The 288358-nt window shown below is 40.9% G+C and overlaps 4 protein-coding genes and 2 long non-coding RNA genes across 10 annotated transcripts in view; 4 read left to right on the forward strand and 2 right to left on the reverse strand.

The window, feature by feature from the left end:
• Window positions 1-21616: 21616 nt before the first annotated feature.
• Window positions 21617-120297, forward strand: LAMA4 (laminin subunit alpha 4). The gene is made up of 38 exons (XM_085056139.1): window positions 21617-22233; window positions 43672-43773; window positions 52663-52787; window positions 56869-56949; window positions 61897-62111; window positions 66079-66174; window positions 68059-68210; window positions 68352-68462; window positions 71034-71145; window positions 72634-72801; window positions 73556-73749; window positions 75631-75747; window positions 77328-77476; window positions 79469-79610; window positions 80671-80767; window positions 81537-81653; window positions 82306-82491; window positions 87400-87539; window positions 88727-88900; window positions 89914-90056; window positions 90383-90545; window positions 92647-92780; window positions 93981-94152; window positions 96219-96350; window positions 97369-97511; window positions 100753-100888; window positions 102114-102251; window positions 103786-103919; window positions 105180-105344; window positions 106041-106194; window positions 106920-107110; window positions 108705-108894; window positions 109732-109887; window positions 110747-110906; window positions 111902-112032; window positions 114784-114877; window positions 115872-115991; window positions 117438-120297. The coding sequence occupies exons 1-38, from the start codon at window positions 22033-22035 to the stop codon at window positions 117581-117583; spliced, it is 5481 nt and encodes a 1826-aa protein (XP_084912265.1). The 5' UTR covers window positions 21617-22032; the 3' UTR covers window positions 117584-120297.
• Window positions 112080-114544, forward strand: LOC146439899 (uncharacterized). Its single transcript, XR_014850954.1, has 2 exons — window positions 112080-113938; window positions 114168-114544. It is a non-coding gene; the product is annotated as an uncharacterized LOC146439899 (long non-coding RNA).
• Window positions 120298-123544: 3247 nt separating the features above from the next.
• Window positions 123545-139476, forward strand: TUBE1 (tubulin epsilon 1). 2 transcript variants are annotated; one of them, XM_085056140.1, is made up of 12 exons: window positions 123545-123698; window positions 123772-123845; window positions 125636-125688; window positions 127837-127894; window positions 128480-128595; window positions 129612-129733; window positions 130938-131125; window positions 131931-132106; window positions 132869-133009; window positions 134535-134675; window positions 135570-135744; window positions 136969-139476. In XM_085056140.1, the coding sequence occupies exons 1-12, from the start codon at window positions 123674-123676 to the stop codon at window positions 137125-137127; spliced, it is 1428 nt and encodes a 475-aa protein (XP_084912266.1). In that variant the 5' UTR covers window positions 123545-123673; the 3' UTR covers window positions 137128-139476. The 2 variants fall into 2 exon arrangements, with proteins under 2 accessions (XP_084912266.1, XP_084912267.1); XM_085056141.1 differs by having other exon boundaries at window positions 137054-139476.
• Window positions 138786-146482, reverse strand: CCN6 (cellular communication network factor 6). The gene is made up of 5 exons (XM_085056142.1): window positions 146271-146482; window positions 142717-142990; window positions 142120-142362; window positions 139470-139663; window positions 138786-139067 (listed from the first exon to the last, which is right to left on the reverse strand). Exons 1-5 carry the CDS (start codon window positions 146331-146333, stop codon window positions 138786-138788), a joined length of 1056 nt encoding a protein of 351 aa, XP_084912268.1. The 5' UTR covers window positions 146334-146482.
• Window positions 146483-160844: 14362 nt separating this feature from the next.
• Window positions 160845-164315, reverse strand: LOC146439902 (uncharacterized). The gene is made up of 3 exons (XR_014850955.1): window positions 163913-164315; window positions 162830-163293; window positions 160845-162707 (listed from the first exon to the last, which is right to left on the reverse strand). It is a non-coding gene; the product is annotated as an uncharacterized LOC146439902 (long non-coding RNA).
• A 44785-nt stretch (window positions 164316-209100) lies between these two features.
• Window positions 209101-288358, forward strand: part of FYN (FYN proto-oncogene, Src family tyrosine kinase) — a 139833-nt gene continuing 60575 nt past the window's right edge. For 2 of the 4 annotated variants that reach the window (XM_085056152.1, XM_085056149.1), the window contains exons 1-2: window positions 209101-209500; window positions 269802-269872. The gene's annotated coding sequence lies outside the window, so the exon portion shown is untranslated. The remainder of the gene's footprint in view (window positions 209501-269801; window positions 269873-288358) is intronic. The other 2 variants (XM_085056151.1, XM_085056150.1) reach the window with 2 other exon arrangements.

The following is a 288358-nucleotide window of genomic DNA, read 5'->3' on the forward strand; positions in this document are numbered from 1 at the left end:
GAAAAACACAAGGAATAAAAATCCATTGAGGATTATATGATATAAAGATGACAACACTGTCTCAGAAGACTGTTCAGCAGTAATTTTTGGAGTCAAGAAAAATACCACAGGGAAGTATTACTATGTGACACTCTTGCTCCCATTTGCTTTCCAGCAAGCCTGCTCCTGGCCACTGCCAGAGACAGGATGCAGGGGGAGACGGATTATTGGTCCTGGTCTGGCACAGCCATTCCTAGCTCTGCTCTTACACAAAACCTGGCTAAACAATTCTGAGTTTGGCCTAAGACTCTGCACAGCTCCATGGAACAGTATCAACTGTTAGGAGTTTTTTAGCACACTCAGTAGCAAAATGTTTGGCAGAAGGTGGATGATGTATTTTAAGATGTCACTGGAATTCAAAGAGGCAACCAAATATTTCTGGTTGATAAAGTCTTGGCCTAAATTATGTAGATGATTAACAGACTTGGGCTTCCAGAATTCAGTTTCCTCAGTGACACATCTGCTCTTGAAATGTTAGCCTTTGGCTTCCTGCAAAGGCCCATAAAAATGCAGTAGTTTTTGGTCACGTAACTGGAAAGTGAAACAAAAACGGTATACATTAAAATGTTGCACTTTTCATGCAACCTGACACATCTATTCAGTACTCCTAATAACACAAAATTAATGGATTTAACATATGGAGCTTCTTAAAAGAAGCTCCATATGTTGAATCCATTAACATGGTAACCCATCCTTATCTCAGATTTTTCCTGTCAGAAGTCACTAGATTTTTTTTTATTATTATTATTATATCTTATTTCTTCTCTGGTATGCAACAAAGGCTTGACATCTAGCTATCATCATGAATCACACAAAGAACTGAGAATCCATCACCACATACTGGCAGAGTGATCTGTTGCCATTTTATTTGAATGTCAGAGTGTCACCTTGTGTTTAGGAAGAGATGATTTTGATGCTATATCTCTTGTTTCACTCTAAAGCATATTTACTTAGGAAAAGCATCTTTGCCTTTCTTTGTCATAAGTCCTTAAAGCCTTTGAAGAACCTGAGCAAAATTTTCTACACATAGTTCTCCACTCCTTGCAGATCTGTAAGTACAATGCAAAAAAGTCTGACCTGGAGGGATTTTTCTAGTGAGTCAATGCTGTTTCTTTCACTGCTGAGAAACATCACTGGCAAAAACCAGTTGACTAAGGATTTGCTTTGAAAAAAAGTTAGTCAGAAAATGTTTATAAGACTCAGAATGGTATTTTAGATCTGAGAGGTCTCCATCCCAGAATAATACTCTCCTGGGAGTGAAGAAAGGACAGTAAGGAGTACCATGAAGGGTCCCATAGCCTGAGTAAGACCTTACTGCCTGTGAACCCTTCTCTCCATACAGCAGCTCTGTATTGCAGAAACCATTTAATAAGTATGAGGCTGAGGAGGCAAACAGATTTACAACTTGCTTGTCTCAACTTGGAGAACCCATAGGAAGCCCTAGTTCCTTATCACAAAGGGAAAGTTAGAACAAGGTCCTAAACCTGGCATTCAGATATTCCAAATGAGTGCCCTGACCAGCAGCTTTTTGCTTGCTTTGACTAATCTGGGTAATGCTGAGAGTTTTTGTGGAAAAGGGTTTGGGAAGAGTTGATTTCTTCTAACTTTTTTAAACCTCTGAAATCTATTTAATTTTCCTCTGAACAGCAAACATTCTGAAATCACAGTAAGTCCTGATAGAAGAAAGAAGCATCCCTTTCCACCAGATTCCCTTCTGCCAAATTTCTCCTCCCCTCCTGGGGTCCAGCAGGACATGGCAGCTTCATGCAGGTTCATACATACAGAAACATCTTCTTGCCTGGACTTCTAAGGCAGGGGTACACCCACTCCTTTCAGTCAGACTTTGAAATAAATCATAACCCAGCCCAGTGTCTTTCACACAATTTCCACCTGAAAGGACTGATTGAGATATGCCTTCCTCCACCAGTAGGAAGTCTCACCTTTGCATGTTACAGCCAGCAACAGTTTCATGTAAAGGGCTTTGGGACAAAGGCAATAAACCTGGTGTCCAGCTGGGGACAACAACCCCCAAGGACTCATCTGTACTAGTAAAGCACACGGGGCATGGACCTGGCCTCTGTAGTGGGATGATTCATTTTCTTAAATTATTATCATGGTTCATGGCCTGATTTTGGCTCCTCTTGCCATGGTTTGGAGGATAGTACACAATAAGGACTAACTTCAACTAGGTTTTATGCATTCTTCTTATTTAAAGGGAAAAATAAGTCCATGAATACAAATTCTTTATTGTGATACTTTGCTTCAGGGACAGGACTATTTTTTTTCGCAAGATGTAGGCCATGACCTGTGTGTGATTTGGGGTGGGGACAACAGTTGACCTACAAGGTACTAAACTTACTGTACCACCTGATACTTACGGCATTCTCCTGTAAAATGAGACTTTCAGATATTAATCCCTTCAGGCACAGGAAAGATTTAAGCTTGGATCTGCTATAAAGATAAATTCTCTTACCAGGGAGCCTGGGCACATACAGACAGTGGCTTCATTTCAAATGTCCTGCAGGCACAACATTTGCATAGGATTGTGCCATGTTGAGCCTGAATGCAAAGGGATTTGACAAGTGCTCCTTCCCAGAGCAGGCAGCATGGGATCAGTGCACACAGAGCTGGCACAAAGATGAGTATAAATCCAGGCACACTAATCCCCAAGGACTCATCTGTACCAGCAAAGCAAACAGGGCACGCACCCAAACAGGGCACTGGAGCTGGATCATTCATTCTCATTATTAATATAATTATATTACCGTGATGGTTACTGGTCCAATATAAATATGTTAATGCCTCCCTTTCACTGTCTAGGACAGTGAATATTTATTGCTACTAGAGCCCAAGGCTGTATATTATGACCAGACATGGACAGGCAACCATTTAATTTTCTGCCCACGTTAGAAACCAGAATGAATTCCTAAAATGGAGTACATTGCAGCTCTGCTTCTGAGTCTTATAGTCATTCTTCCTCAGCTTATTCTGGCACTTGAACATAGACTGAATATCCCAATACTTCTGAAATATAGCATTAATAAACCCTGAAGAGCCAAAATGTGGGCATAATTCCCCCACACACTATGCTTTCATACATAAGAGAAAAGCGTTCTTTGTGTTGGTACAAAAATCCACTTCGCAATTAGCAACAGCACAGCAGGCTTGCCTAGTTGAAGAGATAATGTCAGTGGAATAGTTTCCTGCTGTAAAATATTGTAAACAGAACTGCCTAGAGAAAATAGTCATTTTGACTTTTTTTTTAGGGGAAAGGTTTTATGTGAGCAACTCTGTCATTGTTGCACTAAAGCATCAGCATAAAGAAACAAAGAGCAGATGAGGCTTATTTCTTTTACAAATTAACAATTTACTGAAATGATGAATCTTTAAAAAAATATAATCAAATTATGTCTCATGGTGTCCCCATCTCTCATATATTTCATCTTGAGTACTAAGAATTTAGCCAAATAAGAATTTGATCCTGGAGAGCTTAAATATATGTCCTTATCTTACTTCTTTATTTTCAATAGTGCAATTGAAATCGATAGCCATTAAGCTGAGTCCAGGCAAAAGCTTTTCCAGGGTTGAAAATAAAGTACAATTTAAGGTAGCTAGCAGTACCAATCTGACTCTGAAAGAGCAAATGTCATCATTTTTTATTAAGCTTCAGCAAATTGCCTCCCTTACATTTTTGGAAGTTATTTTGACAATCTTCTCCTTCATTTCTGGGCTTTGCCAAGCTTGTAGAAACATGCTGTAATGCCATCACTTTCTGAAATTTTGTCCTCCTGTGAAAAGCCAATGTAATCCCAGCTTTTACATGTTACTCACTGCATTTCAAAAACATATCAAGTTAATTCTGCACCACAGAGGTGTGGATGTAAGCATCTGAGGCAACTCAGCATTGGCAATTGTGTAAAAACACACTTATTTTATTGTTCACTGATTTTCCTTTTGCCATCTGTTTTCCCATCTACACATTTCTCTTTGTCAAACAACCTCAGCTGCAGGTTCTCTGGGGTGAGCAGCAACAGACATTTGCCTCACAAGGAAAACATCCCTTAATGATTCACAAGCTTAAATGTAAAAGCTGATCTCTATGTCTTTGTCTCTCTTCTTAGTATTGCACCCACCGGTGCCAGAGACTTCTGCTTTTTGCAAAATATATGCATGTAATGCAGCAGAGGACAAGAACTTACCTCTGAGTGGGCAATGCTCTGAATGAAGAGGGCTACTCAGAAGAGAGGAGGACTAGCTGTCACCCAGATAGCTCTCTTCAAGAGGAACAGTAGAAGAAAATGTTTACTTAAATGTAATTCTGTCTTGCTGTTACAAGAACTGTTACAGCCACTACCCTATTGGGACTGTACTTACAGTCATATTACTGTCTAAATTTCCTAAAAAAAACGGACAGATCTTTAATCTGGTGCATTCAGGTGTGTACTTTCATAACAATATCATGGAATCCCATAATCCCATAATAACTAGGTCTTGAGGGGACCTTTGTCAACCATCTGGTCCCAACTCTGCTCAACACTGGGTTACCTATAAAGCTAGATCAGACAGCTAAGACCTGTGCCCAGCAGAGTTTGCAATATCACCAAGGACAGAGATTCCACAAGCTGTTCTGACAACACTTCCCAAAGCTTGAATACCCACGTGTTGAAAAATGTTTTCTTTATGTATAACTGAGTTTCTCTGGCTGTAACCAATGTCCACTGCCTCTCACTCCCAGCACTGTGCACCCTTTTAGGATATGTCAGGCCCTGCTGTCTCCATAACCTCATTTTGGCAGCTGAAGACAGCAGTTTGCTTTCCCCGGCAAAACAAAACCTGGTCCCAACATCTCTCTTCTCATGCCCTACACTCCTCCTAAACATCTTCTTTGAGTAGACTCTCTTCAGTTTAACACTGTGTTTCTTGCACTGGGAGTCCACAACCAGATAAAGTATTCCATATGCAGTCCCATTTTGTCAAATAGTAGCATAGGGATAGCAGTTATTCCTGTCCTAGGTTGCAATATGGATGTATTTAAGTATTCTATTACCACCAGCTGTGGGCCGTTAGCTGCTATCACCTGCTAATGACCCACCCCTGATAACAGACAATGGGCCATCAGGGACCCACCGTGTGACTCATGGACTTATCCCATTGTGGGATGCTCTGCCCAGGAGGGAGGAGCCAGGTGTTCCCACCTGGATATAACCTGGCCTTGGAACTGCCTGAGCTAGCCCTGTCTACTGGGTTCCCAGAGGACAAGAGCTACCACTGGACCTTCAGCTGGAGACCGGACCTTCAGCTGGAGACCAGACCTTCACGGGATCACCACTTGAACTGAACTATGTCATTTGGGCTGCCACCACCACCCTAACAGGGTGTCAGGTTGTATCTGACTTTGTCAGTGCTTTTCCTTGTATTATTTCACTTATTTTTAATTTCAATCTTGACTTGTGATCTCCCACTGGTTTGTTTTCAAACCAGTACATTCCACTCAATCCAAAGACTGTGATAATGGAGCCCAAAATTCAGACAGCTTTCATTGCTGCAGACTGACTCATGCTGAATGTTTTGTATTCCAGTACCCCAAGGTCTTTCAGTTCAAAGCTGCTTTCCAGACAGTAAGCTCCAATCCCATCTCCTTGCAGCTCCCTGAGGAGCCCAGCATTGCTTGATGCTGATGGAGGTTTGAGTGACAGAGCTGGGGAGCAGGGTCAGGCTGAAGGGTTTGTTCCCTTTCTCCCTGCATCATAAACCATATCACAGGGGAAGCCAGAAAAATGTCTTGTTCTGTAGATCACCCTAGTTTACATGAAAAGGTGGAAAACCATGGGAAGACTTGGTAAAAAGATTTCTTAGCTGAGGAAAGAGCTTGGAGGTCATCTGATCCATGCAAGAAGGATCTGCTTCCCAGAATTCAGAAGTTTTGCAGTGGGATCTGACCAAATCCATATGAAGAAGCTGACACTTTTCATCACTGATATCTCCAGCAATTTTAGAAGCTGAGGATGGCAATAGACTATTTTGTAGCAGATGTGTGCACGTGACTGTGTCTTTGTGTGTGAACACATATTTGTATTGCAACACAGGTTTAAGAGAGCAATATCAAACAAAACAAGAACACATTAAGTTATTATCAATATACTATTAGCAAGATGAGCATATTTGTTTGCAATACATTGGAAAATAGAAAAAAGTCATCACCTTGTAGAGGACTTATAAGTTGCCCTGATACTTCTTTTGGGGGGCTCAACCCAAGTTGTCCCCTGCCTGTCTGTGCAAGACTGGGAATAAACAGGAAAATCCAATGCTATGGACTTGCTGCTAGCATGTGTACAAGCCATACTAAACACAAGAGGGAAATAAAACTGAGAAGGATTTTACTGCATGATCAGTTCTGCCAGGGAAGGACTGTTATCCCCAAGGTAAGAGCCATACAGGTTTCCCAGCCTAAGGCATAATTCATTTCAATCTGCTTATACTTGCAATAATCAAAGAAATGTTATTGCATTAAAAAGGACAAAAGACACAACAGATGTAACTCATCTGAAGCCACACGAAACCAGAAAGGACAAAAAAGAGAACCAGCACAACCTCATGCACTAACATCACCATCTTTCCTCTCAAATCCTTTCACTTTTCTTCCACCAAGTTTCCTCTTCTGTTTCATCACTTTTGTTTCATGGGTGAAATGGTTGTATATGCACATGGAATGGTCATGATCCATGAAAGGAGATCATGCTTTTTCTTTTGGGTTTTTTTCTCACTAACATTCTTTGAGCTTTTTCTCCAGAAATAATAAAACTAAAAATCTCCTTTCATGTCTTCCTCCAAACCTGGACAAGCTGAACTCAAACTGCAACTTACAATGTTCACAGCTTAATGCAGATCCTATTTCCATTTCTCTTTTCCTGTCTAAAATCAATCTCTTTACAGCTTTTGACTCCTGTGCAACTTGAATCTTCATCACTAACCGATTACTGCACATTTTAGAGTTGAAAGGCACACAAAATGCTTCACAATATTCATTTCACTGCCGTTTTAATATTGTCTGATCCACTGAGCACTCACTTTCCTCAACAGAATAAGACATAAAGTCCCCCAAAGCCCCTTTCTAGACTTTATAACAAAATAAATAAAGAAGGGGGGAAGTTTGAAGAACAAACAAGTAAGCTGTAGTATCTCTTAGAGCTTTTCTCTTTAAGTCTTGAATTTCCCTTGCAGATCACCAGGAATGTTGGCCAATTGACAATAACACCACCAGTTCAGGATCAACTGCTTCAGCATGCTGCATATACAGAGTGAGGACTATTCCTCAGTACTATCACTGTACTTAAGCTTAGTTTGTACTTTCCAGAGAGTTTCCAAAGTAATAAATAAATTGCTAAAAAACAATGCACTAAATTTAGTTTCAAGTACTAAATAGAGACTTTCTGAGACATTCAAGCATGGAACCTATTTGGTTCCACATCTATGCTCCACCTTGGTGTGAGAGATCAGGATGTCTAACATCTGGCTGCCACAGAGCCAGGACTGAGCCCTTGGTGCTGTGGCTGAAGTCCTCTCGGGCTGCCTGGTGCGGTGGAAGGGTCAGCAGCTACCTGCAAGCATCCCTGCAAGGACAGTGCAATCCCTGAATACTATCATATATATCCTGCAAGTCAAAACATGAGCAAAACTACAAAATGAAAACTTTCAGTTTATTGGAAAGTATTTACCCTTTGGCTTGGAGCACATCACGTCCATGAAAGGAATGTACCCTTTGCTTGTCCAGGTCTGACCTCTGCCCATCCCATTCATGGCTCTTCCCCACACCCTGCAGAGTCAGGCAGCTCTTCCTCTGGGAGCAGAAAGGCATCTTAGTGCTGAAGTGTCCTTGATGTCTGAAGCCAAGGAAGTCTTTGTGCACATCATCTCTGGGGTCTGAATATCTGCCAAATGAGCAAGGAGCTTACAACTATCATAGAGAAAGGAAGAGCCTACATAAAGTCTGCTCACCTGAAAAACAGAGACATATATTTAGTGTGAGAATACTTTGTCACTATGTCTGGGGGAGCAAGGGAAAGTGCAGATGATCAGAGTTCATCCTCATGCATTTCTCCAATTGAAAAAGTGTTACAGAGGCAGCAGTGTACTGGTTAAGAGAGTGATTCACCCTCCAAATATTTCATGGCCAGGCAGGAAGTAGTCTTTAGCCAAGGATACTGAAGGAAGAGCACTTTATACAGACTTCATTCATGCCAGGAGATTTTTTCCAAAGGTGATGCTGTGCTGCTTCTGTCTCCAAATAAAAGTCATATTTTTTAAATACAGCTCGGTTTTGTGTTTTAGGCAGACTCAGAGGACAAAGTCAGGGAAACTTACCTGTTAAAGGTAATGAGTAGCCATGGGGACATCCTGGATAAAGACTTACAAGGATGTGGCTTTCATTTTAAGAGCAAACACACAACTCTTGGTGCTGCTAGCACTTTCTGCTGTCAGCATTAGACAAAGAACGAGATCTGCATTACACAAGGAAATAAACTAGTGAGTACATGCTACCTTTGTATGTGTGTGAATTTCATTCCTTCCCTGCCTGTTTACCTCAGGAATGAAACAAAGTATTTTAGCAAACATTTAGTCAAAAGGTGTTTACAGTCAGTATATTTAAATCCAAAGATTCCAAAATTTGCTTCGTAAATGGCAAAACAACCCACTTTTATCCTTATTAGAGAATACTATAAGTTTATATTGTTTTTTCTTTCCCTCACAATACAAAGCAAATAATTAAGAAAATAGTTGTCAATACTTTCCTCATTTTGTTCTTCTTACTTCAGACCACTGAAGCAAGACAAAAAAGAGACTAACTACACTTGGTACCTAAAAGCCAGTTTGGAATTGTATGGAGGTCAAAAAATATTTGCACTACTAACAATGTAATCACTTACAGATTGTTTTAGCATGCTGGTATTTCTGCGAATCTCTGTCTTTCCCATGATCCAGGGCATGTGATGAAATTATGAAATTATGAAATTATTTGCCTGAGAGATGTAGGAATGATGTTTCCAGTCAATTACTGCTGCTCCTTACTGCTGTAATTACTGCAGCTCCAGTGACTGCGGTGAAATCCATGTCCCATATCCCAGGATCCCACATACATTTAATGATGGCCACTGAGGAGGAGACCTTCACTGAATGGTGGGAAAATCCAGTTTCTTGTCATACCTACTTTCTCTGAATTCATCAGGAACCAGAGAGAAGTAGCAGGAAAAAACCTAACAATGAAGCTGTCACTGAACTTGAAAATGCATTCAAATTCCAATGATCGCTCTTAAAAAACTTTGGAGATTGTTTCAAAGGTCATCATACAAGGATAATTTTGGTCTTGAAAGAGCTATTGTGCTTCCAGACATGTGAAGTCTCTTTCTCAACCAAATTAAACCCATAACATTTTTATGTGTTGACATCTTCCTCTTCTTCTTCTTTCTCCTCCCCATTTCCACTTCTTCCTTTTCTAAGAGAATTAAGTTGCAATGCTGCTGAAAGGAAATGAAGGCATTCAGGTTGGGGGGGGGGGAGGCAGGCAAAAGATGTAATCCCAGTTCTCCGTGATTCTGTACAAGAAAAACAGCTGCCAAACGCTAGGCTTTTTCAAACAGCAGTGTTGTGTATTGGCACAGTCCCTGGAGTGGATTAATACAGGGTGAACACCAACAATACACTCTGCTAAGCACAGCCAGTGTTTAAAACCATCTTTTTCTTTTCTTTCTGTTGTTTTTATTTTTAATCAAATCAATCACATTTGCTGAGTCTCAGTTGTTCTCTGGCTTTCAGTCTTGACTGCCAAACTGCTCTGAATCTTCCTCTTTTATTCCATGTTGAAGCTTTGACCTTTGAGAATTTTTCCCAGATTAAGTGCTGAGAAACATATTCAAATTGACATGGTTGTGTTGAAAAGGTTGTTTTCCTTCTGCCCAAACAATCAATGCTGTGTCAGACTAATAGCCTGACCTTGACAATATTCTATCAGAGAAAGGGATCAGCCACAATATCTGAGCTGTCTCTGTCAGACAGCAGATATTGTCTGTTGTCTTGTAATCTCCTTACACATTTTTGAATCTCTCAGTGATTTTTTTCACATAAATGTAAGAACACAAGAATGCAAATTCTGGGCTTTGTCGTCTCTAAAGTATTGTATCCCAGCAAATCATCCAGTAAATTCTTTCACTTATACAGATAATTTTTTTAGCAGGTAAAGAGTAATATTGGGTGTTTCAAGGTGTCACAGCTGCAGATATCCCACTACAGCCTATGGTATGAAGGCACTGCAATGAATAATTAAGATTTATTAAACTAAATTTATTAAGATCTATTAAGATTAAATTAGTGTTTCCCAAAGCATTCTTTTACTCCTAAACAATTGTTTTCTTGGACTAAATGTTGCAATGATCAACATGCATGTATTTACTATCTCCTGATTTGATTCCAGAGGTTGATCCCCTCTTTATTTTTTTTTAAATCCTTATTTTGAGTCTGCATTTCGGAGCCCCTTTTATAAAAACAGATATATTTACAGATTTAAATATGTGGCCACTGTAAATGCAGAGAGAGTAAATTCTGGTCTTCTGTTTCATGTTGTAAGAATAAAACCTTTGCAGTCACTTCCTGGTTCAAGTAAATAAAAAAATTCCAATGGATTCCAGAAGGATCAAGACATCACCTTATCTGTTCATTTGGCAGAACTATGAAATGATCCACATGACCTGGTTAAAATATTGCAGCCTTGTTATATCTTCAAATGTTTTACTTATATTTTTTTACTGACATGAGGTTATCCATTAAGTCAGTTCAGCTATTTGGTTTGCGTTTTATTTCATCAGAGTGTGTCTTAATGAGGCACAACAAGCTCTGCATTTGGGAAAAAGACAAGCAATTTATTCAAGTAAAGAAATTGATGAATCCTGACTAATGTTCCTGAATGATCCCTTCATTCAGAAGCCAGGGATCAGTCAAGATTTAGGATACCCTGCTCCTGAAATACAGATTTTTTTTCCTAGAGTATTCATTAAACTTGCCCTAGTGCTTGCTGAGCTCTTAGCAATCAAGTCCAGGGAGCCACATGGACTGAAAGCAATTTGCTTTGCTTTGCAGGGTTAGTTTTCTCGCTCTTCAGCTCCCTGAACTGGCTCACCACAGCATCAGAAAAAGGCTAGTGCTAGCATATGAAGTTAAATCAGCATAAATTCCCAGGGAGTTTGAAAATAAGGCTTAAAGGAACTTGGGTTGAAGAGTGAGAACAGCACATAAGAATCTGACTAAATTCACATTTGATGACTGCATTTAGTGTATCCTGCTTATCACATTCATCATGTTGAGCAGCACTACTGGAGTAAAACACCATGAAATTGTCAGCAGACCTATGTAAATATGTGGCAAGTTTGTTCAGAAACTACTCATGAAAAGACCTGCCAGAGCAACTTCCTTTTGTTTTCAAAATATTTGGGACTTTTATTATCTCATATAATTCTATAAAAGAGAAATAGTTCTATAAATCATTTTTAAGAGGTTCTAAGGAAACCTATGGAAAGATTCTTCTTTTCTTTCATGACACAATTTTCTATTCCTCGTAGCACCATTTACACTGCATGGTAAATTTGTAATGAAAGTTTAAAACCCTGTTGTGTGGAGTTTGCTTGCTTTTTTCTCTGCTGCCTGAGCAATAACCAGGTTCCCACAACCAAAGCCAGGTTAGCTTAAATTCACCATTAACCAACAACAGGGGGGGGGGCAACAAGAAAGAAGTTCCAGAGCTAAACTTTCAGTGCTAATGCACAGGTCCAAAAACTGTGAAATCTAGCCTAAAGCAGGTAGCCTCAAGATGTAGCCAAAAAAATTGGACATCTCATGCCAGATAACAGCATTCAAAACTTCATGGTCTTAAAATATTTGTTTAAACTTTCTGGTTTCATTGCATCAAAGAAAGATATCTAAGGGAGTATCTTAGCACAGAATAACATCCTCAGATAAAAGCAGTCACATGGTGATCCATGACAGGGCAGGAAACACTGACATAATAAGAAGGTAAAAGAATCAGAACGGAAAGCATATCTTGTATGATGAACAATATTAAAATCAACTGCTCTGAGAAGATTCAGGCTGGAGTGTCTCATGAAAATTAGCAAACAAAAGACTTTTAGATATCTTGATTTGATCTTGATTTGATCTTGATTTGATCTTGATTTGATCTACAGAAAAACCTGCTCTGGCCCAGCAAGCACTGAGAAATCACAGTATGAGGCCCACAGCAATTATTTTTATCTTTCTGCAAATGCAATCAAAAAGGGAAATTTCCTTTGTTAAATTTGATGGCCTGTATGAACAATCCAGTCTTTCATGTAAATCACTGGATTTGCATGACAACACAGAGTCCATTTCCAAAGTAGTCAAGTGTGATGTTGGCTGCTATGGATACAGTAAGTGCAGCCACTGCAGCAGACATGAATGCTCCTGTCACACCCGTAAAATTTAAGAAACCACTATATTGTCTTTTTCAAGCACTTACAAACCCTGATATGATCTGGAGCTAAGGAAAGATTATGAAAGATTGTCAGAGAAACAGAAAGCAATCTAAACACCTACCTGTGCTCATCAACTAAAGAAAACAGAGAATAGAAAACAGAAGCATAAAGACAGCTTTTTGCACCTGCAAGTAAGAATAAAACCTAAATGAGAATGAAGAAAACCTTTTGGCAGCTAGAAGTAATTTCTCAGTTATGGAAACTAGTGATAGACACTAAAGAATGTGTTGGTTTCCTTTAAAACCACAATGGGAATGGCATCAAAGTGTTAGTGGGTTTACTGTTGCCTCCATATCGGGAATTTTGACAGGTGTATTTCCTGCCGTTAAATTAGTCATAAGAAAAATATATAATGTTTTGTATTCTGCAGCTTTGTCAGGAGTTATCAAAATGATACTGGCTACACAAGCCTCATTTGGACTTCCCATTAATTATGAGGATAATGGCTGATGTTATGGAGACACAAAATGTGTGATGGAATGATACAGCAGACTCTGAGTCAGGAGGACTAGGACACATCCACTGGTGTTGCTTTTAAAAGAAGCATAGAACCTGAAAAGTCTGACTGTACCTCACGGTGTAGAATTGAATCACTCAGTTCTGTGTGGGTGAAAATTCTGGTCCTGACTGCTTCCACATCACAGATGGCAGCTTGACTGGATTGTTCCATTCACACAACACATGGCAAAGAGCTCTGGGGGAGCAGAAGGGGGGCACTGAAACTGGAATACAAGTGGCACCCATCCACACTCATCATAGGTTAAAGGCTCTTAGTCCAGCTGGCCTGATAGCCTTCAGTTACAGACTGGTTTACAGTGCAGACCCAGTACAGACAAGGACAACCCATTTATTAGGGTTGTTAAACACTTTCAGCTCAGAAACCAGGTCTTGTTACATCCTTCACCTTAATTATAAAGAACAGTTTCTCAAAAAGGTGTTGTCAGCCCAGCCCAGGAGAATCATCTGAGCTCAGTACAAAGCTCAGAGAAATCCAAAGGAACATTTTCAAAGGTATCTAAACAGCACACTATTTCTCAAAATGTCATCAGGTATTTAGCAGCAAGACTTTCCAAGGAGGCCTGAACTTCGATGCACAATTCAGGAGACATCACTAAGGCAGTTTTCCCCAAAAACAATAACTTTTACCCTCATCAATGCAAATTTGCCCTTCAAACTCACCACATCATGTTTGTGATCACCCTGGTTGAACTTAATAACTTTCTGCTACTTAGAAAAAGCCACCAAGTAAGGTGTCTGATTCTTGTAAAAGACAAATGATTTCTCCTGTTACAGATAAAGTCTGTCTAACACACCAGAGGAGAATCAGCTGCCCCTGGTCATCCACATAGCCTGTGCACCTAGTGCAGCACTGATCTGCTCAGAGATTTACACAATGCCTGTCCACATGCGTACACATTCAGATCTCTGAGAGCATAATAAAAGTGGACAAAGCAACGTGGATTTCCTCACAGCTATGAAAGCAAGTGTCTAAAATTGAAGGGACTTGCTTAATCTTGGAGCTGCCTGACTGCATAGCTAATAGCTTGGCAATTAGGGAGCTACCAGGATTCGTTTGTATGTGTGGATAAGCAACTAAATCAGCCAATTTTCAACATGCATGCACACTGCTCTGTCTGTTGGCTCCATCGTGGCTGGCTGCTGTCATAGCAAAACACTCTGTGCCAGCTGAAAGATGCTGGTGTCTCCTAAACTCTTTTTCATTCTGCTTTACCAGAAAACACAGCATGGCTGATTTGTGTTATGGCACCAGGTAAAGTCACTGCAGACAGAGCGTGACCCACAGATTTGAAAGAAACTTTCTGTGGTGCTGGGTCTCCCTCAAAGCAGCCAACATCCCAAAGCTGCTGCTCTATTTCCTCAGATCTGGACAGATCTGGGTAGCACTTACGCAATTCATTAGCCATCAAAACTTGCTGTGGAGCCAGTTAGCAGCTGAAATGGTGTAGCTGTTGCTGTCAGCATTTCCTGGCAGTGGGACAGGGGACAGCTGCTCAGCCAGCTCCATTGCTAACAGACAAGTTGGGGAGCCGGTATTGTGCCTCCTGTCAAAGGGAATTGTTTTTATTCTATTGAATCCATCAGTTGGCCAGGGTGAAAATAAAAATAAAATAAAATTAAAAAAAAAAAAAATCTGAAAAACAGTGTTTGCTGTACGTGAAAATTACTTTCATCACTCTTGCTGTTAAAAGAAAATATGAAATTCCTGCAAAATTCTGTGGGAAATTTTTTTGGGTTTTATGATGGGTCTTCATTTCAAATAAATACTTTCAACTTATTATGCAAATTAAAACTGGTTTTGATTGCAGTGAAATCAGTAGTACAGTTATGTTCACTTGTGGCCGAGACTTAAATGTCAAGGACACATGGGAAGTATAATAAACACAACAACTTTTTAAAAATCTAATTAACTGCCTCAGTTCATTGCCTTTCTCATGTAGAGAGCTTCTATTATTCTGATGCCTTTGATTAAGCTCTTTCAGAAAAACTCAAGAGAGCTCCAGCTGTCCATCATAATTGATGAGCTCAGCTAATTGCATCATACTAGCCAGTGCCCTTCATCAGATAGTCAAGACTTTCATAAGCATTCATTTAGTGCCTGCAGACTTGACATTTACAAATTAAGCTGTCAGGAATAAAGGTGGCAGAGTGCAATCAAAATTTATTCCTCCTCCTTGCTTATAGGACTATTCAGGGGAAGTAATTTTAGCATCCAGACCCAATAATCTACAACAGAGCACCTTCACAGTTCCCTCCACTTAAGCAAACAAACAAAAAAATCAGACCTAGGGAAACCAAGGATTTGAAAATATCCCCATCTGATCATATGGACAGGTAATAGGCATGATACAAATAATCAAGACATGTAAGTCTGGATCTGCCCTGCTGAACTGTTTATGTTACAGGGAAACTTTTTTTTCCCCATCATAGTAGAAAAGTTTTTGACTGCATTTAAGGCTTGCTGTGCAAGGCAAATAAGGGTGGTTTTCAAGCACTGCTGGCACAGAGCAATTTTAAAACTAGTGCAATGCTTAAAAAGGGAATGACTGAGCGCACAGAGCTGGCTGGTGTTGGGATGCCCTCCTATGGGACATGCCGGGTTGGAAAAGAATGTTCTTGCAAGTCCACTATCTCTCTGCTACATCTAGCACAAAGGGACACATCAGGGGAAGTTCAGAGTTTAGAGGAGGTTTTAAAGCACACCAAATTTGCCAGAAAACAAGCTGCAGTGAGAGCTTGGTTGCTCTAGTTAAATTGTTGGTGATCTCAGTATTGCTTCAGCTCACTCTGTTAGGTTACATTTTTGCTGTCAGCTGCAGGTGACATACTCATTTTTGGCCACCAGCATATCCTTGGAATGCATAGGATAAACTTGAAAGGATCTGAGACAATTTCTTCTTTGTGCTGACCCAGGAGGATCCATGGGAAGCATTTGAGCAGTGAGCTGGAATTTGTACTTCTGTGTGACTTCATATACAAGACTAAGTTAAGCACCATTGGAGTTGGGAAATTTGTTAGCCAGTTTTGCAGGGTCTGGGCTTTTGGGTGGGGTTTTTTTCAGTTTTGGAAAGCTCTTTTATGGGCACTTCAACAGGGGTCGTAAAGTTCAGTGTGGATTTTTATGCAACTCGTTTTCCTTAGCCAATGTTCCATTATTACGATCAAACAAGTGATGAGGAAGGGTGGGGAAGCTTCCCAGGAGGGAGAATGAATTACAAAAAAAAAAAAATAAAAAAGTAGCAATATGCAGCTTGAATTAGACAAACAATTTGGGAGAGAAAGGGACATGTCTAAAGATTCCAGACAGAGAGGAAAGGGGCCAGTTTAGGTCAAAGGATAAGGCATGGGGAAACTCTGCACTGTGGAGGAGTACAGTAAGTATGTCAGTTTATCAGGGTGCGAGTACCATAAACAAGTTGAGGATATCTGCTCAGAAATAAAGCAAGCAGGGTTTTTTTGCTTTAATCTTCTTTGGTTTTGTTGTTGTTAGAGCAAATCCTGCTTGTCTTGACCAGGAAGAGCAGCTAGCCCCTTGTGCCCAAGGTTTCAGTTAAGGAGACAAGATACAGTCAACTAAGAGCAGCCTCACAAAGGAACTGCTGTAGATTTGGGGACTCTCCAATGAACTTTCAGAGGCAGTAAGGACACAAGTGACATCATGAAGAATTAACAAATTAAGAATTACCTTTCTGGAGATTTGGAGAAGATTTACAAGGAGAAGACCAAAAGGAAAAAAAATATAAGGAAATTTGAGTTTGGGACAGGTTGAGAGAAGGATTTATCTTAATGGGATAATTGTTAGTCTATTACCATTGTTAGACCTATTGTCTTCTGTATGATGGGATATGTTGGTCTTATCTATAAGATCTGTCAACAACCCAAGTAAACTACATGCTATGCTAAAATGCCACATCTTTCTCCATCAATCTATCTACTGATACTGATGATACTGATACTGATACTGATACTGATTGATACTGATAATAAGCATTGTCATTATCCACAAGCAAAATATGCCTGTCCTATTCCTCCTAATCAAATTCCCTCCAGATTCACACAAACCTACAAGTGTATTTGATAAAATTAGGGGCAATTCTATTGTAAAAACAGGGTTTTTTTAAAAGCAGGTCTTAGAGGTAGCTCTTTCCCTGTTACGCTTTGGAACTGGAAATCTTCAAACATCTTTCTTGGTAAATGACGTTGTCTTTATTACTGTAATACTAAGCAATAGTGGCATTTCCATCAGAATTACAAGATTTTGGCATGCTTAACTGAAGAGTTTTACAGTGGAAAAATTCAGGCGGTGACAAGTATCATGGCACAGAAACACTACGAGGTTGGTTGTAAGCAACTTGGAATAAGCCAGATCCCCATATTGCCAGTAACTAATAACATGAGGGATGAGAGCTGTTGGCTTTAAAGTGTTTTCATGTGGGAAAATAATTAGTCAATGCCCTAAAATAGTACGGCAAAGAAGCAAAGAACATGTTTATGTCTCCCTGCACCAGATCTACAACTTGAAGTCCAACAGTACAACACCCTTGAACACCAGAGCACAAATTCCACATTCTACCTGCAAACGGAGACCTTTCATAGTATGACATAATCCAAAACAGGTGAAATAAGTTAACAAAAGTGATGTTTTGTTTGCATAGCTACAATTTCATTAACATCTCTCTCTCTGGCACAAACTGTGACAGACAAATTCTTGCTTGATGCCCCTTGATTGCCACAGGTTTCTGACTGTAGATTGTTGTATAAAGTCGTCTTGCCCGGGAAGTCCATCCAGCTCTCGACGATAATGTCTGTAGGCTTGATGGTAGATAACTAATCCATTTGATAATATACAGATATGCTTCCAATGTCTTCTAACCTTTACAAAGATACTCTGAACACTGGTTCCAAAACATTTTGGATGGCAAACATCAGTCATTTGTCAACATTTCCCTTGGACCACCATGCAACATTATCAAATGTTTAGTTGGTAACATTTGGCACCAGAGCTCAACAAGCTGCTTGCAGATGTCCCACGGGGAACTGACAAACCACCAGCGGCCCACACACAACAGCTTGAGATTGGTTAATTTGGAATATGTTATTTGTAATAAGCCTTCCACTGGATTCTTCCTTTTGTCTTTCACCAGTCCTACTGTCTAGCACAGTGAATCAAAACCAAATGTTAAAGACTGGGGAAAGAACTTGTAAAAAGAACAGAAGATGATACAGTGAAAGCAGAAGGGGAAACTCCTGTTTCTGCACCCTGCCATATTGAAGAAATCCTGTTCCAAATCTCGGGCTGCTTACGTAACACAGCCACATCATCTCTGCCAAAGATAAAGAAACTGGAAGTCTATCACAGCATAAATATATATTTAAATGTTTCTATTTCATAGGCACTCAGTGCGTCTTTTTAGTTTTTTGAATTTTTACACAGATCTACAGTTTTTTAAAATAAATATAATATTTTAAAATAATTAAAATTAAATGCAGAAAACTGCTTTTGTAAGCTGTTGGTTTTTAGCAAGATATCCACTATACTGTGATATTTAGGGAAATTACTATATATAGTATGTTCTGCTCAAAAGATTTTGGTTATAATTTTTCTGGTATGGGACAACTATACTTGGGAACACAGATCTTGTGAGCTGTAATGAACTGTGTTTTTCTTGAGTTCTTCTATTTTTTGTATCTTGTTAGAATAAATTATTAATAATTTAATAATTCTACCATTTGAAGTTATGTTTTAAGTTGTATTTTCTTTATTATATAGAATCATAGCATGAGATTTTTCAGATTTTTAATACCTTAAGCCAGTCTGGGATTTTCCAAAGACATTAAGCAGACATCTTCCTCCTTTTAGGACTTTGATTTTGAGAATAATTACAATATTTCCTCTCTCAAACTGCTGTAAATTAACATGGTGAACTCTTTTACAGGGATATTAGTATCTTTGCTCTCATTTTACATAAAGAAATATGATGGGTGGTAACAATGTTGTTTTCACTTGGTAACTTTTGTCCATTTCAAGATTAATATTTTCTCTTTTCTGTAAATGTGTTTCAGGCATTTTGCATTATTAATAACCTACTAGGTGAGACATCTTCATCACACTCTGAAGCCCATTTGATTACCTGCTACATATGTGCAACAAAATATCAGGCTTTACTTGAAGAATTTTAATCTTATCATCCTTAATGACATTTCTAATGGTATTTCTTGCTCTGGTGAAGCAGATGAATACCAGAAGAAAGTCCCTCAATGGAATGTGCAGGGTGCAGATGGTCAGCTGGCTGCACTGAGCAAGGCCCATGATGCTTCTTCTTCCTGCCCGGCTGCCTGTAGTAAACACCCACAACCATGCCACCCAAGTTTAATAAGCTCTAGATTAAGAGATTCATTAATTCTTCATCTTCTTCTGGACAGAGCTCAATCCATTCGATTTCTTCTCTCACTCCAACCATCTCAAAGAGCAACTCCACCACCTCACTTTGCTGGCCTGTCTTTCTTAAAAATCCATGGACAGCCCTAACAGCACTCCAGTCATGCGAGCTATCCCACCATGTCTGTAACTGCAGTGAAGTCACAGCCCTGAGAATGCACACAGATCTCTAATTCCTCATGTCTATTCCCAGTGCTGCGTGCCTTGGTGCACAGGCATTTCAGAGGGGTAATGGAGCATGCCAGTTTCCCAGGAGGAGCACAAGAGGTATGCACACCCTTCAGGAGGTCGGCCTTCTGGTTCTCAGCTTGAGTGGCAGCTATTCTCCACCTAGATGTGATGCTGTGAGAGCTGCCACTTTGGATGCCATCATTGAGTCCTTTGGTTTAAAGCCTGACTCACCAAGCTGGCCAGCATGATGCCAAATCCCTGGGAGCAGACGTAGAAGACTGGGTGATGGTTGGCTTTTCAAAAAACAACAAATATCCAAAAAATTGTCTCACACCTATTATGGTAATTTTCTGCACAATTCACCAGGCAGTTAAAAATCTCCACTGCCACCGTGGGAATTGCGATTCTGTCACTTACTGTCAAGATTGTCAAGATTTGCTCTCGTTATCTTTACACCTCAAGGTTGTCCCTGTAGCAGGATGCCTAATGGGATGTTCATGGAGTCCCTGCCTGAGTCCTCCCTGGTCTTCTGCTTCCTGAGCCTGCAGACCTGCTACAAGCCATTTGCAGGACTGCCACCACCAGAAAGGATCAGAAAAGTCCTGGCAGCTGTGACATCTCAATCTCAGGCTCCAGGAGGACTGTGTGCTTCCCACCATATCAGGTTCAGCTAACAGAGAGATGTTTCTATTCCCCTCAGGATGGAATTATCCACAACTGCCATTAATATATTTTCTTTCTGCCTACTAACCTTGGTCCTGAACCACACAGCCTTGTGTCACATGGCATTTTCTTCTCTGCTGGGGGCATACCTTGTCCCACAAGCTTAATTGGCCTTGCCTGCTCAGCTACATCATTTCAGAATCAGGCAGAGTTTCTTCACAGTGAACTTCCTTATGTCCTTCTGTACAGCATTTATGTGCCCAAAACTGTGCCCACAGGTATGTGGAAGTTAACAGATCCCCAAAACTCTTTATTTTACCCTTAAACCTCTACTAGCTGCTTCCTTGGTTGGTAATACCTTCGACCAGAAAGAAAAGGGTGAAGGGAGGAAAAAAGAAGGAATCCACTCTCAGAGTGAAGCCCGGTAAGCCAATTTCTGTGAAGATTTAAGAATGAAGCCTGACAGCCCAACAGTGCTACCACTACCTGCACACAGGACCGCTGAGGGAAAGGATGCTGACCCCTCGGCTGGAACTGTGCACATTAGTGTAAGTATACACTGACTTCATCCCAAAACCTAGCAAGGATTACTGTCTTGTCTTTTTGAGATCACAGTCAGAAAATGAAGTGAGCTGTGGGCAACATATTCAGCTCGCTTTCAAATACACACTGCAAGCCTTGTTACCAGGGCCTCACAAAGCATCTCTTGAAAAAGGGAATACAAGATGCTCTTTGTAAATAAAAGTTCATGAGTCTGAGGAATGAAGTCATTTTCCAAAATCGCAGTGAACTATATTCTTTTTCACGAGCCAACGAGAAACTGAGAGGTGGGCTTGAGGGAAAGGAACTGAATGAAGCATGTTAGAGAAACCACTTAGCCCTATTAGCCCATGGCACAGCCAGGCTGTCTCCCTCCTCCTCTTCCTCCTCCTCCTCCCGCCCACAGCCTCCCCTCCCCCATGACACAAGGAATAGCTAGTCTAGCAGGGGTTTTTTTAATAAATTTGGCACCTTTCTGCCTTCCGCTGAATAAACTGGAGATGTTAAAAAATAAACAGTCAGGAGAGTCAATGATTTGTTTGGAGCAGTCGGATGGAGTTGTGGGGGGTTGGCGTGGAGGGGGAGGAAAGGCTGACCTCACTTTCTGAGCAGCAAAGTTTGAGTGGGAGGGTCTCCACACGAAAGGTAAAAAAGGGAATGATGTGAACATGTGAAGGAAGCCAGAGCACTGAACGGAGCGTCAGTCTGTATCCTGGCAGGGGGAGATAAGGTGGCTGGAGAGCTAGCGGTGCTTTCCTGGAATACAATCTCTGTTTGACACTCTCCGCTTAAGCACTGCCCATCTGTATGTTATTGTGCTGGAGCCTCTGGGGAAAAAGAGGAGCCACAGGCACGGAGAGTGAACGAGGGAGGCAGCAAGAGCGTTTTTCTTCCCTTCTTTTCTTTTTTTTTCTTTTTTCCTTTTTTTTCCCCCTTCTTTTAAATCGGGATCCGGTTAGACTGCCTTGAAGTGCCACATCTGGAAACTGAATGCTGAAAGAAAGTTAAAATAACTGAGGCACCACTAAGCCAAGGGGGGCTGATTGCAGAAGAGGGTAAACAATTACTGAGACGCTAGAAGACCACTGCTGGATGTAAGGGGAGGAAATGGCTTTGATCTCCGCCTGGCCCCTCGTTTCTCCTATATTATTCTTTTTGAGATGCTTCTCCTCCAGCACAGCCTCGAGTGAGGGAAGCGTTTTTCAGTTTGACATTGAAGGTAGCTCAGCGGTCAGCACGCAAGAAGCCACTGTTATCAGAGGGCAGCAGCAGGCAGTAGCTACTGGAAGTTGGGTGCCTTTTGCAGAGGTACAGTAATTCCCTTCTCTCTCTAGTGTCTTCAATTTTCTGCTTTCACCTGTCTGTGTCAAAGCTCCCATCTGGTTAACGTTAGCTTAAACATTCGATCCTTAAAGCGATACAGGAGGATTTGAGGGGGGAGAGGGGGGTGGTCTGAGATGTTGCATTTCAGGACTGGAGAGATACAGCTCAGACTTCAAAATGTACACATGCCCTGCCTGCTGTGAGCAGACAGCTGCTGTACTTTGCAGTGAAGCTGGCTTAGCATGTCTCTGACTTTCCTGCCAACATAACTAAACAGGCCTGTCCAAACAGAGCTATTTTACAAGAGTTAATTGTCACAACACTTTTCTGCTTGCCTTGTAACTCCTGCAATTGTAATTCACTTTAATTTCCCGAAAGAGCCTATCTTTTGATTGCAAACTCTGTACTGTAGAAGTTTGTGCTTTTGCCTCTGGATGCCATCCGGCTCCAAAATCTGAAGTTCGTTTTCGCATTGGAAGCAGGGGATGATAAATCAAATGCATCTAGGAAACTGCCTGCAGAGAACACACCTGCAGAGATTTTAAGGCTTCCAAAAATTATGTGGTTGGGATTAGTGACAAATTAAATTAGAGATCTGAGAAGCAATTTGACAATGGAAAATTTCCTTGCAATCTCTGTATTTTGGGATTGATTTACACTCCTCATTTTAGCAATGCTGAATCAGTAATGGACTACCCAAAAATAAAGCTTGAAGAAATAATAAATTATTCCAGCATACACAGGGGGTGGGGAAAGTTTGGAAGTGGAACGGAGGACATGACACAGTCATATATCATGCATGGTAGATGCAAAGCAGGAGGCTAATTGAGTTTCATAAGGTCATGGGAAGGGAAAGAGTAGCTCTTCTAGCATAACATCCAAAAATGAGGTGAGATTAGTACAGCTGTGTCACTGTGACAATATCAAGATTGCAATCTCCAATATCACACAGCTAATTTTCCACCTATGCTCCACTTGCCAGAATTAACAGCCATGGAAATAAGTGCCTAAACCCTTCAGACAGCCAGGGTTGCTGCAGGGCTGGGCAGAGCTCAGTCCCCTGCTCCGAGCAGCTGGACAGCCTCAGGAAACGCCTGCCCACCCTGCCAGAGTCTCCACACGAAACATGACCTGTGTGAGAAAACTGAAGGTTAAACCCTGTTTTGCTCAGCATGAGGACTCTCAGGAGCCATCCCAGTTTTTGGACAGGCTCCATGATGTGGGATGTACAGATTTTCTCCTCTGGCCTTGGATCAGCCCCCGGGAAGCTGCATTGCCACCTGTTGCTTACAACATGGAAAGTCCCTCAATGAAATGCCTGGTTTAGGAGCTGGATGGGTTTCATAGCTGCTTTTCATGGGATAATGGGCATAAGTGATTATTAGTCTTTCTTAATATGATAATATTATATGGTTTTCCCAAAGACACGGTTCACATTTCTTCACTTAAATGTATTAGATTTTACCTTGGGAACGTGCTGTGAAGTATATTGGAAACTGCAGGGGAATGACACTTTAGTTTCCTTTAACCATTTCAATCCTTCCTAAAATTTCGTCTGTTCAGGCCAACTTAATAGACTCAATAACTGGTGCTTCTTCTGGCAGTTTACTTCAGCCCATGCAATGGCAGCACTTAGACCCTGGATCCCATGTTACAACTGGATGACAGTGCCTGGTATCATCACACCAAGGCTCTTAGCTGCAGGATGCTATGGTTTCATGAGGAAGAAGCAGGAACTTCAGGATGCTCTGCTAGCTGCATATTTCAGGACCCACCTCCGTGGCAATTTCCAAGGAGGCCCAGTAGGATGCTTTTTTGGGATAGGACTGATAGTTCTGTAACAGTGAGAGCCCACTAACCCATTGATCCATGTGTGTTCTTGGTAACAGGATTTGGGGAACAGGCCTGGAGGTTGATGTAGGGACAGAGAGTGATGGTTTGATAATCTCACATCCAAAGCAGGAACATTACTTTTGGTCCCCAAAGAGCTTCTCCCTTCCAGAGTTCATCTCCCCTCCCTCAGCCTCAGGATCAGGGTTATCCCAGCAGGTTTGAATTAGCCTCTTTTGAAGCCCGAGTTCTTAGCCCACAGCTCACAGTGAACCACAGAGTAAACTCCCTTACACAGCGCGGTTTGATTCAGCTCCTTCGTCTAAATATTGACTCAGGCCTACAGCTCTCCCGAGCAGACAGAGCTGTTAGTCACGTCAAATAGTGCCAAATTATACAAAGGGGGCAGTTTCATAAGGCAGAGGTACAAAGCCACAGATGGGGCTTCCTTGTGGTCCATGGTGACAGTCAGCTGCAATATGAAACAGGAGTTTCCAAGATGTAACTGTTGGGATGCTCTTAAATTCCGATAAGAGTTTGGTATTATAAACCTATAGAGGAACAGGAGATCTCAGTTAATGTAAATACATATTAGTGAATATTTTTCAGCTTTTCAATCCTCTTCCTTTACCATGTGTGGCAACCCTTAACTGGGAGAAGTGTTTTTAAAAAATCAGAATTAATGTTTATGTTGAGCTTTGCAGGGGTTTTTGGGTTTTTTTGGTTTGGTTTGCTTTGGTTTGGGGGTTTTTTTGCCTTGGATTTGAATGAAAACCTCTCATGAGAAGAAAACTAACTACATTTTCAATGTCATGCTCATATGCTGTATCCACGGACAGACTGGACCATGGGTTTGAGCTGGACTTCAGGCAACATCCACTATTTTGGCGCCCTGGTTCTTAATCATTATGTGATCCAATACACCTAAATTAGGCACATGAATTGTTCCTAGATGTTTCAGTCAGAATCATGGACTATCTTCAGGTACAAACCCAAATTCCCACACTGTTGTGGAAATACTAGGTTTTTAAGCCTCTAATTCCTAGCGCTGTTCCCTGGACATGCTCAAAAGAGTCTTCCTCTGTAAGGACTTTGTTGGATTCTTGCTTGAGGACAGCTTTATTAATGAGCTTAAGCAGATGTTTAAAGTAACTGGACTGCATTCCACACAATGAAATGTTGTGTTACCTACATAAGGAGAGTTGTTAGTGACCACCATGGAATAAGATATCTGCCTCTTGTTTCAAGAAAAATGCTTATAAATTGATGAAAATTATTCAGAAAATTATCATGAGAAGGATTACAGTGTTTGGAATTTGAAGATTCCTGAGAGACTCTGCAATCCAATTTGCCAACTCAGAGGGAGGTTAAGAAAAAAATTTGGACTTATTGTTTAAGTACATACACCAGCAAAAAAAAATTAACAATAGGCTTGTTAGTCTAACAAATTAAGGTCTTGGCATATGCAACAACTGGAAACTGAAGGTGACTATGTTGAGACCACAAGTTAGTTTAAAATTTTATTTTCAAAAGTGATTAAGCACTGGAGATTTTATTCAGTTGTGTTGGTTTGTCCATGAAGATGCAGAACAATATGAAAAGCACTCTTAAGTACTCCATTTCTTGTGTGCTATTAGAGAAAATTAAGTTTCTTGGGTCACAAAGGCAATAAGGGGTTGTGGGGGAGATATTACAGTGCCAAATCCTGATATCTATGGGGAGACAGTGAGAAAAAGGGTGAGCACAGAGCATTGGATCATCAGTGCAACAGCAGTCAGTGGTGTGAAGTCAGAGATCGATTTTTCCAAACAAGGGTAGATTTAAATATTTTTTAAGGAAGATTCATAACAGATGGAAGCAAAGGATTTTAAACTGACAGGCAGATATCAGATGAAAGCAAACAAGCAAGTGAAAAATATCAGAGATCTTTGTTTTAGTGCTCCACTCACTAGCTTGGACACAGCAGAAGGAAACAGAGTGGTGAGACACTTCCAGTTTTGGTGAGGCACAGAGGTAAAACTGAAAACCAGGAGTAAGTTCTGAGAACAGTTATATCCCACTGTCAAACTCATGCCTGTAAAATAAGATGAGGGTCATTCATTACCATTTCAGTCTGAGGCCTACCACTGTCAACATTTGTGTTTGTAAAAATCCACTGATATAATGGTTTTAATTATATCGGTGTAGATTTTGTTCCCCATTAGGAAGAAAGTTCCTTACAGAGTCTAAGGTGAGAATAAACAATGGTACAAGACAAATACTAGAGAGTGTGACATATGATTCCCTGTGATCCACACTGTGTAGTCACTCTTATTAATGTAAAATGAATGTAAGGTGACTTCCAGTAAAATATACATTTCATTCTGATTTAAATGACTAAAAGAGGCCAGAGACCAGTATAGGAGATGAGTGTGGGAAGGATTAGGGGGAGAAAGGGAAGACAGACATTCTGTGGAGACATCTGCCAAGCCGAAAAAAGATAATCTCAAATATCCTCCGTGGAAAGAAGAAGTGAACTAAATAGTGGGAAAGGAAGTAAACTAAAGCAGGAAGACAAAGGAGAGGAAAAAATTAGAGCAAAAATGAGATAATCAAGAGTCTTAAGAGTAAAGAAAAAAATGAAGTTGGGACAGGGCAGGAAGCCAATTCCCAGAGTGAAGGAAGGCATGATATTATTGGACAGATAGAAGAGGAAAGCTGTTTCCAGCATCAGTGTTTTTGGCTCAGAGAAAAGGCAGAGAGGCAAAATTTCTTTAAAGGAAACAATTATCATAGTGAAGTCAAAATTAGCCACTTATTATAAGAGAAAATATGAGGCAGAAGTTATCTGATGGAGCTTGTGTGTTAAAATGCCATGTTTGATGATCATTTTTTCCCACCTGACTTTTACCAGCAGCTGCAGATAAAAAGCAAGAAACAGTATTTGAGGTGCTTGCTTTCTGGTTCTCTAAAGTGATAAGCAGTAATTAGCATGGGACCTGTGACAAACTCACCTCTCTAGAATAGCTCATGTTAAATATATAAAATAACAGCAATCATAAGTCCCAGCCACTTGTTAACAAAGACTCAAACTATCACCAAATCATCTTTTTTCCTTTTGCCCAAAGAGGGTGAAACAGAAAAACTGCAAACTATTGAGAGAAACCACAAATTGGTCCTTACTTGTAGCATTAATCTGTTCAAAACAAACTAGTACTACAAGAATCAGCAGAAGACCTAATCCTGAGGTGTGAGCCAAAAAGGGTTTTAGCTTGACAGGAACCTTTATATTTTTTAAAGTTAATGTGAACCGCATCTATTTTAAAAAGCAGAACTTTAAATTAATTCGCTTCAGACCCTTGAAGGTTACGTTAGGTTAACTCCTATAATGGGCAATTTGGATTTCTAGCTGCTGGTTTTTTCTGGTACAACAAGGTTATGTTCTGAGAAACATCTATTAGTGGGGAGGAAGTTTTACTGCAGATGTTTGTGATTCCAGCTTAAGTTTCTCATCAAAATTTTAATGAAAATCAGCTGCTTGGAGTAGCGGCACCAGTCCCCAAACCTTTTAAATCATAGGAAGCTGAAAGCTGAAGCAAATGGAAGCACAAGACAGAGCAGATGGACAGCTGGAAATGTTCTCCATTTCAAGAAGATGGATAAAACACTCATCAGAAAACACCACTTAAACTTCACTGCAGTGAATTCCCACAAAGTTTTGGGCAAGTACCAGAAAAGTGCCCTAAAGCTTATTCAGGGCTGTGAAAACCAATAAAAGGCATTTTATGCCCACTCTTATTCACAACATGGGAAGCAAGGAAGGAATTAAAAGTCCAGTTTTTCCACAGAGCATGAGAAGAAATAAAAGAATTGCTTTCTGAAGGAAAACTTGGCCTGATTTAAGCTGATAACAATTAGAACTTCTAGCGTTCAAGAGCTGCGTAAAAGAAGTCTGGTTTCTGAGTAACATATAACCAGCCACTGATTATTCACAACTTGCTTCTGGACTTAGATTTAAAACACCAAAATATAGACACCCTTTGGGTTTTTATATTTTAATTTGTCCTCTTGAATGTTTGGATCTGATCCCAGTCCATTTTCACACACCACCATGAGCTGGGAATGTTTGGGTTATGCATCCTAATGCAAGATTCAACAACTGCTGAATAGCATTATATGCAAAGCTGTTAGAGCTCCAAAGTTTTTGAAATCTAATTCTTTGGCATTAAATGATCTCAAAGAGATTTTCTTAACTGTCAGTCAGGATGTATAAAGTGTGAATTTGACAATGCAAACCAATTTATTAAAATGCAGTAAATATGATCTGGCTTTGTCACTCCTGTTTAGCTGTATTGTGCAATTCTTTATATAGTTATATTCTTGAAATAAATACTTCATAAATACTATAAATCCTTTTTTTTTTTAAATGACAAACCAGCAAGAAACAGTGCTAAACCCCCAGCATTCAAGAGCCAAAGAATAAGAGAACTGTGAAAAATATTTTAGAAATTACTATTCCAACTTTACAAGACTGTAAGAACAACTAAAATGATATTAAGTCATGACATATGGAAGCGAGGGAGTATGAGAAGAACTGGCACACCTGAATGTTAATTTGAAACATTATTTAATAATTACTGACCAAAAATACTCTACCTGGATGAACAACTTCCGATGTGTTTTGTAAAAAAGACTTTTTAGCTACAACTGTAAGGCTCAGAATCATTGTTTGATTCTATCTACCCAACAAAATGAATAAAAATTAGGTCGTGCAGCCTTTGACCATTGCTGTCACGTGGAAAAGTAGCTACTAAACTAGATACTTTCTGAGTTGTGTAGCACGCTGTTTCCACCCTACAATGCATCCTTTTACTCTTTTATGAAAGACCTTCTAAGTGGCAAGAGATTAGCAGACTTTTCTGCCAAGGCCAGTATGTCCCAGGGTTTCACACTGTGGTTTTCCACCTCTGAGCCTGGAAGGTAGCCCATGGAAAACCACAGAGAGCCTGCCATTCATGACTCCCTTGTGCTGGGAGGGACCAGGGGACATTCCAGGGACCCTTCCTCAAAAGCACTTTGTGGAACCAAGCATTTGTCCAGATCCAGTACCCAAAAAACGAAAATAATTTTTTAAAAAAGCTGGCAGGACAAAACATAGCAGAGCCCGCCCTACCCTGGGTGTTAGAGTCCTTCATGCCCCAGACAGGCTAACACAGCCTGGCCCATTGAGAGCTGGCAGGGTCTCCAGAGCACCAGTACCTGGCACAGATCCATTCAGGGGGAGGCAGGCAGATGTTGGAGGTCTAGACATGGTGTAAGGTCAGGGGGAATTTGCATACCATGCTCAGGTTTTTGCAAGTTTGTGGTTTTCTGTGGCTCTCTACTTTCAGTTAATGGCAAGGACAGTGTGCAGAGGCTCAACAGGGTCTCAAAGGCCCCAGCTAATTACTTTTAAGTCAGCTGGAAACAGGGTGTTTGGTGATGGATTTCTGTGAGGGACGAGGAAAGAAACTGTTAGATTTTTCATCCTGAATGTAAGGCATACAGTACACAGTTAACCATGCTGAGCTGTCTGACTCCCTTTCCACAAGTTTGCAAAGTGCTGGGACAATCCAGGGGAAAGCCTTATTTCTGAGAACAGCCCAGAAACACAGGATCTTCCCCTCAGCCATCCCCAGCAGCAGCTGTCTTGTCCATAGCTGGGCCACCCTTGGGAGTCAGAGATGAATGAAAGTTCTATCTCTATATTTTCAAGATTTTCACATTGGCTTGGGTTTCTTTCTAACAGGCTTTTAAATTGGTGCTATGACTATTGGTCTAGCAATTGGTCATGCTAGATCTATTGGTCTAGATCACTGTTTTTCTCTGCTGTGGTTTGAACATTTCAAAGAGCTGCAAAATCAAGCCAGGAAATATTAGAAATCTGTAGGGGGGGAAATTGCTGCAAAAGGGAAAACAAAAGAAGTTTCAGATTTACCCTCTCAGTCTTAACAGTGTCCCACAAGCACAGTCGTACCTGCTTTAAAGCCCACTTCTCTTTTTCATCCCTTGAAAATTTTTGTCTCTATCTGGAAATCTCTCAGGGAGTACTGTAGTTTGTCAACTGATTATGTCTCACTTATCTGAGAGGCTCAGTGACTCAGAATGTACATTTCATGGAAGTGGGGATTGGGTGGAGGGTGGTTAATGAGGAAACAATGTAGAATAATTTACCCCTTTTCCTGTAAATTGAATAAACGGGCTTTTCTTTTGAAAGAGGAAAATCAGCTAGCTACCGTTTGAATTGCAGATTTTCTATTTCCAGCAGTGAGCATCTGTAAGAGTAAGTTTTTCACTCAGTGGCTGTAGTAACAAGTAAATTAGAGACTGGTATTAATCTTTAATTCTCACCCAGCTTCCAGACAGCTGAAACATTTTAGCCCTCCCCCTTTTTAGAGAAGAATGCCTTTTAAGCAGAGGCTTTGTCTTTCCCACTGTATATGGAAAAAATGACTGTGCAGTTCTATGGAGAATGCCTAGCTGAGATATGTTTGTGTTGGATCCAACCCCATCTCTGTTGCTGAATGGCAGCTTGTTTTCCACTTGAACTGGGGAAGGGATAACAGTCTGGAAACTTTTTCAGCCCAGGAAATTTTTAAAAATTTAATACAATTACTTAGTCAAGGTAATAGATAATGTTGTTGTTCTGCATAAAGCCATCTGGCTTCCAGGTATTTCTTGTTTTTGAGGGAGTCCCCATCAGTCTGTCACTGCTGCAGTGGAGGCACACACAAGCTCACCCAAGGAACCAGAAGAGAGTTACAGTGGGCTGGGCAGGAGGCTCCTCGTAATTTTTTCCTGCACACCATTCTCTGCTTTTCTTATTGGTTTGGGGATTTCCCATGTGCAATTAGCCGTATTCACTCTCTCTCTCACTGCTAACTCTATCATGCCAAAGGGAGAAATAGAGCTAACATTTTTTCTGTGTCTTTCTGCCAGCCAGCTTTTTTCTAGAATTGTAGCAACTAGTTTTCAGTCTTGCTAGTTTTAGTTTTAGCAATCTCTGAACTTTGTGCTTAAAACTATCAGAAGATGGTTTCCACCAGCATCAAATTCTTCCTTTATCATCAACAAAAATAAACTTCTGTCTTGGAGGCTGATGAGTTGATAACTCATCAGGTAATACATAAATAATCCCAATTGTCATGGATAAGTCAGCAAGTGAAATTTTTAGGCTAGAAAGTTATGAATTTAGTGTTTTGTCCTGTATCCCTTAAGGCAATCACAACTTTTCCAGTAAATTCTGATGAGAGCTCAAGGAGAGCCCTCTGTATATATAAACTATGGAGAACTTCCAGTGTTTAGTCATTGCTTAAGAGAGCAAGAGTAGGAAAACCAGACTAAATTCAGTCATCAGATATATTCTTTAGCAGCTGCAGACTGGTCAGATGTGGTGTTCCTGGCTCCCAATCAGCCCTGTGCTCTCAGGTGGGACCACCACTGGGATGCAGGCATAAAGGAACAATATTGAGATCCATGCACAGGGGATGACAGAAAGGACACTAATAACAGAAAATAATGCTTTCTTTGTTTCATCACTTATTAAGCAGCACATTAACTGAAAAAGATTACAGGTTCACAACCACTGTCACTGCTTTATTTATCATTGTTTGAAGATTCAAATTACGGAGCTTCACAAAAACACACTGCTGCAGATTTAATGAGCATTTCATATCACTTATCTAGAATACCCCATTATTACATTTATTTGCTCAGATCTATGGCAAATACACTCACTGAGGTTTTTTTATCAAACCTATCTCATCTTAGAATTTCATTTAAAAAATAAGAGTATGCAAAAATATTGGAGGGTTCCACTGAATGACTATATAAGCAGGAAAGAATTTGCTTTTACATTTGCAACTTTAATAACAAAACAGAAAGCTTGTTAGTGTGCAATTCACATAATTAATTTAGTTTGCAGTCTCATTAAATGCAATTAGAACTGAGATACCTGTCAAGATAAGTGGATAAAAAAAGATTACCAGCATTGTGTCCAGATCTCTTCACCAACTTCTGGTTAATTTCTAATTTACAATGTCAGTGCAACACTGGAAGTAAGAAATATTTCACAGTTAACAATGTCAGAAGATTTAAAAGAACAATATGTGGATTTAATGTACTGCACCAGGGTGCTTATTATAAAACTATCATGAACATTGATTTGGAGATTAGGCTAAAAAATGTGTTCTTCTCAGGAATGTTTACAGTTTCAAAAATAAAATTGAATTTGCAAATGGATAATTTGCATGAGGTTTCTGCCTTTGAAACAGTAAATACTATAGAGTGGCTTTCAGCATGCAGACAGTTCCCTAACAGCTGTAGTGTCCTATTAAATGGGGTAATTAACTGTCTAGCTGTGATGTCACACACTGAATTAATTTCTCCAGTAATAATAGTTAGAATGTGACCTTTCTAGTTCAGAAGAATTTGATACTGTAGACCAGAGGTAATGAAGGCTTATAGAAATTATAAATAGAGCTTGGAGGCCTAGGGGAAGCTGGTGAGCAAGCTTGTTTGTTTTTGGTTCTCTAGTTTGTAAGGCTTCAAAGCTCAGATAAATTTAGCAAAAATCAACAGAGAATAAATAAAATTGCAGAGCAGATGTCCGCTTTTGCCTGCACGTTGTGGAGTACCTCATGGTGGAGAAAAGAATCTCCATCCGTCTCTCTCTATGATTACTTTGATGGTAGAGCATGTCTGGCCAACAGGTCAGTTATTAACTTCTGAGAGCCTCATTCTCCAGAGGAAGACAATGATCCTTCTGAAATGTCATTTCATGGGGATTTATAGGTTCAAGTACAAAGACAGTCTTCAGTTTATTACTCACAGTCTGGGAATTTAAAGTTCATTTATTGCTTCAAATGATAACTTAAAGTATGACAGCTCTGTGAAAGGGCACCATCAGGCATTTTATTTTTTAAATTAGTTATATTTTACCTCAGTGGTTAGACGAACTCACAGAAATCTCCTTAGCCATGACCTGGTCTAGGAAGATGCATGTGGTAAATTAAGAGAAATTAATAGGACAGATTAAAGGGCAAGTCACCAGCAGAACTAATGTTCTTTGTACCTTGAGTAAGAGCTCCTGCTCTTAATTTGTTTTTTCCAGAAGAGAAAAATGCTTTCATCATTGTATCTAACAAAAACAAATGCCATAGAAGATATTTTAAAAAAACAATTTCTGTATCAAATAGATTTTTCCATATTCATGTTTCCTTCCTTGTTTGAAAAAAAAAATGGATTTTCTGGAAATGCCTTAAAAGCTCCTTTACAAAGTTAGTTTCAAGTTTTCATGTGAAATTTTATCACTGAACTGTAGTTCTTTCTCTCTACACTCTCTGACTAATCCTTTTCATATATCTGAATATATATACGGTATGCTTTGGCAGTAAATCACTGCAGGTCACTCATAAAAGTTACCCTCAAATACAAGACTGAAGTCTAACCCTAGGGAAGAATGGTGGGGAAAATGGGGAAGGCAGCACAGTGCCAAGCAGTGCTGTGTACATATCACAATGTCTTCAAGCCATGGCTGTTTAGCTGAAAGCCAAAATAGTTCTTTCAGCACTGCATTAAGAAAATTCTTGGGTCCAGGACCGTCTTTATATTCACTGCAGGCATCTGAAACAAGCAAAACATGATTACCAGAAATGTCTGCCCACATGGGGATATTCAGTATTCCTGGTGGTTCTGACTAGTTCTCTTAAAAGACATGAAGTTGTTGAGGAGTGTCACTGCTGGGTACATCTGGGACACTGGGATTACACTGTGTGCTCTGCCATGGATTACACTGCATACACCTGGATACAGTCCCAGATAATCAGCTCTAGGCAGCCCTACTTGGACCAGTTGACCTCCAGAGGTCCCTTCCAGCCTCAACTATTCTGTGACTCTGAGTGGCTGGATCATTATTCCATTTAACTGGGAAACTGAGTGAAAGAGTAATGTTCATCATCACACAAGACATGAGCAGAAGAATGTATTCACTTGAGTCCCAGTATCCTTTGTGAACATAGAGATTGAGCAACTCATGTACGGAAACAAGACGATGAGTTTCTTTGATGTTCAGCAAGAAGTAATATTTTTGCTATGTTAATTTCAAACTGTGGAAGTGTTTGTAGATTAGAAGTGAAGAATATGTAATAAAGTGGGTGAGTGGCAGGGACCAGCAGCATGGATAGGCAGGGATAGCAAAGATAAGAGGAGTAGGAGGACAAAGGAAAGCAGAACAGGGAGAACACAACCATGAATAGAGAACAAGGCCACAACAGAATGGCTGTGGGAGCCAATGGGGGCAGGTGGAGATCCAAACCCATCCGTGTAATGTGCAGATGCTCCATTAATAGATACAGCCCAGGAGAAGCACAGAGGCCTCCCCCAAGAAGGGCCAATGAACAATCATTTCATCTGGTTGGCATTTACTGTAAGACTGTTTAAGTGACAGTCAAGCCTCGTTGCCAGCAAGAGAGACATATAATATAGACAAGACTAAAAGGTAGCCTATAAATAAAAGCTAGGGTGAGCTATAAATACAAACTGAGAAGCCATGGATTTGATCAATGCCTCACTATATACAAACAGACTTATTGGAATATACTCTCTGCAGCAAACCCCTCATTGCTACAAGTACTCACTGTGCTTTTGAGGAAATAAGTGCACAAATCTCTGTCCTTAGGAGTATTCTTTCTCCTTTGGCAAAATCAAAATCTATACAAATTTTGGGAACACAAGGTGTAGAAAAATTAATAAAGAAATTATTCAGAACTACATAGTTACTATTGTAAAAATGTGGCAGCAGAATGAATGACAGTCAGAACAATATCAGAGCTGTCATCAAGCATTTGTATATAAAGAGGCCAAGGACATCTTCTAGAAATATTTTCTCCCTTGTGTCTCAAAAAATCAGAGCAAAACAAAGCAGAAAAAAAATTAATTAGACAAATTCTACCACAAATCATATATTTTAGGATCCATCAGATCCTAGAATCATAGAATGTTAAGGATTTGAAGGGACCTTAAAGATCATCTGATCCCAACCCCCCTGCCATGGTTGGCATTGTTGGAGGAGCAATAAAAATCAAAGTGTTTCAATACAGCCATATGTTATCTCAACCATTTCAGCTGCTGAGAAGCAAAGACCACCCTCTCAAGCTTCTTTCTCGTCAGGTATTATGTGAAAAAATGCGGAGATTTGCTTTGCATTTTTTGATTTCACAATTGCTGGTGATCTTGTGAACAGTCTAGTGTTCATGTGTCAGATGAGGATAAAAACTGTGAAGCAGAGGAGCAATGCCAAATAATATTCAAAACAGAAAATAATATTACAAGCACTGTTTTCATGCAGTTATCTCTGGTGGGCCCACTCTTGGAAAACGGGAATCAGGAACCATACAGAGGCATCTGGCAGCATCTGGTGCTGGATTCAGTGATTTGTTATCTCCTAGTTAAGAAATGTGGCAAGTCAGTCTTTCATGGTTAGCTAGGTCAAGCTAGAAAGATTGATTACCTGCTGATGCACACTGCTCAGATATCATACATGCACCTGTAAAATATGTACTGTCTCCTGGGCACACATAAAAACAGCATAGCTATAACTTTCAATGCATTCCAAAATTTCCTTAGCAGTGTTTCTCACTATAGTCAATATTTGGTCCCAAAGCATTTTCAGCAAGGACTGGTGAGCTAGCACCACTGAGTTCCTCATCCACAAATGAGGAAAAGTCTTGGTGTGAAGAGCACCAGAGCATCACACACTGCCAGGATGAGCAAAGCATTTGCTCATCTGAGATGGATACAAAACTTTTGGCAGTTCATCACCTACCAAAAATAGGGCTCTGTCTCCATAATGTAAAGGCATGTGGATGCATGGACCATTCAAACAAAGCACTAATTAATAAACACTTTATCAGTCTGGTAAACTCAATCTCTCATGGGTTCAGAGCAGCTACCTACACATTCTGAAAAGGGCAAAACGTGTGCAGGTTTTCTGTCTGCTCACCCTACACAGCAAGTGCCATTCATATGTTTTCTAGTGAACATGCAAGTCCATCCAGTCCTCTGGGACCAGGGCAAGAACCAGCATGGCTCAGTCAGCAGCAGGGCCCTGCAGAGCAAATATAGGTGTATTCTTTACCCCCCACTTAACCCTTGTCCATCCCCTTGTAAACATACACTTCTGAAATGCCATGCAGTCAAAACATACTCATAGAACTACACATACTGAATTTTCAACCTGAAATTTAACCTCCAGATGTTAAGCACCTTTTCTGTGATCAATATATGCATGTTGGCTCTGTAAGATGGCAAAGATTGCATGGCTCCTGAGTGTGCTGCACACCAGTAGAGGGGCTGCACACTGAGCTGGAATTGCACACAGTGTTTACTATACATCTGCTGGATTTTATATTTTGGCAACAAATGGAGAGAGGTTTCTCCTGCAGGTCATCGAAGGCAGGAAGGTCAGGAGAGTGGGATACAGTGTTATCACATCTCTTTTTGTTTGCATAGTTTCCCAGCAGGCTGAAGAAGAACTAAATCTTTGTGTCTATGCTTATGAATAACACATCTTTGACCTGAGGAATTTGAAATGTCTGTTATTTTGCTCCCCAGGAGCAACAAGTGGTCAAATGATCACCAGTCTACAACTGGAAGTCTGGATTTTAAAAATCCATGTTAAAATGCACTGTAAGTCAATTATGTCCCGAGCTGAAAAGCAGATGTAAAAGTCATGTTGCTGTCCTCAGTACCTTTTGATGAATGAAATACCAAAAGTAGATTTGGATGTCTCTCCAAGGTAAAGAAGACAGTTTTGTAGTTAATGATTTCCAAGCATGATAAGCCATAGATTTCGTGCCTGCCCGGAGTGGTTTTAAGATAGGATGTCCATGGTTTCAAACACTTTGATGACTTATATCCCAATTTGGCAAAGCAGTATTTTTAGCGTGTGTTTTGGAGGGAACCAGAAGGTGTCCTTAGAACAGGGTCATTCTTCTTTCTAGGCTAGATCTTTCCTGCATGTGGGGAGAGAATTGGTTGGGCCTGTGAGACATCAAGATTTCCTTTCTATGCATCCACTTTCTCTACCTGAATGTACTGACTGGTGGAACAGACTCTAAGGAGCCTTTGCACTTCTCCAAGGATCCATGGTGTCCAGCAGTTTGGCCAGATCTATGGCATTGCTGCTGCAGCCTGGACACTTCTACAAGGCCCAGCACATCTGACATGTGCAACAGATTTCATCTCCCAGACTTTGCATACAGAGCTGGCACCACACGAGAACTACCCCTCACGTCCCTCTGCACAGTCAGGAGTGAGCAGCAGGCACAGCTGACCTAATTTAGATGTGTTGCTGTATACAGCGGGTGTCCAGCTGGCTGCTGGCCACATGGTATCCCATGTGGATGTCTCCATGCAGATGACTCCCAGCTTGCTGTGGTTTGGTTTTCCTACACAGGCAGTCCCACCAGGCAGCTGCCAAGGCCAGTTTGCCCAGCAGGGCCACAGCTGTGTTAGCTCAGCACTGCACCTGGGGCACAGAGCTCCTCAGGGCTTCAGCCTGGGACTGTCTTCAGGGCTCACACAGACATGCTGGGTGAGACCTGCTGAATGCTGAATGTTTGGCAGGTTTCTGTGAGCTCTTGACAGCGGATTGAAAGTGAAGTCCCTATTATAGGTGACCAAATCCAGGAATTTCTTTGGAAAAGAGTCCTTCCTATTCTGAGGAAGCCATTTGTATCCATTTCAGGAAGCCTGAAATAATATCAAATGTACTGTAGAGGACTGCTTTCTCAGACTTGTTTCTCTAATGTTCTTATTTCTAATAAACAATTACATAAATGAAAGTACTGGGAGATATTCAAGCAGGAAAACATCTTTATTTTTAGGAAGGGCAATAGGCTATTTATCCCAAGTTGGCCTAAGCAAACAAACTTCAAAAAGGCCTCAGAACTGTAGCTGCCAATTTCAAATACTGCTTATAAAGAAAAATAAACAAAAGCAAACATGCTTCGCTTGGGTTTGGAAATGTCCTCAAGGAGCAGAGGGCTGCTGTTTCCATGGTAATGCCATGCACTTCCAGCAGACTGGTCTCTGCTTTAGACACAAGGACTTTAAAACGGGTAGAAGTTGTTTAGAATATTCACTCATCTCTGTATGGAAAAAGATGTAGAGTTTCAGAGATTTTATATCATTTGGAGTCCTGAACTTTTGTTTGTCTAAACAGTTCCTTCCAGACAAACATTACACATTGATGTGAAGCTGCCAAGAAGGAACATTGGTCCACTCAATTTGTCTGATTGTTTTCATCAATGCATTAAAAACTCGGACTTAAATTATCCATGTGTCCTACTTTTACAGGTATCTATGGCTGATATAATGCCTGTTATATCAGAGGAGCAACATTTTTCTATTTTCTTTTCCTTGTGTTTTGAAGCAAAACTTCATAATATTCAAGTAGAGTTTGGTTTTGTTTCTTCTTCTTTTTTTTTCATTCTATAACAGACAATAGAGATTTTTAAAGGTGCCACAGTTCCAAAACTGTTAACCAATCTGTGTCAAGTGCTAAATATTATTGTGGAAATAATATGTGTTACAATATCTGTCACAGCTTTCCATAAATAGTTTGATTGAGAGATAGCCTCTCAGGCCAGATTTCACACTTCTCAAACTATGACTCCCTCCCTTAGGTTTATGTCATCTGACAATATTTTTACCACCTTTACAGAGCAGATCAGACTGCAGATCAAAACAAATATATTTTCAAAATTAAATGAAATAGCCAATTAACTTGCAACACCATCAAGATAAAGCAGGTAAACAAGTTGTGGTGTATCAGCTTAACCAGAGATAACTATCCATGTATGTACTTGGCCATCACCAGATGACAGATAATGAGAATTAATTAAATTCTCAGCCAATGACGGCTAGAAGAACATGATCAGGAACAGTTGCTAAGATTTGAATAGCATTCCATAAATTATACTAATTTGTCTAACCTCTTGGTATATGAAGAACTGGAGAAGCTAAGAAAATGTGCATTTTTGCCCCTTGCCATCAAAAATCATCCTTCTACACAAAATATGGGTGTTTGCAATACAGGATAGAATTTCTTTGTATTTTTGCAGATAGATCTGGTGTATTATGTTAATTAAGTGAATTTTCATTTCATCAGGAGCCCCTGAGTTTATCAGGTTCAGCTGTGCCCAGATTGCATTCACTTTTACTATCCTGAACAGACCTTTGAAGTGAGAATCTACTAAGTAATACCATAATACTTGATCTTTCCCCTCACGCCTGAGAATCCATGTAGCTCCCTGAGGATCCTTCTCACACTTGGAAGGAAGCACCCTTTGGACACTGTCTCTAGCAGCAAAGACCATAACATTGCTGGGAGCTACAACCAGGGCTCCACTGGCACTAAACTTAGCAGCAACTTGGCAGCTGATGTGCCATGACTACTACTTTGAGTGCTGCTCCTCAGATTCAGTTCCCCACATGCACCAGCTGTTTCCTTTTTTACAATGGTCCTGGAGGAAAGCACCACCTTTTTCTTCTGGGTTTGTTTTGGACTGATGTAATGGGGTTCCTGATGAAAGACTGGTAATCGTATAATACACGTAGCAAAGGCTGATATGTCTTAATGCAGACCATTTGACCCTGAATACACATCTTTTTGTGTACCCCAGGACTTGAGAGAAAACTTTGGAAATAACAAGCACTGGTGTGGATCCAAGGGAGCCATTTATTATGGAAGAAAGAGACCCTTTGTGTGTTTATATATCACAAGAAAGTCACAAATTCCAGTACTAACTAAAGATACATGCCATGTTTTCTTACCATTAGATGAGAGAGTCAATGGCTGCATCTGAAGTACTGAATAAAGCAGTGTGGGGCCCTCCTAGTCAGACAGCACTTGGGTGTGTTACCAGCACAGCACTCTTCTTTTGGGGAAAGCAAACCAGAAGAGGCAGGTTCACAGCAAACAGCCAGCACAACTGTACCACTCCTGGAAGCTGGCAGCAGGGAAGGAATGGGGGACCTGGTTCTGCCCTTAGTTTGCAGGCACAGATCAGGAACAGCTACAGTGAAATTGGTGAAACTGCTTGGGTATAATATGGGAGTAAATTCATACTCTGTGCATGTGAGTTGTCTTCCATCTTCAGTCCCATCTTGCACCCAGACCAGCAGAAGGTCTGAAGAAGCAGAAAATTACTACAGGCTCCACAGCACTGTCAGCATGCAGCTGGTTCTTGTTTTTAAGAAATGTAATCATTAAATCCAGATGCAGGGCTGGAGGGGGGAATAAATGCCCCATGGGTGCAAAGATTTTCAGGAGATCAGCAAGGCCAACATTTGACTGGACTTTTCAACTTGAACTGGAACAAACTTTGTCCCTCAGGGAAAAAAATACTTGATAATTGTGAAGACGTAATTGCTAATGCAGACCTAACATTTTGGCCTCCTAAATGTCTTCACCGTTCAGAAACAGGCAGTGGACGGAAATGTTCCTCACTCAATTGCCTGCATAACGATTTTGCAGGAGGGGTATTTCCATTTTGTTCCAGACCTGTTTGTGCTTTGTGTGCAATAATTTTGTGCTTCCAGAACATTCAGCGATTTGAATCCCTCAATTAGCTCAACAATCTGACACTTCTTTTTATAAATATGATGTTGGCTCATGGTCTGGAACAACCAACCAATCACTCCATTATCACTAGTAGGGCAAGGAGCAACAAAAATATATCAGAATAATTGAGAGTGCCTGAGAAAACTTCAGAGCCCAAAGGAAACAATCTGGATCCTATTTTCCCTTCATTCCCTCTTCCCTCATAGCATTGATTGTCAATATCTCATTTCTGGTTTACATTGACGCAACCCATGGTTTAAAGTATTGTTTTAAAATAGTGAGAATCAGCACTTTCCAAGTTTTTTGTGATGAATTGAATAACATGGGGGGGAAATCTTGTGAAAAAAGTACCAAGATGACTTCCACACATCTCATTTTGAAGAGAGGCTCTGACAATGAAAATAGAGGGACCCAGAAATAAGGCAGATGTCTTGAGGAACTGAGAGCTGTGTCTGCTAATAATCGGAGGTAAACTGGTTCCCAGCGGACTTCAGCAATGACTGTGCAGGCCTCACCCTTATGCTCAAACCAAGGATGTAGCACTGAACTGCACTAACTTGTTACTGCTGGGTGTACAGAGTAGATGAAAGCTCACTCATGGCTGCAAGGCAGGTAATACCATTAGCTGAAGTGTAAACGACTGAAGGATTTTTATAGACACCTTTACATGCATGCCTGCATTTCCATTATTCATACTCACTATCATAAATAAAAAATTATTCTGCTTAGACCTGCAAAACCAAGAAAGATTTTGGGCAGACACTAAAGGCACACAGCTAGGACCACCCACCAGTTCTGAGGCATCAGAGTATAACAAGTTTTAGATCTGTATGGGTGGAAAGAAATATTGCAAAGGCAGACATTGGGACATGAATCTGTTTTCAATTTAGAAACTAACTGTCTCCCTTCCACAGTGTGTGGTGTAATCATTCAGCTGCAATCCTTAGTCTGGCGGGAGCCAGTGCTACCACTGAGTGTTAAGACTAAACAACTGAAAGAAACAAGCAGTACAAATAGACAGTATTTCTGCTGTCCCAAAGAGTCTGTGGTCTGAAGACTTTGCCTCCTAGGAGCTATTATCAAAGAAAGGGTTTCCAAAGCAAACCAGATAAAATTCTGTGCACAAGGATGGTAAAGGCAACTGAGTTTTCCATTTATGTTCATCTCAACTTCTCAGAGCTCTCTGGGATAAGATTGGACTGATTCATTCCTAAACCTCATTTTTAAAGCTTCTTGTTAGTCATCTCCTAAGACACGTTATTTTCTAAGTGAGCAGCTTGTCTGGCTGAAGGACCTACTCACACTTGGGAATGGAAGCTAACGTGCAGACGAGGATCAGGATTGCTGCCTCTTGCTCCCCAGTGCTCCACAGCTGTAACTACAGCACCACACAGACATGGAGTGCAGGTCCCAGCAGTGACAAGGGCACAGCATTGTGCCAGGGCTGGCTAGCCCCAGCCACCAGCAGGGACATTTGGCACTCCTGCTCACAGGCCAGTTTCTGCAGCCAGGGGAGGCATCGCTGCATGGGTCTGTGTTTGGTACTGCAGACCTGCTCTTCCTGCCATAGCTTACAGTGGACATGAGAAGCTATGGGTACTACAGTGCAGAAAAAAACCTCATCCCTGATCTCAGGGCAACCCAGGAAAATAAGAAAAAGGAAGACACAAAGGAAAGCTAATCCTAATTTGATCAGTGCAGTATAATAAGAAGCCTCTTAGCTCACACAAATGCAAGACCCACACCCTTCAGAGTTGCTTTCAGTTTTCCCACTTTTTGCAAGGGTAGGTGACCTCAAAAGCCACAGAATACAAAAGATGCTGTAGAGAGAGCCACAAAAAATACTCCACTAAAGCCTGGCATACCTCAAGCTCTGACAGCCACCTCAGGGATGCATAAATAATAGCAGAAATAGGATGTGGCAAATAGTTTTTTGAGAGCTAATTGACACGCCAGTGCCTTCACACCAGCTCTGCAACAACATTCAAGAGTTAGACAAGGCTAAGATATTTAAGATCAAAAAATTCATGAGTCTGCATGGATCTAGCATAATACATGTGACACAGGGAGACTGGACAGGATGAGCAGGGTGACATGGGGTGCCTGAGTTAAGAGAGGTTGCTCCTGAGGCCAGACTGTGTATGTCTCACCAGTTGTGCGTAATGAGGGAGAAGTTCCTCGGTGAAGAACAAGAATTTACACATAACACAAACAAAAACTATCCTTTTTTTTTATTATTTTCTTTTTATTTTTCAGTCTTTGAAGGGCATCTTGATAGCTTTGTGTTTCTGATTCCCTATATTATTGCTGTAATTCTTATTCAAAATATGGTGATCCAGATATTTACAATTTCTCTTTAATTTTGGTAAGCTTTGGTAAGTTATCAAAATTACTGAATTATATACAACAGGGAGAGCCACACATTTATTCAAAAGGGCATTGACCTTTGTAGATATCTTTCTGTTTCCTGTGGGTTATTCATCCAAAGCTCATCAGAGTTTTGATGTAGAGTAAATTTTCTAAAGCTTTTTGTTTGCTTGGTTTGGTTTGTGCTGTTTTTTTTTTTGCTTGTTTGTTTGTTTGGTCTTTTTAGTAAAAGCTATTCCTTTCCTATAAATACACCTTTACCGAATAAGAGTCATCATTTCTGGTTAACTCATCCTCTAGTACAACACACAGTAAGAATCTGCCAGCTCCACACCCATTGCTTGTCAGGGACAGAACACAGGCAGGAATGCTGACAGCTTTAACACTCTAAGGCAAAATAGCAATCACCAGGACAGAGAAAGAACAGACTCAAGTTTAGAGTGTGTGTGTGGTCTGCTATGACAGGGTTGTACAACATGCTCTGGGGAGACCTGATGGTTGTACTCTTGCTTTCCCCTCCTCTCACCAAACCTAATTCTCCAACTACATATGCATAGAAAATACTTTCTTTTTCATTGCAGGGATGTCAAGAGGGATTTTATCGTACCAGCTCAGGAAAATGCTCTCCTTGCAACTGTAATGGTAATGCAAACAGATGCCTTGATGGATCTGGAATCTGTGTGGTAAGGAATTCCTGTCTTCTCTGATTGTCTGACTTTTTTTTAACACCAAAGGTTGGTTTCAAGATACAGCAAAAACAGTGTCTGTACCGCAGGAGCTTTTTGCTGAAGAATGTTCATATCCATGGCCAAGATCGATACATTAATTAATTATTCTGGCCAAAATTCATTCTCACTTAAATTATCTTTGCAGATTCAAAACACTTCCCTCATATAGTGTTTGTGAGAGTTAGTATGCTGGAGAAAATTTTCAGTCCATCAGAAATATGGAAAGAGTTTTGTATACCTCTGGAGAAAAAAATGTGTAAATTCAAACACATTTCGTTTGCCCCTTTATGAATACAGTGCTGTGTATAATATAAACAATTTACAATGGTGAGTGACCCCTGTGAGTGCATATACATGTGTTACCAATAGCAATTCTGCTGCATGGCAGTCTCCTGCTGTGGAGGAACAACATGAGAAGGTTGAAACAATACACCAAGGGAAGAGTGTGTTGAATTCCAAGGTACTGTTACAATTTCCCATATGTTCAGTCAGACTCAGAATCAGCTCATACAGAAAGCTGTGTGTTAGTAAGAGTAGTCAAACATTTGTAGCTCCAGAGCAAAAATCAGTCCAGTAAAACTAATCCCAACTATTAGTGGGCAATCAGGGCACTAATACACTAAAAAAAATTATGGAAGTTAATACTGTATTTAAACCACATAGCAAGAGCTAGGCACTAGTATATTCTTTGCAGGCTTGTAAAGCAGGAGTAGAGCCCAGAACTGCTTGCTCTGCCATGTGTTACTTTTGACAAGTCATAAACCTTTGCCCTCAGTTTATCTCTTCATAAAATGGATTCATAATATTCACATACTTTGCATCATTGCAGCCACTATCAGGTTTTCAGTTATACAAATACATAAAGTCAAGTTCCATGGCATATTTCCTACCATTTTTATTTCAGTGGGAAGAAGACAGCACAGCTGTTCAGTGCAGGAGTAATTACTATGGCTTGGCCACTGTAATGTGCTTAGAGTTGGCTGGTTTCTGCAGAACACATATTGGCTTAGTATTTTAATACTAAATTTTCAAAAGTGGTTTTAAACCGCCAGGCACTCCTCACTATCCTCTTCCACATGCACAAGGCTTTTGTTCATGGGATGATTGTCCCCTTAGTGTCAAGTGACAATGATGCCAAGGAAGACTTGGGAACACGAGGGAGATCTTGTCAAATGTCTCATTCTGGTCCCAGAGCTTCTGTAGTAGAACATATGAGCAAGGGAAGTGATTATATCCTCAAGTTACAAACATAACAGAAGACCTGTTTCCTACCTTCTCCGAAAATAAGGCTGATGTCAGGGGCTCAGGACAAACAAACAAACAAAACCAGAAAATTTACAGTATCAGGAAGCAATTATCTGCAAGTAAATGTGCATTCCTGACTGGTGTTTCTTCAGGATACTAAACTCTTGGAACCAGCTAGGTAGTAAGGAATAAAATGAAAAGTTAAACCCCAGTTTACTGTTTGAGTTCAAATAGCCCTTTGATAGTTTATCTGAATTATTTAAAAAGCTATTAAGCTCAGGTCATTTGCTTCTGAATAAAGAAGAAGAGTGAAAAGGTTTAAGTGAAAAAAGGATGAAAAGGAGAGGGGAAAAGCAGAATGAAAAGGAAGTTTAAAAGTTTGATAGCATAAAACAGAACCAGAGATGTCAATGTGGACTGCAGTAACAGGACTTTCCTGAGGATTTGGGAATTTCCAGGGAAGGTTGGAAGCATAAGGAAATTGGTAAACATCAAAATGTGACTGAGAAAGCCTGGGAGAGGAAAAGCTTAAAGAAAGAAAGATGTAATTTGAATTAAAGCAGGAAGAAGCATATTAGATGAATAAATTAATTCAGTTGAGAAAAAGGTGACTTGATGGTTGGTAATGTGACTTGTATTAGAATCAGTGGGCAATGCAGCCTTCCCTAAGGGCTGTTCTGGAGAAGGATATGCACAGATCTGGCTATAGTTACCTCTATAACTGGGATTTCCTGTGAAGAGATAGGACCACATGGTATGGAAAGCTCAACATTCTCTTTGTTTTCAAAATTTTAGGCAAACTACTACAACAATTCTTGCAGTGGTAACCACCACACCTGAGAGTAAGATAAGATTTTCTGCATTCAGTTAGTTTTTAGTGGGATGTTAAAAATTAAATCTGTATTTATCCCACATTATTGTTGCCATCTTCCTTCTGTGAGTATGAACTTGCCATCTCCCTGCTTCCAAGATGAAACAGTTCTAAAGTTTTATCACTTATGGACTCTCCCCCATAACCACATCTTACCTTAACATTGAGTTATAGATACAGAATGTCTTTAGCAGAGGATCTTTAGAAGAACTGATCTTCTCCAAAGTTAAAGTTTCTATATCTACAATTTTATCAACATAATGGAATGATTTAAACATTTTTAAAAAACATTGTTTTTTAAAGTTAACTCTGCTAACAGTGCTGGAAGCAATAATAACATGAAAGTAGTAATAACACTGTGTTTGATCAGTAGATAATTGTTTTATTATAGTCTAAGTGATAACTAAGCTGTAAGACCTGAATAAATGGACAAGACAGTATAAAAAGGAAAAGGTGCTCTGCTTCAAAAAGGATGAAATAAAAAGGTCAGGTTCCATATGATGCTCTGAGACCATCATATTATGCAAATCCCTCAAATCAATTTGGCAAATGTAGTTCCCACAGCATACAAATTAATGAAATTTTCATTGGCCTGTGCCCTGAATTCAAAATCAAATAAAATTAAACCCTTTTTAATGATGCCTTAAGGTAGAGTGCTCATATCTTTAATTTCTGCTGACATATATATCTTGAGGTTCTGTTTCAAAACTTCTCTCAGCTTATTCATAGAGTGTAAATCAAATCCAAGAGTCATTAAAAGCTTATTGAATGACATAATCAATGAATCAACAATCTCCTTAGGTAACCAGAGAGAAGAAATTATTGCAGACAGAGCCTTTCTTGCATAGATGTCCACATAAAACCAGTGCAGAATTCAGACATGTGGTCCTGTGAATAAAACTGAAGAGACACACAGTCCATGTCATTAGGACAGAAAATCCCCCAAGTGTTAGAAGAATAGCCAGAACACCGTAAGCTCTGCTGATGATATTAAAAGAGAGATGTCAAATAATGCTTCATTTGAAAGACATTATCTGGTGATGCATGTAAGGCCAGTAGGGAAAGAAACACCAATTCATTGTGTTGATTTTAGCCTTCGGATTTTTGACATAATTTTCTCAATCCTGTCTAAGAGAAGAAAATTAAGTCTCTTGTCAGGGTCTAGCTTTTGAATTTGGAAACATGCATTTATGTGATGTTAACTGGGTGAAACCGCAAGAGCTTCAAGGGGCCATCTGCAGACTCAGGGATGTGCATTTGTCCTGCATAAAGCCCATCATGTTTTGCTGCTAATAAGACAGGAAGATATGAAGGAAATGCTTTGCCTCCTTCACCATCCCCCAGACTGCACCCTACCAGCAAACTACAGCTGAGCTACTTCTTTAGAGCACCTCCACTGAGGGTTCAACATCTGAAAATTCAGACATGGGAGTGGTCTTCAAATGACTGGTCATCAGAGGGGCTGTGATGGTCACCTCTGAAAAGAGTGGCATATGGAGATGAAACAGCTTTTCCAAGGCAATGAGCTGTCATATCCCCTGCAAGTAGTACAATTGGCAGAGCTTTACCATACTAAAAAAATTTGATTGCACACTCCAGGGAAAGAAGTTGCATGAGGTGACTGCAATGTATTATGGCAATGACTCCAAACGAACAAAACAAAATGGATTGAAAAGTTAAAAGCTTTTTTTAAAAATACCAAGATATTTATCCAGGCAAAAATTTTGTTAGACTGAGTTATCACTGTCTTATGTGAGGTTTCTACTGTTAAAGGAGATTAGATTTTCCTAGATGCATGAAAACACAAAACAGAGGAAGCAAGTCTGGAGGAGGCATTATAGCAGAAGGTGAAGGGTAAATTTTTTGTTGTCTCCCTAAAAATCTCCAAGTGGTTTGTTATCATTTCAGTTCCATAAATTTGATCAGTCTTTATATAAGGCATCCAAATACTCATAAGTAAATAAATAAATAAATGTGACCCTTTTGGAACAAGAAAAACCAAATGATCCTAACAATGGAGAGGATAAATCCACTGGTATCCTTTCCAGCCTTTTATGGAATTTTTTACAATAGAGGATATTGTCGTGTAAGTGATTTGTGTTTAAGCGTTTGGGTTTACAGCTGAGTGGAAAGGTTGGAACACATTTGCAGTTCTGCCCGAGAGGATAATATGTTCCACATGGTTGCCAAGGCTGGTCTGGAGACTTGCCAGAGGATCTACAACCATCCATCAAGCACAAGCAAAAAGCAGTAGGGAGCTAGCAAAACTCCCCAGCTCTGCCTTCACAAAGAGCTTTGCTCCTTATAGCTCACAGCTTCTTTCTGTAGAGATGGGCTACAGATATCTATACCACACTGGGGATAAATGTTTGAAAATGTAACCAGAACTGCAACAATTTCATGCTAAATGCAGCCCTTCTCTTCTCCAGAGCATTTTAGAATGCAGTACTTGTCAAAAGCTTAAGTGTTAGTCAGCTCATTTTCTCAGGTACAGATATTTCCCTCCCACTTACCTATGTTTAAACTTAGTGTTTGTTGTCCTGCCTAGTTAGCTGTTGAAAACTTGCAACAGTGACCCCCAACATGTGACTGCTTTGTCCACTCCTGCACAGCTGGTGCAAGAGGCACAAAGGAAATCAGGCCAGCCCTGCCAGGAGGGGCTGCTGCTGCTGCTTCCCACCTGCTCAGCCACATTTGTCACAGCCAGCTGCCACAAGTGATGGGTTGAGAAAGTAGTGGGCCAGGTGCATTTGGCAAGGCATCAGCTCCCATTTCACTAATTCAGGACAAGGTCTACAAATCAAAACTTTGACATAAAGGGGGTATGTTGACCCCAACCACATAAGAAAATGAGTTTTGTAGCTATTCTCTTTTTGATTTTTTTTCAGACAGGTGTCTTTACTTTAGTAAAAATTGCACAATACTTTGTGTTTACTTTAAATGCCTCATCTCCTTCTTCCATATGAAATTCTGAAAACTAACACTGCATCTCACCCACAATGCCTGGAAAGAGAAAGCTTGAAATCATAAACCTTTTAGATGGAAAAGATAAAACATGTACAACTCTTGGCTTTTAAGTCATTATTCTGCACTCTTTTTTTTTTATTATTGTTATTTTGGGACAGCAACAAATTCTGGAGTGCTGTGCATAACATAGGCAATGTTATGCAGCTCTGTAACCTCAGATATGAGAGGAAGTCTAAATCTACCTCCAAATACAGACTGCACAGCAATGTAAACCACCTGTATCTCTTTTTACCCATAGAATTTATTTATCCTTGTGCAATCCTCTGCACTAACAGTTGTTAAAAGTCTGTCTCTCAGAAGGACAAGTAATAAGGGAGAAAAAAGGTAAAAAAACTGACAATTCCTGATACGTTGTAACAGTGACTGTTTTCATCTCCAAAGTAATAAACTAGCCAGGGTTTGAGGATTCCAAATTTCACAGACAATGTTTAAGACCCTGTGATTTTTTTTTGGGGGGGGGGGGGAGGTGGTTTATTTGTGGTTTTACAGGGGGGTTGTTCTTATAGTAGCTTCACCAGAGGCAGGGCTGAGTATCAACTTTTGATTGTCCCTGGAGTGTCTCCATACCATCCAGCATTAGGTGTCTCATAGGTGCTGTGCACCACTCTGTGGCAGGTCCTGTCTTTCTTTAACTTTAAAGGGTGCACAGAAAACCAGTCTGCCACCTGTTTCCTACTGAGAAGGTCCAGACTGCCTGAACTGCATTTTATTACCCCTCAGATGAATGATTTCCCTAAAACTGCATAAATGGCAGATTTAATGATGCTGGTGCCATTGAAGACCATTAGAATGAGCTCTTCTCTTGCAATTTCAGGTTTCTAAATGAAGGTGGGGCAGATTCCCACTTCAGGACACTTTTTCTGTCACTGTAAAAATATGCTTCTAAATACACACAGAAGCAGCTGAATAAGGTAAAGTCACTTTTACATAATCACTAATCAGAGAAAAACTACAAAAGTGCCTCCAGCACTCAGCTAATGGGGGCTCTGGGGTAAAGGAGCCCTTTTTCACTACAGCTTAGAAGATTAAAAACTGCAGATTTAAGGAGCAACATTTGCTGTCCTGCTCTGTTTATTGCAATAGTATTTGATAGTACTATGTTAATACCCATGTGTTGTTTGGAGAGCTGAGGAGAAACAAGGCGAAGTAAATTGATCAAACACAATGAAGGCTACAACCAAACACCTGAGGCCCCTGCCAGTGGTTCAGACACAGGGTGGTTCACTAGCTTCAAGTGCTCAATGCCCACATTCTCATGTCTCTCTGGTGGTATATGAATATCATTTATTCATCGGATAATGACAAATGCAAAATATTTTAAAAACTGTATTAGCCTTCCATTAGCCTTCCAGCTCTCACCACGTGCCCTGTGATTTGGGCACTTCTTTCCTCCTCCTCCTCTTCTTCCTCCTGTTCAAACTTCCTCCTAGTATTCTTTCATTTCAGAGGCTCTTAGTTAAAATAACCTTCTGGTTTTCTGTATACTAAATATTTTATTCCTTACAGCAAATATGACTAAGAAAATTCACCTTTAGCTCTAAAACTATCAATGGCTAATCTATTTAAAGAGGTATGAAATAAAAATTGACTTTTTTTCCTTTCTCTCATCACATTCTACTTGCTGTAGAGCTCTCTGGCCAAGTCACAGCCTTGTAGAAAGACATATTTTCTGTGTAACAGACTATAAAACATGCAGTGAGACAAGCAAAGTCTTCTAGAATCAAAAAGATCTGAGCTAAAATAAAGAGCCCTAATGGGGGAGCCTTTATGGAATTCAAATAAGAAATATTGGTTAAAAAAAAAATCAGATGTGTTTTCACAAGCAAAACCAAAAACATCAATGTTGCCAGGACAAAATTCTGCCACTAAATCAAAGTTACAATGCTTGGATACAAAACTAGTTTAGGAATGCCTGTGCAAGTGAAGCTTGACTATTTTCATTAAATGTCTTCCCTAATCACATTCCTCTGTTCTCATATTCTTTTCTTCAAAGAACACACCATGCTTGGAGAAGAAATTGAGTTTCAAATCTGCAGGGGCTGCCTCAGGTGAAAAATTGGTTAGCTGAGCTCACCCACACTCTTCCCAGCTCTGTTGAGAAGTTCCAGCCACAGAGACACCAAGGTGCCCTTTGCCCCAGGCTAGGGAACTCCCTGCCGTTTTGAGCACTTGTCAAATCCCACACACAGCTTCCCTCCCAGTTCCTAGCAGCTGGGCCAGGTAGCACAAGAGATCCTGGGAGGGCACCTAGCCTGGCCCATTTCAGAACTCTGTTTCATACTCCACCATCACCCCCAACTGCTGTTTTATATAGAGTGTGTCACAGGGTACATATGTCCTGAGTCCTTTGAATATCCATTCTTAAATCTGTTGCTCACTAATTCATCTAAGGAATCCCTTTCTGTCCCTCCAAGTACTCTTGCATCCTGGCAACAAGTAGCAGAAATCTATCTTCCGTGTAGGCAAGCACCTTTTCAAGTCAGTTCCCCTCAGTTCTTGTTTTGCAGAAACTGGGTGATCTATTGTATTGCTTTCAGCTTATTTACAAACTTTCCAATTGCACATAACCCAATCACACCCTCCTGCCTTTCTGTCTCAGCTGTGCAGCCCTGCATTTTTGATCTCTGTAAGACACTGGTGAATATTGAACAAAACTCATATCAGTACCAAGGCTTAGGTGATTTGAATAGTGACTCTTTCCACTCTGAAAAGTTACTGTTATATCCTACCCTTAATTTTCTACCCTTTATCAGCTTTCAATTTGCAAAAGAAACTTTTTACAAGTTTCCTATCAACTTAGTTGGCTTTTTGTGGAAGTCCAGATAGGTTACATCCTCTGGTTCCCCTTCATATCCTTACTTATTTGTACCATTCTGCAGCAGATTAGTGAATCAGGAGTTCCTAAATCAGATAATGCTTATTCATGTACCCAGAGATCTTATTTATTACAGATGCTGTCATCTTCCCAGGGATGGAAATCACATCTGTCAGTCTGCAATTTCCATGATCAATGCTTTTAGCTCAGAAGAGGAAAGAATCAAGGAAGCTAACCCAAACCCACAGCAAATATGCACTGATCTGTCTCCTTGCTGCTTCAAGCCTCTAATAGCTGCTCACATCTGTACTGTATCCATACAAAATGCTCCAACTGGAGATTTCTGATTCAGAGACACTGCAAAACTCCTTGCACAGTTGCAAGAATGGAAATCCTTTCTCCATCCTTCCTATTCTTTTTTAAAGCAGCTTGGTGAGACAGATCCCAGTGCTCTTTTCCAGTTACCAAATCCCAGAAGCAATCTTGCTGAAACTGCTATCTGGGCTCAAGTGTGTTGACAGTATTTACCAGCAGATACCCCTTGTTTTGTTTTGGAGTCATTAAAAGGGATTTTTCCCTTCTGGCACATGCAGTTCAAAACAGGGCTGCCAGCTACACCTGAGTAGTTCTGATGCTTTTGCTCCAGCACCTGCCAGCCATGTATGTCTGCTTTGTCCTTATCAACACTTGCTGCTGGTCATTGTAATCTTATGTAGTGTTTTTATTTGCAGCTGTGTCAGCTCGTTTACCTGAATCTGTCAATACCTTGAAAGGTCAAGGTCTGGCATCAGCCACTCTTCTGCTTGGCCTTCAGCTAAATGATCTCCTTTTGAATTAGGCAGCATCTCCTTTTTAACTGTCACCATTCTGTCTCTTTGCACTGCAGGACTGCCAGAGAAACACCACAGGACAGCACTGCGAGCAGTGTCTGGATGGCTTCATTGGTGATGTTGTCAGAGGAGTGCCCACGTTCTGCCAGCCCTGCCCCTGCCCCCTGCCAGCACTGGCCAAGTATGTGAAGAGTCTTTGCTTCTCTTTGATTTGGGTTGGCTTTGGCCCTTTCCAAGGTGGGGTCAGCAACCCTTCCTGAATGCAGGAGACAAAGGCTGCTGCCCTTGACAAACACAGGGGAAAATAAGAGGACTACCAGCTTCTCATGTTTATAACCACAGGAAACAGAATTTCATTTAGAAGACATAAAATATCTTTAAATGCTCATACCAATTCTTGCCAAGAGTGAGGAGAATGAGCAAGATCATATTCACCCTTTTAGGTAGAAGAGATTATTCAGTTGTCTGGTTGCTTTTAAAAATCCCTTAAAGAACAATTCTCAAGAAAGTTGGCATCAGGGATTTACGTAGCTGAGACAAACAGTAAAAAAAAAAGACAGACAAAAAGTTCACTCCATATCACCAGAAGGGTAAAACCAACCACAAAAAAAAAAAAAGCATGACTTGCAGTCCCCTGAGTCTACAGCAGCTGGATCTGGTTAGCACAGTAACAGTTCAAAGAAAAGTGCTGGAGGACCCTGTGACAGGTACAGTGCCCCTTCAGCTCATGCCCAGCTACTTTTGGGTGAGAAACCCTGAAGCCTGACAGCAAACCAAGACCAAGCTGAAGAACACCAGATGTTGTGTGTTTTGTGCCTTTAGGGGAAAAAAAAAAAAGAAAAAGAAAATTAAAAAAAAATAAAGAAACAAAAAAAACCCACAAAACTACAAGCCACAAACAGTCATTAGAAACTGTTAGTGGCATGTCAGTAATGCAGCTGAAAGAAATTATCAACTTCCTCTTGCTCAGATTCATGCTCTGGGAGAGAGATATCTACACAAATCCCACCAAATTGTATAGAGGAGGTGCTAGTAAATAGTTGCCAAAAGGATCAAGCTATTTTTCAGGGAGCTACATTTCCCTCTTAAATTGTTTCCCATTCTTCTTTCAGCAGGACAGCGAAGGGAATCTCATCCTTACTGTATTTGTTTGCTGTTGCCAGAGGATTACTCACACAGCCTTAAGGTGGGATGAGCTTCATTTTGCTCAGCTGCTCAAGGCTCAAACTGGCAATGGAATGAAATCACTCTGGCCAAACTCCTGCAGATCCCTTCCTGGCCTTAGCAGTGAGCTGCAGACATGTGAGAAGGGCCATGGGGTAAAGAACAGCTATTGTTGAAAAATGTCAGTTTTGCCTGGATTACAGGGAAAATCCTCCAGAGACAGTGGAAGAACCTGGCTTTGCTCACATGTAGAAAGGCTTAGCAGTGAGCAAGCTCACAGATGAAGCAGATTATTTCCTCCAGTTTCAGTAGCAGCTGTAATGCCTGAAAAAGTAGAAATACCACAGGCAGGAGCAGTGCTTTTTCCTTACCAAAGTGATTTTTTTAACCTGTTGGGCCCAAAGCAGCCACTTTGGTGTAAGAAGCTGTTCTCTGAGCCACAACCTGGGCTGCACGTGCCTGAGGCACCACCAGCACCCAGCAAGGTCAGGCAGGCATCTGTGCTCCCTACAGCTCAATATGGCACAGCATGGCTGGGTCTGCATTCACCCAGAACCTGCCTCATCCTGCAGCCCAACAGGCTCTGCAGCAATGCTCCCAGGAGCAGGGAGCTGGCTGAGCCACCAGGGCACTGGGCAGGGCTCAGGGCAGTGGGACCATCAGGGACATGAGCTACAGCTTTTCTCTGCCAGTGCTGTGGGAGATGGAAGCAGAGGCCAAGGAGCATTCCCTGTTTCAACACACTCCTCAATTAGTGACATTATACCTCTCCTATTCCAGACCACTAAAGAGAAGGAAACCCCAAAGCCAACACTCAGCAGCATGGGGTTGGGAAGGGAGAACAAATACTGCAAAAATCCTGAATGCAAATGCCTCAACATTAGCAGCAGTACATGGCTTGGACTTTATGAGCCTCAGGGGTCCCTTCCATCTCAGGATATTCTATGTTCTATGATGTGTCTCTCCTTTGAAACTATCTCAGCAAAAATCCACTTCACTTCTCTGGTTTTCCCTCAGAAATGTCCTGAAGATAATAATTAAAGGAACATTCTATCCCAATTTGCCTCATACCCCTATTTAAATAACGTGCAGAAATTGCCTGTTCAGCTTCTTGCATGAGAGAGACCTGACCACAGAAATAGTCTTCAGCTGGGGCTGGAACAGGCAAAAAATAATTGAGCAACTTTTAAGCTTTGCATAACTAAATTCAAGAAAAAATGTTCTTTTTTAGGGTTGGTTTTTTTTTTTTTTCAATTTTCCTTCATTAATCCTACTACATATAAAGAATAAGGCAAAATAATAACTCTACCAGAAGCAGAGAAGCATTAAATGGCTTTTGAAAAGAACATCCAAAGGATGTTGTTTTGTACTCTGTTTTACTTTGGAAATAGATTACCAAATCTGTAAACTAACAGACTCATAAGATAGATATTTTTTCCATGAATTCAGCAGTGTCTCAAGATTTTCTGACCAGACTATCTTCATATCTTCTATCCTGGGAACTTTTGGAATAACTTTTGGACATTACACATGAAGTGTATTGTCATCTCTTTGGAATAAAAAAAGGAGGATGGAGGTTGTTTCACAGTCCAGCAGATGTTACTTCTTTTCAAACCCATGGGAATTATAAAGCCCTTTTTTCCCCCCTAAAAGTTCACAAAAAATACAAAACTTGAGGAAGATTTCAGTCTTACTTTATATCTTAGATTCACAATGTGGTTTCTGCTGTTACGTAAAGGAATTAGACTTCATTAAAGAAGAGCAAGCCTGCCAAACTATTGTGAATTTCTCAACATGTTCTTGTAAAAGCCACACAGAAGTTAATTTGTAAATTCTGTGAGAAGAATCTCATTTTATGTTCTCTCTAGTTATATGAAATGTTTTGAGAAAGCAAGGCTCCAGACAGATTTTTTGTCTCTGGTTGTCCAACCAGTTGAGAAATGCTGGCAGGAACTGAAATTATACAGGAATTCTCATCACCTTTCAATGCAGTTTGTTCCTGGAACAAGCAGTGCATGGATCATGCACTTTCCCATTGCTCTGAGTTTTTTGTCCTGTGTGAAAGGGATGCAGCCCAGCCACATCTGCCCAGCACTGCATGACCTGGGAGCTCTGTTTTAGCAACCATGTGCCTGCAGCTGGAAACTGCTGCTACTCGCTGCTCTGGTCACATTCTAGTGCTGGCAGAAATTTATTCACACATCTTGCAAACTAACCAGAAACATCTTAGGGCTGTATCTCTTTTTTCCTGGAAATATATCTAAGCCATATCCGTCACTGTGTTTGAATTGCATATAAAATTTGCACTTTCCACATCTGGCTACTGCTGTTCCTTGGGTCTCATATTTAGTTAAATATTTTTTTAATCCTGAAAACATAAGAAAAGAAAGGAATCCATGATTTAGAATCATGGCAGTAGAAATTACAACCCAAGCCATTACTGCAATCAGCATCACTATTTGGCATGTCAGTCTCAGAAGAGGCCACAGACTCTTTTGCAGCTTACTTGGAAAGATGGTAGAGCAGCCTTGGTTACTGTAAATTCAGTTATTGGGAATGAGAACAGCATTACTGATGTCCGTTTTCACCACTAGGTACTTCCAGATGAGAATTTGAGGAAAACTATGGGATTTGCATAGGAAACTGCTGCACCCATTCCAGAATCTCAGTTCCTGAAGTGCTCATTGCCGGTCTTTTACAAACAGTATTTTACCCCGTGGGATAATAGACAGGAAGCTATTAGGTTCACTTGACATACATGTTTATCTTAAGTCCTTTAGATAAAGTGTCTGTATCAAAACCTGCAGATGTGTCTGATCACGTAGACAAGACTGTGCAAAACAAGAACTTTCATACATATAGATCTGTATTTATATAGCCACATAGTGCTATTCACTAATTAGTGCTCCCTAAACTAATTCAAAGTCTAAACAAGGGGTATAATGTAAATTACATAGAGAGCTTAACACCTTTTCGGTAATGAATAAACAAGAGCCAGAGCTCACATTGATAGCAAATGTCCATACTGTAACAAAGAAACTTTCCCCAGTGTTTGTCATTGCCTGGTATTCTAACAATTCATCCTAATGAAATTCCAGCTTTGCAGTCTCCTGTTACAGAAAAAGTGGAAGTGTGCGTTGTGTCTGCAAAGAAAACTATGCAGGACCCAACTGTGAAAGGTAAGAAACTCATAAAATGGCTTGCTGGTCAGCAATACAAAAGTCCGGAATTTTTTGGGGGAATCTTCCCATATTAGGGAAGTTCTTGCACTTTGTATACCTTCATGTGGTGATCTTCCTAAAAGGAATGCAATTTAAAAATACAAAATACAAATCAGAAACAGCAGCTGAAGTGAAAAATATCCACCACATCAATGACTCTTGCAATTCACCCCTCTAAAATATATAGCAAATAACTTTCATGAAAGCAAAGGAGAAAATCCACCATCAAGTCAAACTCTTAAAGAAGATGCGGCTTTTTTCATTTACATTTTAAATGCACTTCACAGGCATAATTCAATAAAGTCAGGCAAACAACCACAGACCAGTGTTGCTTTTCAACTTTCCGTAATGCTTATAAACAATTTCCAGTAAGTATTCTCTAAATAACAAAGGACACAAATAAATTGAACTACACAGCAGAAATATAACTTCATGTCCTTTAAGAGGCTGTCTTACTTGTGATAAACACACGTAGATTATGTTTCAATGAATGACAGGGCCTGATTATAATTCACAAATTGTCCTTGAGCAGCCAATAAATTAAAACAGCTCTAACACAAAGACTGAGGGGTATAGGATGGCTCAGACAATGGCTTCCTGAACATCTCCTTTTGTTTTCCCTTAAAGCCCCTGAAGCATTTAAGCCTTTTTGCAACTGTCATTATTGGGCAAGCCTTGAATTCAAATCATACTTAATGTAACCGTCAGAGAAGGGAGAAAAGGGATGCTTAAGATGCAAAGAGAAATCAATATGAAAAAGGCGAGATGAACAATGAGCAAAGGCTTTTCCCTTTACAGATGATGCAAAAACATTAGCCTATTACCTCCACATCACTAAAATGATGACAGCAACAGTGAAAGCCCTTTAAACAGATGGCACAAAAATAAAAAGCCCACTCTTGTTTACAGGCCCAAGGCTGTATTCTTTTGTTCTTTCAAAATGTCAGGTTTATACACAAAGGATAATGCAGACAATTAAAAGGTCGTTGAGGTTTCTTAATGGTTATTAAAATGTCAATCCAGTCTACAAGCAATACAAATCCTATGAAATGGGTAGCAGTAGCATAGAAACAGCAGAAAATAGCATCAGCTTTGTTTTCTAATAGCCACTACCCAGCCTGACACAGTGCATGTGTCTCAAGGAAGGCAAAACTGTGTAGAAAAAGCTACAGAAAGAAATCAGCCTGTCCTGGTCACCCCATTAAGACCTCATCTAATTACTGGGGTAAGCTGCAAGCAGTGACAAACAGGACTTGCTTTCTGGTAGGTTCCTGGTCCTACTCCCATTTGAACAAAAAATGTCGATAAGTGTTTCAAAGCCAGATGATGCATTGCTTGTCTCTGCCCCCTTGCTAAAGAGCAAGTCTCTCCCTGGCACACACTGCCACTGGCACTGTCACCACTCCCTTCTCCCACTGCAGTTATTGTGCCCTCAGCTTGCTGGCATGGGATCCTGAGTGAGAAGGGTCATTTTCCCTGTCCCTCCCTGCAGCCTAAAGAACAGCTCATGCCCCAGGGAGGGGAAGGCTACATCCTGCTCCCCTCTCTCCCTCCCAGCTCTCCACAGCACTCAGTGACAGGCACTGCTGTGCAGTGAGAGGCAGGACACCCCTCCACAGGCAGCATGTAGGATTGCCAGAGCAGCTCACCAAGAGGCAGTCTGCTCCATTTCCCCTGGCATTTGTGTAGGAGGCTTTCTTGTACTGTTCTAGAGGCTTGGCAAAATCCTATCTGGTTCATGTCTGCCAGCAAAAGGTGGTGTGAATTCACAGAGGTCCTTCCTAGGAGCTGAGAAAACCAGCTTCCCAAACTGAAATTTAGGAATGAATCGTTTTGCTCCTGGACTTCAGCAATAAGGCATTAGGGTGATAACTGATGAAATGCAGGTTTTGTTAATGCCCAAATGTTAAAAAAGATAACTGAACAAATGACACTTTAGTGTCCAAAGCAAATAGATGAAAAAGGTTCTTTTGGCATTGCCAGAGAGGAGGAAGTTAATTTCTTACTTACCAATAATTACAGGAAGCAACCACAGCTGCACAATGAAATAAAGATAACTTAGCAGTTTTATTATGGGAGAGGATATATACTTTGTTAGCAAAAAAGAGTCATTTATTGATACAATCTAGGAAAATATTATAGGACTGCAGTACTCTAAACTTTTTCAGGCCATAAAGTGCAGAGATGGACCAATATGATTCCAGCCAGTGACCTCTGGTTTTCTCACATGCTACCCACTATTCAAGAGGTTAAGTACCTCAGCACTATGAGATGCACTGAGTAGCAAAGGGAAGAGGAAAGTGAAGGTGACACATTTAATTTCAGCTCTGAAAGTTTCTTTTTGCTTTAAACAGCTGCTCCAAATGAGAAGTTATGGCTAATAAAAGTGAGTCACAGAATAGTTTGTGTTGGGAGGGACCTTAAAGGTCATCTGGTTCCAACCCCTCTGCCATGATTAAGGACACCTTCCACTAGACCAGGTTGCTCAGAGCTCCACCCAGCCTGGCCTTGAACACTTCCAGGGATGTGACATCCACAATTTCTCTAGGGAACCCGGTCCGGTTCCTCAGATGGTCATAAAAAGCAGTAATTATAGAATATATCTGTGGGGATTTGAGGAAATTACCTCTATATGCCTGTCAAGTGAACTAAACAGTATATTCCAGAAAAGAAGTTAAAAGATGGCCTTGTTCTGATGAGAGGGCAGCCACTGCAGTGGGGATAGCATGCTGTTGTTGGTTGATGTGGGCAGCAGTGAGAAAAAGCTGGTCTGACCCCAGCCCTGCTCTGTGGCCTCTGTGAACTTGGTGGCCACATTAGACAGATGATCATTTGGAAAACACCAAACTACAGGAAAACAAAAAACTGAAATCTTAGAAAACCATAGCAAGACTTCTGTCATGGCTGAATAGTAGGTTCACCCATCACTGCCTGCTCTAACACCCACAGGAATGGAGAATAATTCAATTGAAGTCAGATAAATGACACTCTGCACTCAGTGTTGCATTCACAGTTCTTTGAGGGGTGCACAGAACTCCCAGTCACACTTTAATTCTTTACATCTGGGTCACCCAAATGATAAAATCTACACCAAAGATTCTGGCAGTGCTGCAAAGGGACAAAAACAGCCTTTGTCATTGACAAAAGCAGTATTTGAGGCAGACAAGTGGTTTATATTAAGATGCTTAAAATTTTATGTGTTTCTACTGTGAGGATTCAGTAACTGGAACATGAACAAAGCAGTGCTGAGGAAACTACTCTCTTTATCCAAAAAATAGTAAAATAAAATCAGCAAATGTAGGAACAGATCAAAACTCAAAGCTTTTATCAGATCTCCCACATTTTCATGGTTCAGACATGGCAGAACCTGGATTTGTCTGTGTTCAGATTTTAGGAGACAACAGACCTTAGTTAATGTACCCAGCCAGAATCTGGGGAAACTAAACTGAACTGCCTGAGTGCTCACCCTCCCTGCTCACCAGCAGCAGACAGAACAAACAGCATCTGAAACAGGACTTTGGATGTGAGACAAGGACAACATGGTGATAAAACAGAATGAGCTATAATAAATACTCCTTACCTAAATCATTACCGCAATTATTCAATCCTCCAATTCCTTCAGCCAGCAATTGTTACACCAACTAGTTATTATCCTCCTGGCAGTAATTCTTCATTTCCAGTGTGGGTGTATGAGTCCCTGATCCCAGTGCTCCAGGCTTCTGCATCTTCCTGCCACCATGCAGTGACACCGTGAGCAGTGTGGATTCCTGTCCTTGCAGCTGATCCCTCCAGGCAATGAGACACTGCTCCACGCTGCTCCAGATGCCAGCTCCTCCAGAGAATCCCTTGCTCAAGGATTTGCTCTCATTAGTGCTCCATGCCCACCCCAGTACCAGTTCAGAGGTTGTTTTGCAAAAGCTCCCCGTGCTTGTAGGATTAAGCACATTCCCTGATTTCAGCAGAAACATCTTGAACTGAGACACTTCCTTTCCAAATAACCAAATCTATTACTACCTCTTAGCCTAAGGCCACTGATCATCCAGGAATGTTACACATCACCGGTGTGTCTATACTCTGAAAAACCACTCCAGTATCAACATCTCTCTCATTTTAAGATGTAGAAAATTCTCAACTGAAATGCTTCCCAAACATGACAAGACATGATAAGAAATTTGGAAAGATAAGAATATTTCAGGCCTTCTCTGTGGTGTTTGGTACCCATCCCCCCTCTCTCCCTGTGCAACCCCAGAGAGGAATCCTCCCTTCCCAGTGACTACTCTCAGCCTTTTGCCCTCATCCAACAGGCTAACACCAAACATCTGAAAAATGGAACCCAGTTCAGGGCCTATTCTGTTTTGCACACCAGAAACCACCCCAATACCTCACCACAGAAATATTTCTATAAACCTTTCCTGGTCAGTAGTTTTTATGTACATTTATAATAGAAACAAGGTCTGAACTTCCTCTGCATTTCAGCATCCTGAAATGCAGTCTCTTATCCCAGTTTCCTATATAACACAATATAGTTCGTGAGATGCAGAGCTGAAAGAGACCAAAATAAACACTGTAGAGCTGCCTTGCTGCCAAAGTAATTCTGTCACAGATTTTAAAACAATAGGGAGCAAATAATTTCACTGCTAAAGACACGCACAAAAAATAAATTAATGCAGACTGGTGTGCTTGATATAGCAGAGGTGCTCAAGAAAGGAAAAACATATAACAGTACAGATTGAGATTGGAGCACAAAATGGCCTCTGTAGGAGTAAAGCTCCTAATTTGCCTTCTGTCCATTAGTAGCTGCAGACAGTGATCAATTCCTGGTAACATAAATAAGGTCAGAAAGAAACAGGTGTAGCAGGTAAGAATGTCATTGCTTGTGATTGCCAGTGTTGCTCTTCCTTTCAGGTGCGCCCCTGGTTACTATGGGAACCCTTTGCTAATTGGAAGCACTTGTAAAAAATGCGACTGCAATGGTAACTCAGACCCCAACCTGATTTTTGAAGACTGTGATGAAGTGACTGGCCAGTGCCGCAACTGCCTGCACCACACCAGTGGGTTCAACTGCGAGCGATGCGCTCCAGGCTACTATGGGGACGCCAGACTCGCTAAGAACTGCACAGGTATTGTCTGTAGTTTAGTACAGCAGAGCTGAGCAAAAGGCAGCACAGCATGCTCTGTGGATGATCTCCCAGAGATCAGAGATGCCTGAACAGTTAGCAGACACCTGTGGCTCTGAGGCAGGTGATGGGATAATTTGAATGCCTGTTCAGTTCAGTTATCCCAGGTGCCAGGAAAAGGTTTCTTTCCATCTCCCATGAGCGAGTCTCACACCCCAGACTCCAACATCTCTGGTGCCTGGGCAGGCTTAATGTAAGCACTGTTGTGTCCTCCTGAATCTTGTTTTAAATAAGGGTCTCTATGAGTTCTTTGGGCAGAGACTTTCCCTTTCTGTTTGTCCACACCATGACCACTCAGACTGATGGTGCTTAAATATTTGAAAGTTTTTTTATTGGAACAGGATCATCCTTCCCATCCTGACCCCATATCCACTCCCTTTCTGCCAGTTTCCACGCTGATAATATATTCTGAATTTCCTATGAGTCTGTGTAATCTTGCTGGTTACTGTGTTTTCACACCACAGATGACGGTACTTTCAGGGTCTGGAAAAGTACTACCCAGAGTACCTTAGCAAAACACACCTGTGCAGAGGGGTCACAAAGATTTATCTCTTCTAATGTATCTCTTCTAATATTCTCCCAATTTACATAGAGTTTGATCCAAACAGGGCTTTGACCTCACAACTTTTGTCCTTGCTTTGGCTCTGGGAGACAAGTTTACATCCTCTTTCAAAGCACTTAGGAGCAGCCACTGCTAAAGGCAAAATGCAGGTGCTCAGACCAAGGACTTGGGACTCCCTACTAACCTCTCTGGCAGGGGTCCCTCAAGGAGCTGAACACAAAGGAGGGAGACAGATGATTTCTGGCTCTCAGCCTGACCCAAAGGTAAGGCAGGCAAACCACACACTCAACTTGGATCTCAGAAGTGCTCCAGGATCTCCACAAGTACAGAGCTACAGGCCTCAGGGACTTAGCTATGTCCTGATCCTTCTTACAACTCACCACACACTTGGACTTTGTTTTTACTACCTTATGATAAAGTGTCTTGGGACACACAGGATGGAAGCTGTGAGGATGCTCTGTAATCAAGTGCTGCTATCTTCATTTGCAGGGGACCACATATGATGCCATGGTGCCACTACTGGTCCTTTCTGGTTTTACATTCTGGTGACAGAATTTAAGTGTCCACCTCCAGGATATAACTCACATCGCTAAGTCACATGTTTGAATTCCATTTATGCTGAACAGGAAGAGACTGTTCTCATGCACAGTGATTCCAAAAGCCAAAGCCATGTATCCAAACCAGCTAAAAAGGCATCAGCTGTGGGGACCAGCATGTCCCAAAACTCACCTCTTGCCTGGATTTAGGTAGCCAAGACGTGCATGAAATTCAGCACGTCTGTGATTTTGAGATTGCAAAAGGAAAACTTGTTTATGAACTTCACTGCCTAATTCACCTCAACTGAAATTACTTAACTGCTGTTGTCCAGGAAGGAATAATAGGATCCAGTCTGTAGCTCCTGAATTCCATGAGGCAGGAGAAACACACCCAGCACTTCAGCTCTGCAAACCAAAGCAATCATGCCCTGCCCATGGCCAAAACCTTCGAGCACCTAAGAGTAATTTTGCCAGAAGTTTGAGAGTTACAGGGCATTCCAAGTACCTAGGCAGGTTATGCAATCAATGATTTTGGAAGGCATTTCTGAACATACAGTTTCGAAACTCAATCAAACTTTGAGTTTGCCTCAGCACAGTTTTTTTTTGTTTGCACCCTTAAGGAGGTACACAGGACTTCTCCATACAGGCTTTTCACACAGACTATAAATCAGTGTGGTAATTCTCTTTGTTAACAGATTTCCTTGCACTGTTTGATCTTTGCTAAAAATAAAAAGTGCTTGGGCACTTGAATATGTTGTGAGAAGTACAGCTTTTCTCTTTTCAGAAGTGAATTTAATCTTGAACTTCACTCTAGCAAATCCTGATTTTGCAGTATTATGTTTCAGAGAATTACACACTTCTCGTTTCATCTTCATTTCTGCTGAGAACCACAATGTGCTGTACTTGATAGTTCTGTGTAGATTGCAGTACATCAATACATCCATGATATTCAAACTCTTTGTGTAGTTCACAGGGAAAGCTTATACTTTGTTTGGCTTTGTGCAACAATTAGCAACAATTGTTTAGAATTTATTCTGAAATAAGACAAACACCTTCCTTAAACTAAAAATATAGAAACAAAAGCAGTGTAAGAATCAAGACGGTCTTCATACATGGTTCCTATAGATCACCTCAAAGGGTATATTAAACAGAAAAAGGCAAGAGAACTAAATCAACAAGCAGCTCTATCAATCAAAAATCATGCTTTTCTTCTTTCAAGCAGAAAACAAAACCTGGATAGCTGTGAATGGTAGTTCTCAGCTGCTTTTTTTTCTTTTTTAACCACACATCCTTTACCTACACTTCAAAGCTCTCCATAAATGTCCCTCAGAAATAAATTTAAATGGTTTCCCCACCAGCGAACTATGGTAGCATTGAAAGTCTTAATTCCTTACTAAAAATGCAGTACCTCTTAAACCAGTAGTTGAAAAATGGTCTGGATGGCTTTTTTAATTAATTTGCTGCAAGATTTTGTGTAGCAAACTCACAGTTATTCATTTAAATAAGAAGACATGATTTTATTTTCTTGAGCACTGATCTCATCAAAATTTTAACCTTTTAACTTTAATCTTGTACCTGGGAATAGCCTAGTCCCCACGATGTGGGCAAAGAGATGTCTCTACTTTCAGCTGAGATTTTTCTTTCACTTCTTAAAAAAAAGAAATAACAAATTAAAAATAATCATAGATCCAAAAGCTGGGAGGCAGAGATTGTGATAAGGTCAAAATACCAACTGCATCAGGAAATTCATAACCATTTTCTGTTCTTACATTGGTACAAAAACTGATTAGTTCTACTAACACTGGTCCACTTACATAAAATTATTCTGATGTTAGTGCATGATGTTGTCTTTGAAATTGTATTACACATTTTTACTTGACAAATCCTTGAATGTGTAATGTGAAATGTAAATACAAGGGCAATTCATAGAGAAAAATGAATGGGCTGCAATAAAAACAAAGTAAAATATTTTGTTTTATGAGGCTCTGCTCAATCACAAGAGCAAAAAAAATTCTAGATAGATTGGTGCTGTTATGTTCTGCTTGAGTTTTTGTTATTGTATCAAGGTGCTCTTACGTTCTGCTTGAGTTTTTGTTATTGTATCAAAGTGTTCTAAGAATATTTTAATCTGTAAAATAATATCTTTTAAAAGGCCAATTAAACCTTGGAAGCAGTTTAGAGATATTAGATTAAAAATTAGACATTTTAAAAAGCCTCTTGTGCTGGCAATAAAAATGTTGCTTCCTCAAATTTAAAAAAATGTAAAATGTCATTTATTCTTCATTGTAAGTGGTAGGAGATATTTACTTCTTGGTATATTCAGACTGATGATGTAACTGGAGTCCATTATCACTCCCTGATAGCTGCAAAGCCTTTTTAGTGACAGCCTGACACAGTGCTGATAAATTCCACAGGCCTGTGGAGAGATTTGTAACCAATAATTAACTTCAGTTGTGCTGCTTTTCTTAATACATCTCCTAAATGTCACCTCTCTTGCCACTGCTGCACAATGGCCCTTCTGGGCAGCTCTGGCCTCGCTGACTCTCTTTGTGACCAGGCTTTGAACAAGTAATTGCAGCAGAGGTGTTCTCATTCTGTTTTCCACTTCACATCTCATTTGTTCAAATTTGCCCTGTGCAAAACACACCTTTTTCCCCATCCTAAAAGGAAAATTAGTCCAAGAAGTCCTTGATATTGGTTTGAATATCCACGCACAATCCTAAGTACATTAATTTCACTAACTGTGGGAGGGGAAAGGGGAGTTGTATATTTTAAAGATTCTTCCTTGAAAAGTCCTTTCTTTTTTCCCCAGCATGTAACTGTGGAGGGAGAATGTGTGACAGCCAGAGTGGAGAATGCCTCGCAGACAGTCCTGAAGTTTCTACTGACACAGACTGCCCGACCATCAGTAAGAATATTATCATGAAAACACCAAAAATTAATAATGCTCTTATATTTAGAAGCTTACAAATACTAACTTAAGAGCTTGGAACTCCAGTGGGCTCAGGACTTTGACAGTGGCCCCACAGGGTACTGAAGTGTGTGAATATACACAATGTCCTGCTGACTGAGTACTTAAGCCTGTTCTCAAACACTTGTCTGAGTACAGGCATATTTCCAATGCTGTGACAGGAACTGCACGTTCAGGTACAAACTGCAGAGCAGTAGGGAAGCATCACCAAAGCCACTTCCATAGACTTCGAGACACACTGCCTGCAAAATAATATTCTGGCCCTAAAATCTGCCCTCACAACTTTACCTGTGACATCTTGCATATAATTTATGGTTTTCTAGCTGTGGTTTAACCCCAGCCATCAACCATTTACCACACAGCTGCTCGCTCATTCCCGCAGGAACAGGGAGAGAATCAGACACATAAAAGCAAAAAAACTTACAAGTTGAGAGAAAGACAGCTTAACAGAGACAGAGAAAAGAAAAGCCACATACACTTTTACAAACAAAACAAAACAATCAATTAATTCACTGCTTCCCATGGACAGGCAGGTGTTCAGCCATCTCCGAGAGAGCAGGGCCCCACCATGCATAATGGTCACTTGGAAGACAAATGCCATCAGTCCAAATATCCTCCCCTTCCCCCTTCTTGCCCCCACTGTATTTACTGAGCATGATGTCACATGGTCTGCAATATCACTTTGATCAGCTGGGGTCACCTGTCCTGGCTGTGTCTCCTCCCAGCTTCCAGCACACCCCTAGCCCCCTCACCAGTATGGCAGTGCAAAAAGCAGAAAGGGTCTTGGCTCTGTGTGAGCCCTGCTCAGCAATAACAAAAAAAATCTCTGTGTTATCAACCTTGTGTTCAGCACAGATCCAAAACATGGCCCCATACCAGCCACTGTGAAGAAAATTAACTCTACCCCAGTCAAAGCCAGCACAACATCCAACATAGATTGTTGCTGTTGGCAATTTGGCATAAATCCATCAGTCAGTTCCTTTCCCACTATCTCCCATATTCTAATGTTAGGAAGCCTGGGGAGTTTCCAGGAGCACTGTGTTGTAACTACTGGTAACCACAAATATTTTTTAAATGTTAGTGTATTTATACGTGTATATAATGCAGAACACGCGGCACACATGGGCTCCTAAACCAACTCCCAAGAAGAGGGTTCACATGCTGGAAGTGCAACCAGAAGGAAAACATTTTGGACCTGCTAAAATATCAAGCAAAAGTGTCTGGAGGAGGCTGTGTTTCACATTCATTTAAGCCTCTTGCATTTAGTGTCACTAAAAACAAGGTGGCATTGCAATCATTCAGCAGGAACAAGGATATAGTCCTGCACAAGCACTTTCCAAGCACCTTATAGCTATGTTTTCAAAAGTTGCCCTCGTAATCAAGTAGGCAACCAAGAGCCCATGTGCTGGACATCCTTATTTCTCATACCACTAAATTTTAAATTCAGAGTTTGGAGTTCTGACAAAATGTAGCTGGGTTTTTTTTGACCCTCATCTGTTGTCCTTTGGGCCACAAACATGCAGAGCCTAGGGAATAGCCAGGAAATACCTCTCCCTCTCTCCCTACTGATTACAGAATCACTGTGGCAGCCTCTTTGAGCAGTCCCATCTGGTGCTGCTCAGCTGGAAATGTCATAACTGTGCTGTGGGACCTTGGAAGTGGGAGGATGAAAGTGAAAGAAGAATGAGTATCCATCAGGATCCATTAATGACCAAGAGAGGGAACACCATGGGACAAGAGCACTATTACATGAATTTAAGATATTTGCTGTTAACTGACACAGATACTAAAAAAATCACATTCTCTTATTTTTCTTATCAGGCTGCGATAAATGTATTTGGGATTTGACAGATGACATCCGATTATCAGTCCTGGCTATCGATGAAAGCAAATCCACTTTACTGAGCATTTCTACAGGTGTTGCAGCTCAAAAGCGTTTGAATGACCTGAACCTCACTACCACTCACCTCCAGGTACAAATATTGGTGACATTTTGGCTTGTTAACGTAGTTCAAATCTTTGAATTTCCACTCCATACCTGTAAATTTCAATCCCTGCCCTCACTAGAGGAAGAGTTTGTTTTCAGATGCACTGACATTTTTCCCCACACACAGGAGGCAATGTCCAAGAAAAAGAATCATGCTGTGCTTTGGACCATCCAGGTTGATGATGCTGCAGATGAAATGAATGATCTCCTCAGAGAAGCAGAAACACTTGATGAACAGGTTTGCTTACAGCCTTCTGCCAAAGCTCTGAGGGTTTGCACTTTGTCATATTCACTTGTTGGCATAAGAGGCAAGTATACAATAATTTGAGTTGGAAGGGATCTAAAATGATCATCTGGTCCAACTGCCTGAGCAATACAAGACTGACAAAACATTAAAGCATGTTATTAAGGGCATTGTTCAAATGCCTTAAACATTGACAGACATGGGGCATCAACCACCTCTCTAGGAAACCCATTCCAGTCTTTGACCCCTCTTGGTAAAAAAACATTTCTTAACATCTACGTCTGACCCTTTAAATTCACCAAACAAGAGTGGGTGTACCCTGACAGTTGGAAGATTCTCGTAATTCTGTTTCTATTTTATAACTTTCTACTCTAAATCTAAATTAAAAGCATAAATGTCTTATCAAGTCTTCTTGACAGAAAAGGAAGGAGCTAAAAAGTGTGTTGAGTGTGGTTGGAGGTTCGCCATCAGTCACAAAAGGTTTCCCCCGAGGATCTGAGTTCCCACCTACCCCCTACACAACATGTTTGATCTGGGATAGACACGCTGTCTTTCTCATTTACAATTTTATTTCTAATTAAATGAAGTGACCAACAATAACTAATGCAGATTGACTTCAGGAGCATTTGTACTATACCTATTTTATATGTATGCTCTCTTAAATTTAAATTAATCCCAATCACACATTTCAAAATATATTTCAAAACTGCCAGTTTAAAAGGTTTTTCATGTACCCACGGAGATGGGAGCTTGATCAGCACTCAAGATATTTTTAACACAATTGCAATCGTAAATATTACGTCCACATCCAACTGCCAGGCTATAAAATTAAGGTTATCAGCTCTCAGCTCCCACAACAATTTCATTGCACCCTAGAAGAATACTACTGTGATATAGGTTAAGAGAAGGAACAGGGTTCAAATTTGCTTATCCTTTATTTTAAAAAGTTAATATTAAACATCTTTCTGTTATATGGGTAAAATACATCACTCTCTGCTATTATCAAAGATAGCCGAAGCTGTCATAGAACTAGATTATATTTCATGCTTATTACAAAATGCCAGACCTTATATTCACTTTACCAATTCCTTCGCAAGACAAATTAAAATTATACCTTAAACTAAAATTCAAGTACAGGAGCAAGTAGGGGGCAGAAAAAGTAACACAAAGGAAAGTGGAAGAGAAAATTCAGGTTTGTGTGTTTTTAATCAACACTTACTCAGCAGAAGGGCATGCAAGAATTATACAGACTATGCCTGTATTCAAGAAAGCTTTGATTAAATCAACTCACACACAGCTCTGTACCTGTGAATATCCATCAGAGCTCACATGCCTCAGTGTCCCTCTCTGTAGTTGGTGAGCAGCATGATTAAGGCATTAGGTTTTCTATGAATATTTAGTGAGTTTGGATAATAACATTGCATTTGCAGTACTATCTGGGGATTTCTTACCTCATTCCTCAATTTTACTGTCCCTGAACAATAAATTCAGCATCTCCTCCAGTCTTTTCTGCCTGGTTACTTCTAATGCTAGTTCCACATCAATATTTGTGGTTTCTTGTAAAGGCAGGGAAATAATGGCCCCAGACTCTGACAGTGGAAGGAAGACCACAATAATAACTGAATATATTGAACTCTTTGCTATTTCAAGGCACATCTATGAAAAATGGGTGCTAGGACTTTGAGTGGGTTTTGCAGAGATATGCAGCATTTTCTGTTCAGAGCATTTATGTGCACATCCCCACATATCAAGGATTGCTGCATATTCTGATCTAAACCACAAAGGCAGGGTGAATGTATCAACTATAGGCAAATCCTCCTGCTAAAGGTGGCCTGTAACTCCCCAAGTCTGCATGGGATGAGTTTTGAGTAAAGCAGCACATAGCTTGATCTTGAATATTGGAATATGGGAACAAGAATCCTTTCCACTAAACCTTACGCTTGTTTTTCTCAGTCTACTAACCCTTGCATTTGAGCATGCCCATGCCTTTTAGTGGTGCTGTCCACCCAGTCTCTACCTTCAAATGTTACCTGGGTCCTTCACAAACCCTAAGTAAGGAAACACAATGCAGAGTGCAGCCTCCAACACAGTGTAGTACAGAACTGTGTCTATGCTTTGTAGAGTATTTTAAATCCTCGGGTTTTTTCTTATTTTTAACAAGTTGCAGAATTCAGGACCTCACTTGAGGGAGACACAGATCTAAAATGAGTTCTGAGCTTGGCACCTTTTTCTTCATTCTGTTTGCTTACTCAGGAAATGCCTTACTCAGCAAAACAAGCCAGCCTCACTGAATGCCTAGGAGACTCAGCAGATATACAACTGTACATAATTTATGAAAATTTGATTCAGCAAACTATGGATAAATATGGGACAGATTTTAATCTCTCACTCTGCAATTCTGAAAATACCAAGACAGATCTTCACTTACAGCACCTTTAAATACCATTTTATATGATAAAAAGAACTTTCACATGTTCATCAGGAGGATGCAAAATGTGTGTTTATACTTCTCATCCTCACATCTGAAAAGAAATCTAATGTTTACCTCACATGTTTTATTCATAGGGAAATGAAGCATCCAGCAAAGGCCAACTAGTACAGAAGGAAACCACGGAGATCAACAACCGTGCTTCTCAGCTTGTACAGCAGCTCCATAATATTAGAGATAACGTTGAAGGTAAACAGATTCATTTCTGGTTCATCTCAGTGTCAGGAATGTGTTAATGGAACCTTCATGTATAAAGGGATCATCAAGAATTTTTACTGTCCTGTATATCAAAGGGAAATCTTTTGATATATAGGACACTGTGTAATTTATGGCAACAGTGAACACCTTCTCAAGCACAACTGCACTTAGAAAAGATTTCCTAGTCAGAGATAATCATCTTCATCTGGAATGTCTATGACATGTCATTATCATCCCAAAATATAAAAATGAGATTAAACCAGTTGCAGCCACTTCTTCAATACCTGCAGAAAGCAGTAAAACCCCAAATCATTGTACTCAAAAACATCCTTGTCACCTGTACACCTGCAACATGAAAGCCTCCGTCCTGCTGCAGAACACACTGGTTTGCCCCAGTCTTTGGCAAAGCCAACAGTATACAAAAGCTGTCTATGGTACCAGAATGGAAATGCTGACTGACCGCTGAGGTTAAACAGCCCTTTTCCAATGGAAATACTTGATTAATAGACCCGAGTAGTTCTGTCTTGGCAGTTATTGCAAGCCAGGTGGCAACTTGTGTAAAGAAGAGTGGTTACATATCAACAGGAAAAAGAAATCCATGGAGCCCTGGTCTTGATCAGTTACTGCTCTGTATGAACCTTTAAAGTTTCACTAATGAGCTCAGGGCCCAGCAAGAGCAGGCATACCAAGACATTCTGCCAAAGAATCAATGGTGCCACAATTACACATCTATTTTTCATAAAAATCTTTCAGAAGAATAGTGCTGGTTTTGCCAGCTTTGTCTATCCACAAAACTAGTGACAAGTGCAAGCCAAAGGCACACACATCACATGGCATAAAAGAAGAGGTGATTGGTATTCAAGGCCAGGGAGGGAGAAGGGAGTAAACTTTGTAAAGATTTCACTGGGAATGGGTAAACTCAATTTCAGCTGCAGGGATCCAACAATGTTTTTTGAACTGAGACCAAAACCTTGAAATAGTATCTATCTCCAAACCAGCTAGGCAGTATCAGGCCAGAAGCCATATGTTACCTCTTTAGGGTGCCTCAAATTTCTGCAAATGGTAAAAGAGGTTACTTCAGTCTCCTTAACATTGTTATTGTTGTTATATAATAAACAGCAGCACTTAAAAATCATGATCCTAGCTGAAAGCCCCAGCCTGCTACATGCCACAAGACCCAAAATAAAATTATTATCCCAGCCTATAAGAAATGTCAAGCCAAATAATGCACACATCCCATGTCTGTTTAATCCCATCCTCTTCTGATGAGACCTCCACATATGCCAGAAAGTATGATTTATTTACAGGTTTAATTTTAAGACTGGATTAAACATAATAATTATCTACTATGGAGTTGAAGATAATTAAAACTTTCTTTTGCCAGCAGTACCATCACGATTCACAAAAGTAAAAGTATTTCACAGTATTTATTTCTCTGTAGTCACACTGAATTGACCATCTGTTCCCTTTTCCCTCCAGAAATCAGCAGCAAGTCAAAATACTATGCAATTCAACAAGAGCTGAGCCCCGAAGAAATTGCCCAGAAGTGGAGTGTGGCTGAGGAAATGCTCAAGGAGATCAAACGCCGTAAACCTTTCACTAATCAGAAGAAACTTGCAGATGAGGAGGAAAATGCAGCAGAGGAGTGTGGGTTTTAAGTCAGTTTTCCTTTCAGCCACATGTTGATGTTCAGTTGGCAGATGTTGGGCAGCTCTGGGTGTGCTGCTGAGCCCATGGGGAGGACCAGCAGGCACTTGGCAAGCACAAACTGATGTGCTGGAGATGCTGCTGCTTCCAAATTCCTGCCCAAGTCCCTGCTGGTGCTTGGTGCTCCCCACAGCAGAATGGGGAAGAAAAAGGTCTGTGTGTCTGTGTGTGCCTTTGCACTGCAGCACCTTAACAACAGCTGCTTAGGAAGGTTCATGGCAGGGCTGGAATTGCTCACATGAATGTCTTCCCCTCTGCCAGCTCTGCTGTGGGGACAGCAAACTCCAGCAGAGAGAGAAACACTGCTGGCATGGGAAAGAGTGGCAGCCAAAATCTCACAGCTTAGTGAACATGAGTCAGAACATGAGGCATAAGGATTGTTTTCTCTAGAACAGGCTGCCTGGGTTGAACAATGAAAAACAGATGAAAAGCAGGAAAAAACAGACCTAGTTTCTTTTAATAAAATGTATTTCAGAGGGGGAATGAATAGGATTAAAATGAAATAGTAAAATGAGAGGCATCTTTCCTTCTCAAAAGAGGAGGGAAAATTAAAATCTAGGTATATGATCTCTCAAGTGAGCTTTACAAAATGTGTTTTACTGTCACCCGAGTAACAGCAATAGAAATTGCTGTATAGGTAAGTTTTGTCAGAAATCCAAGCTTTGGATTTATTGGCCTCTTATTTTTCCCCCAGTGCTACAGCAAATTGAAGCATTTCATGAGAAGTACAATGACACCAGATCCCTGGTAATTGATGTGCTGGAGCAGCTCAGCGAACAGGATGTGAAGCTGTCAGACCTGGAGGAGGCATTAGATGAGGCACTTGACTATGTTATACAAACGGATGATATAAATAGGGAAAACACAGCCAGGCTCCAAAGGCAGAAGGTACTGTGCACTACATTTATCATAAGTGTTGACTGCAAACACTCCATATCTGCCATTGCTTAAAACAGTAAATTGCACACAATTTAGATTCAGTAATCACCACACCAAAAAAAATTCTCTTGGACCACTCAGCAGGATGAGTTTGACTCTTCAGTTCTAAGAAATAAGTTGTGGAAGTGCAAGGTATTATTATCTATTTGTGGAGGGACAATAAATGAGAAGTTTTGGCATGTCATGCCTCATCAGACCAAGGAAATGAATACCTATACCTAGACTAGAAAGGCATGTTACAGTAAAACACAAGAAGCTTGAAATTTCATGTAGCATGGCTGCTTACAAATATTGTGGTGAGATTGTTTCATCCTATTATGTACTGATTTATAATCTGGGAGGGCCTCATGCTCACAAAACTAATTATATTCTAAGAAAACAATTACATATAAAGACTCTGCACTGCATTGGTGCCCTGGGCTGAGTACATTCATACTGTCTAATCCAAACTTTCTCTGAACCACTTTAAACAAAAATCATCCCCACTTTTTCAGGGGAAGTAGACAACTGCCCTTGAATCTTCAAACACAAATCCATTGTCTAACTATTCCACAATAGGTACATTGAAATTGGGTTTCCTACTTCTTAGGTGAACAGCCTAGGTAAAAGGCTACAACAGCTTTCCCCTATGCCCAGTTCAAATGAATAGTTTCAGCATTTTCAACAAAGTAACCACTCTGGAGGAAAGCTCAGAGGTGACCTCTAGCATGGAGCTGGAGCACCTTTGCCTGTAAGTGGTGGCATAAGGTTCAAATCCCACATGGCTGATGAGAAAACTGAATTTTCAGGTTTCATATCCCAGAAGAGTACCCAACCCATCATCCCGACAAAAGAAACTATTTTTTCTCTTCATAGCAGTTCTGTGATTCTTCCCCTGTTTTCATAAGTTTCTTTTAAGAAATACAAAACCAGAATACCCAACCTAAAACTTTTCATTTATTTTTTCAGCAAGGAATAAAATTACAAAGAGAACAATTTGGGCCCATTTGAAGCAAACGGTTTTCATTTCAGTGGCTGAAATTGTTTGGACTCTGGAGGGGAGTTCATTAGCGAGCAATTTTGTGATTTGAAGAATGATCTTCCAAATTCAGGCCAACCTCTCCATTTCATAGTGTCAGTGGCTGAGTTCTTGAAATTTGCAGTGCTAGAAGTTCATGCTGATATGAAAGGCCTAAGAATTCAATAGAGAAATCAGGCATGCTCCTTCAGTGAATCCTTTTGCAAGAGTTTGAGATCCTTAAGTACGAAGCCTCTTCTGTTGGTCCATTGTTTTATAATCACAGTGCCAAGCTGCAGCTTGTCTCACATTTATGAAGCAAAGCCTGAAGTGTGTAGTTGCATTTGTTCACTGTTTTTAAACATTTGGATCTCCATTATTCCTCACAATGGAGGCAGATGCTGTACAAAGGAGATTTTTCACATTGGCTTAACTACTGACAAGGAAAAGAGATCTGTAGATTTTCTAAAAATCCAGAAAAAATAGTATCCAGATGACTATGAAAAATGCATGTTTAATTTGTCTCTGCTATGCGCTGAATAATGATCCATTACAATAGCTTCTTATGCTGTAATATTAAATGAAATTAATTTTTTTTAATCATCCAACATTTCTTTAACAAAAAACAAACAAAAAAAAAGCAAATAATTCACAGCACAACATGTAGCAATTAGATATGTCTGGGAAAATCAGGCTTCAGGTGTGTCTAAAATCTATTTAGTTCACCACTCTTTTGAATTAACTTTGGCACATTTAACAAAAATTGTAACACTATATTTCATCAAAGTATGAATGCTTTTGGATGTGATTTATGTTTTGAGCTTTCTTTTTAGAAACAACATGAGAAGATAAAAGAGCAAATAGATGAAGTGAACAGCATTCTGGTCAGTGCCACAACTAGTTTGGAAGGACCACAAAAGGTCAGCTCTGAATTAAGTGATGTAATAAAGGTAGGTGCCTCAGTGGCTTGTTTAAATTATACACACACATTTTTTGAAGTCATGTGTTTTGATCAATAATGAAAAAACCCTCCTTCTTTATACTGCTTCAGTGAAATACTGGTTAATATTCCCTGAAAAAGTAGATGGTTTTCTTGGATTAAAAGCTCTGTAATTACATTTTACTGATTAAAAAACCATAATTCTAAGGACACCTTACTGTAAGTAAAGCTTAATGAAAGATTTTGCTGCAGAGCTCTCAATTATTTCATTACAAACAGCTGTCAAAAGATGTTCTGATAAAAGACTGCATTATGTGCTAAATTCCTTTTCTAATGCCTACAAGTGCACATGGAAGAACACTAAACATCCCAGATATTAGCATTAAAACCAGGCACCATGTCAGCCATATACAAACAGATTGTCATGCAGAAGTCCTTTTCTGAAACTAGACTTTTGTCCAGTGTTTTGAATCAGACATGGTGCTGGAGGAAATTTTTACAAGTTTTAGTTTTAGGGGTTTGGCTTTTCGATGGAAAGATGAAGAAAATAAAACTGGGATTTTGGTAACTAAAATATTTACCAAATATTTCTTCATGATTTATTTTAAAATTTTGAAATAATTGAAGAAAAAAAAAAATTTTTCCACAGGCATTTATTTTGGTAATTGTTGTCTACTTCTTGACACAAAAGAAAATATCAAAAATCATTAATCTTTCTTTGAAAAAATAATTCAAAAAAGTAAAAAGACATCTTACTTTGCAACCATCCCCATGATCAAGCAGTTTGTTGGGGTTTTTCTCCAGTGTTTTGTGCAAAATGAATTGTTTCAGTTTATCATTTTGGGTTCCCCACTGCTGTGAATCAGTTCACACGTGGAGGATGTTCACACTGCAGGGAAGGAAGTACAATGCAAACATCATACTTTCTCCATCCTCATCAGCAACAAGTATTTTCATGTTTCACTCGTTCATCCTTTTCCTCTCCTGTCATTTCATCCTTTTTCATGTCTTTTGAGGCTACATTTATAATCTTCAAACACATCAGCAAGCTTGTGTACTGGACAGAAAGTGAATGGATGCCCATTTGGTCTTCCCACAAGTATTTCACATAAGGAAGAAACACAGCCAAAGCAAAGGGATATTACTGCTCCTTGCCTACATATAGGTAGTATTTAGGGGGACTGATTGACAAATTAGGCTAATCCAAGATGTTTTAGCATGAGAGATCTCTCTATGCAAGGAGGTAGAAAGGGGACTTCACGCTGAAAGACTTGTCATTGGCACAATTCTGGAGCAAACATACAAGCCATCTTTCTTTTGTATTTTATGCATCTCTCTCTAATACCTTCTTAAGTGATTTCTGGAATGTTTTGTTGATTTTTATTCTCCTGTATTTGTCTTTCCATTCTGGCATTCATCGTTAGATCTTTCTTCTTTTTCTCTTAAAAATGTATAATAAAACAACTGTAGCAGAAATGAAGGAACATTATAATAATATAAAGGGTAAAATTAAATATAATAATCAAAATACAGACTTGATTTTTTGCAATTTTCATCTTCTTTTCTTCCTTCCTTCCCTATTTTGTTCAGAATGCATCAGGGTTCTATGCAGAAATAGATGGAGCAAAAAAGGAGTTGCAAGAAAAAATAGCCAATCTGTCCTTATTTGATGATGATTTGGTAGAAAAGGCTATGGATCATGCACACAGCCTAAGAAGACTTGCTGATGAGCTGGACGGGTAAAATTTAACTTTGATAGACTCTGTTTATACAAGTGCCACTTACTGAACAGCTGAAAAGACAAGCAGAAACAAAGTGACAATAAATAGGCACTAAACAAATCAGACTTAAGCCAGGTATAGAAGGACTTGTCACAGTCCAGAGAGGACAGCTGAAGTTGAGCTGAGCAAGATCTATGAAACTTCTTAAAGAATAAACATTCTCTCTAGTCTAGTTGGGCTTGTTCTCCTCTTCCTATAGCAAAAGAATAGGAAAAGTAGATAAGTGAAAAGTAAAATAATACGAGCAAGAGTAAATGGGGTTTGGAGAAACTGATCATGTCAGTAAGTTCATTAAATGTTAGCATTACAGGGCACAAAATAAGCTTTGAGATCATTTTATTTCAAGAACTGTTTTACAGATGGAGTAGTTCTCAATAGATGCTCAATAGGTTGTGTCCCAATGAAAGTGGCTCACAGTAACATCAAAAACTGATTGTATTTCTATTTTCTTATTGTATTTCTATTCTCTTTCTATTTTACTGGAAGATACTAAATGTATCAATACTACACCTATTTATTTAAAAGTCACTTCTAGATAAATCTAATTATTTTGTTTGCATTTAGGACTATCCATGGAAAAATCACTGCTCTAAATGAACACTTAAATAAAATATGTCACCAAATTCTACTTTAAGTAACATCTTGGGCATATGCTTTTGGAAGATAAGCTTAAAAGATAAGCTACTCCTCATGTATATTATCTAAATACCAGTCGTTTCTTAATATTTGTATGCCCTAGATAGGAGATTAAAATAGAGAAAAGAAATAACAGATGGTTTTCTTTTATGCAATTGTATAAAGCTGACATCTGAAACTGTTCTATAATGCCACACAAACTACAGAAACCTAAAAACCAAACAATGTGTTCAGTCTGAGATCAGCTAACTGGGGGCAGCAGACTAACTTGAAAGAAAATACCCCATATGGCTAGCCTTCCTCCCTCATCAAAATAATTTTAAAATTATTCCCAAGTCCAACACATTAGGAATTTCAGAAAAAGCAAACAGAAGTAATTACAAAATATCCAGATGGAAATACGCCAGCTCTATTATTTCTTGAGAAGATTGTCCTGCAGTATAACTTTAATCCTTAAAAATATTTTGCCTGTCTTCAAAACATCTTGGTTTTATAGGTTAGCTTTATTAGCCTGTTGGGCTTTTAGTTCGTAGAGTTTATTGTTTTCCCTTAGGGGAAATTAGTAGAAAATTCTTGCAATAATGCTGAACCTGGAAATTTAATAATCCCTCAGTGTGCAAACACTTTGAAGTGAATGCACACATGTGCAAATTTATCTATATTTAGAATCTATATCTAACATGTACTTTGAAACTTGCCTATCACCAGAACATTAAAAAATAGTATTTATTCAAAATTGTTAACAGACAAATGTTGAGCCCTGAGCCAACTTCTGTTTGGAATCTCCCCTGAAGACCACTTATCACTTAATACGCAGATCAAAACCATGCCAGCAAAGTTTCTTTTAGTTTTTAAATCTAACTTCTTGCAAAGTTTCATGACTAGGGGTAGTTTTTCATCTGATCCTCCCCCTTTTCCCACCTACCTTTGGAAAATATAAACAGGCCAGTGATATAGCTATCCTGGTCACTGGCACACACAGGTCTTTCCATTAATGGATAGAAATTATTCCTAATGAAGGATTACTGAAAGATCTGTTATTCTGTTAATTTATAGACTATCTAATCTAGATTTTTAAAAAAGGTAAAAACTCAGTAGTCATTTGTTGCTGCTCACATAGATGTTAAGGGCAAAATTCTCTGAGTTAAATGACTGGGAAGTGCCCTTTAGCCACACAGTTTTCACCTGCTTCAGATTGGTTAAACACGATGAAGAGAATACCAATTAGGCCAATTACAATTATGTGTGATTATGTAGTCAGAAACTACTTTGATTCAGTCTGGTTTCTTTCACCTTTTACTCTCTATTTAACAGGAATTTGTATGGTGTTGATTCAAATGGCTTGGTGCAAAGGGCAATCAATGCTTCAAATGTGTATGAAAACATTGCTGGTTATATTGAAGAAGCCAATAAAGTGGCATTGCTGGCACTGAACACAACAAACCGGGTCAAGGATGTAAGTAATTTTCATAATATCAGCTTTTACTTTACAATGCTTCTGGGACTTTGGGTACCTAAGTGTAAAGAAAAAACAAATTTATTTTAACTGGCAGCATTGAACTTCTCACTGCACATTTTTTTCCCTTTATTATTTCCTGTATTAAATCCCACGTAGTTAATTATTTTTCCAGTATAAAGTCCCCTGGTGTTTAAAAAGACACAAGAGGTTTTTCTGTCCCTATCCCACAGGGTGGTGCTGCTTTGTGTTGTCACTCACACTGAGACATTTCTGTGAAATTCCAGACAGCTCCCTACTCCTGCAGAAACCTTGGCTAGCATTTAATGCTTGAGTCCTCCTACTTTACTCAGTGCCATGTGGCAGGAAAATGGTCAAAACATCACTGCTTCTCATAGAAATTCAGGCTAAAATGGTACAAAGCCCACTCATACACTCAGTGTAAGCATAAGGATGGTAATTTTGTCTCTGGCCTTACCATTCTAAAATACTTTATATGTATTTTTTGTATATAACACCTATAGTTACCAATCTGTATTCATGCTATTTACCAGCAATTTATTAGTGGTAGCAAAACTATTTGGGTAGATTAAAGGGGTGTGTACCCCAGAGGGCTGTTGTATTTTAAGTCCAGCCCTCTGTACCCAGCATACTAATGGAGACTGCAAGGCAGCTTCTCATGAAGCGAAAGCATTCATCACCTGAGATGACAATAGAAAGGAATAGGCACAGTGCCTAAATAACTTGCAGCATTTAGTCACATTAACTAAACTAGAGCTGATAAATTAAGAGGATTTTTGTGGTTTCTGCATCTTTGTTATTCAGTGGTGGCATTTGGAAAACCATATATTTCTCTAAATTTTCTTAAAACAGAAAATTTTGCTTTTCAGACTTTTTTCCAATCCAGCTGCCAATCTTAAATGTTAACAAAACAAATGAAACTGCAGTGACTTTGCAGCTGCATTTACATGGAGGTATTATGTTGTCCACAACTAAACACAATAAAGCGGAACATTTGATAAGTATTATTCTGACTTTCTTTTTTGGAACATGCTTGTAGGCTGCAGTTGGAATTGATACTCAGGTCATTTACCATAAAGGTAAAAGTGAAGAGCTTCTCATCCGAGCCATGCAGCTACAACGGACAGCACATGAGAGTAAATATACATCCTTTCTACTTTCCCAATCAGCTTATAGCTATGCAGATTAAATTTCAAAAGCACATCACTAAGCAGAACTACTGCTGTAACAGAATATGTTATTGATTGAATTTACCACACAAAGTACTTGAAATGGCCATGGGCACAGTTTGAGCAGCTCATGTGTTGACATCCTGCTAGATGATAGTTTATTTCATTTGTGGAAGGTCCATTTCAGATACAAAGACTGTTCAAATATATGACCCTGCAAACCATTGTTCACTCATAATTATACTCAATTAAATAGTTCAACTAAAATCAAATCACAACTGTTTAAGTGTTCCGAAAGCTGGATTTCACCAGTAGAGGGTAATAATAAAAGATTTTGGCCTTTCTTCACTGTAAATGAAAGAAAGCTCTAGAACTACAGAATTACATTTTAAATTTTTCAGGACCTTTCGTGTTCCTTAAAACATTTCCTGTGTACTAGTTGCAGCTACTCTCAGCACTTCTGGTAAAGCAAGGAGAAAGAGTACTGACTGAAATACAGCTCTCCAGATTATTGTAAGACACCCTGTGGCAAGCAAATAGTGGCTGGCAGCAAGGCTGCTTTTCCCTTTAGATTATGTGAAGTCAAGAGTGCAAGTATGTCCTAAATTAAAAGAGGCCAAGGTATATCGTCTAAGGTACATTAAATACCTAAAAGCATACCTCCCCAGGATTAAATTTACCTTTTTAGATGCCACTTTGACACCACTCAGCTGTACCCCACCTTTTCTCCCCACAGGTAGTGGTTACACCATTGCAGACACCAGCTGGCAGGTCAATGGCACTTTTGCCAGAATGAATGCCCTGTGGAGCCAACTGATGAGAGCCATTGCAAAAATGCAATCAGCAGAGACAGGTTGGAAGTGAAACTTCATCTTTATGATGCATTATCTTCATACATTTAAGAGCATATTTTCCTCTTTTAATGTGGATATGAAGTTGCCATTAAGATGACAGAACTATGGACACTTAAAAGAATTTGACTGAAACTACTAGACCTAGATAGCAAATATCCAACTTTAACACTTTCATAATGAAATTAAATGTTTTCCCCCTGGAATTATTAACATTCTTATTGAACCTTGTGCTGGTTTTGGTTGGAGTAGAGTTAATTTTCTTCACAGTGGCTAGTGTGGGGCTACGTTTTGGATTTGCGCTGAACATGGAGCTGGTAATATAGAGATGTTTTTAGATGTGAGCCCTGCTCAACAGATGTTACTGTTGAGCAGGGCTCACAAAGAGCCAAGGCCATTTCTGCTTTTCATACTGCCATGCTGGTAAGAAGACTGGGGATGTATGGGAAGTTAGGAAGAAGCACGGCCACGACAGCTGACCCCAACTGGCCTAAAGGATATTCCATTCCATAGGACATCATGCTCTGTGTATATAAACAGGAGGGAAGAAGGGAAGAGGGAGGGGCAAGATGGAAAGCAGGGAGGGACAGGACACACAACACACTTGAATATTTGAAAAAGTTCATTTCCTGTCATTCCCTATTTATTCTGTAGCGGAGGCGAGAGAGCGTTTGGAGCAAGCTCAGCTGAAGACTGCAGAGGCTGTAAGTGACACCACGACAGTAACTCAGGCTACAACCCCCATGGATGAGAATGTGAGGTTGTGGTCCCAAAACCTGCAAGACTTCCAGCACAATTCAGAGGCATATGACACTGCTGTGCATTCAGCTGGGGATGCAGGTATGGTGACCTGAATTGTGACATTCCTTAGTGTTAAAAAATCACGGAAACATCGCAGCATCGTGTTGTAGGAATAGTTTGCATTGCATATTCATTCCATATAATCTTCTAGCATTTTACCTCCATGAAAATTTTCAAAAATTAGCAGTTGTCGAGAGTCTTGACTATATTTCAAAAATATTGAATACTCAGGCATTTCCAAAAATTATTTAAACACTTAAGTGTTGAAGAGCTACTGACTTCTAATTCATTTTTATCAGGATATCAAGGTCACACTGAACAGTAAACAGCTTGTTTAAACACTTCTTGCTATTATGATAGGTGATTTCGCTTTTTTTGTCTGTTTGTTTTTTAACATTGAGAGTCGTTTGAAAACAGAGCCCTTTTGTCCTCAGGGGTACAAACATGGAGGAGAAATGCTCCCTCACTTGATGAACTTATAGTCTAAACAAAGGGGTCAAGGAGGACAAAGGAGGAAATAAAATATTTAAGGAGGGTGATTTCTGGAGAAGCTTGGAAACATCACATTAATTCCACTTTTATTATTGGAAACACTGGAAACATTGGAAAACTTTAAGGTAAATAAAAAGACAAAAGAAAAGCTAAGACAGGCTATAAAATTGAAATGAATATGATAGGCAAGAGCAGAAAAAAAGGCAGGAAGATGAGGCTGAAATGAAGTGACTGTAAAAAGAAGGAAAAGAAAAATTTGGAAATAATCAGTCTAGAAATGAAAATATTTTCAATTAAAAATCTATTACAAGCACCACTATTTATTGCTCTGTGTATTCTTGAGTCTACTCAGGAGGCTCACTAATCCTAAGATATTTAGGGCTGGGGAAGTTGGAAACCCAGAACAAGTAATTTCCTTCACCCATTTGATAATACCATCACCTGCAGACCTGTTCAGTGATGTCTTGCTTCCTAAAAGTGCCTCAGAGAAAGTCCATAACTCCACTGACTCTGTTCCCAGAAAGTCTGAATCTCAGATCTACTGCCCTTAATCCCTTCTCCTACTATCAGGAACTTTACAACTCAAGTGTCATTTTACTGCAAATGGTGTTATGAGTAACAAACCCACCATTGCTTCTAGTGTCCCAAAGTTACAGTCTTCCTCTCAGCTGGGGAACCCCAAGAGTCATGCTATTTTCAGAATTCCACAATCAGTAAGGCTCTTACCCTAGTATTTTTAGTTAAGTGAGTTCTCCCAAGAACTCATATAGAAGTGGTTTCTGCCACAAGAAATTCAGTGCTGTTCAACATCCCAATTTCTGGCTCCAGAACTAGAGGAAACTCATTTCTCTGAGCTTTTCATTGAAAGGGAGCAGCGAACTGCTCCCTCTGGGAATGGGTAAGCTCACTGTTAGTCACTGCACAGAGCTTCATAAGAGTTTAGTTAATATAACAGCACTTGTATTGCATTGCATTGCTGTAAAATGTTTTTGATCACCACAAAGCACAGTTTAGGCTAGGGGCTCTAATTCCCATGTAAAATAATGTAAATGTTGATATGATTGGCCTGCCAGGAGTGAATGGTATGATGAAACACATCCAAGAGAAACAGTGTGCTATAGCTTACACATTAAGGCTTTTGTTTTTATTCACCTTTACACTTGATTTACATTTAACATTTACCAATGCCAGCTTAGTAGATAGAGCAGAAACACAGACTACATTTGGCTCTTCATGCTCAAAATGCCAGCAGACATTCAGGATTCAAAAAAATCTGTTCATACTAGCTGTTGTACTGGAAGAAATATTTCCAGCAGCATTTGAGGTGCCCCATAAGAGTTAATAGAGTTAAAATGGCCCAGCTCTCCCTTGGTTATGTTCCCAAAAAGGAACAAGAACAGCTCCTATGTGATGTGCTTGGAAAAAATGTCTTCTCTGTGACAGTGGGTTTGCAGGTAGGGAGTCACCTTGAAAATACTGTGTTCATATCCGAGTGCCTGGAACGCCTGCTGACCACAAACTAACTCTTGGAGAGGTTCTGATACACAACCTACAGCAAAGTGTGTCCTAGTACATCTGTGGAGGAAGCTTTTCCGTGGCATTTTTGTTCTGAAGACATTTGATTTGTTTGTTTGTTTTAAGGTATGATGAGGGTTTTTTTGCAAAAAAGATGAGGTGGAAATAGCTGAGAGATCAGCACTACACAGGATGCTGGCATGGGTAGTTCTCCAGACAGATGTGACTGTGACTCACAGCCTGGGAAGACAGATGTAGACATGCCAGGCATGGTGGAGCATTCCCAGAGCAGCTGTGTATTCTGACAGGAGGAATGTCCATCAAAGTCAAAAGGAAAGTCCCAACAAATGTTCAGACATGTGCCTGGAACACCAAAACACCTGATCTTCATGCCAATAACACTACCAGAGCAGCTGAAGCCTCTAAGCTGGCATGTGTGCATTGTCCTTGAATAAAGCTTGCACTTGGTGTTTGGAAGGGTTAGAGCATGTCTTGGCTGTGCAGTTTGTCTGAGAATAGTTCAGGGAACTGGTGGGCTTCAGTAGAGGGAGTGACAGAGAGTTTGGGAAGAAAAACGTTAAAGGGAAAAGTGTCTGGAAGGTTATAGTAAAGGTATTTCCTCCTTGACTGTTTACTCCCTTCTATTTTTTTGTATATTTTTTCACTGGATAGGAATAGTTTTCCTTTACACTCCTACCTTCACCCCGAAGACTAAAATCAAAAATCAGTGTTTTGTGTTGAAGAATGCCATTATAAAGGACAAGAGGAAGAGATTTATATTGAGATTTCACAATAGTTCTAGTAGATATGCGTTAGTTTTTGTCTTCATGTTATAGTCACATTTCAAGTTTAATACATCAAATTTCAAACAGAAAAGCCAGGTTTTAAGATATCAAATCAAGCACAATCCCAATTCAGTTGCAGATTACCTTTTTAAAAGAGGTGCTTGAAATTTGCTAAATCATTTCCTCACCTTGCAGTATTTTTGCCTCAAAAGGGGAAAAAGGAAGAGAAGACTTCCTTATAAGTTGATTATTATACTAGTTGCTTTTGTTGGGGTTTTTTTAATAGAAAATTCAACACATTCAGGAATCACCATTTTACCCAAAATTTACTGTAGTTCTTTAAGGATTCACTAAAATAATGGTATTTTAATGTACCGTAAGCTTTGTATAGAACAGCTGATAATCAACTCTCAGCACATATGTCTTTCAGGACTAAATGGGAATAACTGGAGAGTCTAAAGTTCTTCATAAACTGCTCCTAGACTGAACTTGGAAAGTAAAAAACAAATGAAAACAGCCAAGCAGAGATACTGGCAAATCAGCAACATACTGGCAAATACAGATTTTTCACTCTGTCCGAAAACAAGCAGACTTGTAGGACTCCATGGAGTCTTCTCATACTCTGGGTTGATATGAATGAGCTGAGAGCTGCTTCTGTCTTTATTCACTATTGACTGGAAGCACGGAAAAGTGACTGAAGTCTGCTCCTCCTTCCCTACTTTCCATACAGTCTCCTATACCTGATGATTAGCCCCTTTACCTACCTCTCTGAGGTCTCCATCTGGCAATGTTCAAGGCCAGGTTGGGTGGGGCTCTGAGCAAGGTGGTGTTGTGGAAGGTGTCTCTGCCCCCAGCAGGGGGGTTGGAACTAGGGGGTCTTTAAGGTCCCTTCCAACACAAGCCGTTCTATGATTCTCAGACAGAGGTAAAAATATAATGGAAAGAACACAAGAGCAGGTGGATGTAAGTTGACAACCCCTAAAATGTAACTGCAAACCCTACAAATCTGGTCTTAACCTTTATAGTGAATCCATGCCATTAAAAATTAACTCTGAATGCTGGATCTTTCTTATATGCACGTAGCTTGCAGCTAAAATCACATTTCGTTATACTCAGCTACTTGTACCTACATTTAATTAAAGATGAAAAATGATGTGATGTGTAAATATCCTTCAAAGGGCAACATGTCATTTGAATCTGATGTGATGAAATTGGATTATAATTAAGGGTAGTTATTTTTCCTTCTTGATAATTTTTCTGCTTATCTTTCTGGGAAAGGCCTTCTTTCACTTTGAACACAATAAAGCCCCCACATTTCCCTTCAATAGCAATGACAGCTGCACATGTACCACCAGAGGACGCAGCAGTGAAACACCAAAGGTCCAGGACTCTAACTCCTGGCCTCAGGCAGAGGCAGGCAGGAAAGCTGAGACTACCAATCACAAGGGCTGGGGCAGGTACTAGGCACAGTTTAGGTGCACATGCATCATCATCATCATCATCTAAGGCCTTCTACTATTGTACAGTACAGACGTGATACCACAGCATGAAAGTGGCAGTGTTTCTGTCATGAGAGTGAGCCACATCTCCTGTGCAGCCACTGCATCTGGGAGAGATGCACAGCTAAAAGCTGAGGAAAGCAACCTACACATCTCCCCTACAGTGAATTTGAAGAGCTCAAGAACCATAACCTTTCTGGTTCACAAGGTCAGTCAGATGCAGTTCCCAGGTCAGCCACAGATATCCAGTGAGATGCTGAACAAATAATCCTTCTGCTCCAGTTGCCATATCTGTAAAATTAGGCTTAACATTTATTTGTCTTGAAGGAAGATGAAAAGGTTAAAACTATTAACATTTGCAGAGTTCCTTGAGGAATGCATTATAGAGGCAACACACCACAGTATTACCTACGAGTCTGAAGAAAACACAGTCTCCTTTGTGAAAACTTACTTCCAAAAACTGTAGCAATACTAGATTCTTAGAAATCACAACCCTCTCTTAAACCAGTGCCTCTCCAAATCATTTTTGTGACTTATTCAGAAAGCAGAAGGAGACAGGTGAGTTAACCAAAGAGGATAAGGTGGAATTTTCCTGGTGTAAAACCAGTGTTTCAAGGAGGAAAAAAAAAAAGCTGTCTCTTCTTCTCTAACTGCAGTGAAGAAACTTACAGAAGTTTTCCCTCAACTCCTGGACAAACTGCGCAGAGTAGAGCAGAAGGCACCAGCAAACAATATTTCTTCCAGCATTCACCGGATCAGAGAGTTAATTGCTCAAACCAGGAGTGTAGCAAGCAAGGTAAAACTTTTGGATGGGATTTTTGGTCACTCATGCTAATAATCAAATCTTACCATAACCTCCATTTCCATGGGCTATGCTAGAAGGCCAAACCTGGATGTTATCACCTCCTCAAAACTGGAATAACAGAGCACTATGGAGGTCATTAAAATCTTTAAAGCTACTATTTGCAAGCAGTTGATGTTATCATGGTATTCATGGTAGACTATTGCTACTGCAGTATCAATTTTATATAAAGATTTTGGCACAGTGCATAGAACAGCCACAATAACAAAACCTAATTACCTACAATTTGTAGGACAATTACCTACAAAACTAATTACCATGAGTAATAATTACAGCAATTTAATGCAAGCTTTTCTGACATGACAGCATTTCTTTTTATTTTTTTCTTTTGAATTAATTTTCTGCAGGGTAAGAGAATCTTTAGCTCACATATATTTAATAGAAAAAAACCCACTTTCATTACCATACATAAATAATGAAGGTTTCCTCCATAAAAAAACCACCAAGGTCAAAAATTGAAACAGTATATTTAAATTCACTCAGAGAAATAAAAATTTCAGTGCATTGTTCACAACGCTGGAGTATAACTTAGAAAAGGAAAAATCGCTATGTGTGCAGTGCTTGACTGTTCTTTAAATGTGTTTTGTCATTCAGGTATACTGTGTTTAAACTGGAAAACATTACTTCAGTTATGTTGAAGGCATTTTGAACTCAAATGAACAGGTTTTGCTATTTTATTAGCATCTCATAAATATCTCTGTAGGTTCAGTGATATAATGAGATTACTCATGAACAAAAAATGGTCCTACTAGTCCCAAAGCAAAGAAATAAATTATGGGTAGATGTTTTATAGCTATGTAAGAATTTCATTATATATACATAATGATGTAGCCCTGATTCAGCTAAGCACACATCTATCTCCCACTGAAATGTAATTTATTTTATGAATATGCTTAATCAGAGTTAATTAGGACCTTTAATTAATTTTAAAATTAGTTCCCTTCATATTCTTCACACTGTCTTCCAGAAAAGATTTTTATAAACATACAATTTTACATGTCAACATATAGGTGCAAACTCCACTCTTGCAAGGCTGCTGGCTCAGTATTCTTGCACACTTACCTTAAGTAACAATCCCAGGCAATAAAAATGTGTCTCACCTTGCATATTTGCAACTGCAGGTCCAAGTTTCCATGATGTTTGAAGGCCAATCAGCTGTTGAAGTCAATCCAAAGATCAACGTGGAAGAACTGAAATCTTTCACTTCCATGAGCTTGTACATAAAGCTTCACAAAGACAACCCACAACTGGCAGCATCTCCAGACAGATTTATTTTGTACCTTGGAAACAAAAATGTAAGAGAATAATCCAGTAAACTTTTATGCATTTTTTTTTCATTGAAATGGGTTTGAAGTTTATTTGCCCTCGGTTTTTCCTCTCACTGTTTCTTCATATTTCAAAATTAGAGGTGTCTGCTATATGACTTATCATTGATTTTGTGACAAGCAAAGAGCAAGAGTTGCTGAGACCCCTGTCCTTGAGACTTGTCACCTCAAACAGTGAAGGATTCTCTCTAAAAAGCAAATTAATTAGACTGCCTGGCAGTGTACTCCTTTGATTGTCACTGCTGTGAGCCACACTTGCTATCTCCTCTGCCAGTACCAAGGCACTCTGAAGCAGTTAATGTCACCTGCCTGGCTCCTGTGAGATATGCTTTAATCAGTTTATGCTGCTGACAGTGTCAATTCCAAATCTCTGAGGTTGCAGGCCCACAAGATAAGCAGGCTTCTTTATCTGTGGCTTGTGCTGCTCTTGTACACTCTGTTGATCACTACTTTGAAATAACTGTTCTTTAAACTGTGGTTCTGAAAAGAAAAAAATGACAACTCACAAGCCAGATATCATCCTGGCGAACTGTTACTTGGGAAGGTAAAGAGGCAGGCTTTCATTTTTAAGCTTTCCTAAAGGTCTGCTGAATATAAATCACATGAAATGCCTCTTTGCAGAATATTTAATTGCAGCATAATACCTAGGATTTAGACTATTTCCTGCATGTGGCATTGCACACTAAATAGTGATGAACAGCTTCCCATTGAACATGACTAATTCATGGTCAGCAGAGATCTCATGACCTTGAATTTACCGCAGTCAAATGGATATAAAGTAATATTTCAGAACATTTTTTCTGTACAGTTTTATGTGGTGAAAGCAACTAATATGGGAATAAGTTTTTGTTTCTATTTAAATAGCTTTCAGTAATATTTAAAGGTGTCATTCAGTTTATCAAAGCTTACCTTTTACTTATGTCCTGCATTAGGTCTCTTTGAACGTTATATATCTCTAACATCCCTCTCCATTGGTGTTTTAGGCAAAACATTACATTGGTCTTGCAATTAAAAATGACAACCTCGTGTACATTTATAATCTGGGGGGCCAAGACGTGGAGATACCTCTGGATGCCAAGCCAGTCAGCACCTGGCCTTCTTACTTCAGTATCATAAAAATTGAGAGGTAAAGTGGTAATGTGTATTTCCCAAAAATCAAAGAGTTAAAAATCAAACAGAAAAGGCTGTGTCAGAACTGCCAATCAGGAGTTTTCAGTGCCTGGTTCTACTCCAGCTGAAATAAATGGAAATTCTCTCTGCTTTTGAAGAGCCAAGACCCAAGGGGCCACAGGGAGGAAGACAAAGTGTCTGTAGTCCCTCCCTTCTTTTTCATCCTGATTACTATTCTTCTACTAAGGAAATAAAAACCCCTTCCTAGAGCGGGAGCTTTGCTTGTTCTCTTGTAAGTCTTGCCAACATGAAATTTTCTTCTCTTACAATTCTCTTCTGCAGGATCGGGAGACACGGCAAAATGTTTTTAACTGTGCCCAGTCTTAGCAGCACAGCTGAAGAAAAATTCATCAAAAAGGGTGAGGTCCTTGGTCCTGGCTCCCTTCTTAATTTGGAACCTGCAAATGCTGTTTTCTATGTTGGTGGAGTGCCTCCAGGCTTCAAGGTTGGTCAGATAAATATTCTCTATCCAAAACTAAATAGTGCGAACAAATCTTGCTGGACTTCCATTTAAACACAGAAATGGCAGATAAAGTTCTTATTTAGTCATTTATCATCTTAGGACTCCAACTTTCAGCTATGGCAAAGAAGTTTTCCCTAGCATATTATGTTATACAGTAAGTTGATCAAATTTCTGTGAGCTGCTGTTCAAGTTTCCTGCAAAGCAACAAAAGGAAGGCTTGCTAGCTGTTAAGTAGCATGCATAAACAAAGGCCTATTAGTCCAACTTAACAAAGCTTGCAGGCTATTAGTTTTTTTTCAATGCTAATGAGTTCTTGGTACTTAGCATTTCTCTTTTACAACTGTCACAAAAATAAAAAGTAATGTATCATTAATATAAGGACCTTGTGCGAAACTTGCAGTATAGTCATTTGTTTGAATTTAAATTATCACTGATTTAAATCCATCCTTGTAACAGTATGAAAAGTTGCCTGTGCCAAATATGTCTGAAGACCTGTGTGAGACAGTTGCTTCAGTCTATTTCCTAATAGTCAGCACGAATAAGCACCTCATTTACCTCCTTCTGTGAACATACCAGTTCCTCTTTTGGGATTTAAAAATTGCTGTGAATGATCTTTGTTGTGATAATTTCATGAATAAAAATGTACCTAGAAAGACTTTAGAGAATGCTAAATTTTCTAAGCTAACTGTAGCAGGTGCTAAAAAGATCCAAACACTGATCCATGAGCAGCTCTCCTAACTGTATAAAAACAAAGAAAGATTAACTCAATACATTTATGTATCCCTGAGCTTTGCATTTTTGTGACTACTAGATGTGCCATGGTCTGAATTTTAGATTACTGAGCCCTGGGTGCAAACTGCCTGAGAAAAAGACTGAAGACTGAATAACAGTTGCACACATATGTGCACACACACAAAGTCATCCAGCAAATGAACCCTCCAGGTCTGTTCCAGAGCAAAGCAGAGGAAAAAGAAAAGAGGAGAGTAAAGGAAAATGGGAAGGGAAATAGGACAAAAAGGATTCATGGTATTATTTGACAGGCATATGGGTCCCTTCCCCCTTAGAAAAGGACACCTCACATTTTCATTTATTAAAGTAGAGTCTGATTTGCTAAACACTTTTTGCTTCCCTGTTACATACTTTGCAAATATGAAATGCACTACTTAGCCATTAGAAGTCTCGTGCTTAACATAATTTAAAAGAATAGTAGAAGAAACAAAGGAAAAAAAGAAAACATGATAATTTACCAAATGTATTTGTGCTGCAGATAAGAATGTAATTTTCTTTTACAGCTACTTACATTCTGCATTACTCTATTACCATTATTATTATATCATAAGAAAATGGAAATAATGAGATGATGAAGAAAAGCTACTCACGGTGATCAAACTCTGAAATACAAGAGGTGTTATTATTATCACACCTGTTCCACAGGGCAGAATATTTTAATTTAAAAAGACTGGTCTAGGTCTGTCGGCTTTATTCTTTTGTATTTTTCCTTTCACCAGTGTGTCTATATAAATTCTATTTGCAATGACCTTTGTTAAAAGAAGAAGTTTCTACATCCTGCTAACTGTTCAAAATAATACCTACTGAGGATTACCCACTGGCACAGATTTTGAATCCCAATCTCCTGGGTTTAAAGAACTCTCTCATTTCTCTCTCTTTAATTATGGTATGAAGCTATTTTTCTGGCTGTGAAGGATATCTTTACGTTAGATACGAAATATCTACTGAGCGATTCAAATACACTAAGCTCTGTTATTAGTCAAATCTTGGCCTTTTTCTGTGTTTCCAAGCATGATCCCATCAAAACTACAAAAGAAGTATTTGTTTGCAGTTGCCTTACCTGGCCTAATTTTCTCACTGTGAGACAAGCTAATATGCTCCCTTTTCACTTACAGCCCAAAGGCCAAATCCTGGTAAGGACTGTGAAGACTAGTCACAGTAGCATCAACCTTTTTTTTTTTTTGAAAACACAAATTGCACAGGGACAAAACTGATCCCAGGCACAAATGCTCTCACAGTACCCAACTAAAGAGTGTCACCTTTCTCCCTTTACCCTTCCTTGCCCTTTGCACAGCTCCCTCCCAGCCTAAACCTACCTGGCTTCATCGGCTGCCTGGAACTGGCTACCCTGAACGATGATGTGATCAGCCTGTACAACTTCAAGCACGTCTATAACATCGACACCACCACATCGCCACCTTGTGCCAGGTAGGGGACAGTCCCGTCCTCACTCCTGACTCTCCCGTTTGTTACAAGTGCCAGCCAGTCCTGATGGTACAGTCCTGCTTTAGATTTAAAAAATGAAGGAGATATTGAGCTGTCCCAGAAGGAACTTGGTTGCTTTTAGCTCCTAATTGCATCAACAAGTTTAATTTGTGTGTATATATATATATATATATATATACACACATGGAGGTGGGACTCCTTATGAGTCCCTTTTAACATGACATATTCTATGATTTTTTTTGCTGTCTCCACTAGCTATCTCACAGTCTTGTTCATGCCTTCATAAAGGAAACTGCAACGTTAGCTGGGGCATGTTCCAGGTTCCCTCCTTACCCCATGGCTTGCCTAGGACAGGGCTGCTCCTGACTCAAATCCCATTGCTTCAAGTGATACAGACACAGCCAAGTCAGGTCCAGTTGGCCTGGTAACCCTGAGTGTAGTCCCAGCCTCAGCCAGCAAAGCCCATACAGAAGTTTCTTCCTGCCATACACTCTCAAACCCAAAACAGATATCATTCGCAAACAGGGAAATGCAGCTCCTAAGGCAGAAGGGAACATCAACTGCAGCATGTGTTTAGCACAGACACAGCAGGCATTTTGCTCACACCACAGGCAGCAACAGCAGAACCTCTCTCTGGAAAGAACAGGAGAGTAATTTGCAGCATACATTGGGAAGAAATGCAGGAAATGTTGGGATAGAGCAAACGAGCTTCCCACACCATTCCCACAGGGAGCACAAACTGCTGCTCTTCAGAACAGGGCATACAAGCTGGTCCTGGGCTTCCCACCAGCATCCATGCTCAGCTAAAGTTCTTGGAGAATTCAAATGGCACAAACTGTGCAAGCTCCTAATAGAAATATCTGTGTATCCTTGTAATGAGCAAGTGCTGTGGGCCTGTCACTTTACAAGGATGAGCAAAGAATTTTCGTGTCCTCTACACATAGCACAGGATAAAACCATGATGTAATGATGAAGGAGTTAGATGCACCTTCAAAGCTACACACTATTTTTCAGGAAAAAATTCCCAGAAAAAATCTGAAAGAAAGTCATCAGTCTCACCATTTCCAGGCAGAAGCAGAAGTTCAGAACAATTATTTCAATAAAGTACATAAAGGCCTTTAAGTTCCCCTAAATTAAAATAAGTACATGCCAGCTAATCCTTCCCTGCTTGTTTTTTCATAGAGATAAGTTGGCTTTCACTCAGAGCCGGGCTGTGAGCTATTTCTTTGATGGCTCTGGTTATGCCTTGGCAAGAAACATTGAGAGAAGGGGAAAATTCAGCCAGGTGACTCGATTTGATATCGAAGTTCGAACACCTACAGACAACGGATTGATCCTGCTGATGGTTAATGGGGTGAGTACCAAGTCCTGCTGGTACCCTTTATCCATTAGCACCACAGGTTCCCCAGTGTTTAGAATATCATGGAAAATCCAAAATGCTTATGTCCTCACATTTAACTTCTGGAAAAAGGAAATACTTTGAGTTTGTCTGGTGCATGTATACTTTAGAAAGGAACTGGAACTTGCTCTGCTAAGGCCTCAGGAAGCTGAGGCTGTGATTTGGAATCTGCTTTTATCCAGAGACATTCAGGACTTCAAACTGGTCATTTCCTTGTGAGGATACTTCAAGAGACACTCCAGTTAGGCCCAGTAGTTGTACCTTTATTTAAATGTGAATGCATGATCAAAGCTATAGGAAGTTTCTGTGAAGTAAGTCCCAAAAAGCAGCCCCTTTGTGGTAGCTGCCACTTTATAACTGTGCCTCAGGGTGTACTACAGTTAAATATTTAGGTTACTGAGAATGGAAAGCAGTCCAAATAAAAAGACTTGATCCAAATATCAGGAGCTTTTCTGAAGTGTTAGAGTTATGCAATCTCTGCAAGAGTTTGAAGAAAGTAGACTCCACATGAAAATATCCTCTGAAGACAAACTCAGATTTTTTTTGACCTCTGGGCATTTCCACATCAAGCTTCCAAGTTCTGTGTGGGTTACAAACTAGTAAAGGCACAGAAAACATTTTTCTACATAGGTGCAGTCCACAGACACTTGTGCAGACACCTACATGGAACACTGCTTTAAGCATTTAGAAGGAAAAAAATCCACTGTTACTAGAAGAGCTACTCTCTAGTGTTTGCCTTTAGAGTAACTTCCAGAGGAGAGTTATGGAGAGCAATTTGCTCTGCAGCATAGCATGCTACGACTAATCTTTGTTCTTCGGAAGTTTTGACCAAGCAGCTACTGTTAAAGTTTAAGAGTCTCTATTGCAGAGCACTTATTTTTCTTCCAAGCAAAAGCACCTAAAGATTTCTTGGAGATGTATGCACTTCAGTCAGTGGAAACTGCAATCAACTGTGGGAGACCATGCCTGCTCACAGGCACTTTTAGAAAATCTGTGTAAACTGGTCCATTATTCAGTTCTGCAAGGACAGCTCATAAATATTCCGAATGTAATCCTTGTTTCATTTTCAAGTTTAAGCTGTTCAGAACAAACCCAAGCTGCAGTTTCACTTAAAAGTGCTAGATTGAAACCTAGCCTTACTCTTTAAGTAATGACTTCTGAAGGTGGGCTCATTAATGTTAAAGACAGCAGTTCTTGGCCTGCAGTAGTGTTTTGTGAGTTATTGTTCCCATGTTTCCATTAGGCATGGAAACAACATCAAGAAAACTAGGAGAGAAGACAAACATTAGCATTGAAAGCATAAACCCAGATGCACGTTTGCTGTAAACTTTTCTTTCTGTTTCTTTACGGTCAGTTTTGGAACAAGACTAATTCTAGGGTGCAGATCTTCATTTCAAGCACTCCCTAAAGATTTTCTGAAGTACAGCTCCTGTTTATAAAGTTTGGGTCACCCAGCCACAGAACAAAAACTGAATTATAAAGTAGGAGCAGTCAGGAATTCTAGAAACCAAATCCATAGTAAATACACTCTAGTTACTGCTCACCTTTCAGTAAATACACCAGTGCTGATCAGGGCTGTGAAAAGACAAAATCCTGAGTGATTACAGACATCATGATAGAAGCTGCTAATGCAGATACAGCCATTTTAGCACAACATTGTTTTTAACAGTATAATATCTTTTAATTTAGGCCATGTGGTATTATTTTAACAGCAAATAGATATGTTTGCATCAGGAATATCCTGATGGTAAAGAATAGTGACATTACTGTGTTACCAAATACTATTTCTGTAAGGAAAAAGTTCACCAAGTCTTCCAATAAGTGCCACTTATTAAACAATTATGTGTGCATATGCATGCATACACATATAAATACAAAAATATAGAAACTCTATTATAATTTTGCAAATAAAAATGTATTTTCCAGCATGCTTTTCACAATGTCAGTCTCATAACACTTTTTTAATTTTTTGAAATTGCTGCCACATCATCCTTTTTTGACTGCTGTTTTGCTTTACACAGAGCATGTTCTTCAGCCTGGAGATGCACAATGGTTTCTTGTACCTCCGCTATGACTTTGGCTTCAGCAACGGCCCTGTGCTTCTCGAGGACTCCATGAAGAAGGCTCAGATTAACGATGCTAAATTTCATGAGGTACAGATGTGGTTACTATCACAGCCTTTGAACAACTATCCCAGAAGCTCCAAGCAGCAATAATTGCTCCAACACCCATGAAAGAAGCAAAAGGATGAGGGTGCAGGGGGTAATATGGTAGAACAGGGAGAAGAGTAGAGTGCATGCAAGTCCCACCATTAACAAGCAGTGGAAAGAAAAGGCTCTCCCTGCCTCCTCGTAAATCAGTGCTTGTAGACAGACTCTGTGTATTACTAGCCAAGGACAGGACCGTTCACATGTGAGAAAGTTTTATTAATTCCAGATGAAATTATTCGAGGACAACTGTCTATATCAAATATAAAAATTTCTTCAACTAAAACCATGTCATTATGTTAACTTGACCACCTGTATTACAAGAATTTTGGCACCTCCAATTTCATTAGAAAAGAGAGTTGACTTAGTAGCAACCTTTTGTATATGCACAGTATTTTAGGGACTTTGGCAGATGTAAAATACCTACTTGTATTTGGTTTCAGGGAATTTGCTTTAAGCAAATGTAACTGTGACAGCAGCAAATCCCCCTTAGTGAGTTGCTTCTTCTGCCTTTTACTTGATGTAAATTCAAAGTCTGATTCCTGACCAAAACTACAGCTATAGTTCTGTTCATGTTTAAGCGGAGAACAATTAAGCTTTTTATGCTCTGACAAAGAAATAAGTGTTTTAAGAAGTATGCTCTAGCTTCTTGGATGAATCAAGAAGGCATTCTAAAGTTTATGGAGCTTATCTGTTTGCCACAGTGCAGAATTTGACATGAGTACTTTCATTTGGTTTGTTCATAATTGAAATATCCTGAGGATTCAGTCATCAGAGAAATATGATACTAAAATAAGCTTCCTACAAGTAATCATTGTCAGCCTCTCCCAATTTACAAAGAAACTTCTCTGATAAATGGGAAGAACTTTTCAAACAAAAAGATAGAAAGATGCAATCAATTTTTCAAGATCACCAGAACAGCTTTCAAAAGATGACATTTTTAAGCACATGCTTTTCTTTACAGATTTCTATTATATATCACAATTCTAAGAAGATGATCTTGGTAGTAGACAGAAGACATATAAAAAGTGTGGACAATGAAAGAACAGCAATGCCATTCACAGATATTTACATTGGAGGAGCACCTGCTGAGATCTTGCATTCCAGGTTGGTTTACAAACAGTATTTGATAGTTATTTTCAAGTAATCACCATGTTTAAGTTAACTTGTATGGCCTGACCTTAAGGCGTAACAATAAAACAATTTCTTTGGCATCAACGTTATGTAAAACAAGCCCTCAGACACTCTTCTCAGTGTCTCTCAGAGCTCTTAAGTACTGAAGGTTAGGCTTGATCCAGGACAGTTAATTTGTATCGAAACTGGCCCACTTTTAGTAAGAGTGACAGGAGCAGTTGTATTCTTAAAACAAAAGGCATTTTCGAAGAACATGTTAACATATGAAATTGCTATTGCTCCTTGCTCTGCGAAAAGTGACAAGGCCTTTGACCAACCACAGTTTCAAATCTAAAGGTGATCTTTTTCCCACTAAGCATTTCAGTTCTGATTCATCTCAGGTTCTCTTTCAGTCTAAGTCAGCTGCCTCTGTGTAGGCGTGGGAAGAAAAGAAAAAAGTCTAATTTTCCCATTGTGCCATTTGACAGAAACCAACTTTAATCTCAGTAGACTATGCAGAAACTCTCATTTCCTGCCATAGGAATCTGCTGGGCCCCAGAGTCATGCTCTGAGAGCAAACTGGCTGCTTGAAGAAGAGTATGCTCTTCTGATAGGCAGTATTCATTGCCAGGGTCAGACAGCAAGGCCAGAATTCTCAGAAGGGCTCCAGCTGCTGTTTCCAGTGCCACAACTGCTAACAAGAATACCTTCTATGTTTTAAAAAATAGGGGAAAAAAAAAAGGCAAATGTTACACAATAGTTTCTAGGATTTAGTGGTAAAGCTCCTGAAATTTTATTCTTTATTTTGTTGTCAGAAGAAACTGTTGAATTTATAAATATGAGATACAAAATAGTTAATCTTTAAGCCTTTAAGACAGGGACAAACTTCATGTAAAGAAAAATTATGCCTTTCAATCCCAGTAATTATTTGAACATGCAAGCAAAGTGGTAGGCAAGGGAGAAACAGGGTGTATAATTTATCTGTCCTTTCAAATAGTTCTTTACAAAGGTCTATCATAAGGGGCTATTAAGAAAGCTAGTGGAGTGGAGAGAGAAAAGGCTGCAGTGGATTAGAAAGCAGCTGGGAAAGAGAAAATAGGACATAGTAGTAACTTTTCAATTTTCACAGTATAAAAAGTCTATAGCACATGCTAAAAGGATCTCTCTCAGGGTTGGTATTAAATACATTAATGATCTAGAAAGAAAGTACAGAAGTATGGTGAAAATTACTTTTATTAATCAAGCCTAAAGAACTCTGAAAAAGCCCAGAAGGACCTAGAAATCTAGGCAATTGAGCGACTCAATGGCAGATGAGATTTGTTCACAAATGTAGGATAAAGGATGAATCACATGAATTATGCCTGCAGATTTCTGAGCAGATTGTGGTTATTCTGAAAAACACCTGGAAGGTACTGTCAAAGCAGGAAAAATAACATATCAATTAACAAGCTGTATCACAAAAAAACTACCATAGGCATTTTTGAAATATTATCAAATATAATGTTGAAAAATATATACAGAAATTATTTAAGCAGAGCTGCAATTTTGTCTCTGACATTGTACTCAGCTTTCATTCTCACAAAAGGAGTAGACAGCTAAAAGGTATGGGCCAAATGTTGTAATATCATTCCTTTTCATCTGGAGCATAAGTTAGTCTTCTACTGATGAGGTACTACTCTCTCTCTACAATTACTATTTACTACTGATATTGATGCTTCCTCTTTGCAGACACTCACATTTAATTGACTTTGCAGGGCAGTAGCAGGAGGGGAAACTAGCTCTAGTCTTAGAGTAGTTTAATATTCTTCTAAAGTGGCATATTTTCACTCACTTCAAATGCACTTTTCTCTGTCACTTGCTTTTTTAATCCAAATAAATGAATCTGGAAGTACCACTACACGTTATTTTTCTCCCACCTCAGTCACTGCATACAGCAGAAAGCTAAGGGTAGGTAGGAGTTCTGGGAACTTAACTCTTAGATGAGATAAGAAATGAACTCAGAAGCCTTTCTTTAGGGGAAGGTTTTTCTTCTACGGTTCTTTGTTGCTAGAAGGCATATTTGTGGCATCCAGCCAGCCTCATGGTTATTCAGTGTAAAGGTTACACTAGTTGATGGATACCCCACAATTTGGTCCAAATCCCAGTAAGGATGGCAAGAGCCTTCCTGTTGATTTTGTCTTCCTGCTGATTTAACTGAGGACCAAATGAAGCCCCTACAGCACTCCTTCTCTCACTGTATTTCAGACATGTACATCTGCACTACTTCACCTGATGGTCCCTTTTTGTCAGTGCAGAAAAATAAGCATTTCCAGACTCTGATTCATGTGCCACATTTCCAATGTCTGCGTTACAATGAGATAACTCACAGACAGCTAGTGCAGGTAGCAGATGTCAGCAGTACCAAGTCACGAGGTGAAGAGAATCCCATTGTTAAGGTTCATCTTGCTTAAAGAACAAAGACTGTTTCCAGGTAGCCAGGTCAAAACTCTGGATTTCACATTCACTCCTTCAGTGTATTTGTTCCCTAGTTATCACCTGGACTGGTACCCTGTAGCTCCCATGTAATTTCCTTGCCTTGTCACAGACTCTCTGTGATTTTACGCAAATTACTTCTTCATGCACCTTGAGAATTGTGAGGATAAATTCAATTATATTCACCCCGTGCTGTAATGTTGTGGTATCTTGGCAAGGTGTGAAGTTGAAAAACTCAGAGTAGTGAGCAGGAGCAGAGATGCACTGCTGTGCTCTCCACCTCAAATCTGACATTAAAGGCATCCTGGAAGCCCACCCGCTGCTCGCATTTAAACTTATGTAAACCCACATAACAGCAAGTAGAATTTGCTCTTACTTCCCTGACCTCTTTTAGTATTTTTATTAAAAAATAGAGGTCCATTTGCTTGCAAAGGCAAGAATGGAGCTTGCTAGTAAAAGCAAGACAGGAAAACTAAATCAGAACTTTTCTTCAAAGTTCTAAAAAAATTGACATAAAAATCTGTTTATTTTCACTATAAGTAGTTATAAATACATAATATTAACTACAATTGGTGCACCTGGACTTTTCAATACACACAAGGTAGCTCATTAGTTGTTTTACATAAAGATGCAAGAACTGGGTACTAGTGAGGCAAATGACTGAAGTTCTTCCAGGCCTTTTTAGAGCATCTTGGCAAAAAAAGCCTGTTCAGAAAGACAAGGACTATCTAACTGCAGCTTGCTTGGCATTGTTTTCCAACAGCATTAGTTCACATCTGGCAGGAAGTATCGGCTTTAAAGGCTGCATGAAAGGTTTCCAGTTCCAAAAGAAGGATTTCAACTTGTTGGAAGAACCAGGAACCCTGGGAATCAGCTATGGGTGCCCAGAGGATTCACTGGTAAGCATAATACTATTTGTGACACAACAGAAAATTTTGACAATGGATATAGCTGGGAGCTTCAGTTTTACTCCAAACAATGGAAAGACAGTCTTCCACCAAGGAAATGACCATTGACTGGCAGACATGGGGGGAGGGGAGGGGGAGGGTGTGCCTGTTAAGTCTTCTGACATAATACCCAATTTTCACTCTGAATTATAGCTCAAGGTCTTCCACTTAAAATTCTCCTCATATGTGAAATTGCAGTGTGAGAGCTGGATCTGAAATAAATTGTGTGCTGTATTCTGAAAGTAAATATTCCAATGTAATTTGTTTTTTCTTAAAGGTACAAGGGGAATTGTCCTTACATGCATTCTAGTACAGATGTGTGAAATTGAAAAGACAGCAAAATATTCACCCTTCCAATGTGTTCTCCCCTTAAACAAGACCAGCTCTTCCTCTGTGACTCACAAACCAACTGCACCAGCATTAGCACTGAGAAAATTGCTATTTTGCATCTGGCCCTTTCCATAATTCATCACTTGTCCATTACAATGCAAGGCTGGCAAATCCAAACAGTGTTTGGGATCTTCATCCTGCCACCGTGTCTGTCAAAAGCAGTGCTGCAAACCTGCGAAGAAGGATCCTTCCGATTGTAAACTCATCACACAATCTCATCCTCTGTCAAAAAGGAAACTATCTGCAATTTGTCCTACCTAGTTTTACTCCTAAGACTCAAAGGGTTATAGGGTTATAGACCACCACATCCAACACCCTTAACCCTACCCCAGTACCCAGCACAGCACACAAAGTAATATATCACATGTTGGGACTGTGACTCAGTGCCACACAGCTCAAACAGGGGTGTGAGCCCCTCTGCTTCTACTTTTCATGCTCACTAATATCAGCAGACTTAGGATGAGGCCAGGATCTCAGGAAGCTGAGAATAATTTGACTTACACTAAAATTGCTACACTTTCTCAAGATTTTCCCATGATGTGAGGGAAAGCCTAGGTAAATTAGGTTAAGATATGCAAGAAAAATGGAAAGCTTTTGTAAAACTGAACTAGCTGCAACTTTAAAAAAGAAAAAAAATTAAAAGGAAAAGGAAAAAGGAAAAGAAAAAAGGGAAATGAAAAAAAGGAAAAGGAAGAAAAGGAAATGGAAAAGGAAATAGCCTCATTCTTTGTATTACTAGAAGGTTTTCTGAGGTTTACTTGTTAATATTGTTTTATTTAATACACAGATGTCCCGCAATGCATATTTCAATGGAGAGAGCTTCATTGCATCAAGCCAAAAAATGTCCCTCTTTACTGAATTCGAAGGAGGCTTCAATTTCCGGACATTGCAGCCCAGCGGGCTGTTGTTTTACTATTCTGAAGGAGTGAGTATCTATTGTTTTACAGTTTGTTTTATTTTACTTTTGCATTTTTTTCCCAGGGGAATACTAGGGGAATAATAAAATTTCTCACTTTATGATTTTATGATAGAGAAAGCAGTCTGCAATATAGAAGCATTCACTGGTGACCTCATTTTTACAGTTTGCATTTGATCTACAGATGAAACCCAGCAATGCTTAGAACATTATTTTGATGCTGAGAAGAGGACTGGATTATATGCCCAGAATTAATATGCATTCATTTGTGCTCGGTGAAGTCCTTAGGGCAGAAATACACAGAGCATCTTGCTGTGCTCAGCAGCACTGCAATCCCTATTTGGACCTGCAGGTGCTACCAAAGTACAAATAATATCAAGGACCTGACATTTGCCATCTAGAAAATCACCTACAAGCAAAGTTTATTTGAATTAGTGGCATGGTATTTTGAGCATTGCTGAACTGACAGAAATCAGTCAGAAAGCTGCTTATATTCCCAGATGGCACTCAGACCTCCATGTGTGACTGGGCAAAGCTGCACTTGAGAATGGCTTCTTGCAGCTATGGGAAGCCAGGCTGCTCTAAATACCCCCTCAGAAGTGTGACATGGGCAGAAATATGGACTTGCACTCTCAAAATGTTGTGTGAGACAAAGCAATCCAAAGATCCTGCAGGCTCAGACTGACATCTGCAGCAAGCATGAGCTCAGATGACAGAACATTTGCAACCACCCCCAAATGTCTGTTCTGCTATGCTTGCAGAATATCATCAGCAGTGCAGCAGAGAAGGCTGTGTGACACCGATAACCACTCCTAAACTTTCACGTGTTGCAGCCTGGAGTATTACCTTAAATTGAAGTCAGTAACAGTGTCAGTTCCCCACATCGTATGCATAAATGAGGCCTCACACACATCACTTCAGGATTTAACTCTCAAAGCTCTAATCCTATGAGGTGCCAAGTGCCCTACTTAACAAATGGAAGTTCAGCTATTTAGCACTTGGCAGAATGAGACAGAATGATTCCTACCAGTGCACAGTGGCAGTGCTTGCTCTAATGGAACTGAGAGCATTTCTGCTAGTGGCACAGTGATCCCGTATGCCTGACCCAGATAGCACATCTTATCTCTGAGATAATTTTGAGAGACTGAACGGGTCCGATCAGAGGGAATTAAAAAAAGAAAAAAAATGTCTTGGTCTTATGACAGCAGGAATCTCACAGTAACAGCTGCTCAATACAGTTCCAGGGTACCAGAAACACAAATGAAATGTAAACATCATACATTTGTGCTACACGAAAGGAGCTCATGTGAAAGATACATGACACATAATCAGCAGCAGAATTCCCAGAATTCAGGCTTAAAAAATGGCAAGAGTATAAATTCTAATAATATCATCTCTTGTTTTGATTCTTAGAGTACATCTTTTTGCAAATAAGGCACAAATGTGGAAAACAGACAGAATGAAAATAAACAGGCAAATGCCGAGAACTGATAATTTTTGTGTGCAGTATTTCCTTATGAAAATGCTTTTGTCTGTATTTCAGTCAGATGTGTTATCCATCTCTATGGAGAGAGGTGCTGTGGTTTTAAATGCAAGTGGAACCAAAATTCAGTCACCAGACCGAAATTACAATGATGGAAAAACTCATTTCATCATTACTTCTGTCACTCCAGAAAGGTAAAGCTGTCCAGCATCTTTTATTCCCTAACTTTAGAACATAAATATTCCTTGTAAAGCACATTATCATTTAACATTCACTTTCAAAAGCCTCACTCACCTGAGAGGGGCATTTTTTATGTGACTGATTTTTAAATGTGATTGAAAGCTGGCCAGCCTGGCCTGAGCACCAGATGACGGGAATTTTTAATAAAACTGAAATAACAGTTTTTCTGAAAGTTTAGTTCTTTTTTGTCCTCAGGTAAGAGAACAGTTTTATAACATTTAGGACTAGCATGAGATTCATTTTTCAACAGGATTGATTCTTCTAATTTGTTAAAAAAATTTCCAGTTGACCCCAAAGTAATTGAGGCATCTTCACATAAAGCATTCATTTGGGATATATACATGTTAAAAATATTTTTAGCACTGGCACCCACAAATGTAAGACTAAATACAGTAGTAGGGAATAAGTCTCTCTCCGTGCTCCTCGAAAAACTTGAAAGCTTTGGTTTATTGGTATGTTTTACTATTGTTTTCTATGTTTAATTTTTTTTTAAGAAGGTCACATAATCAAAGCAACATTCTTTAAGAGTATTGCATATGAGATACAAACAGATCATTCTTACTTTCCTAATGGACATGAAGGCTTGTACCTATGATTTCTGACATCCAAGAATCGTAGTTTGAAAAGCTGAAGGTGTGAAAGGTGCCTTGGAATAACCTTGGGGACTGTCATTTTTCCCTGAGTTTGCCAAACAAAATCAATGTCTGATGCTTTCGTATACTCAGTTTCTTATTAAAGCAATAGAATTCCTGACTTCTGCAACAATTAATGGGTTGCAAAATCAGATTAGGTAAAAAGCACTGTATAAGCTCAAACACCAATGCTCTGTGATGAAAGAGAAGGAAAAAGGGATAGGGGCATAAACAAGTAAGATTAGCATGTGCTTGGATCTTATTTTACCCAAATGGTGACTCCATTCCTTCATCAGCAGTCCCTTAGTTTATCCTTTTTCACTGCACAGTTTTGGATTTCACAATTAACTGCAGGGTAATATTAAATCCATGGGCCTCTGTACTCAACTTTGCCAATGGCTTATTGGCAACTGCTACTTGTTGCACAGCTGAAAGCAAAAGGCTCCTCTTATGCCTTTGAGCACCACCATTCAGTGGTGTATGCACTGAGTGGAGCATTTTGGGTGCATGTAATGTGCTGTCTAATCACTGGCACTGACATTTCCGAAGCTAGCCTGCAAAATGGATGGTTTGTCTTTGCAGGTATGAGCTGACTGTCGATGACAAGAAACAGAGCAAGAAGAACCCAGCAAAGGACAGAGTAGGAAAAAGCCCAGATAGCCTCAGGAAGTTTTATTTCGGTGGCTCTCCCCTCAGAACGCAGCAAGCCAACTTCACTGGCTGCATAAGCAACGCCTACTTCTCTAGGTGAGTAACATCCTCCCAAACACATTAACAGGCAGTCACTGCCCCTGCCTGACAGCTTGAATAGTAGCTCATGGGGAGTGACTTATTGTCACAATAAAAATTCCTGTCTCATTTTGTGAGGCTAGACAGTATGTGTGAATAAGATTCTTACCTTATTTGCCATGGAATCTGTTGGCACAGATCTGCTAGGTTAAGATATTGTTAAGGTGGGAATAACTTGATGAAATAAGCTTTCAGCACTGCACCTGCTAATGCTGCTGGTGCAATGAATAATTCACATAGCTGTAATTTACATTTATATTATGTTGTTTTCTGCTCTGCCTTTGAAACAAAATGATATTAAGGCATCTCACAGAAGCTGGGGAAGTTAGGGATTTGGTCATGTGAAAATGATCAGAATGTGTTGATCTTAATTGCTTTATGAAATGCTCCTATATAGATTTTAAAGTTGAATTTGATGCTGTAGATTGATACTTCTTTTTATGACAGTATGTACACAACAAGCAGAGGCAGTATAGGCTGTCTGTGTTACCCATACATTGACTGATCTGTACTTTTATTGATGATCAAGAATGAAAAATAGCCCATTCAAATATAATTTAAACTATAAGTGTACAATTCTGAGATTTTTATGAAGATAATTCCAACATTTGGAAAAAAAAAAGCTCTTCTTGTCATCTCCTCTCTGAAACACAGGTTGGATGATGAGGTTGAAGTGGAAGATTTCCAGAAGTACTCTGAGAAAGTTCAGGCATCTTTGTATGGATGCCCTGTTGAATCTCCTCCAGTTGCTCTTCTCCATAAGAAAGGAAAAAACTCATCAAAAGCCAAAGGAAACCACAATAAAAAGGTCCGCTAAAAATTGCTCCAGTACCACTCTAGACTTTTCTAAAATTCTCGAAATTATGGATTCCAAACGCATAAAGACAATGTCACATATATGAAGGAAACAATCCTGTTCCTTGATATATTCCATCACTGCAAATGATTACCCCGACACCATCCACCTGGCCTACACTTGCACCATTCTCTTTTGCTAGAACTCTAAAATGAAATATGCTACTTTTTCAAAAAAGTACTTCAGAAATAAACCTTTTTGATTTCTTCTGTATTCTAAAGGCAATAAGCTTGCTTCTGTTCCCAGATGCTTCCGTGTGGCTCTCTCTACTGGGTACAACTAGCAAATATTAATATAAATGGGGAGAAAACCTTCCTCCAGCATGCACAATTTTTAGTCCAAGGATATCCTCTTATGCCTGTAGTATGACTGATATTCTGATATCACCAAAAGCAGAGAGGAGAACATTTAATTCAGAAAAATTTAAAAAAATTAATTGTAATTCTGTTAGCTGCACAAATAATTTGTTTCTCCCTTATGCTGTCCAAAATCAGCATTTATAGTAGATCTGTTCAAGGAAAATTTGACTTGGAAATAATCCTGTAAGGATTATCCATAAATAAATAATAAATAATCCATGTAAGGAAATAATATATTACTAATTCATATATAAACGATACTGTTATTTTATTATGTCTTAGTTAAAAATTCTGGTTAATAGTTCTTTTTCTATGAAGGTGGGAAGAGATAAAGACAAGATTTCACAGCCTTCATCTGGCCTCAAAAAACTGTACAAAGTGAATTTGCAAAGAGACCCTCAGTGCCACTTGCCCATGAACCCCAAGGCAACCGAACATGCCTACCAGTTTGGAGGAACAGCAAACAGCAGGCAAGAATTTGATCACATACCAAAGGATTTCAGTCAAAGGTAAAGTGACTTTAGAAATAAAAATGAAATATACTGGGAAGGAGAAAGATGTATTTCAAATTTTTAAAAGGGACATATTTCTGCTGCTACTTTGGCTTTTTCTTTTATATCTTAGGCCAAAATTTGCATAGAGCATGTTTGTAGGTTATATGAAAAGGTACTTCAGTTGAGTAAGAGTAATACATAGAACATGTTTCCAGTTACATCCCTCTTGTGGAGTCATCATCTGCATTGTATATGAACAAAGTATGTCTCCTTGCCTATTTATTTGAAGCTTATGAGGATGTTAGTTCTACACAAAGTAATGCACAATCAGTCTCTTTACTCTTTACAAGAAGAAAAGGCATTAGAGCAGAGCTGAAAAAGAACACAAAAGCTCACCATGAAAGGAAGTAGTAATATGCTGAGTGGACCTTGTCAGTAATTTAATGGTTAGGAATCTTCACAGTGCAGTAGGACATAAAGCTATGAGAACCTTGTCCAAGCCATAATGGAAATGTAAGTAATAATGAGTCCAGATACGGTCGACATTTAATTTTCATGCTCCCACAGAATACGTCATGCAATATTCAAAATCCAACAAGGATTTTGGTTTAATACTTTCTATTAAAAACTATAAATTCAACAACACAACACTTCCTGGAAGCATACCAGACCACTAACTCAGAAAAGAAGAGTGTTCTTTCCTGATTTAAATTTAAAAATCATTATGTTCATTTTAATTTAATAGTGTTTTACTTAGGGCAGTCCTGATGGTACCCATTAGAAGGAAAACCCAAACTCTAATATCTTCACCCCACCTTCATCCCTACATCCCTACAATACATCTTTATTTTCCAACTGTAAATAAAGCTTCATTATGGTAATGTTTATTTTAAAAAGACAATTACTTGTGTCATTTTAAAACAACTGATAGTGGCAAGGGGCTGAGTGTCTGTGGAATGTATAAACACATACAATCAGGAATGTATAGACCCTTGAGACAATATGAAGAATGGAAGCTTGGTTAGTCACATGACATGAGAAGAAGAAGGAATCGGTTCTGGCATTGTCCTACACCAATACAACTTTGCCATGTTTTATACCCTGAGTAATAACAGCAATCACTTAAGAAATTGTCAGTGTGACAATGTGGAACTAATAATGGTATAACTTCCCATGTTGTCTCAGACTTCACAGGAAACTATGAGGAAGGGGAAGTTTAAACTAAGTCTGGAATAACACTAATATCAGGCCTCCATGCCATCCCTCTTAAAAATTCCCCCAGCATTACTGTTTAATGTGAAAGAAAATGTAGTGTATATAGTGTCAGATTTTGGTGGTCTGCACTGAATGTATTCACTCCAGAGATTTTAATTTTTGAAAACAAGTTCCTTGCCAGGCAGCTTCTTCTGCAACTTTGACTTCTGCTTGAAAATCCATCACAGAATGTTTCTCAGAAACACCACTTCCATAAAGGAGATGAATATTTCTTTGGATGAAAGGAAAATCTTAGTCTTCCTCTGCCTGATGTTTGATTTAAATCAAATGTATCTTTACTTTTATGTAAACTTATCTTTTGCTTTAATGTTAATATTGTGTTTTTATGTGCCAGAGCTCAGTTCTCTATCAGTCTGAAAACTCACTCATCTCATGGAATGATTTTCTACGTTTCGGATCAAAAAGAGATCAACTTCATGGCCCTTTTCGTTGCTCATGGCAGACTCATTTTTATGTTTAATGCCGGTCATCAGAAGATAAGGATTAAGAGCCAAGAGAAATACAATGATGGTCTGTGGCACAATGTAAGTAAAAGAAAGCAATCATTATGGTGGCACATTCTATCAAGGCTGCAGTAAAGACACTGATCATGTGACAGCTCAGGGACTTTTCATTCACATATTCATAAACACACCTATATGTTGAGAAAATTCCATGCAGCATTCTATCAAGCCATTAACTAGGAATGGGACAGTGAGTCAGTTATAAAAATTCTGCAATTCCCAACACTAACAGCTGAACAGAAATGAAGGAAACAAGCAGAACTATAAGGCAATTAAGAGTTAAGTGAGCTAGGAAAGGAAGGACTGGAATAATTTTGTTCAGCAAATGTCTTTGAAGTGCCTAAGAAAGTAGTACAGCTGTCTTAGGCTACCTCAGTAGTCTATGAAAATAAAAAGACAATTTTAGGAGTCAAGGTGAATTTCTCTCTGTAGGTATCTCTCTCTCCTCATTAACTACAGAGGAAGTCTACAGTTACTAAACTACTGACTTGGGCATTTAGGTGTTTAAAGCATGTTGGATGAGTCCATACCATAAAACTAGTGAAGACTGTGAAAACGCTAACAGTGATAGATAGCAATGAATCATCTATGCAGATATAAGTAGATCTCAGTAGACCTTATAACACCTTGATTACTTCTGTCTTGTACACCAAAATGTAAGAAAGGCAGCAGTTTTACTATCCACACATGAATTTGAAAAAATAGGGTTGTCCAGCAAAGAACACTGGCAGTTAACATGACAGGCTTGTAGAGTATCCCTCACACACTTTTCTTCTCAAATATCTTGTCTTCCACTGCCAAGCAGTGGTCCTCTAACAGATGAAAGTATGTGTCCACATTTTTTTCTTCCCTTCCTAGGTGATATTTATTAGGGGCAAAAATATTGGTCGCTTGATAATTGATGGTCTCCGAGTACTAGAAGAACCTTTTGATGGGAATGTTAATACTTGGCAAGTCACTGAACCACTCTATATTGGCGGTGTAGCTCCCGGAAAAGCTGTAAAAAACATTCAGGTAAAGCAGAATTCTATGTACAGACCCCATGCCTCTATGTAAAGTTAACACAAAAGCTGACTGTAGGGATGAGATCAGGCAAAAGTTTACTAAGATCTGGACCCTCATCCCGCTGAGGATCGGACAGCTCTGTTCATGCATAGAGCAAATCTCCCACAGGGCTGGGTTGGTGGTAGCTGCGTTAGGCTTCCATAGCCTTGTAGCAGCAGCTGGGAAACCAATGGTCCATGAGGAACAGAGAAATCCTAGTGACATCCAATATTAGATGAGACAAGTAGCATTAGGCAAGATCAATTTCACACTGAGGTCTGAGATACAGAATTTGTTTTGGAGACATTTTAATGTTGTCATAGTACCTCTGTTTTAAGACAATACCTAGAGGTCAGGATTCTGTTCTACAGCTTAGTACTGAAGTATATGGAAAGGAGTGTTAAACCAAAAATGAATAAAACAGTCTCTTTCAAGGTAATCTTTGGTGTTATGTGTGTAACAAGACTGATAAACTTCTCTGAAAAATTAGACACCTGTCTTGAGGTGAAAAATTAGACACCAACCTTGAGGCTATGAGACACATGTATAGCACTGACTTGTCCTAGATGTGCTTTGTTTCTCAAAGTTCAATAAGGACTGTTTGAGAAACAGCAAAAGCTGGAATTACCTTGAAGTCCTAAAAAAGACATGAAGGCTATGAGAATCATTTTTCCTGCTTCACTTCTCTGGAAATTGTTTTTTAGTTCAAAACTGATGCACCAGACAATCACAGCCTTACAGCTTATTAACAAGTAAAAATAAGGACAGAAGAATTAGTTCCTTCCACAAGCAGTTTATTTACTAATCAAGGTTTTCTTTTACCCCTCAGATTAACTCTGTCTACAGCTTTAGTGGCTGTCTCAGCAACTTACAGCTCAATGGAAGATCACTTACTTCAGCTTCGCAGACATTTAGTGTTACACCTTGCTTTGAAGGCCCATCAGAAGCAGGAACATACTTTTCATCAGAAGGAGGATATGTCGTCCTTGGTAATATACTCCTAAACAATTGTATCCCAAAATAGGACTGTAGTATTCACTGTGCTTCAGAATGGCATTTTTCACTAAAGGTTGTGGTAATTTCTGAGGCTGTGAGCTGTAAGGATTGTCAGAAACAGATCACTGTTGTGGTAAGCAGATGATATTAACAGGTCACAATGTCACCATGAAACTTAACAAGTTGTTTTATAAACATATCTGTATGTATGTATTTCAAATAACAAGAATAATTTAATTTAATGGAAGAGACCATAATAAGCTAAAAATTATCACAGAATTCAATGTCGTCAAGACCAAATACACCATCAAATGGTCATGCCTCATTTTTTTAATTAATAAAACAACATTCAGATAAAAAATCCTGCAGAAAGGCTTTCTGCATGTCTTGATACAGAACAGTATAACAGAACACATATTTTCTGTCATTTAGGCCTGCTGTGTTCCATGAAGTTTTATGAGGGTGTTTTGGTCACATAGGCTCTGATCTGAACAAGAAAGGAAACTGCACAACCCTATTCACAGGCAGCACCAAGAAGAATCAGACAAGTGTTTCTAGTTTGCTCCCTGGCCTGTCACCAGATTGAAACAGGGAGTTTCTCCTACTGAATCATCGAAGTTCAAGTGAACTCCCACTCACTCAATAATGACTGCTGAGTGTCTAGGAAATTGCACAATAAGAAACTGCCAAAAAGACAGATCGTTTACTTTCTGCTGTCCATTTCATTGCTAAGAAATATTTTAAAACAAAATACATTTTTTAAATAATGAGAAAAGTAAATAAACCTTTACTAGTACTCCAAGCAAACACAATCAAAACAAAAGTTGAAATGGGCCATTGACAGCACACCATACTATCTCATGTTTCAAGAGTTTTAAGGACAAATAAAATCCACCCAGTGTCTGATGTTCTATTTTGACTTTGAATAAATGTCCAATTTCATCACTAACTCAGTAAAAAAGAGAATATTATTCTTTTTACCTCTCAGATGAATCCTTCAGTTTAGGCCTGAAATTTGAAGTTGTTTTTGAAATACGTCCCCGAAGCAGCTCAGGAATCCTACTGCACGGTCACAGCGTGAATGGAGAGTACCTGAATATGCACATGAGAAATGGACAGGTATGATGAAGGTCACATCTCCTCCACCACCTTGAATGGTTTCTCCTCCACCTACTTGGGCTTTGCTACATGCAGATTTTGTCTTACAAATTCACCATTAACTGATTCTTATTTCTCTCCCAAATATAATAACTGCATAGATTAGGCAAACTAAATATTTATTTTAAAATACTAAAGATAATCACTGAGAGAAGATCAGATCACTTTACTGATACAAGCTATAAATATTTTATTATCAGCTGAAAAGAAGCAAAAGCATTGACTTTTCGGCACTGCTCTTTCACCCACACACTAAAAATGTGGCACAGTTACAAGTAAGGTAACTATCAATAAATTTTTATTTATTATTTCTTAAAATATAAGTCTGAGTTACACTCAGTCTCTTCTTCCTTTATCAGATATGTGTGTGATGGAAAGAGTGAGGGAAAGGAAAAGTTCTGATTGTCTGTTGACCTGGTTTCTACAGGCTCTGGATCTCAAATGAAAGAGAGAGGTTTGAAACTAACTCACCAGATAGTTGTTGCTATTGCTATTTTTTTTTAATTGATAAAAGCTGGATCTCTTCATGCTATGCACTGCACACATACAGTAATAAATTTCAGTATTAAGTGGACAACACAAGCAAAGATTTAGAGCATGGCAAATTTTGGCAGGTGTTTGGTCTTTCTTGCAGAGGAGAAACTCAGGGCACAGTCAAAACACTAAGCAGTGTGGATATTCTTCAACCACTGCAATGCAACCACTTCAACCACCTGTCAATCAAAGTGGAAGGGTATTTAAGTGAGGCTGGCTGTACTTCAGTTAGAAATGCAACACCTGAGGAAACACTCTCACCTCTCCCACAAGAGCAGGAACCTAAAGAAGAGTAACTGAGTAGACAGTTTAACATCATGATTCATCTTATTCTAAAGCAGGTGTCTAATTAAGTGACTGAATGAGCTGTTATTCAGAGAACTTATTTTTCTATTTCGGCTGTAGAGAGAACAGGTGCTTCAGTTAGGCACCTAACTTTGACAGCTGAATAGGTAACATGAAGCCCATTCTTACCCCTCTGTCTAGTCCTTCATGAACTAACGGAGAAATTCTCAAGTACATTGAACTCGTGTGTATCATGCCACACTTAAAAGCTGAATCTGTATAGAACCAGTCCTGTATAGTATTTCTTATGTAAAGCTCTAACTAAAGGTCTGTATGTCTAGTAGTTTGTCTGGTTTTCCCAGCTCTATCAGTTGGTCTAACAAAAGGTGCTGCTTCACTTACCGCTTCACACCTCACTTCCTGTATAATTCATATGCAACTCATAAACACAATTCACCCTGGAAAAGCAGCTCTCCCCTGCTTGTCACTGCAGCAGCACAGTACCTTCTTAGTAAGGATCTGGGTTTCTTTACAATTAACTATCTGCTCTCTGAAAGCATTACAAAAGACCTGTGTGGTGAACACTGTTTTGCTGTACAAATAAGATCAGCAACTTTAATTCATTTTTTACATGTATGCATCTCTATCAGTACAGCTTGTCTGGGTGATTTATTAAGGAGTCACTTTGTCTCATGATTCTTTATTTGCTTTAATCTATACATTTTGTCCAAGGGTGGATAAAAGAGAACATGCGGATCATTTCAATTGTGTTTGCTGATGCCCTTCTGGAAAAAGAAGATTTAATATTTCTTGGTTACAACTATATCAAAACAGAGACCCTCTAGAATTAAATATAAGTTGTTTCCTTGCAACAGACTATTTACAAGGGCATGTAGTGACAGGACAAGGGGGAATGGCTTCAAACTGAAAGACAGTAGATTTAGATTAGATATTAGGAGGAAATTCTTTACTGAGAGGGTGGTGAGGCACTGAACAGGTTGCCCAGAAAAACGGTGGATGCCCCATCCCATTAAATGTTAAAGGCCAGGTTAGATGTGGTTCTGAGCAACTGTGGTTCTGATCTCATGAAAGGTGTTCCTGTCCATGCCAGGGGGGTTGGAATGAGATGATCTTTAAGGTCCCTTCCAATCCAAACTATTCTATTATTCTCTGATGTTCAGTCAAGATGGTGTCAGCATAATCAGGGACAACTTCAACATTTCAAAAGCCTGAGTGGTTGGACTCAGAGTTCAGAGATCTCTGGCAATCACCATCAGCAATCTCATGCCCCACAACAAGCGCTCAACACTGTTTTTCTGCTGCTGGAACATTTCCATGCAGAAAGATATTAATCCATTAAATAAAGCAGAGGTGTAAAATCCAGAATTAGGTTCACTTTATAGCTCTGCCAGAGATTTATTGGTAAGCTTGAACAAGTAACTTAAAAGTCATTCTTAAATTTGCTATCTGTTCCTGTCTCACATCTTTTCTGCTTGTTTATATTTGGGGGTTTCATGACTGTTTTCCTTATTAGGTGGCTAGCAAGATGCCAAAAATATTGCCTGATGGCTCTAAACACTAATTTACCACCCAATAAATTATAGAGTAGAGGTACTAGTAAATGCATGTAATTAGCTCTTATTTTTACATCTTTTTTAAAATTTTTCCTTGAGATAATTAGGAATGTCTCAGAACTATTGAATCTGAACAATTACCAAAAAAAAAAAAAACCTCTAAATTTGGTACTTTATTTTGAAGAATTTAATGAAATCATGTTTTCCTTTCTCTTGGATACTTGACATGTTTTGAGTGGGGAATACAACATTATTACAATAGAAGGTAAAAAGAAAAAAGGAGAGGGTTTCCAGTAATGATTACATTATTTTCCCTCAGGTTACTGTGAAACTGAATAATGGAATCAGGGATTTTTCAACTTCAGTGACACTGAAACAGAGTCTCTGCGATGGCAGGTGGCATCGAATTGCAGGTCAGTAAAATGTGATCATCCCCTAATTAAGGTGACAGAGCCCATCTCTCCCTCCTCAGAGATCCATCTCCATGGGCTAGAGCACTGGGAATGCAGTAGTTTTTTCAAGACTTTTTCACCTGTCAAGACTCAAGTTTGTGTGAAAGACAGTCTTATGTATCCCTCAGATATAGAACTGTAGAGCTTCCTGGGAAGACAAGCACAGGTTCCTACAAAGATAGGAAGAACAAGCAAAGATGGAAGCTCCTTGTTCAAAGAACAGAAAGCAGCCTAGCTGAAATGCTGGCAATGTTTCCTAACTTACAAAGCGGATGATATTCTTCCTTTCCCTATTAGAGGTTAAATAAATTGATAGAATGCAGTAGGCACAAGTATATGCTGCCCTTAAAAGTCAAATAACAAGACAGATGTGGGCAACCTTTTGCTCACTATAGAGAGATGTCTACAGCTGGGATTTTGCCTCTGTGCCAGACAGTCATCCTTCTTTCCTGGTTTTAAAAGCCAAAAAGTACTTCTAAACCCTGGGTACTTTGAAGCCACTCACCTTCCTGTCTAGATGCTGACTTAGGATGCCTTCCACTATCACTGCAGAAGAAATCTGAGTATGCAACCTTGCCACAAGCATTATGGTTCTGTTCCGAAGGGAATCCAGGCATACAAGCAACAGAGAAGCCTCACTGCAATCTAATACATCCCCAACTGGGAGTGATTGGGCAAACAGTGTTTCTAAGCCACATGCCATTGTATGCTCATAACCTGGAGCCTAAACACTGCCACCAGTGATCAAGAGCCCCACTCAAAAGCACCCTTACTCCCACACTGTATCTTCCATTGTCCCAGTTCTGTGCCAGAATCCACCCACACTCTGTCACTGATGGCTCACACCCAATCTAGCAAACACCAGATGAATTACTCACACCGAACAGGTAACTCCTGCCTGTCACAGAAAACTCATGTGCTACTTCTTGTTGATCCCTGTTCCTTCTCCTTTCAGTTATTAGAGATGCAAATGTGGTGCAGCTGGACGTAGACTCCGAAGTCAACCATGTGGTAGGGCCACTAAATCCAAAGGCAATTGACCACAGGGAGCCAGTGTTTATTGGAGGTGTACCAGGTACGTTTATGGCAGCTTTATAGTACATTATTCTCAGATTTCAACCTTGTTTCCAGAGAAAGCATAAAGACTAAGTTTTCATCTCAAAAAAAGAGCAAAAAAAGTGAACAATCTGGTAAAATTCAAAGGCTCAAGAGCCAATCAGAAATGTTCTGCCTCAAGTTCTCAAAGATGTGCTGCTTCATTGAAATTAAAACATTCACAGCTGCTGGAGGGTCAGGTATGGACTCAGTAGAAAAGTCAGCCAACTACAAACAAAAATTCTTTTTTTTCTATTTTACCTTCCCATATGGGCTTACTGTTTCTTTAAGAAGTGATTTTTATTTATTTAGGGGATTGGAAACCCACTGTCACTGTAACTGGAGTCCCAAGATTTAGCTGCTGGCAGGCTTCTTTCCTCTTCTTCAAGCAATAGCATCTTTGAACACAAGACAAAACATGGAGATTCTTTTTCTGACAAGGGGTTTCTATTAGAGAAATTTCTGCTCCTGTGTATTTGTGACTCACAGAGCATCTGTGTAGTAAGGGCCAAGATTACTACATTTCCTTCCCTTATTCAACAGACAGAGTAGCTCTGTTGGGGATCATATACAAACTGTAATCAACACTACGTGATTCAATTTTTAAGTCAACTCCAGTACATTTCTCACTGAAAACATGCAGCATTATTTCTCTGAGCCTTGCATGTCAATCATTAACTGCTCTAACTACCAAATTCATTATAATGCTTATCTTGGATTAGTGGCTTGAGTGTGTGGTGTTCACATCCATCCCACGCTACCAGGAGGTGAAATGAGCCTAAAGGGAATAATAAAATCTATGCGCAGATGCCTGCTCACTCTTTAAATCCAAACTGGAATTTTATTAGGGCAGAACTCTTCCCAGAGAGGTAGTATAAAGGGGTAATTGCAAGTGCTGCTCTGCTTCATAATAGAGCCTTCTATTTCCACATTAATTACAGAATACTAAAGCAATGCCATACATTGGCTCTATACTGCTATTATCAGCCTGGCACAGGAAACTCTTACACAGAACTTCACAACAACAAACAAGATATAATACTAAATAATGCCATGCAGATACAGCAAGCTGGATGCAAACTAACAAATCAGACAGAGATGACAATACATGTGATGTTAAATTACAAAAACAGGCACTAGGACTCATCTACCCTGTTACTTAAAATAATGTAGTTGTCAAAAATGTAAAACTGTGTTTCTATTGACAATATAGTATCAAGAGTTTTACAGAACTGTAGATAACTAACCCTACTTAATGGCCTCAAGGACACTGGCAGTAGTCCAAATGTTTCAAAGGAACCACAGAAAAATCAGAAGAGCTGCACTTAGTAGCAAATTTTAAAGATTCTGCCACCAAACTGATTATTTTGCCCATCATGAGGCCTAAATTTTTATTTATTTATTTATTTTAATCTCCTTCTTCCAGAGTCTCTGCTGACGTCAAGCCTGACTACACGCAACTCCTTCATTGGCTGCATTCGTAACTTCATGATTGATGAAAAGCCAGTGAGTTTTAGTAAAGCAGCTTTGGTTAGTGGTGCTGTAAGCATTAATACCTGTCCAGCAGCTTGATAGTGCATTGCATTGATGCTGAGAAGTTCCTTAGACCACAGAAAAAAAAAATAGTAAAAATGAAACCATGTTCAGCAAGACAAGAAGAATGAAAATATCACAGCTACATCTACAGAAAGCAGGAAGAGGGGTCACTTCTAATAGTTACACACAAACAAAAATCACTGAAGAATAAAAGGCTGTTGCTTCTGCACTTCTCTTACTATACCACAAGAGTGAGCTTTACCATTTCTTATAGTGTATGTGTGGCCTGTCTGTTACATGAAAATGTGGGATTATAAAAGAAATTAAAATTATATTAAATATGTTACTTTCAAAATAGATCCTCTACATAATTTCATTCCATATCTTAGTCACCCTTTGTTTTTCAGAAAAAGATCTGCTAATGCACATTAAAGAATAAAGCTAGACAATAGATCTACATTGCAAATACTATTCAAAGATTTTACTGTATATTTTTAATTTTCCATTCAACTCATTTATATATTCCTCAAATAAAATGGGGAGAGAGTGTACTAATTATGTAAGCTTACAATGAAAAATTAATTTTTTTATTCCACTTCTAGACTTCATGGGTATATTCTAGCACAATATTAAGACAGGATGTATACCTTTTAAGACAGATGCTTTATATATATGCTCATTTACCTAAACTAGGTAATTTTAGAGTAATGCTTGCCTTAGAGTCAATTCCAAATTTCAAGTTTTTTCTCTGAATTTTTAAATGCACTTATGTACAAACACAGCACTAAATTCACAATCTCATTGTGATCTCATTTGCACTAATGTTACACGAGTAAACATGAAGCGTAGAAAGCAGAATCACAGTCACAGTTTCTCAGGTGACTCCCTTATACAAAACCATCACTTCCCTGTGAAGTGATGGTTTTGTGTAGCTCTTGCAGGGCTTCTGTTTACAGTAGTAATCCTCAAACAAGGAATGTGTTTCTTTGGATGATATGCTGCTGCAGAGGAACTGGGAGTGAAACAGGAAGATGTAAAGAGAAGACAAAGGGCTGCAAACCTGAGCTATGTTATAACCACAGAAGGTAGATGGAAGTTAATGGTAGGGTTTAACTCACAGTAGGCTTGACCATCAAATAGACACAAGTCACTTGCAAAACTTAGTCTCTTCAGTGATCACCTACAAGGAATCAAAGCCATTTAGCTTTCTTTTCTTCAAAGAATAAAGTACTGTCACAGAAAGTTTTATGGTTGCTGAGCAAATTATTGTTGGAACCAACTCAAAACATGACCAGCTGCAAAGCAGGAAAGTATGAAATGCAAAAATAAAGGACAACACCCTAGAGACTAAAAATTAATAGGAATTCATCTGGAAAATACACAAATGACAACTGGAATCCAAAGATCTTGAATGTATGGACAGCTGGAAGAACCACCAGAATAAGACACATATGTAAGCACTAATCAGCAGCTTTCCTACTCCTCTCAGTAGGGTGAGAAAAGGGTTTTGACACACTGCAGCAGACTTGCCTTACTCTGGATTAAGAACTGCAAGCTCTGGACACACAGGTACAGGAACTCTACAGTAGCTGGGACCCCACCACTGACTCTCCACTTGTCTCTAGAGTCCAGTGTTGGGTGGTAAGTGAACACAGTGTGGCTCCAGCAACAACTGCCTCTCCTTTCACCAGCCTTATCAGCTCTGCTCATACTTTCAGCCCCATTCCTGCTCTGCCTGTCTTCTCTTGAACATGTCCCCCATTCTATTCCCTGCAACTCTTAGGCAATGTGCTCCAAGGACTGATTCCCTTTCCAACTCCTTACAGATGCCCCCTATTACTGGAAGTGATATATAGACCCTTCTTTTCATCACTCCACAGCCCACTGTTCATACTTGAGAAGCAAGCATTAAAAGTATCCCTCCTCAGTCTGTCTGAATCAGGCATGAATCCCTAAACCCAGTTGCCTTTAAATGTCATCTTTGTCTCAGCCACCAAAACCAGTATGCTTGCTCAGCTTTTTCCTGCTCCCAGCTACTACCCAGACCTGGAACAGAAATTTAGGGCTTTTGCTTTGGGAATTTTTTTATTATTGGTGTTGAGGGCAAATGTCCTCAGATCAGTGAGCTGGGTTTCCAGTGGTTACAGAGGCCATGGACGATGACAGGGCGGTGCAGCTGGGAGCAGCAGTAGGAAAGGAAATCTCCCTCCTCCCAGTGTCAGTGAGTTGCTAGACTGGCTCAAAAAAGCTCATGACACCACAACCTGAGCTAAGCTTCCTCAGGCCCTGGTCTCCAGGACTCTCTTGCTGGAGAGAAAAGAACAGCAGATTCCCTGCTTAGATAGGTTCGTTACAAGAATTACTGAAATTCCTTTTGAGTTGCCTGCAGCTGCTCAGCAGAGATAGCCAGGAATAGCATATGCTTGTGCCCCCTAAGAGCACCAGAGTTTAGTGAATGCTGGTATTAAGTGGAGCATTGTATGTTAACTGGTACACACATACTCAGAATGTTTTCCTGTCTTACACCTACTTCAAACCAAAGCATATTTTCTCACATCCATATCCAAGCTCTGTGAATAAACACTATTTCTCTTAGCCATATTTGCTGCAAATGTGATTTGGTTTCATTCTGTCAATTTACATTTAAGAATGACTTTTCTGATTAATCAGTTCTTTGCATACTTTATATATGGAAAACTAAAAATACACTAAAACAGTATGTGAATAAAAACCACATTAAAATTCATAAACTGCTACTATTCAATTTACTTCTCTTTGCTATACCACCAGCTAATCAAACACAGCAGTGTTTGTGGAGGGTTCTCAATTTTCCCTTCTAGGCTTCAGAGGTGTAGGTTTTGACTCTGCAGAATAGGGTTTCCAAAGGAAAACACTATAAACCAGAGGATACTTGCAGACTCAGGAGAAAGCAGAAAATAATGCAAATTTCCCTACCCCCAACATCCACATAGACATTACCATTTCATATGCACCAAAGAAAGTCTGTATGTGATGCATTATATTGCACATAGCTCTGCACTCACTTCAAGGCTGCTGGTGTTTAAGGGAAGGCAACTGCCTAAGCAGAAATCTTCCCAGAATTCAATTTGTCTTCTGTATCTATCTTAAAAATTGTAGCTTCAAAGTACAAAATCCTTCATCTACATAGATTCGGGAAAAACCTTCAAGTTCTGAGCTGCATTGTCAGATTGTCCATTTCCATTTTTAACATGAATAAAACTATCTAAATTCTGCAGAAAGCCTACAAAAAATGAGCACTGACCCTAAGGAGATTATATTTTTTTTGCTGCCACATTCAAGGTTTTAATAAGTGTTGTCATAGCCATTATCTAAATCAGGGCTGCAACTACACTGTTACTATATCCTGAAATATTCTAAAATTGGATATTTGCATGACTATATAAGAAAGAAAGCAATTTCAAATGGTCAGCAAACTGCTTCAAAATAGAGGATTTAAATGGGATCTCAGCCCCCTCTATCTTTTACATCTCAAGATCTGTAGAGAACTCCCTTCTCCTCAAGAATTCAGAGTATGGACAACAGCCTGACCAGGAAAATGAAAGATGAAGTGTTACAAGCCTGACAGTAATTTCCCAAAATCCAACAATTCTAAATTAAAAAAAAAAATACACAAACAGAAAAAAAATTAAAATTACAAACCAACAAACGTTCATATGTGAACTAAGACCTGATATAAATCAAAGGCTAACATTAGTTTGAATTCCAGTGTATTCTCCCTACAGCAGCATGTGGCCTAAATAGTCAAATGACTGTTATTAAAAAGATGCTGAAAGCATAGCACACATATTTAACTTGTGATGTACTTTTGGCTCTAGTTACAGTATGGGATTTAAGGGTTATTCACAGATGCACTGTGGTCCATGGCAGTTCATTTCCTCTCAATAACACAGTAAGTTATTTATACAATTACTCAATTTGTGTTCCAAAGGTGTGGAACACCATTCCTCTATAGCACATCAACTGCATGTAACTGAGAAAGTAAGGGTAAGAAATACACATTAGCATAAGTCTGTTGATTAAATGATTAACATAGAGGATTAACAAGGGGACTTGTATAGATTCATGCATTTTATACTATGTAGATGAAGCTTCACTTCATAACAAAACAAAAATAACAAAACATAACAAAACAGAAAGTCCAGTATATGATTATTTCTTTCACAGAGTTGACCTGACTCTTTCATTAAACTTCTGAGCATATGCATCAAGCCAAACTGGCTACTATGCATCAACTTCCTGCCCTTGGACCTCCTTTGGCAGCTAAAAAAATATCCCCCCATGGACATGAATCTCAGTTGCATCTCCAATTCACAGTGTTTCCAAGCTCAGACGGATTAATCACTTTACATTTGCCATCACAGACTGCTTAAAGTACGCTGGAAGCCAAAGCACAGAGTGTCTTGCTGCAAACTCATGTTCAATAGAGTGAATCCCACTAAGCTGAATCTTGATGGGACATAGAACACAAAAACTACAACTAACTTAAAGAACAAGTAGAAAGTGGAGCTAATTACACAAGAAGGAAGCAAGCCAGATAGAGTAATATTAAGAGATTCTGTAGAATTTAAATTAAGCTTTAGAATGCTTATAAGAAATGTTGTACTGCTTTTAACCTAAGTAAGGCCAAAAAGACATGTGAAGAGAAGACTTTAAGGACATGATAGTAGGCAAGAAGTATAGAAAGAGTTTGACATCTAATAGCCAGAACAGAGCACAGCCTATAAGTTTGGGCCAGTTCTGTCCAGAAAGAAATGACTACCTATTTTCCTGATTAATATTCATGTAGTTTTACACTGGTGATTAGTTTATAGAAAAGAAATGTTTGAGGCAGTATCGCTTCATTCATACTAAACATGCCTATAACACTAAAGCCATTGGTCCTTTTCACACATTTCATCCATGACACTTGAGTAAGCTTGGGCCACTCAGTACTTTTTCTTAAGAACAATACGAATTTCAATTAAGTTTTACAAAAATAGTTTGTGTATCAATTTATTGCATACAATGCATTATTATATCATGTTGTACAATATTTTCTTTGCTGCAATACATACATAATCTTTCCAGGAAAGTTTTTTTAAATAGTCATTTGCTATAACTTTATTTTCCTGTGGACTTACAATTAACCTCTACAGGATACTAGGTCATGTCGAGGAGCAAATAAAGGATTAAAAATTTCATTTAGCAAATTTTGTTTGCACATCAGCATTAGAAATAATATATTTGGGAAAAGAGTATTTTGTTGGATAGTTTTAGCCATAAAACCTAATGGACTGGGTTGCATGGAAGTGCTTTTTTCCTCCCACAGGAAGCAGAAATGCCATCTGTGTCACAAGACAGTTTTCTGCAAGCTTTGCACATCCCACATTCTTTACTAGTTTAGTCCTGGTCTTGGCAGTGCTAGATTAACAGTTGGACTTGATGGTCTTAAAGGTCTTTTCCAACTTAACGATTCCATGATTTTGCAGCTGAGCTGTGTTGCGGATCAGTCTTGCCATGCTGAGATAGCAGCATCTCTACACTCTTCGTTTTTTCACTGTGGACAATTATATGCACAAGAAATATGAAATTGAGCTTAATGGGCAAGCCTGGTGGGAGGCTACATTACAGCATTTCCAAATGGCCGTTTTTTCATTTAATTTTTAATTTGTATTTTCATACCGTTTAGCACATTTCACACCACCTCCCTGAATTATGCATTTGGGGGAAATAAAGCGCTTCTTTATCGCATCATTTTTAGCCATAAAGGACAATGAACTGTAGCGTATGGAAATACTTCTCCCGTACAGAGACTTTATTTCAGGTCTTTGTCAGCCCTCCTTTACCTGGGCCTCAGCCGAGGCCCTGCAAGCCCCCTCAGGCTCCCCTCACGACACACCGAGTGCCTGAGTTCCTCACCCCCACCGCTGCCTCACCCACCCACAGCCCACACCCCCCCGCTCCCTAGTGGCACGTTCCACTCGCGGCGGGCAGGCGGGGAGCGCCCGCGGCTGAGCCAACGGTTGGGACGTTCCACCGCAGGAACTCAGGGGGCGCGGCTTCCGGGCGCCGACTTCGAAACGGGAGCCCGCCGCCGGCCCCGCCATGACCCAGTCGGTGGTGGTGCAGGGTAAGGGGGTCGTGGCGCCCACACCTCTCGCCGCCCCCTCGCTGTGCCTGAGCCATGTCTCTCCCCTTTGCAGTGGGACAGTGCGGGAACCAGGTGGGATGCCGCTTCTGGGACCTGGCGCTGCGGGAACACGCCGCCGTCAACAAGGTAACGGGGCTGGCCGGGGCGAGCCGCCGCTCGCTGCCTTCCGCCTTCGTCGCTGTGACTGCGGAGCGCTGAGTTTGTCTGGTTAAACTAAGGCCGTTTCACTGCGAGCAAAGCCAACCCCGGGTTATTGTGCCCTTTAACTAACCGTGAAACAAATCGTAAGGTTAACTGTCAAGAGACCTGGTTAAATCAGAGGGCTGGGCAGACACCAGTCGTATGAAGTTTAACAAGGGAAAGTCCCGGATTCTGCCCCGGGATGGGACAGCCCTGGATGTACGTCCAGGCTCGGGAATGAGATGCTGGAAAGCAGCGCTGCGGGAAGGGAGTTGGGGGTCCTGGTTGGTGGCAAGTTGAGCATGAATCAGCAGTGCCCTGGCAGCCAGGAGGGCCAGCTGTGTGCTGGGGGGCATCAGGCACAGCATCGCCAGCTGGGCAAGGGAGGGGATTGTCCTGCTCTGCTCTGCACTAGGGCAGCATCACCTCGAGTGCTGGGGGCAGCTTTGATACCACAATATAGAAAAACACATTAAGCTATTAGAGAACGTCCAGAGAAGGGCCACGAGGATAGTGAAGGATCTTAACGTGAAGCTGTATGAGGAGCAGCTGAAGTCACTTGGTCTGTTTAGCCTGGAGAAGAGGAGACTGAGGAGAGACCTCACTGCAGTCTGCAGCTTCCTCATGAGGGGAAGAGGAGGGGCAGGCACTGATCTCTTCTCTGTGGTAACCAGTGCCAAGACCCGAGGGAATGGCCTGAAGTTGTGTCAGGAACATTTAAGTTATGGATTAGGAAAAGGTTCTTCAGTCAGAGGGTGGTTGGGCACGGGAGCAGACTCCACAGCACCAAGCCTGTCAGAGTTCAAGAAGCATTTGGACAACACTCTCAGGCACATGGTGTGACTGTTGGGGTGTCTCAAGGGCTAGGAGTTGGACTTGATGTTCCTTCTGGGTCCCTTCCAACTCTGAATATTCTGTGATTCTATGATCCCTAATTCTGGTCAGCTTTCTCCAGCCTTTCCACCCTGAAAAGCTCAGGATGTCTCCCTACAGCCAGGCATTACCAGGTTTGGGGCAGTTAGCAACATGAGAGGACTCTTCAGTGCAGCTACTTTGCCACTGGCAGTAAAACAAAAGGGGACGCTCCCAAAGCCCACCACTGTTTTCCACTTCAGCTCATGGCATGACTTGCTGTACAGTTTTACTGACCAAAATAGCAGCATAAGGAGGGCATAGGATTGTGCTGAGTACCCTGAACAAAAACATGCTTTTCTTGCTGTCTCTATAAAGCACTTAAGGTATTTAAACTTGCCAGATCTCTTTACTTTGTGTTGGGATAAGTAATTTCTGTGCTATCTCTCAACAGGGAATTCAAGAATTAGTGTGATGTGGTGTCCTTTTCACAGAACTCCATGGGTATTGGTATCACAGTCATGGAGCCCATGATGAACTGAGAGTTGTATCAGTGATGAACTGAGTCAGCTAAAGAGCAGCTCTTCAATTTAATAATTGCATTGGGATCTGCAGCAAACTACTGCAGTTGCTTAATCTTGTGCTGAAAAATTAATTTCCTAATTACATTCTTCTCTCAGTTTTTAATAATAAGCTGATGTTTCAATGAAATGTTCATTTTAGAGCTGACTAGAGCTAGCTGTATTCAACAGAGATGTTCACTCAGTTTCAAGTGGCAAGGTTTGACAGGTGACCTTCAGAGGTCCCTTCCAAATTAAATTATTCCATGAAAAAGCACTGAGAATTATTGACATTACACATCATTTGGTGTTGTTTCCTTTCAGAAAGGAATTTATGATGAAGCCTTAAGCAGTTTCTTTAGGAACGTAGATACAAGGTAAGTTCTTACCAAGCAGCTCAAGAGCTTAACACAGTAGATCAACGCTTGTAGTACCTTCTCTTAACCTAAGTTAGAGTTTTCTTTGTTTCAAGTCATATTTAGCTTGTGCTAGAAAAAGATTTTGCTTTTTTGTATTCTCCTCAAAACCTTATCTTTGCATTTCCATTTTATCTATACATACTTCAGTAGTTAAATGTGTTGAAAGTGTTTGGGTTTGTTTTCTGTTCCTTTTGTCCCAAAGGTGGATAGTCAGGATCTGATAGCTTTTGCCATTGCAAATCATACTCAGATTGTGTGCCTTCTGAATACCAACTGAGCAGCATTTCTTGAAGAGTTTTAAGAGGAATTGTATATAAGATATTTAGAAAAGACTGACAGTTTTTAAATCTTATCTGACTATTTTATTACACAGAGTAGTAGCTATAATTGTTTTTTATAAGTTAACTAATTCATACTTTAAAAGCATTAGTCAGCTCTTATCTGTCCAGTTACAGAAATCCTTGCAGTTTGCAAGAAGGAAATGTGTACTTGGGATATCCTGTTTGTTTTAATTAATTAAAAAAAAAAAAACATTTGACCGACCTCTGTTTCCTTCCATTATATGAAAAGGTTGCAGTACAGCATGTGATTTTAACTAGAACAGCATTAAAATCCAAACTGTTTAGTCTCAAATTTTACTTCTTTGAAAGAACACTGCAAATGTATTGAAGTTCAGTATTGTCATTCATTATGGGCATTTCCTAGAATTTTTTTTTCTTTTTTTTAAACCAAGAAAATTTGATCATAAAAAAATGTCTGTTTCTGTATGTGCCAGATGAAACCACCAAATTTGTAATTGACAGGTTGGCTACAATAGGAACATCTGTTTTCTCTCTGAGGAACTGGTCTAGTGGAAGGTGCCCCTGCCCATGGCAGTGGGGTTTGAACTGGATGATCTTTAAGGTCCCTCCAACTCAAGCTATCCCATGGTTCTAGGAACATGAGGATTGTTTTCAGCAATTGAATCTAAGTGATTGAAGGTGTGGTCTGGCATAAAAGACCACGAAGGCAATAGTAAGAAAGAGAAATGGTTTGGGGTTGGTTTTATTTCCCCTTTGAATTTTGTTAGTCCCTGAAGAGAAAATCTCTCAGTGGATTTACTAGTGCTGTAGTGTACTCCTACAGGTTGTTGTGTGGGCTAGGGGAATCACATGGGTATTGGAGGCTGCTGTGAGCTGCTCACCTAATGAGAAATGTCTGGAGACCATCTCTAAGTGAGAAGGTGGAAAATCCTTGAGGAATCCAGTGCAGTCCTGTACTCTCCTCCCCTTGTTCTTGATGAGACTCTGCAGACTCAGAACACTGGTACTGTAGAGAATTTTAGCTGATGTTTTGTGAATATAACGGTGGTTGAATGTAGAATGGTCTAAGACATACTTTAAATTTAGGCTTGGCCAGCTCCCAGACTGGATAATTACTGGAGGGGAAAATAAGATCCATCTTCCAGTATCCCTGTGTTTTTTCCCCTGTGTTGAATATAGTTTAGCCAGACCATAGTGTCTCATCCTTTGAGTTGGAAAAAATGTGATTGTAACATAACGTGTAGTCTGCTATGTTGGCTCAGTACAACCAGTCCTGGGAAAGAAGGAAGATTTGGCTATGTCAGCCCAGCAGGATTGCTGAACTGGTAAATCATAATAAGCAGGATAAGTCGAGCACAGCACTGTGCTGGTGCTCTTACAGAGCTTTCACACCTTGAGCACAAGCACAGTGTTGTACTACCCCACTGAAAAGCTCGTGGGGAGCCTTTTTCCATTGTGTGATGTGGATACTCATATCACGTGCTGGTTAAAGATAATCTTTTCAATGTTTTGCAATGCCTGAAGAATTCCTGCAGAGCAGAGGCTGTATCTGAGAGTAAACTTTAATGCTTGTCTTTTCAGCTTCTTGAAGTAATGTTTAGGATATTTCTGATTGAGATTGTGTCCTGTAGTTTTATTACTTTCAGGAATTATGAGCTCTTAGCAGCATGTTCAGGGTGGTTTTGTTTGTTTGCATTGTCATAGTCCTCCAAACACAAAAATACAAAAGGGTAAGTTTAATTGTAATATATATATTATGCTATGAATCTGATCTTAGATCTTTCTGTTACTATTTTTTTTTCAGAAGTGGTGATAATGGTCCTGATATTTACAAAGGAAAAATCTACTCTTTAAAAGCACGAGTAAGGCAATCTATAAAGGTCACTCTTTACATTGAATATTTATGTCCAACTGTGCGGGAATTCTCATGAAATTCTGAAAATTGCATACAGGTTTAAATACTGCTTTGAATAGGAAAATTTCTAATATTAACTTTTATTAATGCAGTTTGCTGCCAGTCTTGATGAGTAATTTAAATTGAAATTTTAATAAAATGATTACAGACATTGCTACGTTTTTATTTGAATTTTCTAAGGACTGGAAAATTTCTAAGGATTTCTTTGAGCCTCTTTAAATTATTAAGAAGCAAGGAAATTTGAAACATAAAAAGGTTTTAATTTCTTTATTCTTAAGTATTGGGGCAGAATATTATAAAATTTTAACAAAATTTCATCATTTGAAATGCTGTCCTATCGAACAACCTCTAGCAAACAGCTAAGATGAATCTAGTTGGTCTCATAGTTAATAACTGAGGGGAAAAAAGGTTACTCTGGAGCAGAGTAGAAACAGAATTCCTTTTATATTGTAAATAATTTTATATTTCTTTATGTGATTATTTCAAGGGTGGTTTGCTTACTGACCGAATTTTATTCTTTCCATTCTCAAAGGCACTGTTGATTGACATGGAGGAGGGTGTGGTAAATGAAATTCTACAGGGACCATTGAGGGATGTGTTTGATAGCAAGCAGCTCATCACAGATGTTTCTGGTTCAGGAAACAACTGGTGAGAACCTCTTTAGAGCACATTTCTTAGCAGCTAATTAGATGGCATTTGAAAGGGGAAATGATAACCGTAGCTTTCTGCGTCGTTCTGCACCTGGAGAGCTGCAGCATTTTAACAGCAAACTTGGAGTCACTGTTGCCTGGAGGAGGGCTTTGAAAAGGCTCTTACAGAAGAATAATTCTGCTGATGTATCATTTCATCTGGTTTTTTCTCCCTCTTTTTTGATTTTCTTTACAAAAAAACATGCTTTTTATTTTTGTTTCTTTGGCATTCAGCTGCTTTCATTGCTTAGTCAAAGCCATAATCTAGTTTGAGACTGTGCAACTACCGTGGAAATGAGATATATGAACAAATGCACTTCTGATTTCTAAGCACCACAGAGTCTGGCTTTGTGTGTATAAACTACATTACCAAAAGAGAAATTCAGAAAAAGATTGATTAACATAATGAATTCCAAATTTTCATGGAGACCCTAATGTACTCTAATAATATTCAATGGACTACAGACTGGAAAGCAAGTCACCAGCAAATGTACTAAAAGAGAGTGCAATACAGGGAATAAAACATTCTGTAACTTTACCATCTAGCAGACAAGTGTGTTGAAAATTAGTTGTTTGGAGGTTTTTTAGTACTAGTAGCAACTGATTCACAGAGTACTCAAAAGATGAATCTGTACACATATTGCATAGTGGTATCCTTATTGTTAAGGACTATATGGCTTTCATGTCACTATTACAATTAGATCATCCAGTGTGGGAGTTTATTTCCTTCTCAGTACAGAATAATAAGTGTACACTCCAAAGTTGTGAACTTAGTGCTGTTTGCATCCTCAAAGTTAAAACAGTGTCCTGACTCCCATGTTCCCATTAGTAGTTACAGCTTAGAAACTGTCACAGATGAGGTGTTGCACCCAGCTTTGCACTCAGAACTCTAAAATGTCACATAGAAGGAGTTAAAATAACAAATTGAAAGCTTGATTGTTGAAGGGTTTTTTAAAGTACTTCTCGTATCCTCAGGGCTGTAGGCCATAAGATATATGGCTATCAGTACCGTGAAAACATAGTGGAAAAGCTGAGGAAAACCGCTGAACATTGTGACTGTCTACAGTGTTTCTTTGTAATTCATTCAATGGGAGGTGGTAAGTAATCTTTTTATGGTATGGTAACATAGTCCAATGAAGTGGACCAGTAATTATTTATTATTTGTTTTGTTAGAGCACTGAGGAATTCTAATGTGCTACCCACAACAAAAATGCAGCTAAAATTCTAAAGATGAGGCAGTGAGTACATCAGGACAGGTACCAAAGACAAACACTGGGGTATTACTGATCAGGAGGGTCAGTGACCTCTGAACACTGACAGCATTGTCATAATCAACTTGGTTTTAATTGTGGGGAAAGAGTTTTCCAAAAGGCTTTGAAGGAGACGTCTAATGTTGCTTAACTTTAGAAAAACTTTTTTTTTGCTGTTTTCCTTCTACATATTTTTTTTAATCCAATCTAGTTACTTTGTTAATAAGCCAAAAGGGAGACTCCTTTGCAGTGACAATTTTGTCATTATTGCATTGCCACTAAGCCTTCCTACCCCAGAAACCTGGGAGCAGCATGTATTATAACTGGTTATGATGTGGAAAAAGACACAGAAAATATCTCTAAATATGAAGCAAGTATTTTGTCAAGGGCCTTTTTTTGTGGCCACTTGCTTAATTCCGGAGACCCTGCAGATACTGTTTCTGTTATTGTGAAAACTGCTGTCTTGTTCACAGATTAAATTGTCTGCCACTGAGAATGTAGCTGAATATTCAGAAAAAGACCCCAGTTCAGTTCTCTGTTTTGAACTCATGGCTGTGTTCTGTAGTGTTAAAGAGGAAAAAAGCTTGTGGGGGGGGGGAAGGGGCAGTTCTGTTGTTACTGGAGAATGAGAAAGCTTCATAAAGAAACCTTAAAAGGAAAATAAGTAATTGTTTGGAGCAATTCAGTGCTTTTAAGCAAATGTTGTGTTTCATAATTCAAATTAAAGAACTGAAAATAAGAAGTAGAAATACTCGGTCAAAAAAATGTTTGTTATATAATGGGACTTTATGGTTTGCAGAAATTTTTGAGACTGTATACTTCATCCTGACTGGCATACTGGGAAATAATTTTATTACTTAATTATTTTCCTGTCTGAGAAAAACCTTCCTGCCTTAATTACAGTTGAATAACCTCTACTGTCAGCCAAATGCCGTAGAAAATATTCATTAACATATATAATTGAAAAGTTGTATGTCTCCTACCTGAGTCTTAGTGCCTGAGATAATGTGGGGAACCTGTCTTCTCTCATTCTGTCTTCATTCATAATTAGGGACAGGATCTGGTCTTGGAACTTTTGTCCTAAATTTACTTGAGGAGGAATTCCCAGAAGTATATAGATTTGTTACTTCAGTTTATCCCTCTGGTGAAGATGATGTTATTACCTCTCCATATAACAGTGTTCTGGCTATGAAGGAGCTTAATGAACATGCAGACTGTGTGCTACCAATAGAGAATGAAGTAAGAAATAATATTCTATTTCTGTATTTTTTTTATTAGAACGTGGAAGTGACTCTTCCTTTTCTGTATTGATTTGAGTACCAGGTCTCCAAAAGCATAATTTCACTTTTTAAAGTAATAATTGAACTTCTAAGCTACTTGCAAGCTTTTGAAATTAACATGGGTATCACTAAAAAGTTGCTCTGCTCCTTCAAAGTAAAGTAGAGTGAATTTTTTCATGTGTATTTCAAGGTAAACAGAGAAAAGCTTCTATTTACTGAGACAGAGTGTCTTCTTTTAGCAATCCGTTTGTGCATAGTATGAGTAGGATGCTGCAAGAGAAATGACTAACTTCTCCAGATTCCAACAAACTTAACTGTGCTGATTAGTGATATGGGAATCATAGATATACCTCAGCTTGCAAAGTGCTAGACTGGTTTGAATCTAGCTTTGGTGACTGTCTTACTGTTTGCTTATGAAAAAAGCAAGAGAAAGTGAAATCTAGTTGGAGACCATATTTTTTGTTTCACAGGTGTTACCTTCTAAAACTGCTTTTTAAATTTTCATAAGGATTTTGAATAGTTGAATAAAATTCAAACTTCTGAGTTGAGCTGTGTGCATATTTATGATATGGCACAGACTTTTAGAAACACTTCAGTCAACTGGAATTGCTCAAAAGTTTGACTTGGATGTATCAAAGGTATAATCTTTGAGCTAACAGTATAATGTCTGAACTTTCAAGATTAATAGAAATGAAAAACTGGAGTACTGAATTTGAAAGTTCTGTACTCAAGACTACTTCTGTGCTTTTTTTCCTCTCTCAAAGTCTCTGTTTGAGATCGTTAATAAAATTCATCAGATGATCAATTCTGGAAAGTTGGGATCAACTGTGAAGCAAAACAGCTTGGTGACATCAAGTGCAGGCAGTGCAAAAACACTACAAGAGAAGCCATTTGATGCAATGAATAACATCGTAGCCAACTTGCTGCTGAACCTGACAAGGTAAGGTTACAAGTTATTCCTCTGTAACACAGTAGTATTGCTGAATGTGGTTTGGGCTGTAAATATGCAGGCCTGTATCAACTTGAATAATATTAATTGGTTTTCATTCTGTATGAGTAATCTCTTTTTAAGAATTGGTTACTAAATGCTAAAGTATTGGAGCTATTCAGATTGGAGTGGTGTTGCTTTAGCTGTGATAGTCTTAAAACTGAAGTGAGTTTATAGGCAGAAGGATATTGTCTTCCATTGGTGCTTAATGGAGCCCAGAGATTTGCCTTTCTAGGCCAGTTGTATTATTTTATAAATATTGTCAGATCATTTTTGATCCTAACTGTCTATTTCTGCAAGAAATATACTTCTGGAGTGTTGGCCTGTTTTTCTTTTGAACAGCTTGTCAGGAATGTTAAGTCACATGTGTTTTATTATAGCCTGTTTGGTAATAGTGGTATTAATTAACCAGTATTAACAGGTTCTAATCCTTATTAATACTGAAAATCAGTGCTAAAGACTACAATTGGGAAACATGGAATCATTCTTGGTAATTTATTGTTCTTTAATGGGAAGTATAAGTAAATAAGACATAGCACTGTTACTGCCAGATGTGAAAGTTTTGTAATTATACTTGAGCACTTGCCTGAATGCTGTGCTGGTTTACAGTTTTATTGTACAGAACAGCTGAAAAATAGATTTCATGGAAGTTTACGTTACAGAAGTGATTTACTTAGTTTATAGCAGTGTCATAACAGTTTGTTAATTTTTCAGCTCTGCTAGATTTGAAGGTTCCCTAAACATGGATCTTAATGAAATCAGCATGAATTTGGTTCCATTTCCTCGGCTTCATTATTTGGTTTCAAGCTTGACTCCTCTGTATACACTGGCAGATGTTAATGTACCTTCTAGAAGGTAAGAAAAAATATTTTTGGAGTTTCACATTTAAAGCTTAATTTTTGACTCTTTCATAGTTTTCACTAAAAAATTCCATTCTGTTGCAAAACTAAGGGTGGAAGTTCTGAAACTTGTACATCTGCCACATTTTCAAATTTATCCTGCTGATTTATGGAACATCTGTCATCCCTTTTCTGTGTAATAGTTGAGCCAGTAAACTTGACATCCTTTAATCTCTGCTGGAAGTGTTTCTGCTGGGAAAATGTATTACTTAGAACCCACACCACAAGTTCTTTTGAGTAACAGTTTGCACTTGACAGGCAAAATACTCTAAAGACAAACAAGGGATTAACTAGACTCTTTGGGAAATAACAGCATCTTACTTCAGTCTGGAGATGCAGTGAGTGCAGTGAGCCTGTTTAACATCTTATTGTAATGATCAACTGACGTGTCAAATTTTGTGAGCTGTTTATCCCTCTAACATAGCAGAAAAATAACCAGTTAAAATAGATTTTACTGGGTTTACTGCATTATGTTCAGTCAGCAAAATGTCCAAATGGTGATAGAGGCAGCTAAGGGTAAGTGATGGAAGTATGCAAAGTGGAGAAGAGGGCAGGACCACCCTTATTTTCCAATGGCAAGTTGTGACAGTCAGATCTGTTGAAAACATACCTTGAGGAGACAGTACAGTGCTGGGGGAAGGTAGCAGACTATGGGGAGATGGTCAGTCAAAGATGTTTCAGAATGAAGTGAGAACAGTAATATTTTTGTCTCCTTTAATTAGTTGGTTTTTTGTAATAGGCAGATTGTGGCAGAGGTGATATAAAAAAAAAGAAATAGAGATGATAAACGTAGAGCATTTGGGACAAATGGAAAGAATAGTTTAGTTGTTGTGGGTCCACAGAACACCATCTTTGGTATCCCATAGTACAGTGAAACTTGGTTAAGGAAGTGAAGACAGAAAGAATATGATCTTCAGTGTCATCTTTTAAAGCAGTCATGTGTGATAAAATTAGAAAAAGTAGACTAGACAAGTATGTATAGCCTGTCCTTTCCCAAATCATTAATCAAAATTAACACAGTCTATGACTCATTGATCCTTTTAAATAATGAAGTGTAACAGGCAGATAATCAGTTCTCTAAGGGTCAGCAGCACTTTGATATTCCTTGTCAGATCCGTCACAGTGAGATTGTCCACTCAAATTGCCACATAGCCAGAACCCCAAGTAGTTAGATCCCTTTACATAATTTTAAGACTTTGTAACCGTTGGACTCAAATTGCCTTTAGAAAGGCAACTTCTCTGACTTAGCAGTGGCTTGTAACTTGAGGAAGAAGAGAGGAAAAAAATATATCCATTGTGTTCCTAGAAACTTCTAATACCACTATATGTACATAGAAAGGTTTGAATTGTCATTTTTGGTCCTGGATTAAATGTACCTTTATCCAGAATTTTATGAACTTTTGAACCCTGAAGGTGGACATTCTGAAAAATTTTTATATGCTACTGTAGTAAGAGTAGATAACTGTTTTCTTCTCACCCAGGTTGGATCAGATGTTCTCAGATGCGTTCAGCAGAGATCATCAACTAATTCAAGCAGATCCAAAACACAGCCTCTACCTTGCCTGTGCACTTCTTGTTCGAGGAAATGTGCAGGTTTCAGACCTTCGCAGAAATATTGAAAGGTTTGTAATACCACACAGTAGTCATGGGATTTGTATTGAAACTGATGGCTGTTATCCAGAGCATTCCAGCTTTTCCTTTGAACAGTTTTAATACCAAATCAGTTTACTCCAACATACTTTTCCTAATTTTGAAAGGGAAGAAAACATAATTAACTTATGTAATGAGTGAAAATAAGTCATAGTGTTCCTGGATTTCCAAATAAAGGGAGGTGCTCTCCTGTCTCAAAATTGCAAAAGAAAGTAAAGCCCAGCCTTCCAGGGGTCTCCCAACAGTAAAGGATGTTGGAAGAATAAGTTCTGTAGTAGGAGTTTGTTTTTGCTAAACAGAAGGCCCCTCCTCTCTTTCATAGTTACTTTCATGTAGGTAGGAAATCATCCTTATTTTAACAGCTCTGTGTTGGTAGCACCCATTTTCTACCTTTTACACTGTTGGTCTACATAGATGTAACAGGAAAGGCAGGCAAAGCTTCACATACAAAATGGAATTAATAAGCAGACAGGGGTGCATGGGGAAAATTTCTGAGGATCCAAAGTATTTTACTTATTTCAAAACTACAGGTAGACTGATTGTTCCCACACAGTATTAATCTGCCCCTTTACTAAATCTCAGAGTGCTTGCAGTCCCTTTTATAGAAACAGGTACTTGTAACTTTGCTTTTCAAATCCCAGTACATTAAATTAACAAAATAAAATTGATGTTTGCAATTTAAATTTAAAACAGAGACACAATGGTTTAGTCTGAAGTCTAAAATGTCTTATTTACAGTGATAGTTATAACTTTTCTCTTTAATCCTGTGTTCTTAAATGTTAACCTTTTCAGACTGTTAGCTGAGAAAGGAAACTTAGCTTTTGTGTTCTTTGTATTCCTTAGGTAACTACATTTTTGTATCACAGGTTGAAGCCTTCTCTGCACTTTGTGTCCTGGAATCAAGAGGGCTGGAAAACTGGTTTGTGTTCAGTACCTCCTGTGGGCCATTCCCATTCCCTTCTGGCTTTAGCAAACAACACCTGTGTAAAACCAACTTTCATTGAACTCAAAGACAGATTTATGAAGCTCTACAAGAAAAAGGTGCAACTGTTATCATTGTAACATCCATAGTCACAAATTGTTAGCATCTTGTGTTTTTGGAAATCAAATCTTAGTGTCTCAAAAGGATTGCTTACAATTAACAGCCCAAGGGTTTTATTCATGTTACCAGTCAAAGAATCATACCAACAGTTGCTGCCTAAAAGGCATAAAGCCCTTATTAATCTGTACCTATCTGGCAACATCAGAGTTGTAGAATGGTTTGGGTTAGAAGGAACCTTGAAGATCATCTAGTTCCATCCCCTCTACCACAGACAGGGGCATCTTCTGCTAAACCAGGTGGCTCAAAGCCCCATCCAACCTGGCCAAGAACACTTCCAGGGATGGAGCATCCACAATTTCTCTGGGCAACCTGTTACAGTGCAAAGTAAAGAATTTTGTCTTAATATCTAACCTAAACCATGGTGTCCACCAAGCTTTCTCTCACTTCCCTTCCTCAGCAGAACAGGAGAAAAGTACAATGAAAAACTTGTGGGTCAAGGTGAAGATAGAGAGATCACCTACTGGTTATTGTCATGGGCTAAACAGACTTGGCATACTGAATATTAATGTATTGCCGATGAATAGCAGAGTAGTACAGCAAGAAATAAAACCAAAACTGAAAACACTTCCATCCCCTTCCACTGCCTTCTTCCCAGCCTCTGAATTCCAATTCTGTTCCTTCTTTGCTGATCTTAGTGTCTCCAGGGCTGTTTCTCTCACATTTTCCTAAATCTTCTCTTTCAAGGCTGTTGTGCAGCATTTTTACCCCTCATTAAATATGTTGTCACAGAGGCATTACCAGCATTACTGATGGGCTCAGCTGCAGCCAGTGGCAGGTCCATATTGGAGCTGGCTGGAATGGCTCTGTCCAACATGGGGGCAGCTCCTGTTACCTTCTCACAAAAGACACCCCTGCAGCCCTGTGCTCCCCCTGCTACCAAAATCCTGCCATGTAAACACAATGCACAGTTGGTCAAGTGTACCCAAGAAGGCAGTGTGAAAAGATGGGTGTTTAAGGAATCAGTAATACTGACTGTAATTCACTAGGGGATTGTTACCAAAGTTGCAAAGTATTTAAACAAGGGATATCATGATATAATTCTCTAAGTCTCCTTTCTGCAGTGCTTGCACTCGCCCCTTCAGTGCAGGCTAAATGGTACTTACTGAGCCAAAGCAATTAGGTGCCAAGAAAAGGATAACGCTGGGTTTTTTTTATTCTCATAGGCTCACCTTCACCATTATCTGCAAATAGATGGGATGGAGCAAAGCTGTTTTTCTGAAGCTATATCCTCTTTGTCTGACCTAATAGGAGAGTACAATGAACTGGACGCTACAAAAGGTGAGCCTAGAATAGATCCTTCAAGACTGAAGATAGCTGTTTAAAGAAAGAAGAGCTGATTTAAAAAAAAAAAACAACAAAACAAAGCACTTTCCCTAAGCATCCAGCCACTTCAGTTAACCAGGATGACTTGGATCATGCCTGACTATTGTAATTCCAAAGTGGAAGCAGGACAACAGCTTCCTTACTTCAAGAGGTTCATTAAGTGATGAGCTATGCCTGTAAAAAAGATTTGAAGGCACCTAGTTGTGGCTGGTAAGGACATTAGCCCTGACTGTGGAGTAAATTGACACACATACGCTGTGAAGAAAAGGAGGAGAGGTTGTAGCAGCCAAAAATGTAATTCTTTTCTCAGACTTTCAACTTAACCATAAACTAAAGGTAGGTCTTGCTTCAAAGAATGATCACCAATGCAAGATTTAGTTTTTAACAAGCAACTACTACGAAGAGAAGAAAAGCCCATGTAAGTCTTTTCAAAGATGAAAGCAAGTCTCTAATGAAACTGCTTTCTTACACTTTGCACTAGATTTTTCACAATGCTCTAAGCTATGTTCCTCACTTTAATATTTTTGCGTCTATGTTGTACTTAGCTATATTAGAGCACTCTGAGTTGATACCAAAGTTGGCAATAACAGAAAATTCAACAAAATTAATTTTGTTTCAAGTATTGTGCTTGGAATATTAATTAAAGTTTTAATGATTTGTATTCATGAATGCTGAGTTGCACTTGAGATAATACAGAATACCTCAGAGAGAAACATGCACTTATAATGAAGTTATAATGACCATTTGGAAAAAGAAAGTTTATAGCCTTGAAAGAATGCAAATAAAATAGATGTTTTAATATTTATAGTTACCAGAGTAAGTAGCTTTTTATATTACAGTAAGAACTTTTGCAAAATAGAATGTACAGCTGTTTCCAGTTGCTTGTTAGTGAACTGTTACAGATCAGAATGGATTGATACAATGATTTCTTGAAGTCCTTCTAGCAGATTTAGAGTGGATATGTAAGTAAGCACAATTTTCAATGTATATGCGTGCCCAGAAGTATTCAATAAAGTATTGTTGAGATAACATGATAACATTTGTTGCGAGGATTTTTTAAGAAACTGTTCTAAAAATAGCAGTTTTCTTAAAATCTTGTGTCTATTATCTGCAGTTGCCCACTTACTTGTTCCTTTTCACATGCAGTGTTTATATCCACAACACTGGAGAAAGACCATCTGTTGCAAAAAGCAGTCTGAGTTTAAAGTTAATGACTTCTGTTTCAAAACAGCATTGATGTGTTTTACTAATGCAAATGTATAGCAGAAAAGGTTAATTTAAGAATGAAGAATGATAGATTAAGTATTACAGGGCAGTTTTTTCCTAATAGGTTAGAGCATGTATTTGTCTTTGTGGGTAACAAATTGTTATAGTGGGGTGTGAAGCTGTCTTGCTCTGCCTTTCTTAATCACCAAAAGTTCTTGTTTGGGTAGTACTGGCGTTAGATACATCCTTCTCAAGAATGTATGTGTCCATGTAAAAACAGTTACATTTAAAAAGATGCCCTCTTGCACCTTCTAGGTGCCATTTAATAAATGAGTGAATATTCACTTATGTAGTTTCATTATAAACACTGCTGTGGCAGGAGGTTATGCTGACTCTTCAGGGTGTGAATGTGCTGTTGCACTCCATGTGTTACAGTTAACAGTGTAATTCATCATAGGAGTTTGAGTTCAGAAAATATATCTCCTGGAACACTGCAAATCCTCTGACACACACACGATGTTATCCACATCATCTTCCAGCTGAAGAAGCCTTCGTTGGGACACTCAAACTGTACAGTGATCATTTTGGACTTATTAGGAGTGCAGCACCTCTTGTCCAAGCACACTCCACAGAAAGTTAGTTTGTATCTTTGAGTAGTTGAGCATCCGGAAAAGACTAGCTTCTCTGCTGTTGGAAGCTGGAAAGTTGGTTGACATGTTTTTCCCTTTGGAATCTTTAATATTAAAACAAAGAAAACCCTGAACATTAAAAGCAGATCATGTAAGAAAAAGTTGCAACATTTACTTAGAAATATCTTGACAGTTACTCAGTCTGAAAGCTGCCTGATCTTTCCTTTGTCAGTCAACAAATAGAAAATATTTTCAGAGTGACTGCGCATCAGGTCAGCATTACGAGACTTTTATTTCAGGACATTATATTCTTTTGTTTGAAATTGCACATCAGTAGTTTTCTATTGAAACCTGAAGACTGATGGTAGTAAATATAGAAGAGTTATTTAAAACCCATTAAAAAAAAAGAAGCAAATGTTTTATTAGTACTTGCTAATACATCCATTTTTCCATTAGTTCCAATGTTTTAATTTTCTATTAGAAATTAATTTTATGCTAGAAAATACCTTTATTTTCCTCAGCGTATTGGTCAGACAAGGCTGGATGAAGCATAATCGCCTTTCTTTTTTCATTTCACATTTTCTGTTGTCGTTGGTCACTCTGCTGGATATGCCTATGCCACAGGTCCTGGAACAGGGTGTCCAGGGAGTTGCCTGTATGAGGCACTTTTTCTTCAAAACTAGCGGTAAGCTTCTGTAAGCTAAGACAGCAATATTTTATTTATGCAGCCCCAAAAGGATGAATTGAAAATACTAGGTAAGAATTGGATTTCTGTTCATGAAGGTACTTCTGTAGGTAAACCTAAAAATGAGACGTAAATAACACTTATGCAAAATTCAGCTGAGCGGCAGTTAAACTTTGCTGACGCTGGATACTCAGATCCTAGCAAGGACTATGAAATTGCATGTATTGTATGACCTTTTAGTTTTATGTGATGGAAATGTTGTGTGGAGAGAGTTAATTGTGGAATTTTTATGAAATGTCCAGATTTTTATTTTATTTCAGGCCACACATAGCTTGTAAAGGCTGCTGAAAACATTAGTGTTTTGTGTCTTTGTAGATATTGATGATACTTTAGTTCTTGTATTGAGGAATAAAATTCTCCAATCACTTTTAGATGCCACTAAGGAGGCTGAGGGCTCGATTAGGTGGAGTATACTTAAAAAAAGAAACAAAATTGCAGTGGAAGAGTTCTGCAAAAAACTATGTGGAATCTGCATTTATGTAAGAGCACAGGCAGAATTACCAGAATTGCTGTCTACTTTCTAGAATACTTGGAAAGTAGACAGCGATTTAAAGATCTTATTGAAGTAAGCAGTTTAAAAGCCTGTCATGGATCTGTAACAAATAAAGGGAAGTTAAATGGTTGTTTATACTTTGTACATTTTTAAAGTATGACCTAGTTACATCCCTGTGTGTCTGAATTAGGTAAATAAAATTGAAATGGAAAGCCAGAAAACAAAGCAAGAGGAGTGAAATGAAACTTAGCACTTTGTATCCAGTCTAACAGAAAAAGTACTTTTGAAAATACATATTAGCTCATTGAGCCATCCATGAAATTTCTGGACAGGTTGTCAAGATACTTCTGCTGGACTGGGAAATGGGAGGGGGGAAGACTTTACTTTGAAGAAAATTTCAAGGTGTTTTTCATAAGAAGATTCCCAAAGAACACCATCCTACAGCATGTACAGCCACCACAGGGACAGGGTGTTGGGTCCCTGAATGGAGCCCAATAGAAAGTGGAATGGAGCCCAATAGAAAGTGTGCTTTGCAAGCTGGGTGTCTTTTCTCAAGGTTATGCTGTGCAGCTGATCCAAATTCCAGAATAAATGCTGTTGTGTTGCCGACAGTGAAGGAGTTACTGCAGATTGGACTTCAGCTTTGGGATCCACTGAAAGACTGCAAAGTAAATGGCTTAATGCTGTTCTCCAGATATCTGAAATACATTAATTAGGTTTGTGGTGAGATCTATTTCAGAGGCTCAAATGGCTTGGTTGCCATTGTTTTCAGTGTGTTATGGTCTCTCTTCAATCAGATTAGCATTGTTCTCTAGAATTAAATCTCTCTTCACTTGAAGTCAGTTGCTTTACCGAGTGCCTGTTTATTCAATGGCAATAAATATATTTCTGTTAAAAGGCTTTGATACTAGATATAAATATTGTATCATGATTTTGAAGTGAAGATAAACTTTTTTTTACTTTGGCTTACTTGCATAACCACTGCTTACATGTGAGAAATTGTCCAAACTGGGCTTCGGATTTTGTAAGCAGGTCGGTTTATCTGCAGATTGATTGACTTATGTGCATCTACTCAACAGTCTTTGATGAAGGTTTTTTGATAAGCTTTACAATCTTTTTTGTTTTATTTTATTGATCCATGGTGGTGATTCAAGCTGCCACCATATAAACAGCCCTGCTTTCTGGTACCTGCATTAGCTGTAACATAGATGACTTTCACCATGAAAAGTTGTACATGCAAGGAGATGGCACAAGCGTAGGCAGCTGTGGCCAGGGAAGGGCTGGCATAGCTGCTTCTGACAATGGTGCTTCCTTAGAGTGGAAAAGAGAACTAGTGTTAGCAGCAGAGCAAGAATGAAGTTAAAGGAAATGTCATCTGACCCAGAATTGCATGCTTGTGAATACTTTTGGGCAGACTGAAGAGGGGGAAACTGGGGGGAATATTGTTCTTGCAGCGACCTAAAATTTGTGAGTGCGGGAAAGCCACTAAGGCAATTTTTATAATTTTCTGCTTTCTATTGACAGAAGAGTCCTGTATCATGTTAATGTAAGTATGTATGTGGAAACCAAGACTCCCTAACACCACAAAGCAGGAGAAAGCAGGACAGTTCCCAGGCTGTAAAATGGCTGTCCACCAGCATCCCTAATTGGGCTGATCCAATGGCTAGTAAACCTCTGCAGAAAGATGCTTTGGCCAATTCCCTGGTGACAGAAGCCAAAAGCCTTTTTGGTTCTCACATTCATTAGGTTTAGAGAAATGAGAATAAGAGGGGTAAGTGGGACTCAACAGTCACCCTGGCAAAGGCCTTGAGCAAGAATTGGTCAAGTGCCAGTGCGCTGCATGCCTGGCTGCTGGAGCCAGGGGCATTAACTGCAGAAAGGCTCATGTACATAAAAGTCTACCAGTAGCCAGGCTCACCTGACATCAGTCTGTAGTTGGTTGATTGAAGTTGCTTGTGCTGTCCCAGGCCACAAATGGATTGTCCGGGCTTCTTTTTGCCTGTGACCCTGGTGCAGGGACTTCCTGCTAATCTTGGTGTGAATGCAGGGGTACATCCAATTATACCACTGACACACAGGCACTTATAAAGCGGGTTAGGCTGAAAGGTCTGCCCGTTGGCATAATAAACTCCACTGAGCTCACATCCTACAGCTACCAGATCTGAAAATGGTGAACAACAGTTACTAACACAGGAGGAGCACGTGGGTCTTGCTAAGGAGAGTGCTAAATTGCAGTCAGTCTTTATGGCATCCACAGTGTTTTAAATCAGCCATCAACATGTCTGCCAATAACAGGCTTGTGCACAATGAACTGGTCTCACTAATGCAGCTAAGTTTAAATACAGTCCCAGCCCTCATCTCATTCTCTGACAGCGCAGCTGTGGGACTAAAATAGGATAAATTCCTTAGCACAGAGCTGTGCAACACCTGCAAGCAGAGTTTTCCTCCAAAATCATTCACTTACTGGTCCCCGCCCTCCTGGATTTCATAAAGGGAATGTGAAAGAGCAACTTACATGCACACACGCCTGTTTCATACCTAGGCTCGTCTTCCGAGTAGTCACAGTAGAGCCCTTTGTGGGGATCACAGACATCTGCTTCATTGCAGGTCTCTCCTGCTTGCTTGGCACAGACCTTACAGCAGCCACAGCCATCCTTCACCAGGCTGACCCCAGGGGTGCAGGCTGGCACCGGCGGGCATCGGCACGGCCAGCGACAAACCTCCTTGCGCTGGACTTCACCGCTTTCTGAAGGTTTATTTCCGGGCTGCTCTGGTGGTCTGTGGAAAAACTTACACACAGTGGGCCATTTTGAGCACTGAATGCATTATGTGAAGCTGGAATAGCATAAAATGAAGTCAAGATGGAAAAAGCTGTCAAGTTGCATGAAAATATGTAACGTTTCTCATCTCACAACATCAAGAAATGAGACAGGCTGTGAGGGTTAGGTGGAAGGCAGAGGACCATTTTCATCAGTCAGTGTCATACACTGAGATGTTTTTCCACCAGTGAGCTTGGCCTACTGCTTATACAAAACACAATTCACCGGTCTTGTCTTTGCCTTCTATAGAAAAAAAACTGAATAGAAGTAAAAATTTTTAAAAAGTGTTTTAAGGTAGATGGTGGTTTTATTGTAAGTATTCCTTCCTACACACCAATCAAATTAATTGGCTTTTGATTCCTCACATTGTTTTATAGCCAGCCACAGTCCTGTGTGCTGGTTCTGATGGCAAAATCCTTTTAAAATAGGGAACCTCTTTTGAATGTTGCTTTTCCTCCAAAATTTGAGTAGATGCTTGGGAAGGAGCATTATAATATTTACAAATGCTCTTGTGCTAGACGCAAAAAATTAATCCTAATAAGGGAGGCTAGTAGTTGTACTGAGCTTAATAGGTCACTTTCTAAGAGTGCATTTATTTGCATGACTAAGCCTTCATTGAATCCAGGGCTTACAGAGCAAAGACATATCTCATTAAAGAGATTTGTATCAGCAGTAGGAAGTCAAGATCTAGCCAGACTTTACTGTTTTACACATTCTGTCTCAGAATTCATGTCTTTCTTTTTTTTTTTTTAAGTAAAGGAAGTCCGAAGTAATTCTTGATGGGCTTATTTTTCTGAAGTGTGGGGGCAGATTAAATCAGCACAGTGTGAAAGGATCTATTTGAGATAGCTGTAGTCTATCTGCCTTTTATAAGAACTACATCTAAAACTTAGCACTTTAGATCTTAGCATCAAATCTTTTCATGTTGCTGATTTCAGCAGAAATGCAGGTCATGGTACAGTTATTCCCCATGCATTCTGGTTCCACAGTTAAGTGGGGGCATGCACAGCACTTGGCCACTATACAACATAAGGCCTGGAAGCCACTCTCATCACACAGCTCTGACTGCCCAAAGAGCAAAAGGGAAACAAGACCCAGCCCTTCGTCAGATGCCAGTAGCACCATCAAGCTTGCTTAAAAAAGAAAAACAAAACATATATCCTATATTTTTTTCTGGGCATATGAAGCCCAGCCTATCAGTTTCCCTCTGTTCCTCCAAACTGCAAGGCCCTACTGATGTAGAAATCACCTCCAGCAGAGATGCTGAGGGAAAGCTGGGAAAGGGGTCATTCAGCTGAGGTTCCTTGCTGCTCAACTTTCAAACTGGAAGTATCTGTAGAATTCAGTATTTCATATGTCATAGCCCAGGAAAGCTCTTGCAGCATAATTGAGCTGGCTTAATTGCATGCAGTAGTAAATGACCTTTTAAAAGGCTTTTTTCTACCACTAATTTCCATTTTTCATGGTCATTTACAACTATACTTACGATATCTTAATCTGCAGCTACTAATGAAGCTCCGAAGTAGCAGCTTTCAAGTTCCTTTGGCTGAATGATTTTTAAGCTAGATATTAATTTACATAGGCAATTCATATAGTAAGTGGATGTTAAACAATGTCATGGGGTATTCCATGCAGTATGAAGAAGATAGTTTCATAAATGTGTCATTTGTAAAAGGATTTCTTCTAATCCTTTTTACCTAAATGCAGCAATAACACAGAAACAACTAACTTGAGTATACTTTTTTTAGGCAGCTAAGCCTTTCCTGTAAATCATAATGTTAACTTGATGAGTGTGTGCATTGGAATAGAAAGGTTCTTAAATTATTGTTCTGGACACAAGGCACACAGGTATTCCCATACATTTAGCAGTGTTTAAGACAATATGGTTGTTTTAGGAAACACTTCCTTGCTGCTTTTTTCTTCAGAAGCAGAGTATTGTTATTGTTATTATTATTATCAGGAATTTGGCCATCTGCCAGCAATATGAGGTTATGGGGCTTGAATCAGATATCATGTTTCAAAATCAGTATATGCAGCAGGAAGTAATCTTATGTGCTTCAACCAATATGTTTAATGTGTGTTACAAATTGAAACATGCTTTAAACCTACAGACTTCTACTTAGGGGAGTTTTCTCTCCTTTTTTTAGAGAAAGATGTGAGCTGCAAGGTGTGAGACTACAAATTTCTTACACAGTAAGAAAAACACCATCAGGCAAATATCTGAGAGTTTTAACTGTGGAATCACTGAGAACTTTGGTTTACATGAAAAATCTTCGCATATCAATTATGTTACAATGAAAATGTAAAGTTTGCTTGTACAGTTTATAGGTCAAATATTTTTCTAATTTGTGCTTCACCAAGTTTCTATACCAAAGCTATTCACATCACACTAGCCCCTTTGCATACTTTTCCTGATCCTGTGGCCAGATCAGAAAATGAGACCATTGTGTAAGAACCCTTCATGTCTTGTTTGTTTTCCTATGTTTTAAAGATTGAACAAGGTCAGCATGGCATAAATAAGCAAATAGCAAAAGTAGGCAATGTATTATCACTAATGTTCAGTTATCTTAGTCTGGCTTTAAATAAGCAGAAAGTGGAGGGAAACCGCCATTTGAAAATTCTCCTATTGATATTCATCTTGATTGTAAAGGAAAAATACACTGTTTGCATGTAAAGTGCATTTTCAAAATTAAGTAAATAAATAATTAAATTGGCCTTTGACAGAAATGCCTTTCCCAAAAGCTATCACTTACAATTTTCTCATTAGAAATAAAGTATAACACAGCCCAGGTGCCTTTCTTGTTTGTAAAAGTAGCCTGAAGTCAGACCGCTATGTGTATATATACATATTTGCAAATAAACTTATACATATGTATATATATAGAATATGAGCATGGATAAGATGTGTACTTTCTTACTACATCAGATAGTCATTTGTGCTAATATATAAAAAAAATTTTTAAAAAAAATTTAAACGAAAGCAAGCAAGGTCAGTGACAATTTAAGCTTCCCTAGCACTTTTTTCTTCCCACCAAGTCATATTAATGTACAGAGAGAAAAAAATACCAAAATGTGACTGATGCAGTAAATAAGCTGCAAATGAAATTTAGTCAGGAGTAGAGAATTGCTCCTTATTCTTTATGAGGAATTTACTTATCTGAAATTTAATTCATCATTAAGCAAATAAAAACTTTTAACCATGACAAGGTGAGGAAGGGAGAAATCCTTTTCTTCTTTTTAATGAACTTACCTGTTGAGTACAAGGGATGATGAAGATGGTGGGAACAAGGAGCCACCGCATGTTCCTGCACATTCAGAAGTGAAACTGGGAGATAGGGAACAGGCTGAGCTGTGTCAGAGGAAGCCCTGAACACAAAGCTCTCCTCTGTCTCCCTTGCCAACCCTACTTTCCCCAGCACATGCACAAACACATACACGCATTCACACTTGAAATTCTCCACTTCATACAGAACCAGCTTCACACTGAAATTTCCAACTGGTCTTCTTTTCTCTGCCCACTGCTAGAATAGAGATTTTCACACCCTGCTTGATCCCATCCAGCTGCTTCAGCAGATTCAGCCAGACTTAATTGAGGTCGGGTAGGGTGACATCTGATTCTTAAAATCTTGCTGCTGGAAATGCAGTGTTATTTTTAACTTGTCTTTAAATCCATATTGCAGGAATTTCTGAAATCTGAAGGGCAGAGCCCCAAATACATGGGGGTTTTTTGAGACAGAAAAAGCAGATTTCTTCAAAATTTCTAATGTATTGTGTACCTAGCAAATCATTGCATAAAAATTAACAGTCAGTACATGCTCTCTAAAGAGAGAAGGAGATGCTATCAAGTGTTAGGATGCTGCTACATATTCTGCACTGCTTCCTCCCATGGAATCCTCACAGGGAAGCCCACACTATAATGTACTTTTCCCTGAAGTATGCACCTTGTCTTATTGCTGTGTCACCCCACTTAAGCACAAGATTGCTCAAATCTCCAAATTCCCTCCTCCTTAATACTATCAAGGTGATGTGTTTGATTTCTAGGCTAACAAGTGAGGGTCTCCAAAGTAAGACAAAAGCTCCAGCCCTGCAGCAGTGGTGTTGGTGGTGCCCGGGTAAATGCTCCTCCTTTGCATTTTTCCTTGCTCAGGCACCTCCTGTGAAGCCCAAGAGTTACTAGGGGAGGCTGCCAAAGACCACACTCACACAGCAGCCATGTGTGGACAGAGGCTGTAGTGGGAGGAGGGAACCAAATCCAGTCCAAGCAATTCTGTTTGGCTTCTGGACTTGGAGCACCACATGCCCTCCTCAGTTACAAATGCACCCTGAACTGCCCCTCCAAAATCTTGAGCATTCAGCTGTAAAACACTGAAAATCTGCTTTTCTTTAGCACAACCACTTTGTCACATACCTCAAGATAAAGTCCAGGCAGTACCTGGGAGACAGTTGGATGCTGCAGATCAGTTCATTTCCTTATGTTACTCTGGTGTGTGGCAGTGCAGACTTAAGCCATCCTTGTGTTTCCCTTTGAAAGCTTATGAACATAGCACACAGGTTTCTCAAAAGTCTCTTCTGTACACTATCAAAACAGCATCTTTCACAGAATCAGAAGATAGTGGAGGCTGGAAGAGACCCAGGGGGTCTCTAGTCCAACCCCTGCTCAATAAGGGTTCATTCTGAGATCAGACTAGGTTACTCACAGCTCTGTCTATTTGGATCTGGAAAACCTCCAAGGGTGGAGGCTGCTAAACCTCTCCTGGCAGCCTTTCAGAAGGATAATAATGAGCAAAGCTGGCTGTCTGAGGAGATTCCAGGTACAGTTTTCTTTTGCAGTCCCACAGATACCCTTTTCACTCTCCAGCCTGGAACAAGTGAAGAAGATCAGAGGACTAGCACATCCATTCTCCTCCTCTTAGGACTGCAAGGGGACCACAGAGCATTCACTTGAATTGTGTTGCTTCTCTTTGCATTGCAGAGATAAAGCATGTGACCAGGGCAGGACTGGGAATGCTCTGTGGGAGCTGGCAAAGATTGGTCTGATGTGAATAATGGTCCCCAGTCTTGGGAAACAGGAGAGAGAGATTTCTGTAGGATTACCCATTGGTTTTATATGGTGTATTTTTCTGGAATCACCTGGAGAACACGATATCTGAGGTTTAGAAAGTGAGACTTGGAAACTGTGGTTAGAGTATAATTAAGCTGATTGATAGAAAATGTTGGGTTTGGAAGGGGTGGGAAGAATGCTTCTCCCCAAGGGATACATTCTGGTGATATAACACATTAAAATGTAGTTTTAGGTGCCTGGATGATGGTTCACATGTGTGTAAAGCAGCCCAAGAAGGGCCTGCTGCTAGGTGGACTCAGGTCTATAAAACGACATGACTCTGCTGGCTTTCCCTAACAAATGCACTTAAATGAGGCTGTCTGGACCTCACAGTACCTGCAGTACTGATCCCTGCATGTATAATAAGTATCCATAAGACCACAAAAGACAGCAGCACTAAGTCCTATGCATAAATAGTGCACCACTGCTTTGACTACTGAGTATTGGAGTCTGTGTCTCTGCTAGTATTGGCTCTGATATAAATAAATGGAGGTGATGTGCCCTTTTCCCTCCTGCAGGTCTTTACTGATCTCCCACAACTTAAAAACTAATGATTTTAATGCCATGTCCAGACTCAGCAATAGTTTGTCTGTATGCATCCTTCTTGCCAAATCTCCCTTGCAGATTTGATTACATTAAGTCTCATTCATTTCCTGAGCTAAACCTGCTCTGCTATCTGGTGCCATTCTAATACCACCCTGAACGGAAATGTAATTTAGTTGTGTATTCAGTGATGTCTATATACTGCACACATTCTTTGGTGCCAAAAAATCATCTTCCTGTCTGTGAAATATGCCATGTAAATCCATTGTCTAAGAGATGGAAAAGTATGAGTTATAAATCCATAAATTAATATATCCATGCATTCTAACTAGATACAAGGTCTTAGACAAAATGCCAGAGGTATTCATTATTGATACTTGTTGTGGGCCAGGATTTTCAATACTCCCTACGGGGCTTGGTGGATTTACTGCAATAAAATCCATCAAAGCCAGGGTTGGGTTTGGTCATTCCTAATAACTGGGTGTTAGTTCCAGACACACACTAGAGCTGAGGGCTCACCTTTCAGCACAAAGGGTTTTGCACGTTGTCCTGTTTTGTTATTCTTTGGGCATGGATGTTACAAGGAGACTCCTCTGTTTTGGTCAAACTTACTGTCCGTGTCTCTTCATTCAAATAAATGAACAGATGGGTAAAAGGGGATAGAAACATTATATGAACAAGATATTGCCCTTGGCTCACCTGTCTCACATGCTATTTGCTCACTTGGTCTTTGGAAGGAAACTGCTTCAAAACAGCAGCGCTTCAAAAACACTGATGGATTTCACTAGGTCTGCTTGCTATTGTGGGCAGTTTGGGCACACCAAGGCACAGACATCTCCCTGCTGGGAGTGGCAGGGCTTGTTGCCAGGCAGCATGGTATGCACCAGATCCCGGGATCTGCCATCTGCCAAGTTCTGGTGAAGTTCCCAGCTGGAAGCCTGAGACCAGGAGCTGTCATGGTCATTGCAGAGGAATCACCCGCCCACCACCAATGCACTCTCGTGGGGTTCCTCTCTTCTCTGCTGGTCAGCTGCTCAGCTTTTGTAAATTTGGGCCATTTTTGCTTCTCTTCAAATTGAGCTTCGGACAAAAGTTGTGCTCAAAAATGTTCCATACCTCTCCTCCTGGACCACCACCAACAACAGCACACTCTCAACAAGCTGAGTGAGAAGCTTCTGCTGAGGTGATGGGGCTATTCCCAATGGGATAGAAGTTCATCTTATCCTGCAAACCCACTTCAGCAAGACCATGTGTAACACCAAGGTGGCTCTTGGAGGAGTAGAAATGCTTCATACAAGGGTAGCTATAATACGTTCCCCACAGCGTGCCACTGTTTCTATTTTAGCTGTTGGCTACTTCCAAACTAATTCATAAAACATCTCTGAGCTATAACAGGCTCCCTCATTTATGAAGATATTTACATGCAGGTTTAAGACTAGGTCCCATTTCCAAAACTGATTTATGCAGGTAGTTGTCTATATCCTATTTTCTTCTAAAAGGCCTTTAACACAGAAAAGATGCCATAAAGTGCTTGGTTTCCTAAGCACACATCTCTGGAATGTTCCATCTTTCTGTGACTATCAACCATGTGAAACTAGAAATTCTCAGAATTCTCTAAGTTGAATATTTGTCATCAAAGAAAGCCTGAGTTTTCATGTTTCTGGTTAACAGATCATTTAGAAATAACTGTGCACACCGAACAGGATCAGTCTGTGCTCTGCATAGCTCTGTGGGGCAGGCTCTGTGCAATCAATCCAGAAAGGCACAGGCTGCAAAAAGCAAGCCAAAGAGAAGTTAGAGACAGGAATAAAAATGAAGACAAATTGGGGAGCCACCGAGCAAGGCAAAGAAGCACAACTGTGCTGAGCTAACCTATTACATGCTGGAATTGGCCAATTCTGCACACAGTGCAGCGGCTCTGCTTTTTTCAGTTTGATGCTGAATTCACTGTGACAGAATAAACTCAGATCAGCCCAAACCATATTTGCAAATCAGCTTTTCTCCTCATAGCCCAGCTCTGCAGGCACCCCAATGCTGGCAGCTCCAGCCTTCCCTACCTTTCTCCCCCAGAGCTGGGCTGCTTTGCAGAGCAGGCAGACAGCTGCTCCTCAGGGAGAAGCACCATCAGGATAAATATTTGAGCAGGGCAGCTAATCCTGCATGTCAGGAGACATGTGAATGTCCACTGAGGCTTGTACAGTTCTCAAAGGGTTTCCATTGTCAGTTATAGGAGGAAATAGTAAAGCAGCTTCCCAAACTCCTGGGCTATTTACACATGTAGTTTGTGTGCCAGCTGAAAAACATTCCTGATGGAAATGAAAATAAGGTCCCAGCCAATGTCCTACCCAAACCTTCCTTGAGGGTAGGGCATAGGACAGAAACAAAAAAAGAGTTGTATTTTTTTCCCAACCCACCAATTGGGGAGGTTTTTTTAATTTTATTTTATTTCCAGTACATACTTTTTTAACCTTACAAAAAAAAAAAACCCACATAAATACTGGTGCATTCGCATTGCTATCTCCAGATTTATTTTGGCACAAAGTCATCCAAAAGACAAACTCATCTCTTTGGTCTACAGGAAAAGTATATGATGCTGTCTACAGACCCAGAGACACACATAAATTGCAGGGCAATGGCTGGATTTGGTGTCCATTTTCACGCCAAGCCTCTCAGGAAGTGAAAAAGCCCCAGAGAGGGGAAGGAAGGCTGTGCCTGCTCCTGTCCTTCCTGCTGCTGGAATCATCTCCACTGCTTTCTTCTCATGAATGAAAGAGGTCACCTCCACACCCCTCCTCCTGCACACAAGGAAGCTGCTCCTAGTTTCAAGGCTGAAAGGATTTATCCCTTCAGTGGATGGGTACATTAAAAATAGCAGAAGCCAGGGAATTGGTGGTGTAAAGTCCAAATGGCAAATGTTGGGTGGTCACAGCAGATCTGGCCAAAGTCCAGGTTTCACAAAGAGGGTAACAGCCCATGTTCAGGTTCTTGTTAGGGAAGATTTTGGAAAGGACAAAAGAAAGTTCCTGTCCCAGCCCTCAGACTATGTGTTTCAGGGTCTACAAAGCAATAATGTATCCAAGAGAAAAAATATCCATATCTCTTTATCAGAAGGGTATGGAGAACAGTGTGAAATTTCTTTATTTTTCTACTTAAGAATCTCACCTCAGCATATTTGTATGAAAGTGCAAAACCTATGGGAAACTCAGTTTAAACATTCATGCTTGGTTTCTTTTCATTTTCCTTTAGAGAAAAAGCATCAAAACCTACAAAACCCACATTAACTCAAACTCTCCAGAGGGCTTGCAAGTTTGCCTAGCTTGCAGGAAAATGTGGCTGAGTTGTCTTGGGTTGAGCCCCTCAACAATTCAGTTGTACAATTCTCCTTCCTCTTGCACAGCTACAGCAGAATTCTCTGTAAATCATCAGGAGAAAAGCAAACAAATGCCTCTATTGCACAACTGTGTCCATTTCTTTATCCCAATTCTTTGTTCCAAATAACATGTTCACCATCACCAGTAGAATGAAAGAGAGGGCATGGCAGGAGGGAATCAGCAGGTGAATTGCCCAAACCTCATTTGCCATGTGGATGGAAGGGGCAGGAAAGAAAAAAAAGAAAACAGGAAAGGGTTAAGGCAGAAGTCTCATAGTGTATGATTGCACCTGACTCAGGCCTCTCCAACCCAGAAAAGCCCCAGGATAGTTCAAACATAAACAAGTGAATAATGTGTCTGAGATCCAAGGCTTTCAGCACTGTGTCACCTAAAGGATTATTTCATTTGTATTTTCTACAAATGAGTCATGACCTATTGATAGCTACAAAACTCTCCACATTTATTCTGTAAAAGTTGTGCCTCAGAGATGTCACTTTACAGTTTTTTGCCTCATTAAAATTCTGGCTCCCCACGTGGTGGGAGACATGGTGCTGACTCCAAGTGGGACAATGCAGTGGCAGAAAGCAAAGCCAGGGAAATCTAAACAGGAAAGGAGAGAGAAACAGAAGGTTTAGTGCTGCTGGAGCCAGATCACTCACAGGACTGGTGTTCCCTCATCACTGCCCTGGTCTCCTGCCTAGAAGACCTCAGCTAGGGCTGAGGGGTGCAGGCACTGCACCTAACATCTCATCCTGCCCCTCCTAAACACCTACCACCTATCCTACCAGAGGAAGGATACCCTGAAGTACCAGGGCAGACACCCAGGAGGCCTCTGAATAAACCAGGCATGGCTCTGCACTGCAAAGCTAATTAGGAAAAGAGAAGGAAACTTCCCCAATGTAATTTAAAGTAAGAAAGATATTAGGGTTTTCTTTTCTATATTCTCACTAATGCATCTATCCCTCCACCCTTTGCCTTTTTAAATCTCTTTCAGACCACCTTAAATTCACTGGAGAAATGCTCAGTCTTGCATTAGGTACAGCCCTGCCATCTGTCGGATTTTTTTTTTTTTTAATTAAACGCTTGTTTAATATCAGGGGGAAAATATTACAGCAGTGGCTTGGTTTTTTATTTCAGTCAAATATGTGTTTGCTCTCCTAAATGAGTTCAAAAACCAGCAGTGACCCTGACATTTCCTGGGGAATCCAGTTCATCCAGGATCCCATCCAGACAGCTCAACACTGGGCTCCTGCCTCAGAGCCTCTCTCACCAAAACTGTAAACCAGCTTCAGTGATGGCAACATCCTGCTTCTGTGGGCATCTTCATGCATGAAAAGGAAAAGATTCATTTTAAGGGAAAATGATGGTGTTTTTTCTCATAAGATTAACAGGTCAAGTATGTTTATCTGTGCTCCAGAGAGACTTTCAGAGGGAAGACTACCAAGGTACCAGAAGACCCTTTAATGAAACAAGGAGAGGGATAAGAAGTCCCAGCAATGGGAACCTCAAGCCAGAAAAATTCTTCTCTTTAACAAGATGAACACAATATATGGAGGGATGTGGCAGTTCTCTGCCTTTTTTTGAGATTAGATTCCCCTAGATGTCCTCCAGTGGGGACAGGTAAGTGTCAGCTAGTAACCCTTTCTGTTTCTGGAGAGCCACAGGTACTTTCAGGGTGCATTTTTTCATAGCTCATTTTTTTCAAATGGACACTTCATCTTCAAACTGAAATTAATTGCATCTGATTGAGTACCTCTGTTCCTTTTTGTCTCTGGTGGCCATGTTGTGATCTTGGGGTGATATCTGATCAGACAAGTGTATTTTTTCTGTCTAGGCATCTCTCTGGCACAACTACTTGAATTAAACAAGTAATCATTCCCAAAGCTTAGGTGACCAGGTACAGTGTAAAATTTGATGCTTAGACATGCTCAGGTGACCTCACAGTCTCTTCTGACTTTCTGAGTTTCTGGGGCTGGCACCACAGCAGAGGCACAGGCATGGTGCAGCTTGCCATAGAGTTGGCATAGGCAGTCAGGACCAGCCCATGATCTAGATGACTTTTAAAAGTGTTTTTGGTTCCTTGCTTCATGTGAGGGGCAATGGGAGAGGATGCTGCTTTGGCAGTGCCCAGGGTCAAGAAATCAGCCACAGCTACCCACCAAGCACTGGCTCCACAGCTGTGCCTGGCACAGCACCCTCCACCAGCTTCTTCCTTTCAATATGAAGAGGGCTTCAATGAAAAAATTGAGAGACTCACTAGAGAATCTCTGAGCATGGAGGATTCATTCATCATCACTGTCCTGATTCAAACCTCTGAAGATTTTGAATATGCTCACATTACTCATTCACTCAGAACAGAAGAAATGAGCACTCTGGTTTCTGTTTCCATACACTCAAGCTACATTCAACAGAAAAGAAGCCCCAAGTGGTTTTTGTTGAGGGACCCAAAAAAGGTTAGAAAAACTGGCAATTGGATTTGTTTTTCTTGTGGGATTGAGAAACTGCTTATTTGAAATGCTGTTGCAACTGTGGACAATGGCAGATGTTCACTGAAGCATGCTGTTGGAATTAGGCTGTTTTGAACAGTTAGTGTATTCATGGTGGAGAGCTTGTTCTTCCAATAGTCCTGTCCAGTTTCACACTGTAACTTTTATAGCGGTGTCAAAACCCAGGCAAATCTCTGAAAGCCAGCCGGCAGATAAAGGAAACAACTGCAAACAATGCTGTGGGGTTTCTATACTGAATCAGAAACAGGAAAAAGCTCATATCCAATCTGCACTGCAGAGGTTTTCCCACCCTCCAGAAGTTCTTCCCCACAACGGACTCAGACTCATTCAAATCTTCCACGGGACTTAGTCCTGCCCTGACTGCAGCTGGATCCTGACAAAAATAATGGAGAACCGAAGCAAAAATGCTTCCCTGAGTCATGTATCCAATTCAAGGCAAGGTCGCAGTGTGCTGGGAGACAGCCCGGGGTGAACACGCATGGATGAGCGACATTGCCTGACACCCAGCCTGCGCTGTGACAGCGGCGAGAAGGTGACATTAAGTGAACCGCAGAGCACGCGCTCCAGACCTTTGCCACGGGCAAATGCACTCTCACAGACATAGCCCAGAGGATCTAACTACAGTGGTACAGAAGGGTAAAGCTCAGCTGTCAATCAAAATCTCAGCAAAGTCTCACTTAGCATCCACATTGCTCATACACATGTATGGGCAGCCTGCACTTTGCCCAGGCAGTGAGGAGGCTGGAGAGGAGGACAAAAAGGCACACCAGCTCAGGCAGGGTGGTCACACCATCTCAATTAAGCAGGTCATGTATCGATTGCAACATCTCAGCTCCATGCACAGCCCACATAGTCTTCAGGCATCTTCAAAGCATTGAACCAAGCTCAACCTTTCCTCAGTGATGCTGGACCTCCAGCTGCTCATACTATCCCAGGCACAGTCACGACTCAGCGTGGGTCTGGCACACTTTGCAGTAGTTAGGCTGGAGACACTGATCTAGTTTTGGGGGGAAATGAATTTACTAGTACAGATGAGGGCCTGCAGCCCTCAGGGCTGGGTAATGGTCTCTGTTCTGTTTTATTATAGTGGAGAGACAGCCTCTGGGTCTAAAATGTACCTGGTCATTTTTTCATGTTCCTTCTGCTAACAGGATCCAGAGTGCAGTTGCCTATTATGCTTTAAATCAGGAAATTACTATCATTAAAAATCACTTTATTCAATCAGTTTTATAGTCACCTGGCAGTTGCCAACTTTTGTCTTCAACTGCACACCGAGACTGTGTCTACGTGACTGTCAGCCCTTCGTAGGTCTCTTGAAAACACCAAGTATACCTAAAGTATACCTTTAAAATATCTATCTGGAGTCCTGCAAACAGAGTTGCCATGGCAGCATGGAAATCTGGCCCAGCAGGATATCTTTGCTTGCCTTTCCAAAGGTGACAAACCTTTCAGAGCATCCAGTGGATGCTTCTTTAAAACAAACTGAGCTTGAAGAAAACCTCTGTCCCTCTCTCTTAAAATACCAACCTGAGACCTAAACTCAGTAGTCACAAAAGAAAAGGGGAAAGCCAGTGGCATGACAGGCCAGACAGGATCAGAGAGCTGTGTAAGCCTGTAGTGAAATCAGTGCAAGTCTCCAGCAATGAGAAGACAGCCGTGTCGCTGTCAGTGGCTGGAGCAGCCCTCAGCACAGCAGTGCCTCAGTTCTCCCTTTGCCTTCTGCAGATGTCTGTCACAGTAGCAATTACTGATGTTGAAAATACCTGACTTTATTCTCTTTCATTCTTTTCCTTCTTACAGGAAAAATTACTGCACTCAGAAAGTAAACAGCTTTTGCAGTTCTCCTGAAGATCAGTGCTGCTATAAAGCATTCAGAACAAAAGCACATAATGCAGAAAATAATGAACACCGTTTGTTAGTATTTTCATCATACCGTAGGAGTGCTTAATGTTTGACTGGTATTACAAGCTCAGAGTGCCTTCTCTCCAGAACCCAGACATCAGTTCTTCAAAGACTTCAGGATATGCTTTTCATCTGACCAGTGCAGTTGCACAGAGGGTCTATTTGATGTGCATAAAGGTTTGTGCCCAAGTATTTGTAGGGCTGGAGCCTGACCTGATGAGCACAGAAAATTGGAGAAAACTACTAGGAGCAGCAGAGCGGTTCAAAATCTTGACTGGACAAAATCAAAGCTAAGGCACTCAGCAGCACCAAAAGGCATTTAGGACTGGTAACCTCTGTCCCTTTGAGAGAGAAACCCAGGAGTTCTTCTTAAATGCTCAGACTAATTGAGTCCTGTCAAGGCCTGAGGGATACAAACATCCCTAGCTCCATCAAGTTGCTCACATTATGTGTCCAGCTGTACAATGATGAGCAGTGAAGTAACAAAGAGAAACCCTCCTGATTTATGCCCTGGTACCTGACCCATAATTTAAAATCTCTGACATCCCTACATCCTTATATTCAACCTCACCCAACAGAGAGCTTTGTTTTGAGCCAGATAGCTCCAGAGCTGGGTGCAGAAGCTTCCTGTTGACTTATGGCATTTCTATCTGCAGACAGTCCAGTCTGGATTTGAGGAATACCCTTCTCCTGGGTAAACAAGCCCAATGAATATCCCCAGCCTGCCTGAATCTAAAGTTTAACCACTTGACTATCTTGCTCCTTTTAGATAACGACACTTTGAGTCTTATCTGGTGGTATCCCAGGCATTAATTTGTTGGCTATAAGGAACACCCACATTCATTTTCTCTTGTGCAGGCTACAGGACATGTTGTATCTTCTTCTGTATCAGCCTTTTTGTCTTCTTTTTGTACTTTGGCTCACACCCAATCTCTGATGGAGTGAGCTCCTGCTAGTGTAAGTCCCAGGGAACAACACTGTGCTGGGTGAGGGGCTCCCTCAGCCACCAATTCCCACAACTGACTCCTTGTTCCCAGCATGAACCATGCACATCAGCAGCACAATAAGATAAGGAGACAACTAAGCTGCAGCTTTTTTTTCAGATGCTGCATTTTTTCCTCTAAGGAGTGGACTCTTTCTTTATAAAGGGTGGGAGGGAGGGAAGGAGGAATGGAAACATGTCTGGGTCATACTACCATTGTTTGTGGTTTTTATTACCCATCCTTTTACAGTAATTTAGAAGCCCTCTGGTGAAAAGCTTGTGTTGACAGTCAGGGTCAGAGCAACACGTACTGGAAAAACCATAACAGAACAAAAGCTTCCACAGGTTTTCTACAAACTCAACTGCTGTCCCCAGCCAAGACTAGCTGCTACCCAGCAGCCCAAAGCAGAAGTGCCCTGTGGGACGGCCTGAGTGCCTCTGTCCCCATCATCAACCCATGCCACCCCCAGCACAGGCTGACCTTGGCCAGAGATAGCACTTACAAGGGAGCTGGTCACTGCTTCATGGGTTGGGTTTTTCAGAATTACTGTTGTTTAGGTAAGCCAGTCTTTCTTGAAATTGAGAGAGGCGTAACTGAAATGCAGGGCTAGTAAAAGAAAATCAGGAGAGGCAATGAAAAAGGCCAACACAGATACCTGCATGCCCAGCAGCAGCAAGTGAGGCTGTACAGGGGTGTCTCTCCACTGGCCATGGCCACTTGGAGATCAGGGCCTTCACTTGGCTGTCAGTTCCACTGTCTCCTGGTTTCATCCAGGCTCTTGTAGACAGCTGCCTTGGTGAGGCTGGCAGGAGACTAAAAGCCTATGTTCCTGAGGCTGCCTATTTTGTCTAAGTGTGGGTAGCAACACACATTGGCTCACAATCATTGTTCTCCTTTACAGAGGGGTAGGAGGTGAGTTTGGGCTGAAGTTCATAGTGGAGAAAGACTGAACGTTTCATAGACACCTTTGTGTCCTGTCAAGGCCTTATTCATTGAAGAAATAATAATTTCAGCAGAAAGTAGAATGTTTGGTCAGAGATAGGAGAGAGTAATTGCCCCATATCCAGCAGCAAGTCCAGCAGATCCTACATTTCTCACCATTTGGGTTATTAATGCCATTTTGGAAATGTCAAGCAGAGCACTGTGGAAAAGCATATATCCTGATAATCAGGAAAAAAAACACAGAAAATGTGAAAGTGGCTTTGCTGTGATATTCTTAGATGGCTACAGCTCTGCGAGGCAACCACTGAAGATTTCTTTTTATAGCAACAGCAGCTCCAGTGTCACCTAATGGGGACTGAGAATTTGGGTCATAAGCTGGAGCTTTTGCAAAAGGACTTTTCCAAATGTGATTCAGCTCTGTGCAGTGCTGCACGCTAAGCATCAGCAGGCAGGAGAGGAAAAGGCAGTGCTGGAGCACCAGGTAAACACTGCCCTTCCCACCCTCCCACTCTGAAGCATTGTGTCTCAGCAGCCAAAACTCCCAGAGGGACAGTTTTTCCCTTGCACCACGAGGCATCACGAAGGCTGTCTTAGCACCACTCGGCCGGGAAGGTTTGCAGCAAGATTTGCAGGCAGAGCACTGCTTGCCTCGCCTGATGCAGAAGGACAGGAGGGCTGACATGGACGCTGCACTCTGCGCTCCCTGCGGCGGATTAAGCCTTTTTTTGAACACTTGGTTCCCAGGAAAAAGCTATTTTGCTACTGCCTGAGCAACTGTTGGCTCACCCTGTGAATCACAGAGGGTGAAGCTATGCTTTTCTCAGGGGTAGTGATGGGAGTGTGCCAGCTCAGACAATTGCTGCCGGGCAATGTGATGCCCTTTCTCTGCCCACCTCCAGCCAGCCCAGAGCTGTGCCACTCATGCCTCACGTCATCGAGCCACAGCGCCAGGGGAGAGGGGACACAGCTCTGGGACACTGCTGGAGTGTCCATACCGAGGGTGCCTGTGACACAAACCAGGGCTTCAGGCAGCTGCCAGTGTGAAGCAGGGAGCCAAGGCAATTTATAGAAGAGAAGTACATGCTACCCTTGATTTAGCAGTTTACTTTGTGCTTCAGAGGGAAGCAGGAAATTATTGTGGTATTTGCCCCAGAGACATTTTTCAAAAGCTGAGTAAGTAAAGAGGAAGGCATAAGCAAAAATTGTTGTGAGACGAGAAATATTAATAATTAATGGATGCTTTCCAGAGTGGAATTGGGTTAGTAAATAAGGCTGTTCATCTGACCAGTGGCAATTTGGGAAAAGATTTAGACAACGATGTGTTAATTTGGCTAAGAATAGAAATACATTTAATTTAAACACAGCTGTAATGTGCCACAGAAGCTACAGAAGAGTCTACAGTGACCATAACTGTGGTTTCGAAAGAAAAAAGTTTTGAGACTCAGGAGATATTTGGTGATAAAACACTCCTGGGTTATCCCTGCAGGTTTTTTTGGGAGGGTCCTCTGTCATCCCTATTCCCAACAACTGAACAAAAAAGGTGGCTGCGTTTTGAGAATCATATCAAACAGCACAATGTTGCAGAAAAATGCACAGTATAAAAAGGCCAATTTCTTTCATTGGAAAAACTGTCCACGTTTCACTCCATGACAGTGCTGGGCCAGGGCATGACCTCTGATCTAAATGGAGGGGCAGCAGCTGGGTCAGATACCCCAACCCACCTTTCCATCTGGGGTTGCAGGACACCAGCTCTCTGCCACAAAATAACAAAATCCACAATCTGCCACAAAGCTAAAGATTGGGGCTCGGGGCCACAATTCCTTGGAGCATCAACTGATTGATTGTCCATAACCATTCCCAGCAGAAGGAGCTGTGCCATGTTGACACACGTGGAAGAAAGAGCACATTCCCAAATGTGAGTTGATACTCTTAAATTAACACACTGAACAATCATGCCACAAACCCCAAAACTCATAAACATGTTTTGAAAAGCACATGATTTTTAAAAGTGAACATTTTTTATTATTTTTCTGTTTACTCAGTCTCTAGACTTCTGGTCCCTGAGGTCAGCTCTGCAGCCAAAGGGCTGCAAACTTTTTCCAAAACTGAAAGCAAAGTTTGCCAAGGAATTGTTTAGTCACACAAACTGAGACTGTAAGGAAAAAACACCAAAGATCACAAGACTCCTGATAATTTTCTGGACTTGTCATCACACATGATTTGTCATGTAAGCCTGTAGAGAACGATAGTTTCAAAATCCTCTGAAATGCTTTCTGGTTTTATGGAAACTCCTGAAGAACTAAGTACTGGATCTCCTTCTTACTTTTTTTCCCTTTTTTTCTTTTGGTTTTCCTTTTTTTTTTTTTTTGTGGGAGGCTTGCTTTTTTTGGGGGGGAGCATGTTTGTTTGTTTGGTGATGGAGGAGGTTTTTTGTTTTATGTTTGGGAGGGACTTTTTTGGTGTGGGTTTTTTTTTTACTAGTGTAGTACTTGAAGTACTTAGAGCATTTATATACTTAATATTTCAGAATCTATGTAAGGGAGGGCTCAGAAAGAAACATCCATCTTCTGTCCATCCAGCTGGATTCAGCTGGGAAACTTCCACTCCTGTCTTCAGCATATTCCCTAGTTCAAGTTTTCTAATAACAGGAGAGAGAAGTAAATACTAAACTGACTTTTTTATTGGGCCACTGGACAGATGGAAAATGGAAATAAACATGTAGTACAGGAAAAATGAGTTTGTAAAATAGGTAAAAAGAATTTTGTCAAATTTTCTAATTTGTAATCCCACACACAGTTCTGTTAACCTGCCAGTGGGTTAACGGTTGCTTTAAAAAGAAATGGGAAGCAGTAAAACACTTGATTACTTTGTCTTTTATCTGTTTACACTCACAGTAAGATAGCAGAGAGGAGAAGCTAGAAATCAGAATTAAACACCCTCTTTTCCAGAGTCTGATTATGTACGAATATATGGTACCAGGCACTAAAAGTGACCCAACAGATGGATTTTACAGCTATGGAGTTCGTGTATTTGCCACCACAAGGCCTTTCACGCTGGGGTGTGCTGAGAGAAAGGCAAAAGGCTCAGCCATCCCAATGCCTTTTTGCATCCTGACATCTTCATCTGCAGCCAGTGCCATTGCCCTGTAACCTCCATAAAGCCACGATCACACCAGGTGTCTCCCCTCCTGCTTCCTCCCAAGTTTAGTAAATAACCTTCCTGCAGCATTTGCAATCAAACACGTACAGACAAACTCACTTTTCAGAAACACAACAGTGAAAGCTGCAGTCTCTCTCCCACTCACCAGTATGTGTGTAAGAACACTCAATTAATTTGCCTAGCCCTAGCACTAAGATGAAAGTCTGATTTTATCATAATACACTAGCTTGACAATCTCTCACTAAACAAATTGAAAAGCTCCACAATACCAGCCCTCCTGACATCACATGCCACTTGCTCAAGGTTAAATGGCTCACATTGCACTGCTGTCTCTTGCATGTAATTATATTTTCTGTGTAAGTTTGTGTGTGTGCTCCTCATCTCACAGCAATTCATAGGGACATACTCTGGTGGCATACTCTTGTGCCAGCCTTTGGAAATTGTCTGTTTTCTGTGAGATTAAGTTCTTCCTTCCTAATTAAAAGAATTGCTCAAATTTGGCAAAATTAATTGAATTTACTATTAGCTAATTTATTTTTAGTTAGACCTAAGGGAAAATCCAATTATAGATGACAAAGTTCTACAGTGCATCTCCATCTTCTCCTTTCCCCTCAAGAAACTATTTCTGATGAGCCAAATCCTCCTAATATTTCCTACCTCCAGTACACCACTACCACTGCAGGCTGACTGGAGAGCTGCATATGACCAGGCTACAAACCAGGGTGACCCCAAGGACCTGAAGTCTGGCTGGTGGAGGTGGCTCTGGGTGATGGCAGCTCCCTCCACCAGCTTGCATTTTGTAGAAAACCAGGCAGTACCCACTTTCCATAGCAGCAGTGCCTGCCCCTGCTAATGGCCATATGTGAATTTAAAAGAATTCCCTGATGGCTTAATTGAATATTTGCTTAGGAAAAATGTCTTTGAAGGTAAACATTTCATTGAAGACTGAAGGGTATTGCAGTTCTTCAGCCTGATGCTTCACAGTTATCCACCTCAATGGCTTTTAGACACCCTGGCATTTCTTACTTGAAGCTCTCCTGATGCTGCACTGACAGTTTCCCCAGCCAGAGTTTTGTCTTTGTATTAAAAAGCAGTATTGCAGCACTGTCTGCAAGGCTCTGCTGGGAGTGCTGTAAGGACCATAGTGGATGGACTGCATGCACATGAACTGAAATTGCCCTGTTGGAAGACCACAACAGCTCCATTTTACCAGCTGGCAGCTGATAAGCAGGGATATGCTTCTCCCTTCACAAATAAGATGAAGGTGAAACAAAAAAAAAGAGTTCTGTGTTAGCACTCACCTGAGAGGCATCTGGCACTCAGATCCAGGGCAGTACATGCACACTGGCTTTAGGATGACCTCTCAGGACTAAGTCGTTCCCAAATGCAGGATGTTTTATTCAAAAGGATACTGCTTTCCTCCTGAATGTGAGCAATTTCAGATATTGAGGCATGTGGAGATAAGGAATACACTTCAACTTGAGAGGCTCCTTCTCCTGCCTGAATTTACCTTGGATTATCAGTAATACAGCCTCTTGTGCTATTTGTCCTCTTGTTGGATTCATTGTGTGCAGAGCAAAGGAAGGAAGGAAGGATGTTTCAGTGTCATGGTTTTCATGCCCAGCTAAAGATGAGCTGTTAGCAGTAAAAGGTGTGTTTCCAAAGGAGGCTAACTAACCACACCAGAAACAGAAGATTTCCATGTGCATACACATGCACAGAACTTCTATGAATGTGCTGCACAGTATAGCCAAACTGTCAGTAGCTATTATTCAGGTGAACAAAGAGGAGAAAAGGGAAAAAAAATGAAAACAGTGAAAAGAAGAAATTATGTTGCACTCCCAACTGCATATCATAATTACACTGCATGCCCCTCTACAGCCACAAGGCCAACTTCACTGCCTGTCTAGAGGCAGAAAATGCCAATGTCAGTCAGAAGGGTTGCCATTCTGCTGTGAGAAGTTTTTCTGTCCAGACTGAAAATGTTGTATTTAGTAGCCTGCATGAAAACTGGGTGCTGCTGCTTTTATCTGGCCATCCTCAGCACCCAGTTTTCAGACCACTTTTGCATTTCCTTCACTGTAGGACTAACCAGACCTTCCCACCATTTCAGCATAATAACAAGTGACCTCAGGACTCTACAAACCCCTCAGGACTGGTGAGAGCAACCCAGGCTGGCACCAGCATCCACCTCTGCCTGCAGTCAGTCCCTCATACTGAGGCTGTGCAGTGGGAAGCCAGAGCCTGGCCCCAGTGAACGTCACCATCTGCCCTTGACACCCCTATGAGGAGACTGCCTAGAGTAGCTCTTGAAACTGTTCCTTTAACAGGCCAAGCTCCTCTCAGAGAGGCAGCAGCGTCCATCACCCGGGTGCAGGTAATACCTGTGGTGTCAGCAGCCAAATCACCTCTGCCAGTCAGAAGGAGGGCTTGAGGGCTGTGCTTCAGTGGAAATGCCTCCCCAAAGCACTGTAGGGTGGGGTTTGCTGCCTTTTGAAGGGACACCTGCAGACCTGGATCAGCATGGGCTCTTGCAGGCACAGCCTTTGCCAACCAGCTCCCCACAGCCAGCTCACCAGCTCCCAGCTGAGCTCACCAGCCACTCCCCCGAGGCCTGAAAAAAAATTCCTCAAAGACTTAGTGATGCTCCCAGCAGCATTGCACAGCTGCAGAGTGTCTGGTACTGGGGAGAGATGGTTTGCAGCTAAATGTTCTGCTTGGTGCCTGCAGGGCAGTGGTGACCCCAGAGCTGCTGCTAAGCCATTTCCTCTGACCCTACCTTGGGGTTTTATCTGCATGTACCACTGCAGTGACCAACAGATCCTGCCTGCTGGGACTTGGCTCCTCCCCAGGGAAGGCTCAGGGCTGTAATTTGTCAGACCAGATGCAGCTGTCTGTAAGGGTTTTTCAGGGTTTTTTGCAGGTCTTCATTTGCAAACAAGGCAGACATCTGTTCCAAATACACACCTAGGAAATCCACCCTCCCTTTGTCCTCAGTGGACAAAAAATATTCTTTAGGTGCAATTTGTCTTCTCAGAAAGAGAGGTCTAAGCAAGTCAAATGACTCACATGCAAGAAGGATCTACTCCTGTCCTTCAGCTGGAAGGGGTATATAGAGTGCCCAGGGCAGCAGTGGGCACCAGCAGTGTGTGGTTCCATGCAAGCAGCAGAGGTGCTCCCCAGTATCCCTCCTGGCTTCCAGGAAACCCTGCCTTGGAACTGCACAGAGATCTGCTTTCAACACGGTGCAGCTTTTCCTCCTGTGAGCACCCTCACAAAGCAAAGAGCACAGACAATCCCAACTGTAGAAACAAAATAGTGTATTTTTGATATAAACTCAGTGGATATAGTAATTGCACGCATCACCTTTTTATGCATATCTCCCTCTTGGCAGTTCTTCATCAAGTACAATGTCTGCCTGGGTGAGATGCTGTCACTTCTCTATTGCAAAGGGATGCATCTATCACCATCTGAGCTCTCATTCTCCCTGCATGCCCAGAAGATCTCGCCTAGCATGGAGAATAGCCAGACATCTGTGCTGTGTGCAGGGTAACAAGTGTCCTCTGTTTTCTCCCATAAGAATGATAAGGCTTTCACTGGATGTACTTAGAAAGAACAATCCTCTTGCCCTGCTATCAGATGTTCTCCCTTTTGGAAAATGCAAGCCCCAGGAAATAGTTATGGCTCTACATCATTTCAGACAGGGCCTGGCCCCAGCCAGATTTTCAAAGCCCCGTTAAAAATAGATTTTCACTCCCCAGTTTCATTTTCTATCCAATTTTCTCTCACTGATGCACCACGCCCACGCTATTTCTCCTTAAACTGAAATGTTTCCCAGCACTGCTTCCTTTCAACACCCCGAGCCAGGCTTGTCATTTACTGTACATCTGCATTTTGCAAGCCACAGCCAGCAGCAAAAAGGACTGAGCCTTTCATGTTTTGCTTAGCACTGGAGGGGAAGAAAGCAACATGTTAAAAGGAGGCACCAGCAGCTGACAAGGCACCCCAAAATGGGATGGGTGTGAGGCTAACAGAGCTGTGTGGCAATGCTGTGGTGGCTCTACAGTACTTCAGCACAGAAGACACTGGGACAGTCTGACACATGAAGGTGATTTAGGGCTAAGAGCCTTTCTCGAGGTAAATGTTCCTCTGCAATCACTAATCAGAGAGAACAAGGTTCATAGTCAAGTTGGTGTTGCAGTTTGGAGAAGAGACTTAAAATACAGTGTGAGCTAGATAAGTTGCAGAAATAGAGCACAGCCAAACTGAGATTTAAAAAGACAGATGTGAAATGCTTCCTATCTAAGGGAAACATCAGTTGCATAAACACAGAAAGTAGGGGTGTTGCTTTTGCCCAGCCCAGCCTAAGAGGAGAGTGGATCCTGAGACACACAGGAGGCACTGCATGTGCATCCCAAGCAGGAACATTGCTGAAGTGTAGAACTAGCAGGGGCTTTTCCTGAGGCAGACTGACACAGATCGGTCTTGGTGTGAGCACAGCATTTCTCTGTGGGGCATCTTTCTGTTACCAGTGACAAAAAAATGTTGGAGGAAATTCCAAAAGAGAAATAAAAAAGTTTTAAATAATCTGGCAGTTGAAGAAGGTGAAACTGAATGTGTTCAAAAGAGGTAGCAAGATATCCAAAGAGGTCAGTGAGGTGTAAGACATTATTTCTATAATTGCACAAACTACACCCCTATCCATTCATTGAGGACAAAACAACAAGCAGAGCACAAATAGAGAAAACAAGGATGAAATTGCATGTACTTTTAAGAAGCCATGCCGAATTTCCACAATTGATGGAAATAGATGGGAAACACTGTGTAGTCCAGGCAGGCCTGTGCTCCTGGCTGCAGCTAATGTGGGCATACCATGGTTTCATACTGCAGTAGAGCCCTGATGGCTCCTGAAGCCACAGGGTGCTGCTATTCCAGCTTGTGCTAGCCAGGCTCCCTCCTCCTCCCACCCACAGCAGCCTTACCCCATTGCCCCTCTGATAACACTTCCCACACTTCATTCAGTGTAATTATCTTAATGAGCATTTTCAATACAGACAACCTTAGAAGGATTTTCTTGCCCAGTACTATAGGCACTTTAAAATGTTACTCATCATGCTTGTAGAAGTTTTATTTTTTTCCTTGGTTTATATCACAGTTAATCTGTTGAAAATAGTTTAAATTTATTTTGCATGGATATCCAAAGTAATACATCAGCCAGTGCAGAGGAGGGCAGAGGGACCTTCACACAATGTGACACATCAGTGCATCCCTCTGTCCTGTGCTGGAGCTGGACACTGTCTCTTGCAGTTGTTGTCTTGAAATGCTGAGGAGAAATTGGTAACCCTTTTCCTAACTTCAGGGCTTCATATTTTTTCCCCAAATGGTGTACTGTAGATGTTTTGAAAGATTTATTTTGTTCTTCAGGGGGAAGGTTACACTGTGCAGTAGCCTCCTCCCATAGCTCTCTTCTGCAGAGGCTGGGAGCAGGGAGCCCCTTGGAACCCCCAGTGCTCTGCAGCTCCCCAAAGCCACTGGGCTTGCATGGCAGAAGCAGATGGGTTCATTCACTGGAGCAGGAGGTCTGTGGGAAAGCATCTTACAGGCTCAGTGAGCAAGGACACAGGAGGACTAAATTGTTTATGGCTTCAGCTGCCATATTTTATGTCTGCTTCTCTGTAGTGAGGGTCACACTGCTCTTGTCTTTCATGAGGCACTTTGCTGTTTAGTTTAGCCAGCACCCTCTGCATTAGAAACCACTGGGCACATGTACAGGGGAGAGTTATCTCACTTGGAGGCAGGGGACACTGTGGCAAGGCATGACAGATGCCTGTCAGATTTTAGATATCTGGCTATACCAATGCACAAAAGATCCTTCTTCTGTACAACGATAATGAGAGGACTGCACATACAGTGTGGCAGCAGGAGGTGTCCCAGAATCCCAATAGATTCCCTTTAACATCTGTTCAATAATAGATTTTTCTTTTCCTTTTAAAATTTTTTTTCCATTTGAAAAGAAGAAAACAAGTAAAACCACAGGGTACAGTAAACTGCTCAGAAGGGCAATGATCTGAAGTTGTAGAAATCACCACAGTGCTGTGTTAGGACACTGGGAATTCAAAATGTTCAACAATAAAAGGACAGCTCACATTCAAAGGTGACATTCAAAGCAATTCAAACAGCATAATAAAGCAGCATGTAATGAGGTACACAGTTCGTATCAAAGGTCCGCTTATTACAGAGCTGCTGAGTGTGCTATGCAAAAGGATTTAAAATAGACATTTCTGGTTAAACAAGGTCTCGTTTCTAACATATCTTCCTTTTTGACTGTTCCTGCAGTCACAGAGGTCATATCATAAGGCTAAATTTGTGACGACATAGCTGTTTCCATGGTAGCAAACTATTGTCATAAACACTGAGCTTTATGATTTCACAGCTGGATTAAGAAAAAAAAGAGAATCAGGCTGGAGAGGGAGGAAGTTTTTTATTCCAATGAGACTTAGGGGAATACAGAAGATTGCAGGCAAAGAAAATTGCTTTTTGCGTAAATGTTCTTTTTTAAGTTTACCCCAGTGTGAAAGTCCTTTTTAAGGGATATAATTTGGGTAACGATCCCTCTCCTATTTAAATGCTCACAAGGCTAATGAGCAAGCTTTTCTATTTTTGGAACACTTCAACAGTGAGGCTGGATGTTTTGCAGCAGGAAGCCAACAGCACTGAAATGTGTTTTCTTCCCTTTCCTGAAAGCTCTTGACCCCTTCCTCCATGATTTTCTGCAACTTCACCATCTAGAAAGCCATTTACAGGTGAGGTTAGGCTATTTATGACAATGCATAGACCCCACCAGCCACCCTTCATCTCTTCATTTCTTGAATAATGGTTTCTTTTTATCAATTATGTTGAAACATCTGTGACTACTGAATGGAAATGCCTGTCAGGATGGACAAATTGAAATACAATTGTGTTTTTAGGAAGAGTTGTTTTTTTGACATGGTAATTTATGTCTTTAAGTTAAATTAGTATTGGTAATTATCAATTGCCCTTGACTATGAAAATGCAGTCAAAGTTGTGGGAGGCCAGGAGTTGCCTGTGCTGCCAGACCACCAGAAGGTGTAATATACCATCACACCTTGCATGAAAGGACTTACTCTGGTCTTTCATGACCACAAAACTGGTAGAGTTTTGTGGTCATGAAAGTCCATTCCTGTGTACCCAGCCCCATATCCCAACCCTCTATGGCTAAAAGCAAGGCCTGGAGACATCCCTGGTGCAAATCACCTGCCATGGGCAAGGTCCTCTCCAAGCACCATCCAGTTCTGCCGCCAGGGGAAATAAGGATGGTGTGGCTGCAGGTCTCTCCAGGGAGAGGGGTAAAAGATTCAGTTCTCTGACAGCCCCCAGTGGTCCCTGCAGGGTTTTCTGGCAAGTCACTGGCTTGCATGAGAGGCTCCCTTCGTGCAGCTGCAGTGGAATGGGGCAACGTCTGTCCTCACTGTCTGGGAAAAAGTAGCATCACACAATGAAATGCACAGTATTCCTCTGGGGATACAAGTGGTGAAACATCCTGTGTTGGCCTCCATCAAAGACAGAGCTCAAAGCTAGAGGAAGATTATTACTGTGTGTCCTAGTGATTCCCCTGGAATTTCTACAGCAGAAACAAATTAAACGTAACTCATCTTACAAATAATTAGCACATTTCATTCCAAGAAATCCCAGCTGACTTTACCTACTAGGCACTAGATTAGTATGTCCTGCCCTAAAATGCATCTAACATTTAGCTTTCTAACAAAGAAAATTCAAGTACAGGTAATCTGTCTTGTCAAAATATAAAATAACAGCACAGTCAGTCCTACAGGCTGCTGAATTTCTTCCTGAACCACTCCAAAATGAAAATGGTTTAGAGCATGAAAGCTGGACAGCCACAGATCCAACATGCTAATGTAGCCCGACTTTATTGACTATTAAAGTCTCAAGGGAGTTTTCTTTTTATTTTCTTTGTAAGAAATCCAAAATAAACAGAAAGGTCACTTTGTAAGGCTGCTTCCTTCGCATGAGATGGAAAATGGCCTTGCTCTGCAAGCTGGAATTGCCGTGTCTGGATACTGGGAGCTGTACACTAGAGGTCACTGCTATAATAAAGGAAAGAGCTAGCAGCCAAGGCAGCCTATTTATTATAAGGTGACTCACAGTGAAAAGCAACAGCTAACTGAATTATACTGTATCAAGTGTAAAGAATCACTGAATAATGCCTATTCAGCTATGGATGAAAACAGAGAGATATTGAGATTTTTGAAGAAAGGGATAAAGGCAGATAGGAGGACCATTTATTTTGAAACACCAGTTCAGTTTCATTGGTTTCTATTGTTGTAATTGAAACAGAATAATTATATCAGCCTGTGGGATTTCTGTCACACTGCTCCTCCTCCTTATATTTTTTTTCTCTGAAATGGGCACTACTGGGTTGGCTTATCTTGACCAAAAGCCCAATGCTGCCTTTATCTCCAACATCCAAGTTCTGCTAAACTATACTAGTAATAAATGGACACAGAGAATTTTAATATGAATTAGAGATGCAAACCAGTGGGTAATTAGCTGAGGATTATAGATGGGATGCCAATGAAATAGCTTCCTGTAGAGAGACTGTCACTCCTTTCTGTGTGCTAGTCAACTTATCCCAAAGCTTCCCAAATCTCCAAGCACGCTTGCCTTCTTGTATCTGTTTCTGTATACTCTTAATTAGTGTTTGGGACTGTTTATTTAATGAGACATCCCACACTGTGGCAGTGTAACTTCTCTGTCGTGGCATCTTGTTGCTGAGTAGAGATGATCAGCCTCAATTTTCAGTCTGTATTTACCAAGCTCGTGTCATAATGCTATGGTTATATTTAAGTATCTTTTTTTCCAACATTGCTAAATTATTAATTTCATTCAGGATCAAGCCATGTAACCTGTCCAGGGCTTGTTTGCTTATGATTCATGACATTTCCTGTTTTGTTTCCTTTATAGGAACCATGGTTCCTGATGATTTTGCACATCTTCATGTGGCACATCCTGTGCAGGGAACTTCTTATCACAGCAGACAACAACATATTTTGTCAGCTGTTTCTCCTTACTCAGTCTTAATTCCAGCATTTCGTGTCCTTCTGGCATTATTTTATCCCATGCACTTAATTTTCACAATTTTTTTTCTTCTCTTGCATCAAATGGCATGTCAAGCAGTAACATGACAACAAAAGGTATTTTTGTAGTGGGCAGCTCTGACACAAGGTCAGCTCATCTCACAATCCTGGCCCATGTCCATGCTCACTTCTTGTAAGATTGTCTCATGTTTCATCTTGGTCAGGCATCACACCAAGAGACAAACTCATCATGACTACAGAAGCCACCTAAGGTCTAATCAGTTTCTGCACAGATCACTCCATCTCTATAAAGAGTTCTGCTAAAACATTCTTCATGAAACTTAGCTTCATATATTTCTTTTGTAGCTATCATCTTTCTTATCCCTAACAAGTTATTCCATTTTTCTTGCTTGTTTTCCATAGTTAAGGAATAGTCAAAGAATTACTTTCCAGTTCCTCTGACAAGACTGCTCCAATATCTGTAAATTCTTTTTTCCCTTCTGAAATTTGGTATGCTTGTTACACTTTTTAGGTTTCACATCTGCAAGTGAAACTTACAGTCAGCTTTCTAAAGATACTTTATATTACAGGTTCAGGTCCAGTTCAACTTTTGTCTGCCTGTTATTTTTCCTATGCCTGTTTCAGCATGATCATTTCTCAGGTTTCCAACATCTACTTGAGGACACATTTTCACTTTGTATTCACCAGAAACTGTTTCCAACATTCATCAAATCGCTACAAGTCTCTCTCTGCCCAAGACAAAATTATCAGAAAAAAAATTATTAGGATTTATTTTGGTCTAGTAATTTCATCTAAAGTAACATGTGTTGTATAAAGCACACAGTGTGCTAGAGTAAATTTTGGGAAGAAGCAATCTGGACCTATGAGTACTGGTAGTGTTTTACATGTAGTGTTAATACTGCTTTCTACCAAAATGTCTCTGGTCACGTCCACTTACACTTCTTTGTAATTGAAAACAATCTTGCTGTGAAACTGTTGAAATGCAGACAGGCTGGGGGGAAAAAAAAGACCAATTATTTTTTGGGCCTTGCACCAAATAAGCAAACTGTAAAATGTTGGTCATTAGGAGGAATTCCTGTCATATCATAGCTCCCCCGGTATTGCTCAATAATTGCAAAGATCTTTAGCAAATACAGAAATGTTTCCTGCCCTGCCATACATCTGCTGTGAAAGGAAATCCCCATGACATCCCCGTGAGCAACCCAGCATTGCCTTCTCTGCTGCTCCCTCTTTGTCACCCTCTGCCACACTGCCTGCTGCCCCAGCTGAGCCAACTGGTCCTGCTGCAGCCACCGAGCTGCTTCCTCCCCTCTTTGTCACCGACTGCCAGGCACCCTGCTGGCACCCAGCCCTGCAGCATCTCTCCAGGCCTCCCTGCAGCTCAAATAAATAATAAGCAAGGGGGCTGCCTCAGAGCTGCTGGCCAGACGGTGTTTCCAGGTCAGCAGTTCCCTCTCTTGGAGCCATGAGCTTGGAAGTACTCATGCCAGTGACACTGCCACTTGAGGCCATGAAAGAACAAGGTCACAAGAAGAAAAGTTTGCCACTCAGTGCTTCAGACTGTTCATTTATCTGAAATTGGGCTTTCTTTCAAATGTCTTTATAGATTATTGCTCACGCTGACCTTTCCAATGTGTAATAAGAAACAGTGGAGACCACATTAAGGCTAGGTGTATTTTGATACTTCTACATGCAATAAATCCAGAAGCTGACTCCATTTCTAGGCTGGGCTGCTGTATATGCTCTGAACCTACACATGCTCTTCATTCTTCCTCCTGGGGTCCAAACATGTGTGCACACAGGTTTTATTCAGCTTGTGCCCCTACTTCTGTTCTTTGTTTGAAGGTACTTGGGATACTGAGATCTCCAGCAGATTTTGCACATGAGCATCAGCATTCACTGGAAAGTTTTCTGGCAACATGCACGTGACACCTGGGGAGGGCAGAAGATTTTCCAGAAGACCACAAGAGGAATGATTCTGAAATTTAGCCATAAAACAGGAGCAGGCTATGTAGTTGGCACCTTCATCCATTTTTCTAATTCATACAAATTCATCCTGCAAAGGAGTGGTTTGGAAGACTCTAGTAAGCCTAGATTATAACCTAACCTACATTAAAATCCAACTCCGCATTTTATATAATACTTTTGTTTGGCATCCTTTTGCATTTACAGCAATTTTAAGCTTGTGTATAAAGAAAAGAACAAGTGAGTCATAACGTGCGTTGCTTCATTATGTATTTACCTGGAATGCATGAAGATACATGGTTGCTAATATAAGAAACTATTTTAATGTCAGATTTAAATGTTTCCAAAACAGGGGTGGAGGAAGGACAAACACCCTAGTTAGCTCGAAGATGGAGCTGGGAAGAGATTTGGGACACAGCTCCCTGCAAGCTCAAGGACCTGACCTTAGCGACCTCCCAAGTCCTTTCCAGGCTGGGATTTCTACATCTGCTTTATCCAAGTTCTCCAGTGGGTCAGTCTGATCGCACTGCACTTCTCCCCAAGAGAGGTCATGCTCTCACATGGTATTTGTAGGGATGAAGCTTTTCATTGTTTTCAAGTGTTGTCAAGGAGTAGAGTTGCAACTGTACACGCAAAATTTCATCATGTCACTTGGCTGAGTGTTCCTTGGGGCTGGGATGGAAGCATATGATGAATTTTTGGATACTAAACAAGTCGCTATTAATATTTAGGATGTTGTACTGCTGAGTCGTGGAAATTTGTGTGTAGAACTGCATTGTTTGAATGGTTTTGGCTTTATTTTTTTCCCGGGCAGACTTTTGAAAATGCTAAAGTCCTGGCATCAGCCTTCTTATAACCCTCTTCTTGCTGTTTTTCAAGCATGTTTTTGGAAAGTTCTTGGAGACTAATACCAGACTGTACAGACAGACTCAGAAACCACAGAGCTCAGTCATTTGAGACATCCTCAAGCTCTTGGAACGGAAGGCTCTAAAACACTTTGATTCCCCCATAATCTAGGTTGTTTAGGGGAACAATGTGTCTCCATGCTATAAAAATAACCGTGTGGCCCCAGAGCGCTGCCCCTTTGAGTAGCACATGCTGGCCACCACTGTACCAGGCATCTTTACTGGGAACAGCAAGCATGGCTAGTGTAGAGCCATTAGAAAGGTCTGAGATGACTAGAGAGATCCTCTGAGCAGTAAACCTTCTCAGAGGGACGTTTACATACCATTTTCAAAACTCTCTACATTCACATAGAGTGGTAGCTAATGCAGGGTTAGGCTGTGGAGGCTCCCGAGCCTCTGAGACAGCAGAGGGAAGGTTCCCCCTGGTTAGCAAAGGATCCGTGGTAGGCAGGCTGCTGTTCAGCCAAGCCATGCAGATGCCTCACATTGTAAAGGAAAGACCGTGTCTCCTCATAAAGACTTTAGTTTGGCTCTCACCTGCTATTCTTCCTTCCCCACCCCATTTTCTCCCGACCAAAATAAAAGTGTATTGATTGTAAGCATATTGCCATCCTTTGTGTGTGGAAAATATGTCAAAACAACAGCAAGCTATCTGCAAAGGGTAATATTAACAATGTCTCTCTGCCTCAGAGGATCCTGGAGAAATTAATTAATTTATTTGCAAGATGTTCTGACTGGAGTAAAGATTCTGTAATTAAATTCCACTTACGCATTGTCAATGCCTCTATGTGCTCTTAGTAGAAAACAAAGGAAAACGTAAACATGCAAAGGTACTCAATTTAAAATAAGACACATGAGAGACTCTTCTGCTCACAGAGATGATTTTTTTTCTCAGGCTTTCATTGCCCAAATCACTTTCCACAGACCTGGCATTTCATAAACTGCAACTCCGTGACTACAGGGATGTGGGATTTCTGGAGACAAGGTGACATGTGCCTTCCTATCCTCCATGCCTGTGTAACTCTTCCTTAGAGGATGACTACTTATCACCATGCCACCCTGGCAGGACATTGCCTCATCTCCCAGCTGCAGCCAGACACCCTTTTTGCAGAGGGCCTCTACCGTGCCCTGTCTCACTTTGGCAGACCCTTAGCTCAGAAGAGCTCTGATTATTAATTATTAGAACATCACCAAGACGTGTGCAGAGACAAGGGCAGGGGGAGCACATCCCCCATCTCAAGGCTAGGAACAAACATCACACAAGAAAGGAGGAAGGAAAACTCCGACAGCCAGGTGCTGGGACTCTGGTTAATCTAGTTGTTTAAGAGATGCATGGGATAGACGATACAACATCATGGTCACCAATCTTTCTTTTAGCAGAGCTATTGAGCTATTGAGGCTAAGTCTTAAGAAGTCTGTTAATGAAAACCATGACTACTATTATCATCACCATTGACCCTGTGTGAATCTGCATTTCTGTGAAGTCTGGATCAAAACATTTTTTTTTATCAGAAGAAAGAAATTTTTACTACTGCTTTCACATGGAACAGCGCAAAGTTGCCTGCAGACTTTAAATGGGAAGCACTGTAGAAAATTTATCTTAGTGGAAGGTGCTAATGGGGCTGATCTTTACAGCATCTGAAGCAGATAAACAGTCTGCAATCTGAAACCAAATTAATTTTTTTTAATGATTCAGAGAAAAGGGTGAAGGAACACACCACAAAGCACAGCTCCCTCATGGAAAGTCCAGAAGAAGCACAGAGCTTGAACTTCTTTGATTCATTTGTTTCTAAGAAATACATATCTGCACAAAAACTATTTCTTAGCAGCTCTATACTGGGCATTACTGTACCCAGTGCTGCCATTCAGACTGGTCAAGGAGCTAGTAGATGATTGTTTTCCAGTTTGATTTGAAAGAATTCATCTCACAAGAATATTCCTTGTCCTAACAGCCATGCAAGAAAAATGTGTATGCCAAGATAGAGGAATAGAGGGAGTCAGGTCAGCCCTGGTAAAATTAGAAAGAAGCACGATGAAAACTATTAATGCTACTCACAAGCAATAGGGATTGTAACATAAAACTGAAGAAACATAAAAAGCTTGGTCATCTACAAAGATTATAACAAGTTAATCAGAAATAACAGCAACAGAGGATTTACTATCCCAAAAATAGATTGCGCCTTATTATAATAATATAATATTATAATCATAATATCAGAATATCATAATTAAAATTAACTATTCTGGACAATAAACTGTAAAATGAGCATGAGGAATCTGGAAAGCTAGAGAGCAGTCTTCCATTTTAGGTTTTGGTTTAGTTTTGGTTCAGAAAGATAACAGAAAAGGATACAACCCTCAGTTTGGGGTCACATGAAGGATACCCACCTACAAGCAAACCTGTAGGTCCTGAGGATTGGTCTTACTAGCACAGGGTAACACTGAAGGCACTGCCTGAGAAGCTGCCATCAAGAAAAGAGACCACTAAATCTTCTAGTGGGCATCACATCCATGAAGAAAACCAGACACAGAGCTCCTGCCAAAAAGCACAGTCAGAAGCAGATACTTCTTGCAAGGATGACAGTACTACATTAACCAAACACAAGAAAATTGAAACTCAGAGGCTAAAGGGGTCATCTGGTGGTGCTGCTTGACAAGAATGTTAGTGGTTTCACCCCAGCAAGCAGCCAAGCCCCAGGCAGGCATTGTCTCACTGCCCCACAAGCAGGATCAGGGAGAGCATCGGAAGGGTAAAATCCAGAAAACCCATGGGTTGAGATAAAGGCAGTTAAATAGGGAAAGCCAAAGTTGCACACACCAGCAAAGCAAAACAAGGGATTAATTCACTTCTTCGCATGGGCAGGCAGGTGTTCAGCCATCTCCAGGAGAGCAGGGCCCCATCACATGTGATGGTGACTTGGGAAGACAAACACAATCACTTCAAATGCCCCTGTCTTCTTCCTTCTTCTCTGCACTTTATATAACCATTATTCATATAGTGAACATGATGTCATATGGTCTGGAATATCCCTTTGGTCAGTTGGGGTCACCTGTCCCAGCTGTGTCTCTTCCCAACCTCCCATGCACTCCCAGCTTCCTTGCCAGTGTGGTAGCATGAAGTGCAGAAAAGGCCTTGGCTCTGTGTAAGCCCTGCTCAGCAGTAACAAAAGCATTTCTGTATTATCAGCCCTGTCTTCAGCACAAATCCAAAACACAGTCCCATACTAGCCACTGTGAAGAAAGTTAACTCTAGCCCAGCCAAAATCAGCACACATCCCCAGTCTTCTGCTTTGTAAAGTAAGGAAGAAGTCAGGGTTTGGTTTTTTGGGGGTTTTTTGTTGCTTTAAAAATAAATAAATAAAAAGGATTTGGGCATTCTCCCTTCAGAACTGCACAAACTTAAAACTTCATGGCTGCTCTGCATATGTGTGTGTGCGTGCTGGGCCATGGAAAGCAAAATGTGTTAGGAAACCAGAACAGTAAATTTAAATTTAATTTACCCTCTCCAGTGTAGAAAAAGGACCTAGCTGGTTGCTCACTGCTTATGCAATCTTTCCCATTGAACACTACCTCACAGGTCATACACCTCCTTTCCAAACATAACATCGCCTCATAATAAAACCTAGGAAAACATATTGAAAGGTCAAAATAACAGTAACAAGTTATAAAACTATTTTACTTATTCAAGGTTTCTATTTCCAATATCCTCTCTTTAATCTTCCACTTTCAATATTTACATACACTTTTGCAAACTTTATTAGGGTGATATTTTGAGTCTGGGTGGACAGTGTTAAAGTGTTAATCCCTGCATGCATTTAAACACCCCAGCCAGACTGTGTAACTAAAATATTTAATGTCTCTATGGCTCTCTCTCACCACCTTCTTCTGAGCAGTTTTCCTTAAACTAATCCTGAATGCCCTAGCAGAAGCTCACTTTTCTGTTGAGATGTTCTGCCAGCATCAGTAGCTCTTTTAACCTCATCACAGAGAGACTAAGCTGGGGTTGGTCCAGGTGATGGAGAGCTCAGGGGAGCAAGCAGTCTCACCCTCCAACATGAAGTATTCCTTCTGATGGAAACCAGATCATGGGGAGAAAAAAGGGAATTTACCTGTGTTCAGGCATTGTCCTCACTAGATTGAGATATTCTCTGTTGTTCTGCTATCAAACAAAAGTTAAAATACCTTCTCATGGTCCAGCTTCTGGGAGGTAATCACAGACACTCATGGAAGTTGCATCAAAGGAAGTTTCCAATTCATTATGCCGGATAATGAGTCCCTTTAAGCAATTTTCCCAAAAGAACAAAAGAGGCCAACGAATAGCTAGAAATGGGATTTTGGTCTTCTAAAGACAGGCATAAAACCCACCCCAGACTTCTTCAGCATCAATCACTTTTCTGAGACTCAGAGCACGGGCTCATGGTTGAGTGTGAATCCCAAAGCTCTGGCTTTAGGAGTTGCTGCCAATCTGTGGGGATGCTGCACTTGTTGCTTGCAATATTCACAGAGCACATGCTCTTCTCAAACTGCTTATCATCTGTTTCCACACTGTTTATCACCACCTCTCTGTCCCTGCCTACCTCCTGCCATAACAAAGCAATCAGAGCAGAACATACACAGTCACACCTCTTTCAGTCTCCTGCAGCAGTTCAGGCTTCATCACTGGATGCTGAATAGAGAGAGGATTGCCCCAAAAATCCCTGACTGGTCCCACCTGCAGGGAAAATTGTTCCCAAAAATCCCTGACTGGTCCCACCTGCAGGGAAGATAGTTCCCAAAAATCAGGCAATAGGACATGGCTGGGGTCAGAATGTAGGAGGCAAATTGCAGCAGAATCTTATAATTCCATATGTTTTTACTATGATAAGGTTCAAGGGGAGGGGGCAGATTACAACCTCAGACTTGCCCAAAAGCAGAGTAATCCTGCCTCAGGTTAACCCTCCCTCACTGAAGCTCGGTACAACGTTACCTTCTGCTGGGGAAGGTTATGAATGGCACATTGACAGCTTGGTTAACAGGCAGGTGTAAAAGTAATTTGTGCTAACATGGTTGTGTGCTGTCTGTTCCCTCACAGCCAAATAGTATTTCTTGTGGTATCACATGAAATGATGGTGTCTTAATTGAAGCCTAAAAGCTCTGAGTCCTTGATGGATCCTGAGGCTTCTGTGACAACAAAATTAGGTAATGATTCCAGTATGAATGAAAAATTTCAAATACTAAGGCTTCTACTACAATTTCTCTGTTCTTATCTGTTTCTCTTATCCCATTTTTAAAGCTTTCTCTGATTCTGGTGAGGAATGCAAAGCCCAACAGGATTTTTTCTGCAGTCTCCAAACTGGTGTGGCTACTGTAAATTGAGAGTGCTAGTGGATAAGAAGTATGAACTGTTCATTTTCTCAGCACTACACCAGCTGCTGCAAATCCTATCCTATATCCTACTGCTCTGCCTAAGCTACAAGTGCAGTTACACAAACGCTTTGGCTCTGACTCCTGCATCTTCAATGCAATAATTAACACTTTCAATTGCAAACATTCAGGATGCAAATTGAACTTCAGGGACTTCAGCTTACTCTCTTGGTCCACAGGCTTAACCACAACGATGTTACTACAGGAAACCTTTGCACCTTTGCAATACAGGACGTTCCTTTCATCTGCAGGAGTGAAGGAAGTCACAGCTTCCCCTGCGCATCCGCCCTGCTTCATCTGCTCTCATCAGCACTTCAGAACATGGAACACAGCGACTTATTTTCGTCGAAGGGGAGCAGCGGGTGCGGGCTGAGGCATCCCCTCGTCCTGCAGGCATCCACGCTGTGCCATGGCACTGGCAGGGGATGGTAGCCCGAGGCAGAGGAGGATGAAGGCACTGAGGGTCTGCCAGGGCGCCAGAGGCACCATGGGGATCCTCACACGGCACGACCGCTGCTCAGCGGCAGCGCCTCCGGTCACTCCCTCAGCTCAAAACTTCCCCACCCATGTCTTCTTAGCACGAACAAGGTCCTGTCACCTGTGTTTAGGAAGAAGGCAGAAAGAGCGGGAAGAGATGGAGCGTCGCAGGCTGCTCCCCGGAGACTCCGCCTCGCCTCGGCTTCCGCTGCACGCTTCGGACGTGATGGATGGAGGGGTCGGTGCTTGGAGACCGGATGAATCATATTTTCCATGTTCAGCTGCAATCTCTGTAATTTCTTTATCACAGGGCAAAACGCATTAAAGCCCAGGCGGCTGCAGCGCTCTGTGGGCTGCGTTGTGGTTTCCTGTGCCGTCAGGACTCAGTGCCGGCTGTCCCTCCTTGTGCATCCCCGGCGCTCTTCAGGGCACTCACCTCTTGGCAGCTCTCTTTCTTCTTTCCCTTTGCTGCAGCAGGGCCCGGGGTGCTGAGAGATGATAACTCCTGCTCAGTTGCTCGCCTCTGTACCCCAGAAACACGAATCAGCTTAGAAAAGAGTGCAGAGAGCATTAGCAAAGCACTTCTCTCATCTGCAGCCCTGAAGCATACTTGGCTTCTCCTCACCTTGCCTTTCCTTAGGGGGTTTTGGTTCCTCCTGCCGAACGTTGCTCCAGGAGGAGAGAGACCATGCAGACAGGGAGCTGCAGTTGTGTGATGTTCCCTGCCCAGCTACTCCTACCTGTGTTGGCTGTGGAGGCAAGAAGTGGCTGCACCTCTGAACTGCACATGAAGCTTCCGCTCCCGAGCAGATTGCCAGGAAATGCTGCGTGTGTCTGTCAGCCTCACCAGGGCCCAGAATAGCTGTGCTCTCTGCCTGGCCCAGATCTTCACCACCCGTGTGGATTTGCTTTTTTAGTTCTGTCTCAGCCCTCACATGAGCTGCCCAACCTAAAGCAAATTTCTTAGTCATCTTTCTGTCTACCAGACGTAATGTCACACCGGTCACTGTGCATTTCCATGTGATGGGGTCCTGGTTTTGACTCTCTAGCTACACCTCCACTAGTAGGCAATGCTGTGTCATGGCTCCTCTCCTGGGGTTTTTCCACACTGTCAAACTATGGTTATGATGGTTATGATCCAGGCCGACACCCCACAGTGCTGTCTCAGACAGTGCCCAGGACCAGTCTAGGCTTGGCAGGGGCAGGTGCCATCCTTAATAGACAGAATGGGTGCAATTACCCTGATCAGGAGGGTGAAATGTACTACTATAAAAACACAGCCCATGCTGCGCCCCTAGGACAGCAAACAAAAAACAACAACAAAAAAGGTCCTTTTTGTAGATGGGGATAAGTACTAGGAAGCCAAACTTCTTTCTCTGTAGAACTGTTGCCCTCTGAGCTTCCTCAGATGCACCCCTCTAGGTGGGCTTCACCTCCACCAGCCTTTGGCTGTTTAAATCCAATCATTCATTAGTTTCTCTCTTAAAAAAGGAACAGAAACAGGAACCTCTAATGGGCAACCTAAAATAGATGGGGTGAGTCACCAACAGGAGACATCTGTTATTATCCACTAATTAAACACGGAGCCAAGAGAGCTAACTCAGACCACTTTCTTCACCACTTTCTTCTTGGGTGCTGTGAATCTTGCTTTATGTGGTTTTGCCTCTACCCAGTCTACTGAGTCCTAGGACAAGGCATTGCCATATGCATGTTAAACAAGTACACTTGTACAAATGTATGAATGCAGAATTTCCTGTGGCTTTTTGAACTGATCATTCCTGGTTTCTGAATAATTATTTCTGCAGAATTAACATTCTGAACATTTGCTTTCCAGAGGAATATATGTCATGCCATACAATCTGTGATGTGCAAGATTCTAGAGTCATGTCATAAATTAATTTCAGATATATTTTTAACCAATATGTTTGTTCCCTGAGTTATACCACATGGCTGAAGGAAAATACACACTTCTGTTCATCAGATCCCACAGCTCAAGCAGCAATGTATCAGTAGTAGTGACTCTGACCAGCATATGCAAGAATATGTTAGCAGCAGCAGCATTTTATACCCACTGGTGGTGGCGTTTGTGACAGTATAAATAAATGAGAAGCTAAAAAGTGGTTCTGCCTGAGTCCTGTTTTTTCCCACCTTTCCATTGTTGCCACAGGAATGAGGAAGGAGTATCAAGAGAATGTATGTTTGCTTCTCAAAAATACTGGTATGAAAATTCTCTTTGAAATAGGGAAAAAAATTCATTTTTCTCCTGTCTCTATGTGCTCACAAGTGTGTGAGTAAATAGAAGCTGACACGGGATTTGTATGAGTGCAATACTAAGAAGCACCATTTTACTTTGCAGCCCCAAGCCTTTGGCACATCTCATGAGGAAAGGAATGGCTCACAAACCATGCAAGTCTCCCTAAAATACACATCATAGAACCTGTGGTGTGCTCCAAGCCACCGTACATGCTGTTTGTTCCACTTACTCCCTTCCAGTGTTACTCTTCCCCTTTCAGAATCCTCTGATTTCCCCCCTCTCATCGAACAGCATTAGTTGCTATGGAAACTGATCTGTGGGTATGGAACTTGGTGACATCCGCATGGAAGGGATGCTTCCCAAGAACCTAAATATCGACTGGATGGTTAAATGCCAACACTGCATATGGCTTAGATTTTGTAAAAACCCACAGAAGGTCGCTGAGGGAAAAGAGGTATCAGCTGAGGTTATGATGAAAGAAATCCCAAACACACCCACTGGTATGTTTGGCAGTCCCATGACCTTCCTGGTGACACAGCCCTGTGACTCAGAGGGAGAAGAACCAGAGACAGGCTGTGCTGAACCACAGGACTGTGGATCCCTCCCAGGAACTGGTCCATACTGAAAGAAACACACAAGGTCACTACAGCTTTTGCGGTGAGCTTTAATGATGCTTACCAGAGAACTATTAGCTAAAGTTAAAAGTAATTAAAGCAAAAAAAATGCCATACACAGTGCACCAAAAACATTTGTGACTTAGCTGTTTCAGAGAGGTCCTTGCTCATAACACAGACATTCATCTATTGCAAAAAACCCTTTGTGAAGATACACATGGCTGTGTGGTACTTTGCTCTGTCACTATGAGGAGAAAAATCTCTTAGAGGGATTAGGTCCGCCCAGAAACAACTCCAACAAGAGAAAGAGAGCCCTGCTCTCAAGTAGGCAGCACCCAGCAGAGGAGTAGGACCAGGCAGTAGCAGGTACCAGCCCCTTTGTGGGTGTCTTCCTGCACTTCCCTGGAAATGACCAGCCCCACCCGGCCACATGGGGATGACTCTTGGTCTCATTGCTCATTAAATGCTGTTTTCTGTTCTTGTTAAATAACCTTACTAGATACCACCACCCTCAGTGCAATGCTGGAGGCCAGGCATAGGCATGTGGGGAGGACAATTCCCTTTCCTTCCAGGCAGAGGGAAACCTGTGGGGCAGGCAGGAGGGAGGTGACACTGCAGGCAACACAGCAGAAGACTGGGATGAGGGGACTGGATGCAGCATGATGTCAGACTAGATTTATGGATTTTTGATAAAAGCTTGAATCACTTTCCAGAGCAGAGGCACACAGGCTGAGTTGGGGCATCATGGTGCAACCAAAGGTGGATATTTTAGAGCAGCAGTTGTTCATATAGATTTTTGTCTGTGTTTCCAGGGGAGTAGGAGACATCTCCAGGCATCTCCCAGTGCATATCAGCACGAGTCACTGCCAGGGCAAATGCTGCCAAATGAGTATTGTAGGGGGGATAAAATCTTCTGAGTGGAGGGATCATTAGACCTGCTTGAGTTGGGTTGTTTTGTTTTTTTAAATACAAAATGCCAGCGGTATTTCCATTCACCTACAAACCAGGCCAGCTGGCTGCCCTCAAGTACTGAATCCTGTTTATTTACGTGGATGCATAAGGAGCAAGTCAGGGGTGCAGGGTCTCCCCTCACCCTTTGCTCCTTACCCCACAGCCCTGACTGGATCATTCAGGCTGCCCTTCCTCCACTTGAGTAGCTCGAGAGGAAAAAGGCTGCAGTAGATTAAGTGATCAATGACTGAGAAAAAAATCTCACCCAATTTCAAGCTCCTTTTCTTGAAAGATTTATAAAAAAAAGATGTTCAGTACTTTTTGGAGGTTAGTGTCATTGCATAGCAGACCTAGTATGGGCAGTAAGGTAAAGAGATACAGGTTGAATATTTTAAGCGGAACTATCCTCAAACACAACCAAGTAATTTAACACCTTGCACTGTGCTGTCACATTTTTTGTTTAGCATCTATGTGAAAAGTCATCATGTCCCATTTTTAGATGGCCACCTCCCTGTTCACACTGATCTTTATAACAAGCCTAGAAATGCCCATCTATATTTAAAGTCAGATCTTTGCAGAACCCTAAAAATTTCACTAAGACAGAGATTTTAGACTGAATATGGGCAAGTACATAAACTCATGACTTTTGAGCAGTTTACCTAAACTTTCAGGACCTGTTCCATCTCACCAGGCTACCCTCTGGTGCTGTCCCCATCCTCCACTTCTCTACTCTCTCAGGGCATTAGCAGAACACAGGCTACCCTAGCAAGGGGAGTGGCTCTAACACACTGCCCTGTCATTTCCCAGTGCATCAATTGTACAGATTTTCCAGAGGGCTTTTTTAGATCCACCTGTTGTTTGTTCAGCCAGCCCCACAGAAACATATAAACCTGTTTTACTTGAAAAGGAAAAGCAGGCATACCTCTCTGTGCAATTAGATTGAGCTGTCTGTCTGCTTTCAGCCAAGAAAGAGTTGCCAGCCATGTTGAAGGAACAATTTACCTGACTGACGTCTAAAGAGGAACAGAGTCCCTTAAATTAAACTTTCTGTTCAGCCTCAGGGAAAAAAAAATCTATTCTATTCCCACGGTTTTGGCTGATCCCCTCTCAGTCTGTGTGAGGCATGGTGGCTCTGAACTGTTCTTACTTGAAATAAACTGGCTGGCCCATCCCTAACCAAAACCAGTATTTACAATGTGACAGAGGCACAGCTGTCCAAAAATTAATGACAAGCGGATGACCCTGATGTGGAAAGTAACTGCCAAAAACTCAGGTTCAAAAATACATATATTAAAAATTAACATTAAAAAAGTACTGCTAGATACCAATATATAAGCTACAAAAAACTGCTCAATCTACTTCCGGTATCTAGGACTCTTGTGTGCTACATGCACTCAAAAAAAAAAACAAAAAAAGAGAGAAGTGAAGCAATAGCAAAAAAAAAAAAAGCAAAAATTGCACTTGATGGGAAATCAACTGGCTGAAATCCATGCTGGTCAGAAAGAGAATGACTGTATGTTATAATAAGTTGTGCTGAGGAATAATTGAGTGGAGAAATGGAAAGAAAATTGAGCAGCAACCTCTCCCTGTCTTTTCTAACAAGGAGATGTCTCAAAACTTAACAACACTTTTGAGATGGTATAAAGTAGCTTCAAAGTAATCAGCAGGAGAGCTGACACCCCAGAGCTGCAGAGTTCCAGACAGAGTGGAAAAAATGATGCTGAATCTGATTGCTAACATACTCTGTCCCTATACAAGGGATGCCACAGGAAAAGGCAGTGGAAATTCCAGAGTCAAGACTTGCAACGAGGTCAAAAATAAAAGCCACGACAGGAAAAAGATTAATAGAAGGGCAGCACCATCCTCTGCTCACCTGCATCAACCAGCAAGGCCTCTCCCTTATTTGCATTTGTTTTTGCATACTGATGTGAGCTCTACACTTGGAGCCAAGGGACTGAATTTTTATTAGGCACAGGCTGTCAAAGCACAGACAGTGGCACAGCAGCAAGGCTTGAAGGCTTGAACAGGCTCAGTTTAGCTGAGCAGGACAGCGGCTGCTCTCTATAAATACACCATGTGGGGGTAAGTGCCAGGGGAGGGGAGAGTTATTTATGATGAGAGAGATTTCCCAAGAAGAACAAATGGCTGGAAAGGGGACGGGGAGGCAAAGCCTCTGCCTGCAAGGGGACAGTCTCTGCCACAGTGACTGCCCCGCCCAGCAATGGCTGGACTCAGACCAGTCCACCGGGAGCAGCAGCAGGGCCGGCATGTGCTCTGATGCAGAGCATGGGCATGAGAAGAAATTCTAAGCCTGTGGGCTTGCCAAGGTGTGCTTGGGCAGCTGTGTGCTCACAGGGCTCAGGGCAGCAACTCTCTGCATGCCAGGGACACCAAGGCTCCCAGCAAAGGGACATTGTCACACACTGGCACTCTGGTCTCATGTGCCTCTCCAGCAGCATCCATGTATCAGGTCTGTGTGGGACAACAACACCTTCAGTAGAACTTTCCTAAAGATCTTGTCTGGAAAGCCCAGATTTCAAAACAGGGGATGGGATGTCTCTATGCTGCCAGCAGCAGTGACTGTGAAACAAATACTAAAAATTAAATAAACACTAAAAATTACTCAGGGACATACTGCAGTGTACTTCTTCACTTCTGGTGTTCAGAAACACTCAGTACACAGCTGGACAATCTTTCCGCTTGACCAGTAAATTATCAGACTTGAATAATCTCCACATTTCTCTTTCCAGGATAGAGACAGAGCAGAAGAACAGGGAAAGAAGGAAAGCTCCACCATAAAGGATGGCAAAGAAAGTAACAAATGAGACACATGACAGGGTTTTCCTCTCACCAGTGCTGGGCTGTTAACATTATATTTTAAAGGCTACAGTCAATTTACGGACAGCCCACTTCTTTTTTTCTGTTTTCTTTTTTTTTTTTGCCAGAACGTGAAGTAAATAGAAAAGTTTTGAAAGGTTTGCTGGAGAGGGGCATTCTGTTCCAGTAAAAACAGCTGGTTTAGATAAATAAATATTATGTTACTATGTAGTAGCCACACCGCAAACAAGACAGCCCTAGGAACCTAACAGCAAAACTACCCAAATTAAAAACTGCATTTCAGTCCCCAAGCTAAGAAACAAACACAGAATGCAAAGGAAGATTTTTTAAAACTCATCTCAAATTTAATAAGTACAAGTATTTCTGGTAGACCTAGTAAAGAAATATGTGTTTAAAATATAAATTTTCAATGCTGAAAGCAAGACTGTAGACTGTAGGGTATAAAAGTTTCCCAAAATAAGATACTTCCTTTTCAAAACTAAAAGATACCAAAAGAAATCTGATAAACACTGGACTCTTGAGGTTCACACAGGCCTAGTCTGAAGTATTCTTGTAGAGCAAGGAAGTAATTCTGAAAGAAACAGTAATCTCTAGGTTGTATTGTTATGTTTGTTTCCATCCAAATTCACTTAATTGTCAAGCTCACACCAGAAAGCAGGTCTGTGGCTTGCAGTCACGGCTTAGCAGCAGAAGCATTGCACGGTGTGAAATAAAGCTGTCATCAGACCTATCCCAATTCCCATTGTAGTTACAGAAGGTCACTTTAATGGTTTAATCTTATTCTGACTGCATAATTCTACCACTCTAGGATTTAGAGCCCCCTCAGAAGGGTAGTTTGGAGACCTCCAGTGCTGGAGTTGTTAAAACAAGTGAAGAAATGGTCCTTGCTTGTTGTGGATTTGTCTATATTTAGTATGTTTCTGCCTTCCTGACAAGCTCATCAATGGCATAATCTGTAAAATTCATAGTTACATTATACCTGCCTGGAAATTACCCCACCTAAAAAGTCTGTTTCTGCTGATTAGTTTGAAGCATAGTACACTGCAAAATACTCTTCTTCAACCATGTAATTTAGAGCAAACCCAGCGTTTATCAGCCTCCTTATGTGGCTTCCTACATCCTGTATCAAAGCCTTTCACTTCTCTGGTGATGCTCTCAAATAAACATAAGAGGCTTTTCCTAAATGTGGGATTTATTCAGCAGGTCACACTGGGATCTCATTCATAAGATAAATCATGCTGTAGGAGGGATGGCAAAGAGACAAGAGCTAAATAGCTTTCCAGATGGGGCTACGAGATCGTACAACTTTAGAAGATGCTGCTGGACTGAAGGAAGGCTTGGTAAATGACAGCCCAGCTCACCCAGGACAACACATCTGTGTGAGGTGTACAACCAGCTGGGAGGACTTTTGCTGTAACTCACAGCAGAAACCAGCTGTTCCCCTCCAATTTTGGTGATCTCAGCCATTCTTTCTCAACATGCTGGCTTTTGAAGCTCTGTCTACCAGAGTTTTGAGGAAAAGCCTTAGGATGACTGAGCATTTTCCCCTCTTATCCAGAGCAGGCCCCTGGCTGAAGTTCACACAGCATCAGCCTTTGCCAGGGTAATCCGAAAAGCTGACCTAAGCCGTCAGCTTCCTGTGCCTCCTAACCTACCACCCTCCTCTCTCACCCCTCAGGACAGTAATGTTTATTGTCACAGCTGATTTTGATGGCAGTGTGGGGACTTGTTTTCTTTCCTTTTAGTTGACGTGCTGCAGGGGTCCTGCTGGGAGCAACAAACATCCTCATCCATTCACAGGGACCAAAATCCTCCCTGAGGTGATATTTTGGGAGTGCAAACAACCACTTCAAAGGAAAATTGACCAGAATAACTGTTTCTGAGCAGCACTGCTGATTCCAAATATGTTCAGAGCAGTTTAGTTGTATTAATATGATTCCAAGAAAACAGCATAGTAAGTAATTCAAAGGGATGAGTAGTACCTATATCCCTCTCATCTGCCTTGCAGTAGAGAGCTTGGCATTGATGTGCCTCCTGCCCCCATGTCTTCAAACTGATCCAGAGTTATCAATGATGGTGAGGGGATTTTTAGATCTGCAACCAGCATGCGTTCAAGGACCACCTTGGCTCCATACCCACTGGGCAGAGACAACATGCATATTCTGTGGGACTGCACTATATGTGGGCTCTTCATCCCCAGCAGCCAGCTTGCCCAGGCAGCAGGGGGGACACTGAACAGTCACATCCACCTGTGCTGGGAAATAAAACACTGCCCTGGCTCAGACCTGCCCAACCCTGCACCCACATGGCCCAATCCAGGGCTGGGGCAACTCAGCATTCTCCCAGGGGAGCATGGGTGAGCCAGGGAACACTACCCCAATGTGCTTTGGATGGGGTCACTCACATTTGGACAGCAGGGAAATTTACCCACCGCCACCACTCAGCCTCAGCATCAGTGAATGCTGCCTTGTTTTCATGGTTTGTAAGTAAAGCCAAAGAGCAATTAGAGGTCAATCCTGCCTTCTGGTCACTTCTTCAAAACTTGCACAAACAGTTACAGCAGTAAATAATTTTAGAAGTGTATTATTGTATTATAATTTTATGATTCTCTTGTCACTCTCATAGGAGAGTGACAGTCCTTCATTTAAATTGGAGAGAGATATTCATATTCCTGAACATGGAGTATTGGACCTCTCCCAGTGACTGTTCCTACCATGTGATCTAAAATTCCTGTTTTCTTTTCCCCAAGCTTGAAGCAAACAAAAGCATTTGTTTAGGAGGGAGCTTGTCTAGAATGATGCAGTTCTGAATGAAGTCCCATGGAAAAGAGAGAGGAAGAAAGCATGGCTTAGGTAGGAGAAGTGGGTGAAAGGTTAAAAGATTTACTCCAGACTTTCTCAAGAGGGTATGAATATTAAAAGATGTACACAGCCCCGGAAGAAATTTAGCAGCTCCTGTCAGCTCCATCACAGATGTCCTCCTTCTAGCTCACCTCTTGCCTCATGGGCAACCACTGATCCAAATATAAATCCCAGGAAGGGCTGCATGAGGAATTCAATGCCCATTTTTTAGCAACACCAAGTCTGTGTCAGTGTATGCAAACCTGGAGAGGGAGTAAAAGGCAGGGGAAGTAATGCCTGTGTGTGACAGAGTGGAATAGCAAGATGAGCAATGCTGGAAAGAGCTGTGACTCCACTGAGGTCACAAGGGCTTCTGACTGCCCCCAGTCAGCTCCAGCCTCAAACCTGGGAGGATCTGGGCATATGTAAAAATAGGGTGTGGAAACAACCTTATCTTTTTAGCTGCTTTCCTGTTTTACATTTGCTGCCTGCTTTAAGCCACATCCCAGGGGCTGGGTAGGGTTAGTGCAGAGCTGTTATGCCAACTCACTCCTGACTCCCTGGTGAGAGAATCCCCTCCCTCGCCTTGTGTAGTGTCCAAGTGCTGCCAAGGGATCATCACGGGGCTTAGCACAGAGCTCATGTTGTTGCTGTCTCACTGTATATGGTACTGTGCTGTTATTCCTTCACTTTTCTGCCTGAACAACAACTGCAGTAACTTTCCATCCCCAGGCTAATTCAACAATAAATTCATACCAGGATTTCCATGAGGTCACACACACCTGTATCTGGCCATATCTTCTCTGTTTGCCTCATTTAGTGCAGACAAGAGATGGGAAAGTCTGACCAGTGAGTAAATCTACCCCAACCTTTTGCTCTCGGCTGGCAGTCGGCAGACACACTCTGGGCACAGGGGGAATGTGTCCAGATGTGTCACTGACAAACTGCCTGGTGCCACAGAAATATCCCTCATCATACCAGGCTTTTTTTAACTTCTCTCCACAGATCAAAATCCCTGTAGCCAAACTAATGTTGTTTGCCTCAAAACTGTTTCCGTCAGAGGAAAGAAGAGTGGACCTGCCTGGGGACATCTGCTGTACACAGCCACTTCAGGCAGAACAAAGGGAACTGCAAATAGAGGAGCCTGCATCCTGAGACTGGCTGCCAGAGTAACAAGCCATATCTTTTCTGAGACATTTTCACCTTCCTCTCCTTTCAGGAGGCCTCTTTGGTCTCAAGTGTCCACATAACCATACAGAGAGGGGAGAGGAAAACTTGGATTTTACACTATTTGGTGTTACACCCTGGGAGAGATCCCCAGACATATCCCTTCTCCTCATCAGCTAAAGAGCTAAAGAGTCTCGTCAGATTTACACTGAGTTTTCATGGAGTCTTACTGCCAGTGCCATAACTACAGTGGTCTTTTCTGTTTAAGGGTGCCATGGGATTCATATAAGGCTGATAAAGCCTTGTTGCCCACACAGTTAATGGGGAAAAACAACCAAAGCCCTCCTGAAGCCACCACAAGAAGGCCACAGGCACTGTGAAGCAAAAGCTAGGGGAAAAAACAGGATAGGGACCAGCAGCACTGGGTAGTTATGCTTTTTTTGTGTGTGCTATCCAGCTACAGCATGAGCCTGGAATAACCTCCTGAGGAAGGAGGAATCTCCCTGAAGAAGAGTTTCTAAAAGAAGCTTGGTTTCTGCAGTCAGCTACCCCACAAAACTTGGCAACTTGCAGCTCAAACCCTTTTGAAGGCTTTTTCCCCCTCCTTTCTCTGCCCCTTCCACAGAATGTATATCATGCCCAGGACCCCAGAGAGCAACCAGGGCAGGAAAACAGTTTGACTAGGAAATCTTTCCAATGTCAACATCCTCTATCCTGGGGCCTTGCTTTCCGTGAAGAAGTGGACTTTGTGTACACATTTGTGTGGATTGGGCTTAAAGGCAAAGACCCGTCCTGTGGGTTTAAAAAAAAATTAAAATATGTTTTACAGCGTAAAGGGATTGTGCTCCCTTAGTACTCCAGTGATGTATTTAGCAACAAATTTATTTAGACTGAGCAAAACCTTGGGCATTTCAGTGCAGAGAAGCCCTGGAGCCACAAGGTTCTGTACCAGACATCATATCCATTGACACTGTAAACTGTGGCTCCAGTTCTCAGCAAGACTTGTAGAGTGATTTAGGGATTCCCAGGCTATTCAGACTCCCAGGATCTGGGCTAGGACACCCATGGCTAAACAGATCCCTGAGGCTTTTATGTCATCACCCTTAATTTCTACTGGAGCAGCAAAACCCTGGCTTGATCAGTGCTGCGACTTCATGTAAGCAGCTCAGCTAGGGCAGAGGTAAGGAACCAAACCAGTGCAGCAAGGCTGCAAGTCAGACTGGTGATTGCTGGTCCTGAAGAGAGACCAAGCAGGATCTGCTGAGCTGCACCAGTCAGCTGAACCAGTGATTAGGAATTGCCACAGCATCACTGTCTCTCTTCCATGTCTCACCCCTCCTCAGTCTCAAGGCTCATGAAAGTTAATCCTTGATGCAAAGCTACCCAAACTATGCTTCCCTTAGGGACACATATCCCTGCCAAGAGATCCATAAAACAGGGACGTTCGTAGCTACCATGCTGAAATATTGCCATTTCAGTAGAAATACTATTAATTCTGCACGGCTGGAAAGCATGAGCATTTTAAGAATGCACAGCACCAAGAAGCAGCTTACTTCACAAGACTGACATGAGTACTATTTTGAAGGAAGTCATATCCACGACCAAAAATAAATCCATGCCATTTCCCTGCTTGAATTTCCTGTAGATCTTTAAAGAATACAGTGACCTAAGCAAGTCATTCTCTTTGAAGGAAACATTTGAGATCATTAGCAACTTGCCTGCTGGGAGGTTCTTAAATCCAGATGTCTTTGTGGTAAATTTGCATGGAGCATTTGATACCTATTTATCCCCTCATTTACAAACCACGTGCAACTCATAAAATCAGCACTACACCAGGAGAGGCATGACTGGTGATTGTTATGCTTGCAATAGACAGACCTTGGATTAACATGAGGTTTCATTGTTAAGTGAAAAGTTAACTTCAAGGTACAGCTCTTAATTTAAAACACCTGAAAAATTAACATTCTCATTTGGGAATTTTCCAGCTCAGATAGTAGTGTCTGGATATTGTCTGGACAAACTATCTCATCCACTGTAAGTGTCCAAATACTTGTCTCACTCCTCTAATGCATGTAAGTGAAGAATTATGCTGGTTTTATTAATCAGCCCAGAATAAGTTTATCATCTCTCATCACAGGTTTTTGTTCCATTGTTGTGTCTGGATTGCTAAAACCTGAGCATTTGTGTCACACTCCCTGACAGTCCCCCCACACTCTGGCAGTTTCATATCTGGGTGACCCCAGTTGCTTTCATTTCATATAAATAAATTTTTTGTATAATTCATTCTTGAATTGCTTCAGCATTTGTCAACTCTAGAGCTCAAATACACTATTAGTCTGGGGGTTTGTTGGTTGGTTGGTTGGTTGGTTGTTTTTTCAGCTACATATTAAAATCTCTTAACTAATTTCTACTCCATGATTCCAAGCAGATTTAAAACACAAAGGGAATGTCCACACACTGCTTCCTGCAGTGGGTCCCCACTCCTTTGGTTTGGTTGCCAGGCTCTTATTACATCTTCAAATAGCACCTCTGTTCATGGTCATTGAAAGCTTGAGCAGGCCCTTGAAGGAAGTGATTTGCACCTCAGCCTGATGGAAACTTGGGCTTCCAAGACTGAAGAAGCTTACATGGGGTCTAATGGACTCCAGTAAGCCATGCAGAATAACTTTTATTGAAAAATATAAATAATCTTCCTATTCTATTTGGTGCTTGCTGCTAATGTCTCTGATGGAGAATATTGACCAGTTTGGGGCACCATGCTTCAAAAAGATGTAGACAGAAACAAAAAAAGTGAGGGTGTAGGAAAAATTACCTGCTAGGAAAGGTTGAAATTGATTGGTTTAGCAGAAAAAAAAAAAAAAAAAGAAGGAGAGCCATTAAGAGCCTTTAAGGTCAAGACAGATCCAAAAAGGGAGAAAAGAAATTATTCATATGTTCTTTGGAGATAGGACAAGTGTAATGTATTTTGATTGCACCAAGAGAGACCAAAGGCTGGTGCTAGAGACAGCTTCCTCTAGTGACAAGGACAGTAAACAGTGGAAAATATTGCCTAGGGAGGTTGTGGAATATCCATCACTCTTGATTTCTAAAAGCAAATGTGACAGATGTGAGTTGGAATCATTCTGCTATAGCTGGACCTGCTATGGGCAAGGACTTTGGACAAGCTCATTCCTCAAGGCAGTCTACCAGAGCTATTTTTTTTAATACTTGGTGATAATGTGCCTCATAGAGAGAATTAAATATTGAACATAACAAAGAAAACTGTCTCAAGAAAAGAAGGGAGATAAAAAGGCCTTGGTCATTGCCAAGTTTTGGGGAGCTAGAGGTGTGCTTTAGTCTTCAAAGAGTCTTCTGATCAGTTTTTGTTTTGCATAAAGTTAACATAAAAGATCTCTTTGTAGGCAGCATTAAGAAGCCTGTTGACTTCAGAAAGGTCACTTAAGGGGGATAAGCTGGGTGGCTATTGGAGTAATTTCAGATACCTCACAAAGTTTCTTGTATCCATCCCAGTGGTGGGCCTTGTGAGAGGAAGTGCACATATTGCCTGGCCAAACAGAGATCTGTGCTGTAAAGTTCAGAATCCTTTTGGAAGAGATTCAAACCTAAATGAAAAAAAAAAAAAAAAAAAAACCAAAAGGGCACACAATAATTCCAGTTCCAGGAAACTGAACTAAAGTTTAAGGACCATGTACAGAAAGGACGAGAGAATTAAGCTGGCCATAAATGTTTATGATAAAAATATTAGAGATGTGGTCACAGTGCAGGTCATGGAGTCTCAATTTATCATGTTTCATACTATTTACAAGGATTACAGAGTATCCAGGTGAGGGAGGAGGTTTCTGGGTTATTCCTCTTCCCACTGAAGAAACAGGAAGAATATACAGGACCATCATTCAGAATTCCAGTTAACTTACTCTTCTCCTTAAATCGTCCAGTACTTTTATAGAAGCCTCCTAAATCTTCTTCACAGTTACTCCAGTAAAATCCAAAACCACATTCATCATCTTAAGGTGCCTTCCCCAATAGCAACTCATTAACAGATCTTCCAAATTCTGACTTCACTGACACAGTACTTAATGAACTGTTGAGATTCAAAGCAGAATTCAAATGATGGGAAAATTGAGGTCTAAAACAGCAAAGACATAAGATGACATATTTCCAAGAGCTTCACAGCCTTTATTTCTGTGAATATTCTCATCTGTGCTAGTATAAACCGGGAGCAGCTCCACTAAATGTGGCAAAACCCCCCAATAATTGCACATCAGTATAGTCCCACTGTGACATCACAATCAGTCCTGAAAGTGCTCCCATGAATTGCCATTGAGATGTTACCTTTTCTGAAAACCTTTAGCAATAGTTGAGAAGAAAACAACTTCAATAAAAGCACTTCACAGTTCTTCCTACTGCATAATGACATTTGATAAAAAGAGAAAATCTATTTTTTTTTTGTTTATGAAGCTGATGTGCTTTCCAAATGCATACAGCAAAGTCAAAATACTTAAAACAATAAAGCATGTACAAGATGGATGTTGCTGGTTTCAGGATATTATATGAAAAGTGGCTGAGTAGATGAAAAAATGGCATTTGTAAGGTTATGGGTATATTGGAGACAAAGAAGAAAAAGACTGCTTAAAATTACATACAGGTGTTTTGATAGTAAAGATTTTCAGTCCATGGGAAGTGGACTTGTAACAGCAATTAATGCTTCCCTTTCCTTTCCAAAGCACTCAAATCTGTGACAAATACTGAAGTTCATTCAGAGGCAAAAAAAAAATAACTGGAAGAACCCCCCTTCTATCCTGACACAAGTGTAAGCTTTAAACTCACATCTGACTAACCAGAATGGTCTGTACTTCTTAAAATAACTTTAAATTAGGAAACTTTGATCAAGCTTCATGGACCATTTAAGTCTCTCATAAACAACATGCAACTTAGTTGTATTTTTTTTCAGCTGGAAAGCTGGAGAGGCCAGAGTTTCCAACAAGTGTTGTTTTAAGTTCTTAGATTTTTTTCCTTGAAACAGAAAATTATGTTTTTTCCATTCAGTACAAAGCAAAATCATAATCCTCAAGCATACTTAATACACAGCCTGAATCTGCCAAGTTTGCATAACAAAAAAAAAAAAGGGGGGGTCAGGAAGAGGGGGAGAAAGAGAATGACTTTGGAACTAAATGACAGCAGTTGGTGAAGATGAATGAAGAAAAGTGAATGCTCTGCGTTTGTATTGTGTGGATTAATTTATGGAGCTCGAATGTCTTTGAATGCTCTTACTATGGATATATGAATACTTTTGATCAAGGAAAACACCCTTGGTGAAGAATAAAGAAATTACTAGATTTCAGTACTCCAAAACTGTGTATGAAAAGCCTGTGCTGAATAACAACAAAAATCACAGATCCTTATAAACAAGTATGGTTAGTCACAGTTATGTAAACATGAGTATACATTCAATTTGTAAGTACATATTAAAAGGAAATACGTTTAAAGAGAAGACATTTCCAGAATAAGAAATAATATACAGAGCAAAATTATAGCACAAATAGGGAATTTCTTTCACAGGAGAAAGTCATTACAATAGAGGGCCCTGGTGCTGCCAGAAGGGACTGCATTGGAGTGAGAGCTCACCACAGAGCCACATTTCTCTTTCTTGGCCATCAGTGAGGATGCTAACGCTGACATCCCTTTCTCTGGCAGCAGCTCCACTTGTGTAGAAGTTTGCATAGCTAATTCCATATATGCTTACTCTTGGACCTTTTTCTTTTTATTTGCTTTATTTGGCCCTGTGAAGCACAGTTCAGGTGGCCAGGATAGCTCACTCATATGTTTTTTAACACTGAACAGAGGATGTTCAGGTAATGAGAAGAGGTGTCTATAAGGCACCTCCCTGGTCCCTTATTTCTTTTACTTGCTATTCACCATATATCCTGGGTTTCTCTAAATCTGTGCCTAAGCCTCATATTACTGTTCTTGGTCATAACTGGTCAAGTCTCTCACAGCTACTTTCTCCACTCTCTTTGCTCTTATGTGAATGTTCTGATATAAAAAGTAAGTGTTGTAGTTTCTAGATATGATACAACCTCAAGTGGTACTTATCGGACATTTTTGAGCATCTCACCTAGCTTTTGACTGATCAAATACTCTTGAAAACTGTCTCTAGCATTTCATTTGTAACTTCATACAACTACTAATTAAAAAGAAAATCCATACTGCAACACTTCTGTTTCCTTCCTTGAAAATTTTAAACTGCTCTTGTAATTGTCCTAGTGCAGATCATATCAGTGTCAAAACTGATATTTAGACTGGAAAATGCAATATTAAATATGCAATCTAATACCAGCCACCGCATTTGTTGACTGCAGTTACAAGACAACTTTGCTCTTTGGTGTGCAAGTTGGTGTGACTCCCATTAATCCAGAAGGGTTTGTGATTCTACAAAGGCTCCTCTGTATCAGCAGTGTGAGCATATCTGGAGTAAGCCCAGTGGGCATGCTGGAGTGAGGGCTGCCACAGAAATACTGGCTCTGGAGGCAAGAGAGAGCTGGTGGAGGAATGGTAAGTAGCTCTTCTGTGCTTTTCCCCCTTTTAGTTTTAGCCAGCCCTCCAGTCTTAGTGTCTGCCTTTCTTTCCCGAGAGGATCTTATGTTTAGAAGCTCTCCTTACTTTTACAGGTGGGTCTGTTCTGAAGACCATTCAATTAAAATGCCTGAACTCACCAGATGCCAAAAGTCTTCCTCAGAACTGCATGGAGTGAGGCATACAAAGCACCTAGCAGAAATCTTTGCCTTGGTTCCCAAAGCAGCACAGCTGCATGAAACCTGCAAATTTGTTGGGAAAACAATGATAAGTCTTCCCATTCCAGAAGAGCTCATGTGATGCTAGCTGGTGCAGCTCTGCCATGTGCTACACTGCACAGTGCTGAGTGATAACGCCCTTAGTTTCATAGTGTCATTAATGCTGATTAGATCTGCAGTGTCTGCACTTGAAAAAGATTTGGGACAAGACAAAAGTACTGTGCCAGCAACGGCTCAAAACAATAGCCCAAATCGGAACAAGGGGGAGAAGCCATAGCTGATTGATTTTCTGGGCATTTGGGGATTGTTTATGGAGGGTTTCCCAGCTCTACTTTTTTCAGTGATGGTATTTAACAATATCTGTTTTGCAGAAAAACCATTTACCACAACTCATGAAAAGACTGCAAGTACACACTATACATGGTGTGATAAAAAATACAAGTTTTAGCCAACTGATACTGTTTCTTCACATCTGTCTGACATGCTCAAAGTGAAATCCATTGCTTTTCTCACTGTGCTGACCTAAGAATTCCCTTACAATTCCCTGGGCAATTACAATGAGGTTTTGTAGGGCTGAGAATCTGGACCATTTCACTTCAAGCATCTGTGAAGTGTGAAACAAGAGCTCTGAAAATTAGATTGCTTTGTAAAAGCATCATCTTTAACATTAAATATTCCAAAAGCAAGAGATGTCAAAGTAAATTTTGCATACCTCAAAGCAGAACAAAGTAACAGGCCCCAAAGAGTAAAGGGATACTCCTGGCTTGTGATTTAAGTGTTCCCTTCTCTAAATTTAAATAACAAACATATTTTTCAAAGTATGAATCTCTTGGGCACACTGTCGTTATGTCGCCAAATAATTCATTAAGGAATGTTAGCTCTACCTCTGCTGTTTGAAGTGCCAGAGGTTTCTTTGCCTGAAATGGCCTGTTATTCCCAAGGACAGAGGGAAGAAGAAGGTTCTCTTTGTATTTTTCTTTCAGAGCACAATGGATTGAAAACAAAAGAAATCCTAAATAATGAGATAGGGAGGAAACTCATTCTAAAGGATTCTAGAGTGCTGTAATAGTATGTCACCATCCATAGTAGGACAAGGCTCTGTTCCCTCCCTGTGCACAAATTGCTTGATTGCATTCACTGCCACAGTTTGTTTCCTAATATTCGGCATGACATTTTCCTGTTTCTAGCCTTGGGCTTATATGGGTTTGATCCAGCCTGCCCTGAAATTAATGGGAAGACTACTACCTACTTCAGTGTCCTCTTTTCCTCTTGCTGGAGCCCATTGGCTGCTCCTATGATTTCTCTCGCTTTCGTTTTGGCTGGCCTTCAATTCGTTCCAAAATATCATGCTTCTTGTTCTCTACACAGGAAGAGACAGAGAGAGGGACAGACAAGATAATAATCCCTTTGCCATGTGCAGTGGCCACGGGGCATGGAATGGTTCACATGGCAGCAATGCAGGGAACAAACTGGGCTTCCTGGGCCAAGCAGCCCTCAGCAGGCATCCCAGCCTTCCCCAGCTACTCCCACTCCACCAGCATCAGCGTAGCCAAGAGTTATGCAGCAACTCTCTACCTTTATCAAGCACTACATGTTGAGTTTTTGAGGTGCCTAGACACAATCCCATACCTAGTCCTGGTGTAATGCCTCCTACTTGAGTGATTTGTCTTGTAACGTTTATCTCAAAAATCGAGTGTGAATACTGATCCTTGTTTACATTATAGCACTTAACTTACTATCTTTAGAGATAATCTCCCTTTGGGTGATCTGCTTGCTTGACTGCAAACACCCTGGGTTTGTGAGGCATTGTAAAGAGTCAGGTGTGTACTGTCTAGGTGCTCAATACCAAAATATGTATCAGGATATTCTCCCGCTGACAACCAGCAGCCTTGCACTTCTGGTGGTGGGGTATTTAGTAATTGTGGGCTGATACTTTCTTGTCTGGCTTTATCCATTTAATGTTAAATTCTTGGAGGACTGTAGTTTGCCCACAGTGGCAGGCTTTGGCCCATAGGTATTTCCCTTTCACACTGTTTCTTGCTCTTACTATGGCTTCTGTTTGATGGAGTAAAGTACCAAAGGTATGTATTTACCTTGACAGCAAGCATTTCCACCAGGCTGCTATTAACACTTTCTGAAGGTAACGTTGCTCTATTCAGGGATGGTTTGACATATATTTTCTTTTTAGCAGTTTGCTTTAATACATCTGCAGCACTTTTAAGCAGCAATTAAGCTCTGTCATTGTAACATGACGGTGACATAGAACTCCTCTTCCAAGGTAAATCATCTGAACAGAGTGGGCCAAGTCAGGGCTGTCACCTGAAAGCAAAAGGCTGAGGGCACTAGGCCTGCTGAAATGATTCCTGCTGTGGTCAGTGCAGCATCTGACAATCATCTGCTTCCTGTCAGCTGAAAGACAGCCCACAGTGTGTGCACAGAGAGGGATGGGCAGCCAAGGCAATTTCACGATTTCAGGAAGGTCAGCTCAGTCAGGCAGTTGTGAAAAATATCTGTGGTGTGAGTGGGAGAGCACGAGCAAGCTTTAACTTTTTCCAAGGCACCTGTAACTACGTCTACACCAGTGGATAACGGGGGATCAGGAACTGATCTCTGGTCCCATGTTTTAAATGGAACACACTAGATCATGCCTATCCATTTGCAGGGTAGTCACTTGGAGAAACCCAAGTTTGAATCATCCAAGAGAAGCCAGCAATGACAATTAAACAGTGTGGACCATGTGCTACCAATACTCAAGTTCATCCCCAAGCTCACCCTTATTTAGAGCACAGACACACCAAATGCCATGTACATTTCATCAGCTTTGGGTTGGTTTTGCACACACCCACATGAACCCCAACTGTTTACCAGGTCTTTGATATCCCTGCCCATGTCTGCCAAACAGTGACATCTCCAGGTTTTTGGAGACACACTTCAGTTTCAGAAGGTGCTTTGAGGAAGCGTCTGTGATCTGAATGCTGTCAGCCAACTGCCTTTATCTATGATGTTCTATCTTGTATGCCCAATCTGTCTCAAAAATTCAAGTACTCTGTGCATGTGGGTGGGAGCTCTCCTTTGGCATATGCCCAGTTCCACAAAATTATAGATATGAGCACTTGTTTCATATGGTTTGTTGTCAGCTTCCTTTCAAATGCTTCCTTGACAATGGTAAATAATTGGCTTGATTGCTTTCTGTGTCGTTCTCTTACCCATTTTTCTAGCAATTTGAGGTTCTTGTATCCTGGTTCATCTGCTGTACTTTCATGACCAGCAAATTAAGTCAGCTATGTATACCTGATTCTTTCTTTTTTGTTGTGTACCTCAAAACTGTAGCATTGCAACTTCAACATCATGGAGAGTGACAAGCACTGACTCTTTTGAAATGCTCTCTAGTGATTTAGCATCATTTTCTACTTCAGTTGCTTTATACCCTCAATGATGAAACAACTCACATCAAACATGATTGCTAGACATTTCTTCTCCCTTTGAGTGTCTTTTGGTTCTGTGGTGACAATGAACTCAGTCCATAAGCTACCAGCAGGTTTCTGCTGTAGGAATTGGTATTCCAAACTACATCTCACTAGCATTGCTTGTTGACTTTTCAGTCATCCTGCCTTATTTTGAGACATATGATAATATTATCATATAATAATAGGATAAATTATTATCTGTTTTCTGGTGGTACGTAATGGTTGTATGTGGTAACCATGTCTATGTTGGTTTTTTTCCCTTTTTTTTTCAGAATTTAGCAGCTGCCTTCTGGTGGGAAAATAGTATAAATAATGCTTGCCAGCTAAAAAAACTACTATTAAAGCCATTTGGAAAATATCTTTAGATGCAGCTTTGTTGCTTTTACCTCTTTGGCACACAATCCTAAGGAAGTTAGCAAATGCATGTGAATGACATGTCAGAAAAGCACATCTTACTGTGGTTGCAGTCAAATTTTATTCCACTTACTGAACTCTCTCAAATCAGGCTGTGCCCAGCAAAAGATCGCAAGGTACATGCTGCTCCCAGGAGATTCAGCTAATCCTACTCCTGTTGTTGATAGGGATTACTCACTTCTGCAGATAGTATCCTAAATGCCACTGCCAACTTTCTTTATCTAGATGAAGTCCATAATCTAGCAGGGGAGCCATTTGACTTACCTGAGAGCTTTTAACGTTACCTCTGTTTGCCATGAAGCACTGGGAGTCATCCTGCTTCTCCAAAGCAAGTAATCCTCATCCAGGAAAGTATTTAGTCATGAACTCCAGCTGTCTGCAAATGTGCAAGCTTGTCTGGCTACGGTGCTTGCCGAGCTTTTCCTCATTCAGTCACAGCACGGGGAAAGTGGAAGTAGACTTAAATACATGCTTCAGGGATGCCTGAAAGGCACTTTTGGGAAAAGGAAGCTTGATTACCAGCCAACTCTGCTAAGCTCTCAAACGAAATAAACACTGAAGTGGAGTGAAGCATGGGAATCTGAAAAGAAAGAACATCCTGTTGTGCCTGGTAGGAAAAGTGTGTAAGAGAAGGGTGCAGCAAAACAGTCATGCACAGAGTCATCATGATCTGCGTAACAAAAGATGCTTGGTACAGTCACTCACATGGTGACACCCATGACCTCACCTTCAAGGGACTCAGAATAATGATGGCAGCTTGAATTTTATACTATCCTACCACTATTGCAGTGCTTTGGTTGACTGAGTTTTTCTCTCAAACTAGGCTGAAGTCTAATCATTTCACATATTTACCACCACCCTACTGCTTCTTTTGCATTTGATTTCCTGAGGGCTTTTTCAGTTTGTATCATGGGATTTGATTTCAGGACAGGTTTTTTGATGCCATCTTTTATTCCTGTCATGAGGATTTCTGAGGTTTACAGCATCATTTCTGTTTCCATGCACTATATTAATACAAGGTGTCTGCAAAATCTGACTCTTGGTCTCACTTCCTGCCTGCTTGCAATTTTATTTTGTTTTTTCTTTTTTCAGTACATTTAATCTCAATGACTTCTCTTTCCATGAATACTGTATACAAAGTCTTTGTCCAGGGAGACCTTTATTACTCCTCAGATTATTCATTTTTCCTTTTTCATTTTGTTTGTCTAGATTTTACCTCTGTGCTTTTGGTTTTGCATTCATATAGGTACATTTTTGTGTTTTCTCTCTTCAACTAGTGGACTAACAATTCTGGGTCTGTTTCATCTTAAATCTTGCATTTACATGGGAAACTGCTCCCTACCCTTGCATACAGCTCCAGCTTTTGGAGGCTTGTTGAGGAAAAACCTCATATTCAAGTATATTAGGTTTTGATAATCAGATAAATTTTGAATGGTTCAGCAAGATGGTCATCTGTTCCACGCTGAGAAGATACTCTTTTTGAGTAGAAACAGTCTTAGAAAGTTTTTAGTTCTTCACTTGGGTATTCACCAGCTTACTGCTGATGCATCTGTTTAGCATGTGGCTGCACATCTCAGGGAGCCATGTGGCCACATTTATTTTGTTCCTCCTTCTGCCTGGCTTCACCACATCCTATATCTGTTTTCCAGTGCAGCTAGGGAATGTCCAAATGATGAGCATGGTTGTCTGCATCCAGGCAGCTATGGCACAGTGCCATGATTATTGGTTTTTCTTTAGCTGAAGGATCCAGAATTCATCCCTAATGACAGATGCGATTGCAATTGCCAAGCAATAAAGGCTCCCAGTTAGAAAATAAGCTGATGAGGGCACAGATCCACTTTGACTTTGTCAATGAAATAGTCAGTTCAAAATAATACAAGAGGTGAGAATGATGCAAAAGGGGGGCAGTGGCACTCAAACCTGCAGCTCCACACAGCATTCCGTGGTGCTGCCAATGTGATTACAGCAAGGTGATGGCTGCTTGTGGGAGGTTCCCTCTGAATCACAGCCATTTGCAGGTGCCAGCAGACACAGTGTGGGTAAAGAGCATGCTGAGCACACTGCTGGCTTGGATGTGTTTTCCTTGGAGATAACACCAGCGGAAGAGGCTCTGATTAATAAGCTGAAAGCAAATGCAAATCTTATTAATGCTTACTTGGAATCCAATCCACAAGTCAGCATCTCATTAGAAAGAGGGTTACTATCAGTGAAACAGTGCGTGAAGGCTGTTGGTGTGTGAAAGAGACAAACAGATCTGGCACTAGAGAGAAGACAGCCTCTGTGAGGATAAGGGGGCAGATTTGGGAAAGAAGGCATGTAAGACAAACTATGAGATGCTGGGCCCCTACCCCAAATTGTGAGAACACCCACCAGTGCCCCACAGCCAGCAGATAGCTGGGAACTCACTGCTAAGATGGGCACTTTGTACCTTCCTCATAATTGTCCCAGGCAGACAAGGACAACCCACTGCTTCTGAGTGGTAACTCTGAAGCCTCCAGCAGGAGTGCAGGCAAACCAAAGGACTCTCCCAATCCTCTAATAAGCTCATTAGCATGTGTCTTTGCTGATGATACACACTAGAACTAGTCTACTTCCAGCTGACAGATCTCTGGGTTATTTTACCATTAGGAAAAAAAAAACCAAAAAACCAAACAAGCAAACTGGTAAATCACATCCAAAAATAGATTAAAAGAACATGAGAAGTGGAAGGTCAAGAGTTCAACAGTTGGGTAGTGCTAGAACTGGGACAGTTTACATAACCTTCCTGTAGCCTCCCTGAATGGATGCAGCAGTTAGTCACAGGAACATGGATCTTTTTTTGAGAGGATCCTGACTCATTTGGTGACGTAATGGCCAAAAGGATTAGAGGGAAAAATAGAAATATTCCTCTCCTCTCATTCAGAGGGTGGCACTGTGCAGAAATTCAGCCCCCCAATGGAAAGGGTTTTCTTCATGAGCTTCTGCAGTACAGCCTGCCCAGAATATTTAATTCTTTACAAATAGTAATTAATCTTCAGGCTGCACAAGTAAGAAGACATTTTTATCCCCATTTTATATATTGGGGATAAAAGCACTATAGTCAAAGTATTCCCTCAGATAATCTGAGTATACTCATGGAGTCAGTTATTCTTTAGCACCTGCTGACATCTTAGACCTGAAGATTGCTATGTTAGTTCTGTTACACAGTATGGCTTGGAGACATAAACAATGACAGACGAGAAACTGTTTACTTCTATTTTTTAGGCATTTGGAGGTAGTTCTTTGAAAAGTGTATACTTCTGGGAATCACAAAGCCCTGTGTGGGCCTAATTCTTGGAAATACATCTGCAATTCATCAGTGAATCTACTGTGGTGTTGGTCTCTACAAGTAAATGAAGAAAATTATATTTAAGAATAAACTTGGGCTTTATTCTACTGTAGGAAGCCAGCCTTCCCAGCATTCCTCTGATGCTCAGCAGAAGACGAATGCTGACAGCAGAGGGAGGACAATGACACATCTTTAAGTATATTATCTGTTCGTCATCTCTACAAAATTATATGATGTAATATACACACTGCCTCCTGTGTCTTTGAAAATATACTATGCCAAAAAGACAATGCCTATATTCCTTGGCTGGATTAAAATGCAACAAATTACTGTTGTCCCCAGTGTTCTTATCACACAGGCTCGTCACTGTCATTTAAATAATATTTTTACTGAAAGTTATTACCTTTCACCAACTTTCCCTGAAAATTTAAAATGTTTATTTGAGTGCATAAAATAAGAGTAAGAAATCTTTTTTTACTTGAGTAGGATGTGACTTCTAATAAATCTGGAAGTTATGAAAAATGTCTTTAATATTTTTATATTATTTCTGGATTTCCTACAGATGCCCCATGTGTGTGTTTTCCCCCATGTGCACAGAGGATGCAGACACATCTGGAGTTCATAAACGCAGAAATTTAACTTTCAGAAAATGTGTGATGCCATATGAAGATGCCATTCTTACAGTTTAACACCTCCTTTGCTGGTTTTGGAAAACCTCTGCGTAGAGTCCAAGAAAACACCTCTTCCAATTTTTGCTTTAGGGATGTTCTAAGACAGTAAGGAAATTAGGCTTGTATGAATGTAAATGTTTGAGATTAGACCCTCTAGAGCATTAAGGAAGGCCTCTTTATTTCTTAAATACATAAGGTGATGATGTTTCTTCTGTCTACTTGCTCCCACAAATGATCTACATAATAGACAAAAGGCAAAGTGCCCTTTTCCTATCCCTGCCAATACCTTTCCTTCCACTTCTGTGTATTAGTGTGACTACTGCTGAGGAGCAGGATGAAGAGCTCAGTTCCAACCTTCTCTTCTGCTTCCAGGCTGCTCTTCACACCTCAAAGATGTTGTCCCCAGGGGGGCAGACCTGCCACCTCAGCATTCCCTGGCAGTAATCACCTGTGAGTCAGCAAGACCCATTTAGCACTCCCCAGTTGAAGCACCTCCTGAAAATATAGTGCCATGTTTGAGGCAAATACTGTCAGCCTCCTAAAATACTGTAGGCAAGTTCAGATCCTTCCCCCCCCACCCCTACTCTGTAATTATTTATAATATGCTATACATGACAGGCTGGTAAAATACACCCAGCCGAAAACAAACCGAATGGAAGTGTTGCCAAGTTAGCAGTGTAAAAAGGGAGGAAGTGTAAGACAGAAGATAAAATGGTGAAGCAGATTACTGACCTATCAGCCTGTGATTAGTGTACTGGTTTGAATGAAGAATTTGAGCATGACATTTGTTTATCCTTATGGAAGGTAATCTCAATTGTAATATTTGTGATTAAAAAAAAAGACACTGTAAAATGTAACACTTTGGTGATCTTTTAAAATAGGAATTCCTTAGGATCAGACTTTTACAAGTTATGGCTCAGAAAAATCCACCAAAGAATTTTGATGGGTTTTTCTGAGAGTCAGCCTAATTTTACCAAGTGGCTTGACACAACCAAGGAAACTGAACTGATGTCCTGCCCTGTTCTACAAAAGAGCTGCCTTTACATCTCCTTGCTATTACAACTGTGACCAGGTTTTGCTTCTCAAAATCTTACCTTCCATTGCAAACTCTGAATATTATTTATCCAGCATACATTCATAATAGCTGTCCCTGATTTCTTGTCCACAGACAAGACCAAAAGACACTTGTGTGTCATTTTATGACTGCTACACTGCATTCCCAGATGCTAAATTATTAATACAAATAAATCCTAATCAGGCTTTGTAATTTTCATATTGCTGTGAAAAGCCATGTATCTCTATAGGAAGATAGGAGCATGGAATAGGAAGGAGAAGAGAAAATCTTGACACCACATAATTTAGCACATGTGACTGCAGAATTAAGGTTTTGACAGTATTTCCATGAAAATGACTGATGGAGAAGCAGCATTTCAGCAGCCATTATTTCAAGATTTTAATGAATAAATGTTTTAAAGTGAGGTTGGAGAAAGGAGAAAGTATTTTGGCATGAGGAGGAAGGCCACAAATGAAGGTGAGAGAAAACACTCTCATGGACTTACGGTATTTAGAAAAGCTGAGAAAATAAGAGGAGAGTATAAAAAACTGCTCCTGTGTTATGTAGGTTAATTCAATTATTTCTACTGTTTAACTGGGAGAATGTCTGTCAGAGTTTCTGGGTGATTCCTGAAGGCAAATATCAATACAGTCAAACCATGGTGGTGAGTACTAAAGAATAAGACTTGTGTGAGGAGGAGCTGCTGTGGGGACATGTGGGCTTGACTCATGCAGAGGGAACACTCCAGCACATCTCACCTCTGCCACAGGGGCTGCAGGAACTCACAGCAGCTCTGCTGGCCTTTGCAATCTTGAGGAAATTATAGGTACCCTAAAGGGGAAACCCAAGGCTTCCTCCTACGCTTCCCATGCAACTACCAGCACTTGATTCCTGACTCTACACCTTGCTGCTCTTCAGCTATACTAGATCAGCGTCAGACTTTCTATGACATGCAGCCAAGCCAGTTTATCTGCCCAAGCTTAGACCAGTTCTGTGACTGCTGTGTGATATCATTTTAGTCTGCTTTCATTGATTTGTTGGTTATTTTCTGGTTTGGCTCAAGAAAGAGTGTCAAGTAGGTTTTTGTCCTTTTTTTTTCTTTGTGTGATCCTAGTTTTAATTCACAGCAAGAGCATTCAAATTTTGGACAATTCACACTTTTTTGGATTATAAAATTAAGTGCATTTCTTACCTGTAGCTTTTGTCGAAAGACTATGTGGTTGTTTGATTAATTTCCAAGATGCTTAGGATCCCCAAGAAATCTCCATTGACTTGTGGGAAGGTAAGATTATGTATAAGCCCATAAAAAAGGCAAACAAGGCACGCAAAAATGCCCCTTTTCCTAGAACCACGTGCTGGTTTTCTGCTGAGGAGCATGGCATATTAAGACACCATTTGCAGTCCTAATAGTCTCCAAGCTGGAAGTCCATAAACCTGCTCTGCCTCCAAATTGCTCTGGGCCAGCTGAGGCAGGGCTCTGGACAGGAGCTCTGTTCTGTATGAACTTCTACCTGCTGCCTGCTGCTGGCCTGATGGCTGCAGCCTGAGCTTCTCAAAGTCTACAGGATCAGGATCCCAATCAGTGTTTCTGGAAAGGCATAATCAGACCTCTCCATCAAGCTGCAGTTTTCATCCAACAGGAGGAAAATCATAAGTTGGGTTTTCAATTGATCTATAATTTCTACTCTTGTGCTGATTATACCTTTTACATGGTAAAATAAATTATTTTTAAAGTCAGTCTGCACAGAAGGATTAGGATGGAAACTAAAAATGAGCTACCTAGGAGCCTGAAAAACTTGTTTCTTTGTACATCTATAATCAGGTTTAAAATGAGAAGTGACACAAGTGACATTTTATTTTGGAATTCCCCATCTTGTCCAAATTCTTGATGTGAACTTGTGGAACAAACTCTGTTTGGTCCTGAAATGTGATCAAGAGTCACCGACACACAACTTACACAGTCACAGACAGAGAAGTGAAACCCTTTTTTGAACACTCATCTGTAGATATCCTGGTAAGAAACAAGTTTATATTTGAACTTGTAAAACTGTAATTTCATCAGGAAATCGAATTGTCAAGATGACACGATTCTCAAGTTAAATACAGCACACAAAAATGAAATCCATGGAGAAGAAGTGAAAGAGAAATGTAAACCTCATTTATTGAAAACTTGTGTTATAGTTCTCTTTGCTATTTCAACATATTTAATTAAGTTTCTCTCCCTCTGCATTTGTATTTTATATGTCTCTCCTGTTCTTATTAAAGCCTAAACTGCAATTTCTTCAGTCCTAAGGCAAAAGAGCTTTCCAAGCCCCGGAGACAAGTGACAGCGAGATGTGCCAACCTGTCAGTATGGGAGCACCCCAGGTCACAGACAGGGCTGTGCCGGGGAGAGGACCTGAAGCTGGAGCATGCGATGCTTTCAGTGGGCGTTGGAGGTGGATGCAACACCTTGAGAAATGCTGGGAGGGTTTATGGCGTTGGTGAGAACCCGAAGGGAACAAGGTGTACAGAGAACTTTTCCGATCACCTGCCTGGAGCAGGGTGCCCCGTGACGGGAGGACAGTGAGCCTGCACAGCTCTGAACACAGAGCAGGACCGAAGCCCCAGCGAGGCGACCAGCCGTGCTGTGGGGACAGCAGCTACACCCGTGAAACACACACAGCGTGGGGCTCACGCTCCTCCCAACACGGCTGGCTGAAATATCCCGTGATTAAATGTGGAAAACGGAATAAAACAGTAACTCTGGAAAACCTCCGCGTATTTGATTACCGCCGTTGCCTTATCACCCACTCTTGCCAATTTCAAGAATTAAGGATAAAAAAAAAAAATCATAATAGTAAAACAAGACGTCGTCTTTCACAAAGACGCATAATCTTCTTAGGATTGTTCTCCCATTCATCGGGGATGTTGAGACGTTCAGCTCACTCCTCCCGCCTCCCGAGGCGCCCCAGAGGGGCGCGGAGCATCGCGAACCACTCCGGCGGCGGCAGCTGCCGGCCGCGACCCCCGACACGGAGCGGCCACCCCTCCTCTTCTCCTTCTCCCTCCTCTTCACCCCCGGCTCCCCTTCCCGGCCATGCCGGGGCCGGTAACAGCTCCCTCACGGCCGCGCCGAGCGCCCGGAGCGGCGGCCGCTACCCGGGGGCGTCTGTGGGCGCTGCCCGCCCGCGGCCGCGCGCCCCGCCTCTTCCACCGCCCGCCAATCAGAGAGGCGGCGGCTGCGGGCTGCGCTCCTCCATTGGCCGCCGCCGCTGTCAGTCAGGGTCGCCCCCGCGGAGGGGCGAGGCGGGCGGGGGGGCGGCTGCCGGCTCCGGGCGGGCGAGCGGGGCCGGGCGGCGGCGGCGCTGCGGTTGCGCCATCTGTCAGGAGCCCCGGTGGGAGGGAGCGCCCGAGCCGCGCTCGCCCGGGCGGAGCGGAGCGAAGCGAAGCGGAGGCGAGAAGGCGGCGGCAGCAGCAGCGCGGAGAGCCCGTGCGAGCTCATCCCTGCCCAGGCTGCGGCTGTGCCGCCGCACGAAGTCGCCGCCTCCGCGCCCGGCCGCGGCTCGGCGCAGCGCGTCTGCCCTGGGAAGAGGCAGCGGCGCCCGGAGCGGCGCCCCTCGCTGCGGGCGGGCGGGCGGGCGGGCGGGCGGGGGAGCGGAGCGAGGAGGATGCGAGTGCGGCGGCGCCGCCCCGGCCCCGCGCTGCGTTGAGCTGAGCCGAGCCGAGCCGCCTCAGGTAACGGAGGGGCCGGAGCCCGCCCGGGGGGAGCGGGGGCGGGGGGATGCACGGATGGATGGATGGATGGATGCTGCGGCGGGTCCGTTTCCTTTGTGCGCCCGAGCGGTGATGGGGTGCGGGGGATCCCGGCGAGGGGAGGCGGCCGCGCTGCTGCGGGTCTCCCCACGCACGCACACGCGGACCCCGCGCCGCCTCCCCCGCCGGGAGCCGCGGCCGCAGCGCGGGGAGGGCCGGGGCAGCGCCGGTGGCCGCCTGTGTGCCCCTGCGTGCCCGGGGCTCGCCCGTGTCGCTGTCCCCCGCCCCCGCGGACGCCGGCCGGGGAGAGGGGAGGGGGCGCAGCACAGGGACGTATTTGTTGTCGCCGAACTGCGAAAAAGGGGAGGGGGGAGAAATAAATAAAAAGACCTTCTCTCCCTCTGAAATAAATCGTATAGGATTTGCGCGTCTGTGACAAAGGCCTCTTTCAGGGAAGAAAGAAGGGACGCACAAAATGCCCAAGGGTGGTAGGATGTGAAAAGAGGCTTGTTTCTTGTCTCTCCCCTAGAGCCTCTCTGTTCCTTCCCAGATGAGGCCGCTGATCTGGTGCCAGTTCCTTTTCAGCTACATTTTAGATTAGGGAGAGATACCAAACGCCACACCATGGGTGCCAGCGTTTTGCTGCGTCTGCAGAGCCACAGTGTACGTGTCTCCCGACCTCCTTAATGCCGCTCAGTTTGGCCTCTGCTTCCTCGGGATCTCGCCCGATTTCTGCTCTGTGTGGATTCTGCGTGTGCGTGAGCTCTGGGAGAGGGCTGGCGAGGGAAGGGGGTCACTTTGTGGAAACAAGACCATGAGACCTTGGTCCGTTCAGCAGTAACGGGGAGGGCAGGGCTGAGAAGGTGCTGGAGGAGAAGGTTTGGGCTGTGTGGAAAGCAACCCTCTGCAGTTGCTCATCAATCACTCTGATATGCTCTGATTCTTAAAATGCTAAATAACGAGTGACCAGGGCGGACCGGGCTTTTGAAATGCGTGCACAAGACTGGGAACGCCTTTGAGACCTTGTCATTTTCCTCCTTGTATACAACCTCCTTAACTCCCACATCCTTCCTTCCACCATCCCTGCAGCTGTAACACTTTCCAGGATCTCCTTCCCACAACCGGTTTTTTTCTTTCTTTTTTTTTTTGTGGTTGTTTTTTTTTTTTTTTTTTTTTTTTTGTCTTGATGTCTTTTTAACTAGCGTTCTGGAAGCTGAGAACAGTTGCAGGTGAAGATCTGTTTGTTTATATGCTGGTGGAGGAAGTGTTTTCATTAGGGTTGACTTGTCTGGTCTCCCATGAGGAGGAACAGTAAGCTAAAGGGACACTGTCAACTTGAAATCCAGAGAATGTGCATGATGAATGGAGAGCTGTGTCCAATATTACACCCACCGTTGAGCTCCCTGCTGGAGATCTGTGGTTTTTATAAGCATGTCTTCTGACTGTGTGGGTTTGTCATGCAGTGAAGGAGTAAAAACACACTTCAAACAAAGTTCTGTTAAGTGAACAAAGGAGGGCAGAAGAAAAATACCAGAGTGGGAAGGGAGGGAAGGCAGCATCTCCAGCTTCTCAGTTGCATCCATTGTAGCCACAGAGTTGCACATTTATTTAGCATCGGTAAAGTGGAAAGTTGTTACTTTGCCCCAGTGGTACAGGAGTTTTCAGCATCTTGATGTGTGTGCTCAGAAAACTGGTAGCATTTGATGGATGTCAGTAGGTCAATGTCTTTTCACAATATAAGAACAATTTTAAGAATGGTATCTCTTGTGAAAAAGACATTTGAGTTACTTCTTGAGCCCTTTTTATCCCATAAAGCTGTAATTCTGATGAAAAGACAAAGAAAGATTGCCTAATTAATGCTTTAGAAATTTGTATTTTGTTGATAGTAGGCTGCAGATTTGTTGAAATGTTCATATGCTTCTTAGAGGGTGCCTGTAAGCATTCTTCTCCACCTCCAACAAATTACTTCCTCATCTGTGTGGCTTCTCTTTGGCAAAAGAAACAATTTTCAGTATGAAGTTGTCTGATGGTAGGCCACTGACTATGGTGTTTTGTGGTTTATGCTTCAGGCATGTTGTTTCAGAAATTCTGTGTTGCCTGCTGGTGAAAGACGTAGTGGCATGAAATACCAGTTAAGTGTAAAACCCTGAACAGCCTTCTCTCAAAATTATTTTGATGTTCAGTAAATACATGTCTTCAGTGAGGGACAAACAACTTCTGCATATGGGCATGGCAGTCAATGTAAGCCAGAAGTGAAGAAGGTGGTATACAGAAGTTGCTTATTAATAATTCTAACAAGTGTCTTTACAAGTTAGGACCCACTGAAAAATTTCTGTTTCACCTGGGTAAGGAAAAACATCACTGAGGAACTAGTTATTTTTGACAGACTGCAGTAGGTTCCTCAATACTTTTATATGAACTACCTAAATGGTGTCATCTGAAATTCGTGAGTGGAATCTGATAAGGTGAGGGCCTCTGTGGCCACTGGCCCTGTGTCTTAGCTGAATTAAGATGAATATACTAATCTGGATGTGGTATCATCTGCATTGGATTTACAGTGTAATAAAATTGTGGCAAAGGTGAGTGAAAACTGTCCAGCACATTTGTAATGATGTAACCCTAATACCATACATCTACAATATCATATATTTCATTGTGTTAGGGAAAGCTTAGGGCTGTTGGCCACCTTATGCCAAATTACTTTTATTTAACCAGCATCTTCACTTTTCTGTCTTTCTCCATAACCCTGCTTTTACCTCAGGGAGAAAAAGTGTTGGAGGCATGTGTTTTCCCTTCATCCTTCTCACTGGGTTGCACATTAATATTTGATTCGAACTTGTTCGGTAAAGTTCTGCTTAATTCAGTTTGGCCACTGCTTTAAATGTATAGTAATGGTGTTTATTTGTGTCATGGACAGCACTTTGTAATTTGCTTTATGGGCAGGTCTGCTGCTGGCAGTGTGTATTGTCAAAGTGACCTTCCTTTCAGAGGGAGAAAACCAATAATTCCTGTCCCTCTCCCACCCCTGCAGCTCCCACAGAAGTGTCTTCACAAGTAGGTTTGACCCATTACTCCAAAAACAGGACTTGAACCGCCAAATCTAGTTCACCCGAGCAGTCTCATTGAAATCCAGCAATTAAGGATTCCTTTGGTGACAAAAGGCCTGCAGATCTGTATTGTGCAAGTCAGCCATTTACTTGAGGCAAAACCCACAAAAGGGTTTGCGTGCTTCGGTGTGGAGCTTCTGAGTTGTGATCACTGAGGATCTCGCACGCCTGAGTGGGGGATGGAGCTGCTTGCTGTGCCATGCTGAATGCACTGTGCACCTCAGAGCTGCATTCCCAGTGGCTTGTGTGGTGAGGGAAATGCTGCCAGGGACACCCAATGCAAAGTGCCTCAGAAGGAGGTGAAACTCCAGGGCTGCATCTGCCTGCCTGCTGGGTATCTTACTTGGCACCACGGTGGCTTAGGGTTAACTATTGGAGTTTAAAAACCCTAACCTGCTTTTGCTAAGGTCGTTATAATTTATATATTAAAAAAAAAAACCAAAGAAAACACACAAAAAAGCAAACAAACAAACTCCCACCAAAAAAAAACCCCAAAAAACACCACAAAACAAAACAAAAAACCCTCAACTTTGTATTTCAGTAGACGACAAACATGCAGGTGTGGAAGAATTGGAATTTCTAGCATTTGCATCCCGTCATGGGTTTTGCCCTTAGTGCTCGACTTCCAGACAGAGAAATGACAGGTGCAGATGAAACATGAAAGGTTGAAGTTGTTTCGGTACATCCGAGGAGTGTGTGACACTCCTTAAGGAGCAAGCGTGTGAGCCCCGTTAGCACTGTGCTCTAGGGCAGTCTCACTTGTTAACTCCAGCAGTGCTTGGGTTTCGGGCAGGTGATCTTCCTCCCTGTTTGAGAGTGGTCAAGTTAAACCTGTCCATGGGAGGTGTCCTTGAGCCCTGAAATTAGAAACAGGCCTGACCTTACAGGAGTTGCAGCCAAGGAGAAGTACCCTGTTGCTGTCCTTACCACTGGCTGCAGGAAAACAATGACATTTTGTACAGCTTTTTCAGGATTTCACTTCACTTGGAACAGGAACAAAGCTGAACAATATCACTACTTTTACTGGGGGAGGTGAAAAATCATAGTACTTCAAGTCAATCAAAACATGATACCTCATCTTGCCTCTGACTGTTTTAAATGGTAACTTGCTGTGGCAGCAAGGATTTCAACTCAAAATACTGCCACCTGTTTGGAGCAAAATAGAACCTTTGACACCTTGACTTTTTACTAGAGTATAAAATCAGCAGCAGTTTTGCAGAGCTTTAAGGTGTGGATAGAACTAAATCATCTAGCAGAAAAAGACTGTCAGATTTTTCCTGACCAGCTCTATTGCTTGTATACTGTGAATTTGAATGAATGCTTTTCATCTGAAAAATCTATCAAAAAAGATAGCCTGGCAGTATCAACTTATTTGAATTAGATGGTCTGAGTAAATAGTTTTTTTCAAGGGGGAAGAGGACAGCAAATAAATTTTAAACTTGCTGCCCTTCCCAAAATGCAGCTCCTTTTTTGTGTCAAAGACATTGACTAGATCTACTGATGTTTGTGACAAGGTGCTATGGGGAGAGGTTACCCCACGTTTTCCAGCCCAGCTTTTACTGATTCAGAGAAGTCTTGCACCTCTGAAGCCCCTTCCACACTGTAATTTTCTAAAGTATCTATGAGTAATAAGTTCTTCTTGCTTAAGGCAGAAACCTAAATTTTGAGAGCAAGTTCATTGATGTTCATCATACTGAGATGTGGTTTAATGTGATGAACTCTACAAGGCAGCTGCAATGTGAGAATGTTTTGATGAGAGCAGGGAAGGTCACCCTTCTGTGCTTACTTGTTTTACTCTATTTTGCTGGATTTTTTTTGGAGGCATCAGTGACTGGAGGCCTCTTCTAGCCAAGGGAAATTCTTTGTTCCCTCCTGCTTTAGGTTCCCTGTGGCTACAACCAGAAAGGAGGGATGTTGAGAAGCGGCTGTGAGTGACGTGTTCAGTGCTTTAAAGTACAAAGGAGCCCAGTCAGAGCTCCTCAGAGGAGCCAGAGATACTTTTAATAGTATCGAATCCTGTGTCCTGAGAGCAGTTACTCTGCTCTCCGCAAAACAAAGGCACTATCGTCAACCAGCCCTGAACAAAAAGACTCCACCTCACGTAGTTCACTTTGCTTCACAGCTCTTGGGGTGGCCCCTGGTAGATCTTCTGCTCATCCTCCAAGCTCCCTTGCAGCGGCTCTGGGAGCTCTAAAAGATTAACATCTAAAGCTTTGGCTGTGTAAGGACGATTGTAACCTGAAATTGAGACCTTGCACTTCAGACAAAATATGCCATCAGTACTGAGGCTTCCAGAAATGCTTGAAGAATATTGGTTTATTCACCAAAGTGTTGTTGCTCACAGTGGTGAATTTGGAAAATGGTGGTAATGGCACCAACACAACATACAAAGAAGGGGAGAAGTAGCTGGGGTGGAGGGACAGTGAACAGCCCAAGGGAAGAGCTGCTGAAGCAGGCAGAGGAAGCTGGCCCTTGTGTCTGTGTGTGTGATTGAGGACATTTGCTTTAACAGAAAAGAAGTGTTTGGCACCACTTTAACATGAAAATAACTCTTGTTTTAGTGATTTTGGGAGGAGTAAGGAAGAAACCTCAAATTATTGGCTTGGATGAAATATCTTCTCTGTTTAAAATTGTCCTTTTCCTCTTGGCTCCAGTTTTCCTCTGTTAACATATTTGACCAAAATAGTTCTGGAGCCTTTTGGTATAGTCCAAGATGAAAGTATTTTTGCCATATAATCTCAATCATGGCAGGTCTGAGTTTGCTCTATGAAGCTATACAGAAGTTAAACAGGCTGTGAGAATGAAGATTAATATTAAATGCCTATTCAGTTTTGTTCTTTTTTTAAGAAAAACATTACCAATTCCATGAGAGTTCTTTAATGACCTGTCAGGTGATTCCTAGTATCATTTTTCTTTACAGTTTCTATTATTTTACTTGTTGGGTGTGGGGAAGAGGTTGGGTTGAGTTTTTTGTTTTGCTGTTTTTTAACAAATAAACTTTAACATTCATTTGAAGGCTTTTTATTGTATTAATAAAGACCTTTCAACCTCCCTTGTTTTTGAACAACCTATGTGTGAAAGAGCACTTTGCATAACGTTGATCTTTGACTTGCAGCTGTACCACTTACAAAAAAGACAGCTCTGAAGGTTTTCCTGGCATGACTTTGGAACATCATGTATTTCCTATCTTGGCTCATGATAACAATGTACAGATAATCGTGTTGAGGTTTTTTTTTGTTTTTTTAACAAGTATGTTGGGTTTTTCCCCTTTGTGCCTGATCTTTAAACCACAGAGTTGCTCTGGGCCTTATAGTTGAAGTTAGTGCTCTTGCCCAGGATAATTGAGAAGATTTGTTGTTGGTTAGTCCAGAAGTTCTCCAGGCCAGAAGCCACCACAGTGGATGAAGGGAGTGTTGGGCACATAGCTTAATCCCATACCTGGTCGTTTTTTAGGATTTAGCAGAGGACACAATCCCATACCTATTCATTTCTTAGGACTTAACAGAGAAGTCCAGCTGATAGCCCTGTTTGGGAGATGGTGCTGATTGTGTCCTTCAGCCAGCTGCTTTCACCCCAGGGATAGGGGAGGAGGGCAGATGTAAGCAAAAGCAACTCTCAAACTCTTATAAGAAAGGATATTTATTTGTTCCTAGGACTGTGTTTCTCTTTATGGGCAGCCCCTCACTAGAAAGCTGTGGTATATTTTTTCCAAGAGAAAAGAGCATCTCTAAGACTCAGAATGAAAACCTCTGTTGTCTGAGTAGGCAATTAGTATAAAAACTATATGTAAATACTCAGTGTTTATTCTTGGTGATGAGGTTAATGGTGGAGAGCATTTATTATGGTGAAGTTAATGGCCTCTTGCATGTTTTTAAACCTCCCTGTGAACAGGTCCTCTTGCAAGCTGTCTTCTATGTTAATAAAGTTTGAATGACAGAGAGGGAGCCCATGTCCAGTAAGACTTTTGTCTAAAGACCAGCAAAAATGCCAGTTCTGTTGCCTCTCTGCCTCTCTGGGAAGTAACTGAAAACTCCTAAATTTCCTTCTGGGGTTCATCTGTGAGATAGCCAACAGATTATGAAATTTTGGATGTTATCATTCTGTGCAGCATTTAAATTGGTGATTTCATCAAGAAACACTCTCAGTCCCATTTCCAAATTAATTGAAAATGTTTTGCTGGTTTTTCTCTCTTCAAGAAGGAATAAAACTATTCAAAATCAATCCTTTCACTAGCACAATAGCTGAGGTCATTTATAATTTTAATTTACAGTCTTTAGCTGAATATGCGGCCCTTTTTTTTTTTTCAAATATCAGATTCCTCGGGTATCTTTGAATGGTCAGTGATTTTTATATTCCTAAGAACTCTTACATTGGACTTGTGAAGAGAAATAGCTGTTGTATTTCTATTTTAATATTTTTTTTAATATCTCTTTTATTCAGAAAGGTTGAGGCAAACCACCTTTAAAAGGAGAAAAATAGTGTTTAATGCAACCCATTGTATTAGCTGTAATCACTGTTGAAAAACTTTGTAAGCCCATCAGCCTACAGCAGGGATAAGTTCAGTATGCAGGAGCTGACAAGCTGACGAGCCAGATTTAACTCTCAATATAGCAGGCTGTATGCTCTCAGAAAAACCCACACAGCATTGGCTTCAATTTCTTTTGAATACATCTCTAGGAGTTACCCTTTTGTAGGAAAAGTAGTGAGCCCAAAAATTTGACTGAGAAGAGAGCTGCTAAATGTTGTGACCTAGTGGAAGAAACATCCCCTACATTGAAGGTCGGAAGTGACCTTTTGTGCACTGGGGGAGGTAGAAGACAAGCATTGACTGTCTTTCTTGCTTAGGGCAGCATTACTGACATGTTTAAAAACTGCAGAACTCCTTGTCCTAATGTTCAAGCAGGGCTGCCAAAAAGGAACAAATAGGGCTGCAGATAAAAGTGTGCAGGGAAGACTGTGTCCCTTTTCCTGCTCCTCAGTCATTGCAGGCAGGGTGGCGAGAGCATCGCTTTGCACTGCGTGATGACTTGACATTCCCAGAAATTTGCTGCTGGTCCTGCGAAAGGTTAAAAGCTTCTTGCATTTATAGGCTTGTTTTTAAACCACTGACCATCAGTGTGATTCAGTGACTTCTTTAAGGGTGACGTAACCTTGACTCTGCTCTTGCTTACATTTTCAGCAAATCGTAATTCAAAATTGGGAGGTTACATTGTTTGGGTTTGGGGTTATTTTTTCCTCCCTATGTTAGTTCTGCTGTGTGAAGTGTATAGATGTAGGTGTTAAACAAGTCAGCTGAATCTTGTTTTTGTGGTCAACTCCTCCATGATTTTTCATGTAAATTCGTGTCTTGCAGAAGACATCTGTCATCCTTTCAGAGCTAGTGTGGCACAGCAGGACTGCGCTGAGAGCAATCTGGGCCTGCATGTGGACAGCACTGCTTTGGTTTTATTTCTTTGGATGGAGCAAGTCTTGGCCCCAAGATATGCCTGCCCTGCACTATGCCAAGGTGGGCAGAGGAGCTCCCACCTGAGATTCAGGATAGCCACAGCATTCCAGAGGAGTACTGTGCTCATGTGCCTGCAGTGCTTCCAGGAGCACCATGACGTGTTTGGGGTTGCTGTGTCTATCTGTGTGGCAATGTGTGATGGTGTAGAGGCTGTACTTTACCTCATGACACAAAAAAGAAGAGCTAAGAGAGCAATGACCAGAAAGAGGGGATTAAATAGTTGAATTTTCATTTTCATATCACCAGACTACTCAAACTAGCTTTTTTTAAAAGGTTGTTACTAAACTTAAATAATTTTTATTATTTTCTCTTTTTTACATTATCTGCAGAAGAAAAGTGATTATGTTCCATAGGAGCTTCATCTATAACAGCTACCCACAAACTTTAAGGTGACACAGTGCTATGATAGTATGCAATGGTGCTATGATAATGTGCAATTTTTAAAAGAAGGATGCATTCAAATTGTATCACCATGAGAACTGGAGAGTAATTCTTGATGAGTGAGGTCTTACCAAAGTAAACTGGTTCAGAGGGCTTGCGGCTCAAGTTTAATTTTGAAGCTGTAATGCATTTCTGTGGATTTCTTAGTGCTACTGAACCATTGTTGATACTCTCTTCCAAAAGTGAAGTATCACAGAAATATTAAGAAAATGCAGGTATGAACAGCTCTGCAAGGGAAATAAAATCTCTGTTGATAATGTAGTTACCGCAAACTGCGATAAGAATTTCTTCATAATCAGCAGTATGTTGCCACTGTAATACAATTTCTGAGAAAATATCTTGCAAATGGCAGTCAAACCACGTCATGTAGATTTGCCTTATGATTGCTGGTATGGGGACTTGATAAACCTTTTAAAATTGTGACATGTATGTAGCTTTGAACTCTTTCACGTCATACCTTAAAGAAGGGGGTAGGGGATGATGGGGAGGAACTCCTAATGATCACCTATGGGTTTTTTACCCAATCATCCTGTAAAAATTTATTTTCTATAACTGATCTCTGTCTAGAGCTAACAGATTTCTTTCTAGAAGTGCTTTTTAATAGTTCTTCCATTAAACTTCTTTCTAATAGTCCTTCTAACATCTCTGAGGTGAGCTGTTGGTTTGATGGAAATAATATCCCTGAACAGAATAGGGATTACTTCAAAGCTGGGGCCTCATCCAGCCAGATTTTGAGTATCTCCCAGGAGAGATTGAACAAACCAGCTCTCAATCTCACCTTCTTATGTGAAGTACTGCAGCAGCTTTGTGGACATCCACTGGACTCACTCCAGTACGTCAGTCTTTCTTCTCCCAGGACTCTCCAAACCAGACCAAGTACTCCAGATGTGGTCTCACAAATGCTGCATAGAGAGGAATAATTACCTCCCTCCACCTGTCAGCTAATTAAATTGCTTATTTGATGCCAGATCTTCAGTTGCTGCCAGTTATCTTAATTTTCCTCCAGCTGGAGCTGGTTGAAACTCTCCCTTACTGGGGAGTACTTGTAGGCTTTTTCACCTCAAAAAGAGCTGGAGCAGAAATGGTCCTTTGCTTCAGTTACATGGAGGAGATGATCAATCCAGTGTTTGTTTACAGAAAACTGCAAAGGTTTTCTACTTCTCTGTCTAGTGAATTTTTTGCACCAGACCCTCACGCTTCATGCTTCAATATAACCTGAAGCAGTAAGATTGTATCACATGTTTAGGTAAAACGCTGAAGAAAATGCATAGTAAACAGCATATGCAAAGAAATGCATTATGTGTATTCTGTTTGTTTTCCTGGCAGTACTTTGGCTGTTAGCTAAGTTACCCACTTTAAAGTTAATGTTTGGTAGCAAATATGAGGATTAAAATAAGAGTCATGCCACCCAAGTGTGCCTCAGGGGATCTGTGGGACAAAGTCTTGTGCTTAAATTTTATACCCACAAGGTGTTTCTTCTCCACTAGATTTCTGAGGCTGTGTCATTGTGAGTTGGACTGTTATAGGTGATGGACGTACTACATGTGATTCAGTGGTTTGTGTTTTTTAAGGTCTAATCTTCCTTCGCTATTTGATTATTTTTTTCCAAACACACACAAAATGAAAATTTCATGATTAGTGGTTTAAGTACTGAAATGAGTATTTGCTTGAGAAAACACAGAACATTTGGAATACAAGAGAAATCCCCAACCATCAGCAAACCTGTGCACATGGGACTTATCCTGCAGTTGCTGCTTCTAAGAGTGTGTGGTTCACATCACCTAGCTCAGAGGTCCAATGTGGGAGATCAGCTGAAGGTATAAATTTTATGCATGTATGTGCCTGCTTTAATGTGTAACATAGTAATGTTTAGCTTAGGAAATTCTGGCTTACAAGTAGCTGTGGCAAGATAAGTGTCTGAGGTGTTGAGTGCATGCTGCCTGCTGCCTGACTGACTGGTGGTCAGGGAGATGGCTGGGCTGAGCACTTGCTATGCCTGGAGGATCTCCTGGGTATCTATTCCATCAAAGAAAAAGGAAGCCTTAACAGCCCCCTGGTGTAAAAGGAAGTGGTAAAGAGGTTTGAGCTGGGGAAGGTGGCCAAGGGAGGGGAAATGTCAGGCTGCTTTTTTTTTTCTTTGGGTTTTTTTGTTGGTTTTTTTTTTTGTTGGTTTCTTTGTTTGGTTTTTTTTTTTTAATTTAACCATTAATATTTGTCCCCACCAGGGAAGTTATTCAAAGTCTTCCTTCCTACTCTGGCTGTTGCTACCACTGTTTCGCTGCTCTGATTTTTCTTTGGGTGTTTGTTCTAGCTCTGTGGCACTTGCTGTGGCTGCCAGAAGCTCTTTTAGTGGTCCCTCTTTCATCTGTTTTGTCCCCATAACTCTGCTTACAGCAATCCTGTCTTCATGCTTGTTTACCTCAGTCTTCTCCACTGCTCACCTTCCTTGCCTTGCCTGCAAATCCTCTCATCTCCCAACACAAATGAGCTGTTTATCCTCGAGCGAATGGATGTTCACAATGCTCTGATCATAATGTTGCAGAACTGCTTATATTCATGGTGATTAAAAAATAAAAAGATGGATTACTTTTTTGCCCAGCCCCAGCAAATTAGTTGTATTTTTTCACTCAGTACAGTCATCACTGTGATTGCAACTATGAGTTTTGGCATCACTGTGAGTTGTTTGCAACTCAAGCAAGAAGCCCCTCCTGGTATGGAAGCAGTTCTTGGGTTACACAGCTCAGTCAAGTTACCAAGGCATTGTTGTGTAGCAGAAAGGCCTTGTGCAAGAGATATATCAAAGTGGAGGCTTACTGCTAATCTGATCACTGTATTGGGTGGACAAATGGGGAGTTTTGCCCATTTACAGTAATGAATGTGCACACACAGAGCCTGACCCCTTGGGGACACAGACCTTCCCCAGGTACTGCTGGCAGTGCTGGTGAGCAGCTCTTGCCATGGCTGCTCAGGTGAGGCTCACCACCTCAAGAAGGTCCATGCTTTCATTTATTTGCTTTTATTTAATCAGAAACCAGGGTCACTTGGTCCAGTATTTAAGCTCTCATGGGGCAGAGAGTGAGAGCTGAAAACATACAGAATTTTTGTTCCAGTTTTGATTTAAATTATGTGAAAAGCTCACAAGCTTTCTGGTGTTTGGTTGCAGCTTGAGTAAAATAGTTCCAATGGGAAGATGAAGGGGATATGTTTCAACTCACGCTTAGTATTTGTTTAAATGAGTTATGCAAGATCAAACTTAGATTATTGTTAACAAGATAGAGAAGTCACAAAAAATCCTTTTCCGAAGAGTGTGACATATTACTTTGGTAGAAGCTTTGGGACAAGAGGCAACAAACAGCACTGAGTGCAGGAGGTCAGTACCTGCTCCAGACAATGCCAGAACCTTTAGTCTTCTGCATCTTGACCACTCATTTGAGTAAAATTTGGATGGTGGCAACACTGAAAGCCAGTGTTACCAATCTCAAATATTTAAATATTGCAGTGGTTTTTGGAGGAGAGGAAAAAGGGGCCAGAGCTAGAGATGTTACATGGGTTCATTTGACCACCGAGGTCCAAGGTAGTGTGGTGACAGCTGCTGCTCAAGATCTCAAAGGTGACTATCTTTTTCTTATGGAATAAATGTGTGTATACTTGTCAACACCTTCTAATTAAATCTAACACATTCAAATTGTGTTGGAGGTCGGCTCCACCAGTGTGAGTCAGGTATTTTTAATATACATACTTTGCCCTGTCTGGAAGACTAGTTGGTAGAGTTGATTTGTGGCTCATCTATGCTGTTTTGAAATTGCTGATGTGTAAACGGGTGTAGTAGAGGCTGATCCTAAAAATATTCTCAGTTTTCCTATGTTAATGTTGGCAGATGTTTCCAAGCAATACGCTGACTTCTTTGTATATTGTTTTTAATCTCTTTGGGAAAAAAAAAAAATTAAAGAAGGGAAGTCCTCTATAAAAGGAGTGGTAAGAGCTGGAGCATTGCTCAGTATGAAGCATTTGACACCATTTTCTCTTCTCTGTTTTGCAATAGTTCAAGCATTATCAGCACTGTCCAAACAGACAAGCCCACTGACTCCCAGTGCCCTCACCCCTTCCACCCCAGCCAAATCTCAAACCTTTCTGAAGATACAGTAGATGCCTTTCAGGATAGCTGACCTTGACTGTTCAAGCACACTGGCTGCCTGTGTGTAGTATGTCTATGAACCAGAAATGTCAGAAATGGTCCTTTCATGTTATAGATGTGAGTCAGATTTTTTTTCCTCATCATCTTGTGACTTTATTCTCTGACAAGCATGTGGTGGTTTACTGCTTGAAAAGCAGTGCTTTGGGGTTTGACCCTCAGCACATCATGTATTAACTGCTGTTTTAAGGTGGCTTCTTACTCCCTCTGGTTCTTTGGCGTCAGAGTTTCCAATCTCAGTTTTGTCAAGAATTGCTTTTTAGCAACTTTAAAAAGCAATTATCACATTTGCTGAAGAGGTAAAGTGAGGGATACAATGTATTAAAACAAAAGGGTAGGGAGGATCTCAAGTAACTTTGTCTCTGGATTGTAATTTTCCAGACTACCTTTGCTGATGTGCTTAAATCTGAGTATGTGCCACATGCTTGGATTAGAGGTGTAGTACATGCTATGACCTGTATATATAGCTAACTGGTTTTGAGCAGTTTTTTCTTTGGGTTTTGTTTTTTGGGGGAGTGGGAGAACATGATAAGAAGGCATCCTACTGTACCTTTTTGACTCAAAAGGAGAGAGACCTGGATGATGGTTTTTATTAATGAGCAGTGGCTGAGCCCTGGAAAAAAGGAGCATAAACCTTTTTGGCAGTAGCTTTATTGTGTTTTGGGGCATTTTTTTCTTTACCTGATGTTCACAAGAAACTGCTAACCTAATTTTGGTACTCCTATGAAAGCTCATTTGTAGATGAGTTGCTAGAATTCTTCAACTAGGTTTTAAGTTCCTGGTTGGCATCTGTAGTTTGGGTTCCTTTACTTTAATTTTTAATACCAGCTTTTTGGGGTGGGGTTTTTTTGTTGTTCTTTTTTGGTTTGGGTTTGATTTTTTTTTTTTGCCTGTGTACAAATTTCCATTCTTCAGGAGAAATATTTATCAAGCAAACTAAGAATACTATGAAGTATAAGAAATTCTTCGGGTTTACATAACGAATATTTGAAGATTTGTGCCACTTTTATTGCTTGAAATAAGTATTAGAAGCATGGATTTTTGTATATTTTGGATTTTTTGTAGGCATAAACCTTAAGCCGTTTGTTCACTTTTCCCTCAAACTTGGAGTTTTTTGATCTTGCAGAGTAAATTTGAAGATGACTGTGAATGATATTCATGACTGATGTTTTTTGGGAGAGGCAGGTGTGTAGAGGAGACCCTGTGCTTTTATCCCTCCTGAAGGCACCCTTGAACTTGGTGCTTGTGGATACCAAACAACTGGATGCTGCCAAACCAACTCAGCATGTATGTTTTGCTTGACTAGCCATAGCCCTTCCCTCACCTTATTAGGGTGGCTGGAGACATGGAGCAAAAGGGAAGGTGAAAGGGAAGGCTCAACAATACAAATGACTAGAAAGTAAAGGGGAGAACAGGAGGATGCATTAGTAAGAAAAAGAGCTTTTTTGGTCCCGTGATTACAAATTTAAATTCGGTGACCCTTATTTCTGTGAAGTTCCAAACTGTAGCTACTTGATATCTGAAGTAACAATTTTTTTAAAAATCTAAAAAAAAAAAATTAGTGTGGAATCTTTATCAGTGGACTTACTTATCAGGCTTTTATAGTGCACTTGAACTTGAAATGCTCTATAGAGGACTTGAAAGCCTGATAACCAGTTTGCCTTCTAGGCATACCTAGCAATCTCCCAGACTTGCTCTACCAGCCAGTCATGGAATTTTAGTAACATGACTTGGCTGCATCCGTGTCTCAGTAATGTTCCTCCTCAAGTTTGTAGGAAAAATGGTTGACTTGTGTGTAACCAGAAATAATGCCTTACTATAGTTAAATTCACATGGGTAATACACAGAACATGTAATTTTCAGTCTCTTCTTCCTAGGAATAGGGGTTTTTAATGTTCCAAAAGATGTTTCATTTGTATCCCTTTAATTCTCTGGAAGTCCAGAACTGTCTGTTTGATCCCTTTAAGGTCTTGCTGGTTTGATTTCAGTGACAGTAATGGAAATTACTTGGTATAAGACAATTTTGGGGATGAAAAAAGCAGAAAGGGGAGCAGACAAAATCTTCGTTCTGTTTGTAGGCTGAGGTTTCTATGTCTGTGCTTTGGTCTAGAAGTTTTGATGAGGGCCAGCTCTTTCCTCTGGGAGTATCAGGCTCTGACATTTCATATTTGTTCTGCATTTTCAACAGCAGCAAAGGTATCAGTCAACATGCTGCCTTTTTCTTCACTTCTGCTTTTACTGGAATTGAGATAAATTCATCCTCTAGAGAAAAAGAAAGAAGAAGGAGGTAGGGGAGAGGAAGAAATGTATTGCTGCAATATTGGGTGCTGAGAAATTTGGTGTTTCTTAGGACTTCCTGTTAAACATTAAATGGTTTTTCACTTTTGTTACCCTTCTCTTTTTTTATTTTTTTGTGAGTAAGCATCCTACATTAGTTGTCATTGAGTAGAACTGGACAGATTGTGCCACCTTGGCTCAAACTTATATTATCTTTTATTAAACTGATACAGTAAAATGGATTTTTCTGCATATGTGTGAGCTCTAATAGATTTATTCAAGATTTCACAGAGCTGTGGGGGGCTTTTTGTTTGGTTTGGCTTTTTATGGCTTATTGGTCTGGGGTTTGCCCTTCTGCTGGATGCTGCTACCTTATAGGCATGATGAAGTAGCACTCTTCTGTACAGAGCTCTGGGTTGAATCCTTATTAGTAACTCTGGGTTATATGGTTTGTGTTGGTTTTACCCTCCTAAGTACAGAAGCCTGTGGGAGAGTAGGGGTATGTGTGCCCATCGCAGGCTGCTCACACCTAAGCAGCTTGCTAGGGCTGGGCTGTTGGCCTTGCTCTTGATGAAAAGGGTAAAACAGGGTGGGCGTGTCTGTCCATCTGTCCACACTGCTGTTAGCAGAGTGCCTGGGCTGGCAGGTGAGAGCAAAGGCATCTCGACCATTGTAGCCTGGCTGGGCTGCAGACACTTAGTGTAGATCCTCACCATGTTGTCAATAACATCCTGAACTCCAGAAAGTTTAGCTGTGCCTACTCACATCCAGTACAATGCCTTCTTTTTTCCCCAGTGATCTTCCCCTAAATTGCTATGCAGATGTGTCTAGAAGAAGAATATAATGCACATAGTAATTTATTTTTATTATCTTCCCTGTGTTATATATTTGTGGGGTCTGCTAATAGATGTCCAGAACAGATAATTTCCCAGCTACTTCAGAGAGTTAGAAGCTTGCAGTCGCAGTAGCTCTGCTGCTTTTTGAAAGGGACTTTCCATGGTCCTTATAGAGGAGAGTGGAGTGTTTGGAGATTTGTTGCCCCTAAAGTATTGCCAGTACTTCTATACTAATAACATATTGCTTCTCTAAGGGAAATTGGTTTTCTTAAGTACAGAAGAATAGCCTTTATTTGCCAGCTCAGTTACAAATAATTGCCCAGAGCTTTCCAGCTGCTATTAGAGCATGTACATCAGCAATGTTCAGTAAAGGGTGCTGAGTGAGAGGAGTGCCCACCCTTAATCTCTACGAAGTATCTTTCATGCGTTTTTGCAGTGTCTCTATCCAGAACTGACATAACGTGTATGTATTTACATCAGCATTGACTCAGGCTGTGTCTCAAACCACAAAGCACACAGGCATGTTGAAATAAGGGCAGGCAGATGCCAGGTGAGGTTTTATGAATCTTGCTTTTCTGAGAACAGCTTCCAAAAGGGACACAAAACTATGCATGGTAGAAACTTAGGATATGGAGATGTCTTAAATCATTCTAGCCCTAGTAGCACAAGTTAGGGTACAGTAAACACAGGTTATTACTGATTTCCAGAGAGTTCAAGGGAACAGCATCTCCAACTGCTCTCTCCACACTTTGGTTATTGGAGAGTTTCTAATATCTAGCTGTCATCAGTATTGGCACAAAGCATCTCTATTATAATCTTCAGTGTACTTGGAGAAACAGCAGACCAAAAGGGAACAGGTCCTGGAAGCTTGTCTGTTCCTGCCTGCATTTCTTATGCAAGTAAAATGCCCTGTCACTTTGTAAAACCCTTTTTCATCTTTCAAGGCCGCTCTTGCGCTCCTTTCCGTCTTTCTCCTTTTTAATCATCCTGACCAATTCTCTACCCTCTCTGCATAGGCCACAGAAGAAAAAAGGCTAAAGCAGGTTGAGCAAGAAGTCATGGATTCTGGAGTCTGCTTTGTCTAATCTGGAGATATTGAACTGAGGCTTTGAGGGCTTGGGCTCTTCCTTCTGCTGGTAGTAACAACCCATGAAATCTGTTGATAAATGAGCTGGTGTGTACCCCCTTGTTCTTCTCCTCGATTGTGGTTAGCCCAGCAGTAAAAACAGCATGAAGTTTCCCATTTCTCCCTGAGCTTAAAAAGAGAGACTGTGCATCAGCCTGTTGATTAATCACACGCACTCATGTGATGAGAACTTCTCAGGGGATGGGAAACATTTGCTTTTAACAGTCTTAAAATAGTCTCATTTGAAAGAGTGTTTCCTTGATTTTTTTATTCCTGATGTCAAGGATGCTTAAGTGCTTGCAATATCAGTGTTTGTGTATTACAGTTTGGGTTTTAGTTGCCTGCTGTGATCCTGGGCTTTTCACCTGAGAAGATCCCTGTTTACTTGAGCACACCATGGAGCAGACCAAGACAGGAGCAGGAGAGATTGTCTCCTGCTGAATCACAGCTTCACCTCTTTCAGAAGCTGGGAGGTGCCACGTGAAAGAGGTGGGGAGGTTTGTAGGAAGGCATGAACCTGCTAGGCATCTGGGAAAGAAGCTCCACTTAAGCACACTTCATTAAGAGAAGTGGTTTATTTTGCTGCGTAGCCATCTAATAAACTCTGGAATGATGGGAGAAGTGTTAGTGCAACTGCAAAGGAAGTCAATGGACTTGTTGCTGTGGATGTACTGAATATTCAGACCATGGTTGTCTCAAACTGGGCACCTAAATAAAGAACACTTTTGAGTTTATCTTCTCTTTGTCATCAAGTACAAATAATACTGCTGATGCCTTAGAATGCTATAAAAAAATGCATGCTTTGTGAGGGAAAACTCATGTGCCGAGCAGTGCAAGCACCCATAAGTAAACTGGTTGTGTTTCTGGAACAAGCTAGGAAGGGTATTCTGTAAAATGACAGTGAATGTCAAAAAGGAAAAAAAAAAGGGGTATTAAATGTCCACATTGAATAAGCACCAGCCATTTTAGCTGCTGAAGGGGAGACTTTGCTCCTATGGGAAACTTTCCGTGTGACCATGCAATTAAGAGCTGCATCACAGTGAAGTCGTGGGCAAGCTGGGGGAGGGCAGGCAAATGGTAGCAGCACAACCAGTAACAGCTCTGGGAGGTCTAGTGTTTGTGTGCTTAACTTCATACATAGCCTTAACATTTTTTGCACGTCGTGCAAACGTGTGTAATTGTTTTTTTAACACGAATCTACAGTGAGATGGGGGAGAGAGAAAGCTGAGGCTTGAAACTTTCTGTTGTTCAGGTATGAAGCAGCATACTCAATAACCAGAGAGGTCTCACTACCAACTGGCGTTGCAAGTCAGCACATGTGAACCACACTAATTTGCTGTTGCCTGCAGTGCTTGTGGCAAAGATGACAAACCAGCCTTTGTGTGAGCGAGAAACCAGAGAGACACAATACAGAATGGAAATTTGGGGCTGTTGGGACTGTAGGCGTTCACAGGCTCCTCATCTCTCCCTTCCTTTGGGTGGGAGGGTGTTGTACATGTGTGTGTAGGAAATGGTCTGAGCCACAGGTTGTGTTTCTGAGCACCCCAGTGGGTTAGAGATGGTGTGGTTTATACTACAAGGAAGCCTGGCACCATGGAGGAGCTTACAAATCAGACTTCTGTGTTTCTAATTACCTGGCTCTGGTTTGGGGTGACCAAAGTGGTTTTGTTTCTTTTTTTCTTTTTCTTTTTTTTTTTACCATAGTTAGGAGTTCAGTCTGTACCATGCTAAGAGCTCTTTAGTTAAAGAATGTGAAGCAGCTCTTCAATGCATATATATGAAACCTTACTGTCCTTTACAGGTAATACAAAGCAGAGTCAGAACATAAACAAGCGATCCTGTGTCTGTCAGCACTGTTACTCTGTTTTATTTTAAACCTAATTATACTTGAAAGGTGTCAGGGAAATTGAGAACTTGACTTTTGGCACTTATCAGCACAATCTTAATTAACCATCAGTACCTCTTTCCATGCATTTCTGCAAAGAGCTCCAGTCCTATGATCTCACTTTCCTCATCTCATTTGACAGCTAATACTCTTGGGTTAATTTCTCTTAACTTTATAACATAGTTTATGTTCTGTTTAAACATAAGAAGTAAAACACTTCTGAAAGCTGTATGGGCTCCTTGCATGTCAAAGGACAAACTCGTCAAGCTGTCCTTTTCTGACTCTCAGCAAGAGACTTCAAGGATATATATAAATCTCTGTAGGGTGGCAGTGGGTTGATAGGATATTATGAAATGCACTTGTGCTGGTGAATGAAATTATAGGAGGAACAGAAGACAAATGAGATTCAAGGATAAAACTACATACAAATTTTAATTGCTAAATGAGGTGTTTGTAAATGAGCCCTTTGTTAAATGTGAACTGAAATTTTTTGTTGTTTTTACTGACAGAGTGGAAGTAGAAGACATTAAAACAGTCATTGAACAGCTGGCATGTGTCAATCAGATAAAAAAAAAGTATGACTAGAACCAAGAGGTTATATTCTTTGTGTTTTTGAAAAATTTCTAGTTTTCAGTGTTATAATTACTTTTACATTGAACATGACAGGTTTGACAAACTGTCAGAGTTATTGAAAGTTGTTGCATTTTTCCTCTTTTCGTTTGTTTTGTTTTGTTACTGCCACCTCAGTTTTTAGAAGGAAAAGGGAGAGGAGTGTTAGAGGAGGTCAGGAGTGAGGAGATCTTGTTTGGTGATTGACTTTTATTTGAAGGTATTTTTAAAGCCACAAAATAGCATTTGAGGCATATAATCCCTGGTGTGTGTGTATAAGCTACTTATGAATTATAATAAAAAAGAAAATCCTGAAAAGCCCATGATCAGTAGTATTTGGACACTTGATGAAACTCTTTCAGGAGTCTAAAGAAAAGATAAAAATGCGATCACATCCTGTGCCCATTAACATTATTGTATGAGTAAAAGCTGGTTCAGTGCCTGTACTGCATGTCCCCAACAGGATGTTGATGACATTTTGAGAGAAGTGGGTAAACATTTATTCTGCACTTTGAGAAAAGGTTACCTGAAAGCCTTTTGATGGAACTTGGATTTGCAATTTCAGTTCTGTTTCTTTAAACAGAAAAAAAAAACCCAAAAACCAAAACCCCAACCAAGCCCAGGTCAGTTGTGTCTGTGAGAGGTTTTCTTCCTTGGGTTTAATGGAGCAGATCATAAGTGCTATATATACATAAAACAGGTGTTGTATCATTGCCTCTAGACTTAAATATATTAATATTTATTTAAGACTGTATTAATATTCTTCAACATGCAAAGAGTAGGAGATTTGGCAAAATGTGATGCTGCTTGTGGTTGTAACTTTGAGAAAAATCCATGACACAACCTGCCAGAGTGTGTGTGTGCACTTACTGAACTGAAAGGGACACATCCTGTGACTGGTTTCCTGTGAACTCCAGAGGGCAGAAGCCTTTCCACTGTCCTTTTGTGTGTTGGTGTAAAATAGAGATTATCTGCTGTCTGCCATTTCCTCTTCTCCCTCCATCTCTGTTTCTTTCTGGGCAGAGGGGGAAATAAATTCTCTGTCTCATGCAGCTGTTAGCACTGCGGGGAGCTTCTCTCTCTCTCTCTCCAGCTGCAGGAAGCATTTCCCAAATGGACTGTACAGTCCTTTGGTCTTATTTTGTCTATTTGTTTGATTTTATTTAAGATTTTTAAGTGTTTTGTGCTGACAAATTTTACTACACACCAGTAGTATGTGTTTGTGGAAGAGTAATCATTTTGTGATTCATTTTGGAGGCACCCATCTGTTAAAACAGCCCATGAAGGAAAAATTATTCACTTAAAAAGATTCTGAAATATGGCTTTAGTCCATTTGCCTTAGAGTCCAGGGAAGATGCTTTTAAGCAAGCCTACAATAGTACATATTGTACTGCTCGGTGACCACAGCATCTGTGTCACAAACACACTGTGAAAAGATGCTAGATGTCCATGGCATTGAGGGTTTCACTTCTTTAAGAACTGAAATTTTCTACCGCCCATTTATTAAGACCGCTTTCATTCCACCTGTGGAGTTTGATGAAACTCAGGCTTCAATCTTCTTGTGTCTCAGTACAATGAAAATCTTGCTTGCAAAACTTCCCTGAAGCCTGTGAGGAGGAAATGCCATATCTGTATGATTTTGAAACACTTTTAAGGATCAGAAGCATTAAAAAAGGGACTTTAATTTATCTTTAAATGTTCTTCCTTGCCCTCTCCCCCACCAGTCCAGTGGCCTGCAACACCAATGTACTGTTTCCACTCCCAGACAGAGCTGCAGCCTGGGCTGGTTGGAGAGCTCAGGGAATGAAACAGAGTGAAAACCACATTGACTTGTGTTCAGGAAAAAAGTAGTGTCAGTGGAACATTTGGGGGGACACTGTGCTTGAGCTCTTTAGTCTTTGAAGAAAAGGCAGTACCTATGTACAAAGTGAGGGATCTGCATGCCAGTCACAAGTCCTGAAGTAACCAGTACTTGCAAGTTCTAGTTCCACTTTATTCTTTTGGTGCTTACTTGCAATCAAATCGCATTTTAGTAGTATATCTAGTATATCTCCTGATCTTTAGAGCTCCTGGAAAGCTCAAGCAGTAAATGAAAGCCTTCATACTTGTTAATAAAGTGGACGATAAAGGGATTGTGAACCCTCCTTGAACCTGCTGAAGTCAGGAAATCAGTGGTGAGAAAGAAGGTGCTGTTTCTTGCAAATAAAATAAGGTTTAAGTGGATTGGTATTACAGGCTTTGCAAGGAGCAAAGAAATGAAGATCCACTCACAAAGACTTATTAGACTTACTAGAAATGGTGTATTTGTTATATTTCCTTTTCTGTGCCGCATGGCTCCCCTCCTCAGTGGAAGCTGTTTATTTGTATGGAAATAAAACCTGTTTCTCTGTTTGAGGTGGACCAATCTTGTCTGCCAGAGCACAGCTGCAGCCAGTCCTTTTTTTTTGGGTTTGTTTTTTTTTGTTTGTTTTTGTTTTTTTTTTGTTTTGTTTTGATCCTCCAGTGAACACAGGCAGCAGATCACAAACAAGCCTGGGAGTCTAAGCGGGTATCTGTCGGAACATGGGCGAGGTGAGGAAGAGAACACAGGTGGGGTTTTCTTGGTCTTTTGGTTTTTGGGGATTTTTTTAATAAAGGTTGAGTAAAGGGTCAAGGGTGGAGGTAGTGAATGTAGAAGATACAGCCAGGACAGGAGAGCGTCTGAAGAAGGCAGAAACAGTGAAGCTAAAGCAAAAATCATAGCCTTGAAATGAGCGAAAACCCACAGTTCTATGTAATAAATAGGAGTAGGTTGAATCCAAGAAATGAAACGAAATTAAAAAAAAACCCTACAGGTGCTTTATGTTCATTGACCAGAGAGCTGCTTGGTTGTGTTATTATAAAATGTAGTAATATGCATTTCAGTATTTCAGAATGTGCTTTTGCTTGGAATGTGGCATGCCAGAGCTTTTTTTGTTTAACCTGAGTTACTTCTAAAGAGGGGCTTAATGGTTTTTGCATTGTCCCAGTCTAAGCATGAGGTTGGTGAGAGACAGGTGAAGATACTGAAATGTTGAATCAAGCTGAGGGCAGAGCTGCTCAGAACAGCAGTCATGGAGGTGGCTGCAGGCTGAAGGAGGATATGAGGCCCTGGAGAGGGGTTGAACTGGGAACAGGGAAGCAAGAGGCAGGTTAATGTCTTGTTTAACTTGTAAAAGCGTTTGGCAGCATATTTCTACATAGGTCTTTGCTTTATCAAGCATATTTATTGTGCTTGCAAGTTCATTGACAGATATGCTTGATTAGGAGGGCTAGGAGAGTTGGCAGCAGAAGTCTCAACTGGTGGGAGAAAAGATGAGTACTTTTATTTGGAAGATGCAAATTGAATGTGATTCTGAGAGGAAAAGTTGCTGTACAAGGGATTTTTCTGGTGTCTGCCTGGGAGAGTAAAATTTAAAAATAAAAAGGAAGAAGAGAAAGGTGCTTTGTAGAAGTATGAGGGAAGAGATTTGGACTGTGAAAGAATATTGAAGTTCAGACCCACAAGTCACATTAGGCTTGCTCAAGCTGTTGTAGTTTTCCAAGACAAGTTATTGAAGAGAATGACAGGCAGGTGAAGTGCTGTCTCCTGGAGAGGGATGAGGATTCTCTGCATATAGAGCAGGAGACAGTCTCCTTTCTCCTGCCATCCACAAGCAGCAGCTCGCCAGGGAATGGGAGAGAAGCTGGATTTTCTGGGCTTGTGGCTTACAGGGGCAGGGAATCTGATTAACCTAGTAGGAGACACACTTAGTGTTTTGCAAACTCAGCTTCACAAACCAATGGATGAGCTATTTTTGAAAAATCAAGACCCCACTGCAGGCATCAGGATCATCTCTCACATCATTCTGAAGTGGAGAGGAGGTTTTGGCTTCCAAGGAAATTTTGTTAGCCACAGTGATGGTGGAGCTGTTGTGCAAGTCTCCCTTTGTGAGAGGGACAAATTTGCATCAAGGTGAAGAGCAAGTTATACTTCCCTGAACCAGAGCTGCAGGCCAGGTGCCGTGACATTTTACATATTACTTGGGATAGGAAAACACTCTGCCTGCTGGTCCATATGTACACATGGCAAAATGTCAGAACGCTTTTGTGTATTTTTAGCTAGCTCGGAGTGGGGGATGTGCTGGTGCAGGGCGCTCATGTTTGCTCTCAGTTGCTTCATAGTCTTTTCCTTTCTTGGATTAACATATGGAGGGAGTGGGGTTTTTTGCATTTTGATGGGGGTTTTTTGGAAGGCTGTGGTCTGCAGCAGAGGGGAGGGGGCAGTGAATACTGCCAGGAATGGGAGACAACCAGAGATGGATTTAGCTGTACAAACACCCATCTGTCCTTCTCCAGTAGGAAAGAAGCATAATGGCAGTAAAACATACTTTCCATTAATCCGTTTCTCTACGCCTTTATCTCAAGATAAACTGTAAAATTCAAAGTATCAAATAAAGGAGTTCCATAAAGGGCAGCTATCGCTGTACCCCAGAGCATGATGTGCAGCACAATAGGAAACTCTTTAGCAAACCTGGAAATCACAGTGAGGAAATAGGACAAATGTTCAAAAATGCTCTTAATTAACTTGCATTATCAGTAACTGCACTGAGTTGGTTTCTCATTTAAATTTTCAATCTAAAGGTCCTTCTGACTGGAATATTTCTTTATTACTGCTGCAATTTAGCCTTTGCAATTGGGACACTTCAAAAGTGATGGCCTTCAGTATCTGAGAAAAAGCTGCTCCAAGTTCTGGCTTTTAAAGCTTAAAACTTATTCTGATATAAATGAGAAAAGTGTAGCTTTGCTATGAATCTTACTTTTTTTTTTTTTTTTGGAATTTGGGAGGTTTTCATATTTATTTAGATACCGATGTTTTAAAATTTGCATACAGTTCTTTGAAATTCTACCTTTTGTTGCCACAAATGTCATTTTCAATTCTGAACGAAGAATGATGAATACTTTCCAGGAGTCTGGAGCTCAAGGATTAATGTGGTTGAACTAGTTAAATGTTAAATCTATTCAAAGTAAAACTGCACAGAGACTGCAAATGTTCTTGCATGCAAGTAAATCCTTTTTATATTGAGTCTGGTTTGCTAAAGATGTAACTACTCTGCCAGCTTGTTCGGTACAGATAAGTTATGTATGTTATAGGCACTCTATCTTAGGGTACTATATTTGCTGTCCCTAATAATGCTGAGCTGAGGTTGCAGTTTAATTCTGCTTTTTTAAAATGGGAATCAGCTTTTTTGAATGGAAGAGAAGTTGCTGTGGCACACAGTATATTTTATACGCAGACTTCATATTTCTGATGGCTAGAAATAAAAGTTTCTCATGAAAATTATGTGGACCATGATAAAAGTTTAAATATTCTTTCATCACCTGCAAGTAAATATCTCTTCAGCCTTCATCTGATGAGTTCTCAATGGGCTTTGGTTGAACTTAGTTACATCTGTGAAATGAAAGTATCAAGCATCCCAGCACCATCATTTTGTACAAGTAAGCACTGTTGAAACTTGTGTTTATCAAATGACTGAGAAGTCTTAATTCTTAAGTCCTTGGTTTAGCAGACTGGCTATCCGTTCCCCTATATCTAACTTAAAATGGGAAGATTTTGCAAAAGAGTAGTCTGGATGATGTTTTTATTTCACCTGACTTACCCAAACCAGCGGATAAAGCACTGTGGAAGAGCTGCTTTGGAATTCCAAGTTCAAGTACTCACAAGTTGGGGAGTGAAAAGAATTTGTGCTGGGACAAGTTTCAATGCCCTGTGTTCTGAGAATAAAAGGTTCCTTTTTTTGCCCAGCTACATTCTTGGAAGTGACTGGGTTGTTTTGGCTGCAGCTCCTCAGAACACTCAGCCTGAACTCAGGGCATACAACTTCAGCACAAAAGGTCCACAGACGCAAAGGTTTCCTAAGCAATGGAGTGCAATGTACTTGGAAGTTACAGGTACCCCCAAAAGTAAATTGCTGTTTCTTTCCGTTAAGATTTGGGATTTTAAATTTGCATGTCAGAATTCAGTTTGATCCATTTCTTCTGTTTCTGCTGGAATCATCATACGGCTTTTTTTTTTTTTCCCTCTATATTAAACAAAAGCCAGAGTTGCTGCACCTAGGTCATACCTGTTGCACAACAAGTCTAGTAGCTAGTTTTGACTTAACCAGATTGTGTTGCTTTGGGAAAGGTTTTTAATATCACATGAGACACAGAGGAGACAATGAATCTTCTCTTACCTCCTTTGTAATTAGACTGTAGTAAAATCTTACTCGTGACATTTAATAGCCCTTCTAACACCATTGCCAGCAACACAGCAAAGCTAGGTGCTGTTCTGCTTGTAACAGAGAAATGGACCTACATTCCTGGCCCACTGATTTCTCATAAAACCATAAAATAGTTTGGGTTGGAAGGGTCCTTTAAATGTCACTTAGTCCAACCCCTGCAATGAGTGGGGGGGACATCTTCAACTAGATGAGGTTGCTCAGAGTCCTATCCAATCTGACCATGCAGACTACTAATTTATAGTAAAATTTATTCCTTGTGCTGTAGCTTAATTTCTATAATGGGTCTTCTTTCTTCTTGAGTTTGACTTCCTTAAGGATCTGCAATATTTAGAGAAGCCCACCTTGACTTCAACAGCAACAAAGTTTCCCAGATGGTTCTGCAGCTGCCAGATGTTGTCAAGCAACATGTCTTCACACCGACTTTTCTATAGGGGATGTAACCTGGGCCTCAGTGTTTGCTCAGGATTGTTGAGGTCCTGAAGTAATTTTTCCAAAAAAAACTGCTGGGTATATGTGCACTTAGTGAAGTCTCTGATGGCAAAGATGGGATTGGAGATGTAAATGTAGCATTAGTTTTTCAGAGTGGGGACTTGAGGGTGATCCAAAGGTTTAAGATAGAATAATATCTGTGAAATCAGGAGAAGAGAATTAATGTAATTTGAGTCTGTTTCTAATTGCTTCTGCCACATGATATTGAAAAGAAGAGAATGATTTCTCCCTCTCCTGGTTGCAAGATCACCAAACTGCAGACCAGTCATCTATAAATGAAAATATCTGCAATATTATTTGTTTTCTTAACTAGTTCTCAGTATTATGAGAGTTGTAGAATTATTGTGATTGAATCAAATATAAATGCATCCAAGAAGTAAGCAGAGTGTTTCCAAAAATTATCCTGGTTGGGATATAATAAGTTTTAAATTGGTGATTTTATATATAAAATCTGTGGCCAAAAAGTCAGTAAAACCTTCAAAAACCTTCGTTTCCACTTCAAAGAGAAGATTTATTTAGCTTTAAAGTAATCACAAGGCAAACATGGCTGTGGTCTGTAATTTTTCTGGATGCAGTTAAGAAGTATTTTTAGAGGTTTGAGAGCTGTTGATAAAATGACAAACTACTTGTGCTTCATGAGCATTTCCCTCACTTCGGAAACTGCAAATGCTGTAGACAGTAGTGGTGATAAGTTATGCATTTTATCTATAAATAATACATGTTTATGTTAATATATTTAATCATTAGTGTGCTATAGTTGCAGGAATTATTCCATCTCCAGCATAACTACCATTGTTGCTTTCTGTTTGTCACTATTTCAGTGCTTAAGAATTAACTGTGCTTTGGAGGAGCAGACTGGAGGGTGATGACAGTCATCTGTCATACTTCTCTCAAGCTTTCTTACAGGAAATATAGGCAATTCCTGTAAGAAGTGGTTTTTGTCTTCTAAGTGTGCCATGGGGGAAGGAGGGCTGTTTGTGGGTTTCCCTTTCAGCGTTTTGTTCTCTGAAATGCCATTGCCTGGCTGCAGCTCACCAGAACCTGGGTAACAAGGAGCATGCAGAGGTCCTGGAACTCACCTCTGTGAGGAGAACTAGGGAACTGGGGGAGAAGCAACCTCGGCCTTGATCAGAGGTGTTTGTTATCCATGGAATTCAGAGAGACACAACAAGACAGCTACAGTGGGCTGTGTGAGACTTCATTCTCATGCCGGTGACTCTGTTCTCTCCCGCACATCTGTGTGTATCAGGTTGAGGGCACTTTCTAACCTCCTGCTGGGATGGCTCATGGGTTAAGCAGTGATGTGCAGGGAGGGTGAGACCTCTCCGTCTGAGCCCTCTGTGGCTCCTGCACAGGGAATACAGGCGGTTTTAGACATCCGGGAAGTCACAGCAGCCCCTCCTACAGTGAAGTAATCTGCCTTCCTTTCGTTTTTTATTTGGTTAGGTTTGCTGCTGCTGGATTTTTGTTCAGTAGCATTTTCCTTAATATAACTCTGGGAAGCTTCTGAACTGCCACTAATCAGGCACAGCTAAAACAGTGGTTGTAAAATTAGTCCTGTCAAATACACATCTACGTTCAGGAAAGACACGGTTGTGGTTTTAAATTAAATCAGACGTTATCTCTGCCACAATTTTTAAAAAGCATAGGAATATTTTAAATTCTGGGAGTATATTGAAATGTAGCAAATTTGTAACAAAATGGATAAACTTCAGCCACGCTGCTCTCTTGGAATAAAAATGCTCCGAGGTAATTCCATCAAATTAGCCTGGTAGAAATATAAACATATCACATGGAAAAAGGTACACCTTTTAACAGACTTCAATGTGCATGTATTTGTTTGCAAGAGGCTCGTGGTGCCTCTCATATTTTTCTTTCTTCCAACCTTCCTTTGTTGTCTCTTGCCTTCAATTATTTTTGAAATCCCAAGAAGCAGCTGTATCTGTATGGTGTCTCCTAGGATAGAGACACGGTGGTGTCTTGGAGCTCTCTGAAGTGCTGCAGAATAAGCTCTAAGAAGAAGAAATGAGAGAGTATAGGCTTCAGCTGAGATTCCTTTCATCAGGATATTCAGTATTGCAGCCATCACGTAAACGGCAAAATCAGGTCAAAACTGCCAGACGTCCTCTTTCTAAAAGAAAATTTTGTGTAAAGCTACCACTTCAAACTTTTGAAACAGAAGACTTTATAAACGAGTATCATGGCTTATAACACAGAAAACAGTATTACAATACTATGTTGCCTCGAGCAGCTTATTTGAGAATTTTTCTTCACTCAGTTTTGTAGTATGTGTGGTGCATAAATAAAATCTGTGTTCTGACACTTCTAATTGTTAGGGAGATTCTAGTGATGTGCTTGCTAATGCACTCCTCAGTGCTGTAACGCTTTTGCCTTGGGCTCAGCTCTTTGATTTGCACCCTGTTAAAATGAGGCGAGTGGTTATGGCTTGGCTCAGCGGGTGCTGACGCGTGCGGCCAGAGCCACAGAAGAGGTTTCTTCTCATCTTTGTCCTGTGCAGAAGGTGTGACGAGCTGGAATGGAGGGGAAAGCCTGCAGTCCTCTGACGTGACAGCCCTGAGTGAGGCTGAGGCAGCCACGTTAAAACAGATGGGGGAATGAGCCCCTGCTGCTTCTCTTCTGTCAGTAGCCTTAAATCTCATATCTTGCAAAGCCAGCTGGGCAGAGGAGCCAAAATTTGTGGTTATATAGGGTAGTGAGCTTGGATTGGCATCTCAGTGCAGAAGGAAGCTCCCCTTGCTATGTGCAAGGTGCAAACTGCTGGTGGAGCTTGGAGTAGCAGGGTGAACTCGGAGATGAAACCCTGTAGTTGTGAAGGAAAACACTTGTCCAACACTGCCTGGTTTGTGAACAAGAGATGTGACTCTCCAGTGTGGAGCTGGATGTTGGAGAAAGCGCTCCCCAGTCCTTGCCCCAGTTTTCTTGTAAGGCTTTACTCACCATCCTGGCCTCATCAGACTATTTTTTTGAGATTCCTCAGGACTCTCAAGTACTGGGATACAAAATGAAAAGTTCGACTCCAGCAAGTGTTTGCCTCTTGGTCGGAATTGGCTCCTTTTATCTAGTGGTTTGCATTAGGACATTGGGCAGCCAGACGGGGAGCTCAGCTTCCAGTATTCCTTCCAGTCAGCGCCTCTCTGTCAGCATCAGCTTCTTCTGTCCTCATGTGAATTTCTTCAGACCAAATTTGTGTGGCTCTGGTAGAAGGGAAACAATGTTTTCCCACCAAACTCTAGTGTTTGCTGAAGGTCTCTGCTTTCACTACATCTGTCACTGGCAGCTGTAAGAAAGCCAGAATCATCTTGGCTGCAGAAGCAATTTGGCAATTTATTCTATGTGTTTCAGCAGTTCTAATCAGAGCTAGATTTGACCAAATTGAATTTAAGTTTTGTTCACTTCTTCACCAGTCACTGGAGGTATCATAATGTCTTCTGGGGGGTAGATGAGATTTCACTGCACAAGCCAGGAGGGTTCCTTTTAATTGAGTCTGACCTCTAGGAGTTCACTGTTTTGGTTTGTTTTTCCAGTCTTCTCTCTAAGCCTGAGAACGCAACCTTGACCTTCTGCAACCTAAGCTGGGGCTGCTCACATGTGAAATGCCACAATTTGGACATGATGTTCCTTGTGGGTCCTTTCCAACTCTGCATATTCTGTCATTCTGTGCGCTTCAAAGACATTTTCTTTGATACAATGATTCTTTCGTTGCCCCATTTTTGTGGGGTATAAACAATTGTGAGTTTTTAATGTTGTGTATAGCAGGTTTTTTTTAGTGGATGGATTTGATTTGTTTCTTTTTTGGGTGAGAACTGCACTGGAGATTGCCTTTAGGTTGTTGACATGTAAATTTTAATTTAGCAGTATGTTTATTTATGCTTCCAGCTGTTTTTCTGTTTTATTCTAGAAATTAACACTTCAGCCATTTAATTAAAACCTTTGGGATTTTTATATTTTCTTTTTTTGTTTCCTTTTTTAGTTTTACTATCTTTTGTATGACTCTTAAACCTCATTTTTAAAGTACTTTTAAATGGTTGGTTTGTGATCTGAGTTATAATGAGTCAATATAATTTTCTTTCTAAATTTGACCAGTGAGATGAAGAGCAATTCAGAGTTTTCTGATAAGCATGCATGGAGCTTTGTATTATTGCTTTCTTTCTGCGTATTCTAATGAGTACAGTTTCATCCTTTTGGTTGCTTCCAACAGGGAAATTAACTTAGAAAATATTTGCCATCAGTGCATGCGTGCAAGAAAAAAATTGCTTGCGAAAAGTTTTTTAAAGGTAATTTCAACATGATCTTTATTTAGTATGGCACCCATTAAATGAGTGTGGGGAGCAGTAGCAACTTAAGAGAAATGAGGCATTAAGAGAAAACAAGAAGTGTGGAATAAGTTGGGTTGTACACTTGCAGCTTGTGGGTTTCTGAGCAGCAAGTGCTGTATATATGCTCAGCCCTTTGTCTGGAATAACTCTGGGCTCTCCTGCAGTTATAACACAGGAGAAAACTATGCTTGTAGATAGCTAACACTCCTAGTAGAAGTTCACAAGCTGCCACAAGTTGTTACACAGCATTTGGGAGCATAACATGGGACTTCTGGCCCAAGGTTCATGAAATTTGGGCTACACAGATTATGCTTCCATCTACACAGAAGTTTGTGTTAAACACTTACTTTGTAGTCATGTTAGTGCAATCTGCATTTTAGGACAGAGGGTTAGTTTGAAGAAGGCCATTGTCTTCCCTCATAGTAAACAATGTTTCCTGATTAAGCTGCCTGAAGATTGTAGGTATCTTTGTATGTATGTTCAGTTCAATTCGAAATGGCCATGACATTTGAAATTCCTAGATAAACCTTCGTCTATCATCATTTACAATATGCAGATTCAGGATTTAATCACTCACTTGAGCTGCCATTGTTGCCTGGTGATGCGTAACTTTGAGACTGAACCTGCTTTAAAATAACCCAAAAGTAACTAGGTACTTGCCTTGGTTTAGTTTTCACTGTTTCACAGTGCCAGTAATCTAAAATCAAACCCCAATTTTTTATTATTTTTAAATTAGATTTCTCAATATAAAGAAATAACACAAATTTCATTCCTTGGTAATGTGTCAAGCTGACATGTATTTTGGTGAAAGCATAGAGGAGTCCCAGCTTTGTTGTGGTAAAGAAGCCAAAAACTAAACAACATTTAGCTCTGGAGTGGTTTTCTTTCCCCAAAATATTCTGATGCCCTGTCAAATGATTGCTAATGAAAAATAATATTGCTAATGTATTTTAAAATTATTTTTCCATTTCATAATTTGGCCAAAATAGATGGCTCTTGTGTAATACATGTTGCTTGCTCATATGATGAATGTGTGTTTATATGACCATATCACAGGAGTCCAAAATAAAAGTACCATTAACAACTGCCTCATATGTAATGGCCTCAAACTAAAACACAAGAAGCTCCACATCAACATGAGGAAGAAGTTCTTTACATTGAGGGTGGCAGAGCACTGGAACAGGTTGCCTACAGCAATCGTGGAATCTTTCTGGAGACATTCAAAACCCTGCTGGATGCATTCCTGTGTCACCTGCTCCAGGTGACCCTGCCTTGGTAAGGGCGGTGGACTAGATAATCTCCAGAGGTCCCTTCCAACTCTAACTCTTCTGTGATTCTATATCCAGCTTAGAAGCAGTGACACTCCCTTCCTATATGGAGCTTTCTTTGCAGCACTGAGGGCTGTAAACCCTCCTGTGATGATTTGGTGCAAGCAGCTCCATGGTGCAGGGTGGTAAACAGCTAGCCTCAGCTGAGCCTAAGCTGAGCCTAGATTGTTTGTCATCCTATTTTAATAACAAAAATCTGGAGATTGATAGGGAACTTGCTGAAGTTAATGGAAAGACCCTCATCAGTGGGATTCGAACCAATCATTGACAGTGTAATTCTTTGGCTAAAAGGCCCTTCTGTGATATTCTTTCAGAGTACTTCTCTAAAAGCAGTGTGCCGTTGGCTGCATGGAACCATTTTCAGTCCCTTTCATGCACGAGTCTCTCTTTATCATGACTAGTTAGCAGCTCTTTGTGTTTGCTGGTCGCATGGCTACATGTGCAGTGCTAGTGCTGGCTGCTGAAGAGCAGATTTTGAATGAAGCCTTTGGGTGTGCACCGAGAGCTCAGCTGCAGATGGGAAGTGCCTTTCCTGTGGAATTTAGATTAAAATTGCCACATGTAACATATCATTCTCCAGTCAAAAAATGTAGATTAGGCTGTAATTCATGAAACAGATATTGAAATTTTAAATATATAATCTTGATGGATTATATCTTTCTTCCCCAAGATCAGAGTTGTCTGTTTGTAATAGAGTGACTTCATGAAATTATACATAAGAGAATAAAGAAACGGTCAAATGCTTTGACCATTAGAGGTGAGCCTAGGGTTGAAATATTTCTGCATTTTATTTCCTGTAAGTTCTCTATTCATGTATCGGGGTGTAATTTTTTTTTTTTAAGTGCAGATGCATCTGTAGGTATCTCATCAATCATGCTTAAACTGAACAGGCCTTTAAAATATACCTATCCCACAATGCAGTTTTGTGTTTAATTAAACATATATCTAATCCTACAGTTGTTAATCTGTCAAATTTCCCTGGGAATCTATAGCCATCTGATCAAGTAAAAGAGGGCTGGATAAAATCTCATATAAGGTGTTGAGGGAGTGCATGTCTAAGAGAAATCTTTAGTCCTAATTTTAAATAGTATTCTAGTACCATGTAATCTTTTAGTTATTTAGCATTTAGAGTGTTTCCTCCCATTCTGATGGTGAATTGCTGTATCTGTTTAATTTTTCTTGGATCATTTCCTGTCCACAAAAGACTTTATCTTAATACTCAGCCTTTCTAGTAAACACTCAATAGATAGGAAGTTATAGCTTCATAATAGACCACATCTATGTGGAAATCTGTAAACATCCTTTTACATCCCTTTTTTGTGATATTTATTCATTAGTCATTCCTGCTATGCTGCTTGATTTGTGTAAGACCTTGGCAATGCAGTGCTTGTCAAATAGGACCCTTTTCACTTTGTCAATGCACCAAACTAAAGTTGTCCAGAGAAGGTGTATCAGTTTGAATGTTAAGGTATTTTATGTAGCCTAAAAATGATCAACCTGATAGGCATCTTTGATGGCCAAAGGAAGAGCTTTGCACAAACACAAAAGTTGCGTAATTCCCAGGGGATACTTTTTTCCACATTAGCATTTTGGAAAAGGTTAGTATCAGGAGGGGCATAAGCTGGTGACCATAGATTGAATAACACTAGTAGGCAACCTGAAACACAGTAATTTTTGTGCTGAGCTGGTAGTCCTGCCTGTAAAGCCATCAGAATTTTTGCCTGGTTTACAGCTTGTTCTTTGCACACTGAAGAATATAGGTCTTAATCAGTTAGGTCTCCAGCTCACCAGTTTTCATGCCTGAGGTTCTTTCCACAGCAAGAACCCTGTCCTGCTTCACATTACGAGCTCCAGGAACCTCTGCACAGCAGCAAGCACATCTGGAACTGGGACCCCGTGGCTGTTCAGCCTGGCTGCCTGCTGAGCCTGCCACTCCTGGTCCTGGGTCAGGAAGGAAAATGCAGCACCACAAAGTAGCTGTGGGGCTTGTGCTTCTCTTTAGCTACAACTTCTCTTTGGCTTGGCCCTATTGTACATCCCAGTGAGGAATTCTGTCTAAAGCAACTGCTCCACTGAACATCTCTTTTTTGCCTATGGATAAAGACAAATAGAAATTATCTTAGTCCAGATCAACTTCTAATGTACTTTTTTGCATAATTTCTCGTACTTATTTGGTTCAAGATTTGAGATTTACTTTCAGGAAATTCCTCTTTGTGTGCATACATAATATATAAAGATTTCCTCATCTGCTTTCCTGTAGTCACTGACTTAATTATAATGGCTCCCAGGAGAGATGCACAAAATATTCTGCCTAAAGTTGTTTGAATTAAGACTTTAAGACTTGAGAACCCAGGAAGTCTTGATTTCTAATTCCAGAAACTGCACTGCTGATGTTCATGCTTTTAATTCCTGTTCTGGTTAATTTGGCAAAGTGATGGTGAGGTGATTTTCACTAAGAAACCTCCAAATCATGTCAGTTTGGAAAACAATCTATTTCCTTTCCCCCATGACTTCTAATCTGATTTAAGAGCCCATAAATAAGTTACATCACCTAAGCTAAGTTGTATCAGAGGTGGCTGATATAACTTTTCTGGAGCCCAAAGCATAGCTCTTGAGGCAGCCACCTGAGTCCCCTCAGCTCAGTGAGTGCAACTCTTGCTCCTTTCTCGTGAGCCAAAGAGCAAAGGGATATGCTGCCTTCATCCCAACTGAATTGAGGTTGTGAATTCAGTGTGTCCAAGGCCTGGGGAGTACTACTTCCCCTTCACCTGCTGAATTTAATTATTGCTTTTAATATCTTTGTATTATCTAGGAAAACTGACAAGGACAGCATCTCAGGCCAGGCTCTACTATGCTGCTGTAATGCAAACCAAAGGAGGGAGATAACAACTTCTATATGCCATAAAAACTAGCTTTGCTGGCTTTCTTTGGAGAGCTCTCTTGAATTTCAAATCTGTCTGCTTTTCTCTTCTTACCTTCCTGTTTCTCTTTCATGCTTATGCCCTGTACAAAATATCTGTATTTCTGCATGCCTGCTCTGTATTATTCGATGTTTTCAGAAAAAGCAAGTATCCCTTTCACAAAACCTTTTGGACAGCTGGTATAAGGAAGGAAATGGCCTGATTTGTGTATTTGAATTACTGACACAGTCTCCAAACACCTCAGATTGCCAAGTCAGGAAGATCTTTTCAATGAAAGCAATACTTCAGAGACCTAATTCTTTCAAATAGATAAACCATGCAGAATCACAGCTATATACTTCTTTCTGACAGATCTAATGTTGTTGATGAATAATGAGCTGTGGTGGGTTGATCCTGGCTGGATGCTGGGTACCCACCAAGCCAACCTATCACTCCTCTCCTCAGATGCATAGGGGACAGAGAATATAATGAAACATCCATGGGGCAGGATGAGGACAGGGAGAGATCACTCACTAGGTACCATCACAAGCAAAACAGTTAGTTAGGGAAAGTTAGTTTGATGTTATCAATAAAATAAGAGTAGTATAATGAGCAATAAAAACTAAATCTTGAAACACCTTCCCCCCACCCCTTCCTTCTTTCTGGGCCTAACTTTACTCCCAGTTTTCTCTATCTCCTGCCCCCAGCAGTGCAAGGGAATGGAGAGCAGGCGCTGCAATCAGTTCATCACACACTGGTTTTGCCATTCATTTCTCCTCAGAGGGGGCACTCCTCACACTCTTCACCTGCTCCAGCAGGGGATCTCTCCCTCAGGAGACAGTCCTTCCTCCATAAACTTCTCCAAAGTGTATATTTCCTATGGGCTGCAGCTCTACGCTAACTGCTTCAGTGTGGGTTGCTTCCAGTGGGGTGCAGCCCTTCAGGAACAGGCTGCTCCATGGTGGGACTCCCACCGGGTCACAAGTCCTGCCAGTAAACCTGTTCCAGTGTGGGTGTCCACAGGGTCACAGCCTCCCTTGGGTTTCCACCTGCCCTGGTGTGGGGCCCTCCAGGGGCTGCAGGTTGATCTCTGCTATACTGCAGACCTCTGTGGGCTGTAGGGGGAGAGCCTGGCTCACCGTGGTCTGCACCATGGGCTGCAGGGGATTAAAGTTCTCTGTAATGCTGACTGTCACCTTATTTATGTTTATGAAGAATTAGCATTTTTCTCATGTTTTGTGCCTTCCATAATCCAAAAGAAGTACAGCTGGTCGGGTTTTTTTCCCCAGATAATGTTCCATTTTTATTCCTGCATGAATTAGCAGCCGAAGAAGATTCTTCCAAGTCTCCTGTTTCCTAGCCTCATTTGGAGCTAGGGAAAAGGAAGCAAATATAAAGTCAGTCCAATTTTGCCACTGATCTTTGCTCTGATATTGACATATCCTAATACATTCTTTCCTTGAAACATGCAATCATGAATGCCCTTTTCCACTTACTCATCTGCTATTAAGTACAATGAAAATTTCACTGACACTCAGAGATTAGTATCCGATAATCAGAGTAAGTTAAAAAAAAAACCAGCAATAAACAAATGCATCAAAAAATTATTTATGAGAAGATTTCTTGTGTATTTTCCATCTTGAAAATAAATGACTGCAGCTTGTATTACACGAGTCTATTAATAATTAATCAACTTCTTGTGAATGTGTAGTTGATTAGTATTCCTAAGCAAATGCAGAGGGACACAGAAATACTACAGTAACCAAGGTCTTGTCCCTACCTGAAAATAATAATATGTCATCACATAATTTAGTAGAACTGATAGTAAACATGCCTTTACATGGGCCTGTATTAACTGATGAGTTGAAGCTGCTATTGGTGTGTTCAGTCCTGTGAAGTCTAACTACTGTGCTGACATAGGAATATTCTGGGTAATACTGCCTTGTGCCACAAGATGCTCCTTCCTGTGTGGTGCCATTTGCTGTAGCTCTTCTGTGCTCAAGTGAGAGACTGGTCTCTGAGGTGTCACTGTCACCCCTTCCGAGCACTATCCTGTCTCCTTCCCCCACAGTGCAGAATTGCCTCTTGGCTGTCCATTGGTGTAACTGTAGCATTATTTCAGATGTAAGCATGCGACTTTCCAGTTGCGGATGACTTATTTCCTGCAGAAGGTCCTAAAGCAGACTTGTGTTGTAATGTCCACTGTGCAAACTGTGAGTAAATGTTCCACTGCAATCACTGGTGTTCACTTTACTGAAGAAAACGAGAAGCGTCAGAGCTCGTTTCTGTAGAGCTGCCATCCTACGCATCCTGCACCACTGACTGGTGAGCAAAGCACGGCAGCTGCACGTCATGGTGGATGTGGAAGTGGGCAGAGGTGAAGAGGAACTACTGGAATAAAAGCTCTGATCTCATGGCACATGGTCAATATCTGAATTAATCATATATCTATCTTCTGGAGTGACTGCAGAGCAAGAGATGATGGAAATGAAAGTGGTTTCCTAATTTCCTACTAGAACATAATTTAATTGCCAGAGAAGATGCGGTGGCTGTTTACAGACAGGGCTGTGTGAAGACAGATCTGCAGGTAGGACTTAATTCTGCCTACTGATTTTTCAACTGTAAAAAGAAACTGGTGAATAAATAATAAAGATTATCTGTTTCTGCAAAACAATTCTCACTAGTAAGCCTGAAGGGAGGTAGCTGCCATTAACCTGCTGTGTAGGAGCTTATAACTGATGGTGCAATAACAGTAGCTATCTTGAGAATCATGTGGCCTTGAGGAAAAAGGGATAATTGCTTCGTATCTCTGGCTTTCCTTCTGCACAGTTGTGCTTTTTTGTGATGCTGTTCGAGAATCTCCTGCTCAGGTGTGAAGGAAAGGGTTGTTTGGTGTGAAGTGCCCTACATCACTGTCCTGTCCTTGAGATATGCTTTGCAAGGCTTGCCAGCTGGGGCACTGGTAGGGACCCATGCAGTCTGTGATTAATCTGAGAACAAATTAGGTTTTTACTCTGACTGTACAAATGTGTCTCATGGGATGTTCAGATGGGCTTTTAAGATTTCATTCTTCTCCAACTACCTCTCCCTGTCCCAGGCTTTCTAAGAAATAAGGATGCGTATGATTTTGATCTCGTGCATTTCTGGGGCACCCAAAGGTTGTGTTGTCACAAAGTGACTTGTGCATTTTGAGACTATTTGAGGAAACTGCCTGGAAAAATCCAGCCTCATTCAAATGCCAAGTTGTATGCCTGGATAACTAATCACTTTTTAAAATAGTAGTTGTCATTTAGAAAGCCGACTTCTTTTAGTCTTTTAGAACTGTTTTGTATAATGTTGAATTTGCATAAGCCTTGAAGTGCTTTCTAGACAGAGTATACTTTGCTAGCTTGGAGTAGAGTCCTACTTTTTATGTGGGATTTTATTAGGAGTAGGAGATACTCATAATTTTTCTGTTTGAGGTTTTGAAGAAGCATTAGACTAGAAATTTTAAATTGTGCAGGTGCTGTTTCCCCAGGATATATAGAGTGAATGGTTTTGGGGTTGTTGTATTTTTAATCTGCACACTGAAACCTTAAGCTTTTATTATCTCATGTACACATGAGGAAAAGGACATGTGTGAAATCCTTAATTATTTGCCCTTTTCCAGTATTGGTTTTGAGAGCTGGACCACTAGAATCTTTGAGTACTCAGTGGAGTATTTTTCTTTTTGGGACATTTTTCTGCTAGGAACGACGAGATGCTTCGGTGCTTCCAGTGGGATTTTGGTGTCAGTAGGAATCTCCCATGAAACAGCACTATAGTGAAGCTTTTGAAACTGGAAGATCTTTTCTTTCATGAGATATCTGGCCCAACTTACTGAATTACAGGTAAAAGAGCATTCTTTTGCTGAAGTTGCTAGTGTCCTTGGTGAGCCGTAGGTTAGTCTTCCTCTTTCTCTGCTGTTCTAGGAGCACACTGCTGGGGAAATTGGCAGTAGGCATCTTAGATACCACATAGACTCTGTGAGGGGAGTGGATTTTGTTCCTCACTGCTCCCTTTTTTTCCTGAGGAAATATGGTCCCTAGCAGTTTGTCAAGGTCTTTACACTTGCCAGGAAGGAAACTTTTTTTTTCTTTCTCAGTGAAAGCTGACTGACACCCTCAGTTTCTGTGTCTCTGGCACCTAAATTCCTCACCCTAAAATGGATGGGGGATTGTTTAATGAGTTACCATCCACACTGGTTGCAGAAGCCTAATCAAGTATGACCTGGCTTTGCTTTGTATGCTCTGCTGAACATGCTGAAGCCGGAGGATGTTCTTTTTGGGTGCATTGAGAAACATGGAGAGTGACCACAGAAACAAATGAATGCTTCTACTGACCTTGCTGCTACATTGCTGTTACCAAGTTATCTTCCTCTCCAAGAACACATGACTAATTACAGCTACAGAGAGCTGCAAGGAGATAAGCTTAAAGGGAAAGAGAAATCAGACTGACACAGAAGTTTTGCAATTTGAGAGTCGTGTGGTCACCCATGTAAATCAGGTTACAAGTAAAGAAAGCTTGTGTTTTACATGGATGCATATATCTAATGGCTGCTTGCAATTGTGTTTAGCTGTTTGGATGGGTGTTTCCAATGCAGATTGCATTCAGAAATATCAGTGCAAAATATTTCAAATCCTACATGTTCTGTTGCTTGTGCATACCACAGACTTTCTCTTACTCTGTTTAAATAAGAAACGTGTTCTAGTTATTTTGCCATATTCTTTTCCATGGAAGTAAAAACACAAAGTTGAAGGAGCAGGTGATTACTCAAAATGTTGTTGGCTACCTTGTTAAAGTTATAGAGCTAAAATCAAGGCAGTCTTTAAGGATTTAAACTTACATTGAATAGGATTTAAAAAGCAGTTTCCTAAATACCATTTCTGGGATTTTTCCCTAAGTCTTTTGACAACAGTCAGCACAATCATCTTCACAGTTTGTCGCAGCTGAGAAAGCTACTAACCATCTTTCCATGTGTAAGAAGAGAGATGAGAGAGAAGAGTGCACAAGGAAAGCCACTAAATTGTTAGATTGCTTTTTACTACCCCGATGTGAAGTTTTCCCTAGTTGTTGCCCAAAAGCCTGGAGAAAGGAACAGAAAGTGAAACCAGGGTCTACCTCCCCAGCAACACAGGCTTCCTCTCAAACCCTCATGCACGCACCTGCCTCTGCAGAGAAAGAAGGTGACAAGCCATTGCTAGCACTGGTCACTCTTGTTTGCCTAGGGGACTTGCAGCTGACACAGCCTGCATCAGCATTCACCCCTCCAGAGGGCTGTAGTCCACAGGTATTTGCCAGCTGCTTCCTCCTCAGAAATCACTCTTCTGAAGAAGTGAGTAGTGCCTTCATAGCAGGAGTAAGTACTTAGCTGGAAGAAAATGGTGTCATGAAGCAGATGATGCTTTAAGTTCATCTTCAGACAGTTGCTTTCCAAAGCTCTTGTGCAAGCCTGTGGGGCTCTGTCTCCCCAAATTGCCTGACCAGAGTCTGGGTACTGCTTGCTGGGTGAGGTTCTGCCTTACGACTCTTCAAGGCATGTGCACACAGATATCCTAAGGCACAGCTGTTGGAGTCTTGGCTACGAGGTGAGCAGCAGTGGAGGGGCTCTGTAGAAAGTCCTCTCCATCTCCCAAAGAAGAGACTCACTTCAGTATTTCCACAACTTGAACTTATGTCAATTTTTGGGCTTTTGGTTTTCACACCTGCTGCCAGTGGTGCCACCTGCTCTGCTCCCCACCAGGAGTAGAGCAGATACTACCAGTGCCAAGCTGCTTGTGTCACTGTGAGAGGGAGGAGCGTTGGCGGGGGATTTTTTTTGTGGAGATAACTTTTTCCCCATACCTACTCCTGACCTTCTTTGCTGTCCTGAAAATTTCCTCCAGTAACTGTGCAGCATCGCCAGGCACTGAGGTTCACTGAAATTACATTTCTTTCACCTTCTGTAAAGGATTTCCTTCTGCCACTCCTAGGCAGAAGGAAGCAGGTTTTCACCCCATACCTCTTTCTCCACAGTTTAAGATTTCTTCTGAAGTTCCTACACAGAGATGAATGTTTGATCTGCTGTCAATCTGCTTCCCACAGTTTGGGTTTTTGTAACTAGACAAAGATGATGCTTCACATGCTTTTTCTAAGCACCCTCCAGCAAAATTAGTTTCTCCCCTCTGAAGGGAGCTGTCAGGTGAGCAGAAGAGGCTCAGGCTGAGCTACCTGTCTGCAGTCCCTGCTGGAAGCCTTGGGACCTGCCCTGGGTTTACTTTTCCAATATATTCAGGGGCTTGCTTTTGTTCAGGGTTTTGGGCTCTTTTTCTTTCTCTTTCAGGTGTTTGCTTTGCCTTGGGATTGAGGCCACTGGTAGTGTAAAGTTTAAATGAAAGGTTTCCGTTCCTATCTGAGGTTTATCAAACAAAAAGATTAAATGGTTTATTTGTCACTTTTGTCTTTCCAAAGGCCTGTACTATGTTTTCATTAAGGTGTCATACCTTATGTTAGGAGAGAATACCTGTGATTTTCTGAATGCACTGTTTGTGGTGGATTCTGCTGCTTCCTGAAAAGGAAATTCCATATTACAGATGGTAGGAAGCAGTTCTACACACTTTTTGGTTTTTTTCTGTCTGAAGGAGCCTGCTCCTATAGAATTGAGTGAGAATTTTCCCATTGAAAATTGGAAGGATGAGCAGAACAATGCAAAGCTTCCACTCTAGGAGTCCTTAGTGGTGTTGTTCCTTTTGATGCAAAGCATCTTGTTTTGTCCTTGTGCAGGTCCTACTCCATAAAATCCTTGTCAGTGAGAACGGTGAGTTCAGAATGATGATAAAAAAGCACATTTCTTCTCTGTGGCTAAGCCTTTGAAATTGCTGGCCCAGAGAAATTATCATTAGAAATTCTACAGGACAGAGGGTGTAAAAACCTGCAAGAGGGGAAAACCACACATAGCTGATGACTGTTTTCATCATGTAGACACTTAATGGCATGAAGTGGACTTAGCACAAGCAAAAAACATCAGGAGCACTGAAGGTTTGGTTGAAAGTGGGCATGGCACTCTGACATTCCAGAGATTTAGTACCTGTGATATAACTTCCTCAACTCACCCATGTCTAAAGTATAGAGTTACAGCTTTTTAATGCAACATGGAAGATCAGTTTTCCAGTTTTAAAAAAAAAAAAGTATAAAAGCTATCTTTATATTTCTTGCTAGTATTCTGGTAATGTTTAATAAAACTTTTGCATCTACTAGAGGAAAAAATAGAACTTGTCAAAGTTCATTTGTGAAGTCACTTCACTGGCAAAGAGCTAATAGATGAATTCACAAGGAGTCTGAAGAGGCTAATACTTGACTTTGCCCTGAAATCTTGGTCTTTTAAATCCAAGACTTCAAGCAAGGTTTTGTTGTGTGTTGTATATACAGATAAGTACAGTAGACCTGATAGGACTGTGTGTGCAAGATGTGTCAGCTGGAGCCTTGCTGTATTCATCTTCAGTGCCAAGCAACTGCAATTACTCTTTGGTCAAACAAACTTTTTATTCATCGAGGTGCAGTTGTTTGCCAGAGCTATTCACAGTCATGTGTCAGAGGGGGTACAATTAATACATTGTAAAAATTACGGGTTTTTTTAATGGTGTATGCTGTGGAGATTTAATAGAGCCCTGTTGGCAGTGCTCTGAGGAGCGGTGCAGGGCCAGGGTAAGGATATGCCAGATCATAGCTGAGCACTTGAAATTCTTCAACCAGCAGGAAGGAAAAAGTGCGCGAGAGAGCCCGTGGGAGCTGTATTTTGGTTCAGCAGCGTCCGCTAACATTGTCAAACTGCCTGTCTCAAACTGTTAAGGCTGATAAACTGCCAGTAATTATCATTTAGAAAATTAGCGGCTGCCAAAACCATCACACACATCACATGTGTTGGTTGGACTAGTTTGAAATTACTGTGCTTAAAAAAAAAAACAGAAGAAAAATTCCCAAGCCTGCATCTGCTCCAAGAATAGCGTGGAGTTTTGACATATGACAGTTGGTGCTGGCAGAAGTTATTTTTGTTGTTCAGAGTAGGCTTGGGGGATACTTTCTTGGAGTGCGTCACTACTGCTATTTACCGTCCGGGTAACGGGGCAGTTGAGATCTCTGGATATTTGCAGCAAATCTAAATAAATAACTGAAGTATGTGGGATCTCCCTTCCCTTCCCTTTCCTTCCTCGCCTATGACACTGGACAGAGAGAATTAAAAATACCAATTGACAGAAGGAAAACTTTCTTATTTTGCTGTTGATTTTCAGCCACTACAAAGAAACTGAGTCATTATGGAAGGGTTGAGCAGGGCAGAGCAAAAGCTTAAAAGCAGATTTGGCTGCACACCACCATCACTTCATCTCCTCACAATCCTCCCAAACAGCTCATACGTAGAAACCAGGGCATGAGGCAGAGCAAATGTCATTCATTTCCTCCCAAAGGAAGCTGAGTGCCACCAGGACCAAGAGCTAGGGATGATATGAACACAGCCATATCACAGAGACATTGCTGTGAAGGAAGATGAGGGTGGTGAAAAGACCATGTAGAAGCTTGCGTGATGTTTTTCACACAGAGGTTTGTGATTTGGTCAGCCATCAGTGAATAAGTGGGTGCAAGTCTTGGAGTCAGTGATCTGTAAGTCTGAAGGACTCCCAAGTGGTCAGCACAAGAAAATATCACACTTTAGCTTACATTTTAGTGTGTAGCTCTCTACTTCTGTTGAGTGCAAGGGTATAAAAATGTCATGTGCTCTCTGCTTTTCCTTCTGAGCTGTGCTTCAAGACAGGTCTTCTGGGGTGACACAACCAACCTCTGGAGTTCCTGCTCACACACACTCTCCTGTGTGGCTCACCCACCACTGTTTCGTAATTTAAACCAAAACATTTTGGAGTGATTGATATTAAAACCCCATGTCTCAACGACTCAGTGGTCAGTGCAATGTAACCAACAGGAAAATCAGTTGAACTGAGGTAAATGGAGAATTGCAGCTGAACAGCCTCTGCATCTAAGGGATAGGGACAGCTCAGGGTTTATCTTCATCAGCATGTCCAGTTTCTTTTGGAAGTACACCTTTAGCATTACTGATGTCATGCATCAGCTTAATTGAACTCTTTGAAATACAGAAGGAGAATTTTTTCCTTTCAAACAATATTTCTAGTACTGTGAAGCAAGTACTCAGAGAGTACCAAATACTATGGCATGGAAATTAAAGGAAGTGTATTGCATTTCATTATTTCTTCTATGTGAACACTTTACTGTGCCTAATTCTGCTAATCTAAAATTATAAACAAACTTACCCTGATATAATCTAATTTTCATTATAGACACCAAGTGCTATTATGTTGGGCAACAAATTGGTTTAAGATAATTCTGTCTTTACAAAATAAGATTGTAATCAACAGATTTATAGTTTAATAAAGTCTCATGATATATGTATACCCTATAGCTTTTGGAGCTTTATTTTCAGTTTGGAGTTCCCATTAGTCTAATTTAGGATTATTGGTACAATCATTAGATTTAAGATATGCCTTTTTATAAACCCACAAAGAGTGTCAGCGTGAGATACTGAAAGGAAGCAGTGTGAGGGAGCCATCTATGAGATGTTTTATTGCAGAGCTGTTGATGGATGAGATTTAGCGACAAAAGCATGCAGTGAGAGCCTGTGTTCTGGCTAAAGTTTGCAGGGGCAGGGGACAGTGAGGATATGTAGAGTGCCAGCTGGGAAGAGTAAGGTTATTTTAGTCTGAAATAGTGCTTTTGCCAAAACATAAAAACTTTTTGTAGGTCAAAAATACTTTTTTCCTTTCTAACTCAGTCTAAACTGTAATCTCTGAACACCATGGTACAGTTTATTGGCCAGATAACACTGATCCTGAGATATAAAAGCCCAACAACAGAACTCCTACTGATATGGATGTAGAAATCAATTGCATCTTATTTATGGAAGTACTTAAAAAATTGAGGGTTTGTCTGCATGTGCATGTCTTAGTTTCTGATTTATTCATCTACTGTTTTTGTACTTTGAAACAGCAAGTCTGATTCATTTTGCTTTTTGTTTTTCCAAAATAGGTTTTTGTTTTTATAGAATCATAGAATGGTTTGGGTTGGAAGGGACCTTAAAGATCATTTAGTTTCAACCCTCCTATCAAGGCCAGGGACACCTTCCACTAGACCAAGTCACCCAGAGCCACATCCAGCCTGATCTTCAACACAACTTCTCTGGGCAACCTGTTCCAGTGCCTCACCACCTCTGAGTAAAGAATTTCTTCCTAATACCTGATTTAAACCTACTCTCAGTTTAAAGCCATTCTCCCTTGTCCTATCACTATGTGCCTTTGTAGAAAGTCCCTCTCCAGCTCTCCTGTAAGCTCCCTTTAGGTACTGGAAGGCTGCTCTAAGGTCTTCCTGGAGCCTTCTCCAGGCTGAACGACCCCAACTCTCCAGCCTGTCATCATAGGAGAGGTGCTCTGATCCTGTGATCATCCTTGTGTCCCTCCCCTGGACTCACTCCAGAAGGTACACATCCCTCTCATGCTGGGCTCCCCAGAGCTGGACACAGCACTCCCGGTGGGGTCTCAGGTGAGCAGAGCAGAGGGGCAAAATCAGCTCCCTCGACCTGCTGGTCATGCTGCTTTGGATGAGCCCAGGACAGAGCTGGCTTTCTGGGCTGTGAGTGCACATTGCCAGGTCATGCTGAGCTTCTCCTCAACCAACCAGGTTCTTCTCTTCGGGGCTGCTCTCAATCCATTTTCCATCCAGCCTGTACTTGTGCTTGGGATTGCCCCAGCCCAGGTGCAGGACCTTGCACTTGGCCTTGTTGAACCTCATGAGATTCATACAGTCCCACCTCTCAAACCTGCCAGGGTCCCTCTGGATGACATCCCTTCCCTCCAGCGTGTCGACTGCACCACAAAGCTTGGTGCCAACAAACTTGCTGAGGGTGCAGTCATGTGCCGGCAGTTTGCTCAGCTTCTTGTCTGAGCAAACTGGCAGAAAAAATTAATCAAGCTTGCATAATAAGCAGACTGTGGATCTGGGTCATTTGTAACAAATAGGTGAGACTTTGTGTAATGATTTTGCAAACGTGATGAGGTGTGTATACACGAATGTCAGTTTCTAGCTGGCTGGCTGTGTGTGATCAGAATTAAAGTACGTATACGTTTATTTCAGAAAGCGTATGAAATGTGAGTTCTCTCCATCCTGGTTTGTCCCTGTGCTCTTTCAAGGAACTTCCTTAGGTATACTTGGATGAATGTTGCCTAAGAGCCTGTAATTGAAGCAGGGCTTGAGGAGCCTGGAAAAGAGCAGACCTCCATGATCCTGTGTGTCCATCAGCAAGGACAGGCACAGCTCGGAACGGTGAGCAATAGGCCACGGCACAGGCAGCTCTCTCACCACCACTGTCTGGCTGAGGGCGCTGGGGAAGGCTGCTGTGACTGCACTGGGCTCAGACCATGAGTCTTCTTTTGTGCCACAGCACAGGAAGACCTTATCTTCAGTATAACTGGAGCCAGCAGGGTGTATGTCAGGGAGTAGCTTCCCTTTCCCCGTGCCCCCCTTCACCCATGCTTTTAGACTAAAGAGAAGGTTTCTCTTGTTAAAAAGCTGCATTTCATGAGGACAGGAACCAAGAGACAGTTCATTTCTATGGAGAGTTGCTATAAATAGCTCGCTCTGTTAACATAAATTCGTTTTGTGGATCCTACAAACAGGGTTTTATTCCAAGCCTACAAAATGCTTTCTATACCCTTGTTCCTTTGTACGTGCTGATGCTGGCACTTCCCCCACAAAATGAGAGGTAAGCCTGACACTTGTAGGGCAATGCTGTTCTGCTGATGGAGTAAAGGAGTCAGCCTTCATAAACAGGCCTGTTACACTGTTAATTTTTTACATCATTGATATCAAAAGGACCACTGGACATTTTTAAGGCAAGTAGGGCAGGTGAAGTCCGTGCACATTGGCGTTTAAACCTTCAACTAGGCTCCAATGTTTTCTACTGCTCTGCTCTCTACTAATGCTTGCAGGGAGTCTGGGTCAGAAGGTGTAGCTACTGCAAGCCTTGAAAGCTTTGCAGGGCTTTTAGGAAGCTTGTAATTGCTCCACTGTGAATCCTAGAGGGAGGGAGAACTTGCCTAGGAGAAAAATGTCTTCTCTTACTGCTCATGCAGTGGAAACTCTATGGACATAAATGGTCCCAACTGTATGATATGCATCTGTCACTCTGCAGCTTTTTATTTTCTTCCTTTTATATAGTCCTGGTACTGGAAGCCCTCTCTTTGGGAGAACGTTTTCAGTTTCCATTTAAATCCGTTTCTGCATTTGACTGTCTGATGCTCAGTCCATGTCCCTTCCCCCTCTTCACATGAAATGGAAGCCAGTGAGCTGTTGAAATTTTAACAGAGCTGAAAGATGTGACCCAGAGGTGTCTGTCCGGAAAAGGGAAGTGCTTTGGTGTTCAGGCAGTTGATAAAACACACGTGTTTATGAGGAACCATGCTCTCTCTTACTTTTTGTCCTATTTTTAAATGCGTCCATTTGCTTGTGGAGGCTGCTGTTTTCACTCCCCAGATATGTGTATGACAAGGTCGAATACAGATCCCTTTCTTGATAACCTTCCATGCATGAGGTGTTTCAAAGTGCTTGTTGTAGCTGTGTCTGCATGGGTAGGTTAGAAGTGGAGTAAGCAGTGGATGGGCATGTGTCTAACATGGGGAGAGGAAGCAGAACAAATATACTGGCTGTTAACCAAAGTAAAAACTGCAGTGCGTGGTGAGCAGGGCATCTTCACGTGCCAGGTAGCATTTCTCTATTGACTGTCCAGCTGCAGTGCCACTGGCTTTGTGGGACTGTTGTGGTCCCAAATTCTATTGACAATTTGCCATTAGATGTAAAAGTATATGCGAGAGAAATTAACTTGATGTTTTTGTCACGTACAGTTTGGGTTTAAAGTATGACTACGGATTAGCTGCTGCTGATGGTGTTTCCTGTTAAAATCTTCACAACTAGCCCTTGCAGCAGCTCCCAGATTGTGCGAATGGTTTTTGGAGGGGAAATTAGTTAGCTGGCTGACATATTCAAGAGAAAGAGAAAAAAAGGTCTTGTCTCTTTGTGGCTCTCAGGCATGCATCCCTCTTTTTTCCATAGGATTGTTATGGATATGTACTTCCAGGGATTGTACCATCAGCCTGTACCATTCATGTATTTTGTAGAGTTCATAATCAAATGTGTTCACGGCTGAAAGTGGCACACGTGCTGCTCTGAATGCTCCTTCTCAGATGTCTCCTGCTTCTGGTAACCCACATTCTGCAGCTGGAGGCTGCGCTCCAGGCACTGCATGAATGGTGTGTCTTGTGTTTCAGCGAGGCGGAGTGAACTTGATTCTAGGTCAAAATCAAATGTGACATTTCCTAAATGCACAAGTCCAAACTAGTTACAGCACTAAAAAGCGGAGCCTGTGAGTACTTTCTGTGTGTTGGTTTTCAGTAGCTTATGGTCTGTTTTACTCGAGGTGGGAGGGATGTTGAATGTGGGTTTATTATTCTGGTTACACCTGCAAAACTGAGAGTAGGGAGAAAATAAACCAGTGTCCCTGCATCATAGAGGGGTGCAAAAGATTTACCATTATAGTACCAAAAATCCACTTTTGTTGTTCCAGGGTGCAGGTATCCTGTTTACAAACCGTGGCCTAGATAATACCTGCCAGCACAGCTCCTCAAGTCTTCAACCTGCTTCTCCCTGCTCCACTGTTCTTCCCCTCAGTCCTCACAGGCACAGCGAGAGCAGGCAGTGACCCAGATGCGCTGCTCTGAAAGTGCCATTTGTTTCCAGCACTCAGCATGCTGGCAGATTTGACACATGGCTACACACACATCCATCACTCGACCAAAACACGCATCTCCCGTGCTGTAAGGGGTGCTGTATCAGATAAGCCACTGCTGACAGGGCCAGGAGCTGTTCACACATCCTATGAGGTGTGTGGCAGTGTGGGTACATGGGACACCTGCCCTCCAAATGTGGAAGGATTTGTTGAGCTGCATTATGCAGTGCTGGTGCTAATTTTTTTTTTTGATTGCTTAAACTTTCCAGAGGGTTAGCAGGCAAAAATTTTGCTACTACATGCTTTGTTACCAGTTATGCTACAAAAAATAAAGGAGGAGAAAGGCCTTTTTCCACTTCTGTTTTTTGTCAGGGAGTGCAGGGTTGTGTTCATTCTCTTCTGCTATTCTGACTACAACTTTATCTCTGATTCCTTTACATACAGACAGAGCTGTTACATTTATATATGCAAATATGTGTTTATACAAATATATATTTACAGAAGTATATATCTATAATCATCAGAGCTGTAGATATGTAGATATATAAGGTTGTTAAGACTGAAACATAAAACTAGTCCTCCCTCCCCTTGTCCGAGCTATAATCTCAATTAGTCTTTCTTCATTTCTTTGTGGATACCAAGCCATCAAGTCTCATTCAGCAGGACTGAACAGATATCCATTGATACCTCCCTTCCTCCCTCCCTCCACCTGCAGCTTTCCCCATTATCTCTCACTGCTGTTGCCATGGACAACATCAGTGTCTTGGGGTGATTAGACAATCAGTGTGCCTCAGCCAGGCCAAAATCTGTCCATCTCTCAGTTCCCTCTGTCTTTACTCTGAGATCAGCAGATTCTTCTTGCATACAGTCTCTTAATAAATGCTCTGTGCTATCCAGACCACACAGTTGAAATTGACATCTAAACACTCATTTTTTGTCTTGAATTACTGCAACATCCTTTTCTCTGGCATCTTCAAATTATAATTCCATCTGTCCAGAATGTCTTTGCAAAAAGAATTTGTCCCGTTTCCTCATTTTTTAACAGTGTCACCTTCCCTACGCACTCCTCTCCTGATTTCATCATTCAGCACAAGGTGCCTATCTTTATCCCCAAAGATCCTCCCTTCCTCTCTACTTCCCATCTGTCAGCCAGTTCCAAGAGGGCATCTTTCTTTCTCCGCCAGCCTCCAGTGATGCCTGTCTTTTCTAGTGCACGTGAGTTGCTTTGTGCCGTGTCGTTACAGATTTTCTGCTGACCTAACCCACCTCGTTAATATTGGCAGGACTACTTTCTTCTTGTCCTTTAGGTCTGTCCTGTAAATTGTTCCCTTTTTGTCTGGTATGCAGGCAGTGCAGAGCAGCTCACCACCCATGTTTCGCTTTCAGAGTGCAGCACTTGTACAAGTAGTAAGCACTTGTAATTTTAGACCTTATTTGAGATTAAGGCCTTAACCAGCATCTCCTGTCATCTCAGGCTTTTAAAAATAGGCTCAACATGCACGGTAATAGCAGTGTTGTAACCATGGTAATGCAAGGAAGGCAGGGTTTGCAGGCAGGGATCTTAGCAGACCAACTGGCGTGTCTGAGGGCTGGACCGGCTGACACAGGGGAGAGGTTTCAGGCTCAGGAAGGGACTGTGAGCCCCAAAGCACATCTGCTTTTCCCCAGCTGGGTCAGGTGGCTTAATAAAAAGAATCACATAAGTATAGTTGATCCTGCCTTGAGCAGGGAAGCCACCTGGATGGTCATTCGAGGTTCCTTTTAATCCTGTAGCTCTGTTTTAATAGGGAGAGCTGACTTTTCCTTTTCTGTGTGCTGTGTGTTCGAGCATATGCTGATCTTCTGCTGATACCAACAGAAGGTCTCTGAATATCAAAAAAACAGAATATCCTCATTAAGGATCTTCTTGGAGGATAGGAGAGTAATATATCGCTCTTTGAGCAGAGACTGGCTTTGTGCAGCAATAAAAAATGAATATTAAACAGGAAATCAATGACACTTCTGAAACATGTCTGAGACAGAAATCCAGATGCTGTATGGGGATATAGGCCTTTAAACCTTATGTCTATGCTACTTTTATTTTTTTTTAAAGCTGTATCTGCATAGTTGGCAGTGTAAGAGGGGGGCATAGCAAGAGAAAAACCAGATTTTTTAGCCTAGTTTCCTGAGGAAGTAGGGGTTAGGCTGTTAACTCAGTATGTTTGTACACCAGTCCTCTTTATAACTCTGCAGGCTGTCTCCAGCCAGGGAGGGGCCTTCAGGGGCAGTATTTGACTTCCCAGTTCTTTCTCTGATGCATTAGTGGCTTCAAGGAGATGGGCTGGATGTGGTGGCAGCAGGAGCTGGGTGCTGCCAGCACCCCTGGAGCAGCTGGACAGTAAATGTGGCTGGGTACCAGGCATCTGGGGCTATGGGAGAGCCAAGAGAGATGGGGTGCAGACTGGGCAGGACTCTCATTGTAAAGTCAGCATCACGAGTCCAGATGAGCTGGAAATCCAGTTTCATTAGTTCCACTGATCAGGCATTGCTTAATCTTGAAAAACAAAAGACAAAAAAAAAAAGTAGGGAGGTTATACCAAATAGTAATGACATTTTAAATCCTTAGAATATTTCAGGAAAATAAATGCTTTTGTGTGGTTTCTGCATTGCAAAGAGGTTTATATTAATGTAGCACAATCCTGGAATTACACGAACCTTGTGTTTGTTCTGGTTCACACTGGGACACTTGCTTTTGAAGGGAAAACCTGATGTCTTTAAGGACAGTATGAAAGAATAAACACTTGATCTAGAGCTTGAGGCTGAAGCATTATGTCAGTGCAAAATCTTTTCATTCGTACTTCTAGTGTGTTGTCCTGAGAATTTAATTTCCTGTTTGTGCTATGACAGAGTCGTTTTCGGAAGCCAGTAGAGAACAGGGTTGGTTGTTTAGGGTGTTTTTTGAAAATAAATTGTCAAAATACAGTAATTTTTGGTGGTTGTTTCTTTTATTTATTTATTTATTGAATATAGAACCCAGCAACATGAAGTCTCATCATTAAAGTAAGTAAATAAATAATCAGTGAAGTAGAAGGAGGAACAGCCCTCTATTTTTTTTTCACTTTTCCCCATCATCAGCCCATTAGTGATTTTTCCTAGGTTTTGCAAAGATGCTTCTTAGATTTAAAGCTTATATTCCCTTCCATTTTGTCTTCTGTGACAATGAAGGACCTTATTTATTCACTTTACTTTACTTGTCTCACTATTGAAAAAAATAAACCAGAAAGTCAAGTTTTTTGTTCTTCTATTTCCAGTACTCTTGTTTATTTTGAAACTTCCAGAAAGAGATAAGAGCAGCTTAAGAAAAATGCTCTCCAGAGTAATCCTTTAACAAGCAGCAAACAAACACTGCAGATTGGTCCTAAAGGCTGTGCTTCCTTTCTGGGGAGTGAGGGAGGGAGGGAGGTGGGGAGAGAGGATGTTTTCTTTTTAGTTGTGCTCTAATCTTCCGATCTGGGATTTGATAAGCTCCACCACTCTGAAACTGCTGCCTCCTCCTGTCTTCCCCCTTCCTGCCTCTCAGAAGATTAAAGTGAACATGGCAAAAAGGAAACAGTTTATTTTTGGCTTGTTGTAGTTAATAATTAGTTTACAGTGCAGTATTCTCATTGTTTGTATTCTAATCGTGTTGTTGTATTCTTTTCTTACACTGTTTACTTTTCACATCACGGGCTTTCTTTGATACAGAAATAGGTTTACAAATAGCCCATTCTTGCAAAATTTCAGCCTCTTTTCATCATTTTTATATTTCACATCAGGAAGTGTGACCACATGTAGGTGGAGTAGCTTCTGTGAAGACTTGCCTGCCCCCCCACCTTTTGTGGTGCAATTGCAGACTGGGCCACACTTTCTTTTCACTCTCTGATAATTTGGAATTGCAGTAGTTAGGAAAACCACAATAGGAAGCAATCACGCCATTAAAGTATTACATACACAAGATATAAGCATTATTTGACACACTCAAAATTAGCTAAATCCATGTATTGACTGAACTACAAGAAGTCCTTAGTAAACACCCCCAATTTGTCCTAAGAGACATTTGTGCTGAATTCTTTTAACCTTTAAATCCTCAAAGTAAATTTGCCAGTACTTTGAGGCCATTTCATCCCATGCTTGTATTTTTTATGATTTCTTGCACAATGGGAATGACTGACATTATGGATACTATAATATTGCAACAGTAGCAAATATATTTTATATATACTCCCCATGTAAGTGTTCATTGTATGTCATGGAAATAATGTCTTTAATTAAAACCTTGCACACTGAACGAAGCACACGAATATTTATTGTATAAGTAAGAGTCTCTCTTAAGGGGAAGAGAAAATTTGTTTATAATAACAATTGCTTATAAAAGCAAATTTTTATATACAAAAAACCCTACATTTGCATTGCAATGTAATTGAACTTCTAAATGGCTTTTACTGCTTCTCCAGAAGGTTTGTAAATACGCTGTTTATCTGCTTTCTGCTAAAGGTCCTTCCGGGTCAATCCTGTATCTTCAGAAGGAAAGCTTTTTCTGCTTTGAGATAAACTGGAAAATCAATTACTAAAACAGAAGCTTTTGAAACCTTGCATTGTACATGGATTTTTTTTCATTTGCTGTCTTTTTTAACTTCCATGATGATGTGAGTGCTTATTTCTGGCCATAGAAGTGTTTCACTGATGCCACTGGGATACTGGGCAGGTAAAGATGAGGGTGTGGGAGAGAGATGCAGCACTGGCTGTAGCCACCATGTCCCTGTGTCACTGGCTGCCTGTGTCCTCCCTCGTCTCCAGAGATGCCCAGCAGCATTTCTAGGAGCCAGCTCCAGGGGATTGGATACTTCAGTCTATTTTTAGGACTGTGGTTTCCATTCTTTTTTTTTTTTTTTAATTGTTTGGGGCATAGTACTTCTCATTTTTCTGCAAAGAGAAATGCAAGTACTCTTCCCATAATTAATGAAGTAATTTTTCCACTGTTTCAAGAACAAAAGCGTGCTGCTACTGTCACGTGCTCCTCATATGTAACCCTTTCAGTCTAAGTGCCTGTTCATATTGAGCTTGCTAATAGCTTCCCCTATGGATTGCTCAGCCCCTGTGGCTGCCCATGGCCTCCTGACCCAGGGACAGGCAGTTCCAGCAGGGAGACTGAGACAGGCACAGCACATGCTGGCTTTCAGCTTACACAAAGCCACACACTGCCTTCTCTCCCCAGCACTGTGGATGACCAGGGGTGCCACAGGTTTTGGGTTCTTCTCAGAACAGTTTCAAAAGGCAGGATTTAGGAATGGGCCACAAGTGCTGTCGCGATTGCCTTTCTGTTGTCAGTGCCTTCACTGTGTCGTTCTCCACTTGCTCACCATAACCACCAGCTGTCCCACTGAGGGTTTCTTAATGCTGTTGGCATCTTTTGATTCTTTGCAACTGCCTCTGCTGGGTCTCTGTACACATCCACACTCTCTGCCTGTACTGGTGCTTTCCATGCAGGAGTTCCTGCTTCAGTGGTGCCACGTTTCCAGATCCCAGCTTTATGCTTTCAGCTCTGCTGTGTTACAAAGCAAGTTGATGCCTGGAAAAGGAGTTGTAAATGAAGATTTTGTTTAGTTTATCCAGCTTGAAAGTTGAGAAAGGGAAAAGGTACTAATATCACTGATTCTGAGCTGGCAATATCGAGGGGCTTGAACTGCCTGTGTGAGGGGCACAGCCCAGGGTGGAGGAGAGCAAGCAGCCTGCTTTGGCAGGGCTGGGAGCCACAGGGCATGGGGACCAGCTGACAGCAGCGTGTCTGCTAAAGATAAGTCAATATAGCCAATGTGGGAGGAGATTGAAGTGTCACAGAAAAGAGGCAGTTCAGCTTTTGATCTTTAACACAGTTTGTGGGTTTCTTTCTCTTCATAGCTCCATTTTATAAAAGCAGAAAAAGTTCAGGCAAAGCCTCTGTATTTTCCCGGTGTTTTCCTCCCACGTTTCCTGTTTCTTAAGACTTGTTGCCACTGCAACGGTGACTTTGCATCTGAGTTCCTTCTGCTCCAAATGGAAAGGGCAGACGTGTTTTTAAACAGCAACAAGTTTGATGGTGCAGGCAAACATTCTTGTTTTGAAACTGCTAAACTACTTTTGGACTCCTTCAATAGAGGGACCTAGTTATCCTTATTTACATCATGCATGTGCAGGAGCTTTCCAGTAACTATTTTAGAAATCCAGTGACTTTCACATGAAAAAATGCATGATGCCTGTCCCACAGGTGCTGTCCCCTTTCCAAGTTTTAGCACTGTTGCATGGGAGGACAAACCATCAGAATACTAGTGTCTTAGTATAAGTCTTCTAATGGTGTTGCTGGTTGGTTGGGTTTTTTTTTTCCTTTGCTGTTATCCAGGGTTGTGTCTGGACTCGTTGCAAGAGCAGATTTTGGTGGGAGCTCCCTCTTTCTGCCCTCTGCTCCACCCCAGCCTGCTGATGACCAGGCTTTTTCATATCACGTGCCAGCTATCTGGGACCTCACTTAGAAAAGGGGTAGTTTGAAGCTAACAGGGAGGCTTTTGTCTCTGTGTAAGAGCAAGCCTATAGGCTTCCCTTAAACTTTAAATGTTTTATTGTTGGAAGGCTTTCAGATGTTCCCAGGATAAGGGCTCTTTATGTGTAATCTGGCATTGCGCAGTAAAGGATCACTTTATGTAAGTTAAGATGTGCAGTTCTTTTATAAACTGGCTGTGTAAATTCGTATGTAGGAGATTGGTTTTGTCCTTCTGTTCAATGTTGCTATTAGAAAGGGGTTTTTTTTGTTTTGATCAGTTGGAGGATTTTTTGGTTGGTTGGTTTTTGTTTTTAGTAGGGTTACAAATCCTAGGTGCTGGGAATAGGTGGAAGGTGCTGCATGCACCCTGTTAAAAACTGAACATGTATACTTCAATACTTTTGTTCATGCAGCAGTGTCCTGGGTGAAGGAATCCTCAACCAATGTGAAAAGGGTAACCTGAGATGGTTAAAGTAGGGCCCTAGTAACCTACTACTGAAGAGTATTTTCTGGACCAATTCATGGCCCAAAATGTCTGTGGTATGATGTATTGTAACATAAGCATGACTGATAGTAGAACAGATGAAAAAGGCAGGCTGTTACTCTGAAGACTAACCAACACTTTCTTTACAAAGTGGATCCAGCTCACTTACTGGTTACACATCCTGATCCAGACATGTTCCTTCGTAAACTGTTCAACATGAAAAACCATCTTCCCAGTTTTTGCCAAGTAAAACAGCAGCCCAAACACCAGGAATGCCTGCTTCTACTTGAGGTTTGAAAAAACAGCAGCAGAAGCATGTTGCTAATAGAAAACTAGCAGATGTTTATAATTATGTAGATTTTCTTCTGTGTTTGAGTACCATAAACTCAATTGCATCTACTAGCATTTGAAAAGTATGTAAGACCACTTATGACTTCAACTGACTACTTCCTCCAGCTGGGTGTAACTCATATGAACTGCAACATGTACCAGACCAGCACCCTCTGTGTGACTGCTTTTATGCTTTCAGTCAAGTTATTATCTGTTTTCAATGGTGGGTGAATTGTCACTGAACAGTTTTTGATCCAATAAAAAATTAGGAGTTTTGTGGGTTCACATCTAGGATTATTCACAATGCGCTTGATCCAATGATCCTTGAAGTTTGTGAGTGATGATGGATTTGGGAGTGCAGGCTTGAGAAAAAAGTACTTACCACATCTGTTGTCGGTGATTTCTCTTTTGCTAGTAGTAATAAACTTAATTCTGATCCCAGTTTGAACTGACAAAAACACCTCTGAAAGCTGTCAAGGAAAAATTGAGGCTGTCTCATGAAGCAGACAATGTCATGAAACTGAACATGCAAATGATGTGTAGTTATGCTACTTGCCACGTTCTGTTTCACAAAATACTTATTTCTGTACAAAAAGAAAGTAATTTTTACACAGGGCTACATAAATTGACTGCTGATATATATGTAACATTGGGACAGGGATATGAGTTTTTGGTAAAATGTGGCAGTTTGTTGAAGCTCATGCTGCCTACAGGAAAAGGCTGTTCCTGGCACATAGTACCTCTGATTATCCCCTAAAAGTGTTTTGTTTTTCTTTAACATTTCAAATCCTGTTTGAGATTCAGCGCAACTTCTCATGTCCATTGGTGTGCTCAGGATTTTCTGTATCTTTCCATTAAGGAGGAGATGCTTGGACAGCTTCATTTGGACACTGGTTGGACAAACCTTCGTTATCTCTTCTATTTGCTATCCTAATTGTAAAAGAAGCATATATTTGTGTGCCTTGAAGCCTATATTAGTTTATTTTGCATCTCCTATACTGTACTCTCCAAAGTCAGCAGAGCTTTTCTGAAAAGTGCTCATCAAAATTTGGAGATACGTAACATGATCCAAAGCCTTCAGGAAAATGGAATATTTCCACTACATTCTTGGGTAGAATGAAAATCACTAAGACTAAAACTGAGTTCTGTACAGGCCCCCATACTGAATACAGAGAAAGAGTGAGTAATCTTTGGTTTACTCTGCAAGCTGTGTCCAGCCCTCGCCCTCAATTATGCAGCAAAATACTTCTCTTCCCTTCTCCCTCCCTGTTCCACCTCCAAGCCTCTCTTCTCCTTCGTAGTCGAAGGGATAGAGCACGTTTTTCACCATCTTCTAAAATCAAGTAAAAGGCACACCCAAGCTTCTACCTGCCATCCCTACAGTTCCGAATATCTTGCAAGGCTAGAGATGTGGGAAATTGTGTGTTTGCCTCAGATTTAACAAGACCCCCCTTTCCCTAGCCCTCTTGCTAGTTTTGGTCATAGATGGTCTCATCTCTCTGGAGGGCTTGGACTAGACTGCCTTGGCGTGAATTAAAGCAGCTGCCTGCAATCGTGTACTGTAGTAGTGGAGCTGTACTGTTGGTCCCTCTTTTCTTCCCTTTTACCCTAGAGTCAGCACAGGGTACACTCCTTTTTCTTTTTTATTTCTTCTCTCTGTTAATTTCTTTTTTATTTTATTTTATTTTATTTTATTTTATTTTATTTTATTTTATTTTATTTTATTTTATTTTATTTTATTTTATGTTCATCACTTTGCAAACTCAGGTGAAGAGTTTCCCCAGTTCGTTTTAATCCTGGTTTCTGCACAGGCATTTGTGCTGGGATGAGAGAGGGAGAGAGGAAGGGAGCACTGCCAGGACTGCATCCAGAAGCTCCACACCAGTGCTGGGGGGAGTTCAGCCCCTTTTGGCAGTGGTGCCAGCCCCTGTTTTCAAGTATTCGTGGGACCAGCAGCATGGAGTACAGAGCTGCCTTATTTGTCACTCCTCTGAGGAAATTATTAAATCAGTCTCATGGTGTAGAAGAAAATAATGAGCTAATCCAGAGTCGAGGTGTTGTTGGATTGTTTTGGACCTGGCTCATTTCTTAAGCCTCTAACTTTTCTGCATGCAGATTTTATCCAATTAGTTCAGAGGCAGAAGTAGAGTTTCTTGACTTGATTTTTTCTTTCCAGGCCAAATGCCTGGAAGCTAGGGAGGGAAATGGATGGCACTGGAATAATAACCACCTTCCCTAAGTTTGAGCAAAGCAGTTAAAGACCCATTTTTTTTTCAGTGTTTTCATAAACTCTGCCAAGCTGTACAAAAGGTGATGGGAGAGGAGGGGGTGTTCATTTTTTTCTTTATTCCTTGATATACCCACTTTTTTCTCAACTGCTAAACAAAGGAAGCAAGCAGAGAAGAAGATGCTTACGTTTGTGCTTTTCTGTAAAAAAAGTCTGTTCCTAAAATCTCTCACAACAGCCTGCTCTGATTCGTAATGATGCTTATTTTTTCTTTTCTCCCCACCCTGAACCCTCCACCCAAATGAAGTCTGAGCTTTATGATATCAGATGTCTGCTTGCTAATTGGGACTTAGGGCAATGTGATCCAGTTTCCGTGTTTTAGAGGAATATTTATTTGGTTATTGCTTAATAGAAATTTTAATTTAATAACTGCTTTTCATGTAATGATGACCAGTAAAAATAATTTGATTTAAGAAGCCATTCCCGTTTTGTTTCCTGTTTATGCCTACAGCATCCTTCAGGAGAGGTGCTGGCACAAGACTTGCTGTTTCTGCAGCTGAGGCAGGTTTTCATGATAAATAGTGCAGGGCTCCAAGTCATCTGTGTATAGCTGTAGAGTTACTCATCCAGCAGTAATTTCACAGATACCTCTCTGGTGGAAAGTTCAGCCATGTACTTGGGGGAGAATGGGACTTAAAAGCAGTTCAAATTCAGTCTGGCTTCACTGGTGTGGACATTTGGGCACTAAAAACTGTGTCCTTCTCCATTTGCTGCACAGTTACCACTCCCAGCGCTGAGCACCAGCAGAATCCTTGCTCCTCCATCTTCTAGGAGTTTACAAACTAAACGTTTTAACATCATTGTTAGTCTGTGCTTTACGAGTTATTCTTTCAAAGACTTCGCCTCAAGGAAAAATAAGGCTTAGCTGTCATTTGAAATTTACTCAAGATTGGCAAAATGATGGCATTTGTCACTTTTGCTCTCCATCTTCTTCAAACGGGCCCTAGTATGTGTCAAGCTGGATATTATGTTGGCTTCCTTCTTCTCCCTCTTTGTTCTCCTAGAGAATGCCGAGTAATTAATACAGTCTAATAATGTAGTGTGGCTCAACCCCTTTTTTCCCTTTGTGTAGTTTTCAAACAAGGAGGCTGTCATGAACCTACGTGCATCAAATTCCAAAAGCAGTTTGTTAAAACAAAATTGCTAAGAGATACTTGGTTGACCAATTTTTTTAGGGTGGGATCTAAACTAATGGGCACACTTGCTGTGCGCTGCTGCGCGTTTCATGTTGTTGACCTTGTAGTCTGAATAGCCATCATGTCGGTGACAGTGATGTGTCTGAGCAGTCTGAGGGAGTCCTGCAATTATTTTAATATTTTGCATAATACCAGTGGAATTCAATAATTAGTTGTGAAGGTTCAAGTCCAATTACCTCCTTCCCTAAACCAGGCAAAATGTTGGTAGTTGGTGATAAATGTTAGCAGAGAGAGGAAAGGAAAAAAAAACCCACATAATTTGTGGTGTTCCAGTCACTAATTTTTTCTTCCTCTTTTATTTTACAGGGCATGTTTTCGAACCATTTGTGAGGAAATGTGGTGAATGTAAACTTGCTCTGTTCGGGGGGAAAATTGTGGTAAGTTGTGCTGTCTTGATCAATTTTGGTTTTCAATGAGAATTTCATAAAGATCGCTTTAGCTTTGTTCAGTTTTATATATTTTTTAGCTCTGGAAAATACAGAGATATAGTTGATTATGTGTGTTTTTCTTCCTCTGGTGTGGAGACTCACAGTATGAAAAGCATTGACAGAGAACAGCATTGCTGGGCCTCAGGGCGAGGAATGTGTTTTCATTTGCTCCAGTGGCATCTGCTTATTGTGTTTGTAGCTGTTCCATTCTGCTGAAGAGTGGTTGAGCTAATACGTGGAGTAGGAGTAATAAAAAGGCCTAATTTAAAAACTAGGGGTACAAAAAATCATGCTAGTTGTATAAAAGAGCAGGAGCAGAAGTAATGCAGAGGGAGCACATACTTCCCAAAGTGGTGGAGGTATCCAGTCACTCCACAGTCTTTCCATCCCTTCCCAGAATGTCTGACTGGCACCCTTGCTGTGTGGAACTAAGATGGTTTGCCTATGCCTCCTTTCCATAGCACATGACAAGCTTTGCTGATTGTCCAGCTGTACTGTATGCAGCACTTCAGAGGCATCAGCTTCTGACAGACTTGTGGTCCTCAGTGCTATGGGAATATGGCACATCATGTGTCTGTGCTGCTGGGCTGCACCACTCTGAAGTGGAAAGAGACAGAGAAGAGCGGGAGGTAATTAGTGACATGTCCCAACTAGAGGGAAGTAATTCAGAGAAAGCTCTTCCAGCCTGCAAAAAATAAAGGCAGCAGATCTGGAGCAGTATGTAGACTCATCTTGCTTTTCCCTCTAGAAGACCATCAATATACACAATTCTGGCTAGTACAAATCAATCACCCTTGGGAAAAAATATATCAGCAGAAGACTCTGTCACTGCTTTCCCTTGGATAAGCAGGGTATGGGACTGGTGCTTTTTCTTCAGGCACAATGTACAGATAGCAGATGAAAACTGGCTTATTCTCCACTGGCAGAAGACTTCACAGTCAGATAGCCTGCGGGGTAGAAAACTGAAAAATCAAAGACTGGCTCTGTGAGAACACTTGTTCTTTTCTACCATTTAAAACCCCCCACATGTTGTTACATCATATAAAAAGATCTGGATTGGCTGGCAGATGTTTAAATGTAGATCACTTAGCCTTCTGTAGAACATATACTCTTAAAGATAAAAAAGATAGGATAGTCAAGACTAGAATTTTACAAAGAAGTTGGCCAAACACATGAAAAGTCCTGCACAACTCTACCTGGGTAAACCCTACTGCAGCTCATTCTTTTACATTATTTTCTCACTTTAGATCAGCTTTTCTGACAATTGTGCATTTCACAAGTTTGCACCTATATTCATAGGAGAAATACAATTATTTAACTGGAATTTAGTTGTAGGGCCAAAGATGATCCACAGACCAGAGCATGAGTTCATTAGTCCATAAGATTTTGTGGTGACTTCTACAAAACTTCATGACTTTACTACAGAAGACCATATATCTAGTTTTCTTTTTGGTGGTAGTACTGATACTTTGATCCTAAAAATTGTCCAGTGTCCTTACAGACTGGCTGATCTTTGTGTGGGGTGTGACAAAGTTCACAAGTGAAAGAGGAGAATTATTTGGAAATAATGATGCTAGGTAACACGAAGGAAAAAGTTTATCAGCAGGCCTGGTAGTCAGATGGTTGTATTCTAATTTCCCTTCAAAGATGCTTCAGCTGAGACCAGCCTCGTCTCCATGGCTGACGTTAATAAGAGAGCACAGTTTAAGAGCGGCAAGAAGAAAGAGACAGAAGCAGTGTGCTTCTTAGAATCATGGAATAATCCTGGTTGGATAAAACTGCCAAGAAACTTGAACAAGCTGTTGTCTTGTCCAAACCCCCACTTGAAACAGGTCCTATTAGGTCAGGTTGCTCAGGGCCTTGATTTTCAAAATTCAGCTGGCTGGAAACTCTACAACCCTTCTGGGCATCTGTTATGTCTGACCATCCTTAGAGTGAAAAAAAGAGCTTTTTTGTTGCTTCTTGCTGTTGTTTGCTGTCGGTCATGCAAACTCTGCATCTTCTCTGCCTGTCAGAGGAAAGTCTTGAAGAAGACCACAAAATCAGGAAGGTTGCTTCTTGTGGCTCAAGGAAATGTGGTGTCATACAGATGCAGTAAACTTGCTATTGGGGCGGGGAAAAGCCCACAATCTGGTTCACAGAGGTTCCACTTGGGCAGAGTTTCTCAACCTATAGTTGATGTTCAGACTCAAAGAGCATGGCTGCTTGACTTCATTGAATTTTGAAACATGGAAGAAGATTAGCTGTCAGACTGATGCACCTGAAAACTGGCAGATTTCTGACTTGCTTAGTGATGTAAGTCAATGAAAAGAGGCAGTTCTGACTGCTGGGTTATAAACATCGTGGAATTTCTTCAAGTCAGTCTGGAGCTGGGTTTATGCGCCAACATTTTGCCTTAAAATTTGTTTTCCTGCAGCCATTAAAATTCATAAACAAGGTGCAAATTTTGTTTGTTTTCACAGCTGTTCTTTTCACTCTTCCCACTTCAAACTGTTTGCAACATCTTACTTTGAGGTAGAATAATCAGAGACCTTGAGTTTCTCATATGTAAGGATCTCTGAAATACCTCTGACCCCACTGTATGTTTGCCTATGGCATTACAAATTCCCATAGAGTTTAAAAATAATGGCAAAAAATATAAGAAAAAATACAAGGAAACAGTTTTGCCCAGCCTCTGTCCCTAACCTACTGAATCCAAGAAGTACTGGGCATCAAGAGGACGTTTTGAATTTATCTTGACATAGCTCAGAGGCTCAGCAGTTATTTATTCAACTTGTATCAAAGTCCTAGAAAAGGTCATGCAGCCTCTAGATCAAAAATTCATAATGGATTTAAAAGCTGATTAGAGAAATATACATGACTGCTGGGAGGGGACTCTTGGCTGAATTTAAAACTCCCTCAGCTAAGCTGATGACAGTGTGAGAAGACCCTTCATTTGATAAGATTTCTGTAAAGCAGCCTTGTGGATGTCAGAGCAGGTATTCGTGTGGCACTGTGGGTTTGCATTGACCATGGCGTGTGGAAGGCAGTCATGGAACGGCCACCCTTCCACATCCAATACTTACAAACTGCAAGGAGTCACAAGAAGCCTGACTGATGTAGGACAGAAAACCTTGGGGTGATCTGTGTTGTATTTTTTCCCGTAGTAACACTGCTCTTTGCCAGTCCCCCTTGAAACTCTTGCCTTTTGTAACAGTTTTTGTGTTTCTTAGCATGGCTTACACTGTACGGTTTGGAGTTCTGTCCCTGTCCATCCACACCCTGCAGATGATTACAACCATCAAGATCAGGGTAGGAAAATGCTGTGAAGTGAATTGAGGGACTGCTGTACCATAAACCTGACCTTCGTCTTTCTGTGCTAGGTGTGCTACTGTGCATTCATCCATTTCCTATGGATTTCCTCTTCCCAGAAAAGCTGTGAATGCTTCAAACACAGGCCTTTATGCTGAATATGTATCTCAGGGCCTGCGAGTCCATGGCTGTTTTCCCTCCAAATTTAGGCAGGGATACCTTCCCAAGTTCAGGGATTTTTGATGTTTCAGCTGAAGTCTTAAATGTTGTGCTTCTATTTGCACACTTCTCTGTAGACTAGAAGCAACTGCACATCTTACACAATGGCTTCAGTTATTTCTAGTAGCTCAGATATATTGTGGAAAATCTGGATTTCAGCTGCTAAGACACTCATCTGCTATTTTGGGGTTTTTTCCCTGTTAGAACAGTCAGGTTTTTCTTCTCTCTTTAAAAAAATGAGCAGGTAATGGCTGCTTTGATTTTAAGAAATTATATAAAAACAAATTTTCAGTGTCTTTACACATAGAAAATTTGTTTGTCTTTAGAAAGTCTGTGATGCCCTGTGCATTCCTGGGTGTCCGATTTGTATGGTACAGTTATTTATATCCCTGATGTCTACCAAAAATGCTATTGCATTTTTCTTGGTAATTCTTCACACCTGTCAGGTTTCTGACAGAAAGTGTTACAGAGCAACTATGTATTATCTGTGCTCTCCCTACAAAAATAACCTGCTGTGACTTTTGCTTTATTACCTGTATTCTGCCATACCCACAAGAGGCCTTGCCAGAATCATTAGCTGTTCTCTGTAATTAGGCCTGACCCAGTGCATTTTGATCCTATTTCTAGCAGATTTTCGTTTTCTGGAGTCATTAATTTCGGCACTGATGTGCCTCATAGTGTCCTTCTGTTGCATATCTTCATTATCTCTTCCTATGGGCTGAAGATTAGCTTTCTCCTTAGGAGGGAAAATGTGGGAAAACACTTGAACATTTTGATATATTTGGGGCTTACCAAGATTTGCTATGCTATGCTTGTAATTCCTTCAGTTTTAGTCTGTTTCTTTTCTTCCAGTCTAATCCATTCAGAAGATGTGCATGTTGATGCTGCTGGGTGTAGTAAATGTTAAATCTGGTCCATAGGATTTCTAAGGAATGTGGTTTGTCCCCTGCCCAGAACTGCATGTGTCCAGGTCCCAACTAGATTGCATTTAGTCTGGTCTCTGTGAAGCATTGTTATACTTGTGTTCAGTTTATTAGCTCAGATAACCTCCAGTCTCCTGCAGAAGACATCTTTGTGTCTCAGTCTCTGTAATTGTCCTACATTTCACTGGGAATTCATTTAATGTAGCTTTTTTCCCCTCCCTTTTCCCCCCGCCAAGTTTGAGGTGATTTAATTGTTGGTATTACTCAGCAAAAGAGAGTTGATCTGTGGGCCATCTCTGTGGATGTCTCTCCTGCTGTAGCCACCAGAGAAGAAATAAGAAAGGACAGTTAAAACAGCAAATGGAACAGAGCATTTCACACAGCTGTATTTCACAGTTCTCTTAACTGGCTCAACGGCAAAGATGTCTGCAGTGGATCATGATGTTACAGCAGTTTGAATACCCATGATAGGATTTAGCAAGTCATAAATTGGTTGTGGGTTTGTTTTTGTTTAAAATCTAGATAATAAGCCTTGCTCTGTTGAAAGAAAATTATTACATTTTGAAGATTCAGATGTGGCTTTAGGGAGTGTTACATCAGTGTTGCTCTTTTCTGTATGCACCTTGGTGCAATTGATAAAAAAGCTCTTGTTCCATCACACGGCCATGTTTCACACCTTTTGTTCCCCTTCCTCCCCTGCAGAGTACTGGGCATAAACATGTACCTGATCCAGGGCCATCCAACCCTTTAGGAGCTCAGGATTAGATATGGAACAGCCTTGCAGCTGGTTTCATGTCCAGCTCTGATAATTTAAAGTGTAACTGCAGCTTCGAGCAGGCAGGTGCCACCCAACTGGTCATGGGATCCTGGAGCACTGTAGGTGGGATCTCCAGGGAATTTAGTTGCTAGGAAGCATCACTTCCTTAGTGAGCTCATGCAAATTAAGGTTTCTTTTTTCAGAGGTTAGTAATTTAGTCATGTTTGGGAGTTTTCTGCGGAGATCAAAACACAAAGATTTTGCCTTGACACCTTGCAAGTTTATGGTCCAAATCACAAAACCTCTTGAGCTGTTCAAGGAGCGACCAGACGCTTTTCACATGAATAAATCACTCCAGTTTCCCATGCCTTGCTTCAGAATTAGCTTGGAAAATTTTGGCTGACGTCATGCCAAAAATCCAAAACAGCAACAAAGCAAGGGGCAAAAAAACGCCTCCCAGCAGACACCCAGCATGGAGAATATTGCCAAACTTGGGTCTGTTTGTGCCAAGTTTATAATCAGGCAGCAACAGGGTCTTAGTAGGTAATGCTCTCAACCCACAGCTAATGAGCCCCGCAGCGCAGGGAATGAGGAGCACTGCAGAGGGAGCCTGCTAATGCTGTGTGCAAGACACAGATCATATCTGGGAATAAAAAGAAAGGGGAGCATGATTTCTGGGCATCAGATAAGGCCATTTCTGTGGATATTACTCTTACCAAAGGAACAAGTGTTGTAATGGCACAGAGATCTATAGGCATGCAGACAGATGTAGATTTTCCCGATCTAAGTGTGCTGCATTTTGCAGTACAGCCACAGCGCTGCTTTTCTTCTATAGTTTCTATTATGAAATACAGGAGGAGGGAGATAGTTAAAGTAATTTTCTCAACATTAATTCTGTCTCATCAATACTTCATGGATTTAATAGATTTTAGAGTTACAGTCATTTGGGAGATTATTTTATCAGCCAGGTTCAGTGGAGGTTGCCAAAACTAAGTGGAGGACAGAATGCATGTGCGTGTGATAGGGGATGCTGTGGAATCAGGATTTAATTATTATGGAATTTGTTTAGGAGATTTCTCTGTGCTGTTTGTGAAGCTTTATGTTGTGCACTAAGTACAATGCATATAGGCAAGTGATCTCTTCAATAAGAGTTTGGTATGGATCTCTAGGCACAAGTGTCTGTTTCCACCTCATAGCATAGGCACACTGCTCTAGTTCTTCATCTCATTACGTCTCCCTCTCATTTAAATGTTCATCTGGCACAAACCTAATGAAACTGCATATAAAGGATCATGAAAAGGAGGAGAGATCTCATTGCAGATTACCAAAGCTGAATATTTTTGGACATTGAGATATTTATATTATCATTCTGCTAAGCTCAAAGATAAAAGAAAGCCTTGGACGCAATCCAGAAAAATCAAGAACAGAAACTAGTGTAAAGATCATGCATTAATGCATGTCTTGAGAATGCCTGTAGTGCTGTATCACAATACCCATTCCAAAATGAGAATTAAGATGGGTGGATCCCGAAGGCCAGTGCTCAGTGATGGGGGAGATTATTGCTCGAGGTGTTACACTCCATTAGCTGAGGTGGAAAGCTCTGTCAGGGAGTTATCTGCATTGTTCTGCAGCTGCCCTGCTAGCAATGGGAAACAACATTTGTGGGCTCCAAGAGGGTCCTCTGCAGACTCCACTGGTCTGGAATAGTCAGCTGTTCCCAAGATATATTATCAGGGTACTCATTTATGGGGATTTTTAGAAAATATCCAGTGAGCTTAAATTCATGACAAGTTTGTGTTCGTGTTAGCTCTGAAAACCTCAGGGCTAACAGAGATTTATACAGCCCTCTCATAAATAGCATTTTGTCCTGGTGACCTTTATACCTGTTCAGCACCCACCTATAGGAGTATACCTAATATAGAAAGTCGTATTGCTGCTGTTGTTTTTAAGAAGAGAAAATAATAAAAGATTCAACTGTGTAAATGTCATTCCTGCCCAGCCCGTTTAGTATTACAAGACAGAGAGAAGTCTGCTTTGAAATATTCCCTCTGGCAAAAGCTTGAAAAGCCTTGAATGTTGTGTGCATCTTGGATCATGTCGTGCAACAGTAGTAGTGGAAAATACGAAATCTAGTGTCTCATTCTGCTGGGGTTTTGAATGCTGTGCTGTGTGCTGAGCACTAGTCTTCCTAGTCTTACAAGGTGGTGTTGAATCCTGAATTTCCTTTCAGGAAAGCTGTGACATAGCCACGATCACAGAGGCATGGTGGGATTGCTTGCATGATTGGAGTGCTGCAATGGATGGCTACAAGCTCTTCAGAAGGGACAGGAAAGGAAGGAGAGGTGGCTTTGTGTATTAGGGAGTCTTTAGACTGTCAAGAGTCGAGAATAGTGACAATAAAGTGTGGAGCACATGTCATTTGAGGAGCTGCTCAGGGAGCTGGGGTTGTTCAGCCTGGAGAAAAGGAGGCTCAGGGGTGACCTTATCACTCTCTACAGCCACCTGAAAGGAGGTTATAGCCAAGTGAGGGTCAGCCTCTTCTCCCAGACAATAAGCAACAGGATGAGAGGACAGCCTTAAGCTGCACCAAGGGAGCTTTAGCCTGGACATTAGGAAGAATTTCTTCACAGAAATGGTGATTAGATATAGGAATGGGCTGCCTGGGGAGGTGGTGGAGTCACTATCCCTAGTGGTGTTTAAGGAAAGACTGGATGTGGCTCTTAGTGCCATGGTCTGGTTGACATGGTGGTGCTTGGTCATAGATTGGGCTCAATAATCTCTCAATAGAGATCTTTTCCAACCTAATTGATTCTGTGTGATTCTGTGATTTCAGTAGGATTGGCTTACTGACATAAGTTTTGTGCTGTTATTTAATCAAACTGCATTTCTTACCTTGTATTGTATTTTCTGCAAAATCATGATAACTAAAGGAAGTGACTTTACAGGCAGAAGGATAAAAATAGAAATAGCTCGACACATTTTAGATTCTTTGTAAAATTATTGGTTAAAAATAGACGTAGATGTTAAATAGGATCTGAAATGTTAACTACTTTGGTCCCTGGTTAACAAATATTCCCATTCATGCAGTTAAGATGCTACATAGTAAGAAGACTCTATGTGAAAGCAACTTCAATTGTACACTCTGGAAACAGGATTTTGGGTCATCTCTTGCCTTCTTTTTCTGCTTATCAAAAGTTAAAAGTTTGTCTTTTTCTTCAGTGGGAACCTACACAAAATTTAAGTACTGTATGCTGTAAGCTTGTGATTGCATCAGTCACCAGCATCTGTTACTGTGAGGGACTGTAATTGGACTGAATCATCGGTCTGGGGAAGTCCTCATTTTGCCATATTTGTTGCTTGTGCGTGACACTTAAGAGTTTTTGTCCATTTTTTCCTGCTCCACTAATTCCTCAATATTAGGGAATTAATGTCTCCCTGCATGCCATTTACTATCAAACGTAATCCCCTTTCCTCCTATTTCTTTCCATTTACATCATTTGATGAGAAATATTTAGGCCACTACATGTCTTTATTCTTGTCAGACAGAGGCTGATGAAAGACCTGTTACATGAAATTCTGCTCCGTCTATAGAGCAGGGTGTCTCAAAATACATGCTTAGACATATAGAAAGCAGAGACTGACAGCTCATAGATACTGTAGACTTCTCATTGTTTTCTGCCATGGTCATTATGCCAAATGTGTCAAAACACAGAGAAACAAATTTGTATAGAAGTGAAGGGGGCATGTTTTTTGGCAGGGAAGACAATGCAATATCCACTGTCCTATTTTTAAGATACCCTTTATGACCATTTTGGTATCTGCTAAGTGCCTTTGTAGAAGCCCAAGATCATTCCATTTGCTTTTTAAAATCTTTCTTCTCTGAAGTTTGCCCTCTAACTGACTGTAATTACACAGGGAGGCTTAGTTTGAATTTAACCACTGGCTTTCCTGTATGTCATTAGCTGATTTTGGGGAATTATCAGGCACAGTTGTAAACTACACTATATGTCTTCATTTTCTTTTTTGGATTAGACTGTTTATAAGCCAAGCATTTCAGATGACAGAGAGACAACACTAGTCAAAGCTGACAAAGCAGAAGGAAAGCTTGTGTTGAACTATGAGGCTGTTTGCAGCAGCCTTTTGCTCGCCCCAAGGAAGTAAGAGCATGCTGAAGACGCAACCTACATTACTAGTGTAAAACGGAGTTCTTACATGATGATGCTAAAGTATTCATCATTTCTGTGTTAGTGCAGCGTGTGCCTTCCATGTGTGTGTCACCCTGTACATGTGCTGTAGGTGTTATCCAGACACAGTTACTTGTCTGGTCATGCACCTAGAATATGCCATTGGCTACTATCAGCAACAGCAAATCTTGCGGAACTGCGGCTCCTGTCGTACTCTGAGCAGTTTCACGTGGTTTATGCTCAGCGAAAGATGCAGCACCCTTCATCTAATATCTCTTGCAGCAGTATTCAAAGGGACTAGGTATTAGAGAGCAGGCAAAAAGCAGCTCAGCTTGAAAACGTTTCAGAAGGTGGATGAATGTTGGGAAGAACTCTGAGGAAGGAGCTCCGTTTCCAGGCAGAGAGAAGAAGCCCTTGAGCTGCTTGCTGTACACAGCCAGTGGTCTTTGGGAAGAGCTCACGTTCACATCGGTTTTGTTAGTTTGCTTTTACCATCCAGTTTAGGTCCCCTAACTTGAATCTGCTTTTATCCATACTTTTCTGCATGTGTGATTTGGCTGAATGTATGTAAGACCTGAAGTTTAAATTTTGTGGGGAACACGGATCTGTTACTCTGGTGTTGCAAGACCCCTTTTACAGCACGTCTGAGTTTCCAGAAATCAAAAGAAGATGATGGGGTTTGTTTTGACGCATATGTTTGAGACAGCATTGAAAGCCATTTGTATTGCAGAGGATGTCTAATGGCTGCATAAAATATTTCTGTTATTTAATGTCAGTAGTTTCTATTACTGTGTTAAATATTTCCCTGGTTGTGCTTCTGATTAAAGAAGTAAAAAATTACTAAGCTGCCACTTTTAACCACCTCTTCTTCTCTGAGAAAACTCTTCATCAATACTATGAGAGTCCAGCACTAATCCAGGCCACCATCCTGCTTCAGCAGGAGCTCTAAGAATGCTGCTGTGTGGAGAATTGTTTTGCCAAGTTATCAACACTGTTCTACTTCCACTGTAACCAGCAATTCTCATGGTATTTTCTTGTCCAGAATATTTCTCCTGGTATTGAAGCTACTCATGAACGTAGTCAGTGTCTTGCTATGCTCTTTTTGATCTCTTATGTCTGGGATAAATTCCAGGAGCTTTATGGTGTAGCTTTAGGCTCCTCTGGGTTGGAGATGCTTCCATTTCTCACCCAGACAAGAACTTTCCTAAACTATTTAAAGCAAGAAAATAAAAGAAAAACAAACAAAAAGGTAAAAGCACAACAAAAAATAGAAAACCATTTTCCTGTTCCAGGGTGGAGGAAGAAGACACCCTAGGAAAGCTGGCAATTAATTACATATTTTCTTCAGGTTTTTAACCAGTTCTCTGGTTAAAGTAAAATCTGATTTTTGATGGACAGTTCACTAATGATAGTGGACAGCGAGAGCAGCAAATTGAATATGCTCTGCAAGTCAGAAATGGTTGAAGTACCAGAAAACTGTGAAAGTCTGAGAGAAATCCCCTTGGAGCTTGCTTTGTCTGCTCACAACTTGCCCTTTCTTGTATTTAACCAATTTGAGTCCAGGTCATTTCCCCTAGGCTCCTCTGTGTCAGTGGAATGAGGGAGTGTGAAGGGAGCTGATTTTTTTATCTTTCACTTTTTTTTTTCCCCTTTTATTTTTAACCCAGAACACATGAGCAAAACAACAGGCTGTACGCCAGTTGAAATCATGGTGGTTCATGCAAAGTGTCAAAGTAGCTGTTGGTGCTGTCAGAAATTTGTTCTTGGTTAGTTTGGCAAGACATAAACTAGCAAGTGACTCTCCAAAGGTACTTCTGTGATTTTGTAGCAGGTAATGACATATTTACGGTGTTAACGAGCTTGACTGTAGCTTGCTTGACATGTCCAGCAACCTCCAATTAAGCTTTTCTGTAATTTACAGAAGTAATTCCTTCTGATGTTGCATGCTGGTACCCTGCAAGAGTCTGGAAACATCTAAACCATCCTAATCCATTTGTTACATTTCATAGGTGTTGCTTATGATCAAACAAAATCTTGAAAAATAGGATTCTTCAATGGAGCCCAGTTAAATCTTTTGCAAGGGCTGCTAAAGCTGGCAGGTAGAAGAAACTGACACTGCAGATCATTTAAATCTGGGTTATCTCATCAGTGGATAATTTACAAACCCCACTTATGTAAATGTATTCAGTAACCAGAAGAAGGTTTAAGTATGTGAGAAATCATACTTTTATGTGCTGTAAGTCATCTCACCTGTGTTATGTTTGTTCTGGGTGAAAAACAGTATCTGACTGTGACTGGGAGCCTCTCCAGGGATCTCATCCTCAAATCTGCAATGCTGTGATTTACAAGAACAGCCTTGTGATGCCTCTTCAACCTTTTGGTGCTTCCTGTTTCTTTCTTGGTCTTTCCAGGACTAATGTAATTTTAGCTACTTCTTAGCAATTAGATTAGGCACAGGCAATTTCCTTGTAAAATTGCCTGAGCAGGTTCTTCCATAAACTGTAATAAACTTCTTGTGACTCAGGGGTGTTTGGCAGAAAAATTAAACTGGACTTTAGTGCCACAAATAGGTATGTAGTTAAAAACCGCAGATCTGCTCAGGTGCTTGTTTGAGTTTCTGTAAGCATAGTCTCTCTCATGGCCATATGTGTCTTCTATTTATGGCTTCTGCTGCAATCTACGCGTTGTTCACGCTGGAAAATCGTGTTTTAAGCACACTGGATGATAATGCCCTTCCACCTCTTATCCCACAAATGTGCCAACATTAGATGGTTTCACGTTGATTTGGGCCATGTCTGCCTTTGGTGTTTATTTTAAAGCAATATTCCTGATAGTGTGTATGTTAGAATAATACTATTTTAAAACAACGCCCTTGAATGTTCAGAGATTTTAAGACAGAGGAAACAGAGCAGTTAAAGATTTCATACAAATCAAGAATCACCTTTGTTAGCATCTTTCCAAGTAAGCCTGAGAACTGAACAAACCTGACAATTCGTTTTTCGCCCAAGGGCTGTATTGATTTTGTGCAGCTTGACACATTCTGCTTGGTCTTCGTGCAAAAGAAACTGTGCTAACCTTCTGCCCCTTCCCCTATCAACCTCATCGCTTTCTGACTGCATGTGTCTGGTGCCCCTGCAGCTATCCCCATAAACACAAATGTCCCTTTAAACATCATTTCTCGAGCATTTTCCTCTTCATTTCAGAGAGCACAGAGAAAGCAATGTGACCCCATTCACACAGAGACATACCTTTACATTTCCAGCCAGTAGTCTGATTGCTAAAAAGAAAAAAAATCCTACCCATGGGTAATTAGCACTGTGTGTGTAGTTAATCGATTTAAAATTAAATGCCACTGGTGCTGCTGAAAGGTCATACTAGGTTTTGTTATTGCTTTGAAAAAAACCTGGTTTAGTGAAGACCATCTCTGAGAAGGGATATTGGTTCTTTGTGAGGTGCCTGCAACAAAAGAGAAGCTGGGGGTGCAGTTTCCACAAAGGATACTGTAAATTTTATTATCACCTCGATCATGGGGTTTCTGAGTTGATTTTAAGAGAGAAGGCCTTCAGTCGAAGGAAGGATCTCTTCTTCATACTCACAGCAAAAGGAGCTGGTGTGCCAGCGGACTTGTGGGTGAGATAGGAACCTCATCTCCCGCTTCCTAGTCCATCATCCTCATCATTAGATGATTCTGCCTCCCAGGCAGACTGATTACTTCATATTTTCATTCATTAATGATTTATCAGACAGCTCCTCCCCTAAAGGCTCATCTCCTCTGTTATACTCACAGCCCACACGCAAGCAGCAACATGTAGCTGCCAGCTGGCACTCTGGCTTTGGGAGAGCAAGCTTCTGGTAGCCTTTCCACATCTCCTGCTGCCCCCTCCTCCCCTCCCTTCCCAGCTGCTCAGCTCACCTGCCTGCTCCTTGGTGGCTTCTTAGATTGCACCAAAGCCATGAAATCTCCATGTGTCCTGTCCTGCTATGCCATCTCTCCAATCTGATTGTTTAATGCGCTTTTCCTAGCTATTTTGTTAATTAAAAACAATAGAAAGAAAGACAGATGAGGTGACTTCACCTGTAATGCAGTCGTGCTTAGGTCTTTGTTATGGAAAGAGTGGCCTCTCGCTTTGTTGACAGGGTTTGCTCAGTGGTGACTTAGATTTTACTAGAGAAGCTGGAGTGCTGGGGGGGAGTCTGAGCGAGCTGTGTCTGTGAGCAGGAAGGTGTGGGTTGGCAGCAGTTTCAGGTTTTGCTATCAGGTGCTTGGCACAACAGCTCTGTTGAAATCCCTCTCCAGTTGTCTGTGTGAGAGAATGATTTTTATCACATTGCTAAAGATTAACTCTATTCTTGTTCTCTGTTCTGCTCCCAGGAATCAGGCATGCTCTGAGGTCTGGGAAAGAGAGTCCAAATGAATTCTCATGATAAAAGGGAGGGGAAATCCAGAATTGTTTGCTACTGTCCAATTTGTCAACTGCAGGCAGGTGGTGACTGAGAGCAGTGGGAACAAGGGCTGCAGGTCAGGAGGAAAAAAAACATAAGCTAGGAGAAAAGGAATAAATGAAATTCCCTTGAGTTGTTTATACATGAATATATGACTCTTGAGTGCTTAATCTACTCTTGGCAAGTGGTGACTGATAACTAATTTTCTCTCTTCCCTCTCTCACACCCTCCCAGCACCTTCAGAAAGGACATGTGACAGGAATAATAAATCTCATTATTTTAACAGGCTAAAATGGAAATTATTGATTAAAAGTGCTATGGATGCCTCAGTAAAGAGAAACTGACTGTTCCTAGGATGCCTAAAATATATTTTCACTTGCACTGTTTTTGAGATCTTTCTGAATTATTCAGGCCCCTCCACTTACCTCTTTGGCACAACACTTTTAAGTAAACCAGTGTTAAAGGCATCAGTGTCCAGTTGAGCAGCCTTGCTGCTCCTACTGCTTGAGGACAGCTAGAGTCTGGCACTGAGTGAGCTCAGACTTTGAAGGAAGCCTGGATCTAAATCTAGATTGGATTATCTTTACTCTAGGTCTCTGAGTTGGAGCTTTGTGCTGCTGTTTTAAAGAGAGAGATGGAAGGTGAAGGGGAGTTCAGGCTGACACACATAATGGTGCTGCAAAGCTGATCAATTTGGATGCCTTTGGCTTTGCAGGGGAGAGAGGTGCGTGAGAACAGTAGACATTTGTGTTCTTTGTGCATCCAGGTGTCTGAAAAACCCATGTCTGCTCTGAGTGTGTAGGAACTCTTGCTCTGTGGTCAGAGCAGGCTTCAGGGCTCCCATGGAGCAGGTGGAAGGCCATGGCAGGGCTCTGCTCACACAGGCTGAGGGGAGAGTGTGTTGTATGGTGACTCAGGTCAGAACAGGGGGAAACCCAAGAACAATAGCAAGTAACTTTTTTCAAGGGGTAATTTGTGAGCAAAACAGGGACTTGTGGCATGGGTCTTGCAAGGACCAAGGACACTGCCCATTGCTTGCTGCAAGTCTGCTGCATCCCAGAACTGTGGATGAGGATGGCAACTGAGATGGATAAAGCACTTCATGCATTAGCAGGTGTGTCAAAACTTCCTCCAGGTCTCTCAGTAAAACCTGTCAAACCTGTCACACGACTGTCAACAGAGCTAAGGGCTTGTTGCCTGAGGAGATTTCCCGTCAGTAAAACCGAGTGTCAATTTACAGCACCTGACTACTTCATTCGCTGTTCTCTGTATGTGGGGTGTGTTTCCTTGTGTATAGGGTGTATTAAGTGTGCAAGAAGCTGCTGTAGTGCAGAGTGTGCACTGAATTTCCACCTAGTGCTAACTGTCTGGGGTAAAACACAGTTTACCAAGCAGTTGTTTGGCTTTTCTTGCATCCCATCTCTTAGCTTTACCACTTGGATTGGACCACAGGACGTAAAAAAGAGAGAATTGGAACCACACCTTTTCCCTGCAAAATGTGTGCCACTCTTTTGTTACCTTACTTAATTGCTGCATTTGTCTCTATCTTGTAAAAGGAGTGAGAGGAGGATTTTTTGTAAGTGCAGCAGGTCTTCATGTGACCTGGCAGAATCACAAACTGCTGCACTTAGAAAGGGCATCTGGAAATCATCTACGCCAACCCTCTGCTAAAGCAGGGCCAAGTTAAGGTTGGTGTCTGAGTCATATCCAGCTGGGCTTTGGGTATCTTCAGCAATGAAGACTCTACAGCCTCTCTGGGCAACATGTGCCAGTGTTCAACCTCCTCACAGTACAAAAGGTTTTTTCTTATGTTTAAACAGGATTTCTTGTATTTTAATTTGTGCCCATTGCCAGTCACTGAACACCACTGCAAGGTCTTGCCTCGTCTCATTTACTCCCAAGAGGTATTTATATGCATTAATAAGATTGTCCTGAGCCTTCTCCAGCTCTCTCAGCCTTTCCTTATAGGATGGATGCTCTAAACTCTTAACCATCTTTGTGGCATTTTTTCTGGATCTGCTCGAATAAGTCCATATCTCTTCTGTACAAGGGAGCCCCAGATTTTCAGGGATCCCTAAATTGAATCCAGCACTCCAGGCATGTCTTACCAGTGCTGAATTACAGGGGAAGGATTGTATTTCTCAACCTGCTAGAAGTGTTTGTTCTAATGGAAGCCAGGAGGCTGATGACCACCTTTGCTATAAGGGAGCATTGCTGGCTCATGTTCAAGTTAGTTACCACTGGAACACTCAGATTTTCTCCTGCAATGCTGCTTCCTAGCTGGCCAGCCCTGGATTGCTTGAACCTGCTGATTCAGATTGGTATTTTCAGCTTTTTCTCATGTTCAGTGTGTCTGTGGCAGCCATTTCTTTGTGCAGACTACTTGGTCATTTTATATAATTAAACTATTGAACTAATTAAACTATCATCCTGAAATCATGTCCTGTGGAAAGCAGTTTGCAAAAGAAGGCTCAGTGAGGCTTGTACCAAAATGGGACATGTAACCCACCTAACATATTGGGGTTTATTTCCTCCCTTTTTCTCACGCTTAAATGTAAAATAAGCATTATACTGAAGGAACCAGGCAAAGGCTAATTTGCCTCATTTGAATGTGAAAAGGAGCCCACATCCTTCCTGTGCCCTGCAAAGAATGCAGAAAGACTTTACAGAGAAAACAGATGTACTAATATGTATCAGTTGTTGGGGGCAGGGGGAATCCAGGGTGCTGCCATTAAAGCAATGCTGAACTTGCAAGAAAACAAAAGCACCAGCATACAAAATATAGTTCTGAGTAGCTGACAAGGTTGGGACTGTTTTATTTTGCTTACATTTATGCTCCTGGCATTTGAAAAACTGCTCTGGAAAAAAAAATATATATACAAAAGGAAACATGGAGCCTTATTTTTCAGGCTTCATCTTCAGGGAAGATGGTTAAGTACCCAAATGCAAACAAAAAACCAGAGGCTCCAACCCAGCTGTAGGGAATCTTCTGCATTTCAGAGTTAATATTGCCTCACCAGAAGAATACACTACTGACATCATAAACAAAACAAACATAATGTTTGGAAGTATCCCTTGATTTTATTTGTGTTTTATATACCTCTCTAAAATGTAAATATGGAAGAGTTAGTCCTGTTAGCTCACAAAATATGCAGGATACAGTGGGGAGTTTTAATGATCTGATGGATTTTAGCATGGGAGATAGAGAACAAATGAACTCAGATGTTATTTCTACAGCTATGCAACCAATTCAGAGTTCTGTCCTTTCCTGACCCATCTGTTTATCCCTTTCCAAGAACTTTGGCATTGAGCAGTCGGCACTGACAAGTCAGCCTGTGAATCTGCTGTTGCTCATAACTTCCCAAATTCAGCAACTTGCCTGATGCAAATTTGGCCCTGTAGCAGTACAGAGTCTCTTGCCAGCTATTAGCTTGCAGACAGGAGGCAGTAGCATGTGGCCATTTATAATTTATTAAATACATGTATTGTCAGTCCTAGTTATAAATAGGATAAGTATAGGAGAACACTTTAAAGTTTTCTCTTAGAAGGCTAGCTAAGACTTCCTAACTTAAAAAGTGGTTTTCCAAAAGCAGGGAAATGAAGTGTAGCAGTTACTCCGATTTCTTTGCTCAGCAGTGGCATCTGAGTAACATCCATGGGTGGTACAGTGCTTCGAGAAGATGTTGTGCTCTTTTCCCTAAATGCAACACAATGGACATTTTATTAGTCTGCAACACTGAAGTTGACTTCAAAATAGACATTTCCTGCTTGATGTGCTGTTTGCACCTTTAGACAGAGTTCTTTATTCACGGGAGTTTTGAATCTATAGCACTGACACACAAATATCCAGCTGTGCATAAGACAGGCTCTTGGAGAGGATAAGACCTTGAAAAGAGAAATTTTAAGCCCACTTACCTAAATTACTTACATGAACATGAATGCAGCACAACAGCTTGAGGTGTTTGAGTTGCAGTTTAAGTGCTGGCTTGTTTTGTACAGTCAGGGTACATAAAATCTTGGCCTTGAACTGATATCTGTGTATTGGAACAAACATCTCAATGCAGCACACTGCAGAAGGAAGGAAGCAGAAGAGAAATTAGATCACTTTCCTGCATTATTTCTTGTAAGTGTAGTCTTCTTACGTATGGAACACACATTTCCTGTTGTAAAAATATTGTAACAGCTTGCAGTAGCCAAACAACAAATAATCTGCTGTTGCTGAAAACTGGAGTCGCAGGAGCATGTTTAGAGGGAAGTATTGGAAGATTGCAGATGATCAGATCTCTCATGCTCTGAGAAGTTAGTGAGTGTGAACTACATGACCACTGCTGTGATTGTCATAACAACTGCGGCTTTACATTGTGGAAGAAATAACAGACTGGCTCTTCATACAAATGATAATGTAAAGGTATGAGTGCATTTGGTTCCTGCTTTTTGGTTTGTATCATCTGTGCATTTAGGCAGAACCATCTGGGTATCTTATCCCCTCTTCTTCATGTGCCTTAATCCCGGAGTGTGCATGCCTTCTTTATCTCTGTCTACAGTGATAATATCAGTTTGTACCCTTATTCCACACATTCTCTTACAGCACCATTAAGTCCCAGCTGCATAAACTGCA

Source organism: Lichenostomus cassidix, chromosome 3 (genome assembly GCF_008360975.1).
Source record: "Lichenostomus cassidix isolate B80296 chromosome 3, HeHo_3.0, whole genome shotgun sequence".
NCBI classification, from domain to species: domain Eukaryota; kingdom Metazoa; phylum Chordata; class Aves; order Passeriformes; family Meliphagidae; genus Lichenostomus; species Lichenostomus cassidix.

Bases quoted from the DNA above. Each gene is read 5' to 3' on its own strand.
- LAMA4 (XM_085056139.1), top strand. From the start codon at position 22,033: ATGGCTTTGATCTCCGCCTGGCCCCTCGTTTCTCCTATATTATTCTTT. The intron at 56,950-61,896 runs GTAAGAAACTCA...TCTTCCTTTCAG, and splicing joins GCAGGACCCAACTGTGAAAG to GTGCGCCCCTGGTTACTATG. The intron at 112,033-114,783 runs GTATGATGAAGG...ATTTTCCCTCAG, and splicing joins TGCACATGAGAAATGGACAG to GTTACTGTGAAACTGAATAA.
- TUBE1 (XM_085056140.1), top strand. From the start codon at position 123,674: ATGACCCAGTCGGTGGTGGTGCAGG. The intron at 125,689-127,836 runs GTAAGTTCTTAC...TTTTTTTTTCAG, and splicing joins TTTAGGAACGTAGATACAAG to AAGTGGTGATAATGGTCCTG. The intron at 128,596-129,611 runs GTGAGAACCTCT...TCGTATCCTCAG, and splicing joins TCTGGTTCAGGAAACAACTG to GGCTGTAGGCCATAAGATAT.
- CCN6 (XM_085056142.1), bottom strand. From the start codon at position 146,333: ATGTGCAGGAACATGCGGTGGCTCCTTGTTCCCACCATCTTCATCATC. The intron at 142,363-142,716 runs GTAAGTTGCTCT...CACCATTTTCAG, and splicing joins TGAAACAGGCGTGTGTGCAT to ATCTGGTAGCTGTAGGATGT. The intron at 139,664-142,119 runs GTGAGCCTGGCT...TTGCTGTCTTAG, and splicing joins CAACTACAGACTGATGTCAG to CTTACAGAAGCTTACCGCTA.